The following is a 278,833-nucleotide window of genomic DNA, read 5'->3' as shown; positions in this document are numbered from 1 at the left end:
CAAACCGATCGTGGGTGATAAACGCCTCACACGTGCCATCTGGGTCCCTCCAGGGCCCGGACGACTGGCCTGGTGAGTCTGTGTCCACAGGAAACTCCGATAATTAAACACATCCTGTTTGGAAACATAAAATAACCTCACAGTGAAGAAACCTGACAAGAACCACCTCCCAGGTGACCGAGGTCCCCACCAACCGCGGCGAGCCACAGCAGCAGAGTGGACCCCTGACCTGTGGGACCAGAAGGGAGCCTTCCCTCTGGGGTCTCCCTAAACCCACCTCCCATCTAACCCCCATCAGACAAATCCCAGCTGAGGGCCCTCTAGGAAATCCCTGCCCTGGGCTCCCAGAACCATCAAGGTCACCAGCAGGAAGGAAAGTGCGAGCAGCCCCCAAGACAGCCGCCTGCCCGCCTGCAGGGCAGTGGGTCCGGGGCGGGACCCTGGGGCCCAGGAGGACAGTGAGGAAACGTTGTGAAGCCCGCATCAGGCGTGAGGGCCACGTCCCAGGACCGTCGTGCACCGCTGGGCTTCTCAGCTGCGGCACGGGGACCCCAGCCGCGCACGGTGGTCACAGTGGGAGCCGGACAAGGAATGAGGGGCGCGCAGGGACTCTATGCTACCCCACGGCTCTTCCGTACACCTCCAGCTGGTCTAGACACATGGACTCGTATACATTTGAGGACGCCCTGGCCCCACACCCTCCCCTGGACACTGGCTTCTGGCGCTGCCCCACGGACCCTGCCCCTCCTCTCCTTTCTAGACAGGGAACACCGTTTCCCGCACCCCTACCTGAGGTCCGTTCTTGGGCTCTGACCTGTCATTGATTGCCCCCTAACTTGCCCGAGTCTTCAAACACAGCCTTTGAGGACTTGCTCCTTGTCACGGGCACCCCCGCCCGCAGGGGCCGGCGGACGGCCTGCCTTCTCCCTGGGCTTCTCCTGCAGCAGGGCCATCGCTGCCCGCACGGAGCGGAGACCTCCGGGGATGACGGCTTTGACAGACATGCGTGCACACCATCCCCTGCAGAATCGTCCTGCTGAGACCCCAGGGTCCTCCGTCCTGGAGACAACAGCCGGCAGCCCCCATCTCTCTGTTCCCACGCCTGCTAGACGTCGGGCGTACCAGCCACACGCAGGACGCCTAGAGGCCGTGGGGATGACCTTCCAGGACAAAGTCCTCCTCGGAGCCCTCCCTGCCCCTGGCCCCTTGCACCCCTCCTGTGTGCTCACCCCACAGCCCAAGAAGGAAATCCAGCTGAGAGGGAACGCCCTGCCCCCCAGATCCCGAGGAGCCGGGGTCTGCTGGACACAGAGGACAGTACCCTTGGTCCAAACCTCCCAGCCACGCTCAGTGGACACGGCAGTGAAGGGGCTGCTGTCTGTGTCTCACTGCCCACTCTCTTCCCGCTGCCAGACTTCTCGTCATTGACCTGGGGAGGGCCACAGTCGAGGCTGCCGGCCCCACTGCCCAGAAAGCCAGCTTCCCCGGGCCAGGGCAGCAGACGGAGTTAGTGCCGTGGCTCCCATGACAAGTCAGTACAACAGCAGAGATCCCCCCTCTCAGTCTGACAGCCGGGAGTCCCAGGTCAAGGTCAGGGCTGGCGCTTCCCAGAGCCTTGGGGACCCTCTGTTTCGTGCCTCTTCTGGCATCCGGCTGATAGCCCCACCCCCGCACCCCGCCAGTTTCTGCCCGTGCTCCTGTGGCCTCAAAGGTCCGACTTCCCGTGTGTCCCTCTTCCGCATGGGCCCTGTCATACTGGATTTGGGCCACCCTCCTCAGGTGTGGCCCCCCTCTAACTAGTGACACCTGCAGTGGCCTTCTGTCCAAATAAGGTCTCATCCTGGGATCCCAGGACCAGGACAGGATACAAGGTCACAGGGCCCTTGGGGACCAAGGTCGAGCCTCCTACTGCAGAACATATCCTAGCCCTTTGTCTAAGACGACTCTGCCCTTGGCTTTTCCTCCCCTCCCGCCACACAGTGGGGCTGACAATGCTCTCCTCTGCTAAGGCCCTTCACACCTTCTGTGGCCCCCGTGGCTCCTGCTCACCTGTGGGCGTGGGAGGGGCAGCCTGCTCCGGGGGAACAGGTGCGCTGCGCCCTCGCCCTCCCCGTGCACACCCTGCTCCCCGCCACGCAAGACCGTCCTTGTCACCTAAGCCTTCCCCACGACATGACATGGCCAGTCAAGGCTGCGAGGCCCCGTCTCTGTGCTCAGTGGAGGATATTTTCAGCCAAGCAAAAAATACCTTTGCGGGAGGAATTTTTGAGATCCCCAAGAAAAATAATAATTGCACAGTGCATCTGTCGTGAAGTCTATTTTTGGAGAGCTTTTCTGGTGCTGTTAATCCCACCTTAACTAGGGTTGTAAGAAGTGACGCCCGTTTGCTCCTGTAAAGCGAAAACCCTAGCACACGAGGTGTAGCTATTCAGGCCAGGCAGAGGCCCGTGCCGGGTGCACTGGACATTCCCTACGACTCAGAGGGAGACCATTAAGGCCCGGAATCGGGATCGGGAGAGCGACGTTAGGCCACCCCGAGGGTGACAGCTGCCACCTTCAATCCAAGTGCTGAAGACAGCGGCGGGTACCTGTGGCGACTGTGGGGCCGGAGCGGAGACACGGGGGGAGGTGCGGGGCTAGGGAGAGAGAACCTGCAGTCCCCCGCCGGTGGGGCTACCCCCTCCCCCACCCCCCACTCCCACCGGTGCAGACCTCAGCCAAGGGGAGGCAGGGGGCCGCCAGGTCTCCGAGGGCTTAAGAAGGAAGGCTGGGTTGCTTGGGACATCTGTCTGGTCCTGGCTCGTTGGTGGGTGTGCCTCGGCGGTCCTTCTCGGTCAGCATTCCCCACCTGCATCGCCTTGTGTTCACCTTCTCAGGCTGGGTCCCACTCAGGCCCACCCTGGAGGGCTGCTCCGGCTCCCCAGAGGTCAAGTCCATGAGCAGGTGTCCCAGGGCCCCTGGCAGGGAGTGGGGCCTCTGTAGGTATTTGCTGAACAGACAGGAAATGGGTGACGTCCAGGAAAACTTTGATCCTAGAAATCCAGGGGTGCCCTGGGGGCACGTTGTCTCGGGTGCTCAGGTGGAGTGAGTGGTCGGGAAGACTCCGTGAGGGTTCTTCTGTCCTCTGGCCCCTCCTGATGGAGGCATGGGCTGAGCCCTCCTGTTCTGTGTTCCTGCCCTCGGCTGCCATCTCTTTGCTCACTTGGGCTGCTTCCCGCACTGCCCGCCTTCCAGCCGGAGGAATGCTCTAGGGCCCTGTGATTTCTCCAAACCTTGAAATACTGATTTCCTGGGGCATATGCAAGTCCCCAAACAAATAGGAATTTTAAAAGGCTTCTTGCTATTTGCTTTGTGGTTAATTACTCATCATCTCAAAGCAGAGTGGGAACAGCACAGAAGGAACCTGGAATTGTCCTCAAAGCTCCAAGCAAAGGTCCCTCCTCTGTTTGCTGAAGCCTTGGGAGCCTTGGAGAGGGGGCTGGAGACCGGGCCAACGGCGAAAGGAGGCGTGTGGCTTGGATCAAGCGGGACAGCGGGGCCAGAGCGCTGCCCCCTGCCCACAGCCCTGCACACGCCTATTCTGCCCAAGGGACCTAAAGATCTTCTCTACCAGCGATTTCCAAACTCTGCATCAGAAGGGGGAGCCCCCCGGAGAGTCCCACGCGCTGATGTAGGGAGGGATGGTCCCGGCAGGTGGTCCGGGGCTGTGTCTTAAAGGAGGAGAGGCACCTGCTAACATCTGCTAAGAAGGGAAGCAGGAGCAGCATCTGCTAAGAAGGGAAGCAGGAGCACGGCCGCGAAGGCTGGGATCCGGCGCTGGGGCCTGGTCCCCGAGGCGGCCGGGTGGTCTGCGGCACCAGGCGTTACCTTCGGGCAGGGATTCACCACGTCAGCACGACTGGCCGGTTTAGACAAGACTAATTCTTTGTTTAACTCCATCTCGGTCTCGACCCGCTCGATGCCAGAGAAGTTGGGGCCACGAAAATTAACTGTGGTTCCTCGGGTGCGACCCCCTGAGTTTGAGGCTAGAGAAGCCAAGGCCAACACAAACATGCTCCCTTCTTCCAAGCGGGTCGTGGTCTTCTCAGAAACCCTGCAGCGCTGTAGGCGGGGGCCACGGTTATGAGAAAATGCTAAACACAGCCACGATGGCAAGGATCGCCGTGGCCTTCACAACGCTTGCAACCTCCGCAAACGCCTGGCGGAAGCCCCCCGCGCTCGAGGGTCCCGGGACGAGCCGGGTCGCTGCTCTCCAGTAGGCATCATCAGTGCACGTGGGCGCACGTCAGCAGACCATAGGGACACACTGAATCTGTTCCACACTGTTTGTCCTGCATAATGTGCAATTGGTCTGTATTTTGATTAAACACCATCATCTTTTATGTACGAGCTACATGAGTAAATAGAAGAATCACTTACAGTCTGCTGCCCCATGAAAGATTAATCTCGGGTCCGTCCTGCACGCGCTTCCCGAGCTGTTGGGGACATCTGGCTAATTGAGTATGGGGAGGGGACGGGGTGTCACCGGCGCCGCCGTGAACCTCACGTCTCCATTTCAATAAGCTGCAGCTTCCAGAACTTTCCGAAGACGTGTGGATTAAAATGACCCTCGATGGTTTTTTTAATCAAACAAACCTTACAGAGGTTTCAAAAGAACGAATTATTTAGGACACTGCTAGACAGGAAGCTCCTCTTGGGAAACGGTTTCCCGAGGTACAGCGTCACCCAGGTTTGGAAGCAAGTCCTTCTCATTGGCGTGGGCCCTCCCCGCGGGCTCCCGGCCACGCCTAGTGACACCGGTGTTGGCTTTGGCCTCGGGGAGACAGGGGGTGCCAGGCTGCCCGGGGCTGGCTCTCGGGCCGGGAGCCTCTCTGTAGGGCCGTGCTCCCCCCCCCGAGGCCCTAGGGAGGGTCCTCCCGGCCTCTCCCCGCTCCTGGGGGCCCAGGTGTCCTTGGCTCAGCGCGGCGTCCTCCATTCCTGCTCTGTCCTCACACGGCCCCTCCTCTTCCGCGACTCCGCTGCGTCTCTTAAGAGGACACTTGCCACTGGATTTCGGGCCGCCCCAATCCAAGGTGATCTCAGCCTGAGGCCTTCAGTTAAATCTACCAAAAAACTTTACCTTTCTTTGTGTGTTTGTTTCCATTCCCAGGTCCTGTCTGTCCTCCCTTGGTTCTCAGGGCCCCTTCTGTGGCCTCCTGTCTTCCACCTGACAGCCAGTTCCTTTGTACCCTGCTCTCTGCTGGTGCCCCCGACCCAACTCCTCCCTGAAACTTGCGGCCGACACAGTGGAAGGTGTTGGAAGCGGCTCCCGGTCCCCGGCTCAGGGCTTGCTCCCCTCCTCGTGCTCGGCCTCCGGGCCACAGCCAGCCCCCAGGGCCCCACGGAACAGGCCAACGGACCCTAGATCAACACACTGGTCCGACACCTTCCAAAGGCTCCACCTGCCCTCTGGAAACCCAAGGTCCTCGCCAAGCTCCGGAAGCAGCACCCCTCCCAGCCAGGGCAAAGCCCTCCTCTCTTGCCGTGCCCTCAGGGACATCTGAGGTCACCCGTGTTACTTCCAAGTCAACCGCGGGTCATCTCCTGGTCCTTACCACCTGGTGGGTTCTTGTCCCTCCCCCTCCCCCTTCCTCCCTGCCAGCCCTCCCACCCCCTGCTCCCTGCACCCCTGCCCCCAGCTCCCTGTCCCCCTGCTCCAATGCTTTCCTTCCGCCCCGCCCCCTGTTCTACTGCCCCCCTGCTCCCCAAAGCACAGGCTAAAGAGGAAAAGAAGAAGCTTTAATTTGCTAAAAGCAGCTGGTTTGGCTCCGTTCATGGAGGCCTGAGCAATTTTAATTAGCACCGTCCAATACTGTTCAGACGAATTTTGCAAACTTAGCAGCTCCTGGTTTTTCCTCTTAGCGTCCCAGAGATCCAGTCACAAGAGGAGGCCCAAGGAATGCCCCCAGGGTGACCCTGCAGAGAGCCCGTCTCCGTCCCCGTGTCCCGGCACAGCCCCAGCAGCTAAGCAGGCTCCGCAGGCAGAGGAAGGGGGATGGGTGGGCGCGGAAGTGAAGGGGCGGGTGAGGCTCGGGACGCGGGTCCTGGGCGCACGGGCGCACGGGGGTCACCTTCAAGGATGCCTGTGAGCCAGGCCCGGCTCCCTCAAGGCTCCCGGCTGATGGGAATCTCGGAGCGGCCACCCCACCTGTGAGCTGGGCAAGGCTGTCACCGTGGGTGAGTGGCCGGGCAGGTGCCGCCGCCGTCCCCGAGGCCAGACACTCTGCCAGGCGTGGACCCACTTGTCCTTGTACTTGGTCTAGCGTTGACTTTCTGCTCAGCCTCATTTCTTCCTGGAGCTGCCTTCACCACCCAAACGGGGCCTTGGCCGGTTTGTAATTATTGATGTCCGTGTCCTGACTGTCAGCCTCACGCACGGCTCGGGGAACATCTGGAAAATAAACGGAGGAGCGAGTTCATTCACGGACAGATGTTAAGGAGTGGGACCAGGTCTCCCAACAGTGTGTTCCCGTGATGCCTGATGGCTCCTCAGTGTTTCCTCGTAGGGAGAGAAGGAGGGAGGGGCGGGGGAGGGGAGGAGAGAGAGAGGGAAGGGGGAGGCGGCGGAGAGAAGGGGAAAGATGCACAGAGAGGAGGTGGGGAGGGCAGATGGGGGGAGGGGGCAAGAAGAAGCGACGCTGGGGACCTGCTCACGGTGACACACGACCCCCGCCCCCACCCCGCTGAGCAGCATCCCAGCCCCCCCTGCCCAGCCTGGAGTCCCTCCCGCACGCCGGGGTCTGATAAGGCTCTTGGTCGTCGTCATCGGGGAAGGCTCCGCTGAGCAAACACACCTTGGGGGAGGCCATGACGGATTAAGATTTCTCCCTGATGCACACGGAAGGTTTAGATTGTTCTCAAACAAGGCTGGGAAGACAATTACAGGAAGTGGGAACCGAATTCAAGGCAGACCGGCCCTCCAAGGGCAGCTGCCGGCGCTGAGGGCTCCCCCACGTCAGGAAGAGAGACGAGCACCCCGTAAAGTCTGTTGAGCCCGGGACGGGGCCCAGGCTGGGTCAGCTTCCCGAGGAGGCGTCTGTGGGCGCCCGCTGCCCCTTTCAAGCCCCCCCCCCACGCATACTCTCATTTGGAGGAAAACCAGTGTTCCAGGAGCGCTCGGAGCGCGCCGTCTGCGGGCCAGACGGCGAGGAACCCAGAGGCTGTCCAGCCCCGCGGCCCGCCTGGGAGGGGCGTCCCCCCACTGCCGCCCCTGCCCACTCCCCCCAGCTGCCCCCTGACTAATGGCCAGCAGCCCACCTTTCTGTGAGAAGCAAGGGGTACGGTTACCACGCCAAGGTCGGGCGACGTCGGCACCGGTGGGTGGGGTGTGAGGAGTTCATACAAGCTCCTCCCTGCATCTGGGGAGTTTTGAAGGTTTTGTAACAAAAGTTGACAACAGGGGCGCCTGGGTGGCTCAGTGGGTTCAGCCTCTGCCTTCGACTCAGGTCATGATCCCAGGGTCCTGGGATGGAGCCCCACGTCGGGCTCTCTGCTCCGCGGGGAGCCTGCTTCCTCCTCTCTCTCTCTCTGCCTGTCTCTCTGCCTACTTGTGATTTCTCGCTCTCTGTCAAATAAACAAAATATTAAAAAAAAAAAAAGTTGACAACAAAGCAAGTAAAGAAACCCGAGCGGTGGTTGGGCCACGACCAGAGCGGTGGGTCCGGTCCTCTGGGGCCCAGGCTCCAGAGTCAGGTTTTAAAAGCTTTAGGTCAAATGACAAAATGACAGTTAGAGTAGACTTTCCCTGGCACCTCTTGCTGCAAAGGAAATTTAACCTGCACCTTCTAGAAGCTTGTCTCCGCAGCGGTGACGCTCAGACGCATGCTGTCGGGTGTCTCCAGACCCCACACCCGCGCTCACAGAGGCCCCGAGTTTGCTCCCACGGGTGCACATGGCCCCCGGTGCCTGGAATGCTCACCTCTCCAGGGAGGGCCCCTTGGGGGCGCCGGGAGCAAACCTGCCGGTCAGGATTTCACCCCGAGAAGCACCAGCGACTCTGGGGACGCAGGAGGCCCTCGGCGAGGCGGCGGTGAGGGTCCTCCCTTCCTCTGCGTGTCCTCGGGCCTCGGCTTCTTTGGACGCTCCCATTCTGCGGCCGAAGCGTCCATGGCCAACCTCGTAGGTTCACCGCAAGGATAAAATCGATGAAACAGGAGCCTGGCCCCTAGCACAAGGCTCGGTAAGATCTTCGCCCGGAGCGCACTGGCTGCCTGGGCCCGGAGCAACGTCTGTACGGACATTCTGCAGAAAGCGTGGACGGCTCCCCAGCTGGCGGACAGCCACGCGGGGTTCTGGGAAGACTCCCGTGCACCCCTCTCCTGGCTCCTACGGGGTGGACCTTGCTTCCTGCTCCTGAGCCAGATTCTCGAGGGTGCAGCTCGGGCTTGCAACGGGGACACCGAGGAAACAGGACGGCTTCCTTTTCTCGGGAGACTGAACCGCTCCTGGAAACCCCTGGGCAACAAGTCAAGAGTGCGTCCAAGGGGACATCAGGCCAGAGCGGGATGCCCGCGACCCCCAGCATGCACGTGGGAGGAGCCCAGAGCCTGGGAGGCAAGTGTGCCGGGAGCCGGGACCCGGAGCGGGGCCTGTAGTGGGAGCCGGGGGCCGGGAGCCGGGGTCGCTCACCCTGAGGGCTCCCTGCGTGTTCCCTGCACACCTGTGCCTGCACCCTGACCAGCGGACGGGCGGCTCCCTCCCTGCCCCTCCAGCAGCAGTGACCCAGCAGCAGTGACCCAGCAACAGTGACCCAGCAGCAGTGACCCCCTCTTCTCACACCTCCCTGTACCCCCGGCTCTGCAGACAGTGGCTTGGGACTTGCGTGTGCATGTCTGGTTCCCGGCAGCCTCCAAAGGCACCGTGCACACAGGTCACCACATTCACGTCCAAACCCTCGGTGCCTGTACCAGGCCACACCACAGGAGGTAAACTCGGAGAGACGGGGCACTGCTTACCAACAACAGCAACAACAAAACAGCAAGTGGGCCCTGCTGGCTGGGACGTTCTGAGCTGCCCGACTCTTGAGCGAAAGGAGGAACCACGTCCTGGGGCCCATCTGCTGACGCTCTGGCGTCCAGTGCAAAGTGACAAAACATTCACGGTCCCCGAGACCCCTTCACCAGCTGTGAGGCCCACCTCCTGCCCGATGCCCTTCCTGGAGGCCCAGCACGCTGGCCAGTGTGGCCTCTCCCCCAGCGGCAGACTCGGTGCCGGGGTTGGGGGTGTCCTGGGGCCCGAGGTCTCCGACCCCGGTTGTTCTCACCGGTCCCGTCGGGTCTCCGGGGCTCCGGGTCGCAGAGGCTGTTTGCTCCTCCGGTTCCTCACCAGCTGGTCCCCGGGCCCCAAAGGGCAGCACACAGACAGGGGTTTCGGGAAGGTCCAGGCGCTTCTCTTGTGCTGGGGAGCTCACCAGGCTGCCACCATGCCTGGAAAGGACCCTCAGCTGCTGGGTGGGGAGACCGAGGCAGCAGGGAGGGGGGCAGCGTGCCACAGACCTCGGGGGCCATGCCCTTCCTGACATTCAAGGTTGTTTCTACAGCGAACGTAAACCACCCTGGGACCGGTGAGGAAATCCATTTAATTAAGGATTAAGTCTTAAAATTAAATTATGAAGAAATCCGTAAATCCCTTTTGTACAAATTGGAATGAGGTGGCAGCTGCGTCCAGGGGGGCGGGGCCGCCGCACCTTGGAGCTCTGGCCTCCTCCCGTCTTGGCAGGTGCCGCTCCCAGATGAGGCCCCAAATCAGAAGAGGCCTGACTCTGCAGGGCAGCTGGGAAGGGCGAGCGGATCGTGGAACCTGGATGCCGGCTGTGCCCCCAGGCTGGGTCATTACCCAAAGCCTCGTGCAGCGGGTCCCGTGAGCCTCCCCAAGCACGGAAAGAACTGAGACCCCAGGGGAGAAGTGGTCCCACCTGGGGCCCAGGGAGACACGAGCCCCGCTGTCCGGTCCACGCTGGGCTGCTGCATGGCCCCGAGGTCTCCCTGGTGTGCCGTAAAGGGCCGATGGCTCTGGCCTCGATGCCCAAGTCCCTTTTTCAGAGCAAAGTTGCTTGAACCAAGGCGGGAGAAGTGTTTGTTCTCCCTGATGCTGAGAAGCTCCTGACCTTCCATCCCAGTTCTGGAGGTGCCCCCCCCACAGCACCCCCAGCACAGGCTGGGGCACACAGGCGGCAGGGAGGGGCTGCCACAGGCCGGATCCCTGCCCCCAGCAAGCGTGCACGCAAGCTCCGGGCAGGGAGGGGGGCCCATTGCCCTCCTGTCTCTGGAGCGGTGGCAGGAGGGCCTGATGGGCTCGGGGCGGGCTCCAGCAGAGGCTGGGGACCCGCTGCGGAGAAGGAGCTCAGCCGTCCGGTGGGAAGTCGGGCATGGTGCTGCCCCTGGCAGCAGGGCAAGGGCCAGCCCCGTCTCTGAGAGCTCATGACGCCGCAGAGCTGATACCAAGTCTGGAAGCAAATTACAAAAAAAAGCAACTTTCCATGCGGAACACTTGCGCTGTATTCTGTGCGCCTGGCCCCAGACCCATGAGGCCAACAGGGAGCTCCGCTGCCAGTCTGCACAGGCCCCGAGGGCACGCGGAGGAGGGCAGAGGAACTGGCGGGCGACAACAGCGGCTGATGGAGGAGGCAGCGAAGGGCGGGGTTAGCGCTGCCCGGCTGCTCAGATCCTCCCCCGGGGCGGCGGTGCCTTCCCTGCGCACCCACCACTGCGCGCCTGTTCCCCTGCCCCTCCTGCCACACCACGGCTCTTCTGCAGCCTCCACCTGTGACCTGCTGCCAGCAGGGCTAATGACGCTCCAGAGAGGCCCCACCACCCAAAGCCATCTTGTTCGGAAATCTTCGGGAACTTTATCCTGTCATTTTTTTCTGGACAGTTTCCATCTGCCCCACCAGCGAGGGCTTTGTGCATCGGAGCTCCTCGGCATGGTTTGACCATGAAGTTGAATCACCTTCTTAAAAACCGAGTCCTGGAATAATCCATATTGGCAGCTGGAAAAATGAACTGGGGCCCCTCATGCCCAAAAAGCTAGATGCAAAACCACCTACATCCCACCACACAGTCCAACTGTCCTCCATGCTGACCTCCTGTGCAAAGGCCCTGTGGTGAGCTACCTTTAAGCACTGAAGAGGCTGACCTCTTGCATTCCTATCAGAGAAACATGTGGGACCCGCCACTCCTGGGCTCTCCCCCCTTACTGTCAAGGAAGACAGATGAGAGCGAACAGCCGCTTATCTCAGTCCGACTCTGCGTAAATTCCTAATCCCGGATTACTCAAAGTCTGGCTGCGGAGATAAAAGTTCTGCCCATTAAATGACAAAACAGACAATGCCGATGAGAGAGGATTAAATAGTAAACAGTGTGGTTCTTGGAGGGAGTAGAGGAGCTTGGAAGAGTGTGTGTAGGGAAGGAGTTTCCTGGGAGAGGAGGATCTCACACCAGGGTTTGAGACAGCCAACATTTTCCGTCCTTACTGGTCTTGGGGTCAGCAGTTTGGGTTGGCCTTGGCTGGTCGCCCGTGGGGTCCCTCACGCAGCTGTAGACGTGTGGCAATGGATGGTGCCAGGTGGTCCCGATGGCCTCACTCACGTGCTGGGCAGTAGGGACTGTTCTCTGGGCCTCTCTCGCTTCTGCACTGGGGCTTCTTTACACAGTGTCTGGGGACAGCAAGACAGAGGGTGAGACCTACAGCCCCTTCTCCAGCACCTTTAATTGTCCAAGAGGGTCTCTAGGTCAGCCCAAAGCAACAGGTGGGGAGTAGACTCCACCTGTTGAGGAAGAATCTGCAGAGTCACGGATCAAAGGGGCCCGTGCTCAGGGAAGAGCACATCCAGCAGCCCAAGCAAACAATCCAACACCCTTGGGGAATAGCGCTGCAAACATTACAAATAGCTTCACGAACCGTTAGGGTCAGATGGGACGTTCCCAAGACATCGATCTGACCACGCTCTCGGGGAATGGGGCAACTGTCCATGGGAAGGCGCCCGGCACTTGCCCTGTGGTGATAAGCCACAAGCCCGCAGTGCCGGGAAAGCAACTCCAGGATCGCCGCACGGTGCAGGAGAGCGCTTTGGCATCAGTTTGAGTGGGAAGGAGGAGGCGGCAGGAATGGAGCACATGGCATGTCGTTGGTGCCAAGGGGCACGGGTGTGATCCCCAGAGTTCGTGTGATGGGCTGCCCTGGGCCTGACCCTGCGTAGAAGGGCACTCCACTTCTCTCAGTCCCCAGCACGAAGTTTGCGAAGCAGGTCTGGTCCGTGTTCTTAAAATTTATGTCCACATTTACTGAGCATTCTCTGCATAGAAACATGCTGAATCATGACAACCCTTCCAGGCAGCTACTGTCCTCATCTTGTCACACACCCAGCTACAGGTTCCTTCCCCCACCTGTGACGTCCCAACAGGTAACCCCTTCTTGCCCACTCCAGGGAGGGGGACTCAGCCCCAGAGGAGGCAGCTTTCAGGGTCTGGGACCTGAGTAGGTCCCTACTGGGCTCTGGCACATGCTTCAAAACACCAGTACATTTAAATCGTGAAGCAAGCATCCAGCGGAGCAAGGAAGCCGCGTCTTCCCTCTTCCCCCACCTCACCCATCTTGTCCTTGCTCAATCCTGGAACAAACAGGCAGAGACCTTTCTGTTCCCAGCCAACATGGACTCTACGGAACCCTGGGCCCCGTGGTGGACATGAAAAGGCACAACCCAGGCCCCCTTAAGGATGGCCTGGATGCTCCTCCTTGGGCCGTGGTCGCCACACAACTTCCAGCCATCAGTGCCCTTGCAGTCCTACCAGTTTCTGCTCTGTGTGTTTCGAAGCTCTGTTATTAGGTCCATAGATGCGGAGGACTATTACGCGCCCTTTTAATCGACTCCTTCGTCATTATGAAAAGACTTTCTTTTGGTGATATCTTTGCCACAAAATCTTCTTTATCTTATATTAATAGAGCCAAAGCAGATTTCTTTTGATTACTATTAGCATGATATATCTTTCCTTATTCATATTCTTTGGGGCTATTTCTGTCTTTATATTTAGTGTGGGATTCTTATAAGCCCAATGCAGCTTGTTTACCCAGTATGTCAATCTCTGCCTTTTATTTGGGGTGTTTAGACCATTTACACTTAATGTGATTATTTATTAGACTGGCTTTCAATCTACCATCTTGCTTTCTTTCCCCCTATTTATCCCATATATTCTTTGTTCTTTTTTCCTCTTTTCAAAGTATTTTTAAAAAATCAACTGCAATTTTTTAAAAGAAAATTTTAACTCTTTTTTTTTTTTTGGCTAATTAGCTAACCCCTTCTTATAGTATTTTATTGGTTACTTTGAGACTTATCATGTACACATTTAGCTTACCAAAGTCTGTGTTCAAGTAATATATCATTTCACCTATGAAATAAGAACCTCCATCACTGTCCTTCCTTCCTCCCCCCTCCATGTTATAAACTTCATAACACTTTTTTGTTTTTGATTTAAATAGATTTCCATATGGTCTTATTTTTCTTCTGCTTGAAAGACTCCCTTTCATGCTGCTTGTAGTGTAGGTCTGTTAGTGATAGATTGTTTCAGCTGTCGCATGACTAAAAAAACCCTCTTTATTTCACCTTCATTTCCTAAAGATAATTTTCCTGATAGGAGAATTCCAGCTTAGTCTAAGAATTGATAGCATTTTTAAAAAATCTGAACAGTGATGCTTCTGAAAAGTAAATAAATAATTCCATTTACATTAGCCTCGAAGACAATAAAATACTTCGGAATAAATCTAAGCAAGAAGGTGCAATATCTCTTACTTTGAAAACTACAAGACATCGATCAAAGAAATGAAAGACACAAAATAAATGGAAAGATATCCGTGCCCGTGGACTGGGAGAACTGATATTGCTAAGGTGTCAATACTACCGAGAACTGTCTACAGATTCCGTGCAATCTCCATCAAAATCCCCATGGAATTTTTTTTTTCCACAAAATAAGAAAACCACCTTCAAATTATATAGAACCACAAAAGACTCCAAGTAGCCAAAGCAATCCTGAGAGAGAAGAATAAAGTAGGAGACACCGTACTCCCCGACTGCAGCTTACTATAGAGCTGTAGTAACTAGACAGGATGGAACTGGCGTAAACACAGGCAAAAAGACCAAAGGAACAGAACTGAGAGCCCAGGACGATATCCCAGGTTTACATGGCAAACTAATATTTGACAGGGAGCCAAGATTACTCTGTGGGCAAAAGACAGTCCCTTCAGTAAGTGCTGGTGGGGAAACTGGATCTTTCCATGTAAAAGAATGGGATTGGGGGACTCTGGGTGCCTCAGTCATTAAGCATCTGCCTTCGGCTCAGGTCATGATCTCAGGGTCCTGGGCTCAATCCCCGCATCGGGCTCTCTGCTCAGTAGGGAGCCTGCCTTTTCCTCTCCCTCTGCCTGCTCTTCCCCCAACTTGTGTTCACGCTCTCTGTCCAATAAATAAATAGAATCTTTAAAAAAAAAAAAAAAGAATGGATTTGGACCTTTATCTTACACTGTTCACAGAAATTAACTCAGAATGGATTATAGACTTAAACGTAAGCTCTAAAACCATGAAACTCCGGGAGTTTTCTTCCTAGAAAAAAATGAGATAAAAGCACATTGGCATAGGGTTTCATAATGATGTTTTGGAAATCACACAAAGGAACAAACTAAGAAATAAACAAGTGGGACTACATCAAACCGAAAAGCTCCAGTAAGCAAAAGAAGTGGTTGACAAAGTGAAAAGATGGGCTGGGAAAAACACGTGTAAGCCTTATATTTCTTAAGGGGTTAATTTCCAAAATATGAAGAGCTCATACAACTCAACAGCAAAAAAAAGTCCACGAATGATCCAATTAAAAATAGACCTTTTCCCAAAGAGGACATCCAGATGGCCAACAGACACATGGAAAGATGCTCAACATCATTCATCATTGGGAAAATACAAATCAAAACCGCAATGAGATACCACCTCACACCTGCCAGGTGGCTAAAATCAGCCACACAAGAAACAAGTGTCAGCGGGGATGCAGAGAAAGGGGAACCCTCTTGCCCTGTTGGTGAGAATGAAAACTGGTGCATGCACTATGGAAAACAGTATGGAGGCTCCTCAAAATGTTAAAAGTCAGAGCTCCTGGGAGGCCCTGGGGTTAAGCATCTGCCTTCAGCTCAGGTCATGATCCCAGGGTCCTGGGATCAAGTCCCGCATTGGGCTCTCTGGTCAGCAAGGAATCTGCTCCTCCTTCTGCCTCTCGCCTGGCTTGTGTGCTCCCTATCTATCTACCTATCTATCTATCTATCGCAAATAAATAAATAAATAACCCCCCCCCCCCTTTTAAGTTAAAAGTAGTAGTACCATGTGATGCAGCAATTCTACTTCTTGGTGTCTATCCAAAGGAAACAAATAAACTAACTTGAAAAGTTTTCTGCATCTCCAGGTTCACGGAAGCGTTATCTACAGTAGTCAAGACACAGAGACATCCTAAGTGTCCACCGATGGGCGAAATGGGTAAAGAACATGTGGTGCGTATGCACACGCGTGCACACACACACACACACACACACACACAGTTCAGTCACACAAATAAGGAACTCCTACCATTTACAAGAGTGTGGATGGGCCTTGAAGACATTAGGCTAAATAAAATAAGTCAGACAAAGACAAATACTATATTATCTCATTTACATCATTAAAATACCAAAGTCAGAAAGTGGGACTGGATTTGTGGTTCTCAGAGGCCGGGGTGGGCGGGCGTGGGCCGGAGGACGGGCGTGGAAAGGTGCGACTGGCACACAACACGGTCAACGCTGCCCAACGCCATAGAGGAAAGATGCCACGCGAGTAGCCCCTAAGAGTTCTCACCCCAAGGGAACGTCCTTTCCTTCTCTCTTTACTGTGTCTGTGGGAGACGACGGAGGAGGACTGAGCCCGTGGGGGTCATCGTTTCTCACGGATGTGGATGAAGTCGTCGTGCTGGGCGCCTGCCGCTCCCCGTAGACGGACGTCGGTCACTTCTCAGAGGCCCAGCTCGACCGCCCTGCTCTTCTCCAGACTCTAATGAGGCTGATCTCCGCCTCAGCTTGTTCCAGCCGAAAGACCTGACCCGTCCTTCCCTCCTCTGTATGCACGGGTCCTTGTTCTCTGGCGACCCGCAGGATACTCTCGTTATCACTAGTTCAAAGCCTGAGATTATTCTGTACCACCGGGTACCTGTCTTTTGGGTTTGGGTTCTTGGAACTCACTGGGTTATATAGATTGTGGATTTATAGTTTTCATCAATTTGAGAATGCTTGTATTTTATTTCTCTGGGTGCCTGGGTGGCCCCATCTCGTGTCTCCCTCGGAGACGTCAGTCACACATCTGTCGGGACGCGTGTGGCTGTCCCACAGCCGCCACGCTCTGCTTCCGCTTTGTCTTGTTCTCTGTGTTCTGCGTGACGTCTCCACGGCGACGTCTCTCATTTCCCCGGGGGTCTGCTCTGCAGGGTTGGCTCTGGGGCCAAGTCCATAGGATCATCTCCTGCTTAGCATTTGCTGTTTCCACGTCAAGAGCGTTGACTCAACCCCTGTGTCTCCCGTGTCTCTGCGTGCCACGTCCATTCTTCCCTGCGGCCCCTTGCCCCCATGGGATATGGTGACACGAACTGGACTGCCCTCCCCGACCAGTTCTGTTGTCGGTGTCATTTCCATGTCCGTTGCTGTGGCTTCGTTTTTCTTCTTGGGCTGGACGGCAACTCCTTGCTTCCTTCATGCCCAGTAAATTTTGGTTAGATGCTAGTTTTCATGAATTTTACCTTATGGGATACGCAAGATTATATCTAATCTGATAAACTCCTTGGCTTATTCTGGGACGCTGTTAAGTGATGGGAGACGTGTTATCCCTTCGGTGAGCTTTTCCAGAGGAGAACAGGGCCATCCAGAGCCACGTTCCTCACTGCGGAGGCCACGGTCTTCCCACAGTCTCACCCGACGCCCTGTGACTCATGACGTCACACGTGCCTGGTCTGTCTTGCTTGTGCTCCTGGGACTGCCCCCCATGATTCTCTTGGGTATCTTCCCCCCTGGCCTCACATGCTTATTTACTGAAAACCCATGAGTCTCCTCTGCTGATGGGCGCCCCGTCTTTGGTGCTCTACCTTGTGGATGGTGACCTCCAGGGCCCCCCAAACTCCCAGCTTCATTTCCTCCACTTTGTGAGAATTCAGGGGTCCCAGCTCACCCTTCTTGTCTGCAACCTAAAAACTCTCTAGGCAAGCAGGTGCAAATGTCCTGGGGCTTCCTTCCTCGGTCTCACACCTTCCAGGGTGTATTTCTTTTTTTGTTTGCTCTCCAGACTCCTGAGAGCCATTGTTTGATACATTTTTTCTAGCATTCTGTTCTTTTGTGTTGTGTTTTTTCAGTCGTGTCAGGAGGGAGAGAGTAATCTGGTTCCTGTTACTCCTTCTTGGCTGGAAGCTATGTTAATTTTTAAAATTTTCCCCAGCCACGGAAAGGTTTCGCTAGAAACACTCACTCCACAAATATTTATTCACCGAATGTAAATATGCCAGCCGGTGGCCTGGGCACGGGAAGGCGAAGCGGGAGCAAGACAGATGGGACCGCCGCCCTCAGAGGCGAGAGAGACATCAAGCCAGCCACACACTGACTGTTTAATTACCGTCGTGATCCCCGAGGGCTATAAAAGCTGACAGCATCCAAGCAGATGCGATCAAGCCAGTGTGATTGCTCGTGAAGTGCGCATTTCCGGGAAGTGACTGATGATGAGCTCGTTTGCAGAATCAGGTGAAGGAACAGAAACGGGTCCAAGCGGCCATGGGAGCGAGGCGGGTCCTGGCGGCGGCTGGGGGCCGCGGACGGAGGACAGGGCCTCTGGAACACCCGCCTCGCCTCCACAATCCCCAGCGAGACGCGGCTTCCGTGTCCCTTGTCCCTGCGGCCAGCAGCCAGGCGGCCTCCACGCAGCAGCGTGTGCCAGGCCGTGGGGCTGGCGGCTAAGAGCTGAGGAACAAAGGACACAGCGCTCTTCGGTGGGCGGGGCCGAGCGAGAGGGGGTTCGCCAGGGGCTGGAGTTCGGGGAGGGGCCGAGGACACCCCAGGCTCTCACTGACTGGGCAGGTGAATCCTGCAGGTGTGTGGTAGGGGCGGTGGTCAGAGGGAAGGAGAGGGACCGGGGGTGCCCAGTGGGGGCTCCTGGGGCAGGAGGACAGGGGCAGCAAGCACCTGGGAGGGGCCGGGGGCTGGGCCCGAGCCGCCTAGGGCCCTGAGTCTGCCTTCCCTTGGGCAACTCGAGCGGATAGCCTCAAGCACCCACGTGCCCCAAGAACCATCAGGGTGTCGGCCGGACAGGACGCCGGCTCAGGGCACAGGGTCGGCCGGATGAACTCGGGATGCAATGGGTTAAAACCCTCATCTTCCTGGGTCATCTCAAAACTGGAGCAGAGCTAGAGAAGCATTTCAGGGGGTTGTGTGGAGCCCTTCTGGGCAGGAGGCCTCCACTGAGGGTCCTTGCCCTCCACCAGGTGTCTTCCAGGCACGGGGAAGCCTTTGTGCCCCAGAGACTCCAGGGCCAGGTGACGGGGTGACAGGTACGCCTCCTCTCGGGCTGGGGGCAGCGGCCGACTGGACACCGAGGCACCCTGGCCAGAGCAGGAGGAGCGGCTTTTCCCTGCGGTGCACAGGAGCAGGACGCAGTCGGGACTCTGCCCGTGGCTTGAACGTGCGGCTCCCGTGGGGCTGCAAGGCGTCCATGTAGCCTCACGCGGTCTCGGCAGGAAGGACCAAGCAGACTGAGGTCCTCAGGGGCTCTGACGCTTTAGCACAACTCTCCTGGTTGTGTCCCCGCAGCTCCAGGAGGCAGCAAATGGGCCAAGATGGCACCCTCCCTGGACAACCAGGACCCCACGTGCAGGGTCCGCCCGGCCTGTCCTGAGCTCTGGAGAGGACCTCGTTCCACAGGAGGGCCCGGGACCTCTTCCGCATGGAGGACACAGCCACCTCCGCGGGGCCGCGGGTGCGAGGCAGCGCCCCGGGAGTGAGGGCGCCCCTGCCCGCGTGCAGAGGGGCGTGTCTCCCGTCCACCCCCGCCCGACTCTCCTCACAGCCCAGATGTTCCAGCTGCCAGAGCCTCCCCAGCTGGCGCTCGCAGGGGTGCGCAGGGAGGGAAGGCAGCGGACTTCGATGCCTGATCCCAACTGCCTCCGCGTCGCCCGGCCAGCTGGAGCATCCCCGGGTCAGGGCATCTGGCTGGAGCGGGACTTGCCCTCAGCGAGGACGCCGGGCTGGGTGGGCGGGAGCGGGTCCTGGCGCGTCCTCAGCAACCCCAGCGTGGGGCCGGCTGGCCCTGCCATTCTCCATGGCTTGGACGTGCTGGCCCTAAACCGCCTTGAAAATAGCAACCATCGACACTCGGCCCTTGCCGGCAGAACCACTGCCATTAATTATTCATACGAGATGGTTTTAGGAGAGGCTGGGCCCTCATTGACTGGGAAGTACAATTATTATTTCATTAAAGATTGATCGCACATGTGGCTGGTCATTTAAATAATGAGTCTGCCGACACCGGTAATTGAATGACAATGACCCCACCGTTGCTCCTGCGTCCAGGGCAGAGCCTACGGAGAAGCCGGGGGCCCTCTCTCCTGCCCGGAGGTCCGGAGACAGTCAGGGCGGGGCTGCGGGAGCTCAGGCTGCAAATCGGGTCGGCGTGGGGCTCCAAGGCACGAGGCCCGGCGTTGGGGCCCCCGCCCCGTGGCCACGGACCCACGCACAGCCGCCAGCTCTCAGTCCACAGCGAACGTCTCCAGGAGGAACAGAATTTCAAGGTAGTGAGACAGATGCCGGGTGCCGTTTAATGTCACTTCATCACAAAAAGCAGGTTGACGGAGGTTGATGGTGGGGACGGCCCTCTTGGGTCCTGTGACGTCCGTGTCGTCCGCATGAAGTCAGAACTGCGTGAAGTCCAGCCTGTGGGCGCCCGAGGGAGGCACGGGGCACGCATGTGTTCGCTCACGTGGGCTCAGTGAGTGAACGTGGGAACCGAGATCCGGCACAGCCCGCTGCCCACACCCCACGGACTCTCCTCGGTAAGTGCAGAGTAAGACGATTTCCAGAGAACTATCCCAGGGAGACCGCCCACCCGGCCCAGCGCCCACCGCAGAAGCCCCCAGCGCCCACAGGCCCCGGCACCGGGCCTCTGGGGACAGCCTGGGAAGCATTTCCCGGGGAAGGCAGTGCCGCGCCAGCCCCAACCCTGCCCCTCCAAGGAAGGCGAGTCTCCAGGCAGAGCCTCCAGCGAGCAGCGGGCGGGCGAGGTCTGAAGTCTGGGGATGCAGGTCGCAGGGGTGGGGGACAGAGAGCGGGTGCGGGATGGTGACGGGAAAGCTGGGGTGCAGGGGATAGGTCTTGGGCTCCCTGGAGGAGGTGCCCTTGGGGCGGGGTGGGCTCTGCCCTCTCAGAGTCCCTGCACTCAGTGGGGGCTGGGGATGGATTTCCCTCTGCCCCAGACTGTGCTTTCACTCCCCGGACCTGTGCCCGTGCCTCCCAGACCCCGCCGGGCTTCTCCAGACATGCAACCTTGGGAGGCCACCGAGCCCCCTGCCTGGCCCCCGTCTGCATTGCCCTTCCCTGGGCTGACACCGGGCTGCCTGCGGGACGGGGAGGCAGGGGGCAGGGGTGGTGGACAGCCCGAGCTTCCCACCTCCTCCCACCCTTGCCTAAGAGCTGGCGGCAGTCGGCCACATTTGGGCCCAGAGGAGCTGCCTGGAGCTCCGCCTCTGCCCGCTGAGAATAATGAGGCTTTAGTCTCCGTCAGCGGCTCTGGCTTACTAAGCACTTCCCCGCTGACATTTCGTGCCCGCCACCACCACCCAGCTCTCTCCTTACAGATGCAGAAACAGGGCTCCAGGCAAGTGAAGGTCAGCTGCTCTCTCAGGAGGGAAGCCTCCGCTCCTCCAGATGGCTGGGGTGCCCTCGGACGTCCCCTTCCTGCTGGGGCTGCCTGGGGGACCCCCAGGCGGAGTGGGGAAGCGGTGACTCCCCCGTGCTGTTCATCTGCTGTGTGACCTTGAGAAGCTCATGTTGCCTCTCTGGGCCCACGCTGGGGCCCAAATGTTGTATGTTCAGTTCCCAGCCTGGCCCCGATGAGGTCAGGAGCACGCGCGTCGCCCTCACCAGATGGAAGGTTCCAGGGCCCAGAGCTCCCCCAGCGTCCCTTCCCGGCTCACCTCCACCTGTGCTCATTTCTTTCCACTACAGAAGGCGGGGCGGGGGGGAAGCCAGGCAGGGGACCAGCTCGGGACCCTGGAGAAGGAGGCACCGTGGGATGAGCCCACCGCCCCCGTTCTGCTGAGATGGGCTTCTCTCCTCGGTCGTCACCGACCTCTTCCCCATTAAGGAGCAAACAGTCGCTTTTGTAGAAGCACATCTCTGAGCTCAACGGAAAGGGAATCCGTAGAATAAAGGATTGTCCCAATTACGTCCCTGCTTTTTAAGGAAAAGAAACCCAGATTTAGCGCCGTGGGAAGCAGAGCTACAGAGAAAGCAGCACGCGCGAACATCGTCCGTGTCCCAAGGCAGCCCCCTTCCTGGGCAGTGGGGGCAGGACGATCCGGAGGCTGCGGAGGGATGACCTGGCCGGGCCACGGCACTGAGGTTGCGTCCACACTCGGCCACCACCCCCCATCCGTGGGTGCTGCCGCGAGGGGCCCACCCTGCAAACCACGAGAGAGCGTCTCTCTCCTGGAAGGGACGCTGGAGAGGGGAGAGGTCCCAGCGCCTGGAGCCCACCCCGTCTCACCCAGCCAGGACGGCGCCCGCTGGGCACAGGGTCCAGTCACTCCTTCTGGGCCTGCAAGGAGCGGCCTTGCTGAGCGGAGTTTTAGCTTGTTCTAAGATTGCTGACCACGCGGAACCAAGCTGTTCGTAACGCCGAGCGGGAAGCTGTGTGTGAGGTGAGCCGTGAACGCCGCTCCTGCCGCAGCTGCCTGCAGGCCCGGCCCCAGCCCCCACTGCTTCTCGTCCAGCCGCCACAGAGGGGCCCCTTGTGGACCTGTCTTCTAGCTGAGGAACCCGAGAGTCAGGGCGCCAGCGGCCCAGCATCCCAAGAGGCTCGGTCATCGGGACAACCTGGCAAGGGGTCCCCTCCCAAAGTCCCTGTTCTCACCGGGGGTTTGGTCCACGGGGAACACTTCCTGCCCCATCCTGGGCTGCACAGCCCTGGGGGTGGGCGTCTTTATCACGGCCCCTTCGGTGTGTCCAGCTCCAGAGCTGTCCCCCGGCCCGTCCCTCATGGGACACCGGTGCCCACAGAGTTCGCACGCAGCCTCGGGTCACAAAGAAGAACATGGGCCCAGACACGAAAGCGGGGCTCTGGGTCGCCCAGGGTCGTGTCCAGCCCAGACTGTGGGGGACGCCACCCACCAAGCCCGGCCAGGCTCGGGGCTGCGGCCTATGAGCGCGGGGCAGAGCCAACCACACGCCAGGCCGCCAGGAGCCTACACTCCACTGACCACCCCCCAGACCAAGGCTGTGGCTCCTGCTGGCGGATGAAATGAGTCTCTTTGTCATGAAAAACGGGGAATTTGGAAAAATGGTTCTTCTATGCACGGCGGCCTCAGGCCATTAAGTGCCTGTGTGGCCCATCACGGAGCATTAGGACTGGCCCCTGGTGGCCTTTCCAGGAAGGCCCATTAGCAGCGGGGACAGTCCGGGGACAGAGGAGGGGCCGCTCCCCGGCTGGCTCCATTAACCTTGTCTCCTGGGTTCTCAGTCCCTTCGGACGAGCTCTTCTCCCAGAGTACGGAGCCCACTTCCACCCTCCCAGGACTCCGAAAACGAGCTGCGCATCCCAGGGGAGGGGTGGGGGCGGGCAGAGAGCCACGGACACGGAGCCTGGCTCGTGGACGTCTCCCCAGCAGCCGGCATGACGATGCTCCTGGTGGCTCATTGCAGGGACAGCAGCAGGGGCTTCGGGCTCAGCCTGATTACTCTCGCCTTCTCCTGCCCCCGCCCCCATTCTAAAGGCCACACACGTTACTCAAAGAAGCCTCAAGCAGCGGAGAGAGGCTTCATCCCTCGGCTCATCCTGTGGGACCCGCGGGCTCCCACTGTGCCTGGCGCCCTGAGGGGACCAGAGGGGCACAGACGTGGGCACGGGGTTTAAAGAAGCAACAGCTAAGACGACTCACTCAGGTTCACAGTCAAGACGGAGGTCTTCAGGGCAGGCGCCTAGAGAGTCAGGAGAGCCCGGGCAGGACCACGAGGCAGGCCCAGGCCATGCACCTGCCCCAAGCCGCCCAACAGGCCACGGCTGGGGTTTCACACCCATGGGGTCAGCTCCTGCCGTCAGGCTGCCTGGCCTCAGCTCACTCCCGGGGTCCAGCCGGCTTCCGGGCATCACCCGGTGGACACAGAGGGGAAGAAGCAGAAGAAAGGGTCCGCGTCCCTGCCCTTCCCCTCGCGAAGACGGTGTATTAGCTGTCACTGCTGCGTAAACCATGACCCCAAAACACAGAGGCTTCACTGACAGCCCTTTCCCATCCCTCGGCTTCGCGGGGTCAGGCCTTCGTGTGCGCTTAGATGGTGCTGTCTCGGGCGTCCCGGGAGCCTGCCGTGAGGCTCGGCCAGGGCGGGGCGGTCTGAAGGCCGACGGGGCCGGGGAAGCCGCTTCCGAGACGGCCAGGAAGGAGGCTTCGGCTCCTCACAGCACGTGGACGTCTCCCCGGGCTGGTAGGTGTCCTCCCGTGTGGCAGCCGGTGTCCCCGGGATCCCAAGGTCCGAGGGAGGGAGCAAGGGGGAGCCGCAATTTGGTGACCGTCTCCAGAGCCACTCGCTATCCGTCGTCCACGCTCCCAGGATAAGTCCCGGCCACGACCCTGGAGGGACGGCTGCGTAAGAAATGAGAACACGGTTTAAGTTTCTGTGAAACCCCCACGTTCCTCCCCGCCGACGCGCAGCGGTGGATGCACACACGCCGTAGGGTCGAACCCAACCTCGCCCCTCGGTCGTGCCGTGGCGCCGGCCCCGCGTCTGCGAGGAGGCGCGGCTCGTGGCTTGCCGGAGACGGCGCGCTGTTGCACGGTACACGGGCGCAGGACGAGTCCCTGGGGCCACCGCTCGAGGGCCTTCATGCCCGTCCCAGAGGGCGCTCAGACTGGAGTCAGCGCTCACGGATCTGAAACAGACTCCCGGTGGGCGCGGAGCTGGGGACGGCCATGTGCGCGCTGTCCACGTTCTCTCCCTCCCGGGCCTGCACGGCCAGGTTTCCCGGGGGCTCTTGGTCCCATGGGACCCGGCCCCATGAACGGAGACGAGGTGCCACATTCCACTCCCAGGTGGGCCGGGACACTTCCCTGGTGCATCCTGCCTTGCCTGCCCTCTGCCACCTGAGCCCAGGAAGGTGGGCCGTGAGCCAGGGGGCTTGGGTCCCTGAGAGCTGGTGTGGCTTTGTGTCCACAGCTGGCTTCTGCTAGAGCCCACCTCGCCCCTGTGCTCGGTGACCTCCCGAGATGGCCTCCAAGGGGCACGGGACTGGGTCAGAGGACACACGCAGGGCAGCGGCCCTCGTCCTGCGGGACTCCTCCGTGCCCGGCCTCCAGCCCTCACGAGCCCCCCACAGACAAGGCAGGAGCTGACGCACCCAGACGCACTCACCAGGGCTTGGGTCCTTCCTGTCTCTAGCTCTTGGTGTTGTCCCCTCCCCCCTGGGCTGTGACCTGACTCGGAGGACTCAGGTTTCAATAAAGTCTTGTCCAAAGAGCCTGCCCCCCAGTCCCCAAGGGGTGGACGCCCAGGGCGGTGCTGCCCCCCAGCCCGGGGGACCTCTGGCCCTGCTAGGCACAGCCGGGCTCCCTCCTCATGTCCGCCACACGCCGGGCTCCCAGAGGGCCGCTCCGTCCGGTCCAGCTCCGCACCCAGAAGGCGCAGGGGAAGCTCATCATGTGAATGACAGAAAACAAAGCCAAGTGAGCAAACCCGTGGCCAAGGTGAGTGCTGGGCCTGAACCATGTCCCCCCAAAATCCTAACCCCAGAACCTCAGAACCCGACTGTGTTTGGAGGCAGGGTCTTTGCAGAGGGACCAAGTTCATGTGAGACCGTTAGGATGGCCTCCCCCAGGGGCACTGGTGTCCTTATCAAAAGGGGAAAGTAGGGCACAGACGCACAGAGGAAGGACACGTGAGGACACAGGGAGAGGACGGCATGTGTGAGTCACTGAGAGAGGCTTCGAGAGAAAACCTGCAGCACCGTGATCTTGGACGCCTCCGGGTCGGGGGGCAACGGGTTTCTGTGGTTCGAGCCGCCCGTTTGCGGCTCCGTTACAGCCGCCAGTTGTCCACGCAGCGCATGCGTGCTGCTGGCTTGTCGCCTGGTCGCGGCAGGTCGAAGGCTTCACGGGGACCCCAAGAGGCCCCCACGGCAGCCCCGATCTCAAAAGCTGCAGCTCGCGCCCACGATCCTCATTTTGTCTAAAACCCTGCAGATGTGCCTCATTAGCCGCCCGGATCTCACTCCAGCGGCGACTCGGCACCTCTGACCGCCGGCGTGTGTCATCTCGCCACTAGGACTTGGCGCGGGACAACCGATTATGCCCCACGTGGAGTGAGTTCTCGGCACGCAGAACCTCCCCCGCACGGTTCGTCCTTTGTGTCGAGCAACTTGGAGACGTTGTGGCCGTGATGCGCGCTTTGGAGGGAAGCGGCGCGGGCCGATGCGTGTGAGTGTGCGAGCGCGTGTGCGAGCCCTGTGGGAGCTGTGCCCCCCCCCCACGCACCTCACGTGTCGAGCACCTTTGGGTTCGCGAGCCTGTTCCCTCTGACAACTGTCTTCACGCTTTGAGGTTAAAGAGGCGCCGGCAGGATCTGAGCTTGGCCACGATCGGGGCGGCGTAGTCCCGCGGGCCTCGGTGCTCCCATCTGTGTGCGGAATGACGACCGTATCCCGGGGCCACACCACAAACGGGGCCTCTGGAGGACCAGGCCCAATCCGCTTCTCACCTCTACCCAAGGAACCCTCTTGGGCTACAGCCCAGCCTGGGCCTGGCCAGGAGGGGCCGTGCTCCCTCCTGAGGACCGTGTAGTCTTGGCCTGGAGGTCCCCACCCGTGGCCTTGGGCCGTCGCCTCGTGTTTGCACACACTGGCCACGCAGCTGATCCCCAGGCCCACCGTGGCTCAAGCTGGTGGTCGAGCGTCACAGACGGCGACCCTGGGGACCCACCGCACTCCCCACCCAGCACTGGGAAGGTTCCAGGCCTGTGTGTGTCACCCCGGCCCTCCCACCTCCAGACGTGGCATATTCTGTTCCATGCAGTGGACATGCCCGGGGCCCTCCAGAGAGAACGGCCACTGAGGCCCATCACGGCACGCCCCGCGCTGTGAGTCCCGCACTCTCAGAGTGTCCGAGCCCAAGTGGGCTTGGATCCTAAGTGATTAAGGGCACGTTGACCTCCCTGTGGAGGGCAGCTCCATCCCCCGGCTCTCTCGGCCACCCTTGCCCTCGGAAGTCAGCCCTGAGTCCACATCTGTTAAAGGAAGGGGCCCAAGACCACACAGTGGTCAGAACCACAGCGCGGCCCAGGGTTGGCCCCGGACCCCTCGCCCGGAGCCAGAGCTGCCGGCGCTGCTTCCCCCGAACCTGCAGGAGGGAAGCGTCCCAGAACGGGCTCTGCAAGGACAGGCTGCGTGGCCGGGTGGCGCGGTTCAGATCTTCTCTGCTGACCCAGATCTGAGATCCCCTGGGGCCGCCTGGGGCTGGGGACGTGTCCATCCGGAAAGCCCCTGGGCGGCACGCGGGGCCCGAGAAAATCAAGCATCCAGCTCGGGGCATCCGCGCTTAGAGACGCTTACAGGCTCCTCCACCTTCTGCTCATGACACGGAAAACAGGAGCCCCCAGTGCTCGAGCCGTCCTTGGTGGTCTTCATGCGTCAGGAGCACGGCTGGAGTCTCCCGTCAGGCAAGGAGCTGCGCCCAGCTCTGGCGCACGGACGGACAAGGGTACGGAATGGGAGTGGACACGGTGGGCGTAAGAGCCAGGGGCGCAGTGGGCGGCGGCGTGTGATGGTTCCGGCAGCTGCTCTCCCGCGCCCGGCTCCCACCTCCCTGCGCCCCGCGTAACCCGTGGGCGCTCACGGCCTCCTGAACCCTGTGCTTGGGCGTGGGCCACGTTCCCGGCTCCTGTTCATGAACGGAGGGTGCACAGCCAAAGGGACGTGTTAGCACTTCTCCGTCGGGCTGCAAAGACACCGTCACTTCTGCTCGCTGGCCCCCGTCTCTTGCCCCGTCTCTTGCCCTCGGTCCTTGCCCTGCGGCCCCCACTCCAGATGAAACCGGAGCCTGGCTGACCCCTCCTGGCAGCGCCCACCAGCCTGGGGGCAGAGGCGGCCGGCAAGGCCCTAGGGTTCCCGGCCCCAGAAACTTTAAGGCAGTCCAGGCACATTGCTCAAGCCTCTGTGTTTTGGGGTAACAGATGCCTAATGCCTGTGGTATGGAAGCCGCGGGACTCCAGAGGGGAGTGCAGTTCAGCTGCTGCCAGAGTGCACATCACCCCAACGTGGGTGACAGGGCTCTGCGCCCTCTCCAGTTTTCCAGTTTACGGAGGAGAGGGCCTTCACGTGAGGGACAAGCTTGGATTTTGCTACTTGTTTGAGCATTAAGTCTGTTTACGTGAGCTTGACGTGGACGCTGGTTGCCAAGGGGAGGACCACGGTGGGTCTCCCCTGCCCGGAGAGCCCTTGGCTGCATGCCGTGGTGGGCCTGAGCCCCAGAGCAGCCGCGCACGGGACTGGGGAGGCCGGCGGCCGTGACTGTGCTCCTCGCCTGCTGGGAAGGCTGAGGCACACCAGTGTGGGGCGCTGGCCCGCCTGTGGGCACAAGGGCAGCCCCTGTGCCCGCCCGATTCCTCCACAGGCTTTCCACCCCCCGGGCCAGGTGTGAGGTCACAGGCAGGAGACTATCCCGAGCTCTGCCTGTCCCCGGAGCATATGGGCTGCCCTGCTGGCTCCAGGAGCCCCCGCAGACAGAGGTAAGCGCCTCCCCGTAGCCTGTGTCCCCAGCTCCCACAGCTGCATAAGGACAAATTCTTATAATAAAGCCTTTAACTACATCTCCAGGTCCCTCTGCTTCGCTGATAAAGTCTTGCACAGACCTCGTCCCTGGCTCGTGAAGCCCCGTTCTCCCAGTCCCGGGGGATAAGAGAGGCGGTCGCTGGGCATGCAGCCGTCACCGGGAGAACCGTGACCGTCTCTGAGGCCAGACTTCCCACTGGAAGAACCGCCCAAGGACGCCCATGAAAGTCACAGAAACTGGCCCTGCCCTTCAGAACACACGGACTGAGCCCTGTGTGCCAAGGAGGGGGACCCTCAGGTGGCTCAGCTCTTGGAAGCCACACCACGAGGGCGAGGCCTGGTGTCCAGGGCACACGTGTGTACACACACACGTGCCTCACATGCATGTGCGAGCACACACAGACGCACATGTGAGTGTGGACACACATGCATGCACGTGTGCACGCACACGTGTGCGCACACATACACACGTGAGTGCACACGTACACACGCGAGTGCACACATGCTCACACGCAAAGACGGAAAGGCTTATCGCAGCCCCATTTAAAAGTTTTGACCCGATTCCCATTTGCGGGAACCTGGAGGACTTTGCCTGTGGCCTCTTCGGAGCTTTCAGGGACCCAGAACAGGGAGGACTTCCAGTCCCGGGGTCGGCGGGGGCGCGGAGGGCCGGCTGGAGCTCGGTCTGCTCCAGGCACGTGGGGCTTCCCCATGGACCGCGCACACGGCCCGTCTCCAGGCCCGCCCCCCGGCGGAGGGCCATCACCCCACGGGTGCCACAGCTGTCAGTCGGCCCCACCTGCCACGCAGGCCCGCGGCACCAGGAAGGCTCTACTGACCACCGCATCCAGGATCCATTCTTGTTCATAACTGCCCAGCGTGCACGCCTCCATTATTTTGCCCCCCTAGGACCGCCTCGTCCCTGGTGGCGCCGTATGAATCTGAGGGTTTGTTTAAAGGCCAGGCTGACGGGAGAGAATGTGTGATTTTGCGTAATGAACCGTGTTTAATCCCCATGGCCCTCGGACGCTGTCGCTTCCAGAGTCCAGCCCTCCCTCCGGGGCTGACCACCCCCTCTTAGTCCCCAGGCCAGCGGCACATCAGAGCACAGGCAGGCGGCACCGACGCTCCATCTCACTTCACCGGCCGCCTCTTGTCTGCGCCACCGTCTGGGGTGGGTGCTCTGTGGCAGACGCGGCGGGGACCCCGGTAGCACCAGCCCTCTGGCTCCCCTCAGCCCGGTCGGGCTCAGAGCCCGGCCTTCACGGGGGCTTCCACGGTGAAGGGACAGCATCTCTTCCCTCGGTTCTTCCTTCCCCAGAGCCTGGAGTGTAATAGGAGCTCATTAACTATTCCTCGACTGTATGAATTTTGCATGAATTTTAACAAAACCCGCCGGAGTCCCTGGTGCTCCCAGACTTCATGTCTCCCTCCTGATACCTGGGGGTTGTTGAAGCTGAAGCACGCTCTCTCTTTATCCGCCCGTCCGCCCGTCCAGCGGGGCACTCCCGAAGAGCTCGGGACGGCTCCAAGCACAGGGACAAGGCCGTCCGAGTGCCCGTTGTGGCTTCTGGGTGACGCTCCCCTTTCCTCCGAGGAGTACCCCGGTCACTGGCCGCCAACGGTTCTGCGCGCGGACGTAGGCACGAAGCCCTCGGGCTTGGTGCGGAGGCCCAGCTTAGGGAGAAGGATTGAAAGTCGCGTAGGAAGCAGCTGGTGTTTGTTCCAGCCAGAGGACGCACAGACGACTGGGGAGGCTCCTGGTCTCGAAGAGGCCGCGGGACACACCGGGGCACCCCTCACAAGTCACCACGGTGCCCCAGCTGACGCCGTGCTCCGTGCCGAGAAGGGATGTGCGTCCCCTGAAACAAGGAACAAGACGGGGCGGCGAGTCCCGCCAGGTCCCCCCAGCGCTGCACGGCCGGTGCGGCTGAAGAGCAGAAGCAAGAAAACGGAAGAAAAGCATCGAGCCAGGACGAGAAAAAGTCACACCGAGTCTGCTTGCAGGTGGCGCAATGTTGCCCACAGAGGCCCCCGGAATCCACGCTGACGTGGCACTGCACGCTCCGATGGACGAAGCGGTCGGCAGCGAAGCGGGGTACGGGAGCGACACCCGACTCTTCTTGGTGAACCACCAAAGTGTGAAAACAAACAAAATTCCGTTTACAAGAGCATTTGAGAGAACACAATCCCTATGAGTAAAGTCAGCAAAGGCGTCAGGGCGTGCGCCCTGAGAACGGAAGTTCCCGCCGCCAAGACCAGAGTGCCATGCAGTAAGCGGGCGCTGCTCTTGCTCTCAGAGGGAGGGGCCCGCTGCTGGGGTAACAACAGCCTCACGTCCATCTACAGCTTTGGGACGACACCTATCGAGATCTCGGCTGGTGTGTGCACGCGTGTGCGGAAACAAGCCGCCCCCGAAATTCACGCAGGGAACCCACAAGAGCGAAGCTTTTCCAATCATGGGAAGAAGCGTGTTGGGGACTCCTACCCCCGGTTTCAGGACCTGCGGTAAAGACCGCGAGGGCGGGCGCACGTCTAGCCGACGGGAGGGAGTGGGACTCGGGAACCAGCCCTCAGGTTTGTGCTCAGTGGACCTCCAGAACCGGAACCGGGCCCCGCCGTGGCGGGGCAAACACGTGGCTGGCTCCGGGGGACGTCCACACGCACGTACAGAACGACGGGGTGTGAGGACACAAGTCCAGACGGCGAGACCCAACCACAACAGCCGAAGCACAAGGCCCTCCAAAGGCGTCGCGAGCGTCTCCGCGACCTTGGACCCCACAGTGCGTCCTCCACTGTGACCTGGAAAGCACGAGGAGCAGAAGGAAAAGGCGGATTGTTGGACGTGATGAAGACTGAAAACTTGGCACACCCGAGGACGCAGACGCGAAACATCCTGACAGTGCAGGAGGAGACGTGTGCGTGCGGGGCCGGGGGCTTGTATCCCGACTACGCAAGGAGTCCTTGCTACTCAGCAACGATTTCAAAAAGGGAAGAGCCCAATCGTTTAAAGGGCAGAGGATCTGAAGCGACATTTCGGTAAGTAACATACACAAATAGGCAGCAAGCACGTCCAGAGATGCTCCTTATCACCGGCCATCGGAAGACGGGCATGGAGACCACGCCCTGTGTGCCCACGACATGGAGACACAGGGACACGGGGACGAGGAGGGGCAGGTCCACAGATTCGCACGAGCACGGGGAGGCCACTTCCCTCGTGCAGCTGCCTAAAGCTCACACAACATCTCCCAGCCCCTCTGCCCCAGAGAGGCCACACGGGGTGAACCCCGCCTGTCCGTCCGCTGGACTCTTCTGTCCCACCTGCGCAAGAGGGTCCAGGGCAAGCTCAGGCAGACGGTGGGGAGGGACCCGTGTAGCAGCGCAGGGCAGGGTGTCGGCAGGGGTGTGGCCCGGAGCTCGGCGGGTCTCCAGCAGATGCTCACGGGCCGCAGCCAGGAGGCAGCAGGGGCCCCGGGCAGTGCTGCCTGGAAGTGGTGATGCAGGGGTGTGACCCTGGGGTAGGGCTGCAGTTGGGGTTAAGTGTTGGGGTTGGGGTGACGCTAGTTCTCAATTTGCTTCTTTGATTTCCGCCTGTACCCGAGGCTCCGGAATGCCAGTGCTCCCAAGACAGGAATCCACGCTGCCACGAGTGAGGGGCACGCGCATCCGCGCCGACCCTCCCCGAGGTGGCCCGCGCCGACCCTGCTCTTGTCGCTGGTCAGTGGCACGGCCGTGTCCTTGCAGGCTCGTGTCACAGGAACACGGTGCCAGGCCCCTCCCCCTGGTTGCCGTGGAAACACATTACACTCTGCGGGAGCCGTGGTTCAGACACCTGCCAGGATCGGCGGGACGCTGTGGCTGGGCGGCCATGTGTATCCGTGGAATGGCTCAGAGGGTGGCCAGCAACCTGGCCATCGGGTGCTGCTCCGGACACGCCCCCGCGGGGGCCAGTCTGCCGTGGGTGATGGGCCTTTGGGGCTCCGTGGAGCTGGGCTGAGAGACCTTGTCGGCCAGCACTGTCCTGCCATGGCTAGGGCTGGGGACACCCAAAGCAGCTGGTGGGGGTGACAAAGTCCCCGGCGAGCACTCAGGGTGAGACGTGACTCTAGCATCGGCCTTTGTGGGGAGGAGCTCAGGGCCGGTGTGCTGGGGCAGGCAGCCGGCCGGCCTGAGCCTGAGCGTGGCTCCGTGGCTGGCTGTCCTTGACTTTCATGGATGCCTCTGTCCTCCTCTGTGAAGCCACCCCGTCCTCCGCGCTGGCCAAACGGCCTGTGGAATGGATCATGCAGGAGGACAGTCTGAGGTGCTGACGAGGGAGGCCGCAGGGCTGCAGGTGCCCAGGCAGGGAGTTGAGCTGTTTCTCCGGCTCCGTGCCCACAGCAGCCTGGCTGGGCCCCAAGCTCCCTGAGAAACCAGGGTCAGCTGCTGGTGACTGTGGGGCTGCCCTGGGCAGTTTGGACCCAAGGACGCCCCTGGGTGCCACAGGGCAGGAAGAGTCTTCTAGCACCTTCCGAGGGAGCCCAAGCCTTCCGCTCTGCTGGTCCAGCCCCACAGACCCTGGGCCCGGAGTTTCCGGGGATGCTCTGGCATCTGAAATCAGGAAACCTGCCCGGGGACTGGGACCATGCCCGCAGCTGAGCAGCGCTCAGAGCTCCTCCTTCCCTGGGCTGCTCATCTGTCAGGTCGGTTGGGGACCCCAGGCCCGCCGGCTCCCCACGGGGCTGTCGAAGGCGAGGGAGCGGCTGGGCGAGGCCGAGCGTTTGAAAGCGGCCCACACAGGTGGTTATCCCCACGGCCGGCACGGCCTGTCCGCCCCAGCACCCCGTAGCAGAGGGACCTACATCCCCTGGCTGGAGGTGAGGCGGAGCTGTCCAGGCTCAGGGAGCACGGAGTGTCCCGCACAGGGGCCGCACTCTGGCTGCACCTGTATGAGCGGGGCTCCTGCGAGCGTGACGGGCCCAGGAGGGCCAGGTGCACGGGGACGCGGGCGGGAGAGTGGGTGCGCGTGTCTGCGAGCCCGTTTGAGTGTGTGTGTGTGTGCGTGTGTGCACGGGGGTGAGCGTCGGTGTGCCTCGCACCTGTGTAGGTGTGTCCCATGCCCCCTGCAGAGGGGGGAGACTCAACACCTCCTACTCTAATCCCCGGGGGGTGGGGGGCAGCCAGATCAGTGTCCCTGGGACGGGCTCTCCATGGGCTCTGGTGGTCCATGATGGGGCCCAAATTTATTTCTGTTTCCCCAGCAGCACCCAGGGCCTGTTTCTGTGGAGCTGACTTAAAACTCGGGGCCAGAAAGGGGCCTGAGGCAGAATTTCCAAATCGCCCTCACTCAGCAAGGACGTTTTAACTCCCCAGTGGAGGTTGAGTCCCAGAACAGGGCCCGCCTTCAGGGGAGTCCAGACCCTCAGGGGCTGCCCGTGCTGCCGCAGACCAGGAAGGCGCTCCCCGGGGACTCTGGGTGTGCAACACTATGGTGTCCCCACCTGACCCATGGCCGTTCCTCGGCACGGCGGAAGCCAGACAGCACCAGGCACCCTGCTCCTGCCCGCCCAGCCACAGCCACAAAGCCATGGCACGTGTCCCCAAGAAGTTGCCCGGCTGTCCTTTCTCAGTCCCCCAGTGTTGGCATTTGGGACACCTGAAGGGCCCTCCTGGCCGTCGTAGGCGGGGAGGGTCTGCATTGGGCCCGGAGGCCACGCCGCCTGTTAAGGCCTGTTTGGGAAGTGGGGCTTTGAGCAGGGAGAGGCCCGGGGGCGGTGAGCCTGCGTACTTGTTGGGAGCGTCACAGAGCTGCACACCTGCCCCGGCCCCTCACGCTCCTGCTGGGCCTGCCACAAGGCCGTTCACGTCGCCAGGTGCACTTGAGTCGCCCGTGACCCCCGGCTTCAGACCCGCACCGGGTGCGTGCAGGAGACTTGCTGGCATGTCTTGTAAATTAGGGCGGGGCCGGGGCTCTGGTCAGCACCTCTCGGTGGGGACGGGCGGATGGGGGACCGCAGAGGAGGGGGGACAGGCTTGCCCACCCTGGGCCCTGCACCCTGCACCCTCCAGAGGCTTTCTTGCCCAGGCAGTGGATCCAGAGGCTTCCAGCGAACCGGCGTCCACCCAGGACGCCCGGCCCAGCCCCTTTCTCCCCCGGGTCAGATCTTACAAGGGCGAGGGCGGGGTGAGGCCACCTGGCAACAGAAGGTGGATGCAGAGGGCTCCCTGCTTCTGCGTCGCCTCTCCCCTCGGCCGCGGTTTGCAGGCAATTCAAGCACCTCCTGCCTCGGGGACCTTGGTGACTCCCTTGTGCCCATCGCGGGGGGGTGCTCTGCATCCCTCTAGGGGGACCTGGGCGGGCAGCACTGGCCCGGGACAGTTCAGGCACAGGCACAGAGGCCCCCAGTGTCCTAAGAAGGAAATATACAGAAGTGGGGTGAGCTGAGCCTTGGGGCAAAGTGGAGGCCTGAGCCCATCTAAGTCCTCTCACGCCTCCGGGCCTCAGTTTCCTCTTCTCTACAAGGGGTCACAGCCCCCAGAGTCACAGCCTGAGCGAGACGACACGTACATGTCAGTGTCTCTCTTGCATCCGCACCTGGAGCACGAGGCCTGTCTTTCCTCCTGAACGAGCAGAAGGGCTCGGCCCGCCTCTGGGGGACACGCCGCCCCCCAGCCCACCTAGCGGCCCTGCCGGGAGCCCCGGGAGCACGTTTCTGAAACCGAACACCATGACCTGAATCCGGCGGCAGCTCAAGGTGACAGGGGGCGCGGGGCTGCTCACGGCTCCGCACCTTCCTCCCCCGGGAGGCCCACAGGCCGCGGCAGGAGAGGCGAAGCCCAGAGAGAGGCTGGTCCGGGAGACACCAGAGCCGGGGCAGCGGGGAGAGGCCCCTGAGAGCCGGTGCCAGGAAGCCCCGCTGAGCTCGCTCGCAGAGAGGGGACAGTCCCGAGGGAAAACGGCTTCGCGTGCTGCGCTCATTCCTTCTGTTAGACAAAGTGCTCTCTCCTGGCTCCTGCCCAGGCCTCCAGAAGCCAAAGTGCTTCACCGGCCCCAACTCCGTGTCCCCATTTGGAAAGAGCATCGGGAGTGCCCAGGCCCACTTAAGATCCGGATGGGGGCTCATTCCCTCTGGGCGACCCCGGGAGGAGAGGGCAGGACGGTCCTCCACTCACCTCATCACAGCCCACGTGGGCAAGGACAGGCCGGGGGCAGGACGGGACAGCCAGGCCCCTGGCGGGGGGCAGAGGTGGGGACAGAAGCCCCCCCCCAGGCCAGCCTTGCCCCCTGGGAGGCCTGGAGCCGGTCACTCCTGGTCAGCTTCCTGATGGCCCCGTGGGGATGCTCTGAGACTGCTGGGAGGAGGAGGACCCACGGGCTGCCTGTGGGACTGAGACCTCTGGGTCCCTTCACATCTTTCCTGCTTCCAGCTGACGCCCCTCGGCCTGGGTGGGGATGCCCAGTCGGCACCTAGTGTGCTGCTGCGGGAGAGGGAGGTGGCCGTCCAGCAGAGCTAGCCTCTGCCTGGGCTTGCATGCGCCTCAAGGAGCCCTCCTGGGGCGCGCTGAGGCCCAGTTGTGCCCATGGCCATTTACGCGCCCAGAGACAGAGATGCCCAGAAGTCCTTCGAGATCAGGCAGCAAGCCGGGAACCAGGCCGATGGGTCTGTCCTGCGGCACTTTCTATCCAAGCCCCCTGTGGCCCCTGCTTGAGCCAGGAAGGACCCTGGGACAGCCGCAGCTCCGCCCCCCAGCACCTCTGGATCTAGGAGCAGCCTCCTGGGGTGGGGGGGGATTACGGGTCTGATGCCAGGCAGACTGGTGGAGAAAGGGTCTGAGAGGCTCATTCCAAAAAAGTTCGTCTCTGCCTCAGTTTCCCCCTGTGTAAAACGACGGTGTGGGTAACACGCAATCTCTGGGCTCTGAGAACCGACCCTTTGTTACTGGAAGATGGTCCAGAGAGAACCTCAAAGAGAAGCCAGGTTCAGAGAGGTACTGCCTCACCCCTGCACGCGCTCCGCCCCTGCACGTGCCTTGCCCCTTCACGTGCCCTCTGCTCTGCACGAGCCCCACCCGTACTGACCACCTTCAGCCCCTCCCACTCTGTGGCAGGTGCAGGGTCCTGCCCTCCAGGCGCCCTGTCAGCGGTGGGCGGGGGAGCCCAGGAGATGTTTAATTTATCATCCGTTCCAAGAATGGTGGGAAAATAATAATAATTCTGTCTTGAGCAGCGAGAGAATATTATTTACAGCTCCAAACTTTCACAACCATTTGAATGCAAAACGGGACATGCTGTATTTATAGCTGTTTGCCCAGCTGGGGAGGGAAGCGGGGCCCCGAGAGCGGAGTGCTCTGCTCTCAGCCGCTCGCTGGGAAGATGGTGAGTCCGTCAGCTTTCCAGGGAGCTGTGAGCCGGAGAGTGTGCACGTACCAGAGAAAACCACGAACCAAAGCAAAGGGAAGGAGCCGTCGGTGGCAGCCCTGTACCCAGCAGAGCCCAGTGGCTTCCTTTTTATTTAAAATTACATTTTTAGTGATTTCTGCATCTGTGCCTGGCGAAGCTGGACAAGCAGGCGAGTACGACGTGGACGAAAGACCCCCCCAGAGCCTGCCCACGGGGGGCTGTCTCCGATCTGTGCCGAGGGGACGGGGTGGGGGCAGGCACAACTGACTCAGTTTCCCTGCTCCTGGGAAAGGAGCCAGCCGGCACAGCCGTCCCTGGGGACGGATGATTAATGAGCAACCCAGGAGAGCTGTGAAAATGAAAAATGTCCTCGCCGCCCCAGGGATTAATCATCATCTAATGCTTGTTCCGTATCTGTGCGGGGACTTAATTACCCACCGTTGGCGAACGGCGGCCCCGGCTCCTCGGCCGAGCCTGTGGGGCAGAGCGTCCGTGGAGAACAAAGCTCTCCTTTGCAGCAGCAGAAAAGCTCTGGCGGCATTTTCACACGAGAAGGAACAAAAGCAGCCTCGGATGGAGACGGGCCTCGCAGGTTCTGAGGCCGCACTCTGAGAGACAGAAATGGCTTTCGTTTGTGGTTCTAAAAATAGGATTGATCCCGTTTGCCCCTGGGCTGGCTGGAAGTGTCCTTGGCCCCACAGGGAGCCTTCCCGAAGGGGTCAGGAGTGAGCATGGACACTTCCGGATTTGTTCCCTGCATTGAGTTCAAGCTGACTCGCTCCCGCTAGTTTCTGGGGTTAAGATCCTGGTCATGGGGGAGTCTTGGGAGCAGAGACTTGACCTGTGGACCCTTCCGGATGCAGTAGGCACCGGGCGTCCACTTTTTCCTTCCTGAAGGCTTGTCATAGGTAAGTGCGGGTTGCAGTCCTCCAATGCTGAATGTCACCCACACGTGAGCGAGTGCCTTCCACGTGCTCGGAAGATAAGCAGCGTCCACACACCTGCGCTCTGCCGGGACAGCGGGCGTAATTCACCATCTGTGAACCTGTGCGGGGGCCCCTTTCCATCTCCAAACCAGAGACCCGTCATCTGGTTTATATGAAAGGGCACATTTGAACTAGTCTCCAAGATCAGATAGGACCTGGCGAGAGAGACACGCAGAGACGCATGTTGATTCACCAGTTCCAACTGTGGGTCCAGGAGCCCCAGGGTGACCCCGTTTCTGGTGGTGATGGCAGATAGGCTCCTGCCACAGAGCCTTTCGGTTTTGTCCCCTGAAAACTGGAGATAATAATGGGACCTGCTTGAGAGGTGAGCAATGACTCTTATCAGGGAGGGTCCAGCGCGGGCAGGTCTCCATAGCAACACCCCCATCCACCTTGGGGCAAAGCTGAGCGCTCAGTCCTGCCCTCCACGCCCCAGAGCAGGGATGAGAGGCTGCAGACCTCTCTGGGCTTGCGCGCAGACATCTGACCAGTGGAGAGGCCCGAGGCTTGGCTTTGCAGCCGCGGAGCAGAGCAGCGAGAGGCCGAGCTGACGGGGTCTGCCACCCCGGCTTGGCGCAGTCTGGGTCCCACTCGGACCACATCCATCGTTGTCAATGTTGGGGTCCGTTATCAAAGGAACGAGACTGAGACAAAGTGCAAGCTATGTAGAGCTTTATTCTATGCCAAGCCTTAGAAGTCAGACTGACCGGCCAGGGCCGCCTCCGAAGACAGCGACCCCTCCCGATCTCACGGGCTGGTTTTATAGAGCAGAACCGCAGACCCGAGGTACGGGGCTTCTGTTGTTAAGGCGTTTACTCCCGGAATCGATACTGGGAATCGACCCCCGGAACCACACCAGGAGCTACGGGGGCGTTTATTCCCGGAATGAAGTCCGGGGATGCTAACAACACCACGGCTACCTGGGCAACATGGAGCTGCTCTGGCTCAACAGGCCCTAATAGTTAAACGGTTTTCACCGTTTAACTTGGCCCTAACAGTCAACGGCAAGGTGAGGGAGCTCAGCCCATGTTGCTGCCCACCGCAGCCCCCCACGGAGAGCAGGGACGGAGCCGGCAGAGGGCCGTGTGCGGACCGCGCCCACCCGCACCACCGGAACAGAACCGGGTCGCCTTGGAGGGCGCAGCCTGGTGACTTCCCAGAATGGGCGGTGCACCTTGCACACTGCCTTCCTGCAGCCTGTGGGCCTGAGGGCAGAGGGACGCACAGGGGCACGGTCTATGCCTAGAGCCTGGGAGGTGCCCGGATTCACGCAGGTGAGGAAGGGGCAGCCCTCCCTGGACGGTGAAGTTGATCACCTTTACAGGAGAGTGACCACAATCCCAGTGAGATCGTCTCTCGCATCCTTCAAACCAGAGAGATCTGATCAGAGGAAATAAAACTAATTTGAAGTCTGAGCCTCACAGGGAGAGCACCCCAGGAGACTGCTGGACGCTGCTGGTGGGGACATGCAGGGTCAGTGGCCGCACCCTGGAAAGGGCGGGAAGCTTCCTCCTTGCCGGCCCAGGTCCCACACTCCTCCTCCGGCCGCAGCGGGCTCTGTGAGCTGGGCCGCTGGCCTCAGGCTCCTCGAGGGTTTACATTGCAGATCAGAGGTTCCCTCCCCACCGGGCGGGGATGGTGAAGAGTCAGTGGGGTGTCGGCGTCCACTCAGGCACCATTCAGCGCATGCCCTCCCGGACATGCTTCCTGTCACAGATGGTTGAAATGTGCACGTGGGCTCTGTGCCGTCCACTCCACAGCCCACCAGCCCCCCGGGTTGGAAGCACGCGCAGCTGACCCGAGGCCCCAGGGCCACTCCTGCCATCGGCACAGCACAGAGCCCCGGGCTGCCTAAGCCCTCTCCCGGCTGTCCGTGCAGCTCGTGGGGCCTTTAGGGGGCTGCTCGGGTCTTTGTCCTGAAGCAAAGGCAACAGAGACTATCCCGATGTCGAGACCATCCTGGGACTGGACGGAGCCCGTCAGGACCGGGAGCTGGTAGGACCCCTTCACTGACTCGTCGTAGGAGGACTTGCCGGAGTGGAGGGAGGGTTGCCGCTGAGACCAAGTGTGTGTGACTCACAACTAACTGAACGCCCGAAAGAGGAACCTGTGGCCCAGGGAGGGCCCAGGGCTCCCAGCTGCGGTTTCCAGCCGAACCACAGGGGACTCGGGGATTTGCCTTCTTCTGAAGAAAACCCCACAAGCCACACTCCGACCTTGTCTTGGTTTTGGTTTCCCATCGCTTTTGCAATGTCTCCTTTTCATAGACTGTGTGGGGCAATCGCCCAGATGAAGAGCTGGAGAAACGTTACAGCCGGCTCACCCAGCCCCCTCATGGGGTTTGGAAACTTCTAGATGGGTCAGTGTGCTTTGAGTGACCGGCCATCTGGTTGGCCCAGGACCGAAGGGTTTTCTGGGACATAGATCTTCCACTGCTGACATGGGGACATGGGGACGTGTTCCCAGGAGGAAGGGTGAGTGGGTCCTGTCACTGTCCCCGGTGGTGGCCGGTCCTGTCACTGTCCCCGGTGGTGGCCGGTCCTGTCACTGTCCCCGGTGGTGGCTGGTCCTGTCACTGTCCCCGGTGGTGGCCGGTCCTGTCACTGTCCCAGTGGTGGCCGGTCCTGTCACTGTCCCCAGTGGTGGCCCAGGAGCTCCATCCCATTTCCATCCTTCACGGTGATTGGCTAGTGGACAGCCAATCAGAGGCTTCCCTGGGAGTTTCCAGTGGGATGTTGGGTCATAGTCTCCCTTGCCTCCCTGGTCACAGGGCGGGACCGTGGTGACTCGTCAGGGACCATGGCAAGGGTCTCTTGCCTTCTAAAGAGCTGAGAAAAAGCCCAGACAGGGACGGTGTGTGAGCCTGCATGTGTCAGCACACCCCTTGTCGCCCGGATGGCCAGGACTTGGGATGCCGAGAGGACGGTCAGAAGGCTGCGGTCCCGCCGAAACCTCTTGCCCTGAGCCCCCCTCCACCAGGCGAAGAACCCGCTCCACCAGTGGCCACACGGGATGCAGGGGAGGCCACAGAGGCCACGCAGAAGGGATCCATGTGCAATAAATCATTCCCAGCACTTTCCCATAACAACGTGTGTCCCAGATCCGTGTTCACTCCAGCCCCTTGCAGCCCCTTTCAGCGAGGCTGATCCTGTCCTCACGCCAGTTCAGAAACGACATCCACCGCGGTGAACACGGCCCGGCAGCCCCGCCCGTGCATTCACGCAGAGCAAATACAGAGCTCTGGGGCCGGTGGTACGCGTGTTCGGCGTGGCTTTTGTGGCTTTGGTCCCTCTACTGCCCGTTTCGTGCTTCATGTATGCGACAGCCTGGGCCAGGCTCGTACGGGGCCAGCAGGCCCGCAGCCACTTGGCCAGCGTGTGACGTCAAGAGCAAACCGGCTTGCATACCGGTCCCTGGGAGCAAACAGCAGGGGAGGGCTTGGGGATTCTGCCAAGTAGTTCAACGTAGGTGAGAACGCACGCCCGGACTTTTCTCGTGTGAAGAGACACAGGATACACACTAAGCCAGCAGCACAGTAAACAGAACAGAACAGAACAGAACGCGTCCCCCCGCCTCCTGATCATCTTCCAGTTTCCAGAAGCTGAGGCTGACCTCCATCCTCTGCAAGTCGGGGGCAGCGCCCTGTGAGATCTGCTTTCTCGGCAGCATTCTGGGGCTTGCAGACTCCATTAAGATACGAAAACAGGACCCAGGCACCAGGGCTCGTCCGCGGGGGAGGGCTGTCTTTGTCTGTGGCCTCCGTGAGCAGCGCTGTGTGAACCCCTCCTGCCCGGGGGACGCCAGAGACTTCTAACGGGGATTATCTGCCTCCTGAGATATAAATCCCAATTTACTCTGACACAAACTATTACCTGCAAACGCCGGTCGTCTGTCTTCAGGGGCCCGGAAGATACTCAGCGCCTGCACCATTATCTTGGGGAAATTAAAGGGGCGCGGGCTGGGGGCTGCCTCCTGCCTGCACAGGTGCTCCTGCCTCCTGCGCAGCTGACCTGGGCTCTGCCACGTTCTCTCCTCCCCACGGCCGGCCCCATGCACGCGCCTCTCACCCGCTCCCGCACGGGCTGCTGAGCCCCTCGGATAGAGGTGGGCCTGGGCTGCAGCCAGCCTGGGGGTCCCCTCCGGGCCAAGGAGAGGCTGATGGAGCCAGAAATGGGGGTATGAGCAACAGGAAGCCAGGCAGGCCGGGCTGCCCAGAAAGCGGGGGCTCTGTCCCCACCCCGGAGGCAGAGGAACCCTCCGTTCCAGGTCTGCTGGCTCAGTCCCCGTGTCTAAGGCCCCGTCCCCTTCTTCCCAGCGCTGCACGGCCTTCCTGGGGTCTAAGGCCCCCTTAGCCCCCCGCACCGTCCCACGCTTGTGGCCATCTTCAGACCATCCCCACACTCGGGTTTAGGTCATTGTCATCACCTCGGAAGAAGCCCTGCCCTGGGCGCTGCCCTCACTGCCGCCTCCCTCAGCCTCCTCCCACCTTGGGTCGTCAGGCTCATGCGCGCAGTAGGGCGTCAGCCCGTCGTGCCCTCTGGTGCCCCGAGGCTAACCGGTGTAGGGATGGGCCGCGGTCGTTAATCACTCGTGAGCTCACGCACACCTCGGCAGTGGCGAGTGGTGCTGCCATGACTGCGGCATCCGGGTTCTGTGCGGATGCGTTCCCAGGTCTGCCGGGGACACGGATACCTCGGAGGGCAGCCGCCGGGCGGCCTGGTGGCTCTGCAGCCGGAGCCGCGCTGGGTCTCCAGGCAGCTGCCCGTTTCACGTTCCTGGGCCAAAGCATGTCGTGGCTCGTTTTGCCTCAAGCCTGGAGACCAAGAGCCGGTGAGCAAGGACTTGTAAGGACCTATTTAGCCAGAGCGACTCCATCTCGGTTAAAAGCCATTTTGTGGTTTGTGCAGTAAACTTAAACTGACTCTCCCCCCAGAGAAACTTACTTAGAAGCAAGTCTGGGAAACCAGTAAAATGTAGTCAGCGAGCTCCTGATAACAGAGCCCAGAATACGAGGACGAGTCAGGCCAGACGGAGACACCTCATCAGTACGAAGTACTGTTTCTAACAGGGAGAAGGTCTTGCCCAAACCTAAATGACTCCGTCTTGGGAAGGACAGCGATCTCATTATTCACACCGAATGTGTTAACTGACTAAGCCTTCCCAGAAAGTACTGTTGGTGACGGTTCCTGGTATGGGGTAACCTTGAATAACACGTCACCAGACCGGATGAAACTAGCCAATTAGCAAGAGACACACAAACCTGATGGGTCGAGATACCAAGATACAGGTTGCAGTTTCACCCAATAAAAGGTGGCCTGTAAGATGGGGAGACGTCGCTCCCTTCGGAGACGGCGCTGGCCGGTCAGTCTGACTTCTAATGCTTGGCAGAGAATAGAGCTTTGCACAACTTTCACTTGTTTCAGTCTCGTTCCCCTGGCCGATCAGCCTGTTTTCTAATACTTGACATAAAATAAAACTTTAAATAACTTTCACTTTGTCTCAGTCTCGTTTCGTTTAATAACGGACCTAACAGGACCCTTCACGGCGCCGACGTCCTACAGACCTGGGGAACGTTGACCCCGAGCAGACTCCTCGCCTCGGCTGGGGGCCTCTCACCCACCCCACGAGGCTCAAGTCCTAGAGGGAGAGCCGCCCGTGGCGGGGACTCTGCGGGAGGACGTCCAGTGACCCTGGGGTCCGGGCGGGGAGCCAGCCGGGCGGGCAGGCTGGAGGGTCTGAACGGACAGCCGGAGAAGACGCCTCGCTGTAAAAAAGGAAAACTGAGGCTCTGAGGACAGGGGTGTGCGCGTCCGTGCGTGGACGCACAGGTGTGCACGCAAAGAAGGAATTCTCATTCTGGGGAGAGCGGGAACCGGTTTTGTCAGCTTCGGTTTTAGCGAGTCACTGGTGTTTTCCCGAGGCGGTGACTTATCTAGAACAAAAAGGTCAGGACGCTCAACAGACGTTTTGGTTTGTCTGTGGACGTATCGGGCCTACGAAAGCCAATGCCGTTTGTTTTCCCGGGCATTGATCAATTAGAAAATACAGTTTTTCAGAAGGCGCCATTCACAGTAGGAACAGCAGCCACAAAGCACGTAGGAATGAATCTAACCAAAAATTTAAAACTCTGCTATGAGATGTGGAAGCCGATCCGAATAAATAGGAAGGCCTCCTCGCGTTGTAATGACGGCCGCGGTCTCCACATTAACCCACGGGTTCGGTGCAATCCCAGTGGGAAGTTCTGTGGGGCTCGCAGGGGATCTGAGCCTTCCCTGCAGGGACGGAAGGCCACGAAGGGTCATCTCAGCTTTCCAGAAGAAGAGTAAAGTGAGTGGACTTGCCCTGCGAGAGAGTGAGGCATCCCACAGGGACGGGAAGCCATACAGCAAGGGCCTGGGCCGCGGACTGGAGCCAGGAGCTCAGGGACACGGCCGGCCGCTCGTATGTGGGATCTTACAGAACAACGGAAGCCCCGCGGGGCCACGAGGGAAAAGACGGGCTTGGGCAGATGGTTGTGGAAACCCGCAGAGGAGGGGAACATCACGGCACATCCCCGTGTGCGAGGGGCTCGCGTGGCGAGGAGCGTCTCGGGGAAGGAGGGCCCAGGTGCCGGAGGAAGACGAAGAGGAGCGGCCGACGGGGGCAGGTGCGGTCTCTGGGGTTAGGACGCCGGAAAGTTCTCATCAACGAAACTTCAAAAGCAAAAATTGTAAGCTCAGAAAACGTACCTGGGCAGTTAGTGGGGAGCTGACAGACGGGAGATGTTTGCAGCCTCTCGCACCCACACGTGATCGAAGCCTGCAAAGTGCGACGGGAAGACAGGAGCTCGAAGAGCCAGAAATCAGATCAGGCGACGGGGGGCAGTGTCCGTAACGGGAAAGCCTTGAAGCCGGAAAGCTGAGCCAACTGGGCCACACCCGGCACCAGACAGACAGTCAGACAGACAGCTGGACGGACAGACGGGGAAGGCAGGACCCAGTGGGGATGCACAGCCATTCTGAACAACAGCCCAGTGTTACTAAGGCAAACGAAGCCTCTGTGGGCCCAGCACCCCAAGCCCCCACTCTGGTGGGACCCTGGGGAGATGCTCACAGACCCCCAGGAGCCTGCGTGCAGCCCCGTGCTGGGTGGGGGTCAAAGCCACACCACACCGTCACTGGGAACACCCACAAGTCAGAGATGACTTTGGATGCCTCTGAGTGTGACTTGGCAGTTGAGGACAAAGCATGGGTGTGTATCAAGACGGATGTCCCTAAGGGTCACGTGCACGCGCACACACACACACACACGGAGCTCAGTGCCGAAAGCGGAATTCAGAATGAGACACAGTGAATGCCATTGACCTAAGATAAAAATACATGCACGAAAATGCACTTTGCAAGAACATGGTTAAAATTAAAAAAAAAAAATCCGCTGAACACATTACAGCAGGGAGGGGGCCGCAGTGTGGGGTCTCAGGACAGAAAGAGGTTGAGGGCAAGAGGGCGTCTGGAGATCAACCCACCCCAGCCCCTGGGGGCTTTCCGGGACCAACTGCCCACCTCACTGCCCTGTGCTGACATTTACAAAGCCCCTGACTGTCCTGGAACCCCCCTCCTTACCCTGAGCACACCTGCCGGGGGGGTTTTGGGAGAACAGGTGGCCCCATTCTTTCCTGGAGATCCCAAAAGAGGCTTGGCCTTCCCTCTGGGCTGCCCTCCTTTGCTGGGTGATTCCTCCTGGAGACAGAATTCACCCCACTGGGGAGACGAGGTGGAGCGGGGGAAGGTGGGGAGAAACCAGTGTGGGGGTGGCGTCCTGTCCACGTCGAAGCTGCCCCTGGGGATGGGAGCACAGGCGTGGCTGCAACCTCGTTTCCCCCCAGAGGACTTTGGATGAAGAAGACAAGGTCCCTGCCGCCCTCAGGGATGCGGGCTGTGGCTGTGATGGCCCTGTCCCTGCTCCTCTGGGTGCGGGTGGCTCAGGTCAGTGTCCCCACCCGCAGGCCACAGGAGTCCTGCTCTGCCCCTGGACCAGGGGCGGCTCCCACAGGCTGACACCACTTGGCCATGCTCCCTCCCAGGCCTCCCCGTCTGCTCTTCCTTCTCCACGCCAGGGACCGTCCTCGGAAGGTACGGCCTTCCGCCAGGACCTCTCGGCAGTGTCTTCAGCCCTTCCTTGATGGATGTGAAACCAAGAGGACTCCCCTCTGTGCAGCAGGACCGCTCCTGCCGGCCACCACCTTTGTTGGTCCAGGGACAGGGACCGTGGGGGAGGTCACACACTGAGCTTGCCGTGGGCCAAGATGGCCAGCTCAGTCCTCTCTGGGCACTGCTTTCCAGGCCACTGGCGCCCAGCGAGCTCGCAGATCCCTGGAGGGGCTTGTGCAGGGGAGGAATGGGCGCGAGATGGTTGAGATCTCGAGGGCTGGCCAAGAAGTCAGGGCAACTGCGGCACTTGTGTGGAGAGAGGGCTTCCTCCTGACAGCCGGCAGCCGGCGGAGCCAGCCCCACCCAGCAGGGTCCCTAGGGGGACCTCCCCGTTGGGGCCCGAGCACTTCTGCCTTTATGGGCCCCTTCTTCCATAGAAAATACTGAAAGTCCTATCTTATAACTGTGGAGGTTCAAAGACAAATATACTCTGGGGCAAATCTTGTTTGTTTTCTTCTGATTTTAAAAGAAATTTAAAAATGACTGTGGGCCCTTGAAAGTGTCACATATTGTGGACACTGTGTCCCCAGGGCCTTTGTGGACCTGTTCATACTGGGTGCCCACAGAGCCTCTGCCAGAGCCCTGGCTACTTGGGCTGCTGCCCTCTGATCCTGGGGCGCCCACAGTAGAGCTCCCCATGCCCCAGCGGAACAGCCATGACCAGCCCAGCAGCCAGGGGGCAGGGGCATGGGGAAGCCTCGAGTAGGTGGGCCGGGGCTGCCGAAGCTTACAACAGTGACCGGGAAGCCAAGGGGCTCCTCCTCCTCCCAGGTGGTAAAACAGCAGAGGGGAAGCTGAGGCTGGACCCGATCCCAGCGGCCAGGCCGGGGAGGGCGGCTCCTTGGAACTGGTAGGTGGGGTGAGGTGCAGGGGAACGGGCTGCTGATGCCCCTGTGTGCCGGCATCCAAATGTGGCTCCTGCTCCCCGGGCCCCAGGGGCAGGCCTGGAGGGCCTCCGGGTCCCCTGATGGCGCGTCTGCACGTGAGCAGGGGATGGCTGGCCCACCGCACAGTGTGAACAAGCTATAGAGACGTCTCCAGGTCCTGGAGACGAGTCGTGCTCGGCCGGCTTGCCTCTGCCGGGCCCCAAGCGGTCAGCTCCAGGAGGAAGTGGGCCAGACCCTGGGTGGTTGTCCTGGTGGTAATCACGGGGCGTTGGGGCCCCAGGCTGCTGGGCGTCCTATGTCCTGGTGTTATTACGACAGCACTTTGTTGAGCAATAAGCCATTGGATTTTATAGGGCGACCACTTCTGTCCGCCCAATGGATGGAGTCGGTGCCCCCGGGATGGAGGGGTGGTGGCCCCTGTCCTGCAAGCCCAGGGGACAGGCACTCCCTCTGTCCAGTGACCCCCTCCTCCAGCCGGTCATCCTCCTGGTCACTCAAAGACCCAAGGCAGGATTCACATTCAGTACCAAGAGCACCAACCAGAAGAGTGAGGCAGGAGAAGAGCTGACACATGGGCACTTTTGGGGAGCTGCCTTTTTCGGAACCTGATACACCAACACTATCACACAACGTCCTCTCCTTTATGCCCAGTGCATGCTTGTGAATTTCAACATTTTTGCAAGAAGCGGGATTCCTTCACATTATCTCCCGGTGGACCGCACCTCGGGGGACAGGTCCGTCCTGCCCCAGACAGACGTTCTGGTTGTCTGAAGTCTGGAGCCTGACATTCTTCTGCAGGTGTCCCCTGTGCCTGGGCACACACTTCTCTGGAGGGAGACTGGGTTTCCGAGAGCTTGTCACAGAGCAGGAACGTGTGTGCAACTGTAGGGAGCAATGCTGATTTCCAAAGTGGCCCTACGGTGACCCACACTGAGCGGGGCTGGAGGACGGCTCCCCTCCTGCTGGAGCAGCCTCACCAAGATGGCACCGCCCTCCTTGCCGAGAAAGTTCTGCGCTTTGGTGTGTGTACATGAATAGACCTCATGTGGCTTGAATTGCATCTTTCTGCTGACAAAGCGGAAAGGCGTCCCCATCGTCCCATCAGCCAGTTAAGTCTCCTCTCCCGGGAGTGTGCGTGCAAGGCTCTTTCCCACTTCCAGCATCATTGCTGATTTACAGGGAGGTCCTTAGTTCTTCTGAATACAAGCCCTCGGTCACTTCCTTGTGCTGCAGATACCTCTCCCCTCCTGTGCTTATCTTTTTGCTCCCAGGTGACAGATCTTAAGAAACAAGAGTTCTTAATGTTGATCTCACTTTTTAGACTTCTCCTTTACATTTGGAGCTTTCCTGTCCTGCGTAAGATGCCACCAAGCTTATTTGAGACCTAACAATGCGGTCTACAACTACAATTGTCTCCCGTTCCACAGTGGCCTAGCATTCTTTCAACATGAATTATGTTTGTACAAGGGCCAACGTGGATTTTGTGTTTTTCCTGTATGAACAGTTAGCAGTTTCCACCATTTATGGAAGCTTTCTTCCTTCCCAGTGTTCTGTAGGGCACCACAGACGTAAACCGGGGGTCAAAGAATGTCCGAGCTTGTTTCAAGACTATATTCCCTTCTGTCGGTTTATTCTGTGTCCTGGAGCTACTATCACATTCTCAAATAGCTATATCTTTATGATGATTGCGGTACCACGTAGGACGAGCCATACTTCTTTGTTCCTGCTCAAGAACAACTTAGTTATTGGCCCTTTGCCTTTTACACAAATTTTAAATTCACCTTTTCATTTTATTTCACAATAAAATGGGCACTTGAGTGACAGTGCAGTGACTCTGTAGATCAGTCAGGAGGAAACTAACATCTTTATAATATTGAGTGTTCTAATCCAAGAACATAAAATATTCTTCCCATTATTTTGATCTTCTATGGTATCTCTCAGTTCATAATTTGATAGCTTTCGACACAGAGGATTCACACATATTTTGTTAGAATTCTTTGTTTATTTAACTTGGGTCTGGTTATTATAGCAATATCTTTTTTGTTTTTTTTTTATTTATTTAACAGACAGTAGTAGGCAAGTAGGCAGAGAGGCAGGCAGAGAGAGAGAGGAGGAAGCAGGCTCCCTGCTGAGCAAAGAGCCCGATGTGGGGCTCGATCCCAGGACTCTGGGATCATGACCTGAGCTGAAGGCAGAGGCTTTAACCCACTGAGCCACACAGGCACCCCTATAGCAAATTTTTTTAAAAGATTTTATTTATTTATTTGACAGAGAGAGATCACAAGTAGGCAGAGAGGCAGGCGGGGGTGGGGGGGGGGAGCAGGCTGCCTGCTGAGCAGAGAGCCCGATGCAGGGCTCGACCTCAGGACCCTGAGATCATGACCTGAGCCAAAGGCAGTGGCTTAACCCACTGAGGCACCCAGGTGCCGTATTATAGCAAATTTTTTAAATGTCATCCTGTACTACTTTGTGATAATTTTTAGAATTATAACTTAATCTTGCTAAACCTATTCATTCTAAAATTTTGATTTTAGATCCTCAGATTTTTCACTTATTAAACGTATCTTCTGAAAATAATAGCAGCTTCATGTCTGCCTTTCCAATCTTTTTATATTTTATTTTTTCTGCCTTGCACTGACAGTACAATCCAGTATAATACTGACCAGAAGTGGAGATTATAAGCACCCTTGTTTGTCTTCAGTCTCTGCTGGGGTTTTCAGTTTTCACCATTAATTCCGTTGTCATTTCTGTATCTGCAGCATCTGGGGATCTGTTTCTATCATTTGTTGGTTTGATTTGTTCTTCTACATGTTGCCTTTCATCCTCATGAATCTGGAAATCTTGTACTGTGTTTAACAGTTAATTTGAAACAATATATATATTTGCTGAAATCATTTAGGTCCTGGGATGAAGTTATTCTCCATCAGAGGACATTTTTTGTTGGTTTCAGCTGGAAGCCTGAGGGCACTAACAACCTCATAAGGCCTTACAAGAATTCAGGAGTTGAGACTTTTTCCTGCAACACACCAACATGTTTTGGTCCCTGCAAAGGCTGGTCATGGATGATTCCAACCTCACGAGCGGAGAGCGACCCTCTGGATCCCAACCCCTGATTCACTCCCTCGACCCCACACTTTGACCTTTATCACAGCAAAATTGGCAATGTCACTGAGCAGCCTCACAGCCGTCTTTTAGGGATAGGCAGAAAGAGGCTCTGAGTCTCACTTCCCCCTCTACAGACTTCTGTTGCTCCCAAGAGTTAGGCAAGATAACCTTTTCCTGTGTGGTTAACTTGGTTGTGCCTTCAAGCAGAACTTTTTAACATTTTGCTTGTTTGCCCTTAGTTGGGTAGATGGCCCCAACTACCAGAATGCCATTTGCAAAAGTCAAATGCCTTTTATCCGTCCAAATTTAAGGTATTTGTACTTGACAGAAGCTTACATCCTTTCTGATTCTTTGGCCCACCTACCGTTAAGAATAAGAACTCGATGTCTGAATGTATTGTTGACATCTTGCCTAAAATAATCCTACCAGCAATGCAAAGAGGAAGAACCTTGGTGTCTGGGGGCTGCCAGCAGTTGGGGTCTGAGGGACATAGACCCGCTGCCTCTCTCCCTATCCTGACTCATGCCAGGAGAACATTCCTGAACTGACTTCTCTCCACCAGACCAGGTTACATCACTGAAGTCTAGACCTGTGCTTGCAGAGAGAGGCTGCCTGTTCCAGTAGCTCAGGGAGGCTGAACGGTGCCTCAGGCCATGCAACCCACATGTTCCTCTGTCTTTTAAACATTTTTTAAAAGATTGTATTTTTGTATCTGACGGAGAGAGAGAGATCATAAGTAGACAGAGAGGCAGGGAGAGAAGGAGGGAGTAGGTGGCTCCCCGGTGAGCAGAGAGCCTGATGAGGGGCTTGATCCTGTGACCCTGAGATCATGACCCAAGCTGAAGGGAGAGGCCCAACCCACTGAGCCACCCTGGTGCCCCTCCTCTGTCCTAATAGACCGAGGCCACTGCAAAGCTTAGTGTCTTTGCAGTACACACAGAGATGGACACAAGGTCCCAGATGGCCCTCGACAGCCCATTCCTTTCATGAAACCTCTTCTCCGGCCACCCCCACTTCTATGGTTGGACCACAGCCCACACACCCTGGCCCAGGGAAATCTCAGAGTTTCACCCTCTGCTCTTCTCTCTTGATACCATCCCACTCTCACTAGTGACCATGTCTACACCTCTCCAGAACCTCTTCCCTGAATGCCCAGAGCGTGTTCAGGCTGAGCAGGATTCATAGCACGAGATATGGAATAAGGCCTCAGGGGTGTGGGGGAAAGACCGATCCATGCTTCCGGATGTAACAAACAGCCCCAGGGATCCTTGGTGCATTCTATGAACTTGACACAAAGGTCTGGCTCTTCTTGGTTCTGTGACTTCAATTTCTCCGCCTGTGAAATTCAAACAATATTATCCACCTAATGGGACTGTGTAAGTGGCACTTGGCACAGAGTAAGAACTCAGATTTCTTTTTCTCTTCTTTCATGTTGAGTGCCCAGGGACTCACGCAGACCCTGAATATTCTGGAAATCAGATGAGGGAGGGAGATATCTTTAGTCAACTCTTCCTCATACCTCAGTCAAGGCCACAGAGTATTGTTTGGGTATAGCTCAGTTCTGGGAAGGGTGTTTGGGGTCTGGGCTTTCCTTAGCCACACACAGAGCAGACCCTTTCCAGCAGAGGGTTCTGGGAGCTCCGTTAATGGGGAACAGGATGCCCTTGCTAGGGGAAGTGAACCTGATTTAGCAGAAAGCTGGTGGGGCCCAAATGGAAGAAAACACCCTTGGCCATCACCTGATACTTCCTGTGGGTTCAACCGAAGACCCTATAGGAAGTGGGTGTCCCACTGGGAGTTGAGAAATTGCTGGCGCAGGCTGGGGCCAGCTTCGGTGGCCTATAAGAGCTGGGAGGCTCTTCGACGTGGGACACCAGAGGACATGGAGCCAAGCAGAGTCGCCGGGCCCCTGAGGCCTGCTGGTCGTCTCCTTCTGCTCCTCTGCATCGAGACCCTGGCCGCCCAGGCTGCAGACACCTGTCCAGGTGAGGCCGACCTGAAGCTGGTAACTAGATCTCGCTAGCCACATAGAGGGTCCCCAGTTAAGCCCTCCACAGGCATCTTCCCAACTCCCCTCATGGTCCTCAGATGAGGACACCTGCCAGGGCTGCTGGTGGGAGGGAGCAAGCTGTGATGCCGGCCTCACTCATGGGTCTGGGACAAGCCCCTGGAAGCCTCGCTTCTAGGTCTCCACTCTGTCTCCAAGGAGGAAGAAAATGCCTTTTACATTCTTTGTCTGCCCACGGGCCTTCCAGAGTTGCTCTCTCCAGTTCTCAAAGCCAGGGGATCTCACATTAGTCTGCAAGCCCTCACCACAGAAGATCTGGTTCAGCAGATTCAGGGGAAAGGGGAGTGGGGTCTTGCTCCAAATCCTAAGCAGGTGGGTCAGGCCTTGTGTGCAGGAGAGCAGCCTCCCCCCTTGGAGAGCAGACTGACGGAGGAGGCACAAAGGCACCGCTAAGCCTGTGGCACAGGAGACTCCAGAAGGACAGAAGGGAGACACCCCAGGTGGGGGCAGCTGCCGTGTCCTCCGCAGGAGCCTGTGGTGCCCGTGCCCCCCATGGCACCCGCAGGCCTAGTGGAGGCCTCTCTGAGCTTCGTCACCCACACGATTCAACTCCACCAAGTAAATGACCCTCTGCTCCCAGGTCTGCGGGCCCGGCTCTGCATCCTGGGAGCCAGCACGGCCCTCTCCAGGGCACCCCCAGGGACCCCTTCTGCCTCAGACTTCTGTGAGCTCAGGCCTGAGGTCGGGGTGAATTTCCCACGGTGACCCCAATTCCCCAAGTTCCTTCTCATACTCATTGTTTGCGTCTCCCGAGAGTCCCCAGTGGGCGGAAAGCTCTTTCCAAACGCCGTGGACGCTCAGATTCTGAACAGGGGCACCAACTGACGCTCGCTCCCCCGCAGTCCTCGTCCGGTGCTCCCGGGGCCCAGAGGACAGAAGCCCAGAGGGTTTGAGTGACTTGTCCGGGGACACACAGCACCGAGGAGCCGGGTTGCCTCGGCAGGGAGGACTCGCAGGCCCTCTCCTCCGGCCAGACCTGCACACATAGCAGGGCAGAGGGGGACAGAGCAAGTCTACCCCAGACGCGAGAAACCCGCCTCCAGGCTGAACCTGCGGGGGTCCCCGGCGGTCTGCCCGGGCCCGAGGTCAGCACACGGGCAGGAGCCTCGGAGCGGGCGGCCAGTGTGCGAGACCTGCTGGGCCACCAGGCGCAGGGGAAGGCACTGACCGTCACTCCGTGTTTCCCTGCAGAGGTGAAGGTGGTGGGGCTAGAGGGCTCCGACAAGCTCAGCATCCTCCGCGGCTGCCCGGGGCTGCCCGGGGCCGCAGGGCCCAAAGGAGACGCAGGCGTCAATGGAGAGAGAGGTACGTGCCCCGGGCCGGGGCGGGGTGACCAACGCCCGCTCGTCTCCAGCGAGACCCGGGGCTGGGCTAGGCCCCCGGCTCCCTAGTGGCCGTGGCAGCTTTGTCCACCCCGGGGGCAGCGGTTCTGTGGACAAGTGGCGCCGGGCGGCCTTAGGACTCGGGACAGAGAGCTCACATGGGACTGTGGCGGCTGCACCTTTGCCCATGAGGCCCGTGTCCTGGAATTTGCAGGCGCACCCGGGTCCCCTGGAGTCCCCGGCAAGGCAGGACCACCGGGACCCAAAGGTAACAACGGGATGAAGGGCCACGGCCCCTCGCGGGACCCCGGGGTCCGTCCACGGAGAAAGGAGAGAGGAACACACACAGAGGGACAGGGAGACGGGGACCTGGGGACCTGGGGACACAGGGAGGAGGACAGAGAGAGACAGACAGGGGAGGGACACGGAGGCAGACAGAGGGACAGCGGGGCTCGGGTCGTATTTCCGCGGAGCCTCAGCTGAGCGCGTGACCAGAGTCCTGACCCAGGGAAGGTGGGCCGCAGGGACCTCTCCTTCCCGGGGCCAGGATCCCAGGCCTCGGGGTTCCTCCGCTGTTCGGAGACCCTGGCGTTGGAACCCTTGGAAAGCCCGCAGAGCAACGAGGGTGCCCTGCCCAGAGCAGGAGGCCTGGGGCTCGGCCCCCACGGACCCCTGAGGGCTGAGCAGATGGGGGTGTCTGAGCGCTCAGGCGGCCTCTCCCTGACCACACCCCCCGTGTCGGGGGTCCTATCCTCCTGTCTCTGCTCCAGGGGACCGAGGGGACACAGGAGTGCGCGGGGAGAAAGGTGAGTCGGGCTCGCAGTCCTGGGGCTTCGTCCGCGTGGGGGTCCCCGAGGCCGCAGTCAGCCTGGCAGCATCTGCTGGGGGAGGGTCTCAGACCCGAGTCCCTCTTCCGTCAGGGACATGCCTGGGAGGCGCGCAGGTCTGGGTCAGGGCTGGGCTCGCTGGGCGGTCGGTGAGGGTGCAGAGCCCGGCATCTGCGCATGGGGACCCAAGGGATGACAAGACCGCGTCCCTGCTGTTGTGGACACTGGCCTTCCGTTGCCCGTTTATTCGCGTTTCTTTATCAGACAGATTGTAAGAGGCAGAAAAGGCAACTCACAAACTCGAAACCCAGTCCCGTGCTCCACACACAAGTAAAGAGGGGACGGCTGGCACGGGGTGCATGGTGGGACCCCGAGGGACGGTGCCGCCCCACGGGCCCAGCCCAGGATGGACACAGGAACCCAGCAGACCGGCTCCCGGGATGGGCATTCCCAGAGCCCATCCCTGGGACTGGACAATCTGCCCTGGACAGATCCTGACCCTATGTCCATGCTGTGTGCCGGCCAGGGAGCACCTGTGGCTGAAGGGGACGGGGCGCCCATTGCTAGCCCGTGATGTGTGTGTCCTGTCCCCACGAACAGGAGAGCCTGGGCCTCAGTCCTGTGACACAGGTGACTGACCACGCTACCGACCTCCCCCCGCTTCCCGCTCGCCAGAGGCCAGCCCCACGCTCAGCCGGGCTCCAGAATCCAAGGACCACCCACTCTTAGACACGGTTCCCTCCCGCGGCTACTCAGCAATGGGCAGCTGGGACCTGGCAATGTTCTCAGGAAGCCCTGATGTCCCCTGAAGACCAGGGGTCCGAGGACTCAGGTGGGGCGGCCCTGGGAGGGATGGCCAAGTAGACTGGGCTTGGCTGTCACGGCTTGGGGCCCGGGCCTTGGAGTCTGTTCAAGCCCAGGGACACCTCCCCCCGCCCCAAATCCATCCAGACACCGCCACTCCCCACCGCACCCCACCCAGGGTGCCCTGCCTGACATCAGCTTCCGGGTCTGTCCCAGCACCTCGGACCTGCAAGGACCTGCTCACGAGAGGGCACTCTCTGACCGGTTGGCACACCATCTACCTGCCCGGCTGCCGGCCGCTGAGCGTGCTGTGCGACATGGACACGGACGGCGGGGGATGGACCGTGAGTGTCGGCGGCCAGGGGACCGCCCAGTGGTGCGTGGGGACAGCGGGCTCTGCCTGGGGATCCCACAGAGCAGCTCGTCCGCTCGCAGGGAGGACACTATCGTGTGACCGTTGTCAAAAGGTCCGGATGCCCCCGTGAGGCTGTCCCGTCCCCCTGGCCCAGGCTGGGGGAACCCCACACCTTGGTGGGGCATAAATGCTGCGGGAGGGACTGCAACGTTGGGGCGAGGCCCAGAGGGAGCCCAAACCTCCAGCTGTGCGGCCTTGGGCTTGTCGCCCACCCTCTCTCATCCTCCTGTTTCCCCGTCCCTCGGCCGTGGGCTCTGCCCACCCCTGGGGTCGGACATGAGGCCGCACAGCCATGCCAGGGGCTCGGCCGGGATGACCCCTGAGCCCCAAGGCCTCCCCCCATAGGGTGGGCCCCTGAGCCGCGGACCCCTGAGCCGCGGACCCCCGCAGGCCCCGGCCCGAGCCCTCCCGCCGTCCGCAGGTGTTCCAGCGAAGGAGCGACGGCTCCGTGGATTTCTATCGCGACTGGGCCGCGTACAAGCGGGGCTTCGGCAGTCAGCTGGGGGAGTTCTGGCTGGGGAACGACAACATCCACGCCCTGACCGCCCAGGGTAGGTCCCCGACCTCCTCCGGCCCCCACCGCGAGCCGAGGACGCCGCCCTCCTCCGCCCGCGGGCTGGCTCTGTTCCGGGCCCCCCTATGCGTGGGAGCCGGGCCTTCGGCTCACACACCAGGTGGGAGCATGGTAGGACCGAGGTGAGGGACTCGGCAAGCGTGGGGCCACCGGCCTCTTAGATCCCGAGACAGGAGGGACCAGAGGCCTCGGGGGGTGGGCTCCGCGTCCAGCCATCACCCCACCTTTCCCGACACACCGGCCCCAGGGAGCGCACGGCCTTCCCCCCGCAGGAACGTGCGCGGCTCCCGCACGGGGCTGGGAGTGATGTCCCAACCCGCGGGGAGAAGGCGCACTGTTGACGGACATAGTGTCGTGCCCGGCGCGGGAGCACGAGGGGCGCATGTCGGGGCAGAAGGACCCTTGGCAAGGGGTTTCCACGGCCCGTCCTACATCCACGGACGTCGTCCGTGATTGTGCCAACCCTGGGTGCCGGGTCCACACAGCCCCTCCACCCGTCCCTAAATCCCCACCTGCCAGCCCTGGGTCGAGGGTCCCTCTGCTGGCACCTCACAGCCTTTCTGCTCCAGGAACCAGCGAGCTCCGGGTAGACCTCGTGGACTTTGAGGGCAACCGCCAGTTTGCTACGTACAGCTCGTTCCGGATGGCGGGCGAGGCCGAGAAGTACAGGCTTCTCCTGGGCGCCTTCGCCGGGGGCAGCGCGGGTGAGTGTCCGGCCAGGGCCGGGGGCCTGGGCTGCAGCACAGAGGGACCTGTTTCCCGTCCCGCCTCTGCCTCTTCCTCAGGGTGAGTGGAGGCGGCCGCCAGACGGGGCTCTCCCGTACGTGAAGAAATGTGACCCACACCTCATGGTCCCTCCAGGCAATGGGACCCATTTAGTAGAAAGTGCAGGAACAGGGGCTCTTCTTCTTACTTCCACTATTGGCACAAACAGGGACAGGGTGATAACGGAGCCCATCTCTGTGGATCCCGGGTTCCTGCTTCACGGTGCCTGGTGCTCTCGGCTGAGCAACCTAGGAGCCCAGGGCCAGCAATGGCCTCCTATCAAGACAGGGTGTCTGCCAGCTGGGAGGGGCAGAAGGGATTCCAGAAAATCAAGGTCACTGTACCACAGAGCAAGTGTTCACAGGCATCCTCTAGAGTTGCGCAGTGCACGACCTGAACTCCTGGTCACTGCAGTTCTGCCTCGAACTAGGATCCAAATAAAACGGCCCACTCTCCCTCCGCACAGGTGATTCCCTGACATACCACAACAACCACCCCTTCTCCACCAAGGACCAGGACAATGACTCAAGTCCAGAAAACTGTGCTGAGCGCTACCAGGGGGCCTGGTGGTACAGTAATTGTCACCTGGCGAATCTCAATGGTTTCTACCTCGGGGGCGCCCATGAAAGCTATGCAAATGGCATTAACTGGAAGTCGGGGAAAGGCTACAACTACAGCTACAAGGTGTCAGAGATGATGGTGAGGCCCGCGTAGCACGGGGCCGTCCACGCACACCGTGGCCGCAGGGAGGGCGGTCTGGACCCTCTCGGGGCTGGGAGCTCTGGCTTGGGGTCCTCAGCCTGGTCCCTCCAGGGACCCCGTCTGCTTTGTGCCTTTCACCCACCCGAACGCCCCTTCTCCCTTCCAAGCCGGTGAGAACGGGGAACCCTGATCTCGGCAGTCACACGTTTTCTCAATAAAGACATTTGATTCCTCGCTTGGCACACGTGGGCGTCACCTGCCTTTCCCTGACCACGGGTCACGCTGCCTCTGTTCTTTGGTTCGCGCCCCACCGTGGACGCTGAGGGAGTTTCTGGGACCCTCGGGTCAGGAATTGGAGTACAGGACCCGTGGCCGTGCCCTTTGCCTCTGTGTGCTGGTGGCCACGGTCTATGGTCCCCAGGCCCAGCCCCAGCCCCAGGTCCCCTACTCAGCGTCCCCACCCTTTCCCAGGCTCCCGTGGGAGGCACTCGGGACAGTCTCAGACATCGACCATGGCTGACCATAGGCCTGCGGGTCCCTGGGCAGGAACAAGACCGAGGGGGCATAAGGCAGCACGTGTGGCTGCTCTGAGCGGCCTGGGGGAGGGGCGCACGGTCTGAGGGTCCAGCGTCAGGCGTCCCCACACCTGGCCAGCAGGCACCAGGGCACGGACAGGCCCCCGCCTCTAAGCCGGCAGGCCATCGGAGAGACGAAAGGGGCATTAGCCCGGGAGTCTGTGTCTGCCGAGCAGCCTAGTCAGCTCTCTCAACCCTGCCACCCATGCACCCTCAGGAGACCCCATCCTCAGCCTGGTCAGCGGGTCCCCACAATGGCGGCAATGGCCCGGTGTGCCGTTCATGTCCCCCTAGACCCCTGGTGACTGGTCCGACTTTGTGGTCTACTTGTAGGGAATCTGGGAGGGCTCAAGGGGGTCCCACCTTCCTTGCCCCCCAGGGTCTCTCCTGGGCGCTTTGCTGGTCTACGAGCCACACAGAGCTTCTAGCAGACAGTGTGTGTGGCGTGTCTAGATCCTTCTGGAACACGTGCGTGGTTTTCTCTCCGTTCCTGGAGGGAGCTGTGTCCCGAGGATCTGGAACCACTGCTCTGGCCTCGAGCTCCCGGACCCGCCTCTGTTCTGGGGGGAGCCCATGCGGGACCCCATCCTCAGCCCCAAACCAGGGGAGGAAGGTCCACGGCCCAACCCAGCACTGGGCAGTGAGGACTGTGTCCCCCTGTGCTCGGCAGCCTTCGGAGCCTAGGGTCACACGTGCCTTGACCTTGCAGCCCTGTTAATGGGGTCCCCCTAGGAATGACCTTCCTTCAGGAAGCCAGGATCTCAAAGAAACAATTAAACCTGGAGAAAACACTTCACCTCTCCAGGGCCGTGTCATTATGGCGCAAGGCATGTCCCTGCCCTGGCCAGCCGTCCACCCGTGCTCGGAAGCCCACACTGGCCTCCCAGTGCTGTCTGCGACCGCTGGGCTTTGGGACTCCCAAGGTCAGGGTCCAAGAGCGGAGCTGCCTCCATCCAGAAGAAGCAACTGTTTGTTTCACTGGGGCTGTGCCTGGCTCTGCATCTGCCTGGGCTCTGCGGGCGGTGTGACCTCGGGCCATCGCTTGACCTCTCTGCGTTCTTCTCCTGGGACGGGGGCAACGCGATGGCTTTGCGGACTCTGGAGTAAGGACAGTGGGTGCGAAGCTTGGGGTCCGTGATAGACGCAGTGGTCAGTGACCGTGGTGGGGGCTCTGGGCCTCGCCCGCCTCCTCCGAGCCCCCCTCCCAGCTCCTAGGAGCCTCCTAGCCCGGCCTGGCCGCCGCACCTGGCCCTGGACTCAGCTTCTCTTCTGCCGTCACAACGTGGGGGGAGGAGCCCCTTGGTTTCTCGGTCGCTGTTGTAAGCCGGGCAGCCGCTGCCCACCCACCCGGGGCTTCCCTGTGCCCCGCCCTTGCCACTGAGGGCGTCGGGGGGTCTGCCGTGGGCGGTCCGGGATCAGAGGCCGCTGCCACATCTGTCTGCATCACGGCTGCCCACATGTGCCTGGTGGGCTCCGAGGGACGAGCAGAAGCCAAGCCCCCTGAGCTACAAGGCCTTCCCCACGTGGTAGGGCCCCTGAGCCATGGACTCTGGCAGGGCTCTGTTTAGACCCTGCAGACTTCAAGGGCAACTGCCAACTGGCCAATTACAGCTCATTCAAGACGGAGGGCGAGGCCAAGACGTGTAGGCTGGTGCCTTTGCGGGGGGCAGTGCCAGTGAGTGTCCGCCTAGGCAGAGGTTCACCGTGAGTCACTCACATGGTCTCATGCGGGAGGGCAAGGTAAGACCTGGGCAGGGCCTGTCGCCCCCATTTTGTAGGAGTCTAGGGAGGCTGGTGGGGAGGGTGGCGCTGCCGAGGCAGGGCTGGGCTTCCTGTGCTGGCTGAAGACGGAGCAGGCAGCCCTGGGTGAGGCCTGCTGCTTCCGCTGGAGGCGACCACAGCAGCCCAGGCAGGGGACGAAAGACACTGGCCATGGAGGGGACAGCCCTGGCAGTCCTTAGGGTCCTGGGGAGCAGCGGGGGCAATGCGCCGTGGGAAGGCGGGGTGGTGTGCCTCTGAAGCCTGGGCAGACTGTCCCTCCCCGGGAGCTCCGCGCGCGCCCCTGCAGAGGGAGGGAGGCACTACTGGGATGCAGGGCTCTGGCTCCCGAAGGCCGGGCCCTGTCCACACCAGCACCACACACCCCTTCCCGGAGCAGCCTCTGAGGTCACACAAGGACGATGAGCTGAGTTCTTCAGCCTGTGCAGAGCTGTACCAGCTGGGGGGGCCCCGGGGTCACCTGTCCTCCCTGAACCATCTCTGCAGGGGGGTGACTATAAGCGCTTTGCGAGCTGGCATCAGCTGGAAGTCGGTGGGTGGGGGGCGCAGTCACAGCTGGGAGGGGTCAGAGATGAAGGTGCGGCCCGTGGAGTGCGGGGCCTGCGGCGAGCCCCCCAGAGCGGCGACGCTGGCCCCAGGGAAAACCGGCGTCCGCCGCCCCTGCCGCCCCTCGCCGCCCAGCCCCGGGGACCCGGCCGTCTCCGAGCCCTTCTGGCCCATCTCTGTGTCCGATGCACACACCCGCGGCGCCGCAGCAGGAAGGGGATGTATTTCAGGGTGTGCTTTCCGACAGACCCGGGTTTTGTTTTTTTTTCCTTTTTTGTGGTTTCATTTGCGTTTCTGAGAGCGTCACCGTCACCGTCACTGTCACCGTCACCAAGGGCCTCGGCCACAGCTCTGGCTCAGCGGGGGCTTCTGAGCTCGCTCAGTTTGGGAGATGGCCCCCTGCTGGGCAGTCCCCAGCCTCACGCCCCCACTGATGACCCGGGGAGCCCCCTCCCGCTCACCCCAAGTCTCCTGCAGCCCCCCACTCCACGGCATCTTCACGTCGCCCCAAAGGTCCCTCCGACCTAGAAAACTCTCTTCAGAAAGGGGGAGAAGTTACCATAGGAACGTTTCAGCTGGTCGGACAGCAGCAGGACAGCCCTGGGCAGGCACCCCCGCACCCGCTGAGAGACGCGGAGCCACCGCACGCGCCACAGCCCTAGGTCCCCGCAGACCCCGAGCGCGGACCGCTTCCCATCCTCAGGCCTGGGACTGACCCTTACTGGGATTTCAGAAGCAGCAGACACCAGGGGACCGGCCAATCATTGGACCACGTTGAAATCCAAGCCCACGTCTACCAAAGAGCACCTCATGAGAATAGAAGGGACGTCCCAGACCGAGCCACTGGCTCCACCACGCCGTCGGCCGGCCTCCCACAGCTGCCGCAGATCCTTACCAAAGCCCTGGTGGCTCAGAGGGACGGAAATGCGTTCTGTGCATTCAAAGTCCTACCTGGGTCTCCCTGGGCAGGACGTGAGTCACCAGGAGGGCTGTGTTACTTCTGGGGACTCTAGGGGCGCGTCTGATTCCCTGCCTTTGCCAGCCTCTAGAGCCCACTGGCGTTCCTTGGCTGAGGCCCTTCCCACAGCCTCACAGCCCGCAACATCTCCTCCTGGCCCTGCTCCCGGGGCCCCGTCTCCCTCTGAGCACAGCCGGGAAAGCCTCTCTGCTTGGAAGGACAGGAGGTCGGGTCGGTCCCCTGCACCAGCCGGGACCATCCCCCGTCTTGGGGTCCTTAACTTCATGCCATCTGCCAACTCCCTTTGGCCATGTAAGGTGACACAGTCCACGTGGTGTGGGGATTAGGGTCGGAACCTGTGGCAGCAGGTATATGATTCTCCCTATGGCAAACTATCAAAAGGAAAAGCAGCGTCATGTCCAGAAACTGCAGAACTCCTAAGATCAATCAGAACATTAGGACAGCCCAGTACGAAGTAGGTAAGAGATTTGAACAGACGCTTCCCAAAAGATGATATCCACAGCATGGGCATATTTTTAAAAAGTTCTTGGTTTGATGAGTTCTCGGGGAAATGGGAATTAGAACCAGAAGGAGGTCCGATCACACACGCACGCGGACGGCCGGATTGCCGCAGGGATGCTGGGCTCTGGGCAGATTCTCACGCACCGGCAGAGAGCTCGGGACTGATGCCACCAACCTGGGAAAGAGTTGGGCGTGAATGCTGGAAACTGAGCACACACCCCGCCACAGGCCGACACTTCTGCTCCCCAAGGACGGGAGAGCCGTGGCGCGTTCCCGCCAGCACAGCCAAGGACGCAGATGCGTGAGCACCCAGGCAGGCGGCAACGGAGCCAGGTTCAGTAGTGCGGGCTGGGGAGCCCGCTGCACGCCAAGCTGCTCTCGAAGATAAGACGGCCCGTGGTACGTGGGGTTGCGCATTTGGGCCATAAACAGACACAAGGAAACCAAGACAGCGATGGCTTTCAGGGCTGGGGTGCAGATGGCCTGCGTGGGGCCCATGTGCCCTGTTTCTTCTCCCGGGTGACGATCTGCCGCTGGCTCCACCAGGATAAAAATATCGGGGCCACACTTTTCACGAGGTGTACTCTCATGTACGGGCTGTGTCCACGGCTGTAAGGAATGCGTGCTCCCTGGGTCCAGGAACGGGGGTGACGCACCCGCCCTTCCCTCCCATCGAGGGTCCCTGCTTCGGTGCGGCCCTCGGCAGCCCAGCCACGGGCCAGATCCACCGGGTCCTGGCCGCAGTCTCCAGGGAAAGCCACGTCTGCTCACTGGGACGATGCCTTATTCCTTAGGAGGAAATCATTCTAGAAACCTGGGAAGACATGAATTAAGTGTAGATATCATTCACACAAGTCACAGAATTACGATTTTTGCATTCAGGCATCTGGACAGGTTTGGAATCTCACACTTATGTTTCAAGAATTTGCTCTGTTGCCGAGAAAGTCTCACGAATCCCACCTTAGACGTGTAAGTAACTTGGTCTCATAACGCTGCGTGGAAATCTCAGTGTGCATCTACACGGGGTGCCTGGGGGGCTGTGGGCTCATTGCCTTTCTGAGTAAAATTACTCAGGTTTCTAAAAATTAATTAGCGCGAGGACGATTCTGTTCATTAGACGATCGAACAGCCCAAGAAGGGATCTGAATCTTTCACACTTTATTATTGCAGTTTGAAGTGTCGAGGGTAGTTATGAATTAGACGTGACGTCATCAAAGGCCCCGGAAAGCTGACTGTGAGGATTTGCAGGTGGTGGGAGTGGAAAAGCAAGATGGATAGCGGGCCGTAAATGACCAGTGATCAGGGAAGAGTTACATTGTGTTTTGTTTTGTGTGGTTTTGTAGCTTTCAGAAACCACGCATTAATTTTAAAAGGAAAAATACCAAGGAAGAGTTTCCTAAACCCAAATGGGGACATTTCGGTGATGGCGAGATCTGCCCTGTGGTGTCTGGGGGATGAAATAAGCAAGAAAACTAGGGGGCGGGGCCCTTGGAGCCCCACGTGTGTGGGGGAGGGGCAGGAGCATCACCGTGGCCCCGCCCACAGGTGCCTGTGGAGGGCTTTCCCGCAGGCTGGTCCCCAAGCTCCTTCTCTGCTCTCTGGGCCCTTCTGCATCCCCTGGGTGTCTTCATGACCCCAGGGCCCCTCTACCAGCTTCCCCTGTGTACATCCTCCCCCTACACCTTCCGTGCCGACGCTGGTGACCGAGCATCGCCCTGGACCTTTCATGGACGAGGTCAGTGGTCCCTCTGTCGCTTCACCAGCACAGAACGCCAAAGCCCCTAACTGCATCCCCTCCTGGCTTTTGTCACCGCTGCCCCGACCCTGCTTCAGCCACTCCCCAGAGCCCCGAGGACACGGACGCCCTTGCCACGGCGCTGTCCCCTCTGCCCCTCGTGGCCTGTCCACCCCCTCGCCCCGGGTGCCTTGCTCTTGTTGCTTCCTCCTTCCCGTTTCTTTGTTTGGAGTTTTTCTTTTGGTCTCTTGTTTGCTTGTTTTCCGGTGCGGGTCTGCCCGTGACGAACTCAGTCCGCTTGTTTCCTGCAAACATCTTAGTCCTGCCGCCCTTTCAAAGAGCCTGTTCCCTGGGTGTGGAATTCTCGGCTGGCAGTTTTTCTCAGCCCTGGGGAGGGCACGTCCAGTATTTCCAGACGCGGGTATTTCTTTTCTTTTTAAAGATTTTGTAGGTATTTATTTGAGAGCGAGCAGGGAGCAGGGCATGTGAGAACCCGCGTGAGAGGGAGGGGCAGAGGGAGAGGGAGAAGCAGGCTCCCCGCCGAGCAGGGAGCCTGATGGGGGGCTCCATTCCCGGGACCCCGGGATCACCAACCGGGCCGAAGGCAGACGCTCCGCCGACGGACCCCCCTCCCCCGCCCGGGTGCTCTGAGATGCCCTTGTTTCTGCACAGTTGTTAGGGTTTCTCCTCTGAAGGCACATGACCCTTTTCCTCGGGGTTTCTAAGGTTTCCCCTCTGCCCCTGTGCCTGTGCTGGGAGGGGTGCGTGAGGCTTGCTGGGACTCCCTCCACCCCACCTCCCTGCTCTCAGGTCTCCCCTCACAGGCGCGGGCAGTGGGCTCTGGGCGCCTCCCGTCTGTTTTCCGGGTCGTCGTCCCCAGCCCCAGCTTCAGTCCGGTGTTGTTGGCGAGCCCTCTCCGGCGCTGCTGCGGCCCCCGGCGGCTCAGCCTCCTGCCTGCACTGTGCCCGGCGGCGGCCCCCAGGAGGATGGGCTCTGTCCCAGCAACACCCCGCCCTGACGCCCCGACGGTTCCTGTGCCCCCGTCCCCTGCACCCCCTGTCCCCGCCTCTGCCTCTGAAGAGAATCTCTGAACCTGGTCCCACGCCTGTTGTGAGTTCATAAGGTCCCTGTTTCTCATCCGTTCATGGACTCCGGGGAGCACGTCCTCCGACCGTAGCTTCCCTCCCCCTGGGGCTCCCCCGGTCACCTTGTTTCAGTGGTCACCCTGGATTCATTCGAGGGGACCATCACCCTCCTCCTGGTGGGGACTGGGTAGACCTGTGACTTTGTAAGGAACGCGTCTATCCCACGGCTGTCCCTCATCTGTGAAGTTTTCTCCAGAAATAAGTTCTGGGGTGAGCTTGCCAGTTCCAAGCATGTGGAGTTCTCTGTGGAAGTGACCCTGTATGGGAAACACGGAGATCCCAGCACCGCATGTCACGCCACTGTGTGCTGACCAGGTCCCGACTCCGCGGGCTTAGTGCTCCGATTTGCTTCTGCTTTGGCCTGCTCTGGCCTTGTGCTCCGAGGACTCATGGGCGCAAGGGGGACAGGGGGTCCACAGAGACGCCCGCCGGTGTGGTGCGTGGGTTTTCCCACGTGGCTTGTCATAGAGGCAGCAGGAAGCCATCCGCAGACACAGACTCTCTTGCCCACTGCGATCTCGGTCTTGTAGGTCTGGAATGAGCCCCTGACTGTATTTTTAAGACCCTCCCAAATGGTTCTGAGGGGCAGGCCAGCCTAGAACCCATCGCCTGCGGGTTTCAGGCAGGTCGGGCTACTGTTGGGTGATTGAGGGCAAGTGAACGGAGGCTCCACTCCCCGTGGCTCACAACAGCCAAGCTTGCGCAGGAGGATGCTGCAGGCGCAGGGAACGCGGGCCTGAGCGGGAATGCGTCTCCGCCATCGCGCTCACGCGGCCCGAAGCCAGGAGCAGCAGAGCCGGGCCGGCCACCCGCAGATGCCGCTGCACCGCCCGGCCGACCGCCAGGCCTGAGCTCCTCAGACATGAGACCCCCTCACTCAGGGGCACAGGCCGCTGCCTCAGGGGCCTCGCCAGCCTGTCCGGCATGGTTCTGGGGGTTTTGTTTTGCTGGGATGTGCCCTCTGCCCTGGACTCTGACGTCCCGGCCCCGAGCCGGAGCCTTCTGGGGGGCCGGGATCAAGGACTGTGAACTTCCCGCCCTGCTCGCCGCTGGGCCCCTTCAGAGCTGAGCTCTGCCGCGAGGCAGGGCCGGTTCCACAAGCCGAGGAGCACCGATGCCACCGACCACTGCCCCGTCACGCCGCACGGGCTGTCCGCGGGGGCAGTCGGGGCCCGGGCAGCCACGGGTCTTCCTCCTGCATGAAAGCAGGAACCAGAGAGGTCGCATCTGTTTTCTGACCCCAGGACGGTATGGTTCACCGTTCAGCCCCGGTCTAAATGGAAAAGGCCCCTCTCGTGATGGGGGGCTCGTGTTTGCTGCTTGGGGACAGATGGACTTTTCCAGATGGCTGCTGGTTCTCTGGGCTTCCTGACTGGGACTTCTGCCACGTCTCCAGTGGGCGGGTGGGGCTGTCAGGCTTCTGCGAGGCTCCGGGAAGCAGCTAATTGGCCGCCCCCTCCCCATGTGGCTCATCAGTCACGGGGACAATGACAACCCCGCAGAGGAGCTCGAGGGCGGCTTGGGAAACAGGAAGGGGCCTGTGTCGCTCACGCTCAGGGCGGGTTTCAGGACCCGAGCGCCTATACCACGTCTGCCCTTCCCACGTCTGTCCGTCCATACGTTGGCCCCTCTAGGTCAAGCAGAGCGACCGCCAGCTGCTTAACCTTCCCATCTCGCGGCTGTAAGACAAGACAGACGTGTTTCCCGCCCAGGCCACGGTCCGACGTCCCCGGGGTGGGTGAGCGCGGCTGCGCGGTGGGGACCAGCCCCTCCTGCTGCCTACCTTCTCCACGCGCGCCTCCTGACATGCTTCTCACGCTGCGTTTGCTTCTAACCGACGTGCACACGTCTGTGCCTCGGTCGTCGTGGAGATGCCTGCTTGGGGCTTCCAGGCTTGAGCACAAAGACCGTGATGTGCAAGGCAGGGCCACTTGTTCCTAACACGGTCCCCTGGTCTTTTCCTCGGGGGCTTCAACAAGATCCCATCTCTCACTGTTTGGGGTCTAGAAATGCCCGGCATTTTCCAGTTCTGCACGACCTCAACTTCCTGGGCCCTGCTTCCGGGATCCTGCGTGCGAACAGCTATGTTTCTCCGCAGGTGGGCCTTTCCCCCAGGAGGCCTCTTCAGCAGCAGATGTTACACATGCACAACTGGGGTTCTGGTTCTCGCGTCTTCCCTTGGAGCCACGGAGCTGCCTTCCTGTTCCAGGAGGCAAGACATGGACAGGACCAGACCCAGACCACTCGCCCTCCCTGGTTCCTTTAAAGGGTGACACGCAGGACCTAAGGCACAGGTGTGACCTGACCAGTGCAGACGAGAGTATGGTGTCTCCTCCTCAATTCTAGACATTGTGCCTTCATTAATACAGCCTAAAACATCATCTCCTTCTGATGAGCAGTGTCCTGATTCCCCCTGACCCGCCTGAGCCTAAAATGCACCAGATGACCCCATCCAAGTCCTTCTCTTATAAAATGCTCTAAGGTTTGGAAGTCTTAGAAGAACTTGTGAACCTAGGCAAAGGGGAAGGGGGTTCAGAGCAAGCAGGCTTGGCAGGCTGGGGCAAGACCCCACAACTGGATTGGGGCCCATCACAGCCCCCAGAGGTCAGCTTTTTTCAGGAAGGGGGGGATGTTCCTCAGGCCAGGAGAGAAGTAGAGAGGAAGAAGACTTTTTCTCTGGTAGATTCTGAGGCACCGAACAGCCTGGCTTCTGCTCGGCACCTCAGAGCCCACCAGGCACGTGTGGGCAGCCGTGATGCAGACAGATGTGGCAGCGGCCTCTGACCCCGGACCGCCCACGGCAGACCGCCCGACGGCCTCAGTGGCAAGGGCGGGGCACAGGGAAGCCCCGGGTGGGTGGGCAGGGGCTGCCCGGCTTACAACAGCGACCGAGAAGCCAAGGGGCTCCTCCCCCCACGTTGTGACGGCAGAAGAGAAGCGGAGTCCGGAGCCAGGTGCGGCGGCCAGGCCGGGCTAGGAGGCTCCTAGGAGCTGGGAGGGGGGCTCGGAGGAGGCGGGCGAGGCCCAGAGCCCCCACCACGGTCACTGACCACTGCGTCTATCACGGACCCCAAGCTTCGCACCCACTGTCCTTACTCCAGAGTCCGCAAAGCCATCGCGTTCCCCCCGTCCCAGGAGAAGAACGCAGAGAGGTCAAGCGATGGCCCGAGGTCACACCGCCCGCAGAGCCCAGGCAGATGCAGAGCCAGGCACAGCCCCAGTGAAACAAACAGTTGCTTCTTCTGGATGGAGGCAGCTCCGCTCTTGGACCCTGACCTTGGGAGTCCCAAAGCCCAGCGGTCGCAGACAGCACTGGGAGGCCAGTGTGGGCTTCCGAGCACGGGTGGACGGCTGGCCAGGGCAGGGACATGCCTTGCGCCATAATGACACGGCCCTGGAGAGGTGAAGTGTTTTCTCCAGGTTTAATTGTTTCTTTGAGATCCTGGCTTCCTGAAGGAAGGTCATTCCTAGGGGGACCCCATTAACAGGGCTGCAAGGTCAAGGCACGTGTGACCTTAGGCTCCGAAGGCTGCCGAGCACAGGGGGACACAGTCCTCACTGCCCAGCGCTGGGTTGGGCCGTGGACCTTCCTCCCCTGGTTTGGGGCTGAGGATGGGGTCCCGCATGGGCTCCCCCCAGAACAGAGGCGGGTCCGGGAGCTCGAGGCCAGAGCAGTGGTTCCAGATCCTCGGGACACAGCTCCCTCCAGGAACGGAGAGAAAACCACGCACGTGTTCCAGAAGGATCTAGACACGCCACACACACCGTCTCCTAGAAGCTCTGTGTGGCTCGTAGACCAGCAAAGCGCCCAGGAGAGACCCTGGGGGGCAAGGAAGGTGGGACCCCCTTGAGCCCTCCCAGATTCTCTACAAGTAGACCACAAAGTCGGACCGGTCTCCGTGGGTCTAGGGGGACGTGAATGGTATACCGGGCCATTGCCAGCCATTTTGGGGACCCGCTGACCAGGCTGAGGATGGGGTCTCCTGAGGGCACATGGGTGGCAGGGTTGAGAGGGCTGACTAGGCTGCTCGGCAGACACAGACTCCCGGGCTAATGCCCCTTTCGTCTCTCCGATGGCCTGCCGGCTTAGAGGCGGGGGCCTGTCCGTGCCCTGGTGCCTGCTGGCCAGGTGTGGGGACGCCTGACGCTGGACCCTCAGACCGTGCGCCCCTCCCCCGGGCCGCTCAGAGCAGCCACACGTGCTGCCTTATGCCCCCTCGGTCTTGTTCCTGCCCAGGGACCCGCAGGCCTATGGTCAGCCATGGTCGATGTCTGAGGCGGTCCTGAGTGCCTCCCACGGGAGCCTGGGAAGGGGTGGGGACGCTAAGTAGGGGACCTGGGGCCGGGGCTGGGCCTGGGGACCATAGACTGTGGCCACCAGCACACGGAGGCAAATGGCACGGCCACGGGTCCTGTGCTCCAATTCCTGACCCGAGGGTCCCAGAAACTCCCTCAGCGTCCACGGTGGTGCACGAACCAAAGAACAGAGGCAGCGTGACCCGTGGTCAGGGAAAGGCAGGTGACGCCCACGTGTGCTAAGCGAGGAATCAAATGTCTTTATTGAGAAAACGTGTGACTGCCGAGATCAGGGTTCCCCGTTCTCACCGGCTTGGAAGGGAGAAGGGGCGTTCGTGTGGGTGAAAGGCACAAAGCAGACGGGGTCCCTGGAGGGACCAGGCTGAGGACCCTAAGCCAGAGCTCCCTGCCCCGAGAGGGTCCAGACCGCCCTCCCTGCGGCCACGGTGTGCGTGGACGGCCCCGTGCTACACGGGCCTCACCATCATCGCTGACACCTTGTAGCTGTAGTTGTAGCCTTTCCCTGACTTCCAGTTAATGCCATTTGCAAAGGTCTCATGGGAGCCCGGGAGGTAGAGACCATTGAGATTCGCCAGGTGACATTTATCGTACCACCAGGCCCCCTGGTAGCGCTCAGCACAGTTTTCTGGACTTGAGTCATTGTCCTGGTCCTTGGTGGAGAAGGGGTGGTTGTTGTGGTATGTCAGGGAATCACCTGTGCGGAGGGAGAGTGGGCCGTTTTATTTGGATCCTAGTTCGAGGCAGAACTGCAGTGACCAGGAGTTCAGGTCGTGCACTGCGCAACTCTAGAGGATGCCTGTGAACACTTGCTCTGTGGTACAGTGACCTTGATTTTCTGGAATCCCTTCTGCCCCTCCCAGCTGGCAGACACCCTGTCTTGATAGGAGGCCATTGCTGGCCCTGGGCTCCTAGGTTGCTCAGCCGAGAGCACCAGGCACCGTGAAGCAGGAACCCGGGATCCACAGAGATGGGCTCCGTTATCACCCTGTCCCTGTTTGTGCCAATAGTGGCAGTAAGAAGAAGAGCCCCTGTTCCTGCACTTTCTACTAAATGGGTCCCATTGCCTGGAGGGACCATGAGGTGTGGGTCACATTTCTTCACGTACGGGAGAGCCCCGTCTGGCGGCCGCCTCCACTCACCCCGAGGAAGAGGCAGAGGCGGGACGGGAAACAGGTCCCTCTGTGCTGCAGCCCAGGCCCCCGGCCCTGGCCGGACACTCACCCGCGCTGCCCCCGGCGAAGGCGCCCAGGAGAAGCCTGTACTTCTCGGCCTCGCCCGCCATCTGGAACGAGCTGTACTTGGCAAACTGGCGGTTGCCCTCGAAGTCCACGAGGTCTACCCGGAGCTCGCTGGTTCCTGGAGCAGAAAGGCTGTGAGGTGCCAGCAGAGGGACCCTCGACCCAGGGCTGGCAGGTGGGGATTTAGGGACGGGTGGAGGGGCTGTGTGGACCCGGCACCCAGGGTTGGCACAATCACGGACGACGTCCGTGGATGTAGGACGGGCCATGGAAACCCCTTGCCAAGGGTCCTTCTGCCCCGACATGCCCCCCTCGTGCTCCCGCGCCGGGCACGACACTATGTCCGTCAACAGTGCGCCTTCTCCCCGCGGGTTGGGACATCACTCCCAGCCCCGTGCGGGAGCCGCGCACGTTCCTGCGGGGGGAAGGCCGTGCGCTCCCTGGGGCCGGTGTGTCGGGAAAGGTGGGGTGATGGCTGGACGCGGAGCCCACCCCCGAGGCCTCTGGTCCCTCCTGTCTCGGGATCTAAGAGGCCGGTGGCCCCACGCTTGCCGAGTCCCTCACCTCGGTCCTACCGTGCTCCCACCTGGTGTGTGAGCCGAAGGCCCGGCTCCCACGCATAGGGGGGCCCGGAACAGAGCCAGCCCGCGGGCGGAGGAGGGCGGCGTCCTCGGCTCGCGGTGGGGGCCGGAGGAGGTCGGGGACCTACCCTGGGCGGTCAGGGCGTGGATGTTGTCGTTCCCCAGCCAGAACTCCCCCAGCTGACTGCCGAAGCCCCGCTTGTACGCGGCCCAGTCGCGATAGAAATCCACGGAGCCGTCGCTCCTTCGCTGGAACACCTGCGGACGGCGGGAGGGCTCGGGCCGGGGTTTGCGGGGGTCCGCGGCTCAGGGGTCCGCGGCTCAGGGGCCCACCCTATGGGGGGAGGCCTTGGGGCTCAGGGGTCATCCCGGCCGAGCCCCTGGCATGGCTGTGCGGCCTCATGTCCGACCCCAGGGGTGGGCAGAGCCCACGGCCGAGGGACAGGGAAACAGGAGGACGAGAGAGGGTGGGCGACAAGCCCAAGGCCGCACAGCTGGAGGTTTGGGCTCCCTCTGGGCCTCGCCCCAATGTTGCAGTCCCTCCCGCAGCATTTATGCCCCACCAAGGTGTGGGGTTCCCCCAGCCTGGGCCAGGGGGACGGGACAGCCTCACGGGGGCATCCGGACCTTTTGACAACGGTCACACGATAGTGTCCTCCCTGCGAGCGGACGAGCTGCTCTGTGGGATCCCCAGGCAGAGCCCGCTGTCCCCACGCACCACTGGGCGGTCCCCTGGCCGCCGACACTCACGGTCCATCCCCCGCCGTCCGTGTCCATGTCGCACAGCACGCTCAGCGGCCGGCAGCCGGGCAGGTAGATGGTGTGCCAACCGGTCAGAGAGTGCCCTCTCGTGAGCAGGTCCTTGCAGGTCCGAGGTGCTGGGACAGACCCGGAAGCTGATGTCAGGCAGGGCACCCTGGGCGGGGTGCGGTGGGGAGTGGCGGTGTCTGGATGGATTTGGGGCGGGGGGAGGTGTCCCTGGGCTTGAACGGACTCCAAGGCCCGGGTCCCCAGCTGTGACGGCCAAGCCCAGTCTACCTGGCCATCCCTCCCAGGGCTGCCCCACCTGAGTCCTCGGACCCCTGGTCTTCAGGGGACATCAGGGCTTCCTGAGAACATTGCCAGGTCCCAGCTGCCCATTGCTGAGTAGCCGCGGGAGGGAACCGTGTCTAAGAGTGGGTGGTCCTTGGATTCTGGAGCCCGGCTGAGCGTGGGGCTGGCCTCTGGCGAGCGGGAAGCGGGGGGAGGTCGGTGGCGTGGTCAGTCACCTGTGTCACAGGACTGAGGCCCAGGCTCTCCTGTTCGTGGGGACAGGACACACACATCACGGGCTAGCAATGGGCGCCCCGTCCCCTTCAGCCACAGGTGCTCCCTGGCCGGCACACAGCATGGACATAGGGTCAGGATCTGTCCAGGGCAGATTGTCCAGTCCCACGGATGGGCTCTGGGAATGCCCGTCCCGGGAGCCGGTCTGCTGGGTTCCTGTGTCCATCCTGGGCTGGGCCCGTGGGGTGGCACCGTCCCTCGGGGTCCCACCCTGCACCCCGTGCCAGCCATCCCCTCTTTACTTGTGTGTGGAGCACGGGACTGGGTTTCGAGTTTGTGAGTTGCCTTTTCTGCCTCTTACAATCTGTCTGATAAAGAAACGCGAATAAACGGGCAACGGAAGGCCAGTGTCCACATCAGCAGGGACGCAGTCTTGTCATCCCTTGGGTCCCCGTGCGCAGACGCCGGGCTCTGCACCCTCACCGACCGCCCAGCGAGCCCAGCCCTGACCCAGACCTGCGCGCCTCCCAGGCATGTCCCTGACGGAAGAGGGACTCGGGTCTGAGACCCTCCCCCAGCAGATGCTGCCAGGCTGACTGCGGCCTCGGGGACCCCCACGCGGACGAAGCCCCAGGACTGCGAGCCCGACTCACCTTTCTCCCCGCGCACTCCTGTGTCCCCTCGGTCCCCTGGAGCAGAGACAGGAGGATAGGACCCCCGACACGGGGGGTGTGGTCAGGGAGAGGCCGCCTGAGCGCTCAGACACCCCCATCTGCTCAGCCCTCAGGGGTCCGTGGGGGCCGAGCCCCAGGCCTCCTGCTCTGGGCAGGGCACCCTCGTTGCTCTGCGGGCTTTCCAAGGGTTCCAACGCCAGGGTCTCCGAACAGCGGAGGAACCCCGAGGCCTGGGATCCTGGCCCCGGGAAGGAGAGGTCCCTGCGGCCCACCTTCCCTGGGTCAGGACTCTGGTCACGCGCTCAGCTGAGGCTCCGCGGAAATACGACCCGAGCCCCGCTGTCCCTCTGTCTGCCTCCGTGTCCCTCCCCTGTCTGTCTCTCTCTGTCCTCCTCCCTGTGTCCCCAGGTCCCCGTCTCCCTGTCCCTCTGTGTGTGTTCCTCTCTCCTTTCTCCGTGGACGGACCCCGGGGTCCCGCGAGGGGCCGTGGCCCTTCATCCCGTTGTTACCTTTGGGTCCCGGTGGTCCTGCCTTGCCGGGGACTCCAGGGGACCCGGGTGCGCCTGCAAATTCCAGGACACGGGCCTCATGGGCAAAGGTGCAGCCGCCACAGTCCCATGTGAGCTCTCTGTCCCGAGTCCTAAGGCCGCCCGGCGCCACTTGTCCACAGAACCGCTGCTCCCGGGGTGGACAAAGCTGCCACGGCCACTAGGGAGCCGGGGGCCTAGCCCAGCCCCGGGTCTCGCTGGAGACGAGCGGGCGTTGGTCACCCCGCCCCGGCCCGGGGCACGTACCTCTCTCTCCGTTGACGCCTGCGTCTCCTTTGGGCCCTGCGGCCCCGGGCAGCCCCGGGCAGCCGCGGAGGATGCTGAGCTTGTCGGAGCCCTCTAGCCCCACCACCTTCACCTCTGCAGGGAAACACGGAGTGACGGTCAGTGCCTTCCCCTGCGCCTGGTGGCCCAGCAGGTCTCGCACACTGTCCGCCCGCTCCGAGGCTCCTGCCCGTGTGCTGACCTCGGGCCCGGGCAGACCGCCGGGGACCCCCGCAGGTTCAGCCTGGAGGCGGGTTTCTCGCATCTGGGGTAGACTTGCTCTGTCCCCCTCTGCCCTGCTATGTGTGCGGGTCTGGCCGGAGGAGAGGGCCTGCGAGTCCTCCCTGCCGAGGCAATCCGGCTCCTCGGTGCTGTGTGTCCCCGGACAAGTCACTCAAACCCTCTGGGCTTCTGTCCTCTGGGCCCCGGGAGCACCGGACGAGGACTGCGGGGGAGCGAGCGTCAGTTGGTGCCCCTGTTCAGAATCCACAGTGTTTGGAAAGAGCTTCCCGCCCCCTGGGGACTCTCGGGAGACGTGAACAATGAGTATGAGAAGGAACTTGGGGAATTGGGGTCACCGTGGGAAATTCACCCCGACCTCAGGCCTGAGCTCACAGAAGTCTGAGGCAGAAGGGGTCCCTGGGGGTGCCCTGGAGAGGGCCGCAGAGCTGGGAGCAGAGGGTCATTTACTTGGTGGAGTTGAATCGTGTGGGTGACGGAGCTCAGAGAGGCCTCCACCAGGCCAGCGGGTGCCATGGGGGGCACGGGCACCACAGGCTCCTGCGGAGGACACGGCAGCTGCCCCACCTGGGGTCTCCTGGGTCCTCACCTCACTGCTCAGGTCAATGTAGACTTCATGTTTATTTTTGCTTAATTTTTTTCTCATTAAAATAGAATACTTGCCTATTTTAGGCACATTAGGAAATAAGACATGTTTACGGAAAAAAATTAACTGTCCCCTGATATCCCTTAAGGGTCCCATGCGTGTTTCCGGCCGCACGCATCCGACCTCTCTGGGATACTCAGTGTAGGTTGTGTCCCCGGCCTGCCCGACCCGACGAGCGCGGAGCAGAGTGGCCCGTGGACACCTGCACGTGCACCTGCGCCATCCCACTGGGTCCGGAACCTCCCACAGCCCAGCGCCGCTGGATCGGCTTGTGAAAGCCTCCGGCCAGGGAAAGCCTGCCCTGTCCTGCCCCTCAGAGACATGGTGCAACTCCCCCGTCCCCAGAACCTGAGAGCCACAGAGCTTTGGCTGTGAGGTCTCCCAGCGCCGGTGCCAGCGGCACAGTCTGACCCGGGGCCGTCCGGCCCTCTGCGTCCACACACCACACGCGGTGGGACCAGAGGATCCTCTCCGGCTCTCGAACCCTGACGCCCCCCCACCCCCCGGCTCGTGGATGCCGAGGCCCGGAGGAGAAGGACACCCGTGCAGGCTGCCCTGCCGGCGGCGCGGACCCGGGGCGCCGACCAGCTCCGGGTGGGGCTGCGCCTCCTCCTTTGCCCACCGGCCTTCTTTTCTGGCAAAGGACACTTCAAACGCGCCTTCACGAGGAATAATGAAGGGATGCCGGTGGCGGGCCAGGCCGAGCTGGGGCCGGGTATGCAAGTGGAGGCCACCCGCGGTCGACCTGGTCCTGGCCCGTGCGGCTCCCCTGGCGTCTGACTCACCCGGACAGGTGTCGGCGGCGGCCCAGGCCCCGGTGCACAAGAGCGCGACGAGGGTCGCGGCAGCAGCTCCGCTCGGCTCCATGGCTCTGGTCTGTGCGGCCGCGGGAGCTCCTGGGCTCTGTGAGGCAGTGGCCGCCGCCTTAACCTCTGGCTTTATTTCTCACGGTGGCCACTTCCTCCCGAGGCCGGAGGCGACCCAGCCCCACACCCTTCTTGATAAGCGTCCCGCGTGACGGCCTCACTTCCCCTCGGCAGGGACACTCTCCCCAGGAGAAGGCCCCCAGGACTGTGTGGGACAGGGCCGGCCCGCCTGTGTGCATCCCGGAGGACCGCCCAGGACGCCGGGCCTCATCCCCCGTTCTGTGGGACGAGCGTCGGGGCCTCCCCAGGATGCCAGGCTCTGGAGAGCCTTTCGCTGGCGGGCAGCGGGTCAAGGCTCCAGTGGGTCCATGGGGAGGAAGGGAAGGGCAGAGCAGCTGCCGCTGGAGAGCCCCTGGCCCGGGTGCCACGCTGGCCTCCGACCAACTACCCTGGGAAGGGGCGTGGGAGGCCAGGCCAGTGACGCGGACGGAGGACAGGCTGTGGGCCACGCCGGGGGAGCTGCAGGCTGGGGGGAGCGGGCGGGGGCCGGGGGCGGCGGAAGGTCACACGTCGTTGCCCTGGGCCGTGCCACTCTGGCCCCAGGCAGGCGCATCCCAGCAGAGCAGTTAGCAGTCGGCCTGCGTCCCCACCCCACCCACCAGCAGCCCCTGTCCAGGCGTGACCTTAGAACGGTGACCCCGAGTGAAACCACAGCCTGTGAAGGTCCGGCGGCCCTTGGAGGGCATCTCAGTGCCCACGAGCAGCGTGGTCCTAAGAACTCCCTGCACCTGGGAGGGCCCCGCGGCCTCTTGCGAGTTCAGAGAAGAGACAGGAGGGGAACCGGGTGTCTCCACTGCCCCGGCGGCTTGGAGTCTGGCCCAGGTGCCATCGTCCTGGGCAGGAAGGGGTGTCCCCTTGGGCAGAGGACCTGCTTCAGGAGAGGTGACCCAGCTCCAGAGGAACCTCCAAAGGTCTGGCAGTCTGTGACCGGCTGTCTGCATGTGGGGTCACTCCTGGCCTCGTGGCCGGCTGACCACACGCCCACGGGGGCGGCATCCCAGCTCCCCAGCGGGGGCATATCTTTAGGAGCAGGAGGCGGGTCAGGACAAGCCTCTCCCCACATGTCCTCTTTATCAAGTGCCCACAATCTGCAAATAAGCCACAGGCCCACGGGGCCTATTTTAGGAAGGCACGTGGTGTTACCCTCAACCTGGGCTGGTCCAAAGTGGGGAGAGGCCACACCCCAGCGGCGGGGAGAGGCGTGCTCCTGGGCACCCGTGCAACCAGGCCTCCCTCGAGGGTCTGCCCTCAAAGTTTGGGGCGGGACAGACGCAGACAGCAAGGCTCCCGGAGCCACAGCTGGAAGTCACGGTGTCCTGCCCGCGTGGCCCGGCTCTGCCATGGGGGACGGCCCTCCCACAGCATGAGGACAGGTCAAGGGACCAAAACGCACGGTCCAGATACTGGAGCATAAAGACTTGACGGTCTGGTGTTCTGAGCATTGGCAACAGGGACGAGAATCTGGCCTGTTAGAGGAACTACAGGACAGTCCAGGTGAAAATGGGGGCTGGGTCACAGACCCGGCCGGTGACCTTGTGCGGAAAGAGTGCCGTGTTTCGGCTGTGGAAGGGGAACCGAGCCCCGGGTTCCTCACGTCCGCCTGTCTGCCTGGTTGCCTGATGAGTTTTCCCAAGGTCAGCTGATGCCCGCGGCTTCTGTTAAGGGCAGACAAGCAACGGCTGGCATGATTACTGGGCGACGTTCACTTCGCCAATGCACTGATGATGTTTTCGGCCGAAATTCCCTAAGTGAGCAAAGGAACAAGGATGACTCATGGGGCCTCTGAGAGAGCCCGAAATGTGCCTCTTGCACCCGGAGGATCCCCGGACTCTGGAAGTCACGACTCTAACACTCGGAGCAGATCTCACTTGGATTCACATATGGTAAAGACCGTAGCGGGAGGAGCCGTGGTCTCTGGGCAAGAAGCCAAGCAGGACCCCCAGGAGACAGCACAGAGGGGACGCGAGTCCACAGGCAAGGGTCAGGCCCATGTGCTCTGCTGCACCTTGAAGGGCGTCTGGTCATTGATGCGGGAACCAAGGCCCAGGAAGGAAGGAGCCCGTCCGGGGGTCACACAGCTTGTTACCCGAGCGCCAGGATTAGAACCTGACTCCCGGAGTCCGTGGGATGCCCGCACCCCTGCCCCCTGCCTCCCTCTGTCCTGCTCCCTCTGCCCAGTCTCCCGCCCCTGCAATCCGGCTCAGCCGGGTCTCCGTCCCGTGGTAAGAGGCTTGGAAGTCTGTGTGCCCAGGGCCCTATCCGCTCGCCATTGGCCCCTCATGGGCAGCCCCCTGCAACAGGAATTGGCCAGTCTGGCCTCCCCTCCGGAGGCTTGTGTGCCGGCGGTGGGGGTGGGGGAGGAGGTGTTGCTGAGCGCCCAGACAAAGGACTGACCCTCCCCAGTGGGTGCGTTTTCAAGGTCTCTGTTTGCGTCGTGACGCTTCCGCCCTCATTCACGGACCTGCGTCCCAGGAGACGCACTTCTCGGAAGTGGCGCATCCGGGATCCTGGTTTCCCAGGCGACCCGCCTGTCCAGCTAACATCCAGGGCAACACGGCCGTGCTCGGGCGGCGTGCCCCGGCGCGCGCTTGTCCTGCCTGGTCTTCGCTGGGTCGACCTGGTTTCTCCGCGCTTCACGCTCCCTCTGCCTTGACGTCTGCGCTCTGCCTCTTTGTGTGACAGTCACTGGCCGGGCGGGGACTCGCTCAAGGCCTCTCCATCATCACCGTCCCCCTCGGTGACCCGCGCGCCGGGTCACAATTCACACGCGAACGTCCCACAGTCCTTCCCTTACAGCTGTTATGGGTTTGCAGCTCCGTGCTGTGAGCCCCTGAAAAGCATTTTTCTGATTTGCATCTTGAAAATTCAATTGTCGTTCAACAGCCTCTTCAAAAGGCGGGGGAGTATTTTACACACATTTCCCTTCTCGGCTGCTCTCTCTCGTCTTCGGGATCTGCCTGTCCACTTGGAATCCTGAAGAACTTCGTCCTCGCCTCGGGGAACGTGGGTCTGTGGGCGACACGTCTCCTCTGCTTCCGATGCTCCGGAAGTATCCTTAGTTCAGCGTCACTTATGATCCCAGCTTCGTTAGAGTCTACGTGAAGGATTTCTGCCTCTCGGCACCTCCGGACATGCTTCCGCTGCCCTCTGCCCTCGGCCCTCCTTTGCCAGGAGAAGCCCCCCAGCCCGGTCCCCCAGCCCCGGGCTGCTCTGGCCCCCACCCCATCCCTGCTGCCAGCCTCTCCTGTCCCCTCATCCCCTGCAGTTTCCAGCCGTCGGTCGGCAGGGGAGGGGGATTTTCCTTCTTTTTCCCCATCTTGGGTTCTACGGAGTTCTCCATCTGGAGACTCATGTTATTGCTTGAATGTAGCCGTCTGGGGCTCACATTTCCTCATACATCCTTCCGCCCCGTCCCCCTCCCCACCACGTCTGGCAACAACGAAACGGCTCTCGCAGGTCAGGTGGGTACCTTCCCGGTGATTAAGGTTTTACTCACTTTTTACAAAAACCTTGTCTCCCATGCTTCCGTTTGGGTATTTTCAGAGTTGTGTTGTCCGTTCAATGAATTCTTTTTTAATTTCAGAGATTACAAGTTTTTATTTCTAATATTTACTGTCGGTTCATTTCTTAAAGTTTCCTTGTCTCTTTTGAAAGCCCTCACCTCCTCAGCCATGGCACCCATCTTTTCTCGGATATTATACGACATTAATGTACGTATTTTGCAGCCTGTGTCTGTAAGTTCCAACATCTGAGACACCATTCATTTGTTTCCGTCGACTTTTGCCCTCTTGATCATGGGTCACATTTTCCTTCCTTTGCGTGTCTAGTAAACTTTGATTCTATGCAAGACATTGTGGACACGATGCTGCAGAGACTCAGGGCTCAGGGCTCGTTCTCGGAAGAGAGCTGAGCTTTGTGCTGGTAGCTCTGGGCCTAGGCTTACTAGCGTGGCCCTTTCTGTCCCTGATCCTAAGGGATGACTTCAGTCCTGGGATACCCATCCCAGGGTTGGGTCTCCTGGGGTTTCAACAGAAAGCCTGACATGTCTATCAGATCCACCAAAATGACCACCCTTGAACTCAAGGAGCCTCCGGGCACCGGGGAATGCTGGCATCTCCACTCAGCTGTGTCAGCCTGCCAGCAGCCCCCCAGCAGCCAGCCAAGGACAGGGGAGGCTGGTGTGACGAGCTTTGGGTTCTTCCCCATGTGTCTTCTTGTTTTCAGGATTTTCCCGTTCACCTCCACTGCTCTGTAGCCTACATCTCTGACTCCAAGTCCCCAGCCTGCTGAGTCAGTCTCCTTCTGCTTGAGCAACACCCCTCCGCATCTCGAGGACCAGGGAGGGCCTTCAGGAGAAAGTCGGGGGATGGCACCTGTGTCCCACGTGCCTCCCTTCTCTAGGGCTGACCCTACATCCAGTTCCTGTTTTTTGTCACTCCGCAGTGACTTGAAACAGTTTGTTTTCACCAGTACTCTAGAACTCTCTGTTTCTATTGGCAGAGCGTTAGGACAATGTAAGCTATCTTCAGGTTTCCAGACCCTAGGAGTAGAAGCTCTTCATTCCACAAGGCTGCTCGGCAGAAGTGGCATTTGAGAAGAGAACTGAAAGCCGTGAGTCAGACACGCAGCTTCTCAGGGGGCCGTCTTACAGAAGGGGGACGAGAGCTCGGTAGATCTGAGACAGAGCCAGGAGGCAGGTGTCGGGATAAAGGAGCTCAAAGTGGGGACCAGCATGGGAGGAGCTGACTAATGTGGGAATACTGGTATCCACTCCTGCACTAAATGGGATGATCCTTCAGGTGACTCTGACACAGGCGCAAGAGTGAGAGCCATTGGCCAACACTTTCCAGTGACTTTCAGGACCTGGCCTCTGAGTCCGCAGCCTTTGCTTGAGTATGAAGAAGTCACGGTGTCTCCTTACCCATTACAAGTCCCTCTTCCTTAACTCCAAATCTCTCACCTCACCTCGCCCCTGGAGCCCCAGACATGGAGCCCCAGGTCGACATTCTCTGCTCCACCCATGAGCCTAGATCTGGAGCCCGATGGACAGTCCACTCTATTCCCCACCGATTGTTGCCAGAACCAAAGTCTGGGCCAAGCTGAAAGTTTCACCAGCCTCTGCCTCTAGAGAACATGCCCAGTGGGGTGAGGGTGACCAACGCTCATTTGCAGTCTGTATGGTGTGTCAGGTGTCCCCTAAGTGACTGCCAGGCCATCACAAGGGCCCCGTGGGCAAGACATCAGGAAGCTGAGTCAGAGCCACGAGTTCAGGAATCCCACTGGCCTCGAGGAGCCCGTGCTGGGATTCATGCCTTTCCTGAGTAGACCTGAAGCCCGCAGAACTTGGGGAAGTCAGCATCGTATCTGGTGTCCCATGACTGGGGCTGGGGGGCATTTTGCCTGCAGCCACCTAGCCAACTGGTCCTGGGAAGGCCCTGGAGGAGGAGACACTGCCCAGCAGGAGGGCTTTGACCCAGCCGATGTGGAGGAAGCAGGATCACAAGAGTCACAGCCAATATATCATCCAGACCTGGGCCAAACCCTCTCCTCCATGAAGCCTCTTGATGACGGGTACTTGCGGGAACCCCTCCTCGAAGCGTGTACCCCTACTGACACCTCCCAGGTAGTGGAGCCCCGGAGATGCACAGTGGACACCTGGGCGCCCTGTTGACCCGAAGGCAGGTTTGCAGCCCTTCCGTGCACGCACCCGTGGCATTTGCAGTAGCCCAAGCTGGGGCTGCCCGAGGGCAAATGGACGCCATGACGCCACGCACCCTGAGTGCCCCCCAGGCTGCCTTGGCTGCAGTCATGGGAAATGGAGCTCTCTTCTCCTCGATGGTCAACCACCCCTCCCGTGTTCCCTTCTCCTCCTCTGGGAAATCCACCTCAAGGGATCGGCTCCAGTAGCCAGCCTCCAAGGGCAAGGGGCCCCCTCTACGCACAAGCCCAAACAGTCCTTTCACAGACAGACCAATATCACAGAGGTAAGCACAAGACATTCCGAAGACGTCCTCTGTACCCGTCCAAATTCTGCTCTCCTGTCCCTCCACCTCCTCCAGGGGCTCACACCCGTCCACCGTGGCTCAGCCTGTGGCTTTGGGACCACAGGCTTTGGCACTGACTTGGTCGCCCCCGGCGGTGCTCTGGGGTGCTAGTCCTGAGTCCTCCTCAGATGTCCATGAACTCGTTGTGAGCCAGATGCTCTTGCTTGAACCCCCGAGAGGTGTTTGACCCTTAGAGGCTGCTCAGTGACTGATGTTCGCGGTGTGATGCTCAGCGTCCTGAGACCAGTGGGCAAGTAGCACAGATGGGGTTGGATGGACCCCGGGGACGCAGAGCTCTTACAGGACACTGGTGCTGAGGACCAAGTACAGAGGGTCCTCATGCATGATCTCATTTGACCTGACAGCCTGGTGAAGCACCAGCTACCTCTATGGTACAGATGAGGAAACCAGGCAGCTGACGTCCACTTCTGACCTGTCTCCTTAGGGGCTAAAAAACTAGCCTAAGGTCACAAGGTTGCCGAGGAACACACCCAGCACTTGCATACATGCCTCACGAATGCGACAGCATGCATGCAGACCGCAAGCTGGCCCCAGGGGTCCCCTACCTCCTGGTATCCTCACCCTGGGTAATCCCTCTCCTTAAATGTGGGCTGAACAGAGGACTTGCCTGCAAGTAAGAGAATCTAGCAAAGTTGATGGGATGTCCCTTCCATGACCAGCTTACAACAGATTGTGCTTCCATCTGACTAGAGGACTTCCAACCTTGTTGGTTTGGATGATGTGTTGCCATGGTGGAAAAGCCCCATGCAAGGTGCGAGAGGCTTCCAGCCAACGGCAATGATACCTGAGGCCCTCAGTGCGATGGCCCTCAAGGCAACGACTCTTGCCAATGTCGTGAGCAAGTCCCGCAGGTCTCTCCCTGGTGGGGTCTCTGGGTGAGACACTGGCCAGGGCTGGCACCGTGCCTGCCATTGTGTGAGGCCCCAAAGTGGGGATCCATGTGAGCACAGGCATGTGACCTAATTCGGGTGTGTCGTTTGGAAGCTCTACATTTTGGGGTGATTTTGGTGTAGTAACAAATAATACAAACCCTGGAAGTGGTTTCTTTCCTGTCTCTCCAGAAACTCGAGTCTTCTAATACCCCATGCAGGTGTCCTTCTTGTAGCCCTTCCTCAATTTGAAGCGAATTTGAGAAAATCCCAAAGGGAAAGCCAGCTCCTTGCAACAGAGACCATGTCAGTTCCCAACGAACACCCGTGAGTCGGACTCCTCCCAAACCCACATGACAGCTCTTGTCCGTTCGGGAAGGAAAAACAAAAAAGGCAGGATGTTTTGTGCAAATGTGGCTTTTGTTGAAGTATTTACTCCCAGGAGGTCGCTGGCAAGTGGTATTTTCTTGCTCGGGGCACAAGAGCCCAGTCCAGCTGTTGGAGGGGCTGGAGGGGCAGCTGGCAGGGCAGCGAGTTGGGACAGCAAAGGCGGGTGGGCGGATCTCCCCGTGTGCGGAAGGTGGGCTGCAGGGAGAGGGCCCCTGGCAGCCACGGTTCCTGTTACCTCTTCTGGGGGCCCCTCGGACCATTTCCTCTTCGGTTGAACTTGACCTCATAATAAAATCTCACATGTGAGCTTGTCGGACCCAGGGAGGCGATTCCTTTTCAATGCTCCGGACAGCGTTTGCCGGGTCAGAAGTACCCGACGCTCTGGCAGCCTCCGCGTGCCTTAGGTTTCACACATTCACTCTGTTATCTGTTGCCTACATGTTTGTACCTCCTCCACGTATAGACGCTCTCCATGACTCTCTGTACAGCTCAGACTTTGTTCAGAGTGACGTCTCGGGCCCTGCTGGTTAGCGGTTGGCCTGTGAATCCGTTGCAGGTACAGGCTCAGCCCACTTTGTGCCGTGCAGGGTGTCGTGGGAGTGCTGAGGTGGGGGGGGGTGGCCGAGAGCAGGTGGGGGGGGCAGGCCGGACAGGGGGTTCCACCTGCAGAAGTCTGGGTGGGCGGGAGGAACATGGCTGTATCTGCAGGCCCCCAGCCCCTACCAATCACAGAGACTGTGGGGTTCTAGCCACTCCCATGCCCAGGGTGTCTGCTTTAGAAGGTCTCGGGCTCCACAGAGAATCGGCGCCCTCGGAAGGTGGTACGGGTGACAGGAGTGGACAGGCAGGTTAGGGGAACCACCCGTGAGCAGACCTCAGGGGCCATCACTAGAGGACCACGTTGACCCCGCACTCAGCAGTGGCTGCCTGAGGCCACTTCCTCCCATGAGCATGAGTTGTCCCCTCCCCAATGGGCAATTTGTGAAACCGACGATCTCACCCCTCAGGCATTCAAGGACACAGGCAGCCCACCAGGTTCTGAGGGACCCCTGGTCCCACAGCAGCAGTGACCCTTGTGTCGTATGTCCCATCTTACGCAAGGGCAGATGGAGGCTCCAAGTACTGGGCATTGGTGGTAGCTGACTCTGGGTCACGGGGACAGCTGTCCTCTCTCTGTTCATCCGCCGCACCCATGTCTCCACGTGCAAACGGTGCCCGCACCTGCTCATGGTACCGGGGGTCTGGTCCCCAAGCTGGTGTCCCCCTTGGGCTCCCTGTTCCGCACGGCCCTACCTCTCTCAGCAAGCCCTGCAGACTCCATGTTAGAAATACCCAGGCTGTGACGATTCTCAGCGTGTCCCCGCACGGTCACCTGTCACCTGGGTGACTGCAGATGCTGGCTCTGTCCCAGCATGGCTCCAGGGGGTGAGCAGGCCGAACAGAGGTCCTGCCGCATCACACATCCCGTACATGCCACCCCCCCCCACGCACACACACACACACACACTCACCCCACATGCAGGCACATATTCTCTCTCACTTTATATGGTTTTGTTTATGCTTAGAGCAAAGGGACACCTGGACCCCTTATGCACGTTGCTTGTCCTGGGCCCTTACCCTCCTGACAGGCTGCCCGCTCTTCTGTCTGCTTATGTCTGTTTCCACCCGAGAGAGAGACCCGGGCAGGGGGGCCTCTGCCTCTGCCGCCCCAGAGCCCGACCTGCGGCTGATGGTCACTAAACTGGACGTCCCCCAGACGAATGAAGGAAGGTTTGCAGTAGAACCTCCTGGGGGCGAGGGGAGGAGGCTGGGGCCAGGAAGATGGGGGCGGGGGAAGCCGCTTCCTGCAGATGTCCCTTCCCAGAAGGAAAGGCCCTGAGAGCAGGCGCTGCCAGAGACACGGGGGCTCTCCCCGGGGTGTCTGTCCTTGGGCTCCCAGCCCTCCTGGGCCCCAGCTGCCAGCTTGACTTTGCTGGCAGGTGTGTGCACGCCCATCACATAGGTGACCCACCTATCGTCCGAATGAAGGCACTGCCCCCGGCCCGCTGGGCCCAGCACAGCTCTTGGAGGCCGAGGGCCCCGGCAGTACAGAGGGACCTGCGTCCCGACACCCGGGCCCGGGAGCTCAGCTCTGCAGCCACAGGGGCCTCTTGCCAGGCCCAGGCTCACACCTCCCTCCCCGCTCCGTGCCCCTCCTCCCTCCAACGCGAGGCAGCAGTGCTGGGATAAGGATAAGGGGACAGAGGACACTTTTCAAAATGGGAAAACCTGAAGTGTTTCCAGCTCCAGACTGTGAACAATGACCCGCTGGCTCCTTCCTGGGGAGGACGTTTCCCGTGGCCCTCCGGGAGCACTAACAGGAAAGGTCAGCCGTCACCCAACCCCCGCGGGCCCACGCGCAAACAGGGCTCCCAGCTGAACCCCCCTCCGCAGCGAGGCCGGGCTGGGACACGGTCACTGCCACAAGTTCTCATCTCTCCCGACACCGAAGCGAAGGTCGAGGTCACGTCTCGACTCCCTTCTCCACGGGGCCCTGCCTGGGTGTGGAGGCTGCGGCACCTGGCGAGCTCTTGCTGACGAATTGGCGGGATGGACGGCCGCGCCTGTGTCCAGTCCCGGGGACACCCCTTGCAAGCATCCTGGGCTCTGGGCTCGAGGCCGCGTCCCCACATGCCAGCTCTTCCCCTTAACCCAGCTGAGCGACAGGCGCTGGCGTCCGGCCGGTTTCACGGATGGAGGCAGCCCAGAGATGCCGGGGGCTCTGCAGGACTCGCCCCGGGCAGGCCTCACTCGGGACCGGCTCTCAGCCCCCGCCCGGCCCCCGGCCTCAGTTTGTTACCCTTTGGGGCTGAGAGCAAGGCAGCTGCCTCCGTCACCGCAACCTTGGGTACCCGGGGCAGCCGCTGGGGCCTGCGGGGCTCCGGGAGTCTGAGCCACTGACACCTTCTGGCTAAGGTGGCGTGGTCTCTGGGACAGCTGTCACAAACGGTACCCCGTGTCCTGCCAGCAGCCGCTGCCGGGCCGCCCAGCTCCACGGTGCCCCCCGCATGGCCCGCCAACCCCTCTCCCTCCTGATTCCCCGCCGCAGCCCTCGGGCCTGTCCCACAGCGACGGGGACCGCTCCTCACGTGGTCCTGAGCCACCACAGTCCGCGCCGAGGTGGTCTTTCACACCGCTGATGGCTGAGTTGAGCCTGGCATGTCCCCTGGCACTTCTCAGCGTCCACACTGGTCTGACAAAGGGTGGTCCCCTCCAGCCCTGGAGGCCCTCGGTCCTCACCGGCTCCTTCCAGAACTCGTGTCTGCCCTGAACCACCTTCCTGTGTGGTCAAGAGCGCCCAGCCTGGCCGCCACCCTTCAGGCTCCGGCCACTTCCCTTGGATATTACCTGCCGGCCGGTCGCCACAGGGGTGAAGAGTGGTCGGAGCCGCCCCTGCCGCCAGCCGCCCCGTGGCTCTGCAAGACGAGCTTCTGGCTCTTGGGCCCATTTCCATCACGCTCAGGATGGCTGGCAGGTCCGGAGCCCGAGCGGGCAGCAAGCCACCTGGGGCCTTGTGTCTGAGTCTCAGAGGCCCGCGAACTTGCGTGTGGACTGAGGGGACACTGCCGGTGCTGCTGGTGCCAGGACCACACTCGGAGGCCTGCGGGCCAGGCTCCGGCGGAGCAGCAAACACTCCTGGGTACTGGGCTTGAAGCAGCGAACACGTCTCTCACTCCGTGGCAGATTCCTCACGGGCGAGCCGAGGACCCCCTCCAGGGCTACTGGGGACGCGGCTGCTCTGGGGATCAAGGCCGATGGCACGTGAGAGGGAGCCCCAGCTATGGCCTGGGGGAGCCGGGGTCAGGAGCAGCTGTGGGGGTCGGCGGCCGCACGAGCCCCACGGGCTCAGGGGGCATCCGGAGGTGCAGCCGGACGGTGCCGCGGGGAGGCTCGGAGACATGCGCCAGGGCCCCTGATGAGGGGGAGGTCGGCACGCGGCCAAGGCCTGGACCCCCGAGCTGGCGCCCGGCCACATCCTGCCAGCCCCCCAGGAACGGCTCCGTCCCCCGTCCTGCTCGCGGGGGATGCACCGTCTCGGCGGCACCGCACTCCCTCTGCGGCCACCAGCTCCACACGGCGAGCGGTTCCACGCAGGGGGAAGCGCCGCTCACCGGGAAGACGGCCCCTCGCATCTGCGCACGGTGCAAACGGGGAGCTCACTCACTGAGCGAGCCCTTCAAGGACTCTGCGTCACACAGGTTCATCGGCGGTGAAAGGCCCTTTCCTGGGCATCACAGACAGGACTCGCGAACGTGCCTGTGGGCTTCTCCAGCAAGGGGCAGGTCGCACCTGATGTGTTTTTAAGGGCCCGAAGGCCTAGACCCTTCGCTGTAGGTCTTCTGTTGGGGGGTTTTCCCCCTTCCCGTCGGAGAGGAGGCGGCACAAGAACCACACCGGAGAGCGTCTGCAAACGTAAGAAGTCCTTTATTGCAATATACCATGGCAAGGTGGCCTCGGGAGAAGGGGACGCGTCTGACTCCTGTAGAATGACAACAACTTTGAAGGGGCCACGAGGATGAGGACAGCGCAAGGGGGGGCTTGGGGGGGATCACATGACCTAGACGAGGCCCACGGGGCACCGCGGGGCCGTCCTCGGATATGGCTTCGCTTTGGAAGAGACAAATGTGAGAGTCATTGGCACGTGTCAGCCTCCTGGGCTCGGGACAGCCTCGGAGCCAGACTTCTCTTTGGCGATAGCAAGACTCCACGTCCGCGGGGATGCAGGAAATACTAGCGGGTGTTCGTGACGCCCGGCGCGGGGGCTCTGCTGTGGTTTCCCCAGGGGGAAGGGCGGCCCAGCGGGCAGAGGACAGCACCAGAACCGCGGGTCACAGCGGCTCCCAAGGGGGCCGAGCAGAGCCCGAGGACCCTGCCCGCTCCCCCCAGCACGGAAGGAAAGGGCGTTGCTTTTCACAGTGAGGGGCAGCCCTTCCTGGCCGGTCCCTTGGGCCCTCCGTCCGCAGAAGGTGGCCGCTCGGCCCTCGCTTGCGAAGCAGCCCCCCCAGCCCCGAGCTGCCGGCCGGCTGACGCTGGTCCCCAGGATGCGGGTGGAAATCCCGACCGCTCACGTGGGGGAGCAGCCCCCGCCGGCAGCCCCAGGGAGACCCCCGAGTTCATTGCACATCTCCCCGTCTGCACACGCAGCTTCAGCTCAGTTCTGAGCACAAACAGAAATTAGCACCAAACGTTCGGCGAAACCGAAGACGACCTCCTCGTCGGCCGCCGCGGATAGCGCCGGCGGCATCTTCGACCACGGGTGTGTTTTCTCCAATCACAGAAGCACAACGTAAGGCTCGCCACGGGCCTCGCCGCGGTCTCAGGGCGCAGAAGCACGTGGGCCAGCGGGAAGGACGTGGCGAGCGCCCGCCCTTCCGTCCTCGGCAGGGACCCATGCCCCGTGCAGGCCGAGACCGGGGCCAAGAGAGGCGGGAGGAGGAGGCACGGCCAGCTGACCCCAGGGTCCCCTTTCAAGGAGATCTCAAAACAGATAGCACCACAAAGGAAAAGGGTAACAGTGAGCACCAGTTTTCATTTAATTATCATCTACAGAATGTGGTTTCCCCACTCGGGGACACTCTCCCATCCGGCTCCGCGGGGAGAAAAACGGGGGAAGGAAGAATTAAAATTAATTTACGCCCGCGATTTAATCTAAGTGCATGTAGGAAAGGCAAAGCATCAAGTTCTTTTTGTTTTTTTTTCCTCTCCATTTAAAAAAAAAAAATCCAGAGCTCATCAAAAAATCATCTGGAAAGGGGTCCGGGCACCCACTGTTCCAACAGCAGCGCGGCCTCCTGCCGCCCGGGCGGACCCCGCCTTATTGCACGTTCCTGGAAGGTGGGGACGGAGCTGCCCCTTCCTCACCGGAACTGGACGCCCACCCCCTCCCCACCCTCCCCGTGGGACTGAAGCCGGGCTGACATGCGTGATTGAAAGTCGGGGACCCTGAACACGTATGACAATACAATACAAATATTTACTTAAAACTCACAAAGACGAAAGCACCTTTAATCCATCGGAAAGGCACGTGCAGAATGACATTTGGCCCAGGAACGGACCGTGTAGCTGAGAACAGAGGCTCTGGCTGGAAGGGGTGACCTTTGCGAGGCTTGCCTCTGAGTATTTTTTGAAGGTCAGGGGAAATACACATCTTCAAGTTGAATTTAAAAAATAATAGTGATCTCCAAATCCCGCAGCCCTATGCCCCGGCCCGGCGGCCTCTCTGTGCAGACAGATCGGCCGGCGCGGCAGCCGCAAGAGTGGCCTCGTCGTCCCTGTGGCGTGCGGTGGGGACAGAACGGGGCTGACGCGGCGGTGGGGCCCGCTGGCTGCGGGCTGTCTAGGTCATGTGATTCAGCTCCGGGTTGGGGACTCGGCTCTTTCCCTTTGCTCTCTGTGGCCTTGGGGTCTGGCTCGATGCGGAGCCGGGCGCAGACGAGGTCGGGGAGGGACGAGGGGCCTTCACTGTCCAGGACGCCCGCAGACGGCGCGCTGAGGTCACGAGGTTGCTCTTGGGGGCCGGGCTCGTGGCTCCTAGCCCAGGAAGCAAGCCGGCCCCACTTCAAATCCAAATTTCTGTGACGCTTCACCGAAGTCATTGAACATGATGTCCACGATGGGTATCTGCTCTACCTTGGGCGTGTCGATCTCCAGAACAGTCTTCTGATACCCTTTCCTCGTCTAGGAAGCAGAAGAGAGGCCCGTGTCAGTAAGGGGGGTGGGGAGTGGGGGTGGGGCCACCTCGCGGGGCTGAGCCTGCCCCGTCTGCATTCTCCTGGGCTCCCACGCACATGCGCCCATGGCCAGCCGCTGAGAAAGCGGGTTTGCTCCATTGGTCCGGGCAGGCGGAGGGAGAGAGACGTGCCTGACCGGGACAGGCGGCGCCACGCCCTGCCCCACCCAACATCCCATTCAGCCCTCCCCGCAGTCCCAGACCCACGCCCGCCCCTGCCAGCTGGGACACCCCATGGTAACCCTGCCGGGACCAGCTGCAGAGAGCACAGTTCCGCCGGAACACACCCGAGCCCCCGCTCCTTGTTCAAGACGAAGAGTTCTAAGACAGGGACGGCAGATTGCTGGCCCTGCCCTTGGCGATCTCACCCAGAAGCAGGAGGACTCCACACTCGCAAGTGTGAGAAGCGGAGGGAACCTGACCCACTCCCCGGTCTACCGGAGTACTGGGTAAACAGGCACAGAGGGCCAGGGATGGCAGGTGTGCTGCAGTGAGCCCCTTGCTCAGACGGTCTGTTTTACCTCCGTGAGTGTCTCAAGTCACCCTTAGCTCCACCTCGCCACGGCCTCCAGAGAGGCTCAGAGGATCATGGTGGAGCCCGGACACGACCGCCACAGAACCGGGCAGCCTCCCCTGCCCAGCAGCACCCTCAGGAGAGCAGGTGTACCGCTGCTTTCTGGGGCAGGACCGTGGCCTGGATCACAGCCATGCCTGGGCTCGGGCTCGGGCTCCTGGCCAGCAGCACTGGCTTCTTTGGACCCCACGGTGGAGAAGAAGGAGCTGGGTCCTTCCAGCTCTGAGCAAGGTGGGGCCATTGGGGCTGCCCTCCGATCTTTGTCCTTTTGGAAGGATGGAAGCTCCCCCAGGCGGGGGCTGTGCAGCTGTGTCTGGAGGCATTTGGGGTTGTCAGAGCCAGCTGGGGGACTGAGCTCTGGGGGGTCGAGGCCACAGACGCTGCTCAACACCCTACGATGCAGACAGAGCCCCCAGCCCAACTCCACACACCCCGAAGACGCATCTGGCCCCAAAGGCCGAGGAGCCCTGGTCTGGAGTCACGTCTCCTCTGTCCAACTCAAGGCGCAGAAGCAGGAATGAGAGGCAGACATGATAGGCAAGAGGGTTTGGGCTCCATGCCCAGAAGATCTTCCTGATGCTGAAACTTTGAAGCCATGGCCAGGACTGCTCCAGGTGGTAGGGAGCTCTTGGTCAAGGGAGGCATTCAAGGACCAGCTATGCCTGAAATGGACTATGGTGGGAAGGGGGCAGGCATTGGGAGACTGCATTCTGCCACATCCTAAGGGCCTTGGGCAGCCCACTGGACCTCTCCCGAACTCGGATTTTGCTTCTGCGGTTGAAGAGGAGACCCAACCTGCAGCTCTTCCCCAGAACCTGCAGTGACCCTAAAGGCGCTGGGAGCATGGAGGCTAGCGTTCTGCCAGCACACCAGGCCACCGGGAGACAGGGCCAGAGACAGAGACAGGAGGGGGCTCTGAGCTGGGCAGCATCGCTGGGAACCCCGGGGGCTCCGGGATTTGCTTTTGCGATGAGCAGGAGAGGGGGCATCAGGAGAAAAAGGGATGGGGGCGCCAGGCTCCCCCCGGGGAGCTCCTTGGGGCGCCGGGTGTGTGCGAGCTGGAGCACGGAGCCAGGGGCAGCCGGCCCTTTCCCTGCTGAGGCATTTCCCAGCACCCCTCGCAGGGAAGGCCCCCTTCTTCTGGAGAACCCGCCTGCTTGCTTCACCAGGAGCCGGGTACTGGCCTCACCCGAGTGTCTCCCTCCTGCCTCAGGAGCCAGGATGCTCCGAGCCACGCTCGAGGCCCCAGGGTCCTGCCTCTCCTCTGGAGGCAGAGACTCAGGGAAAATTCTACTTGCTGCCTCACGACCTTCTCAGCACAGCTTGGGGCGTGTGTCAGAAGCACGAGCAGATGCTGGGGGCGGAGGCCCCTCCCCCATGTGTCTGGACCCCTTGCTGGGGATCCACTCGGCTGCTTCAAACAGGGATGAGTCCTGCTCATTCCACAGTCAGACCCAAGGACTGACCCCCACAAACCCCAGGATGCAGGGGAGCAGGGAGGAGGGGCAGGGGGCCACAGGGAACCCTGCGCTCTGGGCAGCCATCATTCCTGAGGTGGCCTTGGGGTAGGGAGCAGGAACAGTGCTCCCCGGGGCTGGAGGGGGCTGCCCAGTCCAAGGGCCCCGGCCAGGGCAGGACGCAAGTGGTGAGCCTGGGCTCCTCCCTTGGCCGCTACTGGGCAGCTTTGTGCGCTCCCGGTTCTGCGGGACCCAGAAGCCCAGCAGAGCCGTCCATGACACTCCGGCCTGGCCAGACAGGACCGGACAGCCTCAGCAGACATTAGGGAAAACCGTCACCTCTCATGCACGCGGGTCCGGGAGCAGCAGGGAGCACTGACCCCGAGGCAGGAGCACCGGCTTCCCGCAAGCCCAGGGTGGCCGCTCAGGGCTCGGGGACGCCTCTGCCTGGCCTGGGACAGACACACTGGGACCAGCTCTGAGAGACACTCTAGCTGCTCTGTTCAAAAAGTGAGGGGGGCTGGGGCGCCTGGGGGGCTCAGTGGGTTAAAGCCTCTGCCTTTGGCTCAGGTCGTGATCTCAGGGTCCTGGGATCGAGTCCCGCATGGGGCTCTCTGCTCAGCAGGGAATCTGCTTCCCCCTCTCTCTCTGCCTCTCAGCCTACTTGTGATCTCTGTCTGTCAAATAAATAAATAAAAATCTAAAAAAAATTTTAAAAAAGGTTAAAAAAAAAAAAGGTGAGGTGGGAGACTAGGGTGGGAACTCCGGGCCCGCGAGCAGACGTCTCAGAGGACCTGGTCCCCCCGGAAACGCGCGGGAAGGACGCGGTCTGGAGCGGTGCTGAGTGTCCACGAGAGCCTCCGGGCCACAGGGGGAGGGCGCGGCACCTTCCAGGGATGGACCGTGTGCCAGCTGGAGGGAGGCCCTGCGAGGCGCCGGCCCTGGACACAGAGTGGGGCTGGAGCCCATGCTAGCCCTGTCCCTACGGGAGCTGGCCTGGCCACCACGGACAGAACCTCTGAGTCCAGAACCGGAGGACGGACGTTGAGGCGGGACAGAAAGACTCGCAGACACACACACGGCAACTGCCACCTCCAGCCTCTCAAAGGCCGCACGAGGGACATGCCTGAGGGTTTCCAGGGGACCGGACCCCCCTGGTTCACAGTTGCATCCTAAACACCTCCCAGGACACGAGGACGACGCAGCTCCGACCCCCCGGGTTGGCAGCAGAGCCCCCCACCCCGGAGGCACAGAGCCGAGGAACTGGCCCTCAGTGGAGACCCTGGCCTAGCTCTGGGAGGCTACAGGTGGAGTGCACAGGAGGGCAAGCATCCCGGGGCCCGAGGTGTGAACGCAGCCCCGGCACCGACAGGCTGTGCGGGCTGAGCAAACCTCCAGTCAGGCCAGCAAGCGGAACGGCCCTTCCTGGGGGGCGCACGGGGCCAGGGCACAGCCCAGCACAGCCACGCGAGCTCGGGGGCCGGTGCCAGCCCTGAACCCGCAGGCACCGCCCAGCACAGTGTGTGTCCTGGCCGCTCCCGGGAAGGCCCTGAGGAGAGACTCTCTAATCCAGGCCAGACGGACACGGGTCCCACACCACAGCCGGCCGGGGCCATGGACCCGGCTCCCCCGCCTTCCTGTCCGGGCTCCGCTTTCCCAGGCCCGCACGCTCGCCTGACAGATGAAGGCAGACGCCCCGCGGCGGCCCCCGCCCCCTGCCGCCGTGGGCGACACTCACAGCACAGCCGTCCACCAGGGCGCGAATGTAGGGGCTGTTGTCGTAGGACATCTCCTCGTCGTTGGAGCCCAGGAAGCGCATGGCCTTGTCGTAGCTGCCCGTGGTGGCATCCTGCCAGGCCACCGACTGGTAGCAGTTGTAGGTGACGTTCTGGTTGGCCGAAGCGCTGAGCAGCCGCAGGAAGGTCATCTGCACCACGCCCACGGGGTTGCCCTCGGCGTCCACGTAGGAGAGCTGGGGGGACAGGAGGGGCGGCGCTCAGCAGTGAGGGGACGGGGCCTTCCTCGCAGCCCGGCCTTCACGATCTCCGTCCGCGTGCTGTCTCCTCTGGAACGTGGGCCATGCGGCGGGCACCGCCCTGGGAATGCGCCACACGCCCAGTCCCCGAGGCCAGAACACACTGGCTCTCTCGGGGGCTCCCCGAAACGGAGCAGAACGCACCGCATTTCTTTTTGAGACGTACACAACCCACCTGCCCTCCTGGCCTGGCTGGACCCTACTCGTCCAGGGCTCAGATCATGCACCTTCTCCAGGAAGCCTGCCTGGGGCACGTGCCCTTCCCCACCCTGGCCTGGCTCACTCTCTGGTTTCCCTCCTGGGCTGCAGCCCTCCCCAGACCGTGAGCAACCTGGGGGCAGAGACTCGCCCTTGAGTTCCTGTCACCATGCCCAGAGGCCGGCTAAAGGAAGGATCTCTTGAGATTATGGTAATAGATGAAAAACATTGGTAAGTGCCTGGCCAGGAAGCCGTGGGCAGTGCAGACAGAGAGGGCGGGGGGCCTCGGGGGTAACTCGGGCCGGCTAGGAGAACGCATGGGGTGCTGAGACGTCCCGGCAGCAAGAGGGGCCTGAGCCATTTGGCCACAAGCTGGAGGGTAGAGTAACCGGGCGCCCTCCTGCAAGGACAGGGGAGCCCCAAGACGGTACACAGGAAAGGCCGCTCCTGCCTCTCCGGGGCACAGAACCCAGAGGAAAGCAGAGCAGGTCTTCCTGGCCTGGGTGCAGGGACTCAGCGGTGCCCAGGCCAAGCAGGGGCAGCGGGGGGCACTCTGGGGACAAGACTCCCTAACAGCAAGCCCAGAGCAGGGCATTAGGAAGTGACAGTCCCATTCTCAAGGGCTTTCTCCGGCGTCACGGGCTCCCCACAAACAGGTCCTGAGATCCGGGGACACAGGGAGGGCTCAGGGTGTCCCCAGAGGTGAGTCTCACCGTCTGCATCCTTGCAGACTCCAGCTTCCAGAACAGCCAGACACGGCCAGGACACACGGGTGCCTGCCTTCCCCCAGATGAGTCTTGGCCCCCTCCCCGCCTCCACGCTCTGCCGGCCTCCCCACGGGAGGCAGAGGGCGCCCCGCTGTTTCTGGGCATCCGTGGAGGCCGCGCCCGACACACAAGGGCGAATAGAGGCCCATGCTGTCTGCTCGCTCATACACACGTCCGCAGAACTAGCCGGCGTGGAGGCAGGGGCCCGGCCAGTGACCCTGTCCCTCCCCACCAGGGCCGGGAGGGCACCGTGCTGCCGCCCAGCACCAGCTCTGCCCGCAGTGACCGCACACTTCACGGTCAGACCCTGCGGAGGAAAACCGAATACCAACCAGCAATCCGGGCCGTCGGGAACTCCTGGGAGGGCGCTCGACTGACTGGGAGAAGCACGCATGCGCGGGGACAGGCCAGAGAGCAGCAGGGACACAGAAGGACCTCATGAGGCCTCCAGGGCTGGACCCCACCCTCCCGGGGAAAGCGGCTCTGCACGCTCTGCACGCGTGTTCCTGGGCTACGGCCAGAGCGGCCCTGACCAGAGCAGAGGCCGGCTTCTTCAGGATGGGACCTCATCTGCGTCACGTCCACGAGGACGGGCCCAGAGAGCTAGAATAAGGCGCAGGAAAACCCAAAGGAGAAGCTGGTTTCCCCTGGGGCGTCCCTCTGCCTCCAAGCTCGGTATCAAGTCTGACATGAGACAGAGGTAGGAGGCGGCTCCCCAGGCCGCTGGTGGAAAGCGGGTGTTCGGTGTGAGGTGCGGGTTGCGAGGCCCCGAGGGGTCCCCGGCTGTCTCTGTCCGGGACCCCAGCTTGCCTGACCCGCCCTCACGGGCCCCAGCCCCCGGCTCGCTGGGCCCAGCCCGCGCCGAGCGGGTGTCCGCAGCGTCCTTCTGTGTGCGGCTGCTCTTCCTGAGGCGAGCGCGCAGGTGTGGAGGGAGAGCCGGGCAGGAAGCAGGCGAGAGGCCCGCCGTCCGCAGAGACCGGAGCAAGTCTCCACGGACACGGCTAGGCGAGGGCGGACCTCCAGAGGGTCTGTGAGAAGCCGGAGCGGCTTAGAATCAAGGACACGGAGCGTGGGCAGTGCTGGCAGCCAGGAGGGGCCTGGAGGTTGGAGAGCGAGGGGCCTCGGGAGAGGCGGGACCGGGCAAGGCTGGCAGGAAGCCGCGGTTCTGGGAGTCCTTGGGGGCCTGGCCTCTGTGGGACCCCCTCCCGAGGAGGCCAGGGTGCCCACACGGATGGCAGCTGGCCAGGTGGGAAGTCACGGAGCTCCCACAGCACAGCTTCTAGGTGACAAAGGACCCCTCCCAGGGCACAGACATCCCCCTCACAGGGGGACGACCAGATCTGACGACATGAAGGCAAGGAACAGAGTCCGGTGCCTGTGACACGTCCACCTCGACCTTTGACCCTTCCACTTGCTAGAAAGAGGGCACAGGGCCCAGATCAAACCCCTGGGATGGTCAGAGCAACGTGCCCGAGCCAACGGGTCAGCCTCGGGCCTGGCATGGAGGAGCGCAGACCGGCTGTCCCCGGCCAGCAACAGGACATCCCCTTCAGTTCCTTCGAGAGATGCCTGCGTCTTCCCGATTCTGGGACGGATTATTGACAGCGGCTCCCCAGGAGTTACAGCGGCGGCCAACTGAGGCACGTGGGTGCACCGAGAAGCCCATGGCCAGGCGGCCATCAGGACGGCCCCCCCACCCCGCAGCTGCAGGGGAGTGGCCTCCGTGGCCCCTGTCCTGGGAAGAGCTCAGTTTCGTGGTCTGGAACCCGTGTCCTCTGACCTGGCCATTAGGACCGAGCAGGAGAGAGCCCTCCGGCTCCCAGGATCTGGTTCCCGCTCCTGGCCACACCCTGGGCACCCAGCTCCTGTCCTAGGCCGGACTGGAAATCTGTCCCCCGGCTCCCATCCCCCGGCTCCCAGGCCGGACGAGCTCTCCTCGGGGGGACGGCGGGCGTGGGCGCCAAGGGGGAGTCTGGCCGTCGCGTGCCGTGGAGTGGCCGGCCGAGGGGCAAGAGCAGGTGCGGCGCACGGCGGCCACGGGTGCCATGCAGAGCCGGGAGCCAGGCCGAGCGGCAAGCGGGCAGCGTCCCGGCGGCCACTTACCAGGGACCCTCGCTTGTACTGACTATACCAGGTGGAAGGCCGCTCTTTGGGCCAGCGGGCCATTTTACTCTGTAAGACAGGAACGGACGCGTGTGAAGGGTACTGCGGGAAGCCAGAGGCGGCCTTACCAGTTTACCGCGCTTGAATTCACTGAACCAGGAACCCGGGTTTTCTTTGGGCCAAGAAGTGATCCTGGCCTAAACACAGAGCGGGCGGGAGGGAGAGAAACAGAAGGACAGTGTTATTCTCCCGCTGCCTCGAGGAGCTCCCCCACCTGCAAACACGCCTTCTCCCGCCCGACCTCGCCCCCCACGGCAGAGGGCGTTCCTACGGGGTCGGGGTGCTCGCCCTGGGCCAGGCCACACGGAGGCCTGGGGGAGGCCGGCCGCCTGCGACCCGCATGCCTGTGCACACCCGGCCTCTCGTGCGGGGCCCGCGGCTCTGGAACTGTGAGCGGGGAACGCGTTACCGGGTGCCGAAGGCACTGGGGACAAGTGGGGCCAGCGTGCAGGGACCAGCCAAGGGACCCTTGTGGGCCGACCGCAGCCGGCCCCTCGTGGGGTCTCATCTAATGCGCGAGTCCTGCGTGGCTGTGTGGTGGGCAGGGCCTCCCGAGGTCCCAGCAGGACGCTGATCGTCACCTGGACAGGTGGCCTCTGCCCAGAAGCGGGGGCTCCCACTAGGGGGTCGCTGGGCACGGGGCCGGCGCAGTTCCCGAGGACGGGCCTAGCGCCGAGCAGGCTCGGGCCCGTGAGGGCACACATGACCCCCCTCTAGGAGGAGGGCCTGCTGCGGCTTCCAGCTGCAGAAACAGGGAGCTCCTTGCTACAAAGCCAGGGAGCACAGGGGACGGGCCCACAGTCCCTCTGCTCCGCCGGGTCCTGGTCATGCACTGGGGAGGCGGGAGCCTGGCTCCCCGTTCAGTCCCCCGGGGCTCCCCTCTGAGCTGCTGGCGTGCGGGGAGGGAAAGAGGCCCAGCCGTCCTCCTGCGTGCGCTTCCGGGCACGCCCGCGTCTGCGCTCAGGTAACACGTCCCCTCTGGGGACCGGGCACAGGTGCGGGCGGCCGGCAGAGGGTCCCTCCCCTCAGGGGGCTGAGCCCCAGGAAGAGCACGGAGCGGTGGGTGTTGCTCAGCCCCCGGCCTGCTGTCCGCCCACCGACAGGACCCGCTCGGGCTCCTGGGGCGCCCACTAATCCTCCAACAGCAAGGCCTCGTGTTGGCAACAGCGGTCGTAAGAAAAGATGAGAAACGATGGCTTTTCCACCCAAATCTCCTCCCGGGGCTCTGCCAAGTGGGAGGCTCCCGAGGCCTGTGTTTTCCCTCTGAGCATCAGGCTGTGTGCTGCGGGCATCCGGGTGACGAGCGGCTTCCGGTCGGGGAGCACGCCCAGAACACAGCGGTCCCCACATCGTGCCTGTCCCAGCGGAGCCCCTGCCCCATGGCTGGGCCTTCTGTCCAGGGGTGCTGGAGCTCCCCACAGGGACAGTGAGATGTAGGGGTGAGGGAACGGCACCCGTGCAGACCACAGGAGGCCCGACTCCTCCTGCACCCAAGCCACGACCTGTCTGGACAGCCGGCCGCTTCGGGGCATCGTGGGGGTCTGCACAGGCCCCACGCAGAGGCCACTACATCACGGTCATCCTGCAGTTGGGGACCCTGTCTGCCTCAGCTGTCCTCCGCCCAAGGGGAAAGCAGCCCCTGTCCCCCCGCACACACACACCAGCCCCACGCGTGTCCCCCGCCACATTCACTCCCATCTGCACACACACGAACTCGCCCACGGAAGGAACCATTAGCCGCTGTTCCCCCGACTCCGCATCAGAACCTCGCTGACCAACATCCCACACGGAGCAGACTTGGGACACACGTGCTGCCCTCGGGAGAGACCGGAGGGGTGCCCAGACGCCAGCGGACCCCAAGGAACCAGGCAAACACCAGCTTCTCAAAGACACATCGGGGGACGGCGGACTTGCCTCCGAGGCGCCCGCAAGGATCCCGGCTGGTCTGGGGGCAGACCTGCGGGGCCGGGTCAGGAAGGAGCGGAGCGCCTCGCGGTTGAAATCTCCACGTGGGGCCGGCCGACCCCTCCCCGGCCACCGCGCCAGGCTGCGCCCACCCCGCCCCACAGCTCAGGTCTCCTTCTGGGGGAGAATCTGTGGCTTTGAACCCGGCCCCGCTGAAAGGGGAAGGCACCAGGGAGGCCGGCACTCACCCCCTCGGACTTCTTGTCTGGGAAGACGCACGTGGCCCCTCCGGCTGTGAAGTTGCAGTAGACTTTGAAGGAATCCCTGGCGCACCCCTGGTTCGGGTCCACCCAGTACTCTCCTGGACGACGGACAGAGATGGTGAGCGGCCCGCGTGGACGCAGAGGCAGCCGCAGCCCGTCGGCCCGGCGGGGAACGCAGTCGGCCGGGCACACAGGTCGCCAGCACAGGCCTCCCCCGGGGCTCGTCGGACGCACGTGGCTTTCCGTGCTGCGTCCAGAGCCACGACAGACCCATCCCCGAGGGCCCAGCTGGACGGTGGGGACCACAGCTCCCCTGCAGCAGTGAGCAGGGGAGGGTGAGCCGCCGCCTCGGTGGGTCGGTGTCGGACACCCACGGCCCTCCGGGCTGATGGAGGACGGGGAGCGTGGACGGCCCTGCGGCCGGAGGAGAGCTGTTCACACGTCCCGGGGGTGAAGCCGGCCAAGGATGCTGTACTTCGGAGGTGGGCTGTGTGTGGCTTAGGGCCGTGAGGACAGGAGTGGCTTTGGTCGGGGGCTAGTCCGGTTTCCAGAGCACCGGCCCAAGCACACCCCGACACGGACATCAGTTCCGGGTCTGACGCGGACCCTGCTGTGCCCGTGGAGCGCACAATGCCCTCTCGCTTCCTCTGAGAGGCAGGGCTTTGGCCCCTTTCCACGGAAGGGTGACACGAGGCTCAGGGTCTCGCGTGGGACAGTGGCTAAGACCGGACCAGAACGGGGCTCTGTGCCCCCACAAAGCCTTGCCCTCTTTCCCTGGCCTCCCAGGACCCGGTCACGTCCCGCGACGCCTCCGTCGGCATCCGGGGGAGATGCCCAGGCAGCCCGCGGCACAGACTGGGACATGGAGGTGGTGACCTTCCCACGGCGCAAGCCACCCCGTGCCCGCCCCCCGCGGGCCCCGCAGGCCCCTACCGTCCGGGAAGTCGGGGTGGCACAGCTGCAGGTCCTTGCAGGTGCGGGCGGGGTTCTGCTGTGTGCCCAGCGGCCGCTTCATCTGCTCGATCTCCAGCTTCAGGGAGTTGAGCGAGCCGAAGATCTCCTCCATGCCGTCCGCGTAGTCCGCGTAGTTCTCGCCCGCGCCGTCGTCCAGCAGCTGGCTGGCGTCGATGTTCCGCCGGGTCCTTGAGGCCTGGATCGGCAGCGGCTGGATGACCTCGCCGGGGGGGCCCTGCGTGGGCACAGGACCGGGTGGGTCCCGATGGGAGCGGCGCCAGGGCCGCCGGGGCCCCACGTCCCGGCTGCAGACGCCCGTCACCCCCGCGTGCTTCTCCCCTTCTTTCCTGCCCCCGAGCACTGCACGCCCAGCCCTGCCGCCAGGCCTCCCTGTATACGCGCACCGCCCTCCTCCCGGCCGTGGCCTGGGGTTCAAGCCTCAGCTGGGCTCAAAGCAACCCACCCTTCCCTGGCCCCACAGCCCAGCCTGGGGCCACACACAGTGGGGCCACACGGACGCCTGCCGGGGTGGGAGCCCCAGCCAAGGGCTGAGACGGGAATCGAGAGGCTACTGGGCCGAGCACGGGGACCCGTGGAGGGCGTCCTACAGTTGGGCTCATCACGGCCCCACCCATGCCCTGGGGACCTCGTTGGGGGCTGCCCACTGTCACCGGCACGCACACACCCAGTGCCTCCCTCCCTCTGGGCCCAGACTCCCTCCACCACGATCTAGAAAGTGAACAGCACACACAGACGCTCCCACCACGGACTCAGCCTCGGGGGAGCCCCCTCCCGACTTTCTCGTCTTCAAAGGTTACTCACCGGTGGGCCGGGGGGACCTGGGTGGCCCGCCTCACCCTTCGGGCCTGTGGGACCCTGGGAAAAAGAAAAGACCAACTGTCATCTCCGAGGCCTGCTGTGACTTAAACCCCCTTGGTGCTCCAGGATGTCCGTGGGGACCGGCACGGGGACCGGCGCGGGGACCGGCGCGGGGACCGGCGCGGAGACCACGAGGGGCCGAGTCGAGCGTGCCAGGAGAGGAATGGCAGGGGCCGCGTCCTCAGTCCCAGACGGAAGAGCCTGACACCCCGAGATGGGAACTTGGGGGCACTTTCCTGCTAACGTGGGGAGCAAGAACCCGTAGGCCGCGGTCTGTAGCAACTCTGGTGGGGGACACGCTCGCCATGGTCGGTGCTGGAGGAGAAGCCCGTGGGGACAGTGCTGCCACCAGTCAAGGGTGAAGAGGGCCCAGGGCGGTTCTCATCGAGGGGAACATACCCCCCCCCCCCCAGGGCAGAAGGGGCCCGTCTGGGGCACACACCACTTACCGAGGATCCCTTAGCACCTTTTGGCCCAGGAGGACCCTGTAGAGAGTGGGGGACAACATAAGCTGATGCTCGGGCATCCCCCCGGCCCACTGTCCTGCTCAGGCCTGCCCGGCTCTTCACCCCCAGCCCGCCCCCGAATCCCCTCTCCCAGGAGCCCGTGCTTGCACCAGCTTGACGCGGGGGAGGGTGGGGTGCTCGGCCACATGGAGAGGACAGTCCTGTCCGAGCCCGATCACCCTGCTCCCACGCGCCCCCCACCCCGCAGCCGGAGTCGGAGCAACCGCAGGGGGAGCGCGGGACTGCGGGACTGCCTGGGACCTCGGGGACCCGCGGCCGGGCCCAGGAGGGGCAAGTGGGGGCTCACAGCCCTAGGATGGCTCTGGCCTGCCAGGGGCCCCAGCAGTGTGGGGGGTGCCCTGCACCGGCTGGTCCCTGACCCCTCTCGTCTGGGCCAGGCAGTCCCGCTCACGCCGATGGGGACAACTTCCTCGCCCTGCCCAGGGTGTCTGTGGTGCCACGTCAGTCTCCTGAAATGCCCGCCTCCCCTGCCTGAAACCAGGGCCCAGAGACCCCCCTTCCCTGCTTCTGTCACTCGGGGCCCGGACGTGGAGGGGACGGGCAAATCCACCCTGGGCCCCACGTCCACTCGGGGGTGGGCCCGACCCGGGGCTCCCGGCCATCCTATTATCGTCCGGCCGTGCAGAGACCCGTGGCCCAGGCTCGCCTGCTTCCTGCTCTCCCCAGAATGGCACGGGACCACCCACCCCTCCCAGATACACACCGGCAAGCCGGGAGGGCCCGGGGGACCGATCGGGCCGGAAGGTCCAGTGATGCCCTGAAAAGGAGCAGAAAACACAGTCACGCATCACACAAAGGTCAGTTACACGCCACACAAGGGTCACAGACACACGCTCCTTCCTCGAAGCCGCGGCTCCCCACCCTCCAGGTCTGTCCGCTAGCAGACGCCCTCCGACGAGGGGCCGGCTGCCGTGGAGGGGAACCGCCTCTCCTCGCGGGGCCTGGTGGGGCCCGAATGCGCTCCAGGAGACTGACCATCCCCGCTGGCTGCCCGGGCCGGGCTGGGACGCCGGCGTCTTCGGGGACACGGGGAGGGCACTGCCTGTTACTATCCCTGCGAACGCTCCGACTGGAAATGCAGAAGCTCCACACCCAGGGGCTGGCGTGGTCCTGCCTTGTTTCCCGTCCGCGGTGTGGGTCTCCCCGACCCCAGTGCAGGACACACGGAGTGTCCCGGGTCCTGTCCGTGCTGCCTGCCCGCCGCTCCTGACACTTCTCCCCACTTGGGGCTCGCGGCCTCCGATCAGACCTTCGGTCCATGCAGGCCAGGCCAGCGGGTGCGGCCAGTGACTCGCGCTGGTTTTCATACTCGGCACCATGGCTCTAAGGGCGCCCCAAGGTTCATTCCGCCTAGAACCCGACTCCGCACGGCCCCCGCGAGGCTGAAGCAACAGCCGGGCAGAGGGAGGCCGAGAGCAGGTGCCCTTCCCGCCCCTCCGCCTTGGGGCCTGGGGCAGCTCATCGCAGTCAGAATCCAAGCCAGTCTCCAGCCAGCACCTCCCACCAGGGACGCTGCAGGGACGGCTTGCGGTGAGGGCACAGGGCGGTGCTCACACTGGGGGCCGACACCCCGGACATCCTCCAAATCCCCGAGGTCACGGGGCTGCCACGCCCTGGAGGGCACCGGCGCAGGGCACGGGCGACGCCACAGGGAGCGCGCTGGCGGACGGAGCGGGGCTCCCGAGGACACCCCCCGACGACCGTACGGGGCCCCACGCGCCTCCCACTTCACTCCCCGCCTCCCCGGCCTGCCTCACGAGACCGGTCCCCTCACAGTCAGGCGTGGCCCGACGGGGGCACCGACAAGGGCACGCGCACCTCGGGCAGCAGGGATCTCTGTGTGGAAGGAAGCCCTCGTGTGGGAGGCGCACAGACGCGGCAGGCCGGCCACGTGCCCCCGCCCGCCTCCACGGCACACATCGCCCTTCCCCTGACCACGGAGTCCACGTCCAGTGGCTCACTGTGCAGTGAGGACTCTGGCTGCGGTTTGCAGCGCTGTGGTTTTCGGGGAAGTCTGGGGCCACGTCTTCACATCCAGGGTCAGGGTGCGGGCCCTGCCCCCGTGTCTGGCAAACACGGGCCACGCCTCGCCAGCGACCTGGGCAGCCAGCTGGGTCAGAGACCTTTGCGAGGCCGTGAGGTGAACCAGCCTCCCCTCTGAGGCCCAGCGGGGCCCCACGGAGGAAGCCACGGGTGGCCAGTCCACGCTGGCGTCCCCTCCGCTGTTTCCATCCAGAGGTGATGGCCGTGAGGACGTCCTGCCAGCTCTAACTGGCCGCAGGTCCACTGGGCACCAGGTTATAAGCAGCTACTCCCCACCCGTGAGGGGCCGCACTGGGTGGGGGAGGGGTTACCGCCTCACGTACCTGTTCTCCCTTAGGGCCAGAGGAGCCCTGGGGGCCGGGGAGCCCGCGGTCACCCTTCTCGCCCTGTTCACCCGGAGGCCCGATGAGTCCAATCAAGCCTGGATGACCCTGTCGACGAACAAAGGCAGGAAGGGGCGCGCACTGGGGCTGCGTGTCTCCGCCAACCTCGTGGGCCGGCTGGACGGGGCAGCAAGTCCCTGCCACGGGAACCACGGAGACACCGGCCCACCTCTCCCGGTGGGGGAGCGCGCCTAAAGGCAGGTCAAGGGACGAGACCGCAGGAATGACATGGACGGTCCGTGGTAAACGTCGCCCTTGAGAGACGGGGAGACGTGGGTCCAGGTACAGACCGACGTGAGGACACGTGTTTCTCCGAGTGGTTCTGTGCGTCGTGTACGCGTCCACGTGTGCACCTTTTTTTACAGGGCACGGAAACTCTGTGGACCTCCGTGAGAAAAAGCTGCTGAGTATTATAGATACTGTAACAACTTGCTGTTTTTTTCAAAAAACTTCCTACAGAGGCTGCCATGTGTTTGTTTTATATGAGCCTGCAGAAAGTTCTAGAAGGGTGTTTCCAGCTTTCCTTACTTCAGAGGCTGAGCGGTGACAGGCACCAGAGTGGACAGGGACAGACTCCTCCGTCCTTCAGGGGTCACTGTCTGGTCTGTGGACGTGACTTACATGAGTCAGGAAACCCACGTAAGCAGAAGACAAGCCCCTGACCCGAGAAGGTGCGTGGGCTTGGCCCTGCTGCGGAGCCCTGGCCCTCACCCTGAGAGAAGTATCCTGGGCCGCCGTGTCCAGAGTGGACGCGCTCCTCGGACCCTGGACACCCCTCCACCGGGAGCCGGGTGCAGGCCTCCAGGGTCCCCGCCAAGGGCAGGGACGGAGCATCCCACGCAGCACAGGCTGGTTGTGGTTCTCAGACCCCCCAGGACCTGTCCCCAGCCTGTGGCGGGCACTGACCATTTGGGTGACTGATAGAAACCCCGCGTGTCTGAGGGGCCCCGAGTCACAGCCTTGGAGGCACCTAAGTCCTGTGTTACCTTTTCCCCTTTGGGGCCAGAATCTCCTTTGAGGCCGGGGAGTCCTGGGGGACCCTGCAGGAGGAGACGGCGCGGTCAGAGCTGTGCTCCCCGGCTCTGCCCTCCCCCACTGCTCCCCGGGAGCATGCTTGAGGTCATCACTCACCATGGGGCCCGGGGGGCCGTCGGGGCCTGGGGAGCCTGGGAGACCTTGCTCACCCTGAAACACAAGGGGCCGTCAGCATGAGCCCCACGGGCTCTGTCCCCGTGTCCCTGTGCCCTGTGCCCACGCTGCACCCCTGCAGCGGCCGCCCCTCTCCGGCGCCCGTCCACTCACCACAGGGCCCGGGATCCCTCGCAGGCCGTCAGGCCCGGGCTTCCCGGGGGCCCCCTGGGGGCCGATGGGGCCAGTCTTCCCAGGAGGGCCTTCCAAGCCGGCTTCCCCCTGCAGGGTGCACGGACACGGAGAGACAGAGAGGCTTGAGGCTGTGGCTGCCCTGGCCCAGGACCCCGGTCCGAGGACCCCAGACGCCCCCAGATGGCCGGGGCTGCCCCAGGTTCTCTGCACTCTGTGCAGGAGCCGTCCTGTCCTTCTCTGTCCCCTGGTTTCCTCAGCCAGAGGAGTTTCCCGGTCTCCCGCCATCCTGGCCCCCATGGCCGTTCCAGGTGGCCCTGCACTCGCAGGGACAGGGCCACCATTTCCTAGGCCTGTACGGGGCTGGATGGCTCCCACCACAGCCTCCGTTCCCAACAGGACAGTTCAAGGAGGGGGCCAGGCCATGGGAGTCACAGGGAGCAGCCCCTCGAGGACCCTGGACACCGGGCGACGGGCGAGGGGCTCCGCGCAGATGCCCCGTCTTCTGTGCCGACCGCAGGGGTGGCCGCAGGTCAAGCACAGGGCCGAGCGTTCCAGCACCGGCCTCCCTTCCCTCAGGCTGGAGGGACCGACGGCCTGTGCGCCCAGGCCCCTCCCCGTGTAGAGTGAGAGCCTCTGGATGCCCGTTTGGCTGTCCTGGGTCCACACCTCTGCACTCCCCACCCCACTCAGCCGTCGCACAGGCGGGGAAGCTTCTGGAAACTCTGGGTCACAGCTAGGCAGAGAAGCACGTTACCTTGGCTCCCTTCTCTCCCTGTCTGCCTTCGGGGCCTGCGGGGCCTGGGGGGCCCTGGAACAAAGCGAAGGGACAGCATGTGAGGAGCGGCTCGTGAAAGCCGGAGCATGAGCGCAGTGTCTGCAGGGAAACGGGCCTGCGCTCAAGGGGCACGCAGGCAGAGCAGGGAGGGCCAGGAGGTCGGGGAGGGGGCTGCCGGGCCCCGGCCAGCCAGGACAAGGCCATCGGAATGAATCCCAGGGACCCCACTTCTGGGAAAGACCTCTGAGTCTATCCGGAGGGGCCTCTGGCGGCCGCCACTGCTGGGGCCCTGTTCCCGGCCACATACACGGGCCGGCTTCCTGCAACACTGGCCAAAGGCTCAGTATTTCCCGTGCAGAGAAACGCCATGTCCCCCGCTCAGACTTTTAAGAAAGTTCTGACCCAGGGGGTGAGGTCTTTCCGGCCTTGTGGGCACCTCTCCCCCACGCTGGGCATGACTGACAGTGTTTGGCCTCTCCCCGAAGCAGGGGTGAGGCACCTAGCGGGTGCGAGGGCTGAAGATGTGGCCGGGCTGCGGCACACACCCACCAGGACCAGCGAGAGCACGAGGGGCAGCGGGGGAGGCTCCTGCAAGATGCTGGCGGCCCAGGACAGTCGCAGGATCACTTACCCTTTTTCCTGGAGGCCCAGATGGTCCTGGTTCGCCAGTAGGGCCTGGAGATCCCTGGTGTCAGAGAGAGAACACAGAATTTGGGAATCAGCGTTGGTCAGAGGCATGGCGGGTGTGGGCCGGTGTGAGGCTGACACACACGGAGTCCCCAGTGTCCTCTGTCCTCGGCCAGCCCCACGGCCGCCTCTCTCTTCCCGTACAGCCGCTGCGAGAGGTCCCAGATGAAGTCAGGCTGTACTCGGCCTCCGCCTGGACCTCTGGGCCCGTGCTGGGGCTGCAGCAGCGTGGGGAGCCTGGCTCCCATCTGTGGTGTGGCGGCATTTGATCTTAGTTCTTTTAGGAGATTTGTTTATCTGAGAGAGGGAGTGGGTGGGGCACCAGCGCACAGCAAGGGCATGGCCAGAGCGAGAGCGTCCTCAAGAGACCCCCCTACAGAGCAAGGAGCCCGATGCCGGGCTTGAATTCGTGACCCTGAGACCAGGCCCTAAGCCAAACCAGGAATCGGACACTTTACCAACTGAGTATCCGGGCGCCCCAAGCGGCCGCATTATAAGAGAACTTTCTCTTCGCACAGCGGTCACTCCGGATACTGGGGGCCGAGCTCCGGCCACAACTCCCTCACCCCGCACACATCCCCTTCTGCAGAGCGGACCACCAAGGCACAGGGAGGACCAGGGTCATCCCAAGTCACAGGCCAGGGGGCAGACCTCCAAGCTGGTCTCCCCAAGCTTTCTTTGCTAGTTGTTCCTCTGAAACCAGTCACACCAGGCCGGGCCCACAGGGAGGACAGGCCCAGCAGCCGTCTGCCTGGCTGGTGCAGGGCAGGGGTGAAGGAATCCGGGAGGGCGCCGGGCCATCCGTCCCCAAGGGTAGGACCACTGGGGCAGTTCTGGACCGGAGAGACCCGGCAGGAAGCAAGCTTTCAGAAACTCAGCGTCGGGTATGAGGGGTAAGGTTGAGCGTGAGCTCAGCCCGGGGGGCTGGCCGGGCAGAGCCCCTTGGAAGAGAGGTGCCGCCCAATGAGGCAGAAATAAAGCTGTCCTGAAGCTCGCGGGTAGGCTTGGGGCAGTTGTGGACCCCCTGATGACCAGTGCCTAACCCTGGTCAAGGCGTCCCTAGCTCTCAACAGAGCCCGTAGGGGGCTTGCGGCCTCCATCACGGTTAGAGCTGATCCTACAAGGTAACCGGGCTTTTTCTCAGGTTTTTCTGAGAACAGAGCACGCTGCAAATCCCCTAGTGCCCGCCAGCCTCCACCAGGAAGACAGGCCGGGGGCCCCGGAGGTCACGAGGGGACTCACCGTTTGTCCAGCTTCGCCATCGTCCCCTTTGTCACCAGGGGGGCCGTCTTGACCCTGTGGGGACAAAAGCAAGTTCCTTCTGCCTCCTGACGGCGCCCGAGTCGCACACCAGCGTGCACGGCGTCCCCAGGCCTCCCCAAGGCTCCAAGTCCATCTGGTGGTGCAGGTACGGACGGCTCAAGCAGGACCGCGCCCCGTAAACAGCACTATCAGGATGCCCCCTGGGAGAGCACCGCGTCCCAAAGAGAGTTCGCAGAAGACAACCGAGAGGAAGAGCTGGGGCTGGCCAAGGCAGGGGCAGGGCTGCGGGGGGTGAGGGGCCGGGGGGCCCGGAACACCTACCGCGGGGCCAGGCTCTCCGGGGGGACCGGGATCTCCGGGAAAACCGACAGGGCCCTGAAAGGGATGAAAACGGACACATCCAGGCCCTCAGCGCCTGAGCCGCTGCCGCCGCATCCGCTTCCCCCGACCCCTCCTCCCCAGGCCCTGCAAAACCCTCGGTCCCGACAGCAGGAGGTCGACGCCTCATCGCAGCCCCACCACCCCCGGCAGGACAGGCTCAGCGTCCCACTTTCTGGGCACAAGGAAGACAGGCGCCCCGCCCGCACTTCTGCTCCCAGAGCTCCAGGCCAAGGCAGAGCCCAGACCTTCAGGCTTCTAGAATGTTCCACGCACAGAACACCCTCTGGAGGCAAAGCCAGGGCAGGCCATGAGAGGGGGCGTCCCCACAGACGGCTGTTCACACAGCATGACAGCAAGCTCCGGGCTCCGCGCAGGGGGCCCCATGGCCCCCGCCCCACGGCCCCCACCCCCCGGCCCCCGCCCCACGGGGGCCCCACGGCCCCCACCCTACGGCCCTCTTCCTCACCCGACAGCCCTGGCTTGGCAGCTGGTACGGAAACCTCTAGACTTAGAAACGCTACCCCAGACCGCAGCGGTCAGCAGGCCTTAACGCAGCACTGCGAGGGTAACCCGCGCCCAGAGCCCGCCAGCATCTCAGAGCTACTCACGGGGCTGCCCTTGGGCCCGTCGTCCCCAGGGGGGCCTTTGGGTCCGGGGGGTCCAGCAGCACCAGAAGGGCCGGACTCGCCCTTCTCACCCCTTTCTCCTTTGGGTCCCTGGAGGGAAAGGCCAGCGTCAGTGTCCTCAGAGCCAGACTCCGTTTCCCGAAGCGCAGGGCTGTCCTCAGGCGCGGCCCCCATTCCCATGCGTGGGACAGCAAGCGCCTGACGGGGCCCCATGCTGGACCCAGAGGACAGGATTACGAACACGAGCGTGTGTGCACACACGGGCGTGCTTGCACACGCAGACACACACGCGTGCTCACCCCCCACCGCCCTCCAGCTTGTCACACCTCCTCCAGGAGCCAAGCGTGAGCAGAAACCTGGCCCATCGCATGGATGGGAAAATGGAGGCCAAGTGTGGGCTTCCCGCCCAGCGGAGGACCACGGTGCCGCGCCCCACCCTGCCCCGAGTCCACTCACTGGAGGGCCCCCTTCTCCGGGCAGGCCAGGCTCTCCGGCTTCGCCAGGCTCACCCTGAGGAGGAAAGAGAGCACGGTGACGGTGGCCTGGAGATGAAGGGTCCCAGCTCCAAGCACTTAGCAAATCCCCCCAGCTGTCAGGCCCAAGCGGTGGGGGCCCGGGGAGAGAGCGCCGTCACGGCACCCGGACAGCCCCCGCGTCAGAGGGCAGACACATCTGTGTCGGGAGAAGGGACACGGGCAGGCTGTGACGGTCATACAGAGGAGGGGACCACAGGACCCGGAGCGTCACAGACGGCGCTCCGAGTGAGCTCTGGGGGAGAATCACGAGAAGCCGGCAGAAGGGCTGAGGGGACAGCACAGGCAGGAAGGGCCGGGCAGAGGCCGGCAGGAAGCAGATCCTGTCAGAGGGCGCAGCGCCTGGCAGAAGCCGGAGCCAGAAGGAAGACGCCTCCGGCCAGAAGCAGGCGCACGTCACGAGTCTGTGGGCCTAGCCGGACACCACTAGCAGGACCGGTAATGCTCGTGTTGTAAAAAATGACCAGTGCCGAAGGACTTCTTCCAGTTTAACAGGCTGAAGTCAGAAAGTTCTGGGAACGGTGTACGAGGAATGCAAATGAGTGGAAACACGTTGGTCTCATTCCTTTTATCCCAAGGAGGTAGAGTACGTGTGTTAGAAGTGATGCACGCTCACGCTTGTACGGGCACATGTGTGCACACACAGAAGCCCGCCGTGCTCACGGAGGCATCCCAGGACCCATTCCCCAAATCAGCCAGATCGAATGAGGCCCCCGGGGCCGCGAGAGCACAGAACTGATCACAAGGGGGACCGCACATCCCCACGCCCAGCACTTCCAGGACGGAGAAGCAGACCCATGGGAGACCCTGGAGAGGGGGCGGGGCCGGCTGCGGGCTGTGTGGCTTGGGGATTGTGCGCAAGGCCACAGCGAACAAGGGTCAGACCCCCCAACTCCCCCGCACAGACCTGCCAACCGTCTACGTGCGTTTGACAGGAATGGCCCAGGCCCGCCCTGTGTGTCTCCGTATCCGCAGCAGACACACACACACACACACACACACACACACCCCGGGGCTCCCACACGCACTCGCACGTCACACGCTACCGCAGGAAGGGGCAGGAGTCACCTTCTCTCCCACGGCACCGGGATTGCCGATTCCACCCGGAGGCCCTTGGGGTCCGTCCGCGCCTGGAGCTCCAGAGGGGCCTCGGGGGCCGGGGGGGCCTGGGGGACCCTAGGGGAAGGAGAGCCGTTGATCACAGACGAACCGCAAACTGTGGCCACAACACAAGTGGGAGACCGGTGCGCCCCGGACGCACTTACCATCTGACCCACGTCCCCGGTCTCACCCTTCTCTCCGGGAGGTCCCGGCAGACCCTGCGGCAGGAACACAGCAGAAACTCAGCGGTGGGCGCTGCGCTACCCCAGGACCCCCACGGCGTCTGCCATCTCCCCGCCCCGGCGCCGCACGGGCGTCCGACGGCCTCCTCGCGCGGCTGGGTAGGACACCCCCACGACGCCAAGTCTCAGAACTAGCCCGAGGAGGTCATCCGAGACCTGTGGACCGAGACCCTTGCCGCAGGGTCCCAGCAAACAGTAAAGCCTGATGAGCCGACAGCAGGGAAACGTCTGATCAAATCATGTCACCAAGTATGTCGGCACGTGACGCGGGGACTAAACATCACATCTCCAAAAATAAACAAAAAGGGCCACGTCCAAAGAATATTTAAGAACTCTGGACGCAACTGGAGATGGGGGGAGCCATCCACAGACCTGCTGTACACACGGCAGGACTCTCAGGTTTTCCAAAAGCCCCGGGAAGCCTCACGTGTGCCTGTGGGCAGGTGAGCACACGCCCGCGCGAAGCTTCGGAGCTGAAACGCGCCCGAGCGCTCCCAGCCACCCTCCCTGGGTGGTCCGTGTGGGAGGCACCGTTTTCCTTTACGTGTTTGCAATCGGCCCGTCCCTCCCGCATCTCTGCGGTGAGCGCAGAGACACGTCCCGCTAGTTACGAGACGCAAACACGGACACGTCTGCAATTATGGAAGCTGACCTTGCTTCTAACTAAGGAGGAATTCCTGGGAGGTCCCCAGAGCCGGGTCTGATTTCCCACTCTTCTCTTGCAGGAGGAGAGCGGAGGGGAGGGGGCAGAGAGAGAGCGCGTCTGAGGTAGACCAGCAGCCCCGCAAACCCTGTATTCACCTGCAGCCCCACCGGCCCGGGGGGCCCCGGGAAGCCTCGTGGACCCTCGTCACCTTTCTGCCCGAAGAGGCCTTGCTGGCCGCGAGGGCCTGGCTCGCCGTCGGCTCCCTGCAGGAGAGAGTGGGGCGTGGTGAGGAGACGTTGGCTGTGCCCCGCCGGCGGGAGGGGCTCGGGATGTCCGGGGGTCCCCGGAGCACAGATACTCACAGAGGGTCCTGGCTGTCCGATGGGGCCCTGCGGACCGGTGGGCCCGGGCGGACCCTGTGGGGAAAAGAGAGACACGGTTGCTTCCCGGGTCACAGCGAAGGCCGGGGGGTACCACGGTGCGAGGCGTCGGCTCAGCCCCCGCGCGCGCCGCCCAGGGAAGAAGTCCAGCCCGAAGGCGCCGGCTCTCCTGCCGGCTCTGGGTTCAGGCCGGAGCGTGTCGTCACGGGCGGCGGTGGGGCGGGGAGTGGCGGCCCTGGAGCCTCATCTTTGCTCCACCGCACACCCAGGACATGGGCCCAGAGGCGTGTTGAAAACAAGGCTGGACACCGGGCGGCTCCCCACGCAGAGCTAGGACCGGAGTGGAGTCCGTGCCTGGCAGTGTGACACCGGCCCCCACATGTCCCCCGCACACATTCCACGACGGCCCCAGGAACGAGTGAGAGCGGGAAGCCGGGGGCCCGGATAGCACCGTCCTGGGCGTGTGCCCAGCACCCGGTGGCAGGAAGGTTCCCACTGCCAGGAAGGAGCCGGCAGCCGAGGGACGCACCGGGACTTCCACCAGTAAAATGAAGGGGCGCGGCTCAGGGGGCTGCTCCTGAGGGCGCCGGCAGTCCTGAGCGTCACAGGACGGCCGTGACCCGGGCTGCGGAGCCGAACAGCGCACAGACCCCGGCTCTATTCCGCGAAGCTGCGAGTGCTTCCTGCTCGCCTGCTGGGGAGGGACGCCCGAGGACACGGACACGCGTGTGCACGTGTGCTCCCCTCAGAGCACGCGGGCTCCACCCACACACGAGTTCCCGCGGGAAAGGAAGCGCAGGAGCTGCGTCCTGCTCCGGGCGGCCGACACGGTCGTGTCCAGGACGGCGGTAACACGACGGTGAGCGCGCGCGGCCCTTACCTGCTCACCCTTGTCCCCTTTGCTCCCCTTCTGTCCAGGCTCCCCGATCTCTCCCTGCGGGACAACGAGGAAGGTCCTTAGCCCTGAGCCGCCTGCGTGTTATCTGCGCCTCGCAATTACTCTTCTTGGGGATTAAGATTAATGTCCTCTCCAGGGCAGCCGAAGAGCGTTCCCAGGAAGAGACGTTTCCATAAATTAAGTTGGTCTCCTTTCTAACACAGTGCACGGCGCGAGGCCAGGATGCAGTTCAGTGGACCGGAGAATCAGGGACCATACGGACGTGGTCAGGGGGGCGGCCTGCACGGCACGGTGGGAACGGGGCGGCTCGGCTACTGAGCCCCGGGGTGGGGACTAACGCCTCTAACGTCCGCGGCTCGGGGCCGTGCCCCACCCCGAGAGGCGGTGTCCCCTGCGCACAGGGGACAAGTCGGAAGCGCATCACAAATGCGGGGGTCCCCGGAAGAGCTAAATCCCACCGTCCCGGCTGCGCGAGGACCGAGACGCCAGCTCCCACAGGAGTCGCGCGGGAGTGAGAAAGCTCGGGGGGAAGGGGGCCTGGACGGTGCAAGCGGAGACGTTGGAAAGCAGATACCGAGTAAGACCTCACGGCCATGGCCCCTTGCCCAGCACCGACGTGCTGCATCGGGAGCCGGCAGGGAAGCTCCCGGCACACGGCAGCCCGCACACGCGGAAGCGTCTCCCGGGGCCCCCCGTGTGCCCGCGGTCTCCCCTACCACCGCGGAACTGTGAGCTTCTCCGGAATCACGCACCGGCACCCAGCGCGCAGGGGGGGCCGGGGCCCCTGGGCACCCACGGGCCATGCTGCGGGTCATCCGGGGGCAGAAGGGTGTCTCAGCTCTCCTTACCTTATCTCCGTCTTCTCCCGGGGGGCCCACGGGGCCAGCTGGACCGGGGAGCCCCACAGGACCCTGGAGGCCGTCTCGGCCAGCTGGGCCTTGGGGCCCTTTCTCGCCCTACAGAGGACAGAAGATCCCTGGTCCAACAGAGCTCCCTCGTGGGAATGTCCCACCACCACTCATTGCCCCGAAGAGGAGGGGCCCACAGGCGGGGAGTCGGCAGTTTGGGGCAGTGACCCTTGTCGTGGTCCCTGTGGATTTTAGCTACGCAGAGGGCAACTCCGAGCTGTGCCCAGCCCCGTGCCACCCGCCCCCAGGCACCGCTGCCTTTTGTCCGTGCCCTTCTTAGAAAGAACGCTTCTTCTAGAAGTGGGGACACTGCGGCACGGCGGGCAAGCAATGGGGCCGGGAGTCAGCCCAGCCAGCAAGGTTCCTGAGCCTGCAGGTAGGACCGTCTGTGCTAGTGGCCGGGAGGGCCTGAGCTCTGGCCTCCAGCCACGATCCCCCCTTCCAATTCTCTGCAAACGCCCCGTGCCAAACAGGCGTGCACGCGCCCGGCTCTCTTTTCTTCTAATTCTACTGGTGCATTTCCCTCACAGCCGCCCACGGGAATCTCGAACGTCCTAAGGCCCAGCTTTGCTCATATTTCCCAGTGTCAGAATCACTGTGAGCGCAGAACGCGGTTGGGGTGCATGTTGGGGGGGGGACGCAGGAGAGAACACGAGCACTCGGTCTCGGGACCTAAACACGGCCAGCGTCCGTCCGGACGTCACTGCTCCGTCCCATCTCTCCTGCCACACAAGTCACACCCGGGCCCCCAATGTCATTCCTCTTGAGATCAATTTCCACCCTAATGAAGCCAGGAAATGCCCAGGCTGACTCTGGCTCGCCTGGAACCTCCCCGCCTGACATTACTGGTCAGGTCGGCTGGCCTTGTCCTCTGTCCGGAGCTATTTGGGGAGAACGACCAGATGTCAGCTGGACAGCACCACTCTGAGAGGTTTCCGCTAGAGTGTCTACTCTCCCGAAGCAACAGACCTGTTTCCCACCGGTCTCTGTGCTCTGTGCACACTGAACGCCCCAGAGAAGGCGGGTTCCTAGCACAGGGTTCTGCTGGATGGATGTCCGTGGCCTCAGTGGAAATGATCAGCGACCATCAGAATCGCCAAACCGGACTGGATGGGTTCTTGGGGGGGCAGACGCTCCAGCCTGGTTTCAACCGGGAGCTCCTGCCCACAGAAGGCACCTGGGCCCTTCCTGCCCACGGACCACGGAGTGCGGGACGCAGGAGGAAGACTCTGTCTCTCCCGCAGGAGTCCGTCAGCCCGGGCGTCCTGACCCCGTCGGAGACCACCCGTGTGCGCGTTTGCCCTCTCCCCCCGGAACGCTGCTCAGGCTGACGTCTGACCGCAGACCGGAAGCTGGAGTGAAATTTGTCTCCGCAGCCATTGGAACGTGAGGCAGGGAGACGTTTGCAAGACCCGCAGGGGGACCCAGACGCGGTCAGAGGAGGAGCCTGCCAGGGCAGTAACGGGCGTTTTGTGGTTATTCGGGGGAAGCCCTCGGTGGAGGGCGGCCGTTGGCTTCCCAAGAGCAGTCCAGACGAGACGGACCCGTTCATGTCTTGCAGGGAAACCGAGGTTGGGGCAGGTGGACTCACAGTGCCTCCACGCTCAGCTGGGCGGGCACACGCGTGGTCACTGAGAGGTCGGCTGTCGGGGGTCCAGGAAGAAACTTCCTCCCAACCCATCTTCTCCATTCCTGTCCCCAGACCAGCAGAGGGGACTCGATCCCCAACACCACCCTTCTCACACAAAGACCAGCCTGGCTCAGGCCGGCCGGAGGGGCTGCGCACACAGCAGGCAGCTCGGACCCGTCCACACATGGGGCTCAGAGGCTAGACCGAGGCCAAGGCCACCCTGGGACACACGCTGTCCTCAGCCCTCCCCTCTCTCTGCACGTGCCGGGACACAGATGCACAGGTGCGACAGGCGAGGCCTTGGCCAAAATGCTCCCCAGGACCCCTCTGGCTTGGGTCACTCCCTGATAAAACCTGGCCAACCCTGGGAACCAGCCTTGGAGCTCAGTCCGGATGCTGGGAACGTAGGGACTTGCCTGGGGGGACAAGCATGGGCTCCATCTGCCGCCCACATCCTACAAGCCCCGGGGGCACCCACGCTGGCAGCAGGGACAGACGAGGCTGGGGTGGGGAGGGCCCCTGCGCCCCCAAGGCAGTACTCACAGGAGCTCCTTTCTCCCCCGCCGGCCCTGGAGGTCCTTGAGGCCCGGGTCTCCCCGGGATTCCAATGGGTCCAGCGGCACCAGCCGGGCCTCTCTCCCCCGGAGACCCCTGGGGTGGACGGGAAAATAGTTCATTTCCAAGTTCATGATACGATTTTCCACTCCGCTCACCCCACTCCTGATCCCTCAGCAGCTCCCAGAGCCCTGGGCAGCACGGGCGACTCAGACCAGCCCTGGGTTTCTCTCAGCTCCTCCGTTCCGATGATTCCAAGCTCAAGCCTTCCTCCTCCTCCTCCTCAGCTGCTCCCCTGGGGTGACCTCCTCGCCTGGGCGCCGCTCTGGGGCCCGCCTGCCCACAAAGGGCCCCCTCTCCGCCCTGCTCCCGCACATTCTGCGGGTGAGCCTCAAGACCCAGGAGTACCACCGATGGGCGGGAACCAGGCCTACCTCGAGGGTCAGCACTGGCCTTTATCGGAAAGAAAGGCAACGTTTCAAGGAAAGGCCTGGCTTCCCAGCTGCCGACTGTCTGAAACCATCCATGGCTCAGTTGGGAAAAGGTGGGGTTATTCTGTGGTCTGTGTCCAGACCCAGATGGGGCCCTGGGCAGCTCCCGTGACCCCCCGATCTGTGCAGCAGAGCACGGGCTTGAGATGGGCCCCATCTGAGGAGCAGGGGCAGTCACATGTCCATCGAGTGGCAGCCCGCTTGGGGTGGGCAGGGTGGTCACAGCCCCCCATGGGTCCCGTGTCCCCCAGACCACAGGGGCAGCTCTGGGGACACCGTATCTTCAGAGGTCTGCCAGCTGGCTCTGAAGGCTGGAGCGACCATTCAGGTGACAGCCGGCGCCCGTAGGAGTCCCCAGGGCCCTCAGCTCTGGGGACAGACTGTACCTGTGCTGGCTGGCCTCAGCATGGGCAGCCCAGGCCATGCTCCGGGGCAGGGAGATCTGTGCTCTGCCACAGGTGCGGGCCCAGACCTACACGAAGCGCGCCAGTGTGCTCCTCGCGCCCCGAAAAGCGCGATGGGACCTCGTGGCCCAGCCTTCCCCCCGCCCACTTCTCGCCCTGCCCTCGCCATGCACCCCTGGCTTGCTGTCCCCCCGGCCAGCCTGCGGCCCACCATTCCCCTCCTCCTGTGGACTTCTCAGGACCCACAGCAGGCCGGGGCAGATGTGCGCGCTCTGTCAGGCCGCCCTGTCCTGCGGGCAGACTAGGTCGTGAGGCAGAGGACGGAAGACAACGTCGGCGCTGGCCACAGTACTCACCGCGGGGCCGGGCGGGCCAGGGGGGCCTTCACTGCCTTTCAGTCCAAGCGCGCCCTGCAGAGCAACGAGAGTGGGGTCGGGCATCGTGGGGACAGGCCCCGGGGCTGGGCGGTGTCCAGCTCCGTCCCCCGCCGGGCCACTCACTCACCACTGGGCCAGGAAGCCCTCGATCGCCAGGGAAGCCGCGTAACCCAGGAGGGCCATCTTTCCCGGGGAGGCCGGCAGGACCTGGGTCACCCTGAAACCAGAGCCATCGAGGAGTCTCTGAGCAACGTCCAAGACCGGGGGGGGGGGTTCGAGGGTGTGGGGGGGTGTTTCCTCCCCAGGCTCAACCTGGGCTCAGGCAGGGTTTGATTTGTTCCAAAGGGCTTCCAGAACTTTCTCTGGGGCCTAACATGGGAGCAGAGGGGTCTCCGGCCAGCACGCCCATGGCCTTCTTTCCAGACTCGGAGGGCCCCCCCGGGGGACTGCGATATACACCTGCCGTGCCCACATGTGTCATGTCATGTTGGGGACACACGTGCCTCCCAGCTCACACACGTGTGCACCCACAGAGGCGTGCAGGATTTACCCAGCTGGTGAGGTTTTACGCTGCCTCGTGGTTCGGGGGTTGAGTCTTGCATGTGGGCTCATCGTGTCCCCCCCTGGAACGTGGCAAGGGGAGGGCGCGCCATCTCCAGCTGAATCACGACCACCCCGTGAGGCGCCCCTGCGGTGGGGAGAGGCCCCGAGGCACGACAAGGGGCTGCGGGACCCACGCTAAGAGGTAGGACTGAAAAGCGACTGCTTGCCTTTCCATTTTTTATTATTTATTCCTTCACCTTGAGTGATGGGAACCGTTCTGAGGGTCACTTTCTGCTAAATTAGTTTCAGACACGAAGCGTGTTTCTGGGAGCCGGTGCGGCCGCTGGGGGGTGGGGGGAGGTCCGCAAGGCCCGGTCCAGGGGCAGAAAGCCAAGGACGACCTGAGCCGCGGCCCCGTGACCACCCAACCCTGCAACAAGCCGGCTCGCCGCCTCCTTCAGACCTGGTGCAGGCGGGGCCAGGTCTGTGGTCTGGGAAGCGGACGGGCACGAAGAGCACTTGTGTGAGAAATTACCCACCCCGACTCTTCAGGGCAGGAGAAACCCCTCGGGAAGCCGGGGCCGGCACGGGGGCCCCGACCAACTCACCTTCGTGCCTTCTTTCCCGGCCAGGCCCGGGAGCCCCTGCTCCCCGGGGGGGCCTGGGGGCCCAGGGTGGCCACGCTCGCCCATCGGACCCGTCTCTCCCGTGGGACCCTGCGCGGGAAGTCAGCGTCAGCCACAGACATTTCCAAGAGACACGCCAGGAAGCAACCTTCCCTTCCCAAGCCTCGGACAGCCCGGGCGTGGAGGCCGAGGCCCGCTGCGCGCCCACCAACCCCACGCCGAGTCTCCTCCTTCCCATAAAAACCCAGAAGGACGAGAGCAGAATGGACGGGGTGGACGTAACAGGGAGCTGGTCTGTGAGCGGGGCCGGGTCGCCACACAGAGGCGGGCAGCGTGCCTACGCTGCCCGCGGCCCAAGGCACAGCGGGTCAACGTCTCATTTGCCACCATGAGAGGTGGGAGCTCGCCAGTGAGCGTGAAGCCGTCCGTCCTGGCTGCGAGCCGCCCGCAGTGGGAACGCCGCTGGCGGGTAGCAGCACAGGCCGGGGGCGCTGACCAGAGCCTGGGGCGGGAGGCCTGGGCTGCGGCGGGGACACAGGGGAGCAGGGAAGATCAGGCACCGTGGGGCCCTGCCCGGCTGGCCCTGCCCCAGATGCCCGCCGGCCGTTCTCACGGACTGCTCAGCAGAGCGACCCACTCGCCCATCTGGCTCCCTGTGCAGAGCTCAGCTCAGAATGCCAACGAGCCTGTGGGACGCAGGACTCCCCAGGAGCTGCACCAACACCTTCCGCAGCCGGGGCCACCTGGCACGCCACACGGATGCCCACGAAGCCAGGGATACTGCCACTCACCTGAGGCCCGACGACACCTGGGGGCCCGGGGGGGCCGGTCTTCCCTTGGAAACCCTGCGGAGAGAGTCAGCACCTGAGCGGGCCCAGCGGCTCCCCTCAGAAGCCTCACGCGACAGCCCCCAGCCCCGGCCCCAAAGAGCTCAGGCTCCCGACTTCACCCAGAGCACCCAGCTCTCCTGTTCCGGGTCCGCATTAATTTCATGCAGATAATGAAGCCAGACAAGTCAGCTTCACTCACTGCTTGCCACTGCCGTGTTTTTGTGCTGAGAAATAGATTTTAAAACTGTTAATCTTTATGCTGCTGCTAAGTGTTCATTTTCCCAGCCGGCGTGCTGCCGGTTCTCAGCCTCTGGAACCTCGACTCAGGCGCGACCTCCGGACCATTTCTCATTAGCGGCTCTGGAAGGTCATCCTGCGTGGGTCACTAAGGTCTCTGCCACGCGACAGGTGACCTCACCGGCCCCTGGACGTGCGTGGAAATGCCTGCTTTTGTAAGCCAGTGGCCGGAAGGTACCCTGAGCTCGGTTCTGCGGGAATTTCTCGCTCCGGCCTGCACGCCGCTTGCGGGCAACGACCCCGGCTTCCCTGTGGATGCTGGCTGTGCCGCACACACCTCCTTCAAGGAGCAAGCGGACTGCAAAGAGGGGGCTTGATTTCTGGCGTGTCTACAGAGCACGAGACATGCCAACGACGGGCCACCTGCAGGGCCACGTGAGCTGGCGGAGACGGGCAGACGTGACGCCTGGGAAGCCGTGGGCGGAAGCTCCAGGATCCGGAGCGGGAAGCCGTAAGCCCCAGCGAGAGCCAGAGGGCGAGCGGACCTGCCCGCGTGGCTGACGGTCAGGGCGGTCCCCTGCCTCCCCGGGAGGACGGCCACTGTGCCGGCCTTGGAAACTTCCTGTGATGCCGCTGGACCACGCAAACCTGTGGCGAGTCGGCCTCTCTTCAAACTCTCAGACCGCCCTTCTCTGTAGGCCCAGGGCAGTGGCATACAACGCACAGAAAAGGCCATTTTTCAAGCAGAATTCTTTGTAGGCAGCATTTCCAGGGTCCGAAATGAGGGGTGGGGGGCAGGCTAAAGACCCCTGCTTAGTGGGCCAGGGTCAATGTGCCCCAGGGGAGCCGGTGGCCTGAGTGTAAAGGCCGGAAGTGCCTCTCTGTTTGCCCCAGAGGCAGGACCATCACTGGCTGCCGAGGATGGAATCGGTCTCCAGCCACTGGCCCAGAAAGGGGCTTTGGGTTCACATCTAAAAGAATCGGTCTCTTGTGCGTGTATTTCCTGAAGAGTGAAGTCAACCCCTGACCAAAAAGACAACTTCTGGAGGACGTGTGTGGGCCCCTGTTGGAGCCCTCTGTCCTGGCTGAGTCCGGAGAGGGCTGCTCCCATGTCCCCGAGGACAGCCATGCACGGCAGACGTACCGGGGGCCCCAGGGGCTACTTTCCCAGCAAAGACAAGCCGCTTCATTATTCTAGCAGCCTTTCTTCAGGATTAGTCAGAGGGAGAAGACCACACACTTGCCAAAGCCTCCTATCTCGTCTCCTCGGAACAGCATTAGGGAAAAATATGCGAAGCTCAGATGAGATGATTTAATTTTTCTCTATAAACAAAAGAGCAAGGTACGCTGTGCTCATCAGCCAGCACCCGCCGCGCGGCAGAACGCCGGGAAGGTGTAATTAAAAGAGGTTTCATCACAATGAGCCAGAGAGACAAAGGAATCTGTTTTTTAGAGCGAGCACCAAGAAGATGTGAAATCTGGCGTTCCAAGTCTCGCTGGACACAGCGACCCCGTTGGCCATGAGAGCCTTTCAGAGACCTGTGATCCCCCCAAAAAAACCCGGCTGCCGGGACGAAGGGCCTCCCAATGACGTCCCCCATCTCTGGTGACTACGGGCTCCCCAGCTGTCCGAGCCGGGAGCTTCAAGGTCACAGGGGTCCCCCACCATAGCCTCCCCCAGGACATGCCCGTGGTGCACGCCATGTGCTGGGTCAAAACCCAAATGGCCCACAGGGCCAGGAAGTGACCTTATTTCTGAAAAATGCTTTTGTTCCCAACTGGAAGTGCCCAGATGGCACAGCCGGCGCCGGGCTCTCCTAAAGGGAAGGGCGAGGTGGGCGGTGGGCGTGGGGCGGCAAAGTGGCTGACGGTGAGCAGAGCGGGAGGCCCCCGTCTCCTCAGAGGAGCCCCTGCCCGGCTCCTGCCGGCAGGCCCGAGGCCAGAAGGGCCCAGGGAGGGGAGGCCCGGCCCGGTGCAAGGCCCGCGGCCGTCCTGCAGCTTCAGGCATGGCTCCCCTCCCGTCTGACACCGCAGAGCCCTCCCGGCTCCTTCCCATCTGAGTGCGACGCTGCCCTCACAGGGATCTCACGGAGGAAGAGGAACCGCGGGCAGGTGGCGCCTTGTCTGCCACGATGGTTTAAATGTGACCTTGGGGGCGCCTGGGTGGCTCAGTGGGTTAAGCCGCTGCCTTCGGCTCAGGTCATGATCTCAGGGTCCTGGGATCGAGCCCCACATCGGGCTCTCTGCTCAACAGGGAGCCTGCTTCCTCCTCTCTCTCTGCCTGTCTCTCTGCCTACCTGTGATCTCTGTCAAATAAATAAATAAAATCTTAAAAAAAAAAAAAATGTGACCTTGGGCCACAGTCGCCGGGACAAGGTGGAGGCCGGCACCTGCCTCTTCCTCCAGAGCTGCCCGGGTGCTGAGGGCCTGCCCGGGGCTGTGCACAGACAGGCTGACCCCAGGTCAGCGGGAGACGGCCCGGGCCTCCGGGGCCCTTCCCGAGGCGGCCGCTCCCTCCCAAGCCCACTGGGCCCAGGAGGCGGAGCCCTCGTAGGGGGCTGCGGGAGAGGCCGGGCCAACCCTCGTCCCCGGACCCCCGTGTGCCCACACCGGCCATACTCACGGTCTCTCCTCTCTGTCCAGGGTGTCCCGGGAGCCCGTCCTTGCCCGGGGGACCCTGAAGAACGAAGCAAAGGGAAGAAGTTTTATTCGGTTCTGAGGCGCTGCCCTGGGGTTTACTCCCACACCGGGGGGTGACTGCCACCCCACTTCGGAGGAAACGCCTGTAACCATCTGTCGCGGCAGCGATGCCGTCCCGAGGCCCCTCTTCACCTCCCGGGGGAAACTGAGGCAGGCGGCTCGGGGACCCAGGGTCCTGTCCTGGGGCTGACCTCCAGGCATACGCGGTGCCTCTTCCGAATTACTGAGGTGTGTCCCCCAAACACAGGTTGAGGCCTCATCTCCCACACCTGGGAGGGTGACCTCACTCGGACACTGAGGCTTTGCCAACGTCATCAGGTCAAGACGAGGTCATACAGCACTAGGGTGGGCCCTAACCCAGTGACCAGTGTCCTCACAACAGGACAGCGGTTTGAAGACCCCAAGAGGCCCAGGGAGGAGGCGGCCACATGAGGACAGAGGCGGGACGGGGTGAGAGCCAGCCGCCCACCACAGGAAGCCAGGAGAGGGGCAGGGGACAGTCTCCCCCAGGGCCCCCCGGGAGTCACCCACCCAGCCAACTTCTGGGCTTGGAGTTTTGGTCTCCAGGCTATGAGAGAACACACTGCCCCTGTCGGTGGCCACCTGGCGCGGCCCCAGCACACTCACACTGGGCCCCACTAGGTCATGCTGCTCCCCGTGAGCGTGAGCTCCCCGCTTCCGAAAGGCAGCTCTCTCCAGCCGGTTTCCGGCCGACACCCCTCCCACCGGCCCACCGGAGGGGCCTGCACAGAGCCCCCGGGGAAGCATGAAGGTCTCCAGGAATCCCCACGCCCGTGCAACAAGGAAACACGTTACTTACAGGGGGGCCCTTGGGTCCAGGGAAACCAGTGGGTCCTTGGGGTCCGTTGGGTCCCTGGGGACAGAGCACGGCCAGCTGAGCACAAAAGTCATTTCCCCGCCGTGTGGGTGCCCAGCCGCCCCCACCGCTGTCTTCCAGTGTTGTTGGTTCTCTGAGCGATGTTCCTCTCTGCTCCCACCACCCCCGGACGCTTCCTCCATTTGCTCCAGCCCCTCCTCACCGACATGTACAAGGTCAGGCCGGGGAGCTGAGGGGCCAGCATGGGGCCGAGGGCCCAGTTTCCTGACGGCTCAGCCGCCTCTGAGCCCCAAGACCACGGCCAAGGGGAGGGGGCTACTGACTTCAGCAGGCAGGAGGCTTCACTCCCACTGACCTTGAGGGAAACCCGCTCCCCCAGGAGGGTCAGACGCACGCCCTCCTCCCCCCCAGCCCACCCCAGGAAGAAATGGACGGGACATTTCAGGCAAAAGCGGCTCCCCCAGAGACGCTCACCCGTTCGCCCGGAGGGCCGGCCGGGCCGTCGCCTCCAGAGTTGCCCTAGGGAGGGAGGACAGAGCAAGAAGAGATTTATTGTCACCCGTGTTCTTCCCGCTTGTGGCAGACATCGCTGGGGTCACGTGAGCCCGAGTGCAGGTCACCGGGTTCTCAGGAAAGAGCAGAGAGCACCTGCCCTCGGGGCACCCCCCCCCCCCGCTGTCTGTCATCTCGCCTCTGTGCCCAGGTCAGACACTGAGCTGCGATCTGCAGGGCTGTGACATTTCCCGGAGGACAGTCCCCTGCGGGGGAACAAAGGCTGTGCTCCCACCAAGAAACACATCGAGAACTCCTGTGGGGACAGAACACGGCGTCCGGCCCGGGCCCCCGAGCAAGGCAGGGGCCGCTCCCTGGCCTTAGTGGCTCTAGCAGGAGAGCCTTACATCCGCGTATGGGAACGTGCGCCTCGCGGAAGAACGCACAGTGGCCTCCAGCGGGCACATCGGTCAGCCTGGGATGGCCCGGCTCTGTACCCCGGCCAACCAGAAGGCCCATGTCCCTCCCTGGTGGGAATGCACTTAGGACTGGCCTCCGGGCGGGACCGCGGGGGCCTGCTTGGCAGCCGTGCGGCTCCACACAGAGAACCGAGGGGAGTTGGCGTCCGTGCCCCTTGGAGAGAAGAGGGGACGTGGGAGGCAGGCTCAGGCTCTCTCCTGAGGCAGAAAGAACTTTCTTTCCATTTCTGGCAAAGCTCCCTCTACAGCTTTCAGATGCTTTTCAAGAAAAGAAAGAGGACTTCCCCGCCAGAACTGGATGGTGGGTGCCAGGACGGTGTGGCATCTGTGCAAAGCCGTGTGGGCCTGGCCTCCTAGGGCCTCGGGCTGCTGTCTCGGGGTTCCAGTATCGGGAGGGGCCGTTCCCACCTCCGCTCTCGGGGTTGAGACACGTGATTCAATTCAACCTGACTTGCCCGAGAGCTGCTGGACCAGCTCCTTCTTAAATTCCCTCAAGCAAACGTCTTTCTCTCGTTTTTGTTTCTCCAAATGAGAAGGCTACAGGTGAGCAGCAGGCGCCCCAGAAGAAGCCCCCTGAAGACCTACCTTGGGGCCAGGCTTCCCAGTGATGCCCCGGGGGCCTCGTTCACCCCGCGGACCCTGCGCAGGCATGAGAGAGGAAAGGTGAGCTCGGAGCCTCCCTGCCCTCGAGACCTCCCTGCCCCTCCCACCGAGCAGGCTCCCCACGACACGCTCCCGCTTCTGGAAGCCCCGAGGGCGGTTACCGTCGGGCCTCGCTGCCCCCGTGGTCCCGGCTTCCCAGGCGTGCCCTAGAACCAGAGAAGAAGGGGCTGGTCAGTGGCTCGAGACACCTGCCACGGCCTCGGTGCTGGCCATCTCCGGGTCACGGGGAGAGGGCTCGGCGACAGAAAGGAGGAAGGCCCCCTCTCTCATCTTTGCTTTTACAGGAGATTTTTCCAGGCTGAAGGACTGCACTGCACATTCGATACACGGGGCTCTGCGCTCCAGCTCAGGCCTGTAGGAATCCAATTTTCCTCCCGCACCCTGATGGATGCGTACCGCCGTTCTCTGGTTTCTATCTGGTTTCCTTTTCACAAGCATCAACACCCCTCCGCCCACCCTCTCCCTCTCTCTCTCCCAGCGGCAGGGGCGGGGGGGGGGGATCATTACTGCAAGGGAAGAGAACGTCACCCTCTTTCATATATAATTTACCTCTGCTGCTGTCGAGAATATTAGCCATTAAATTTTCAACAGGCTCCGCAGACAAGCAAACTTGCAACTCAATAGATAAATCACACACCCAAACTCATGTGCTGCTTCTAACCGAACGGGGGCTCCTTTTTCCTGCTGTCATTGTTCTGCATTTTCCAAACCCCAGGAAACAGAGGCGCCGTATCTTTTTTTTTTCCTCCAAAGCAAAGCTCTGATAACCGGTAAAGGCGGTTTACCTACGGCGTGCGGGAGCAGCGGGCTGAATGCCACCCGGGTGTCCCCGCCGCCTCTCCACTGATTTTCCAGAATCTTACTCCGGTTTCTAACGACAGCGCCCAAGACAGAGCTGTGCTGCTAACAGCCTGACGCGCGGCCACTCCCCAGCTCTTCCTTGTTTGCTACCAGAATCGAAACAGTTTCCTGCAGTCTCCCATCTTGAAAAGAATTTAATAAAACCGTGTATGATGATGAGATAATTATGGTGCCTTTTCACAATGCACTCCGCTTTCCCTGCTTTAATGCTACAGCAATATCCTTTGCCTTCAAATAAATATTTGCATACGAAAATTAATGAAACATTGGCTTTCTTCCAACAATCGACTTTCGCCAGCGTGGAGGCCGGGGCCGGCCCTGGCCGCTGCTTGGTGTGTGTGGGTGCACGTGGGTGCACGTCTCTGCACCGCGGCCTCACCGAAACCCCACCCTCGGCGCCGGGCCCACGGTGGTCACACGGACAGCCCCCGCGGTCCGCCCAGGCCTCCTAGGTCTTCTCCATAAACTAAGCCACGCCAGAGAGCCGTGGACGCCGCCGGACAGAAAGCACCCCGAGTGCGGTCTTCCTGGCGGCTGGCCTGTGAGCGTCCTCAAGTCCCTGCTGCAGAGGCACAGGCAGCCCCAGAAACGGCACTGCTCGCGCCGAGAAGCCAAACGCAGGTGGAGTCTCGGGACCCTGGTCCCCCCTCGGCTGCCAGCCCCACAGAGCCACCCTCCGGGTCAGCAGGGGCTGAGGGCTGGCAAGGAGTAGCCTCCGCAACCAGTACCCGGAACTTGCGCTTCTCACCACCTTCCCCCTGGTTCTCGTCCGCATCTCGATGATTTCCGCTTGGGACTCTCGGGGAGGACGTTTTAAATGCAGCCAGCGCCGTCGGTCAAGCAGCAAGACCTCACTGTGCTCCCCGGGGTGGCTCTGAATCCTGGAGACGCGTCTCTTCCCTCCTCCTGCTCACCGTCCTCTTGCCCGTGGGACGGCCCCTGGCCCTGACCCCTGCTCTGCCCCAGTCAGGCCCACTTGTGCCAGACATCTGGCCCCTGCCTACCTCTGCGGTGACCCCTCTCTGCCCATCCTGCTTCGTGTGCTCCGAGCTCACATCGCCGACCGCTTTATGCATGGATTTGCCCACTGGCCCAACCTCTAGAAGGCAAGGTCCCCGAGGGCGGGGATGTGGGCTTCTCCGCTGTGTCCCCAGGGCTCCAAGGGCACCTGGGACGGGGGGCCAAGGAGATGCCCCACGCTTGCTGTCTGTACAGATGGACAGATAGACACAGTGTCAGGATGCCAAGAACTACCCCACAAGTTGGTTGAGAAGGGGCGGCAAGCCACCAGACTGCCACCGTCACTGGAGGGTTGAAAACCACGAGGGCTCAGGGAAGGTCACTGTCACTGGGAGACAATTCCTCTCTCCTTCCCTGGGGAAGGTTCCAGAATACAGACATCTCTCTTCAGAGGGGCACTGGGTGGACACGTGTCCTCGGGGCTCCTCTCCTGTGCAGGGCCGCAGGTTCTCCACTGCCTGTGGGACCTGGGGCGTGGGCGGCCCACGAGCGTGCAGTGACCATGCGTGTAAACCCGCGGCGGGATGCGGTTCGCTTGCACACGGGGCCGTCTCAGACGGCAGACGCAGCCATGCTTCTCCAGATGCCATGTCCTCCGCTTGCCTCTGTGTCCCCAGACCCCAGGAGGGGCAGGGGGACTATTTCTCTCCCACGATGAGTGGACATTCTGGCCGGTCCTGTTTGGCCGTGGCCCAAGCCATTCCCTTTTATCCAAGTTCACATCTGTGGCCTCTGGCCCCGTCCTCACCACGGTGGCCACCGGATACAGTCACCACCACTCACAAGCTACAGAATCCCTGGAAATTCCCAGCATAGATGGTTTCCTCGGGGCGTCCATGGTTCAGGGCCTGGAGCCACGAGCTCACCAGTGCAAACCCCAGGCCCCACACCGCCCTGCTGTCAACCACCTCCGTTTCCGTGGTGTCCCCGGCGACCCGTGGCACCAACACAGGAAGACGGTGGCCCATGGGGGCTTGGGGTGGGGGAGGGACCCCGGCGTCCGGCCGGCCTCCGGAGCAGCTGGCGGGGCAAGGAGAGAGCAGTGGGGCTCGGACCCGAGTGCACCCAGGTCACCGGCCAGGCCTCCACGGCTCCGTGTGATCCGGCCGCACGGGGCCTCGATCCCTGCCCGGCCCGGCAGCCTCCTCCATGGCCAGCACGGAGGTGTGGTCGAATCACAGGACCGAACGCTGAATGTCATGACCCCCACCCCCGAGAGGCTCCCTGCAGGGTGCTGTCAGAGGTCATGAGGCCGCCAGGAGCCCCCCCGGTCGCCCCACACTTCCCAGACCCCAGACCATACCCCGCGGTGGCCTCTATGAGCACCGCAGAGGACAGACTCCCCTGAAGACACCTGTCAGACTCTCCCTCAAAGGAAGAAGCAGACGGACAGACAGAAGGGGTGGGGGATGGGTGGATGACAGACACACGGACTGCGACAGAAAGACAGGAAGAGACGCACGCGCCAGTGTGGATCCAGAGAAGGGTCTACATGGAGACACGGAGCAGAGAGACAGAGCCAGAGGGCGATGGTGCCCCGTGGTCACACGGCCGGCTGGCTCTGAGAGCGGCCCCACGTCCTCTGCCCCGTGCGTCGGGCACACACGTCTGTTCACGCGGGTGTGGCTGGTTTGACACGTCGCTGTCGCTCTGTTCCCGGGAAACTCGTGGTCTCTGCTCCCGCCCAGTAAGGACAGTGTGGAGCACAGGCTCCAAGCAGGTGCCGCCCCTGCCTGCGCCAGGGGCTGTAGTATGGGGGGGGGGGCTCTGTGGGACAGCCCTGTCTCTGAACACCCAAAAGCTGCACTCCTTCTGAGGCCTGGGGTCCCCCCACATCTCACAGACCGGCCCCTCGGTCTCCACAGGCCCGCGGATCCCGTGTCCTGAGGGGCGGCCCTCAGGCGGCCTCATTAAGCTCCCGGCCGGGAAGCCTGGGCCAGCAGAGCGTCGGGACGGAGTCGGGGCAGGGCCTCCCGCGCCCGTCCCCGCAGAGCGCCGAAGCTCACGGTGACAACGGAGAGGACCACAGCACGCCGCACTGGGCAGATGCCCGGTGACTACGGCAGCTGGGGAGTCACGAGGGAGAGGAGCTTCCTGAGCCCCGACGAGCGGAAAGGGGGACATACAAAGTAAGAGAAAATTCCTTGTTTTCCTTCTAAACCTAGCCTGGGGGCAACGTCCCTTGGGTTGAAAGGGATGAATCCTGGTTTCACGGATGACCGGAGGAGCTGTCAGGGTCGTGGTGTTCGTTAGAAAGCGCGACCCCCACTCCCCAACACACTTCCCTGTCCTGCTACTGCCCGTCCGACCCCATCACCACCAGCCTCGTGTGCAGGACGAGTCTCTGGCCTGTGGAGTCAAAGGTCACGAGCTCAAGGTCAGCTGTCCGGAAAGCAGTTTTGGCAGCAAAGTGGGTGAAAACAAATGAGATATCCTAGAAAATATACCCATATATACCCATACATAGCGATACACCACCACGCCGCGGCAGCAGAACAAGCCGCCTGAGCAGGGGCCAGGCTGTCCTTACCCTGCCACCCTTCTCTCCGTTGGCCCCAGGAAAGCCAGGAAATCCCACGGAGCCCTGGAAGAGAGCAGATGGGAGAGGGGGTGAGAGCCGGGCCGCAGGAGAGCCGCGCTTGTGCGCAGCCTCGGACGCGACCTCACGCCCCAACCCACCCGTGGGTCCACACACCCACCTGTCCCTCTCACCATCCATCCGTGCATCCATCCAGGCGTCCACCCGTCTGTCCACACACCCACCTATCCGTGCATCCATCCACCCGTCCATCCAGGCACTCGCCCCCCCGCCCCCACCACCACCCATCACCCACCACCCACGCGCCGCCCACCCTCGCAGTAAGTTTCCCGAGCATCTCGTGAGTCCACGTCTAAAACCACAGCTGTCTTAACCGGGCTTCTCCGTGTCCCTCTCTGCACAGCCACGGCTCCCAAAGGCCGGTCCTCGGGGAGGAACAGACCTCCCAGATCCGGAGACGAACCAGAGGCGACGTGCGGATCTCACGTGTAGATACGGTGTTTACTCTGCCTGTTGTCATGTTTTGTCACCTTCCCGGAACACCTCTAAATAAAGCCTGGCAGCTCGCAGAGTCCAAATCAATGCAAATTTATGCCCTGACTGTAACGGCTCACAGCTGTTCCTTCTAGAAACCTCCAAGGGGCCCGCGCACAAACGCACTCGGGACTCTGTGCGGCCAGTACCCAGACAGCTACGAGCTGAGCCTCCCCGTGACACGAAGGCACCCCCACGCCCACATTCACAGGTGGGGGGACTGTCTTCAGAGTGGGTCCGGACTCTCCATGCGGCTCGAGATCCTGACCTGAGCATGTGCGTGGGTCAGGGAAAGCTCACACATGTCCAAGCCTGGCACTGCTCACAGGGGCTGAGCGTGGCCCACCCCCTGCCCCATGCCCACCTGCCGATCCAGGCAGGAGACCGTGCCACGGACACCTGGGTGTAGGTCCCACAGAGCTCCGTGGCTGCATCCAGGCATTCCCAGGGACCTTCAGAACGGCCAGGCAGCCTCCAAGTTCCACCCTTGCCTTCCAAGGACACCGCCTGAACTTGAACCACACACCCTGACTTCTCTCGGCTCTGCCCCCCGAGGGTCACGCACTTCAGGAGAGAAAACCTGTCCATCAGCCCCTCTTCCTCCGAGAGGCGGTGGGTGCCGCCGCATCGCAGCCTCGTCCCACACGCCACTGTCGGACACTGAACAAATCCCTGCCTGACAGCCAACGGCCTCCCCGCACACAGGGCGCGGGTCTAGGCCCCGGGGGTGCATCTTAGCATTCCAGGGAGGGACTGCTGTCTCCTTAGGCCGCATGGGAATGCCCGGCGGGGCAGCCCACCCCAGGACGCCTCCCGCTCGTGAGGTAGAGTCCGGAGTGTGGAGCGGCACAGGGCCAGGAAGGCAGGAAGGCACCGCCGCAAACCTGGGAGAGACAGGCGCGCTCCTCCTCCACTAATTATGTCTCCGGTGCAGGCGGCTGGTTATTTTTTAAGGAAGAGCCATGAATAATAAAAGATGAGTTTTGAAAAAAAAAAAAAATCATGTTTTAAGTGATTTCCAAACCCTCGAGGAGCTGTTTCACTTAAAGCAGGACATGATTTTCATATGAGGAAGGTTTCCTCTCCCTTTGACGCTGGTTATAAGCAAACAACCTTCCAGTCTCCAGGGTGAAGCAGAGGTGAGCGCGGCTTCTCGGGCGCCCGGCGGACAGAGAGCAGCGGCCATGGCGGCCTGCAGCCCTCAGCTCTGGCCGGCTTTGCCCCTTCTCTGATAGCCTCTGCTAACGGTCCCAGCACCTCCTTCCAAACTGGCCGGACTAAGGCCAAAGGCTGTGAATGTGGCAGAACTTGCGGGGCACGGGGGCACGCAGCAGCCTCCCCAGGAGCGGCGACCGGGCGAGGGGGCAGGGCAGGGAGGGGCCCGGAGGGGGTGTCCGTAGATTACCTTGGGCCCTTGTCTTCCTGGGTAACCCGGTAACCCCGGCACTCCGAGTTTTCCCTGGGGAGAGACACGGCGCTGTGTTAACGGCCGGCCCCATCTTCCGCCGTCCACAGTCTCAGAGCAGAGAAAACCAGCACAGGTCAGCGGGGGCCCGAGTGGGCTGCGGCTTCCAAAGACCGAAGGACTCAGAGAGACCCCCTGCCTGCCCCTGGGATGGCGTCTCCCGAAAATCCTGCCTTAGCCGGTTATAAAAGCCAAGGCTCCTCAGGTAGAGACAATATGACACTGAAGCAAAAGCAACTTGAGGCAAATCTTCCATGAAAGAACTTTTACCCTTGAGATTCTGTTTAACCCTTTGTAAAAGGGTCCTAGCCTTGGGGCAAGATGGGGCGCTCTGGGAGCCCACCCCCGTGCCAGGGAAAGGGGAAGGGCGGGCAGCGTCCCGCAGCCCCGAGTGCAGGGTAAGGGCAGCTGCAGGAGCCCCACATGCAAGACAAAGCCGGGGCTGCTGGGGCTCCCGCCCGAGGCTCTGGGAACCCTGTGGGAAGGAGCTCTTCCCTGCAGGAAGGATGCCGGCCAAGGGCTCAGAAAGGCCGGGCTCAGGACAAGAAAAGGATGAGCCTCTCAACAGACAAAGTCCCTGGGAAGGCTGGCAAGGGTGCCAGGGAGGCAAAGGGGACAGGACCCGAGTCAGATCACGCCCATCCCCCCCGGGGGCCTCAGCCTGGCGGAGTCACCCGCTGGACCGCCAAGGCCATCGGAAGGGTCTATCCCCAGGGGCCGATGGAGCGTCCCAAGTCACATACCTTCTCCCCGGGGGGTCCCAGAGGACCAGGGTCGCCATTCGGACCTCCACGACCCTTTGGACCCTCGGGGCCATCTTCTCCCCTAGGACCAGGGGGGCCGATCTCCCCCTGCAAGTCAGGAAAGAGACGGTGAGGGAGAACCCCCCAGCCTCCCCCCACTCCACGACTCCCAGCAGCCGGTCTGGGTCCGAGAGTCCGCGTAAGACCCTGTGGTAGGAGCCACTCAGCCCACCGGGCGGCGCCCGGCGGATGGAACGTGCTCTGGTCAGACCAAAGCAGAGCGGCGTGCGCAGCTACAGGCTCTGCTGACCGGCCAGGCCGCCCCTCCGCACGGAGGCAGGCGGCTCCCTTCTCAAGGCTGCACACTCCTGCTTCTCAGTCACGTTCTCCAAATGAGCCCCTCTCGGCTGAGACGGCCAGGAAACAGAACTCCGAATCACTACTTCCCCAAACGCAGCAGAAGAGCCCGTGCACGGGGACCCGCTTTTTCCCTTGAAGCCCCAGGAGGCATAGGGACAGACCACAGCCCCTGGCCGGGCAGCTGTCTGAGCACGGCTGGCACACAGGAGACCACGGCACGTGGCCCAGAGATGACAGGGTCCCAACACTGCCCCATCCAACCTGCCTATGGTACAGATGGGGAGGCCTGGGCCCAGGCAAGAGTGAGGGTCTGGGGGCTTGCCGAGGTCAATAACCGCCCACCAGTCAGCGTCTGAGCGCCCACCCTGGCTCTCTGCCCACAGCCAACCCTCCGTCTGATTGCCGGCTCCCCCATGTCCCATGACTGTGGCACAGTCACGCCACCCACAACAGAAACGCACGCCGCACAGATGAAGACCAGAGACTCCCCTGTCCGTAAGGTCCAGCCTGTCTGCAGGCCCAGGTCCCTGGGTCCCTAACAAGCGTTTTTCTCCATTAACAAGAGTCCTTCACACGTTTACTGAGCACCTAGAAAATGCCACGTGCTGGGCAGAAATTCCTCTGGAGGAAATTAAAATGGATGACTCAGACTTCTAGCTGAGGAAAGGTCCCAGCCCAGCCCTACCCTCTCCTAACTCCGACCGCGGGCCGGCCCACGGAGCCGGGCATGTGCCTGATGAACGCCTTTTGTGCAGCCTCTTTTGAAAACGCGTCCTTGTAATAGAGACCCTAAAGGCGGGCTGCCTTGTTGGAAGCAGAAGAAAAAGAACTTTGACCAGCCGAACAGAGAGGCCCCTCCAGTGTGTGCCGTCGGGGTCCTGTCACCATGGAGAAAGTTCCAGAACGGCGGTGTGCGGCAGGAACATAACCGGGACATAACTGTGAACCTGATCTCTCCCTTTTATTCTTCCTCCTTTGATAGACGCCAAGACTGCTTCTGCCTTTTGAGCTTGGGACGCTGCGCTAAGCGTGTGGGGCTCGGGGGCTCGGGCGTGTTCTGAAAAGGCACCTGCAGGCCAGCCTGGTCAGGGGATAATTTTGGCAGCCACGTGACGGCCCTGGGGCCGCTGACAGCCGCCCGTCCAGGTGTGCGTCTGTGCCCGCCGGGTGGCCCAGGCACCTGGCTCTCTCCTGCCCAGCCTGGGCTCACTCTGAGGCGTGGGGGGAGCCTTCGAAGTGCCCGCACCGCAGTGTGTGACCGCGGGCCCGCTCCCCGGACACTCCCTGCTACGGTGTCTGCATCACCCTCTCCTCATTTAGATGAAAACGCGGCCAGGGGCTTTCTGCGGGACACCTGCCTAGGAAGCCACCTCCTCCTCCCCAGCACCGGCCGGCTGCCTCTGGAGCGGAGGCGAATTATTCAAACAACAGGTTTGTTGCGGCTTCTGATCGCCTGGGATGAGGTCACAGACACAGGGGCTGCCCTGGGTCCTCAGAACACACAAGAACAGTTGGTGGACCAGGATCCTGCGGGGGTGGGCAGGGACCCCGGCCCTCCCTGGACAGAGGGCAGCCCCTTCCCCTCTGCTCCCCACAGCGCTCCCACCCTTCTGAGCCAAAGGAACGGCTCTGCTGTCCAGAGTGCGGGCCGGAACCAGGGCACAGGGGCTAGTGACCACAGGGGACCCCAGTAATGGGGCTTAAGAACAGACAAGAGTCAGCGTGGCTCTGAGCCAGAAATGAGGGGCCAGTGGTGGGGGAGACACACACAGAGCCAGGCCTCTGGGCCCCCCAGCTGCCCCTGCCTGAGGGCCTAGAGCTCCCACGGAGGCTTTACCTTCTTTAGAGAACCTGACCGATGGCCCCAAACACCCCAGCTTTCCTGCCCTGCCCCACAGCCCCACCCCTGGACCCACCTGCAGCCCCGCCCCAGCCCCTCTCCTGACCTCCAAGGCCCCTCCCCACAGCCCCGCCCCACCCCCAACCGTGCCTCTGCCCCGACACCCCAAAACACTCACCCGATCGCCCTTGATGCCCATGTCTCCTTTAAACCCAGGAAAGCCGTCTTCACCCTGACAAGGGACGAGACAGTGCTGGGCTGCATGAAAGAGCCCACCTCTCGGATGGCCGGTCCCCACAGTCGGCACGGGGCCCCCAGCCCCACAGCTACGGCCCGAGCAGGAGACGCGCCAGGTGGGGGGCTGCTGCGTGAAGGGCGTCCCCCTAACCCTTTGCGGTCGTGGGGACAAGCTGGAGGTCTGCAGCCCAGCACCCCCTCCCCCCGCACAGCTGGGCACAGCTGCCCATCCGCCCCCACAGCTGCCTTCAGTCCGGGCACCGCTGGAGCCCAGTAACTGCTGACCAGCAAGCAGCGGAGGAGGGCTCTTCTGCCCCACAGAGGCCAGGACCAGTGAGCGCTGTAGGCAGGGAAGGGCCTGGGGCTCAGGCAGTCCTGCTGCGGGGCCAGCCCTCTGTGACAGTCCTGCGTTTTCTGGCCCAGCAGGACACGTTCCTGCTGTTTGTGAATCTGGGGATTCACACACATCAGTGGCCTGCTGATCACTCAAGTCCACGGAGACACCCACAGAGACCCTCAGGAGGGCCACACAGGCCCACCCGGCTCGCCCTTCCCTCCCAGCGTCCAGGCCTGCGTCCTGATCTCACTTGTCCGTCCGGGGCCTGGTCCTCAACACCCAGGCCGGCCAGGGGCTCACACCCAGAGGCAGGCCGCTTTCTGGGACAAGGTGCGAACGCGTTCCTCCTCAGGCCGCTGCCGCTCGGTGAAGTGCCAGGGGCTGGCCCGCAGCAGCCTCAGAAGGGCCAAGTTCCTGGGGGGCGGTTCCTCACCCCCCTCCCAGCCCAGAACCAACTTGGGGCAGCGCAGTGACCCTCCTGGAAGAGAGGCCTGCCCCGTGCGACCCAATCCACATTCTCCCGGGCAGCCCGGTCTTCAGCTAAGGACAAATGTGGCATTCTGGGGGCTGTGGACAGCCCCTCCAGCAGGACACAGGGCCTGGGTGGACGGGCCAGGAATTTGGGGAGACGGGACCTGCTGCCGGGGACAAGGTCTGCCCTGCGGGGGGTGTGCACATCCCTGACCCACTGGCCCTCCGTCCCCACACTTCAGATGCCCCAGAATGAGGGCTCAGAGGTCTGCCTTGCCCTGGCCACCCCCGGAGGGAGCCCCCCAGAGGGAAGTGAGGCAGTGTGTGCGCCTGCCTTCACCAGGAGGCCCTCTGAGAACAGAGCCGGGCCGGGGGGTGGAGCCGACGCCACCACACAGAGGTTCTGGCTTCCCTGCCGTCCCTGCCTAGTGCCGCCCCGTGATGAGCCGCCTCGGACTGGCAGGTGCCCCGGCAGAGGACCCACAGCAAGTGCCGCCGATGGCCATGGCAGCACCACTTCCCCTCTGCGCCCGGCTCTGTGGCAGTGCGAGGGGCTGTCCCTCCCCTTGGGAGGCAGCCGCGCGGGAGTGGGGCGTGGGGCGTCCACGGCCTCTGCAGGTGAGGGGCGGGCTGTGTGCTGGGCAGGGGGGCAAAGCCCCAGCCCCTCAGCCCTGCCAGGAGGGACACCCACAGCCTGTCCTCTTGGACACGTTTTTCCTTTTGCAGACAGCCTGGCCCGCAGGGTGCACCAATCCCTCGGTCTCAGAGGCCATGGCAGCCTCAGCTGTGGCCAACGCTGTACCCGTGGACCACCTGCCGGAACCCCGCCCTGGGAACGCCGCCCTCGGAACCCCACTCCGAGCCACATGCGCCCGGCGGCCCCGCAGGAAGCGGCACTCACCTTCTCGCCCTTGGTGCCCTTCAGGCCGCGGATGCCATCTGCCCCCTGCGCAAACACAGAGGGAAGGGAGCGAGTCAGAGCCTCTCCGGGGCTCTCGGGAGGAAAGGCTTTAACACCCCCGGTGTCAAGGAGGAAGAGACCCGGCGGCCCCGGCCGGGCGGCCTCCCTGGCGCTCCCAGTCTCGAAGGAAGGGCTCCCTGGGTTCACAGAGAAACGGCCTGCCCTCGCGGCCCACGCGAGGCCCCCCACGTCTGCGATTCCCAGATGGCCTCCACGGGCATCCTGCCCTCCTCCAGAAACCTCAGCCTCCCTGAGGTCTGGGGAGCAGGTGGGACGCGAGGCCTCAGCGTGGGCTCTGGAGTCAGGTCCCAACCCCGGCTCTGTGGCCTCTGACACGGTGCCAGGGACCTGGTGCCTCAGTTTCCTCATTTGGAAGGTTGGGGGTGAAGACCAGCATTACCTTGTTCCTGCTGGTGGGAGAGGGAGCCCAGACAAGCCCCGGGTCCCGGTGGGCGCTCAGTTACCAAGAGCAATGTGCTTCAGTAAATTCGGGATTATTATTAATACACGACCACAGGTATGATCATATTAATTACTAATTAATAATAAGGACAGCACCGCCAGTAATAATCAGCTCAGGACGTACCTCATCTCTGGGCCAAACAAGAAATGTGACGGACGGACACTCCTCTTCCCTATGCCCCCGCCCCACGGCAGCGCCGCGCCCAGGCCGGGTAAAGCCGTCCATGGCATGGAGTTAAGTGGCCACGGCCTGGGCCCCCCAAGCAGGGAGCAGAACTGACCGCTGCCTCCCAGAGACCAGCTGCCCGTGGGACCCCAGAGAGAGGTCGGGCCCCCCATCTGCCTCCAGCTGAGGCTGCCGACAGAACAGCAGGGCCACCTCCCGGGACCCACGTGCGGCCAGTGGTCGTCTGGTGGTGAGAAGTTTGCACAGACTGTGCGGTTTGCCCATCTTCCCGGGGACTGAGAAGGGCCTCTAGGCAAAGCTGGGGCCGGACCCGGAGCTGGGACAGGCGCAGTCTCCTGCCACCCAGATGCACTGTAGGCCCCATCGACCCCAGGCGACCGCACGCCTCAGGGCAGACGGGGGCGTGGTCACTCTGAAACCCTGATGCCCTTGGGGGCGCTGGACCAGCCTCCTCCCTCTTGCCAGGCTGGTGGTGGGGGGGGGGCTTCCTCTGCCCACCACTCCTGGACCTAAGGTCAGAGGTCAGGAGAGTGCTGCCCAGGGGACAAACAGACCAGGTCTCGGAGCCCCGGCCCTACTGACATCCAGGGCTGGGTGACCGTGTCCCGGGGCTGCCCCGCACAGAGCAGGGGTGGGGCGCAGCGTCCCTGACCTCTAGCCATCAGTTGACGGCGGGCGCCCCCCAAGTTCTAACAGTCAGAAATGCCCCCTGCTGTCCCCTAGGGGCACGAGTCCGCCCTGGTTGGTGGAGTACCGCCGGATGCCAGCCTCCCCTGTGGCCCTCGTGGGCCAGACCTGGGGGACCGAAAGCAAAGGGGCCCAGAGAGCGACAGGGCTTTGCCCAAGGCCTCGAGAGGATTCGTATTTACGGTCTTCCCCAGCCCGCCCGGCTCCTGCAGGCTTGCAGAGCGGTGGCGGGCCCTGCCGGCAGCCAGGCCCACGCAGATGCCCTCGGCAAGGCCGGGGAAGTGGAAGCACCCAGAGGGGCATTTCCCCGGAAGGAAGGGGGGCGGGACGTGGTGGAGAAGAGCCGGGCCGCCCTCACCGAGGGCCGGCCCTACCGGAGACCGCTCGCCACCTCTCGGCCCTGCGCAGTCACCTCCCTGGGCGACCCGCCGCCCCTCAGGCCGCGGACTCCCTGACGGCTTCCGAAGCCCGGGAAGGAGATCCTATTTCTCCAACAACAAGAGCGCCCGGCGTTGCTTTTCCAACCTCTCCGCGCCTCCAAGTCTAAGTGGCTCGCTCATGGAGTGAATAAATTTTAATCCGATGGACAAGGTAAGAGCGTCCTCCATGAACACTTTACAGCAAACACCTACAGCTCACAGACACAGCCCTATGCAATTAGCCATGGATGGGGCCGGCAGGCACTTCTTCTGTGACAAAGCGTGTAAGATAAACCCGCGAGAGCTCACGTTATCAGCATTTCCGCTGAATAACCATCCTGGCACGACCCCCCAGGCGAGCCGGGAAGAGCCTGCATCGGGGAGAAACCGTGGCCTCCAAGAGCTCCCGGCCCCGCGAAGTCTGTCCGCGGCGGCTTGGGCCCTCGGAACGCCACGATTCCCGGGACACGCAGCAGGGAGGCTCGGGGACCAGCCCCGGGGCTCTGGGTTCGGAATAAGCAGGTCTGGGTCTGAGTCCTGCTGAGGCACCGATGTTAGGCTGACTTGGGGCCCATGACTGCCCCCTGAGCTCCGGCCTCTCTGCCCTCCACCCGCAGGCCAGCCGCGGGCTCCCGGGGCACGAGTATGCTTGGGAGAGGTCAGCACCCAAACGGCGCGGGGCAGGCCCGGGAGCCCGTGCGTGAGCTCACGTGAATTCCTCAGGCTGCGCTGGCTGTGTGCGCACATCGTACGTTTCCCTGCACAGCACGTCACAATCACTTGGAAGGAAAAGACTCCATCAGCTTTCTTCCAGCCCCGGAACCACCTAGAGCTCTCAGACGCGACGCCACCGTTGTTCTCGGAGAACGGAGAACTCGGCCACCCCGCCGCACCCCTGCCCAGCACACGTTCCTGGGACACATCTCTCTCTGCATAACTGTGTCCGACGTGTCCAGAGCCAGCACGGCTGGAGACCACGTTACACGACTCAGACGCGGTCTGCTCTGGCAGAATAGCCGGGGCCCGGTGTGGGGCTCTGCTCCGGAGCTCTGTGCCCGCTGAACCAGGCTCTGGGAGGCTTCAGTGGCAGAAACGCAGTTGGGAATGAATGGCCATCTCCCACCAACTGCTCCCCACCCCCACCCCGCCACCACCGCTCCGTCTGCCCCGGTGCTGTCCATGGGGACAGGCTCGCTCTCTCCGGACGTGCAAAGGCCCCGGAAGCTGCCCTCTGGGCACCCCCCAGGAAAGAGTGTCAGGCTCTTCACCTTGGCTGAGGTGTGCGTGGGAGAGAACAGGCTTGGGTTTGGGGCTTGGGAGGGAACAGGCCCCAGGTGACAGCCAGAGCCGTGTCCCAACCGACGGACGGAGAGCCACCGTCCTGCTGCGTTATCACGACACACAGAGACGTCCCCTGCTGGGGATCAGCCCCATCTGGCCGCAAACAGTCACTCCCCCGCCTGCCCAGGCCCTCTGTCCCGGGCTCGTTGGATGTCCAGGGCTGCTGTGCCCCATAAGCCCAACCCTGACCTCCGGGAAGCCAAATCTCACCTTGACTCCTCGAGGACCCGGATAGCCGATTGGGCCCTGGGGGCCAGGAGGACCCTGAAACCAAAAGAGGAAGACCATTAACTCCGACCAGGGTGGGCAGGCGTTCTGTGCCCTCCCCGCACAGCAGGAAAGCTTGCCTTCCACCAGCAAGCTCCCCCTGCCCTGAGCAGAGCGGACATCCCAGATCAGACCCTCAGGAGAGGCTCCTCAGGAGACACACAGGACCTGCTCCCATGGGACCCTGCCCCCCCGGGAAAGCAGACGTGCACGCTGTGTCCCGTGACGGGAACACCAGGGACCCATCCAACGGCAGCCCGAGCCCCGCAGCTGGGGAGTGGGAGTGGGGCCGGGGGAGGGGGAGGGGGCTCTGATGCTTTGGGAGGGCGGGCTGCCCTGAAGGGAGCACAGTCCCCACAGAGGCAGCTCGGGTGACGTGGGGCAGCTGCCGGCTGGGGCAGGAGACAAGGGCTGGCCATCTGGGAGGGACGCCGCTGACAGCCAACGGGCCTTGCTGACCACTGTCCCGGTGCACTGAGCGGGAAGGGCCCAGGGAGGGCTGGGGATCCCATCGGAGGCACAAGGGAACTGTGGCCACAAACAGGGCGGCAGACCCAGGGGACTCAGGCTGCCTGGAGACTCCATCCCACCTTCAAACCCCCACGTCCTGGACCCCAAACAAACAATGGCAGCGGATCAGTAGGAGCCCCGCCCCGTCACCAAGCTTCTGTGTGGCCCAGGTGACAGCTGTGCCTGCAGCCCCGTGCGCAGGGGGGTGGACGGACGGGTCACAGGGCTCCGCATGGGAGGAGGTCCCCTGGGCACACACCAGAGGGAGGGCCCGGCTGCCCCACTCACGTCATTCTGAACCCACCTGGCCGCCTTTCTCTCCCGGGGGGCCTTCTTTGCCAGGGTGTCCCTGCCAGGAGAGAGAAGGCAGGTGTTAGTCGGTGACCGTCCCCCACGGCTGTGGTCACACGTGGGAGGGAGAGCCAGGCCCCATGTCCTTCCCTATACACCCCCGGCCAGAGACGCGCACGTCAAAGGCATCAGACAGCTGAGCCCGGGTCACTGCCAGCCACAGGCCCCCAGCCAGTCCTTCAGCCCGACCCTTGGCTGCCCCCTCCGTTTGTGCGCTCCGTGTAGGCCCAGTGGGGACCTGGAGGAGAAGTGTGTGTGGACACCCAAAGGCGGGATCTGCCCATAACGACGTCACAGGCCCAGCCCAACGCCAAGGGCAGGTGAGCGGGGCCGGGACCACAAGGCATTGGCTCCGCAAGGATTCTGTGCCGAGGGAGGGATGATGCGGGACAGGGGTCTGGACGCGCCACCTTCTGGGTGGGCAGGCGCCACACTGCCTGCAAGACACTCTCGTGCTGGGGACATGGGGGGGGGGCAGACTGGTGCCCGGACAGAGGCCACGCCCTGTCATTCGCCTGGGGTCCCCGGTGCATCCCTGAGTCCCCGGGCAGGTTGCCTGCCAACCTCTTAGCTGGTATGGACTGGAGGGGTCGAGCTGCTCCCACGAAACAGGCCCAGAGCCGACAGCCAGCAGACACGGTCGCGGCCCTCGGGTCACTGCCCCGTCCACCTGAGCCCCAGCCGAGCCCATCCTCAGAAACGCGAGCTCTCCGACGTTCCCGCCGAGGTCGGTCACTAGCTTTACGCCCTTGCGCTCCTGAGGCAAGCCCCGGATAAAAGCAGAAAGGGGGACGCTTCTCTGTCAGGAATTCGCCCAGGGACTCCGGTGACAAGGCCGTGCGGTGTGGCGAGGGCGCGGTCTGATTCTGGGCCTGGTTACCCCGACCCGCTGCGTGACCTCAGGGAAGTCCCTCGCCCTCTCGGGGCCTCCACTTGTTCACGTGTCAGAGGAGAGGGGGGACTAGTTGCTCCTTCAGCTTGAGGGTTCTAAGCACGGGGGACCCTGTTCCTAGAACACAACGGCATTGTGAGGACCCAAGTCTCCCGTTTCTGAGAATAAATACTTGTGGGCGTTCCTTCTGCTTCCTGTTAGCCGTGCACTTGGATTTAATGCTGTCGCAAGCAGCCTGCTCGGAGGGCAACGCAAGAAGGAGCAGAGAAGTCCTCTACAGGGCGGGGTGCCCTCGGGGAGCCTCGGGGCAGAGCCTGCCAGTGCCCGCCTGATTTCCGGAGGGAAATCAGGGGACAGATGGACCACCCAGGGAGACACCCTGTCGGCCGCGCTGCCTTTCCCAAACACAGCTCACGGCGGCCATGCCTCAGGGTGGCAGGGCTGCACCCAAACAGTGCCAAGGAGAGGGTGTCCTGCCTTGGGGTGACCGGAAGGGTGTGGATCCTGGCCCGCCGCCACGTGGCTTCCTGGGGGGACTTTATTCCAGCCCATTTCCGTTACGGACCTGGGAGCACAGGGAGGGCAGCTGGGGGTGCTCGAGCCCCGGGCGCCAAGTGGGTCCCTCGGGAGGCGTGCCATGCCCCCCACATGGTACATCCTCGCTCGCGTGGCGCAGACGACCACGTGCCTGCCTCACAGGTGGCTGCAGAGACCGGACGAGCAGGTGCGCTGGGCACTCAGGACTGCGCCCGGCGTGGAGCGAACGGCCAGCTCGCGTCAGCAGTTACCGTAATTATTAGTTTTATTTGATCGGAAGCCAAATTTCTTTAGGCACATTTTAAGTTGCATTTATAGAATGAGAGGAACTACGGAGGCGGGGGACGCACCAAGCAGCTTATTAAAAATGTCGGCACAGAAAAATACTGAAAGGAAATACATCAAAAGAAGAGATTGAATTTTCCCCCTAGGGAAAGGCCAGGCTTGTCTCCCTGCTTTGCACTTCTGCAATACCCCATAACGAGGATATACTTATATAATAAAAAAATAATAAAGCTTAAATTATGTGTATTTGATACTTTTCTGATTAAAAAAGTAATATATGTTCTCTGTGGCCCATCAGGCAAGAGCAAAAGCGACGCGGCCCCTCCTAACCTCACCGCCCCCGGCGCCCGCGGCTAATCATGCTACGGACCCGCCCATCCATCCTCCGCACGAGGCACGCAAGACGGGCGTCGCGTGATGGGGTTTTAGTTTAACATCGCGCGGCGGGCCTTTCCTCGTGTCACCGAATACGCGCCGAAAGTCGGTTTCTACCGGCTCCGGAGTACTCCCTCGAACCATAATTCACCCCCCGAGTCCCCGCCGTGGGCTCTCCGGGATGATTTCACCGCGCGCCCCAGCGCGTCTGCCTGGAAACGCTCCTTCCTTCTAAAGGGCTTTAAATCAACCTTCCTCTCCGCAGCCAAAGCCAAACCCAACTCGAGGGAAAAGAGACACAAAACCGTCTGTTTAAGGGTGATCGACCACGCGCTGCCTCGTCACGAGAGCGTTTTAACGTCTCTGTTCCTGCGAATTCCCGGGAGACCACCGGCCGGCTGGCAGGGGCCGCGGAACCGCCCCCCCACCCCCGCCCCCGGGGCGTCTGATGTCTGAAGGACCTGCGGACGCTCTAGGTCAGGCACCTAGCGTGTGGAAGGACGGGTCAGTGTGGGGATGGGGTGGGGGTCTCCCTGGCAGAAGCAATCAGGTCAGGGAGGTGGGGGTCGGCAGCCCACCCAGCCCCAGCACCCTCTCCCCGGAGCCGCTGTGGGAGACGCCGCTCACCCCAAACACTGCAGAAGATGCACGGTGCGGGGGGGGGGGGGCACACACTAGGACATGCGCCCCCTGCTATCGTGGGCTGGGCCTTGGAGATGGCGTCAAGGTGGTTTTCATTTTGCTGTCATTTCATTTCCTTTGCTAATGTTCCGAACTGGGTGTGTTATTTTACAATCAGAAGAGGAAATTAAGTATGAGCGTAAGCTACAGGAGGGGCGCGACGTGCTATGTCCGCGCCCGCACACGCAGACAGGGGAGGCCACGGGGGGCCCAGGGCAGCTCACGCACAGAGGGGCAGGCGAGCCGTGGGCTTGGAGAGGGACAGGGCGGTGGCGGACGTGTGATGCCCGGGGCCCAGCCAGGGAAGCCGACGGCCGAGCCTTAGACGGTCACCAATGAACTGTCACCGTATGGAGCTCTTGCTTAGTTTTTAACGGCTGAGAAGTTAACGAGACGCCCTGCCCGAAACAGGTAATTCAGCCAATCACGGTTTTGGAAACAGGCTATGCAGGCAGCATCACGTGAATCTTCTAAAACGAACCCAAATCCCCAGATCACACCAGCAACACACAAAGTGGGTAGTGGGAGCAGATGAAGCCCCCACACCGACCCTGCAGCCCCTCCCCGCCCCTCCCTCCGGCCGCGCAGCCGCTGATGGGACCATCACGGGCTCGCTATTTCTAGCACCGTCGAGTCCGGCCCCACAGCTGAGCGCGCACGCCACAGACGCGCTCGTGCAGACCCGCCTTCTCAGCGTGCGGTCGCTAAAAATACCCTCCGCACGCCGTCCTTCCCGTCAACGCCAGCGACACGGGGACCGCTCGGAGCCCAGCCCACCCTCCTCGAGTTAGAAACGCGGCCGGGCTCCGGTCGTGAAGCAGCGCCCCAGTAACTCGAGTCCTGCTCACGCCGTCTCTGCCCCTCGCTTGGAACCCAGGCTGGGAAAGTGTGTCCAGAGCCGGGTAGTTACCGAGCAAGCCATCGGGTCTTCATCCGCAGAGCAGAGAGAGAGGAAACGGGGCGAGGGGCGGCCGCGGGCCTGGGTGCCAGGTCCCGCCCTGGGGGCACTGGGACCAGGTGGCGTGTGAAGGGGTACTCACCGGGGGTCCGTCAGCACCGGGCATTCCTGGGAGGCCTGGTTTACCCAAGGGACCCTGGAACAAACCAGAGACCTCGTGAGCCCTCCGGGTCACCTCTTCCCTGGACTGCCCACCCTCCACCTGCCCAAAGAACATTTCTGGAAAAGGATGCTCAGAGGCACAGAAACTTCCAGCAACTGAGGCCCCCGGAGAGGGGGGGACCGTCGCCCTCTGCTGCTCCGGGTTCCCGGGAGCTGCCACCATCCGTGGGGCTGAGAACCACACCTTACAGGCAGCCCTGAGCCAAGAGCAGCACGGGGGCTTGAGCACCAGCTCTCGGCAGGTGCCGATACACTCAGCGGCCAGATTTCACAAACACAAGACAAAAGCAAACAACAAAACAGGACGCCCGGTTCAGGCTGGACGTCAGGCAAATAACAAACGGTCAGGCCCAGCTGAACACCAGGTTCACTTGTCTTCCGTAATCCGGCGACCCCACGCACAGCTAGACAAGGAGTGTGTGGATGGCCCAGCGATAGGGTCAGTGAAAGACAGAGATCCCGCTGTCCCCTGAGCTCATCTGCTCCGTGCACGGGGCCCTGAGCGTCCTGCCGCTGGGGGAGGACAGAAGCTCGTACCGGCCGGGGATGACCAGCACTCCCGCCGCCTGCACCCTGGGGGAATGAGCTTGCCGGGGCGGAAACACCCTGCTGGCAGATGGGACCATGCCCGCGCCTGCACAGCGCACTCACCTTTTCTCCTGGAGGCCCAATGGCACCCTGGGGGCCTGGAAGACCCTGAGAGGGGAGGACAGGGCAAGAAAGGTCAAGGAAGTTGGCTCCAAACGCTCCCTGCCCCCGCCCACCTTCCCCGGCACCCTCCCCCTCCTCTGGGCACCAACAACTCAGTCCTCAGTCACATCTAGGCTGTCGGTCCCTTCGGCAGGGACAGGCAGCACGGGGCCCAGGACACCCCAACACACCCACACCGCTCACTGCCCCCCATGGCTCGCTTACCTGGGCACCTGGATTACCCTGCTGTCCTGGGGGGCCGGGCTCTCCCTGGGGGCCCTAGAGGGAACAAAGGCCAGGCCACTCGTGGGAACTCTGGGGGACAGACGGGAAGAGTCTGCTCTCGTGCCCAACACCTCTCATGCCACGCAAGAAGGGGCATGGCGGAGGGGAACCAGGCCTTGGCACCCACGAGGCTCTCCACGCTGACCCCGACCGGAGGAACGCTCCGTCGTTTCTGCCAGCGACCCAGACAGCCGCGGGCAAGGAGCCCGTGAAAGGAACAGACCAGAAAGTGTTCTGTTTGGCAAAACGCTTCCAAAAACATTGGGCTAACGTCTCCCAGTAGAGCCACGAGACCTGTCTCTCGTGGGCTTGGCCCACGGTGCCCGCTCAGCACCGGGCTCCACACAGGGAGCGGGCCAGGTCCCTCGGGGCTGGTCCGGCTCTGATGCGGGGGAACAAGCTCTCTGGCGGCGGCTCCACGCAGGGCCAGGGCTCAGGGCCCGCACCGCCCTCCGCCTCGCGTTCCCACCCGCTCTGATGGCAACCACAGGTGGGGGGGTGGGGGGGGCAGGCCCTGGACGCTTACCACGTTTCCCTTCGGGCCTGGCTGGCCGTCCATCCCCGTCACACCCTGGACGAGAGGGAAAGAAAAGGAACATGGGGACAGAATGCTAGAGAATCCACAGGGCGCCCAGGGACCATCCCACCGGACTGGGCTCCGTGTCCTGCCCTCCTGGTCTCGGGACGCCGCACCCTCTGGGGACGGGGCAAGAGCTGATCCCAGGTAATCGCACAGGCGCGACGGGCCAGCAGACTGTAGAGCAGCGGCCCCAGCCGGGGGTGGGGCAGGCCCGGGGAAGCCACCCACCAGGACAGGGCCCGATCAGACCCTCAGGCTGGCTCCTCCCAGAACTTTCCCAGAGGAGGACGTGAGGTGTCCGCAGGCTGTTGGTAACAGCACGTGAGGCATGAGAACGGGGAGTGCCGCGCGGTCGGCTGAGCTCCGTGTCTCCGCCCACAAAGGCACACGGGCCAGAGGGTTCCTTCTGCCTGCGAGCGGCAGAGCCTGCTGACCTCAACCAGCCCCGGGCCACTGTCCGAGTGGACAGACGTGCAGAGGTGACAGGCCTTACCGGAGGTCCAGGAGGGCCCGGGGGCCCCTTAGGCCCCAGCAGACCACGCGGCCCCTGCAAAAGGAAGAAACAAGTTCCCACTTGGCCAAGAAGACCCCAGGCAAATCCCGCAGCCTCGCTCCTGCCAGAGACTTTGCTCCCGAGCAGGCGTCCACACCGCCCCGGGAAGCGAGGCCGGGCCCTGTCCTCCAGGCCTCACCTCCCCCCCCCCAACCCCGCCTCTCCACCTCGGCGTTGGGAAGCAGAGGCGGGAGCCAGGAGCTAACGGGCGGCTCAGAGCCTCAGAGCCTTTCACGCCGGGGGGGCCCTTCCGCACACGCGCGGGGCAGGTGCCCACAGAAGCTCTCCTCGCGGAGGCCACAAAGACAATCGGCTGCGCGGCGGGGTTTTGTCCACGCTCGTTACTGGCTCCCTCTCAGACCCTCCGAGGGACACGCGGCTGCGTTTCTGACACCAGAAGACAGAGGGAGGACATGCTGCTGGGGACCCGGCGGCCAAACGCAGAGACAAGCGTGGAGCTCAGGTTTCTTCTGGGACCTGGACAGCCCAGAGCTCAGCCCCGCCTCCCCTACAGCGGGGGGGCACGTGTGGGGACAGCCACTTGCGCTCGTGGAGGGACACGGCCCCAAGGCAGCGCCGACCCCAGCAGAGCTGACCAGACTCCCGTGGCCCCACCCGGAACCGCTCGCACCTGCCTTGCCTGCGGGGGCTCACCCAGTCCCTAACCAAGGCGCGACCACCCTTTCGTTGGACGTGCTGCAGATACCCTGGAAGAGAAATCCTTCCCACGTGCACTGCCGTGGCCTGTCCCCTTTGTTAGGTAAATGCCTGGCCCCGTAACGCTTCCTAGGGCTCGTAACCCAGAAGGCATCACTTAGACGCGTGGTAAGGAAAGCACTGGGTAACGGGGTCTCCTGGGGTCCCCTGGGGGGCTGATCAGACATCAGGGGATAATTTAGTCCCCCGTGAAGGTGCGAGCGCAGCCCAGGCCCTCTCTGTGCCGCGCTGGCAGTGTTTCTCCTCAGGTAACATCGCCAGAGGCTTACGGCCGTGGTGGCGCAGACGACAGAGGAGAGATGTCTGAGAACTACCCTGCGTGAAACCAAGTGGTGTTCTTTCTCGCTGAGGACACTCGCCTGGGCCCTCAACAGAGGTCGGCTTGGGGAAAAGAGCCGTTCGATGCCCCAGGAGAGCCACCCTGACGGAGGGCTCCACGTTCGGGAAGCGCAGACACCAGCAAGGACGGCAGACAATCGGATCGGTCCCTGCAACTGCCCTCGGACACTTGCCTGGTGCGCTGGCGTCCACCATACCCGCAGCTTGCACGCCCGCATGAGCGCTCTGGATGCCCCCCGTGACGGACCCTGGGTGCCCCCGTGATAATCTGGGTTACCCCCCCCGTGATGACCCTGGATCCCCCTTGTGATGACCTTGGATGACCACATGATGACCTTGGACACCCACCATGATGACCGTGGACACGCACCACAGCCCCCCAGATCCCAGCTTCTTCCTCCGGGGAAGGTCGTATTTGCCCCACAGCCTTTCCAACGTGCTCCTTCTTTCCCTCCCCCCAGAATCCCCCAGCTGAGTCTCTGTTTCAAGGCTGACCCCTTCTCTAATCTATGCTCTAGGTCGGTCCCTGGTCCTGCCCAGAGCACAGCTTCCTGGAGCAGCCCATCGCCATGCTGAGGAGACAGAATGCGATCAAGACTTACGGGTTCCCCAGGCAGCCCTCTGGGCCCGACTTCTCCATCGTCACCCTGTGGGGGAGAAAAGCGGCCGGATTTTAGAGGTAAGTTCTAAAGCCCGGACAGAGAGGTCGTGCCCCTGCCGCTGCACAACGGATGCTTTGTCCTGGGGCAGCTTCTGCCTCGGCCAGATTTTCTGGTCCCGGTACCAGCCAGGAAGGCCCAAAAATGCCCACACGCCCAGAAAGCTGCAGGAACGGGCAGGATCTGGGGCCCGGGGACACCGGTCAGGAGGCCACAAACCACAGCTCCAACGAGGAGAAAGCGGCACGGGAAGGATCCTGCGAGCAGAGGATCTGGTCGCCTTGATGGGTGACGATAGGGTTGAAGGACAGAGGGACAGAAGCCAGACAGACACGGAAACGGAGCTGGGGGGGGGGGACACGTGATGGGGGGGGAGGGTGGGGAGCAGGGAGGGGAGAGGGCGGGAGGGGAGAGGGACAAAGGCAAGTGAGGGACGCGAGTGGCCGAAGCCGGGGTAGAAGGAGTCTCGGACGATCGCCAGATCCCCGGGCCACCCCCAAGGTAGCCCAACCTCTCTGCCAGGGCCCTAACCACGGGGGGTGGGGGAGGAAACCCGGATGAGCCTTCCTTCCGGCTGCAGAAGGAAAGGCGGCCCAGGCTTGACTGGTCCCAGATCAGGAGCTGCTCGTCAACACCCGCTTCTGTCTGTCAACGCGCCGCTCCCTTCTCTCCTCCCGCACACGCACACGCACGCGCGCACACCCAGACTGCACATGAGCACAGGTGGGCATCACGCACACGCACGCACACTTGAAGTCCTGCCCGCACACACGCGCACACGTACCCCGTGTGCACACATACATATCCACCTGCACGTGCGCGCCCAGCCCTGCACACGCGTGCACACACACACACACCCCCAGGAGGAGCCTGCTCGCCTCTCCCGTGGCACAGTGAGCTGTGCTGGGCCCAGACGGGAGAAGGGGCGGGGACAAAGCCAGCCTGGGAGCCGCTGAGGACAGAAGCACGGCCAGGCCTGCCCTCCCGATGCCATACCTGCTCCCTAGGGCTTCTAGACCCTGTCCCTAAAACGCCCCTAACACCCCGAGACACGGTGTGAGTGACTGGGGTGTGAGGAGGCGGGGCTCAAAAGCCCCCCCCACTTCTCTATCGCAGGACAACGGTGCTCTGGTCTCCCACAGAGCCGCTGCCCCAGGAAGAGCCACCGGACAAACACGCAGACCCCTAGGAGCCCCCAGGGGAGGGCCGCCCCCTGCCACGGCCCCAACCTCGCCCCCCACCTCCAGAGCCACCCACTCCAGACTCTCCCCCTCTCCCCAGATCCCCAGGCTCTGCACCCACAGCCTGCATCCGAGCGGAGACATGGAGCTCACACTTGCTGACACGTCTCTAAGGTGACCTGGGCACCTGCCTCCCGGAACTAGGGGCTCTTTCTGAGACCGGTGACAGCTGAAAGCCACTCGGAGACACCACACAGGGCAGGACCAGCGGTCAAGTGTCTCAGAAGTGGCTTGCTGGCTGTCCCCACATCCCACGGCTTCACCCTCCCCACCCCCCAAGGCGCACGCCTGACGGCCAAGCGCTCTGCTGCCAGCACTTCCCAGCGGTTCGCAGCCCAGAGCCCCCGAGGGGACAGGCAGGCGGGGACATACCCGTTCTCCATCGTCTCCGGGAGGTCCTGGTGGCCCAGAAGGACCAGGGTCACCCTAGGAAGTCAAGCAGGGTCAGCATTAGGCACTTGGGAGCAGACGCCTATGACTGTCCCAAATGCCCATCTTTCTGTGATTCCGACTGTGGAGGTCCCGAGCCCAGTGAAGACTCCCGGAGCCACAGGAAGTCTGTTCGGGGAACTGGAGTCGGGAGGCAGGGTCCGGGGCAGGTCCACGGACACGGGGCCAAGGGACACGGCAGCAGATCCAAGCCACACCCCGCGAGCTTCTCCATGGGAAGCCGGGGAGCACCCCAGCCCCACAGGGTCCCCTAAGAAAGGGCTGCCACGCTGGGCAGCGAGTGTCCTGAGGCCACCAGGCCCCCTCCCACCCCTGGAGGCTTTAGGCCTTGCACACAGTCGGTGCTCAACAGGGGCTCATCTGTCGCACGGTCGGGCCCTGACCTAGCGGGTGCCTTTGTGCTGGTCTCCGTGTCGCCGCCGGAGACCGCAGACAACGCAGCTTTGGTAAACCGCTAGGGCCGATTCTCAGCACACTACGGGATGTGACGGGTCACCCCCCGCCCGACACGACCAACCAGCGTGTGCGCACACGCACGGCCACACACGCACACGTGCCCGCCTGTCCACAAGGTGCCGAAGAGACGCATCGTCTGCTTCAAAGGGAACAGGCAAGATAGAAAGCGTCCGGCAAGTGGCCCAGGGCTGTCGCGTGGAGACCGCCTCCCACGGGGGGAGAGACGGGGCGCCGGCCACTGCACACACCTGCCCTCGTCCGCAGCAGCCGCGTGGGCCGTGCGAAGCGTCCTTGGCCGCTCGTGCTGCGCCAGGCCCCCCGATCGGACGGCGGGCTCACCCTCAGCCTCCTTCACCCCTCGAGCGCGGAGCCCGACGGGCTCTTTCATTAGAAGCTGCTCAGGAGACACCCGCGCTCTCCGGGCTGACCTTCCGGGGTCGCCGTGGCATGGGTTTCCACTCCCGCCACCTGGGGCTGGAAGTGACCCGGCCCCATGCGAGAGCGCTAAGGCCTCCCGAGACGCGCGTCCATCAGGCTCCCCGAGCCAGAAACGCACAGACGGACACTCACCCGGTGGCCCTTCTCTCCCGGCAGTCCCGCGAGGCCGTCGAAGCCGCGGTCACCCTGCGAGGGAACAGGGGCTCCTCAGAGACCTCGGCCACCAGGCCTCGGGCCGCACCCAGGAGCCCTGCGCGCCGTGACCCCAGCCTCCGCTCCCCACACACCCCACTGCCTCAGGCCTATGTCCCCAGGCTCTTTTCCCCCAAACACCAGCAAGGCCCAGAAACACAGACTTTGTCTTTGGGCCACTTTGTCCTTGGGTGACTTTGTCCTTGGGCCACAGACTCTGAGCCTCGTGGCAGAATGGCCACGGCCGTGCGACCGTCTTGCTCACTGCTACGCCCTCAGCGCCGAGCTGTGCCCAGCACGTCAGCTGCCTGTGCTCCTCCGGCGGATGGCCTGACCCGGGCTGCCAGCACCGTGGCTCCCGGCCACCCCGGGGTGCCTCCGGGAGCCCAGGTACAGAGCCCTGTCTCGAGGATGCTGCAAACCACGGGGGAGAGGCCGAGAGTATCCGGGCTTAAGTGTGCTTCTGCGATTGGAGGAGACTGGTCTACGGGGAGAGATCCGAGCCGGCATTCCCTCCTGCCGCTCCGGGCACGCGAGACCAGAGCCTCACCAGAGCTCGGTGTGTGGGGGGAGCACGTGAGCTCATCCGTTCCAGTTACTAAGTGGGCAGATGGCTCGGACACCTGCTAGGGCAGTGACCCGGGTCCCGGCCACTCCAGGTAGCAGGAGCCGTCCACATCACCGCGTGCTCGCTGGGGACGTAAGCCTTTCCCCTCGTGCCGCGCGCAGTCCAGGCCGGCTCTCCGGGGGCCGAGACGGGGGCCCCCACGCTCACCCACATGCACTGTCTACTCGGTCCCTGCCATGCCGAGGAGCAGGTGGCCCAGCACGGGACAAGAAGGCTCCCTGCCCGTGCACTTGGTGTTCGTGTGTCCCTTCCCCCGCATGTGTCCCACCGTGTCACCTGCCCTTCTATGAATGGGTCCGTGGCTGGGATTCTACCCCCGCCCGCCAAGCTCACCACCCACTGGAAAGGAGCAAACTCTCTGCAGTTGTCACACCTCCCTGTGACAGTCACCCCCGCCCCCGGCCCGGTCCTCGTGCCAACATGTTGGAGAGACTGAGCCAAGCAGCACCTCCCGCACCCCCAAGCCCCCACCCTGGATGAGTGTGGACAGCATGAGTCATAACTTGTCGTCAGAACCGCCATCACCGCACAACCAACACGTTGGCCACGTCGCCAGCATGACGCCAGCAATGGCGGCCACGGCCGCGAGGACCCCGGGAGGCGGCAAGCGTGGCCTACCTTGGGGCCAGTCTGTCCAGGCATCCCTCTTGCTCCGTCACTCCCAGCTCGGCCCTGGAACAGAGGAGGCAAAGTGTCACAGGGACCCGTGAGTGGGGCCTTCCTGGGAGGCCCGGCAGAGTCGCACAGCCCCACGTGGCCGGGCCGGTCGAGAGGACCCAAGCCCAGGCTCCTGGGGCTGCTGTGCGCTTCTCCACGTGGTTCTTGTCTTTGAGCCTCGCCACCTGAAATGCCAGATGCGGCGATGCCTCTCTGTGTTGGCGTGAGACCACGCAGCCACGCCGCAGGAGAGCCAGCAGGCAGCGCCGTGTGGCCACGGGGCTGGAGGTCTGAGGGTCTGTGGCTCCCGAGAGAGCGTGTCCCCACAGCAAAGCCCAGGCCACCGCCCTGCCACTGTTCAGAAGCTGGGTTACAGACAGGAGTCACGGAAAGCAAGTGCCAAGGATCGGTCCCATTGGCCACAAAGAAAACTGAGCCGCACGTGGTGGCGGATCTCACGAAAGCCACACGCCTGCCCACGTAAGCAAGACACTCCATCCACGGGGGCCACTCCTGGACCCATCACTTCCAGCCACTCCCAGGAAACCGCAAGGACAAGCCCATGGCCCCCACCTGACTGGCCACCGGGACAAAGGGCAGGGCCACTACACAGGCCCCACGGCCACCCTGGGAGAGCCCTGCCAGCCTTGAGGCGCCTGGACAGGGACAGAGACTCGGCCAGGTGCCAACTCGCTAACGCACGATGTCAGCCGGCTGAGGAGAAAGGGCTGACCCAGACCAATGTCCTCTCTCCTCCCCGCGTCCCACGTGCCGCTGATCAAACAAGGCCACCCCGGCACACTCTGGGCCCCTGGGTGCTCTCACCCTGGGCCACGGAACCCCGCCAGCCCCGGGAGGACCTGCACTCGGCCTTCCCCGCCTTCCGCAGCCCTCCCACGCCAGCCTGAGGAACCGCTCCCGGGGAAACGGGACAGTTTACAGCGTTTGCAGAGACTCACAGAAACCTTGAATAAAGTAAAACTCTTGCCAGAATCAGAACCAAGACAAACCCCAAACTGTCTCCCAAGAATCACCAAACTCCGGCACCGGTGGCCCGCGTGGAAGCGTGGGTCTGACCCTGCATGGGGCCTGGATGCCCCCAGCATCGGGGACCTGTGTCCTGAGGCCACACGAGGGCCGTGCCCATCACGCCCGCTCACGACCACTGTTAGCCCCCTACTCCCCCAAGGTCCCGTCCGCCCCGCACGCTCTCCAGGCAGAACGGCCAGGCAGCCGCAGGGGACAGCACTCCTGGGAGAGGCTCACACCCAGAACCCTGTCTTCCCGCACCCGAAGCCTCCTCTGGCTGAGAAGACCCACTGGTCTGGTGTGATGTGAGATCATTAGGCTCTCCCTGGCTTGTCTGGACGGGAATCGTTGTTGTATATTAACCTGTAAACACACGCCCCGTTCAGCAGCCACGGTCATATGGACACAAACTAGTTGCATCCGCTAAAACCAGCCCCCAGAGTCCCAGGGACCCTGGACATCAGCCTGGCCTTCCCCCCGCCCCCTCACCACACGGAGGCCATCTCCGGAGAAACGAGTCCGCCCCAAGGAAACAAGGCCACCGGCCACTCTGTCGCCCCCGCACTTGCTCCCCAAGGGCCTGGGAAGCTGCCTCAGTTAAAAACGTTTGTGAAACTAAATTAATGTGCTCAGGACAGCGGCACCAGAGGTGGGGGAGCCGCACCTGCCCCAGGGAAGGGGACCCGGCCTTGAAAATAGTGGCCCTTCCGTGGGAGGGCAGCAGCCGGGCCTGGGGCCCCGAGCAGAGCAGACTCCCAGCCCGCGGGACCCGCAAAACTCACCCTTCTTCCAGGCTTTCCAGCGGGGCCAGGCGGGCCCTGCACACCTCGTGGTCCCTGTCCGGAAGCAAAGAGGGCAGTGGGTTAGGCTGGGTCCGTGTTTTTCAGAGGCAAAAGCAAGCCTTGCCCCCGTGCTCATCAAGCCGGCCGGTGGGGGCTCGTGGGCAGCAGCGGGCCGGGCACAGACCTGCTGCCCAAGTGAGGGCCCGAAGAGGCCCAGCCCGCCGCCCCCCAGCTGTCCCGCAGCTGTCCCGCAGCATGGAACAGTTACGTCTGCCCCACTCCCAGCTGCGCACAAAGCCACAATTCCCACCGGCTCCCTTGACGACATGCAGTGTAGGAGCCTCCATTCCAGCGGCCTCCACCTCTGAGGCACACGGGGTGTCCCCCCCAGCAGCGGGAGTGAGATGTCTACGTACCTGAGGCCCCATGTCTCCCGGCTCGCCCTTCAGACCGCCACTCCCCGGAGGGCCCTAGGGAGACACGGTCTGGGTTACGGAATGCACATCAGACCTCCAGGAATGGGTCACCCCGTGGGGCAGGGCTCCCCGCTGAGAATCAGTGGCACTCGCAGCCCTCAGAATCTGAGGGACGAGCAGTAAGTTTCCAGGGATGTGGGTGTCCCCTTGGTTTTGAACAAAACGCTGGGCAGTACAGCATACGGGCCGGGAGCCATGAGGCCCACGCCGAGCTTGTTTCTCTCTCCGGGGTGAGTGTGACTGGGGTCTGTCACGGCCCGCAGCTCAGGGCAACGGGTGGGCATCCTTAGGGCCCACGACAAGGCAGGAGCCGCCGGTGGACAGGAGCAGCCCCGAGCCTGGCCTGATGGGGAAGAGACTGGCGCAGACCCGGGGCAGAGCCAATCCACCGCTCCCAGGGGAACGGGCCCGGCCGGTGTTGAAATCCTGTCTCTTTGCAAACATCAAAGGCCACCGGCACTCCCTGGGATCCCGCTGGCCGGCCCTGAGTGTGCTCAGGCACACCCCATGCAGGGCTTGTGCAGCTGTGGGGGGTGGCACGTGAGAAATCCTGGGTCTGTCCCCACTCAAGTGCTCTTGACTTAGGAAACGTGACTGTGAAGAGTAAAGACACTGGAAAGTGAGGCTCCCTGGGTCAGGAGGAAAATCCCAGGCAGAGCAGGTGTGGCAGGCCTCCCTGTGTGGGCAACCACAGCCCCACACCCCCAGCCACCTCCCCAGGACCCTCGGACCTGCCGGGGTGCCGCTGGTACATCAGTGGTTGGTAAGAGCTTAAGGGTGCTCTCTCCGGGTGATCCCGGCGCCAGAAGGGACTGACGAGGGACGCCCCAGCCCTCACCACGCTCCCCCACTCTCCCCACCAAGGACTCACCATGGGGCCAGGCCTTCCGGTAAGACCCATCGGGCCAGCCGGCCCCCGCAGTGCCAGCTACAAGAGAAAACAGGGCAGGCTGAGAGACAGCGGGGTACTGGTCCTCACGGGGGACGCTCCACCGGGCGGGAAAGGCCCGACGGGACATGCCAAGGACGGGGGCCCCTGCAGGAGGGGTCAGACGGAGCTCTGGAAACCCGGCACCGAGTCGCCCCTGGGGCCTGAGCCAACCACGGATGGATCGGAGAAGGTGGAGGGGGGACCTGGGCATGGCGAGCCCCCGCTGTGGGGGTGGGTTACCTGCTCCTGTGCCCCCCAGCTGGTGCCCGCACCCCGCCCCGGCCAGGCAGGCCCGGCCGGCGCATCGGGCCACGGGCACGGGGCAGCATCACGCGCACCATTTATCCCGCAGCCACAGCTCGCCGCGCGGCCGGCCGGCAACTCCGAGTGCGCCGGTCCCTGCCGTTGCCCCCGCCGGCCACAGCCGCAGAGACATCGCCCGAAGAGGGGCTATTTAACGGCTCCCTGAGATGCCCCATTAGAGGCGACACCCCGTGGGATGATCAGCCACCCCACGGAGCCGGGCTTTGCTCTTGTCATCGGCAACCAGCAACCGGGAGCGTCGTTAGTTAAAACCTCGGTTCCCTCGCCAGCTGGTCTGCAGTGAGGGAGCCGCTGGGAAGCAAAGGGACCCCCCACGCCAGGCAAGGGACTTTGGGGGCCACGGGAGCTCTCCCAGAGGCTCCGTCTCAGCCCCACCCCACCGCAGGAAGCCCCTTCCAGGTCTGTCCGTCCCCGGAGCCCTGCGGGGACAGCTGATGGCCCTGTGAGTCCACATCCTGGAACCTGGACCCTCGGCATGGACGAGGGAGCCCTGAGATCCCCCCTGCCCCTTTCCCAGTGCCGGCCTGGGCCCAGCTAGACGTAGACAGGTGCACGCCCCACGGTGTCCTGATCCCCCAAGAGGCAAGCCCCCCCACACCCCTGCACCAGGGACGCAGACGCCACTTACCCGGGCCTGCTGCAGGATAGCCTGAGCCTGGGACTCCTGAGCCGACACCATGGGGCCTTTGGAGCCGGCGTCACCGCCCCCTCCGAAGCGGAACTGCAGATATGAGGTGGGGGTCACCCGGGACACACCGATGCAGGTGCCCATTCTGGGCCTAGGGCCTCTCGGGTGACCGCAGAGCCTTGGGGAGTCTGCGTGGGCAGCATCTGGCACTAGATCCCTCCCAGCACCGCGGCTCCAGCCCCACCAGCCAGCCTCGGCCCTGGGGCCCCCTGGAGACCTGCCCCAGGTCAGGGGGGAACTTTCTGGCTTCTGCAGCACCTCGCCCTGGGACCCCGCAGCCCCCACCTGTTACAAGAAAGAGCCTGGGGCCCCGTGCAAGTGCCGGCTTTGCCAGGCAGCTCCCGGCTCACATGGTGTCTCCCTGAGCTCTGCCCAGCCTCCTGGGCAGCACTGGGCCACCAGTCAGAAGCCTGCCGTCCAGGCCAGCACGCCACACACGTGCCCTCCTGGGCCTGGGCTCCCAGTGAAGGAGACGGCAGCACCAGGTCAGGGCAGGGCAGGCACAAGGAGGAGCAGAGGGCAGCATGCCCAGCTGGAGAGTCCAGCGGAGAGGGACAGAGGCTGCTCGGCTTTCTCACAGAAAGCCAGACTCCCTGCCCCTTAGGTGGGCCAGCCCTGGACCCCAGCAGAGAACTGGAGACCTTGGCCACCAGGGTCCATTCTGCACATCGTCAGGAACGCCCTCAGAAGGCCTATTTCTACGAGGTAGCCCACATCAGGGTGATTCTGTGGCCAGGGGACCGACCCTCAGACGCTGAGCCCAAGGCGCCCTCCCCACCCCCGGGTGAGCCCTGAGACCCCCCGGATGAGAGTACTCACAGGCAGCATGAGCATGGTGCCAGGAGGGCCAGGCAGTCCGTCAGCCCCAGGAAGGCCTGGGCGTCCAGGGGGACCCTGTGGACAGAGGGCCCAAGACAGCTGGGTCACAATGCAAAGGGGACGGAGCAGGGCTGTGTCCAGATGAGGAGGTCAGAGCCACAGCCCGTGAGGAAATGCACCGGGCAGGCACAGAGCAGCAAGACCCCATGGCACAGAATGTTCCAGAAGCCAAGCGCAGGGAAGGGAGGGGCACTGGCTTTGGGCAGATGAGGACAGGCTTCTGGGGGGGAGGGACAAGGAGGGAGGGGCTCTGGGCAGGAACCAGAGCGATTTACGGAGAGGTGGGAGACTGCAATCCGGGGACACAGGGGACACTGGGGGGGCGGGCAGCGTCCACCACCCAGAAACGCGCCTCCAGGCCCACACACCAGGCGGCAGGGCCGCCCCCAGGGGACCAAGGCCTATGTCCTCCATCAGCCAGTGCGCTGGCCCTTGTGACCCGGTCCCCACCGACTCCTCTGTGAATGCTTGGACGGAAGGCGAGGTGGCCTAAGTGTCCACTTGCTGGGACAGATGCAAGGGACGTCCACAGGACACAGACCCTTCTCGAGCAATTTCAAGAGCCCGTGTGTACACAGCCGATCCCGGGGCTACCGCGGGTCCTGTTAGTCTGGCCCCAAAGGCAGGTCCCAGTCAGACACCCCTCGACAGGTCCTCTAGATGAACCCTGGCCTTTTCCAGACTCAAATGTAAAACAAGAAAGACGGTGTATTTTCAAAAAAACAAAAAAACAAATGTTTTCTCTCCCAGCTTCCTCACGGATCCTGGCGGACTCCACGGAGCCTGAGCATGAAGCTCATTTCGTGTCCAGAAGAAGGCCTGACTCCCTCTTTCTGACCAAAAGGGACCCCCCACTGGCCACACCCCAATACACCCATGGGCGTCGGGCCCAGCGCTCCGCAGCAGCACGGCCGCCCGCAGACAACGGCGCTCACACCCGGGAGTGCGACGCGGCAGGAACGGCCGGCGACACCCATCACTGGTTGCCAGCCAAGAAGACCAAAGACCTGCGGCTCCCCAGGCATCACCCCGAGGGACATGGACTGTCCACGCTGGAACCCGCAGTGGCTTCTCTGGTTATCATACCGTCGACGCAGTCCCTGTTCTCGGGAGCTGCTGTGGAACACGATCTCTACAAAGCAGGGAGAGCTCCTCTCGTCCCCGCACGGGAGCCAGTGCGGGCAGGACAGCTGGCGGCACGCACGGCAGCCCGCACGCAGAGTGCGCGCACGGGTGTGTGGGGCATGCGTGGGGCCCCGGAGCTGTCCCCTCCAGCGCCGCCGGCACTAGGCCCCTTCTCTTCGCTGTGGGCTCCTGCTCACCAGCTCAGTGGCCGTAGAGCTGCCCGTGCGTGACGGGCCCCTCGGCGCCCCTGCCCGTCTTCCACGGGCACAGGCTGGGCGGTGGGTGCCCGGGCAGCTTTGTTAGGGAAGTCCCAGAGGCAGAACCGCGGGGTCAAAGGTCTGCTCCCAGACGCAGCTGAACTGCCTGCCATTTCGGAAAAAATCCTGCCTCTGCCTGCCATTTCGGAAAAAATCCGCAGAAAACAACAAGTGTGATCAAAAAAGAAAAAACTGGGAGCAGGTTTGGCCACCAGGGTCCCCTCTTGGAAAGCCGGGTGCCCTCACCGCCGGGCCTCGTGCCTCAGAGGCTGTCCCGAATCAAACCCCAGTGCAAGATCAGGGTCGGGTCTGCCAGGGACCAGACGCTATCTCCACAGTGTGCGTGTGGCTGGGCGGCGCGGGAGGCGGTGTGACCCGGGTCCCGCAGAGCCCCCACCCACCACGGCTTGCAAACCGTCAGCAAACCTCTGCCAAGCACCGAGGTCTGTCGCGGGACCCCTCTGTCACTTCCAGACCCCGCGGCCTCTCCACGTGACCAACCCCCGCCCCCGCCCCAGCCACCTTGCCCGCCGCACACCCACCCAAACCGCGAGGCCCGTCCTCTCCAGGCAGCGTGCCAGGCCCGGGATAAACGTCCGTTAGGACACACACACGCTCCTAGGTTCTCCTGTCCGCCGCGTAGCCATCTGGCCGCCGGCTCTGACGGGCCTGTGCCCCGGGCCACACTGGTCAGACCCGCAGGAAAACTCAACACAAAGGAAAACCACCCCGCGGGACGGCCCCGAGGTTGCAGTACCCCCGAGCCCCACCAGGTGGCAGAGCGAAATCGCGGCGTCCCCGCTCAGCCCTGTCCAGCAGCAACCCCGGGCCGGGCGGGGACCTGGGGACCCGGGACGCGTCCCTTTGATGGGTCCTTCTGACCCGGGGATGTGCGCCTTTGATCTGGGGACCTCAGACCCCCCCAGGTGAATCCCTTTGACTGGGGACCCCAAGACAGGTCCCTGTGACCGGAGGACCCCGGGATGCGTCCCTGCGACCCAGAGCAAGCCCTCCCGTGCTGGTGCCTGATCCCCAGCAAGGAAGACGGAGTGAGGGGAGGGTGAGCGCAGGAAGCTCCCATGCAGGTCCGGACCCCGCGCGCCGCGGACAGCACTCGTCACCGTCGGGCTAACCTGGGCCGCGGGGCCCTCCGTGAGCCGAGCGCAGCGGCCTCCGTGGGAGCCTCGCCGCGGCCACCTGCCCCAGGCGCAGGGCTGCCAAGGACGGCCGCTCCCTAAACTCCCGCAGACACGGACGCAGTAAGGTGGTGGGGAGAGAGGCAGCGGCGTGGGGAGGAGAGCTGACGCGCCGGCCGCCGGCTGCACGTGCAGGAACACCGGCCGCGGAGCAGAGAGACGCAGGGACAAGCCCCGAGAGCCAAGCGCTGACCGTCCTTACCCTTTCTCCGGGGTCACCCGCTTGCCCAGTGGGGCCCATCGTTCCCGGAGGTCCTGGGAGACCCTGGAATCGAAAACGAAATCAGGACAGGAATTCAAAGGTTCAGCCACGGGGCAACACCCCGGTCCCGCCCCGCTTCCCTGGGGGTGGCGGAGACGGGCCCCTGGGGGCAGGGTCTGCAAAGGGCGGTCAGTGGCCCCCTCTTTCCCACCCCCTGCTCCCAAGCACCTCCCACAGGCCTGGGACGTGAGATAGACACTCACCGCGGGGCCTTCGGGGCCCGGCGGCCCCTCCATGAGCATACCCTGGAAGAGATAGGAGACAGTGTCTGAGACCCCAGGACCATATCCCTCCTGAGATCCCAGAAGGCACCTGGGTCCCCTGCAGAACCTGTTGGTGAGGCAGACCCCACGAGGACCACAGACCCTTGCCTCGCGGCACGCCAACCAGGAGCCCAGAGCAGGAGGGAGAAGCCACCAAGTCCACAGGACACGGGCCGCCCCCTGCAGAAGCCCCTCACCCTGCCACTGGCCTGCACGGCCGACACCCCAAGTGGGGACAAGGCCTCCGCATCAGCCTAGACCCCAGAGAGGCCGTGTGGGTAGCTGAGGGGTCCGTGGACAGAGCTCCCTGGCCCGGGGTGGGGGTGGGGGTGGCCCCGCTCCCCTGCATCCACTTCCAGCCCTGTCCCCGAGCGGGACTCTCCGCTCTCCTAACCAGTCAACAGCAGGCCGGGCAGCGTCAGCACCCTCCGTGTCTCACGCCCACCTCGGGCGCCCTGAGACAGTGCACACCCTGCGGGCAGGAAGGGGTCTCCTGCCCCCGCAGGGATTTCCTCGCCGAGAACGCGGCAGGAACAGCATCTGGGGGCCCCGGGACCAGCTAGGTTCCGCCTGGCCTGGCTGAGCAGGCCTCCGCCACACTCGGGGCCCGCAGAGTGGACAGCAGTGCCCTCCTCCCCACAATTCTTGAGCCTGCAGGGGCAGGGCTCGGGGCCACATGTCCCCGGCTCCAGGGACAGACCTCCTGCTGCTCCCCCGCCCCCGAAAAGCAGAGAAAGCACAGACTGCTTTCCTCCAGGACGGTGCCCAGACTTCCCTTCCAAAGTCAACCGGGCTTTAGAGAAACGTGCCCCCCCCCCCCCCACCGGGGGGACAGGGGACAGCCTGGGCCCAGCTGAGGCTCAAAGACCTGCACTGGTGAGGGGCACCGGGCCACTGGGCCCTCCAACCCCCCAGCCTCCCCACCAGGGCTCCCCAGTCGCCGTGAAGACGTGTTTACACAGATGTGCTCTCGGAGGAATTTCTGTCCGCGAGATGTACACAGACCGCTCATCCGGTGGCTTTCGGATTTCCTCCTCGGACCAAGGCAGCTGGGGAGGCTCAGCGGAGAGCTGGGACCGAGTGAGGGACCTCGGCCACGGCGGGGCCTGGGCTCCAGCTCTCTTCCCAGACGCTGGCGGCTGTTCTTGGGTTGCTGGGGCAATGCCGGCCACAGATCTCCCGGGAAGCCGGGCCAGAGCGGTCCAGGGCGGCCTGGGAAGGAGGCCGGGCACCAGGACGAAGGAGCCAGCAGACAGGGGCCTGAACTTCCCCGTGGCCGTGCGCGAGGAGGGAGACAGGTCGCTGACAAGGGAAAGTGGCGGACGTCCTCTGGGTGGCTAGCCCGGTCTACACCCCACCAGGGTGCAGATGCCAGTCTCAAACCTCAGCGGGGAAGGTGACTGAGTGACGGCCTCAGCCTGGGCCCAGCTGGAAACAGCTCTCAATGCAGGTGCATCCGCCCGCTGAAGAGCCTCAAAAAGCAGGTTCCTTCTGAACCACCGCAGAGAGTAGAGACGGCGCTGCGTAGGCCTCCCGGGAGCGTTCACCGGGGTACCATGAGACACAGTCTGGGGATGGGTCCCTGGAGTCCCAGGATGCCAATAAACCCGGGTCCCCAAGGCGGAGAGGTCTGCCGCCCTCTCAAGGAGCCACGGACCCTGCTAACAAACGGCCGGAGGTGTGGCTGGAGGGCCAGAGGGGCTGGTTCCGAGGGCTCCACGGACAGGAGTCGCTCTCCCCAAAGGGCGGGCACCGGGGCAGGGAGTGGGGGCCCAGAAAGCGGCGGCCACCCCGCCCTCTGTGGTCAGCGGTCAGCAGCAAGAGCCACGCCGGCCGGTTCCCGGGACTTGGCCTCTGTTTATGGAACTAAGACTCAGGGCATCTCTGGGTTGAGAAGTTCTGACTATTTACACGGCATCCCCAGGGGCCCTGGCGAGGGCCTGGAGGACTCAGGGAATGGACTAGGGATGGAGCAGGACTGAACGCCCCGGCCAGAGGAGGGAGCCCTCCCCTAGCTGTGTCCGGATGCCCCAGCTCCCCAGCCCCCAGATGAGCTGGACCTCGTGCACACACGCTGTCTGTGCTGGACCAGCCCTCCCTCGCCAGCCCCGCCCCTGCCTGCCCCCAGTGGACCGCCCTGGCAGCCGGGGCACCACGGCTCTCCTCCAAAGGTCGTCCGGCAGCTGTGAGCAGACAGGAAGCACTCCCAGATGGTGCCAGCCTAGCCCCTCCCCAGCACCTCCCTATCCTGGGGCCCCACGCTCTTCCCACGCAAGATGGCCTGCCACCAAAGCCATGCGGACCCCACAAAAGGAACCCCGAGTCAAGGGCAGGTCCATCTGGGGACCAGCGCGTCTGGGGACACGTGTGGTCAGTGAGAGGAGCCACGCTCAGGCCAGGACCCCGTAGTGACGGCAACACACCCGCTGTCCTTGCGGGGCGCCCCCACCCCAGCTGCTGGCTGCCTCCCCACACTCTTCCCCTGTGGCTGGACTTGACATCAGGATTTTTCATGTCACTGAGCAAGGGGTGTCCTGGTGCTGGTCCTGCCCCCTTGGCACCTCTGCACCCTTCCCGTGTACCCCCATCTGCCACCCTCTTCCTTGGACCCACAGAAAGCCCTGGAAGGGGATGTCCTCAGCCTGAGAAAAGGTTGTGTGTCTAGTGGCCAAAGCCCTGTGAGGCTGACCGGTCCCATCCTCGGACAGGCCCGAGCAAACACCACAGGGGCTGCCTTCACCACTCTCCAGACGCTTCCAGGGGCTGGGCATGGGGCCAAGCCGGAGGGCTGTGCTGAAACTCTGCCCACTGGGCATTCCCCCAGAGATGGGCCCTGTCCCGTCTGCCCCAGCCACTCTGGAGAGGCCAGCAATGAAGGTTCTAGAAGTACCTTCCCAGGTCCATGGGAGGACAGAGGCCACAGAATTCCCCATCCCAGGAACCCAAGGTCGTAAGGAACCAGACACCGGACATCTTGTCCAGAGCTGAGCACCAGGAACCACCCTTAGCCCAGCTCCGCCTTGTGACGGGCCGCGGGGGCAGGACCCTGGCCTCCTCCCTCCGGCGCTTGGACGACGTGGCAGGGTGGGCCTCGGCCGGCCCCTCCCCGCCATCACGTCCCCAGCAGCTGCCCAGCCCACAATGCCGCGGCCACCCCACGCAGCTGCGGAGCCCGCCCCTCCCGGCCCATCACGTGGCGCCTCGCGTCTAACCCTGACCACTGTCGGGCCACGGAGTGGAGTCCGCCACTCCCAGCCAGGCTCCCCGGGGGCCGAGGACATGCAGCAGGGCGCGGCCGTCTGCGCCCCCGGCCGCGAGCCTCCCCTGTCCCCGCCCCGCTCCCTCAGCACCATCCCGTCCACTCCCCCCGACCCCGCACCCAGCAGAGCGAGTTCTCAAGCTCCCTGGCCACGGGACAGTTTCCACACTCACCCCAGGCGGTGGCCACGCCGGCCCAGCCCGGATCCAAGGTGCCCCGCAAACCCCCGACCCCTCCGGAGGGGCTGCCTTCCTTCTCACAAGCTCTGGGTCTCTCCCCCCGATGACAACGGCCACGCACGGCGAGGCGCTCAGACCCCAAGGGCACAGTGTTCTCCCTGCCGGGATCCCGGCCGCTGGCACCTCAGCAAGGTCTGGAACGTTCCCCCACCTGAGCCCCTTTTCTGAAGCCTCGGCAGCAAGCGGCACGCGGCGTCCGCGAGGGGCCCCCGGGCCGGGCCTCCACCTGCCTCGCCCGGCGCCCGCCGACTCCGGAGAGGGACTGAGAGCGTCCTTACCGGCTCGATGATGGCGGGCTCTCCCTTTTGACCCTTCTCTCCTCGTGGTCCTTCAATCTGGGGTCACAAAACACGGGTGGACAGAGGGTGAGCGGCGGAGGGAGCTCACCGGGCAGGCGCGGCTCGTGGCCGGCCCTCCCCGGGCCCCAGAGGTGCCGGCGGGAGGAGCCCCACAGCCCCTCACCCCTTCGTAGATGGTGTCCTGGTTGGCGGGCATGCCTGGCCCTATCTCCGACGGGGAGACGGTGGGATCGTAGTAGGGGTCGTAGTAGGTCTCGTCCAGGTTCCGGATGGTTTCTTCTGTAAACTCCCCTTCCAAGTTGTCCTCCGGCGGCGGAGCCGGCTGGGGGAAAGGGGCGGCAGTGGTCACTGGAGGACTATGTGGAACTGGGCAGAGACCCCTTCCCTGCGCAGCCCCACAGCCTGGGGACGCCAAGGGCGAGCCTCCCAGGAGTCCAGTTAGACTCGCTGGGGCCGCTCCTGGACCCCCGCGGCCCTCACGCGTCTTCCCTCCAGCCACAGGGAGACTTCGCCCCAAACCCCACAGGACCCCATGGCTAGCTGGGGCGGCACGGGGCCCAGCGTGCTGAGGGGCATCAGTGCCGTCGAGGGATCCAGCCCAGGGCCTCGCGGTCTGAGGCCACAAGCCCCCAGTCGCACGCTGCGGACAGAGGGGTCTGGACCGTCAGAACCGGGTGTCCGTCCTGTGCCGTCAAGAACCCGGCTCCACGCGAAGCCGACTTCGAAGCGTTTGCTGTGTGCGCTGCTAAACTCCTCCCTCGTATGAAAACTTGCCCCCAGCCCCTCGAGGCGGACCTGCGAGTGCCAACTTGTGAATGACAACTAAGATCCACAGGGGCTCTCCGAGGTCAGGGGACGGGGTTTCGAGCCAGGTCTGCCGGGTGGGAAAGCCCACGGTCGTACCCGGCACTAGCTGGCCCCATGTCTCCCCTGACAGTCCAGACCCCCCGCTCATGCACTGTCCTGCCTGGCCCCTCAGGCCACAGAGAGGAACACCGCAAATATGCATGTCCTGGTCCGTCCCCACCCGAAAGCCTGGGAGAATGGGCGGGCGGGGCTCATTCCACCCATTTTGCAGATGGGAAACAAGCAACAGTGAAACAGGCTCAGGGAATCGGGGACCCCAAGGCTGCTCAGGGCCCCTGGGGGCCAGGGTCTGCTGGGCTGTGGAGCAGGGAGCCAGCCCAGGATCCCCGAGGTCAGAGCAGGGAAAGAAGGAGCCCAGAGCGCTCCCCCACCCCTGCCCCGCCCCGGCCCCAGGCCCATGTGGAAGGGAAGCACCTACATTGGAGGAGTTGGCAGTGCCGGCCGTGCTGGTGGGGACCTCGGCCCCGGTGCCGTGGTCGGGGGACTGGTCGGGGTCCTCGAAGCCCTCGCTGTAGCTGATGTCGTCGTAAGGGGAGGGCGTGTAGTAGTCCTCGCTGGGCAGGTAGTCGTAGTCGCCGACGCCGGGGTCCTCCTTCCCGGCCCCCTCGCTGGCATCGGGCACCGCGGGGGCTGCCGTGGTGGGTGGGGTCTGCTCCTGAGATGGGGGAGCAGGGCGGGAGTCGGGGTCTGGAGGGGACCCCAGCACACCCCCGTGCCACCTAAGAGCCCTGCGGATGCTGTCCATGCCAGGAGGCAGCCAGCCCCAGGGCGTGCTGTCCGTGGCCCAAAACCCCCCATCCTGCCCTCAGAAAGGGCGTTCTGCGGCTCCGGGCTTAAAAGGAGAAGTCCTCCGACAGAGCCGCACACTCCCTCACAGCAGCGTCGGCGGGCGGCAGAGCAGGTGGCGAGCCCGCTCCCCCGCCTCCCCGGCGGCCCGAAGCGCGGACGGTCACCAAGCCCCTGAGGCACTGGTTCCCTGCCGAGCTCACACCCCCACCCCGGCCTCCACACCGGCCCCTGTGTCCTCCCCACTGTGGCCGGCAGTGCCGGGCGGCCGCCCACACAGACCTCGGCAATCTCCGTGGTCTCTCTAGCAGCTTCCACGGGCTTCTTGGTGGGGGTGGGCTCTTTGCCTGGGTCGTCCGTGTCCTCGTAGTAGGGGTACTCGTAGTAGTACGTGTCACCTTCGCCCTCTCCCTCCGGGTACTGAAAGCAGATCGGGGCCACGTGAGGAAGGCGGGACCCCACCGGGAGCCCAGCTCCTCGCCTCACCGTCCGGGTTCAGCCAGGAAGAGTGGACACCAGAAGTCGAGGCTCCGAACGGGCCTCTGCTGGCTCCAGCTCCTCGGGCGGCTGAGGCAGCCCCATGAGAAGCGCAAGGAAAGAACGGGGGCCCAGGGCCCTTTCAAAGGAAACTGAGTTCTAAAAGGTGCAGATGTTCTGATCCTTTCGGACCGAGAGCCAGGACAGCCAGCCAGGCTGTGGGGTCCTCTGGCACCCTGCTGTCCCTCTGAATCTCCTGACCCCCATCGAAGCCCCAGACCACAGTGACAGAGAAGGTCTCGCCCCTAAAACAGGGACGGGGCCCGGCCAGGAGGCCTCGGCTGCGGGGACTCGGCCCGAGCTCAGAAGACATGCCTGGGCCACGGGACCCCGGTTTCGTGAGGATCACCCTTCCTTTTGTTCTAACCGGTCGTGACAGGAGGAGACCAGGAGGACAAATGACAGCAGGGTGAACATGGCAGAGGACGTGCACCGCTGTGACCAGGAGGCGAGCGACGACCTTCACTTGGAAATGGCGGAGAGAGCTCCAGGCGGGCTGAACCACGCTGCTGCTGGGTACGGGGCAGCACCAACCTTGGGTTCCAGCCCAGCAGGTTTATTTTAAATAGGGGTCGCGTGGCCTTTGTGGCCCTCCACCCCGGCCTGCCTGACCTGCCCCCGCCCAAGCGGTCCGCCTACAACACCACCGCGAACCCGGGCGGCCTGACTCACGTATTCGTCGGGGTTGGGATCCTGTGACTGGGGTGTGTCGGGGACGGCCGTGTCACAGTCGGGGCTGTAGTGCTCGCAGTAGTCGTAAGCTGCTCGGTGGTCCGAGACAAAGAGCAGCTGCTGGATATCACCCTGGAAAAGGACAAAAGCCCTTAGTAAGGGGCGTACGGGAATGAACACGGCGATCCGGGCGGCCGGCGGCAAGCGGCCCAGACACACCTTGGGAGGAGCCGGTCCTCAGGACCTTCCTCTCAGGGAGCTGCTACCTCCAACGACCACTCCAGCTAGGGCGGCCCACCCAACCACCCACCCCTCCATCCATCACCCATTCCTCTACCCAGCCATCCACCCACCCACCTACCCATCCATGCATCAGACACTTGTTGGGCACCTGCCCGGTGCCAGCCACGTGCTCAGAGATTTTTGCGAACGGTGGGGGATAAATGCAAGCTGTACATTACACCCTAAACTGTGAGAGCTTGCAGGTGTGCTACCACTTTCCCTGTCACCCCCAACCACGGGGTGAGGCAGGATTTATTTTTAAAGAGGAAAATACCATACGACCCAGAAATTCCAATCCTATGAATTAAGAGATGTAAATAATTCACTCAAGAAAGAACTGCACCAGGTATCAAATAGGTCCACAGACACCCATGCTCACGGCAGCATCATACACCACAGCCAAGCGGTGGGAACAGCCCAAATGTCCATCAGTGCATGAACAGATCCGTACATCAGAATATTCAACCACGAAAGGAAATGAGGTACGGACACAGGCTATGGACCACCTGGATGAGCCCACACGACCAACCACAGAATATTCCGGTTCACTGCCGTGGGAGCCAACATTCCCACTATGTCAGATGGGGAAAAGGTGCGACAATTCTATTTCATATTGTTTTCCTCAAGATATGTCAACAGCAGACAAACAAAAGAGAACAAAAACCATGGGTTTGATGAATGTTACCAAACATTTGATGTCTCCCTGGCAGGGGAGCTTAGGGCTCCAATCAGATGGCTATAAACTGGCCAATATAATAATGATTTTATTAACGATTAATGTTTAGATAGTGTTTACTATAAATCAGGCGTTGGACAAAGAAACCGCATGCTGTCACTTCTTTTGTGCCATTAATTCCCATCTGAAGCTGAGAAAACTGGAGCCCTGAGGTCACCTCAGGGTCACACAACATTCGTGGTCACACAGCAGGTGAGATGGAGCCAGCTTAACACAGCCTGCACGGTAGCCATCACTATGTGACAAGCTGGGCTCGAGAAGGGAAAGGAACATGGAGGAACATGCCCAATGTTGAAACTATGTCACCAGAGATGGTGCTCAAGAAAGGACAATTGTGGGCCATGCCCAGTGTTGAGCTCCTTGGCCGAGGGCCCATCCTGCCATGTGCACATCAACCTACCCACCATCCACCCACTACCCATCCATCCACCACCCATTCACCACTCATCCAACCATCCAACATCCATCCATCCATCCGTCCATCCGTCCAACCAACCATCCATCAACCATCCACCCACCACGCATCCATCCACCACCCATTCACCACTCATCCAACCATCCAACATCCATCCATCCATCCGTCCATCCGTCCAACCAAACATCCATCAACCATCCACCCACCACACATCCATCCACCACCCATTCACCACTCATCCAACCATCCAACATCCATCCATCCATCCGTCCATCCGTCCACCCAACCATCCATCAACCATCCACCAACCATCATCCATCCGTCCATCCGTCCACCCAACCATCCATCAACCATCCACCCACCATCATCCATTCACCACCCATTCACCACTCATCCAACCATCCACCATCCATCCATCCATCCGTCCATCCGTCCAACCAACCATCCATCAACCATCCACCCACCATCATCCATTCACCACCCATTCACCACTCATCCAACCATCCACCATCCATCCATCCATCCGTCCATCCGTCCACCCAACCATCCATCAACCATCCACCCACCACGCATCCATCCACCACCCATTCACCACTCATCCAACCATCCACCATCCATCCATCCATCCGTCCATCCGTCCACCCAACCATCCATCAACCATCCACCCACCATCATCCATTCACCACCCATTCACCACTCATCCAACCATCCACCATCCATCCATCCATCCGTCCATCCGTCCAACCAACCATCCATCAACCATCCACCCACCATCATCCATTCACCACCCATTCACCACTCATCCAACCATCCACCATCCATCCATCCATCCGTCCATCCGTCCACCCAACCATCCATCAACCATCCACCCACCACGCATCCATCCACCACCCATTCACCACTCATCCAACCATCCACCATCCATCCATCCATCCGTCCATCCGTCCACCCAACCATCCATCAACCATCCACCCACCACGCATCCATCCACCACCCATTCACCACTCATCCAACCATCCACCATCCATCCATCCATCCGTCCATCCGTCCACCCAACCATCCATCAACCATCCACCCACCATCATCCATTCACCACCCATTCACCACTCATCCAACCATCCACCATCCATCCATCCATCCGTCCATCCGTCCACCCAACCATCCATCAACCATCCACCCACCACGCATCCATCCACCACCCATTCACCACTCATCCAACCATCCACCATCCATCCATCCATCCGTCCATCCGTCCACCCAACCATCCATCAACCATCCACCCACCATCATCCATTCACCACCCATTCACCACTCATCCAACCATCCACCATCCATCCATCCATCCGTCCATCCGTCCGCCCAACCATCCATCAACCATCCACCCACCATCATCCATTCACCAACTATCTACCATCTACCATCCGTCCTTCTCTTCATCCAGTAGCAATCATTGAGCACCTACGAAGTGCCCGTCCCTGTATTACACACAAAAATGTAGCCGTGGCCCAGAACCACTGCCTGGCAGTGTCCACACTCTTCCTAACACTTTGCACTTGCACTGTGCCCCACGGTGAGGCACATGCTTACCATCCCCATGTATTCATGTGGTTGTCACTGAAGCCCCTTGACTCCCACTGTCCCTTTCTGTCCGGACACCCGAGGCTACCCCTGCTCCTGCACGCCCACTCTCCCGTGGCCCAACAAAAGGCCCATTCTGTTCCTGAAGAAAGCCACGAGTGAAGCAAGATAATATGGTAGCCGTGAGCTTGACTGAAAGGAGGTGGTGCTCATTCTGCGCAGGTCAGAACCACAGGCGCAAGCAAGGAAGCCATGTCGTCCATCCGCCCCGCTGGGTAAAGGTGGGTGAGCCCCTTCCCTGAGCCGGACACAGACTAGGCTAGACATGGACGGCTGTGAGGACGTGTCTCTCAGGGTCACTGGGCGCGGCTCCCCAGATGGCCTCCCAGGGTCTGGGACGCTAAGTGCCAGCCCCACGCATGGCTCTGAGGGACAGGATCCACTGCCCTTCCCTGGCTTGCCAAAGCTCCTGTAGGGTAACCGGCCCAGAGATGGGGCGACGTGGAGGTGACGCAGCGGCAGAACTGGGGGACAGTCTTAGAGTCCAGAAAAGGCACATCCTGCCTGGCCCCTGAGACGTGGGTCCGAATTATGTGGCCCCCAACTTGGGTCTGAAGACCCTGGAGGTGGGCAAGGAGCTCAGAACTTGCCCAAGCAGACCCGTCTCCACACAGGCAGCTCTGAAGGGAGTCCCCGGAAGACACTCCTGGCCCCGGCCGCAGCCCTTCACCCGCCAGAGCCGCTGCCTGCCTCCGTCCGTCTCTCCCTTCCGGTCCTCTCCCTCCTCCCTGGCCCTCTCCGCCTCGCCGTCTCTCCCTCTGGGTGTCAGAGGCTCCCGGCCGTGCTGTAAACTCTCCCGTGGACAAGAACCCTGTGACAGGACCAGGGAATCAAACCACACAGTTTTATTAAGCAACACGACTTCCAGTTCAGATTTTATCCAATTCAAATAAAATATGTCTTCCGTCTTTCTGCTGGCAACTTGACATCTGAATGTGCGTTGCCCAGATACCGTCTCCGGAAGGGAGAGGAGGCTTGGGGGCCTTTGGGGGTGGTCGTGGCAGCCGGCACCCGGCGCTCCCCTCCATCAAGCCACCGGCACAGGGGACTCCAGGTGTCTGGTAAAGGGCCTGCCTCCCCAGGAAGCCCAAGACCTCGGGCCATGGCCACGTGTGGCACACCTGTGTCCCTGTACCCCAGAGCGCCCCACCCAGAACCAGGCTTCACAGGCCCCCACACAGTGGCCTAGGCTGCCCCCAACACCAGGCAACGAACAAGGCCAAAGGCTACAGCGTAAACAGCAGGCAGAGGCACGGGGCCGAGCGCTTCCTGCGGACTCACCGGAGCTCTGGAATCCGAGGGCACAGTCGGTGCTGACCTGACCCTCCTCACCAGCCCTGCTTGCCTGCCTGCCTCGCCCACTCCCCACACGGCTGCAGAGGGAGCATATGGTGGGCAGCAGGTCACCTCCGCGCCCTGCAAGCACGAAGCCCCCTTCATTCCCTGGGCCCACCTTCCTCCGCAGACTCCTAGGCTTGTAGCAAATCCTTTCCCCACAAACCCCTGAGGGGTTTCCACAACAAAGAACATGTGCCCCTTCGAGGGTGCACAAAGGGTGACAGGTGAGGTGTGTGTCTCAAAGGACAGGGATCTGTCCACCCCCCGCGCCTCTGTGAGAAGGGGAAACAGGCATGGGTTCGAGCCTCCTGGAAGCCCTCGTCCAGGACTCCTGCGCCCCCTCCCACCTCTTCCCCGCACACACAGGAGTTGTGTGCGCAGGTTGGCATGTCGAATACACACGTGCTCCTTGGAGAGAAGCTGTCCCCCATGGACCTTTCTCCAGTTGGGACCAGACACAACCTGAGAATCTTTGTCAACCCGGGGCTGTGGCAACCGCTGCCTGGTGCCTTGGAGACGGCCTGCCCGTGGCTGCCCCTGATCTGGCTCACACTGGACCTCACATGTCCCACGGATGTTCTGAGAGCATTTTTGTGATGCTTCCTGTAGCAAAACAAGCTCCAAGCCACAGACCCCGATAGTCACTCGGTGACCCCCTTCCCCAGCAGACCCTTTCTCCGTGGCCGCTGGTGGGAGATGCTGGAGGCCCCTGCTGCCCACACTCCGGCCCCTCAAGGCCCCGGGGGCAGGGTTAGCGGCACAGCCCTGGGTGCTGTGTCTGTGTTCTGGGGGGGACGAGGCGGAAGGCAGGAGCCGGGGCCGGGATGGAGGCCCACCCACAAATACAAGCCGCGCACCCAGCGAGGCCACTAGCCTGCGGCTTCTGGGGACCCAGCCTGGCCTTCGGGAGCCAAATGCCAGCGCGATGACGCTGGCTAGGGTCAGAGCTGCTGGCAGGTCCCCTGACTCTCTAGAAGCAGTGAGGGCAGCCCAGGATATCTGTGATCCAGCTGTCCTCTGGGGTCGGGGGCGACTCTGACTAGGAACCCTCAACCAGCCTGGCCTTGACCTTGGACCAGTCGGGAGCCGCCTGCCCTGAAGGCAGCCTAGCAGCCCCCAAACTCGGAGACTCATGACACACCTGTAGCCGCTGGAGTTCTCTGGGTGTGTGCGTGTGCACGGGCGCGGGCACACGTGTGACCATACAGTGCAGTGATGACCTTCACGTGACCTTCTAGGCTGGCTGACCCACTCGTGAACAGAAACAGAAAGAGAGCCTCTGTCCTTGGGGACCCTTGGGAGAAAGTGAAGGGACATTATCCCCTCTGGCCACGAGGCAGCTTGAACTTCAGTCAGGAGTCGTGGGGCCACAGAGGGCGGCGGCGGACACCAGGCCTGGTGCGGGAGCGCCCAAGAGGGGCCGAGTGCAGGGGAGCCTGGGGCTCACGCCCTGGCCCAGCGCGCTGCCCGGCACGGTCACACGCCCGCAGGCCCCGGCACGGGCGAGCCAAGAAAACGCCACCTGCCTGGCTGCAGGGCCCCCCTGAAGCCTAGGGGTTCACATTTCGATGATCCCAGGTGCCCCATCAATAACCCAAATTGTTACTCAACTAGAACCAGGGGCCGCTCCCCACCCTGGAGGTGCCAGACCCCGTCTCACGCGGTGCCTTCCCTAGGCTGGGCGCTCGTGGGCGCTCGTGGGCGCTCGTGGGCGCTCGTGGGCGCTCCGTGCGTCCCGCTCCCATGGCCTCCCTGCCCCTCAGGCTCCCTCAGGACGCAGGGACCTGGGCTCTCAGCCCAGCTGGGGCTTCTCAAATGGGGTCCCGTGGAGGAGCCTGGGGGTCCCTAGCAGGGCTTACACACCAGCACGTCACATAAGATGGTAGTTAAGAAAGCGTTTGCCAGGGCGCCTGGGTGGCTCAGTGGATTAGGCCGCTGCCTTCGGCTCAGGTCACAGTCTCAGGGTCCTGGGATCGAGTCCCGCAACGGGCTCTCTGCTCACCGGGGAGCCTGGTTCCTCCTCTCTCTCTGCCTGCCTCTCTGCCTACTTGTGATCTCTCTCTGTCAAATAAATAAATAAAATCTTTAAAAAAAAAAAAAAAAAAAGAAAGCGTTTGCGGACTTGTGTCACACAGATCAAAACCTGTGACATAGTAAAATGGTCTCACTTCAGACTAGTAGTGTGAGGTCCACAGGGGATGCGGTCCCCTGAGAGTCCCTGGGCTTCAGTGCAGCTGGGCTCCAAGGTCCAAGGCCAGGGGTTCTCTAGTCTAGGGAATGCGGTGGTGGGTCCGCAGTGCACCACGTCTCCCCTGAACCTCCCTACTGCCCCCATTCACAGAGGGGAAAACTGACGCAGCGAGGGCCAGGAACCTTCCAGAACCAAGAAGGACCCACCCCGCACTCCACACCCCCGTGTCATCCCACTGCTGTCCCACACTTGAGCTACCCCCACCTCTCCAGCAACAGCGGCCAGAATCGACGGAGGACTCCCCTGCCACCGTCCCCCCCCTGCAGACTCTGGCTTCCGGGCCTGAGGGGTTCCCCTGCTCCCGGCCGCACACTGTTCCCCCTGCCCCACCCCCAGGCCACCTGGGCCGACTGCCTCCTCCACCCTGACCGTCTGGCAGGCTTGGCCGTGGCTCTCCCCCGGACCAGGAGACGCCCTCTCCCTCCACGGAGTCTTGCCTGATTTGCCCCACCGCGCCCTCAACGCCCCGGGTGGCAGGTGAGCCCCAGACCGATCCCCGCCCGGCCGCTCCGTCCATGGTCCCAGCGGGCAGGCAGCTGCCCCAGGTGCCCTCCAGCCTCCCTCCGGGAGCACAGGGCACCTGCCCCGGACTCACGGGCCTGACAGTGGGCATCCTGCCCCCCCCCCCAGGGGCAGCCGTCCCACCAAGGGGCCTGCACCCCTCAGCAACAGCCACCCGGTCCTGGGGCTGTGGAGACGACCCAGCCCCTCCCCACGGCAGCACCCTCCACCTGCACAGCCCCGACATGCCTCGTCGCGGCTCCTCTGTGCTCACAAGGGGGTGGGGGTCGCCCTGTGTCTTCTCTCTTATCCCCATTTTGTGGATGCACACACTGAGGCTCAGAGAGGTGGGGCCTCGCGCAGGGGCACAGAGTGGGGGCTCCAGAGTCACTGTCCTGCGGATCCGCCCAGGAGCAGCCTGGCCCCCGTGGAGTTCAAGTAGAACGTCTGCGTGGACAACAACTGTGGCCTCACCCCAGCCGCCCTCCGCATGGGCACAGACCCTCAGGGGGGCAGGCGGCACCTGAGTCCACATCTGGGCCCCAGGCCTGCGGCTAGCCCGGTGGTGGCCCGGACCCCCTGCCAGAGCAGCCCGCACCCGCTGTTTCCACTCTGTTCCCCGTTCTGAGGCCGACCGCCGTTTCCTGCCCCTACACACTTATGTCCGCCACGTGCCAGGTCAGCAAAGCTCCACCCAGTCCCCAGAAGCTTCTGTCGCGGTGCCTGGCGGTCACAAAGGCCACTCTGCTCCGCGGTGCAACCTCGACATCCCAGGCAACAGCGGGCGCCCTTCCTAGGTAGCCCATGAGCACTGAGGAGCCAACAAAACACGCCCGTCCCGGGCTGCTGTGCAGAATCCTCGAGAAATTATCAGGATGCTGTCGGCCGTTAGGGCTGGAGGTACCTCCTTAGTGCTGGGAGGGGTGTTACCAGTATCTGCTTTTCCAAACAGAACAGAAGGAGGACACTCGGTGGCACAGCCACTGCCCGAACAAGCCTCCCAGCGCAGCCCGGTGCCCGGCCCCCGGATGATGAGGCCGCACTGTGCAGACCTCACGGGGCCTGTCCTTCTGGGCGCCGGGAGCTTCCGTACAGATCCGGAGTAGCACGGTGGCAAAGTGAGTCTGCGCTCGCCCTTCGACGTGCTCAGAGGAAGCCCTCCGACGGGCGCTCGCACAACCGTCAGAGGCCCCCCCACGCCCCCAACACAGGGACACGTGCTTAGGAAAGGGGCACCCGGCAAATGCCCGCACAGACGCCCCAGTACAGGAGTTTCTTTGTCCCAAGGGGATGTCCCCCCCCGGAGGCCCAGGGACGCTGAAAGCCCATAGGGGGCCTGGGGAGCCCCTTTGCCACCCACGCAGGCCACGCAGCACATCCCTCAGGGGTCCCACGGAACCGCCCGTGGGCCGGCACTCTGCAGGTGAGGGCTGGATGCCAGCCCCGGGCCCCCCACCCGCCGGCTGGTCTCACGGATCTCCACGCCGCCCTCCGACTCTCACATCTGCAACACAGGGACTGGAATGATGGTCCTAACCCTTGTCATCACAACCGCCATGGCACACGCCCCTCCCCTCCCCCAGCGTGGTCCTGAGAGTCTGACCATCCGCGGCCCTCGGACAGCTCGCTGGATGAGGAGGGGCGCCCAGTGCTCGCCCGACACTCACAAGCCCGGCTGCCCCAGCTCCCGCAGGAGGAGACGGAGTCCAGGCTAGCCCAAGCCGTGCGAATGTAGGGGGAGGCCAGGGCAAGGCCGAAGAGTCCCCAGGCCCCCTGACAATGGAGCAGTAAAGAAAAAGTCCCCCCCAACACACACAGCAGGGCCCCTGTCCTCCGGTCACCCAGAGGGGCAGCTCCCAAGCTCGGACACCGCTGCCGGCTGGCTCCCAGGGCTCTGCAGCCAGAAGCATGGGCCACAGGGTCCGGCCCCCCCAGGAAAGCCAAAAACCCTCCCCCCATCCACGGATGGGCCCTAGCCTGTCCTTGCCGAAGCCCTGCAGGTGACCTCGAGACGACATGCCCTCCCTGGAGCGCCGGCACCAATCCTCCCCGGGGACCCACACACCAGCAGGTCATTCCACAGGGCTGGGCTTCCAGCCTTGCATCAGGGCTGCATCCCTGGGCTGGGACGGGGTCTCACTACTCAGACTTTCCACAGAGCAATCCTCAGGCCCTCCCAGGCCAGGGAGCAGGGGCTACCAGGTCCGGCACCACGTAGGCAGAAGCAAGGCCTGCCTGACACTGTGGGGTCTCTCTGACCCCTCCTAGCTGCTACCCCCCACCCCTCACCCACCATCCTGGGTAGAGACAGACGGTGGCCCCAGATGCTTGGCTCAACAGGACCAGGGCGACCCGGGGCGGCTCCAGGGGCACACCCTCAGAGCTCAGGCCCCACCCCAAACACCCTGACCACAGAGGCACAGACAAAAGCTCCTGGGTGTGGGCATCAACATGAGACCCGCTATAGCCTGCTCTGGCCAGCCTCCGTGAGCAGCCATCCTGCCCGACATCCAGCTGGTCACTGGCCCCCACCCGCCGGCCGCTGGCTACTGCACTGGACACAAGTCCCAGCCCTTCCTGGGCCTGAGCTGGAGACAAAAATGTACCTCAAAAGCCCTGCACACCGTCCTCATGGGCCGGCCATCGCCCATCCAAGCCAGGAGGCAGGCGCGGGGCTGCCCGGAACCATCCCCTCCAGCCGGGAGGAGCTCACCATCCTGCCTCCCCGGCCGGACTCAACAGCACACTGGGAAAGCCTCGACTGGAAACCAGCCGAACGTCCACGCCCAGCGACAAGCGCTTCATTACCCGCACAGGCCCTGCAGGAATCGACGGGCGAACCCCCTTCCGGGCTGGTCTGGGAACAGGTTCAATAACCACCCCCACCCCCAGTCCTACTCCCAGACTCTGGGAACGGGACCTTCTCTGGAAACGCGCTCTTCGTGGAGGTAAGGATGCTCAGGTTCTCGAAGGAGACTGCGCTGGATTAGCCCCAAATCCCCGTGAGGAGCGCCCTCAGGAGAAAGACCAGGGGCAGACAGACAAGGACAGGAGAGCCGCGTGCGGCGGGGGCGGAGCCTGAAGCCAAGGAGCCCTGGGGCCACGGGAGGCTGGGGGAGGCGGCCGACGGACCAGGCTCTTCGGGGACGCTCTGCCCGCTGTGGGCCCCACCCGAGACATGCCGTCTGAGGTCAGAGCACCTGGGTGTGAGGCGCCCGCTCTCCCGGGGCCATGGCTCGGGCCCATGACCTAGCCCTGGGAGCTTCCACAGCCCATCTAAAGTCAGGGGACACGGTCTAGAGCAGGGACAGGGTGCCATGCGGACAGGGCTCCCTCCTCAGCTGCTGTGCACACCTGGGAGGCTTCTAGACGGGTGCCGCCTCGGAGGCTGGCTCCTCCTGTTCCCAGCATGGGTCTAACTAGCCGCACCAACAGGAGAAACACCGCGGGCTGGGAGGGGGGTGGGGGCGGGGCACACGGGCCTATGAACCCACGTCAACCATGGGGATGCGGGGGGCACGGGGGCCTTACGGGCAGGGCCCCAGACGCCTCGAGCCTGGCGTCTGAACATGAGCTCAGGTTTGGCCCCAGCCCCACAGATGCGCCACCTTCTGAGGACGGGAGAAGCACCCTCAGAACGCACCCGCAGTTCCTCTCCCCGGAGAAACCTGGGTCAGCGTGACACCCCCACGGGATGCTGACGGAAACAGGCCAACAGAAGTGCTGCCTCCCAGCCCCGGAGGGAATGGATCCTGCAGCAGACGGTCCCCAGTGCCACAAAGCCCTGGGGGGGAGAGTCCCACAGCTCCCCAGTCACGGCCCGCATGCTCCGCTGGCCCTGGGTCCCCTGGTGCGTCCCCGTGGCGGGTGATGGGATGGTCCCCGGAGGGGCCTGGGAGCTCAGAGGCCACAGCCTGCGCGGTGAAAGCGGGGACGGGGACCCAGGCCTCCGACACGAAGCCCACAGCTCTCTCGCCTTCGAGACGCTGATGCCCGCAACCGTGCGTGTGGCCGGGGAGGGCTCTATGCTCCCCAGAAGGTCCCCAGGCGCCTCGCGGATGGCCCAGAAAGCCCAGCCCAGCAGAGGCCCCAGGCAAGCTGCATTCCAGGAAAGAACATGTCAGCGGAAAAGCCAGGCCTCTGGAAAAGGGGAATCAGGGATGAGGTAAACCCCTTGTCTCTCCAAATGGAAGGCGGGCGGACAGCAGGAGGACCGCCACTCGGGGGTGCTGCCGGCTTCTCCCCCGGCACCCGGGGCTCCGGTGTGCAGTCCGTTCGGTCTTGCTGCCCCTCGAGACGCCCGAGAGCTTAGAAGTGGGTCTGGCGCCCGCCCAGAACGCCCGGGCTCCCTGTCCGCTGGGGTGGGCCTCCCTCTGTTCCCGCCTCACCAGAGAGGAGGGTCCTCCCGCCACAGAGGCCCTCCCCGACCCCGGCCAAGCCCCACCCTCCAGACCCCTCCATCTGGAACACCCACCGGCTCCAGGCCCCGCTGAGGAGCAAAGGGTGAGGAGAGGCGCCGGTGCCCCGGTTCAGCCGGTGTTTCCGGACCCTGCTGGGGACAGTGCTCGGCAGGCCGGGCACGGAAGTCCAGCCCTGGCTGCCAGCGAGCCTGCAAACAGCCTGTGCTGGCTCCTTCTGGAAGGTTCTGGGGCTTTGCCGACCCCACAGGTCAGGGCACTCTGATGTCCTGGGAGCCCACGTGGGAGCCAGAGAACAAGCAGCCCCCGGCATCATTAGGACCACCCGGGATTGGCTCCAGCTGGGGAAGGTTGTGACCCAGTTCCTAAGGTCCCGGGGGCATGGGTCAAGGGGACAGCAGAAGCGCGGGCTGCTGAGAGTGCGGTGCCTACCACGCTACGTGACACCGGAGCAGACCGTCGGGTTCTCGGCAGCAACAGGTCTGCGGACCTGGCCGGCTCCCCCACGGTTTTGCGACCTTCTGCGGTTCTTCTACCTCTCTGGTGCCAGCGTCCCAGGAGTGGCGAAAGGTGACGGCAGGGCAGAGCACTCGGCGGGCACCGTCACGGGCCCTGCTGGCCAGCGCTGCCCTGGCTGGCCTCCCCCCCAGCTCTACCACGGAAGGAAAACAACCACTTCTCAGCTCCTGCCAGACACATTCGCTTTCCATGGCACTCTCGTCTGTTTCCAAAAACACAAAGCTCGTTCCTAAGCCCTGGAGGAAAACAAGCCTTTCTCCTGCACGGGGAAGCCTGCAGGCCCCGTCCCCTTCTGAAGAACGGCTCCAACCTCCCTCACAGTGGGCCCTCAGCCCACGCGGCCCCCATGCCCCCCGGGACCCTGGGACACCGTCACACCCCGGGGGAAGCCACAGGACACGAGACACACAGCTCCCAGTGAGACCGTGGCGAACGGCAGCCCAGAGCAACCCCGCAAAACGCACTCTCCGCCTCAGAGCCTGCGGGCAGGGATCCACAGGGGAAGGAGCGAGGCCATGGCCGCCACCCAGCCTGAGCCCCTCCAGCTCACACCAGCCCAACACTGGGGACGGCCCCTGCCTGGGGCGGGCCATGAGCACAACTCCCAGCGCAAGCCCTGGGGACTGGGATGGCCACGTACAGGCACAGGCAGGGCAGGTCCCGGGAGGGCGATCCTCAGCTCAGGGGTGCATGACCCTGGCCAGCCCTTCCAGGCCAGCCCCCCGCCTGCCCAGCTGGAGGCCCTGGTCTCAAAGGCAGGCGTCCTGGCACTGAACTTGCAAGGTGAGTCTGGAGAAGTGGAGCGGAAGGACAGCTTGTGAGCCCAAGCCGCCCCCTGGACACACGCCCATCGGTCATGTCCCTGCCGGTGAATGTGGACAAAGGGCCAGAGGGCCTCAGCTCTGACCGCCAAGGGTCGGGGGAAGCGTGCTTCTCTGGGACCTGCGGGGGAGTTGGGGGGGCGCTTTACCCAGATTCCTTCCACAGTGTAGGCCTCCTCCGCCCATTTTCCAGATGAAGTCGTTGGGCTTGGAGGGGTTTGGCAACGGGCTGCCGGTCATCAGCTGGAAAGAAAGTGGATGAGGCCCAAGGCCCGTGGAACCTTTGTCTGCACCTTCCTCCTGGGGCGGCTTCAGAAGGGACCCAACTGTCCCATCCCCTGTCCAGCAGGACAGACCCGTCAGCGGCTCACACCGGGGCTGGGAGACCGGGGGCTGCCAACCTGCACAGCCAGGCTGAGGGTCTGCCCCTGGGGGGAAGGGCTCCCCGGAGCTGCGAGCCCCTATGCCAGGCTCTTGCCCTGGACGGCACTTTACTTGGGACAAAGGGGCCTCTGTGGGGCCCCGTGTACCCCAGGAAAATCCCCAGTGCCCCAATAAGCTCTCTGGAGTTCAGTAAAGCCCTGTCTGGACACAGCGGTCAGCACGGGACTCTGTGCGTGTGCCCGTGGGGATGGGCGGCCCCCCAAAGTCACTCCCAATCCTTCCAGCTCACCAGGCCCTTGCAGAGCTGTGGGACAAAGTGGCTTTTGATGAGGGGAAGACATCCTTCCGGGGAAAGAGCGCAGCTGCTGCAGAAATCGCTTTCTACGGCGCCGCCCCCCTTCCCCGTCCTGAAGAACGGGGAGAAGCCAAGTGCCCAGCACGGGGAGGGCCGTTACTGGAAATCTGGCAGAAAGTACAAGACTTAAGTCACTTCTGTTTCAAAAGAAACAAAGACTCTTCCTCCATCGCCGTGAGAGCCGGGCCGGCTGGGCATCGAGGGCCGCCGCGCCCCGCTCAGTGGCTGCTCTGGGAGGAGAAAGGCCAGACGGAGCGCTCCGGGGGCCACTGGGCCACTGGTCTTCGCTACGAAAGTCAGGTCACATTTTCCAACATGAACGAGTCCGGCCGCCAGGAAAGTCTGCGTCTGGGCAAGCACTGCCTGCAGAACACGAACCCCTCGCCGGCCACGAAGCCTCCCGTCCCTGGCAGCCGCTCAGGCCAGCCGTTCCGAGCACATTCCCAACCTGCCGTCTCCATCCAAGCCGCACCGGGAGGCCCGCACGGCCTCACACACGCACCCCCGGCTCAACACGGCTGCCGGCCCACGCAGCGGACGAGGACCCCAGGTCTTGAACAGGCTTAGGTGGCCCAGCCAGGTTCCCCCCATGGGATTTGGGCCCTGAGCTCTCCCGGGGCTCCCCCACAGCGGTGCCGTTCTAGTGTCGGGAAAGCAGCTCCTTCTGGCTCGACCAGCGTATCGAGGTAAAGCGTATTTGCTTTAGGATCCTAATTTTGTTTTTTTAAAGATGAAGCTTGTTCTGGCCTCTTTACGATGACGGGCACCTGGGAGCACACAGGAGGCAAGAGAAAGGATGCGGCTTTCTGCCCAGGGCAGAGAAACTGCCGCACAGTAAGCGAATTCAAACCCGCAAAGCCACGGCCCTGCTTCGGCAAACTTTCCCGCCTCCGGGGGCAGAACTTCAACCAACAGGAAGATGGGCCGTGTCCGCGGTGACCCTGGGTCCCCTCACGAGCAGGCACCCACGCCCGGTGAGGTGAGGTGAGCCCCCGCGAGGCGGCACGGCCGCTCCCGACGTCAGACAAGTGAGAGTCCCGGAGCGCAGCAGCACCCCTGCTTTCCTGGACCCTGCCGGCGAGGGCTCTGAACCAGCGGCCGCTCGATCCCAGTCTGCGTGACCCCGGTGCCTCTGACCCCAGCTCCCCGGGAGAGCCCCGCAGCCACCCCCGCCTGGCTGTGGCCCCTGCAATTCCCCGCCCAGCCATTCACCCGGGTCTCCGGGCAAGTCAGGTCAGAAGTGGGCCCAGGGGGTGCGTCTCCAGAACCTGCAAAACTTGGCAGCACCAGAGGGCTCCCGCTGTCCTGGCACACGCCAAGGGCCACCATTCCCAGCAGGGCCCCCAGACCCACCGTCACAGGCTGGCTGCCCCCCGTCTCTGAGCGGCCCTCCCACCCCGTGTCCGCAGAGACATGGCTGTTCTGGGCCCCGCCCATCTGTCATCCCACCCGCCTTGCCGTGGAACTCAAATCAGAACCAAGCCACTAATCCTCCTCTAGCGCCTGAGGGCTGCCATGGGCCACGGCCACAGGAAGAACCACATTCATGGTTCCACTGCACAGACGGGGAAGCTGAGGCTACGACACGGCAGGGCAACTTGCCTGAGCCCCCAACCCAGTGCACGATGGTGGGGGCCTGCACCGGGCCAGCCACCCCCCTGGAAGGTTTTGTCTTCCCGCCACATGCCCCGTTTTGACTTTGCAGAAAGATGAGACTTTGGGAAAGTCACCCTCTCCCTGCTCGGCCGCAGACCTCCCCCACCGGCCAGCGCTAGCGTCTGCAGAGACGTGACTCCCTCTAGAACAGAAATGGGAGTAACAAGGCACATTCTCTCCCTCCAGGGTCCCCCGCCAAGCACCGGGATCGGGTCAGCCCCTGGCCAGCCCGGGGGGGCTCTCCAGTTGGCCGAGCAGATGGAGGGGCCCAGAGACCCCACCTCAGGTGTGAGTACAAGGCCAGAGGGCGTGGAGCGCTCCTCTCAAACACGGCCGGGTATGTGTGCAGTCACAGGAATTTCGAGAGGAAAGGCTGCCCCGAGGATGGAATCCCAGAGCTGGGAGAGCCCTCAGACCTGCATGGTGGTTTCCAAACCTGCTTTAGCCACGGAGCCTTGGGGGCAGCCAACATTCCTTCCACAAAGCCCGGATATGTACAAGAAAGAAGTCCAACGGAAGGGTCTGGCTGTCACCTCGGCCCAGCCAGAGGGGCCACCGGTCACCTGAAGTGCCTTCTAGAATGCAGATCCCAGGGCCCTGCCACAGGGCTGGGGCCCCGGCTCCTCAGGAAGCAAAGCCTAAGCACCTGGACATGGGAGAGTCCTCAGGGATCACCAGTGCGCTCCCCCAGGGCTTCTGGAAACTGCTGGCCCCGGCAGAGGTGACCTGCTTCTACAGTACAGGGCTCTCTAACTCTGTCTTAGAGTGAACTCCAGTCTTCAGAGGAGGGAAATGCAGGACTCTGCTCGGGCCCCGGCCCCGTCCCTGAGGCGTTTCCCTGGGAAGCCCGGCTCCAGGCGGCCGACGGGCACTGCCAAGGGACAGCACCTCTGAAGGCTGGCGGCGTGTGCCCTCCTGCAGCACAAGCACCTGGCCCGGCACTGGCCTCCAGCCCCGCCAGCCGCTGCCCCCTTCCCAGGTCAACCCTCAGACACCAGATGGCAGGAGTCCACGTCTATCCACAAACCCCAGGCCAGGCTCACCAAAGCCCGTGCCCTTCCCAAGCTTGTCCCCAGGCCCCTTGGGCAAAGGTGGACACAGCACAGCTGTCCCCACATAACCTCTCCACTCCCACAGGCCACAAAGAGCCCTCGGGATTGCAGCAGAGGCCGCAGCCAACAGAAACCACGGCCACGTCAGAATGCCAGCTGTCCCCACGCCTGTCTCCTGACCGGCTGCCAGCAGCAGCCACAGCGGCCGTAGGCAGGAGTGACCCTTTGCCGGCTCTGGTCCCAGGTGACCGTGGGACAGCTCCCCCCGCTTACCTCAAAGACTTCCTCATCCAGGATCCGGGTCCCAAACACGATGATGCCATTGACATCTATCATGGGATGGTCACTGCGGGCCAGGTGTTTGGTGGTCTTCTTTTTACAATCCAAGATCAAGGTGACGTTTTTCTTGTGGACGCTGAGAGCGATCCTGTGCCACCTGCAAAGAAACAGCCCGGGTGGGTGACGGGGGCCTGGGTCACAGGTCGCCAACCCAGGGGACACTGCATCAGTCACGGTGGGGCTGGGCAGCTCTGAGCCCAGCCTCTGCCATCAGACCGGGTTGCCCAAGGGCCGGCAGATGCCATGGTCCAGCCTCATGTGAACCGGAGCCCCACAGCAAACTGCTGGGGGCGGCTGGGGAAGACAGGATTTGCTGGGAAGCGGCGGGACGGAGGATGGCTGCGGAGCCGTGAGTGAGAAACACGGGAACCACACCCTGAGGGGCTTCTAAGATCAGGCACGTGGTGCGTTAGCCACGGAGGAGCTGACTTTCACACTACCAGGGTTTCGGCATGCCCCAGATAGAGAATTCCAGAAATGGTCCCTTATTTTTTTTTTTCAATCATTCATGCCCACATCTAACGTGGCTGCGTCCCAAAGGACCTCGTACATCGTTTACAAAAGACACGGTCCACATATACGCAACGGGACACGGCTCCGCCGTCAGAAAGGACAAACTCTGCCGTTTGCGGCGACGTGGCTGGAGCTGGACGGGGTTACACTGAGCAAAAGTCAGAGAAAGGCAGACACCGTAGGACTTCACTCACGTGGGGAACTTAAGAAACAGAACAGGAGCCTAGCGGAAGGGCGGGAAAAATACAACGAGACGAACTCAGAGAGGTAGACAAACCGTGAGAGACTCTTCACCATAGAGAACAAGCGGCGGGTTGCTGGAGGGACGGGGAGGGGGAGGGGTGGCCGGGGGACGGACGTTACGGACGACACGTGACGCAGCGACAGCTGAGTGTCCGTCGCAACTGATGAACCACTGAGCTCTAGCTCTGAAACCCTGTATGTTAATTAATTGAATTTAAATAAAAAAATAAAAGGATGTCGTACATCCTTTCCAGAAGGAGTTGGGCATAACCACACCATCTTCAACGTCCCTTCGAGGCTAGGAGGGCAGCACTTGAGATATTCTAGTGCATTTGAAGGAGAAGGGGAGACCCAGGGAGACGTACGGACCCCCCGCGAAGAGGCAGACGATAACTCGAGACCCGTCCTCTCTCTGCCCGGTGCCCGCCTGTGTGCACGGTGGCAGCTTCCTGCTTGTTTATGAAGCGCATCCTGCCGCAGCTCCCTTGCCAGCCAGCAGGCGGTAGGCGGCCTGCGCAGACCCCAGCAGGAGTCGGACTGGGTCGCTGAGTGGTGCTCACTTACTTGCCATCCGACAGGTTGATGCCCCTGAAGAGGGGGTAATCCTCTGGCCCTGGTTTCCCCGTGTGGTCCTCATAGAGGAAGACCGGAGAGCGGCCCATCTCCAGGCCGATCTGCTGGATGCCCTGCTCATTGTAGATGGAGACCAGGAAGGCCTGGCTGCCTTTCTTGGCTTTCACAGTGGTTAGAATGGAAAAATCCTCAGGAAATGAAGATGCTGTAACAGAAGACAGAGATCAAAAGGCAGTCAGGAACCCCTAACTACACGCAGTCACAGCTCTACAGACAGACCGGCTTGGGGACCTGGCAACTTTTGATGCATACGGTGGTGCGTGGCCATCTGCTGCACACCTGTCGCTGGATCAAACTGTTCCTGCAGCCCTTCCCTATCACCACATGACCAAGCCTACCCTCTTGGAGGCTCAGTCCAAATGCAAACCTCATTGGTCCTTCCGTCAGTGAGCCTTCAATGTATCTCCTCGGTTCCTGTACCTCAATACATCTGTGTATAAATCCTGACTAGAAGCTCCTAGAAGGTCAGCTCCCTCTGGGCAGGGGCTGTTTCAGAGGCATCTTCATACCCTCCATAGTGCCTATGGCTATACCTAGCAGATTGTGTCTCCTTGAGTGTCCTTGGGAGGGGGGTTGGGATGGGACCGGGGGGCGGAAGGGAGGCCAGGGGCAGGGACCCCATCTCCTGGCTAATACGCAAAACAGAGGATGAGTAGAAAGAAATGGGAAGACTTGAACCCAAATTTTAAAAAGGAAGAAAAACAACAAACCCCGTCATGTTAATGGCAGGGAATGCTCTTTACGATTCAGGACAGAAACGGCCAGGCCCACGCCAGCCCACCGAGGGGAGCGCAGGCCTGCTCCACACGCCCAGATCTCCCCACAGACACGCGCCCTTCCTCGGGCCACGGCAGGAAATCTCGGCGCCTCCTCCCCATCCATGCTGCTGGTGGAGGCGCGGCTCTGCCGCGGGCCCGGGGCACAGAGCGAGCGTGGCTGGTCCCCAGAGCCACCAGGAAACACTCCGCTGACCCGGCCAGAAGGCGTCGGCACGGGCACCCTCGCCGAAGAGGGGCTCTGACCTGGCGTATGGGCCTGGATGAGGAGCCACCCTGTTGTCAGACCCAGTGTGACAAGTTCGCGCAGATGGTCCCAGGCCTCTGGGGCTGCAGGGCTCCGGTCAGAGCCGCTCCCTGCGGAGACGCTATCCGTGAGCGCCCTCTGCTGACCATGCCCGAGCGGCCGGGCAGGGGCCTCCGCTTCTGCTCACGGGAGCACAGAGTGGCAGGGTGCCATGTCGGGGACAAGGGGACCTTCAGGGCACCAGGGCCTGTCTGTGGCTTCTGTGACCTCTGAAGGACCCAGGGTGGGGAGATGTTGCCAGGGCGAGCCAAGGGCGAGAGGCCAAGGCTGCTTCCATCAGGGAAACCAACGGGCCCCCAAAGTCCAGCTCAAAGACTCGCGTGAGGTCCCAGGCAGACACAGAAGGCAGCGGAGAGGTCCACCCCATGGGCCCCACACCCCCAGCTAAGGTGCCATGGGGAGACGGAGGCCCAAGGCCCCCAGACCCAGGGGTCAGGCTAGTCTTCCTCCCCAAAGGGGACGTCTCGGGTCCCTTCCCCAGTGCGAGGTGACGCTGGGCAGCATGGCCATCCATCCCAGGACAGGCCGAGTCAGGCCCCCCTTCCACGCAGACAGGAAGCCTTTGGGAAGAGGGGTGCTGAAGTCACCAGGGTCACAGAGCCCTCGGCTCCATGCTGTCCCTCCACACGTGGGACATGAGGGGAGTCAGAGCCACCGCCTCAGCCCTACCCCCCCTGGAGGAGCAGCATCCAATGGGCAGGCCAGGAGAAGCCCCCACTGCAAGGCCAGGGGCAGGACCTCAGGGTTCTGTTGGGCTCCTGGGGGTGCACAGGCACCAAGGGGCCTGGGGGCATCAGACCCACGCTTGGAGCCACTGTCCGGGTCTAGAGTGGCACAGTCCCTCCCTCACATCTCAAGGGTCACCTGCCCTGTCCCCAGACCGAGATGACTCCGTGCCATATACAGCCGTCGTCCCGTCTGAAATACGGAGATCAGGGAACAACAGCACAGCCCGGGGACGGCCATCGCCCTGACCCCCAGCTCACGAGGACACTGTGTCCCGGTGTTTACACCCTGCAAGCAGATCTCAGCTCAGAGAGCCTGAGAGGGTAACTTGTGCCTGACACGACTCTCCCTGCTGGTGACATATAACGGCTTTACTGTCACCGGAGATGGTCTATTCCAGGCGTGGAGTGGGCGGGACGCGCTGTCTGGGTCCCACCCTTCCCACTAGATTTCTCAGAGTCCCAGGGGAGAGGCCCAATTACTTCCTGAGGTCATTTCCTTTTCCCTCGGCTGAGGCCCAAGGGCACTGGGGCCATCTGGATATACAGTAGGAACTTAATAAAGGCATCACTATTATCCTGAATCCTACTAAGCAAACAGCTCCTGGACAGGACGTTCTGCTGGGCGGGAGCTGATGTGGCGCCCTCGGCCTGCCTGGAGGGAAGCACTGGGGCAAAGGTCAAAGCGGGTGGGGGGGCCACTGTCACATCCCAGCCCTGTTTCAGATCCTGAACATGAAGGGAGGCTCAGTGGCCCCAGGTTACCAGACAGAGGACAACTAGAGAGAGGACCCCCGTCCCAGGCACGAGAGTGGAGGAAGGGCTGGGGGTCCTGGAGAAGCTCACTGTGTCCCGGGATCCCGGAAGCCAGGGCAGCCCAGCGGGATACACGGCCTCCTGTATTCACGGAGAATCCACAGTGGCTTCTTCTAGGGTCTTGGGCGTGTCTTCTACTGATGTCCCCGTGCAGGCAGACAGTGGTGAGTTCCCAGGACCCCCAGGAAAGCAGGGTCACCCTCTCCGGCTTGCCCCCCAAAGCATCCCAGTTCTGGGTTCTGCCTTGTCCTTACAGCCTGTCCGGGCCACCCAGGGCCAAATGTCGGGAAAGGCCCATGCCCGGAGTCGCGCTACGGGGCGCCCCTGACCGCAGGACCTGGACCACTGGGTGTGAGTGAGACGAGGAAGGCCCCTGGGGATCCAGGGAGGACACGTCCCTGTGCAGACACCACCGAACTGGAAGGAGGGCAGCCCCTCGGCCGGGCCTTCCCTGGGCCACCCTGACCCCCCGCCCAGGGAGCCTGGGACCAGATGGATCGTGCAGAGCCGCCCAACCGGTGAACGGGCAAGGTGGGCGCCACGGGCTCACCCGCGTCAGGCACAGGCCGGGGGAAGAACACGTCCCCACAAAGCTTGGCCTTGGCCTGGAGTACTGCTCCGTGAGCCCGGGAAGGGCCCCGTGTCCTCGGAGCAGCTGGGCAACTCCAGGGTCTTCTCATCATGGCCACGAGTCACCCGGACACGGGCGTCCGTGGCTTTCAGAGTCATTCAAACGCGTTCACACTCAACTCGGGCCGCCTGACCACCAGCTCAGCCCGCAGACACGGGCGTCCAAAATGCAGCCACGCTGCCCCCTGACGCAGGAGACTTGCCTCCCAGGGAAAGGTCAGCCAGCATCCAAGAGAGAAGGGACAGAAACCATGTGTCTCCTCACACCTGAGGCCACAGGCACACGACACTGGCCTGGATGAACGCCCCGTGGCCACTTTCACGGACTCCACGCTTCGGGATTTGGAGAAGGGAACCCGCCCCACCCCCCAAAATTCCTATTCAAATCAGCCCAAGGCCGCCTCCAGCTTTATTTGGCCTTGATGAGATGCTGCCCCTGCCCAGTCCTGTCCCGCTCCGCACGCTGATGGTGACCCGAAGACCCTGTCAGAGCGTTTACACTCGGTCTGATCAAGTCACTGATTCGAGAGCTCAGGGAAAACGCAGGCCGAGAGACTGTGCCTGTCTTACAGGTGAGGGACGCACATCCATCTCCCGTCACCCCCCCCCATCCCCGGGATCCATGCAGTGTCCAGAGGGCGGGACACACTCTCAGCCTGAGCGGGGCGTCGGGGATCAGACTGACGGCAGATCCGTCCCGGGCAGGTCGCCTGGCTTCCCCGGCCTGGCAGGGGTCAGCGTCGTGCGCGCCCCACACAGCCGCCAGGGCCTGGGGCAGCCACCCCCTGGAGCCCTTCCCCGGTGCCCCTCCGTCTCTCTAGGATGGGGGAACGCAGGGACAAGGGGCACGCGGGGGGATGTGAGCAAGCGCCCGGTGGGTGATTCTAGAAGCCAGGCTCAGCCCCGAAGCGGAGGTAGAGCTCTGGGGACATGTGGAATGGCGGCCCAACAGCAGGGGAACCGAGGGTGACCTCGTCTGAAGCCCAGGGCAGCCGGGCATGCAGAGGTGGGCTCCCGGGAGGCCGGGGGGGACTCGGTGCCCCAACTAACCTCATCTACCCAAAGTGACCTTTGTGAAAAGGGCCGACCCAGCCTCTCTTGGGGACGGACTCTTGAGGGCCCCATGGGTCAAAGCCGGGCGGAGGGCAAGGGGCATCAGAAGCAAGCATGGAGCCCCTGAAAGAGCATGGCCTTCGGGACCCCGTGGGGGACGCGGAAGCACAGAGACACCACGACTTGTCCACGGGCTGCCCAACGTTGGGGTCACAGCCAGGTCACCAAAAAGTGAAGCAGAATCCTCCCCTAATGACAGTGTATTACAGCCCACGGAGCGGCTGCCTGCCCGGGGCGGGGGGGTGGGGTGGGGGGCGGCGCGTACCTGCCTGCCCCCACCTTTCTAACCGGAATCAAGAACGAGCTCGTTTAAGGCGGGGGCGGGGGGCTCGGTGATGGACCATGGGCTGTTAACCCACGTCCAGATAAGCCCTGAGGGTTTAGCTGACCCTGGGGGGGTGTTGTGGGGGGTGGTTATCCCACAGCGTCCACAGCCTGGCCACAGGGACAACTGCGACAGCCCACGTCAGCAGCCAATGTCGCCCCCCGCCCGGGCACAGAATTCAGGGCAGCGATCTGGCGCCCGGCAGCTGCTTCTCCTAAGAAGCCCGCACCCTCTGGCTGCGGCCCTGACGCTCCCTTCCTGGCTCTTCGCGCCACTGCCCCCAGATGACCTTCTGCGCCGGCGCGCGTCCCTTCCACGACCCTGGGTCTCGCTCACCGTCGCCACGTCACGGGAGAACCAGCGGTCACCCTTTCGCCTGTGGAGTCGCGGCAGCCTGTCTAGGGCAGGAGGGACACCTGCTTGGAAGGGCAAGGGGGGGCCACCCGGGCTGTTTCACGAGAACGGGACCACAGCGGCCCCCGGAGAAGGGCTTCCTGGAAAGCCAAGTGTGCTCCTCCCGCCACACAGGCACCCTGCCCTGCACCCGGGCTGGAGGGGTGTGGGCGCAGCCATACCTGTCCCCGCACACGTCGGTCCCCACCCCAGTCCCGCACCTGAACACGGGCTCCGTCCCTCCCTCCGAACACACCCGTGTCTCTTACCAGGGTACAGCTGCTTGGTGGGTGCACTGAGCTGGGCATCCTTCGTGACTCTGTAAGCGACATCTGGACCTTTGGAAGATCTCCGCGTGGCACAGAAGCCTGTTGTCTTGGTTATGCCATCAGGCAAGTTGTGAAAATCGAGGACCTTCAGGAGATCTGCTGGCTGAGCTGAAAGGGCAAAGGGAAGGCGGGGTTAGCCGCAGGGGGCGGGGTTACCCGCAGGGGGCGGGGTTACCCGCAGGGGCGGGGTTAGCCGCAGGGGCGGGGTTAGCCGCAGGGGGCGGAGCAGCCTCGGGACTGGCCTCCGGCCCAGAAGCGCGCACAGGGCTGAGGACAATGGGAACCAGCTCCACACCAACCGAGGAACTGGGGGTGCTCCGGGGTGCAGGGTGGCCGGTCTGAGAAGAGCACACGTGCGCGTCCCCAGCACGCTGCCCCCGGCCCGCTCCCGCTGCAGCCACGCTCCAGGAGCGAACCATCACTCGCCACCGCGCCCCTGCAGCCTCCCCTCCCGAAGTCTGTGGACTCGGCTCCTCCCCCTGTCATGCCCCACGGCAGGTGCTGGAGGGACCCAGACACCCTTGCCCACCCCACTGTGGGAAAGCCATCCAGACGCAAGCCGCCAGGCTGGACGGACGCCCCTGCGGACGGGGGCGGCTGCGGAGGGAGGGAGGTCGGTCTTCCGGAGCGAGGCACTGGCAGCTCGCGGGTTCTGCCTGCAGCCTGGGGGTCAGCACGTCCGGGTGACCAGCACGAGAACCACAGAGACCGCTGGCACATTTTAGCCGCCATAGTCACCCGATTAAAATGCGATTCTCCCATCACTGTTTACAGCAAGAGCCAATTTCCATCTCCCCCAGAAGACCTATGCCTAGGCAAAGCAGTCGGAACGAAGGCCGAGGGACGTGGGGATCCGTGCATCCTTTCCAGAAAGTTCTGGACCCTCCATCGGGGGCTCCTCAGAGAAGGGCTGCAGAGCCCCAGGCATTCCCACCGCAGCCAGGGCACGTCCTCCAGCAAGAGCCGCCCCCCCCCCCCCCGTGCCCGTGGCTCCCTCCTTCACATCAGGAAGAGCAGGGACATCTAGGCTCTGAGGACCACATCCGGGATCCACACACCTGCCCCCAAAAAGATCTCACGGGGAGCGCCCAGCTCCCATTACTACAAACAAGAGGCCCCAGGAGTCCCCGCCGAGGAAATTAACTTGGAGTGGGACTGTTAGGCCACAGGAGCAGCAGGTGCAGCCCTGGGTTTCAGGGAGCCCAGGGGCCAGCACCCACCTGCCTGCAGGGTGGGGGTGAGTGTGGGAGTGGGGACTGGCTCTGCCCCTGCTGCTGCGCCCCTAAGCCCCACCAGGCCAATCAGGGCACAGCACCTCCAAGTCTTTCCCTCGGGTAGGAGAAGTACTCCCCCACACCTGCCCGGGGCCCCACCCACAGACTGTGAATTAGGAGCTGCAGGCTGCCCTCTCCTGGGAGGGAGAGACTTGACTCTTGCCACATGGCTTGAGCCCCTGGATCAAGCCATGCCTGAAGGGGGTCCATCTACATTAGCCAGTAAGTTTGTCCTTACATTCAGGGTGACTTGGGTTAGTAGAATCAGACCCCACTGCTGGGATGACCACGAGGCTGACGCAGAGTCCCCAGACGGGTGACCATGTACATGCCCGAGATTCGCTTAAGAGCAAAGCCCACTTTTCTAACAGTGGGGGAGGATTTGGAAGGGAGAAAAGAACCCCTCCCCCAGCATCGGTTTCCCCTTCTCCAGTCCTAGGAATTCTGCAGCCGGCAGTTGTGCCTGGAGCTCAGGATAGCCCGGGTGGGGGGTGGGAGGGGGGTAGAGACCCGAAGCCTGCGCCCACTCACTGCTCATTCAGCAAGACCCTGACAGAGGCCCCTCGCCCGGGAGGGCAGAGCTGGAGCCAGGCCGGGCCATGGCATCCAGGGCAGTGGACGGTGACCTGGCAGGTGCAGACGGCCCCCTTTGGGTCCCCCTCCCCACAAGCGACGCACTAGGATGAGAGGACGGCAGCCTGGGCCGGGCCCCGAGAACACCGTGCTCCCCAGACCCCAGAATTCTGCCCCCAGCAATGTCATTTCCACCACCCAGCTCAGCTGCAGACCTGTCACTGTAACCAAGGACAGATGGGGGTGGGTGGGGACCCTTAAGGAAGGGACAGCATGGGGACCCAGGACACTCCCAGTCCAGACTGACCTCCACTCATGCACAGGGTCATGGCCTCTTGTGGCCTCTGTGATTTTCCGGGTTGGCTCTCAGCTCCTACCCGGGGCCTGGCCAGCACATGGTAGAGTCAGCCCCTCCACGCATGGTGAGGGGTACCTCCAAAGCACTCGGCACCAGGCCGCCCCCACACCGGCTCCCCTGCAGCCCTGGCCGAAGCCCGTCACCTGACATCAGGCACAGGTGCCAGCAGAGGCCAGGCCTGGGCTCGGGCCGTGGGAAGAGACAGGCCGTGCCAGCTGCCGGCTCACCGGCCGCAGTGACACGGCCCCAAGCTCTGGCTCATCTCTGAGATTCCGTTCCAAGGCAGGCGGTGGCCAGGGGACGGATCAAAGATCCCGGCTGGGGCTCCTCAGGCTCGCATCCCACTAGCTGGTGATGCTCTTCCCAGATGGGCAGCCTGTAAACCTGTTTTCTCGCTTGCTGACCGGAGAGCTGTTTTCCAGAAGCCTCCAGGACATGTTTATGGGTCTCTGCTAAACAAGTTGAAAAGGCCACCAGACCATTCAGGCCTAACGCCACCCCTCCCGCCGGCCAGGGGCTCCTGGTGCCAGAGCTAAAAAAATACTTCAAAGTTGTATAAAAGGTGTGGGAAGGGCCTGGGAGGCATCTGGAAGGACAGGACTTTCGTGGACTTTCCTTCCCATTGACACAGGAGCCTCCCCTTCGAAGGGCAGTTTCTTAGGACACCTGAGCCCTTGCTGCCGCTATCAGGATGAGAAGGGCCCTGGGGAGCAACGCCGGCTCTGGGGACAGGTGTGCCTGAGTGTGAGACCCATGTCACCCCACCCGGGAGAAGGTCTTGAGGTCATCCCCTCGCTGAGGCCAGAGACACGGGCTCCAGCAGCAAAGGCTGCCCTGGGCACGTTTCCTGGACAAGCAGCAAGCCGTCCCTGCTCCTCCCTTCGTGACGGCAGGACGGGCATCAACTCTGCGTGTCCCCGCCGCCCAGTGGGGCCAGAGTGGGGAACTGAAGCCCCCGCCCAGGGCCCACTTAGGTGCCTGAGGCCACAGTGTGCAAAGCAGGCTCCCGTCTGTGAGACCCTGCCCTGCTCACCTCCCCCCTGGGGCTACCGTGTGCTGCGATCCAGGGACTGACCTACTGGCAAGCAGGTACAGACAAGAACGGCCCGGGGCAGGAGGCACAGGCCCCAGAGACACATTATACCACTGACGGGAACATGGCCAAGGGCCACGCATCCACCAACCCTACTCAGATAACCTCTGCCACCCCCAGAAGCGCACTCCACGCTCCCAGCCAGCCGGCTGCCCGGTGCCTCTCCGGGCCCGGAACAGCAGGCTTCTGGGCTGCCAGGGGCCACTGCCCCCACTTCATGGCTGCAGGACGTGCGTGAGGCACCAAGGTAGCCCCTGGCGGTGACTCCAGGGCCTTCCTGGCGACTGCCAGCAGGTTGCAGGGTCACCAGGCCAGCGAGGCTCGAGGGCGCAGCACAGAGCCCCACTTCCCCACAGGGCGGCTGCGCGGGAGCCGGCCTCGGGCTCCAAGTCCTTACCTTCTCCTTTTCTCACTGTTTGTTTTTGCTTTCCTTTCCATAAGCCCCGTGTGTTTTCGAACCTCACTATGTATGGGCAAACAGCAGGATGGCTTCCTGTGGCCTCCAGGGCTCAGGGAGCAGGCCATGGGTTATCAGAACCTATTCTCCGGGCCTGCAACCATAAGGTGCCTTCGGATGCCACCAGGCCACTCATGACCAGAGCCCCAGTGGGAGGGGACTTATCCTCCATCCCTGGGGCCCCTAAGCCCGAGCTCACCACTCCTCTGCCGTCAGGGTGTCCTCATCAGGGCCGTCCCGTCCACCTGCCAGATCTCCGGGACCCTGGGTCCCTTCTCAGGTCCCAGGCTGCCGCCAGAGCCCAGGCCCGGGTGGGATGAGTGGAGGCACCCCAGCACCTCCCTCTCAGCAGATGACCCTCCGCACTGTCCCCCACAGTGATGGGCTCCATCAGCCCCCGGGCTTGGGGATCCCTGGGGACAGGTGTGGGTCTGGGCTGGTCCCTCTTCATCCCATGGTCACCTGCACAGCCCCCGTCTGCACCCCTGCCCTCCCTGGGACAGGAAAGCCGTGACCCTCCCCTGACACAGGCTCAGAAGACTCTAGACCCCCGGTTCCCAGCAGGGCTGCTGGGAGGCAAGAGGTACGCAGGCAGCCTCCCCAGCACCTAGCAGGAACGATGCTGACCCCACGCTGCAGGGACTCGGTCCCTGTGCTGGGACGCCCAGGCCTCCCCGACCCCAGAAGTCCCTGCAAAGGCCACAGCCCCACATTGCCAGCAGCGAGCCCTCCCGGCAGAGCTTGGGGCCAAACTCCGCCGGGCGTCTGGGGGACCTCCGTGACCTCATAGGATGAGTCCAGAGGCAGGGGAGGGCGGGGAGGAGGGGGTTCTGCACACTGCAGAGTCAACGTCGTCCACATCCAAAGAAAACGTAGGAGTTCCCTCAAGGACCACCTTCAAAATCCTCAGAACCGTCTAAGTTTAGAGCTAGAAGGAACCACGACACCACAGGCCTAGGGCCCTGTATCTGGAAACGGGCAGGTGCGGCGAACGGGAATGACCATCCCGAAACCGCAGAGCGGGCTGGCGCACGGCGGGGAGAACAACGTGGCCACCCGGCCTCTGACCCCCACCGGCCCTGACACACGACAGGCGACGCGCAGAACCGACGTCGGGGTCCCCGAAGCACAGCGTGTTCGCCTCCGACCTCGTGCGGTGACCCCACGGCTGCCGCAGCAGCGACCTTCCAGGAGGGGAGCCGACGCCCCGGGGTCCTGTCCCTCTGCTCTCCCGGCCGTGACCGCAGGAGGCCCCGCCGCCCCGGCGCCCGCACACGACCCTGACACTGCCCCTGGGCGCTGCCCTGCCTGTGGGTGGAAAGCCACGCGGCCGCCCTCACTCTGTCCCCGCGAGTTCCCTCCTCCGCTCCCAGAAAGGACACCAGCGAGGGGGCGGGCGGAGGCCCCCCGGCCCGGCGCTGCGGCCCTCCCACCGGCCCTCCGTGGCCCCATCAAGGAGGCGGGCCCACCGGGTTGAAAAAACAAGCCTTTGGAGGCCGTGACTGAATGGCCTCTTCAGTGACCAAACTACGGGAACAAAGCAGAAGGGCAGGGGGTGGCCCGCGTGCTGGACAGGCCGCCTCCAAGGCCTTCCCCTCCCCCACCCCAGGACTGTCACCTCAGGGCAGGCCAGGCTCGCTGCCACGCTGGGAACACGGGTCCCTGAACACCCTTCAGTGGCTCCCATCACCGAGCCTCACTCCTCTGCCAACATCAACACCAGGGCCAGGGCCTGCCCGAAAGACCCAGCTCTCACTGGCTGCCACCCCACCAAGGCCACGACATTACACAGACCACTTCACCGCAGTCCCTGAGAACGGAGTCCTGCACTTGTGCAGTGCACAGCATGAACACCCTGCTCCAGCCTCCAGGGTTCCACCCCCCACATGGCCTCAGCACCCCTGGACCCCACTCAGGCACTTTTGTGGCTAGAGGGGGCTGGATTTGAGCCTGGCTCTGCCCACCCTGCCCTGTGGGCCATGGAGCGCCCCATGCAGGAAGGGACATGAGGGCCTGCCTGGCCGGGAGCCCACAGCTGGCAGGGGCTTGCTGTCCCCTCTCCTCCAGCCGGGCCTCCACCGGCCTTCCCTACAGCATCCCTCACCACCTGTCAGTCTCGGTCTCCCACGGGGGCGAGCCGGGCACGGGGCCCGCGGTGCTCCACATCGCGATGCCCGTCACTCACTTCTGGCCTGTTTTTCAGTTTCCAAGGGAGAGCTCGGGGCCTGCTGACACGGCCTCCTGGGGAGGTTTTCCGCTGAAGGAGGCAGCTTTCTTGTGTGACTGTTTGTACAAGTCACTTGTGCGGCATCTGCCTCCTGGATTAGACACACGGACAGGACAGGCTCCCCCCGGGGCCGCCTTCCCTCTGAGGGCCCTGGAATTAGGGCTCTGCAGACAGGACTCTGGTCCCAGCTCCTCCAGCCAGCAGCGCCACGGCTCTGGGGAAAGTGGGTTCTAACCCTGCGCCTCCCTGCCACCTTCCGTGAAAGGGAAGGAACACAGCGAGGGACACGGCCAGCCCTGGGGTGGGAGCAGGCACGGCCTGGGGCAGCCTGGCCACGGTGGGGGCCGCATCAGCCTGAGATGCGACCACTGGGCCAGGCCGAGCCCTCCCCCTGCCCCCACAACCAGCCCCAGAGGGTGCGGGGAGGAGGGCAAGGATTCGGGGTGCGGGACGTGCTCCCTGGGAGTGCTCCTTCTGTGAACCAACACGAGAGCCCAGAGATGGCGGGAGGCGGGAGGGCTGACCCTGTCCTGGCCCTCACCGCGCCTTCCCGGCAGCGTGCGGAGGGTGAGGGCCATCGAGGCGAGGGGAAGGACCAGCAAAAAGCTGATCAGAACTGAAAGCCTCAAGTTCTCCCGGACAGCCGGGAGCAGAGGGGACCTCGAGCCCGTCACAGAGCTGGTCAGCAGGTCAGGGCCAAGTGCAGGACGCCCCCAGCCCGGCCTCACTCAGTCAGTGCGCACAAACCCGAGTTCTCGCTCCTAAGCAGGGTGTCCTCAGCCTCCACGCCCCACCCACCCTGCTTTTGGGAAATGCCAGCCACCCCATCCCTGCTCTAGCCTCCTGGGGCCCAGAAGCCCCCAGGCCACAGCTCAGCCTTGGGAAAAGCCCCAGGGCCCGTGAGCGTCCTCACAGGAACCTGACTTGCCTTTTCCTCCCAGCAAATGTCCGAGGCATTCGGTCCCCGCTGCACTTGTCACCCTGGAGAGGTGTGAGTCTGTCGGAGCACGCAAGCTGCCATCATGGGCCATCCAGCTGCCCCGCACGGCCCAGGAAATGGGGACTCGGTGAGGGGATGACAGCAGCCGGGACGCACACAGGCCCCGAAAGGCCACAGGAGAGCAGCAGGTGGGGGCGGGAGGGTCAGCCTCGCTGAGCTGGCAACAGCTAGTACTCCGTCCCCGAAGGGCCTCCCGGCAGGTGACAAGCACAATGGGGCTGCAGCGAGTGCAGCGAATCTGGTCGAAGAGGGACAGGAGGGCAGCAAGGGCCCGAGGACCCACCACGCACCTGCATGACCTGGGGAGGGGTCAGCTGAGGCCCTGAGCGCCCGACCGTGTGCCCACACCACCCTATTTAAGAGCACACTATTCCTACAGAGGGCCCCCGTGGGCGGGGGGGGAGTTCTCCTGGTTTGCACCGTCAGAGGTGGGACTGGCCTGAAACTCACTCCCGAGGCTGGGACCCTCCCACCTTCCACCTCTTGCCGGGGCCCACCCGAGGGCCTAGACCCCTGGCATCTCCATGCCACCCCACACCATGGCCGAAGGCTGGCCAGGTGCCCCCCGGGGCTCAAACACACGTGTGTGCCACCACCTAGGCCAAGGGCACCTGCACACAGGCCAGCCTGCGGACCCCCCCGACGAGAAGAGAAGCCTCAGCCCACACACATCCCCTGGGAAGATGTCCCACTGCCCATCAGGCCTCCGTGAGCGACGGCTGGCACGGCCGAGCACATGGGAGGGAGTCCTGCAGGAGGAGTGGACAGGAGGGCGGCCGTCCTAGGGGAGCAGAGGAAGTCCCTCTGTCTTGTCTGGGCCCACACGAGGTAGTAAGCCACCCACCCAGCAGGGCAGCCCGGGGACGTCCCGTCGGGGCACAACTGAGCCTCACGGAGCAGGCTTGGCTCCCGCTGTGCCAAAGACCGCGGGTGCTCCAGACCCAGACTAAGACCCCAGCACCCTGAGGAGCGGGAGCCCCTGTCACGACCGGGAGGCCGGGGGTCTCCTCCTGCCGGCCTGGCGTGGAGGGCACGTGTCCAGCTTCTCCCAGCGCCTCCTCAGCGCCTTCTTCCTCTCCTCGGTCATCCCGGCTTTCCGTCCGGCTTCGTGGAAACAAAGGAGCGTATCTGCGTCTGCCTGCATCCTTCCACAAGGGTTACAGACCGAACGGGGCACAGACGGGAGTCCTGCGGCCAGCTGCGAGGATGGCCCAGGCCAGCGGAGGTGGCCGGGGCTGTGTGTGCGCGGGCGCTGCCAGCGGGAGCCGGTCCAGCAGTGGAGCCCGCAGGCGTGATGGGAAACCGGATGATTAGTCTTAGTTTCCTCAGAGGTAATCTGTCTCCTTGTTCTGGAGGAAAGGGGTGGGGATGGCACCAGGCGCCAGATTCCACCGGGCTGGAGCTGGCTGTGTTGGCAGGGACAGGCTCAACCCACCTGCTTCCATGAGGCCCAGAGGCTGGGCGGGCTGCCATCGGGCCAGCTGGGGTCACACTGGCAGGGGGCCCTCTGCACCCATGGCCTTGCCCAGGCCCAGCACCTAGGGAGCGCTCAGGCGGGCGTGCAGAGGAGGCCGGGTGGCCATGGGCCAGAACTGCCCCGGATCAGACGTACAAACAGCTTTGTGCAATGGACACGTAGGACCAGTCACTGCGGGGCCGTGGGGCCTTGTTCATGCAGCGACACTCTCCGGGGTCTCCGTGGAGTCCAGCACATGTGGAAGGTCTGCATCCTTTCTGCACAACCCCTCCCGACATTCCAGACTCTGGGCAAGGCTTCGACTACACTGGCCTGAGTAGTTCCAGAGCACTGGCCACCCACCCTAGAGGGGCACACACTTCCTGCCTGGGGGCGGGGACAGGGGTCTTTAGGACTCAGAACTAAATAAACCGACACACCATGGAACCAGGTAACTCACATGCCCCAAAACCAACAGCAGCTCCACCACCCTGAGCCTCAGTTTCCCTGTTACAAAGGGACACACCGACAGAACCTGCCTGTCCCCGAAAGACATGAATGATGGCCAAAATCAGCAGCACCAGCAACACTGGTCTCAGGCTCCTTCCCTCCCTCGAGTTACTACGGCAAGTCAAAGTGGGTCCATAAGAAACCCCTCTGCTTAATGAAGTTCAAGGAGAGCAAGAGGCCCCACTATAAACCGTGACACCCCAGCGCCACACCACAGCCTGCACACACCATGCCCTCCCCCACTCAACTAGCCGGAGATGTCCCAAGGGACCTGCCATCTCCTGGCCTGTGAACTTCTTGAGAGAAGGGTGTCACCCATGATCACGGTGGGAGGAGAGAGATTAGCCCAGAGCGGAACACTGCACAGTGAATGGACAAACCAGCCAACCAACTAACCAAATAGCCAACCAACCAAACAACCAACGAGCCGGCCAACTAGCCAAACAGCCAACCAACCCACCAACCAGCTGAAGACTGACCAGCCAGCCAACCAACTAACCAAACACCCAACCAGCCAGCCAGCCAACCAGCCATCTGAGCAACCAGCCAACCAACCAGCCAACCAACCAGCCATCCAGTCAGCCAGCCAGGCAACCAATCAACTAAACAACGAACCACCAATGAACCAGCCAGGCAACCAAGCAGCCAGCCAACCAACCAACCATTAAACAGAATTTTAACCATTAAACAGTCAGCCATTAAACAGAACTCTCCAACATACAAGTGAAGGAAATGTGTTTTGTGTACTCAAGATAAATCCAGTAAGGGAGGAAACTCTTTGTGGGGACAATTTTGCAGCATCCCAATTAGGACATACACACACTTTGACAGGCCGTTCCCCCCATCAAGGCTGAATTCTGCAGAAACCCTACAAAGGTATAAGGACATCCATGGTCGAGTCATTTGTAATAGCAAAGAATGGAACCAGGTAAATGCCCACCAGGTGGGAGCTAGTTACGTAAACAAGCTGAGGGTCTGAAATCCTCTGCAGAGGCAGGATGGGAAACGGCTGGTCTCGTTGGCCCGACCCAGGGCAGACAGCCAGGCCATGTGAAAAGAGCAAATCACAAAAACATTCACAGAGCGCCATCCCTTTCATGCTAAAATAAATAAAAACTGTCTATGTAACCTGAAACCGTGTCATGTAATCGCACACACAGAACGGCCCAGAACAATACCCACCCAACAGTGAGGGGCTTCCGTCCGGGCAGGGGCTGACCCTGGTGAGGGTGAAGGGGGCCGTCGGCTCGTCTCTCTGTACCCCTCCACTTCCGAAAGACGCTCTGAGTATACAGAGCCGCACAACACCTACATATATGTACTAACAACCACACAAAATACTGAAACACATTTTTTAAATGTGGCAGTTCTAAAACGGCCACAAATTCTTTAGTGCCCATTAAGACGTGGTGTCTATGTCCCCTCCCGTGAATGGGGAGGGGTGGCAGATTCCATGACCACATGACCAGTGGGAGGCGGTGGAGGCCTTGCGCGCCAGCTTCTGGGTCCCAGCTTAAAGCACCCTGGAAGAGTCTTTCTGGGAACCAGACTCCATGTTGCGAGGAAGCCCAAGCAGTCCCTCGAGGGGCCCATGTGAGGGGTACCCAGGCCCCCAGCCAGCGCCCAGGGCCACCCCACCCACCCCAGTGGAGCAGCTCAACCAGACAGGGGGTGCAGGGGCGGACACAGGGTCCCTGCCCGCCAGCCCCACCCGCAGGCTCCAAGCCAACGAGGATCACTAGAGCAGAGGACTGCTATTAAGACGGTGAGTTCTGGGTGGTGTAAAAGCAGGAAAGGGTCGTCAAGAAGTCAGCACAAGTGCAGGCCAGGATTTGCAACTGCAGCACTCCTGATAGCTGTCTATGAAACTCTTCCAGCTAAGGAGGGAAATCAACAAATAAATCATGCTCCATGTCACCAGTACTTAAATAAACCCAAATTAAAGCAAGATTCTTTTGTCTCCCATCAAACTGGCAAACTTTCTTTTTTTTTTTTTTTTAATGTACTAAATTTTGGCCAGGATGCAAATTCTCATTCAGTACAGATGGGAGCCCAAATGGACCCCATCTAGGAGACAGTGCGACACTTGGGACTGAAACGGCTGGGAACAGTCACGCACTTCACCCAGTGGAATTTACCTCCAGCACCAAATGACAAAAAAGTATAAAGATTTAAAGACCTTCGCCACAGAGTCATGTGCAATGCCAAAAAACGTTGAAAGAAAGTCAATGTTCCAACCTGGGGGGTTGGCGGTGAGCAAACATACTACTGTACATCTGAATACCAGAATATCCCACAGTCGTTTATTTTATTTATTATCATATTACTGTTAACTTATGGCACTAACACTTAATTGTGTGATCACCAATATTAATAATAAAGGGGTATTTAATCGTCTGGGGGAATGCCCCTGGGTTTCTTTTTGATCATTTTTTTTTAAAAGATTTTATTTATTTACTTGAGAGAGAGAGAGGGCAGAGACAGCACGAGCAGGGCTGGAAGGAGCAGAGGGAGACGGGAAAGCAGACCCCCGCTGAGCAGGGAGCCCGACACGGGACTTGATCCCAGGACCGTGGAATCATGACCTGAGTCGAAGGCAGACACCTAACCCACTGAGCCACCCAGCCGCCCCATTTTGTTTGTTTGTTTAACTAAAGTTGGTGTTTCGGAGGTATCATTTGCATGTAGTAACATTCATTCTTTAAAATTCATTCTTTTTAAGTCTACAGCCCAGGAGTCCGACTGATGTGTGGTTTGGGAACCACCCGCCACCGTCACGATAGAGGACATTCCCGTCATGTCAAAAAGCCCCTCATGTCCCTCTTCACACCCAGCCTCTGGCTTCTATTTTTTCATCTTTTTTCTACAGTTTGGCCTTTTTTCGAATGCCACGTGAGTAGAATCATATCCTATAGCCTTTTGTGTCTGCCTCTTCCACTGACCATAATGCTTCCGGACCCGCATGGATCGCGTGCCCACTCTGGCTGTCGCTGTGAAGGATCCCACTGCACGGGTCCACCTCCACTGGCTTCGCCATCTCTCCGCTGATGGGCATCTGTGTTGTTCCCAGTTTGGGATGATAAAGCGGCACGTGAAATTCACACGTGCATCTTTTCATTGACACAGGTTTTCATGTCTCTTGGGAAAACACGTAGGAGCAGAATTGCTGGGTCCTCCAGTATGACTGACTTTCTAAAAACCGCCAAACCGTCCTTCCAAGCGGCTGCCCCAGCTTCATGCCCACCGATAATGTCCGACAGTTTCTCCACATCCTGGCCAGGGCTTGTGGGTACGCCCTGGGACCTGCCTGCGATTTTCATTTGCATTTCCCTGATGACTGCAGCTGTGAAGCATCTTTCCATATGTGAATGCACCATTCATACTTCTTTTTTGATGAAATCTCTGCTCAGCTCTTCTGCCCAGTTTTAAATTGGGTCATTTATCTTTTCAACTGTCGAGCTATATAACACACCTTCATCTCTTCTAGATGTGTTTATCACATATGTGCTTTTGCAAACATTTTATTCCAATCTGTGGCTTACCTCCCCATTTTCTTAACAGTGTCTTTTGAAGAGCAGAAGTGTTTAATTAGATCAAGTCCAATGTGTTAAATGTTTTTTATGATTCATACTTTCTGTGTACTTTCTGCGAAATCTTTGTCTAACTCAACATTTTTAAAAAGGAGGGGGGATTTCTTTCTTCTTTTATTCTTTATAGTTTTAAATCTTACACTTGCATCTATGATCCATTCTAATTTTTATATATGATTTGAAGTAAAAGGTTCAGGTTTATCTTTTTTTGCAAATGGATATTTATTTGTTCCAGCACCGTTTGCCCATAAAGACTACCTTCTCACCACTGAAATTTCTTAGCACCACAGTCAAAAGTCATATAGGAAAAAAAAAAAATTAAAAAATAAAAGTCATATAGGAGTGAGATTATAGACTCTCTTCTGCTCCCTTGGTCTTCATGTCTATCTTTATGTCAGCACCTGAATGCTTTCGTCATGGTAGATTTAGAGTAAGTCTTACAATCACATAGCAGGAGTCCTCTAGATTCTTTTTCACACTTCTTTTTGTTATGTTGGGTCCTTTGCCTTTCCATATGTATTTCAGGATCATCCTGTCAATGCCTATTTTTTTCAAAATGCCTACCAGGATTTTAATTTCCATTGCACTGAATCTGTAGATCCGTTTCGGTGAAAATGATGCCTCCACAATATTAGATCTTCTTGTCCATGAGCATGGTATACCTCTCCAACTCTTCAGACCTTCTTTAATACCTCTAAGCAGTGTTTTACAATTTCCAGGGCACAATTATTTTGTCAAATATATCTCTAAGTGTTTCGTATTTAGTCGCCCCTGCAGTGGCTACTTTGATTTTTATTTCCAACGGTTTATCTCTATACTTTAGACATAGTGAGTGACTTTTTGTATTGACTTTGGCTCCTGTGACCACACTAAATTTACTTATGCCTTCGGGAAGCTTTTCTGTAAAGTTTTTAGAATTTTTAACATCTACAATCATGTGGTCTGCAAAGAAGACAGTTTCCCTTCTCCCTTTCCAATCTGCATGCCTCGTGTTTCCTTTTCTTGCCTTACTGCACTGTCTAGGATCACCACACAATGTTGAATAGGCTCTTGGGAGCAGATGTCCTTGCCTTGTCCCTGATCCCAGGGGGAGAGATTTCAACATACAGATTTTATATCAGTGCCTTTTATCAGATGGAAGGGATTCCCTTTGACTCCTCATTTACTGAGATTTATGCATATTTTAGGTTGAAAACTCTTACAAAGTGGCCTGGAATGTTAATTTTGTAAATGCAGGCGCAGAACAAATAGTGGAAAATAAATACGTCGAAGTGTTCAGCTGATAATTTATTTGGCTGCATGAACAGAAACCATCACCAGGATCATGGTTTAAACAAGGAAGGGATTATGGTTCATTTTTATGTTCCTCTTTATACTGTTCAATAGCTTTCCACATTTCTATGATGGGTGTGTATTGCTTTTATTTCAAATCAATGGAATAATAAAGGTCAATTAGTGTTCCACAGGAAACAACATTATGATTAAATAATTGTCCTCCCCCAACGTCCACCTAAAACTAAACCCACAGGACTGTCACAGATCTTTTCACCTTTGCCTAGCCGAGGGTCAATTTTTTTTTTTTTTTACAGATTTTATTTATTTGGCAGAGAGAGACACAGCGAGAGAGGGAACACTAGCAGGGGATGCAGAGGAGGGAGAAGCAGGCTTCCCATTGAGCAGAGAGCCCGACACAAGGCTCGATCCCAGGACCCTGAGATCATGACCTGAGCTGAAGGCAGACACTTAACGACTGAGCCACCCAGGCACGCCTTCTGTAATTTTTAACTTCATAAAACAAAATGGCATTTCCACTTCCCAGGGACACAACATCTCCGGAGTCTGATGTTTGGAGGGGGCCACCCTACCCCACTCATCCTCACAGGGGCCCCCTTGGTAAGGCCCGAGTCCAGCTCACCACTGCCCTTCCAGACTGAAATGTGGACAAAAGGCAAACGTGTCTGCTGGCTCACTGGTTTTCCAACACTGACACTGGCTGGAATCTGCCGTGAAATTCTCGCTGGAGGAGACAACTTTAGAAACAGATGAAAATTAGTTCTTGGACATGGTGTCACCCCCTATTAAATGTCACAAAGCAAACAATGTGATAAGCAAAGTTAAGAGGAATACTTCCCTTTCCAAATTAAAGCCGGCATCTGGCCAGGCAAGGCCCACACACCTGCCCAAACGCTCCTCGCACAGCCCGGATGGAACAGCTTTCAGAGCCCGGCTGCGGAAGGGTCCCGGTGCTGTTTTGTTGGTTCTAGGTGGCAGTGCTGAAATTATGCTTTTCAATTATGTGATCCAAGTAAAAGAATATTGCACTGGGTCACTCTGACCTTTGGAGGAATATGTTACGTTACTTCCCCCAGGACCAGAAGGCATTTTTCAATTACTAGAGCCAAGCAAATCTTCAGTACACTCTCACCATGACTCAGAACCAGCCGCATGGACACGAAGTGAGCACATAACCGTTCAAAACTGCTCAGCTCCCCTGAAGGAGGCACCACGAACGGGTGACAGAACTCAGAACGGGCTCTCACAGTCATCGCGTCTGAGCCACACCCCCAGTCCCACTGAGTTCCTGGGGCCCGCACTCAGCGGGCTGACGACGTGCAGTTCCAAAACCCGCCCTCCCTGGAGATTCCACGTGGCCAGGCTCAGTCGGTGCCCCAGACAGCGGCCGAGTACGAGAGCGGACGCGGCGCCCACCCTCACTACTGGACGGTTCCTCCACAAGCATCCAGCCCGGATACTGCCCACATGAAAGTGGGCGGCCCCTCCCTTCACCCCTTAGCCTATCCCCGCCCAGGCCAGCCCGCTGTCCCACCCACCCCTGTGGCTTCCCATGTACCGGCCCCAGCCCACCCCCTTCCCTGGGGCTCCAGGGCACACTCATTCTGTGTGATGGCCTGGTGGGGAGGGGACCCTACAATCAGCAGGACCTGGTATCACCCTCTATTCGGCTGGCCACAGCAGCAATTCAGCAAACACACAGACCACCAGAGACAGGAAGGGGAGCAAACGGGACACAGGGAGCGTCTACTGATTGTCCATTTGGTCCCGGAAGGTTCCCTTACGTCTTCTGATTAGATGGGAGAAGACATCCCACGGATGCACGTGAGTCCTAAGTGTTGTTAATGACCCACCTCTGAGGACAACGCCGTGGGGCAGGGAGTGCTGCTCTGTCCTCCAGATGAGGAAACCCAAACCCTAAAGGCCTAGGCAGCCCAGCCAGGTCCGGACCTTATATGACAGCATCCCACTGCCCCCCAGGAGCACGGGGCGGGGGGGTGGGGGGGAGTGACGGCCTCAAGGCAGGCGGGCAGGCAGCCCCACTCTATCACAGGGGCCCCCCTGGGGTCGGTCCCCAGGGACTCCGCGCTGGGGCACAGTAGGCCCAGCAACAAGTACCGGCTGTTGGCTGGAATGACAGCTGCAGGAAAAGGACTTTAAAACATTCCTGTGTTCTAATGCCATGAGTCAGCGTCGCGGAATCCACCCCAAGGAAATAATGAGAGGCAGAAAGGATTTACCAGAAAGATGTTCATCCAGGTGTTATTTATAACAACAAATGATTGGAAACAAGCCAAGTTCACCGCGCGGGGAGCAGAGGGGTCAACTCCAGCGCGAGCACACCGTGAATGACCGGTGCCTGTGGGGCTGCTTACAGTTGGCAATGGCGTGGGGAGTGTCTGTGACCAAGGCAGGTGCACCACTGTTCCTAACTGAGCTCGGCCAGGGTAAGGGGAAAGCGTGAGAACAGAATGAATGCTACTGAATGCTTGTGTCCACCCCCCGACCAAGACACAGAGAGAAGGCACCGGCTAAGGCCCAGCAGAAGCGTCCTCCCCCAGCCATGCTGGCTCTTGACCTTGGACTTCCCAGCCTCCAGAACCACAAGAAATAAACTTCTGTGGGTTTTAAGCTACCCAGTCTGGGGTATTCTGCTATAGCTGCCCGAACTAAGACAGAATGGAAAAGAAAAAGGCAGTTTTGTATCTCCCAGATTTGCTGCAATAACTATGCTTTATTTCGTAGTCAAGAAAATCTGACACGGGTATTTGGGGCATTAGCAGAATTTCTGAATCTCTCACCAAACATCCTGAAACACAAACTCTACCTCCCTGTCCCCTAGACAGGGCTTCTCTGACACGCTACTGTCAGCTGCACAGACTTCCCCACCCTTGTCCCACCTCTGCTGAGAGCCCCTTCACCTCCCACGTCCCCAGCTAGTCCAGAGCCAGTGCCCCCCGCCCTTAACTCCTGAGACACAGTCAGCACCTTCTTATTATCCTGGCCACATGGAGGGCCGCCCCTGCAGCCGCAAGTGTCCTGCCTCTCAGTTCTAGCCAACACGCACAGCCCGGGAATGTAGCGGTGCCTGATCTTTTGCTAAGTAAGCACCCGGCCGCCGACATGAGTCAGCCTTTCCTCCCCCTCGAGGAGCCCCAGTGTCAGCGTGGAGGTCCGCAGCGTCCTGCCACCCTGATGCCAAAGTAGAACGTGGTGTGGTGGAGGGAGCAGCCCAGTGCCGGGATGGAAGAACGGATGCCGGGGGCGGGGTGGCTTCAGGGTCTGGATCAGTGGGTGGGTGGGTGGATTTGTGGTCTGGGTGGGCGGGTGGGCGGTGGATTTGTGGTCTGGGTGGGCGGGCGGGTGGTGGAATGGGTTCGGGGTCTGGCTGGACGAGGCACCGAGCAGGTGGGTGAACCGCCCGGAGGAGTAGGTGGACAGGTGGGCGGGCGGGTACACCGGGCGGATGTTCAGAGAAACGTCTGGATAAAGAAGGCAGATGACCTTTGCGATGCAAACCGAATCAAAGGCACCACAGCTTCGTCTCTTGCTGCTCCCTCCCCGCCATGCTGCTCCCGTCACACCAGACCCCGAAATCAAAGACCGAGGTCAAACAGCATGAAGGGGCCGCACATCCCGTTCCCCTGTGGCTGGAGTCCTCCTGTCGCCCAGCCAGCGCTCCCAGTGACTCCTCACTCTCTGTCACCTCCGGAACGGCGTCCTCGGGCCCCCACGCTGGACCGGCGGCCCTCCTCTGCGCTCCCGCCGACGACCGACTGCACCACGGGAAAGGGGGCAGGACCGCTGTGGCCCGCAACGCGGCACGCCCCCACGGTTCCACCAAAGCGACCGCCGCACGCTCCGGGACCGGCCGGTCCCCCCAGGACGTGGTGCTCAGGGGCAGGGAGCGCATCCGTGCTCGAGGGTTGGGCCTCTGGAGCCGTGAAGAGCCCACGTGTCGCCACCCCCGACACGCTCAGATGAGTGCGTAAACGGGGTAGGGGGGTCTCCGCTCCTCCCCGCGGTTCTGGGCTCCACCAGGACAGACCAACGCCTCTGCGAGAATAACGGTGACGAGGCTTGGGGCCACCACGTAGCTCCCAGCAGGGATCTTGTAGAGACGAGAAGGGCCCCAGGGAGTAAGCGCGGTTGTCTGCTTGTCCAGGGCCCAGGACTCTCCAGTGTCACTTGACACCTGACCCACCAGGGGAAGGACCCTCAAAGCCTGGCGTCCAGGCGGGCCTTCCGGGCAGTGAGCAGAGACTCAGCTGGCAAGGGAGACTCCGAGGACCCTTGTGACTTGCACTGGGGAAAGGGGCAAACCTCACGACAGCAGGTGGCCCTGCGGCCCGACAGTCTTGGAATGACGGTGCCCTATGCTGGCCGGGGAGGGCGGGGAGAAGACCCGGAGTCAGTGACCACCCAGCCCGGGCAGTTATGGCAGCGTCGGAGGTCAAGGGCCACACCCACACCGCACCACCGCGTGCTGAGCTCCAGCACCAACCGCGGAACGCTTCTCGCGTCAGCGCGGTCATGTCCACGGCCTCTGGTTTTTCCTTCTGCCCCCGGAGAAGCCCCCGATCTGCGTCTGTGGGATGGTCTGGTGGCAGGTGCCACTCACAGCTTGAACACTGCCACCTGCACAGGAGGAGCGACGCGCGAGGCTGCCGCCCCAGGGGGGACATCGGAACCGGGGGAGGTGCCGCCCTCGCAGGCGAGCTGCGCGGTGGAAGCCGCGGGGAACCGGCTGAATCCCAGCTGCCCTCCCGGCTGCGCTTTTGGTGCTGGGCAATTCCTTCGTGTTTATCAAATGATCACATGGTCAGCCCCTGCCCCAGAGGATCGGCACAGACAACACCTATGGACTTTGCCCCCAACTGGCTGTGCGACTCCAGTAACCTACGCGCCAGCCTCAGTTTCCCCGCCTGCACACTGAGTGGATGGGGGTCGTGGAGGACAATTTTGGCTCTGTGCCGCTAGCCACGCGTGCTCCTGCTGTCAGAACAGCACCCACCGGTACGTGCACAGTCGTCTGCCCAGTCCCTTCCTGAATAGCTCGTTTCTTTCCTCTTTCTTAACCACAAACCTTCTTCATTGACGAAGGCATTCCAGCCCAAAGCAGCCGCCTGCCAGCAGGAAAGGCGCGAGGCTCCCGGAGCAGCCAGCCCACACCTCCCTGTCCGGCCTCTCCTTCAGGGACACACCTGCCCCCTCGCAGCCGCCCCCAAGCTCCAACGAGCCCCCCGCCCCGCCCACGGGCCGCCCCACGCCCAGCCGCCCACTCCAGCGAGCACGAGTCCCAACGCTCCTGTGGGCGTCCTCACCACCTGTGCACGCACAAGCCCAGATGGCTGCGTGTTTCCTCTCCCTAGAGAGGGGCGCACACCACCGGGAGCTCTCTTCGCTGCTTCCCTGCATTCCGGCCTCCAGGAGACCCATCCCTTCCAGGAAACGCAAAGCCAAGACAGCCCTTTCTCTTAGTGGCTGCAGAACGTTCTTCGCCGAGGGGCTCTGATGACGGGACCCGGTACTTCCGTGCTCCGCTTTTCCAGACGGTGCTGCCCGACCCCACAGGCGTCCACACACACGCGTGTGCACGGAGTATTAGGGGAAATTCCAAGACCCGCTGGAGTGGCCGGGTCCCAGAGCACGTGCCTTTTAACGCCGGAACAGTCAGAGATACTGCCTCTGCCGGCCTTCGAGGGGTGACCCAGGAGAACCCCCACTTGCCCTCACAGCCTGGAGGCAACAGCGAGTGTCCTTTGCCCAGCCGGGAGGCTGGGGGCCCCGGGTTTCCCCCTGCATTCCTTTCCAGCGAGCATGCTCTCGTGCATTTAGGAACTCTCTGTATTTCGTTTCCTAAGAACTAAGCTCGTCTTCTGCTGGGGAGGGGGCAGGGCAGAAGGGGCGAGGAGGGGGTAGTGTGGGTCGTTTCTGGCCGTTTCTTACTGATTCACAGGCCTTTCAAATATTACAGCCAGCGACCCCTTCGCTGCCGTCCATGTCCCTCCTCCTCTTTTTTATGCTGGTTGGTTGTTTTGGGTTTCCTTTTGGCCTGAGAAAAACTCTTGACTTTTGCGGAATCAAACTTACTCTTCTCACTTCTGGGGTTTCTGGGAACGGCCTCCGCACCCCCAGGTGGTAAAACCCAGTCTCCCACGATTTCTGCTGGCCGCTGCACGGTTTCGTTTGCAGAGACCCCGTCTCCGATCCATCTGGAACGCGTTCTGGCGCGGGAGGAAGGCAGGGCCCAGCTTCTCGTTCCCAGATGGTGTCTCTGCTCTCCCAGCCCGTCTCAGTGACTAATCCTTTCCCTCCGGGCCAAGTGAATGCCGCCTTTATCAGGCCCTGAATTCCTCTGGGTGCTGTGCCTTAAAGCCCACAGAGAGCAAAGGCTGCCCAGCCCCCCTTCCCCGCCCACATAGAGGGGAGGGTCTCTGCTGGCCCAGCCCCGCCCCCCACCCAGGAGCAGCCCGAGACTGAGACCGGACACCCTGGTGTCTGGGATGGAAGCAGCTCGGGCAAAATCCAAGGCGTTCCCCCTTCAGGAATGCCCGGGCACTTACAGTATCAAAAATGGAAATGACCCGCGGTCCAATCAGAGGAGCCGCTGCCCGTGAATTGGGCTTTTCACAGCCGTCGTGTCGGGGAGCAGTGGGCTGTCCTTATAAAGCGAAGGGAGAGAGCCCAGATGAGCTGTGCTGGGACTCCAGGGCCGCCCCCTCCGCGGACAGGACGCTGGGTGTGGGGCGAGGGGTGGGGCTGCGGGCCGAGGCCCCCGCGGCGCCCTCATCTCCCGGCCAGCCCCCCTGGTCTCCCCTCCACCCTCACTCTTCGTGCTTCAACCCAACAGAGTTTGCGTTTTGGAATGATGAGTGATCTTTATTGTCTTCTGCACTTTTTTGTGTTTTCCAAAATGACTCTAATGAAAAATCTATCCTTTTTCATTTAAAAAAAAAAAAAAAAAACAGAATTACAGAAAGAAGAGGAGACGGGGCAGACCTCTAAGGAGGGGCCGCACCCCTCCCCACCCATCCCGGCCTCTCCTCTGGGCATCTGCACGGGTCCCCTGGACACCCCGGGCAGCACGAACTCACCCAAAGTCCCGACTCCGGGCAAACCGGCAGCCTGGCCCCAACACGCCCTCGGAGCCCCCGGGTGCAGACCCAGGAGGGCTGGGGAAGGACGTGGAGGGGGACATGGAGCCAGATGGGTCAGGGGCCCGGTTCACCTAGGCCACCAGCAGGGGGGTCCCCAACTGACTTCTGACCCCGTGTCCCCAGCACCCCACAGGCACTGCCCTCCCCCTCCTGGGGTGTCAGAACGGGGCAGCAAGGGAGGCAAGCCGGGGTCACTGTGCACCGACCACAGGACCGGGAGCCCAGGCTGTGTGCCGTCCCAGGGGCGCAGCATCTGATTCTCAGGACACTGCAGAGCGTAGACTGTGGAGCTCTGTAAATGCTGAACTGCGTTCTAGGAAGGGCTTGTCTTCAGCCTCCCGCCCCGTGGCAAAGCTGTGCACAGTCCCTCAGTGTTGGGCACACAAGCCTCGCTCACAGCTCTGGAGCTTGGTGACACGCTCGGACGCAGTTTGTGGCCCAGGAGAGATGTGATTAATGCCAGACCCAGGGCACCGTGTCTGAGCCAGAACGTTCCGTGAGAGCCCTCTCTCTCCCATCCAAGTGGGCAGCTGCCACACGGCCCCCTCCTTCGAGCGCTGGGACAGCTAAGGCCGGGATCAGGACGCAAAAGGGACATGAGGGCCCTGGGGCCACAGGACAGGAGGGTGGAGATGGACCCCCGGGGGCACTGCCAGCCCGGCCACTCTCCACCTTGGCGCTCAGCCCCCGTCCCGAGGCCCGCAGCGGGGCTGTATCTCCCAGGGGCCTGGGCACACAGCACTGTGTGGGAGGGTGCGGAGAGGGAGCAGGGCCTGCACAGCTGGGCCCAGCTGGGCGGACACGGCAGCCGGAGTTTCCCCAGGCGCTGGGAAGTCACAGCGGGAGGAAGGGGCCGCGAGAGGGAGAGCCGGCATGAGTCCTCCGAGAAAAATGTGTGCGCCTTGAGCCTGACATCCCCCAGAGATGGGCTGCCCAGAGCAGCGCGCTGTCCCGGCCGTTCTGGGGAGCAGTCACTCCCTGGCTGTTTACTCTGCTGCACGAATCAGACCAGGAACTATTTTACTGAGGGGCTCGAGAAACACCAGACCGGCCCCCTTTGGAGGATTTTCGTTCTTATTTTCTTGCCAAGATATGGACCAGGCTTCAGTGTTTATGGAGGAAGGCTCAGCCCTGGAGCCCAGCGCCTTTGCTGGGGCTTAAGTTCAGCCTGGGGAGGGCTGGAGCAGGAGAGCCGGGAATGGCACACGGAGGAGCCGGCCCAGGCTCGCCCAGGGAGGTGGCTCAGGGCGTCGCGCCCCGGATCCAGGGCTCCGCGGGCGGGCGGGAGGCAAGACGCTTATGGCGACAGGAACAAGCCCGTCACCCCCCAGGAAGGCCTGCGCGACAGAAGCCGTCTGAGGTACGGGCCCAGAGCAGTCCTGATCTGGAGGAGGCAGGCAGAGCGGCTGGTGTTTACGGGATTCCAAAGCAGGGCTGACGGGGTTTCCGGAAGTTATTTACCGGGAATTAAAGGAGTCTGAGGTGGACAGATCTGGAAAGGGTCCTCTGGAGGGATGGCAGCTGGGGAGCCGGGTGGGAGCTGAGAAATCATCCAGAAGACAGAGAGGAGGAGTCGGCTGGCGGGGTCGGCCGGGGCACTCAGAGCCGCGCTTGAATCTCAGGTCTGCTCCTTGTTGGCTGCGTCACCGGACGCATCCCCACAATGCCGCCCGCCGGGGTGGCTGGACGTAAGCAATCCCGGCAGAAATGCCCGGCACATGGGAGGCTTCGGGGCACCGGGCAGCTCTGTGTGCTCCCGGGACGGTGCTCCCGGGACAGTGCTCCTGGGATGGTGCTCCCGGGACAGTGCTCCCGCCTGCGCGCTCACACACGCCTGCCGCAAACAGGTCATCTGCAGGGGGTCCCTCGAGAGACCTGGGATGCTCAGCCGCTGCACAGATCAGTGTCCGTGGGGGGACGGTCCCGCAGAGCGCCGGGCCCACAGACTCCGGTCCGGAGTGCAGAAGCGTTCTTCCAGACCTCCATGACCAAATTCCAAATCCTCCCCGTCCTCCCTCCCTGAGCCCCTGCAGGGGACTCGCACCCGGAGTCCCCGCCTCCGCCAGCCAGCGCGGAACCCTGCTCCTTCCCCAGAATAGCCCAGGTCCCTCCACACCGGCCCACCCTCCTTTGGAAGACCAAACACATCGGCCAACACCCTGAGGGTCTGTGAAGATCTCTCCGTTCAAGGTCACAAGCATTTACGGACCGCACCCCCCCACCCCCCCCGCCGTAGGCACCGTGCGAGGCCACAGGGTCCAGAGACCACCCCCACCTGCTTCCCCCGCTCCACACCGAGCCTCCTGAACTGTCAGTCTCAGCCTGTGAGGGTCGCAGCCCAGTTCCGCTGCACACACAGAGAAACTGAGGCACAGGGGAGCCAGGTCGCACCAGGAGGTGCAGCACCGGCCACCCAAGCCCCACCTGGGTCTCCGCGTGTCTAGCAGGGACTCTGGGTGAACCCGCCCCGTACTTGGTCTCGAGGTTTGGGTCTTCTGTGCCGTGGCCGCGAGCGTGGCCGTGTGGACTTCTGCCTCCCGACGCGGCCCCCCACCAGACCTGCCCGGGACCACAGACACGCCATAAGCCCTCCTCCCTGGGTTTCAAATAAATTCAGATTCCCTGAACTTCTCCAGGTTGAACCCGTCCGGCCCGCGCACACAGGACGGCTGCGTCACCCAAGCAGCAAGTCGTCTGAGGGGCTGAAGGGTTCTCCAGGACTCGTGACCCATCCGAGGAGAAAACCAAGGGCGAGAGGCTTTTGCTCCGGTCCTTGACACACCTGCGCGCTCTCCCTGGATTTTCGGATCCATCCTAGGCACCGTGCTAGGAAGATAAAGGCGGGTTCGGAAATCGGGCCCCGGGGCTTGGTTCTCAGGGGCTTACTCTCCTTCACGGAAACGCTGATGGTTTAAAGATGTGGATCGGGTCCTGGCCCAGCTTCCCCCGCAGCTCAGCCACACCAGCTCAACTCTAAGGACATCGGAGGGGCTGCCCCACCCCCCCCACGGCCCTGGGAGCGGAGAACCGCTCAAGGCGGCCGCACCCTTATCTTTACACCCTGCGGTCGGCGGGCACGGATCCACACGCGTCTCCTTCCTCGTGTGTCCGCTGGTACTAAACAGGCAAGGCCCACCCGGCTGGGCTCCGCTCCCCGCTCTTTCCTTCCCGCTGAAATGGAAAAACGGACTCAGACCAGGCAGTTCACCCGCTCCTACAAACTCTCTCCCCACAGCCCAGCACAGGCCCCGAGACCTACCCCTGCAGAGCTCCTCCAGAGGGGGCAGAGAGGTCACGCGTGGTGGCCAGCGGGGTTCGCCAGCCTCCCCCGCCAGCCCCCCGCTGCGGGGATGAGGGCCCCGGAGAAGAAGGAGGCGGCCAAGACCCCCGGCCCCCGCCGCGAGGTCTGCTCTCTGACTCTAGCTCTGCACACCGGGGCCTGTTCCCAAGAGGCTGCACGGAATCAGATTCCCTGTAGCTGAGACCCAATATCCTAGAGGCCGTGAGCGGCCGCTCGCTCGTGCTGAGCCTTCTGCGGGCCTCGGGCTCCAGCACGTGGAATGAAGGAGGTGTCACCTTGGAAGGTGTCACTCTGTCAAAACGGTGCAAAAAGGGAAAAAAGCCGCAGAGAATCTCACTCTTTACCTTCAGAGAAGCTTCTCAATCAAGCGTACCTCCCTCCTGCTCTGCCTACGTCCGTTCACCAGGAGACGCGCGCGGGGTGCTGAAAACGCCCCCTGAGCCCAGAGCCTGAGGCCTCCCAGCTGAGCTGCGGCCCACCAGAATGGTGGGCAGGCCCGAGAACGGACAGGAGAGTCAAGCCAAAGGGACTGTCCCCACGTCCCCACCCTCTTGTGGGGACATGCGCCTTCCAGCCCGGGACGGCAGCCTCCCAGGGCCAGGTACCGTCTACAATCGGACGGGCCCGGGAAGTGGAGGTGGGCACCTGTCCACACGGACGGGCCCAGGCCGCCGCAGAGAGTGCAAGGATGGGCTGATTTGGAGCTTGGGGGCCCAACAGTGCGGCCCTGGCCGACAGTGCCCCCGGCATGCTCCTCTCCGCCGGTGGGCCCTGGTGGCACGGACACAACGGGAGGCCGTGACTTAAGGAAAACGGGGAGTGTCTGCAAGTTGAAGCAGCGCTCACTATATTCCTGGCGAGCAGGAAGCGTTAAGAAGCTGGAAACCCTGTGGTTTATGGCGACCAGTGAAAACCAGCAGCGCTGGAGCCTGGATTCCGGCACTTTCCACCTGGGGTGCCGTCCGCCACCAGAGGGACCTGGCAAACAGTGGCCACAAACCCTCCTGGAACAGAAGGAACCCCGGGACAGACCTGAGACCTCCAGGCTACAAGTCCCAGGACGAATCTGCGAGGTTCACACACCATCCCCCCGATGGTGGAGATCCAAGACCATGGGCTTCCCCTCCCAGAGGCAGGACAGCGGGTAGCAAAGCCCACCCCAGGGGTCTGGTCCCCCCACTTCTCAGCAGACTTCAACCCCAGGAACCCCCAAGCCCTCCAGTTCTGAGTGGATTCACCAGCAAAACCACCCTGAAGCCAGAGGCCAGAGGCTTACTGAGTCCCAGAAAGACCTCCAGTTCCTTCCCCAGGAGCCCGGGCCTGTCTGCTCTCGGGCCTCGCGCCCCCACACCCCGACAAAGTAGCTCCTCAGTGTTCGGTGCAGAACCTTGGACGGCAGCCCCCAGGGAGTATTACCTGTCAAATGCACCGACCTCTCCTGGGTTCGCCCCCATCACCAGCTGGACCCTCTGCACTAACTGGCCAGCCACCAGTCAAGTCCAGCAGAGCCCTGAATTCTCACCCAGAAGCCTTATCCCCACTGTCCCCTTGACGGTTCCTGCCTCCCCGGGCTCTGCCTGTACTAACCACAGGCACAAAAGAACCGCAGGGTTATACGGTGCTTTCACGACCTGCTAGTAACTGCACTGACGACCTTGACCACAGGCATTACTGTTATTCGCATGACTCTGTCTGCCCTGCTGCCCTGAACGCAGGGTCCAGGACAGCACGCCACGGGCTCTGCATCCACACACAGGCCACGCGCGCAAATCCGCAGATCCCCCGGCCGCCCTTCTGCGTGCTGCCGTTGCCTCTCAGCTGGAGGTAAGCTAACTCGGATCAGAGAGGTCCAGTGAGGCACTGGAGGTCCCACAGCCGGGGCCACACCCTGCTCTCTTGGCCTCCAAAGCTACTGTCCTCGTCCTGCGTGCTGACTCATCGGCTTCCCACCCTCTTCTCCTGAACTTTCATTTCAAAACTCAAAGGAGCGGTGGCCGGCAGGAGGGACGGGGGCTGGCCCCACACAGGGACAGGGAGCCCCGGAGGAGGTCCAGGCCCGGGCTCCATCTTCTGCTCTCGTCCTGGGGGATCCCCGGCTGAGCCCGCTCACAGCCCCCCACACAGGAAAGCAGACCTGCACCCCCACCCCCCCAGCTCACAGTCAAGCCCAGAAACCACCAAGTTGCCAGGCCGGGGTCCCAGACTCAGGGAGCTGCAGCCTTTTGCAAACTGCCAGCAAAGCTGCTGTCTCAGGACCAGCCCTTGGGGCCAGGACATCCCTGGGGGTGGGGCGATGGTGAGGGGAGGCCTGCTCCAGCTGAAGCCACTGCCAGGCCTCCCGTGTCCCCGCAGTCCTCAGCCCCAGCTTCTGGGCTGGGCCACGCCTGGCCATACCCTGTCCTCTGCTCTTTGGCCCCAGCAACCTGAGAGCCCCCGGGGAAACAGAGTCGCACATGCAGAGGGCACCCAGTGTCCTGTCTTGCGAGTGTCCCACTCAGGGCCCGGAGCAGGTGGAGAGCCCAGAGCCTGCCCCACGGGCCTGGCCCACATTGTCCTTGGGCCTAAAGAGGACACCGAAGGGTGCCACCTTCTCTCCCGTGGCACCTTAGCAAGTCCCAAGGGGCTCAGCTCTGAGGCCTGAATGAGCTGCCCCCCATCTACCCACATGGAGGCCCCAGACTCGTGTCCTGCACTGAACACACCGCAGCGGTGACCATGAGAAGCAGCGCTGTGACGGTCCTCAGGCAGTTCCTGGGCCGATTCCTCCCGACCTTCCAGCAGGCTTCTGAGACAGGCAGTGCTCCTGTGCCCACTTCACAGATGGGAAAACTGGGACACACAGAGGGGCTCTCGGCACCGGCAAGATGCAGGCGCCTGCCCTTCCAGCTCCCAGGGGAGTGAGGAGCCCCCCTACGTGCAACGCTACGGTCCTCTGGCCCAGGACACCAGCTCTGAGCTCATCTCCGTGTCCCTCAGGCCCCGCACAGACACAGCACAGAGAGGGAAGGACCCACACTGAGTGTGCTGGGCAGAGTCATAGCTGAGTATGATGGGACATCAGGGGTCAGTGGCACAGTCCGTGGGGTGCAGAGGAGGGGGGTGGGGCTGGATGGCATGAGGTTAGCCGTGGGCAAACTCTGGTCGACCCCACATGGATTGTGGGGAGCTGCTGTGCTACCTTCAAAATTTGCCCTGATCACTGCTTCTTGAAGGTGGGACCACGCCAAGAAAGCAGGGCAGGCGTGGGAGTGGGGAGCCCCGGCCTCCTCCTCTTCCCTCCTGGCCCTTCTCCCCTTGTAGGTGTCCCCCCACCACACACACACACCACCACGGATCCTGAAGCCTGCAACTTACCTAACCAGGGAGAAAGGGTGACCCTGAGAGAGCTCCGGCCTCCCCACCAGCCCCTCCCTCCCCCACTCTGGGCTGACTCCATCTCCTCCCTAGAGCTCGCTGCTCACAGCCCCCCATGCTAGCCCCACCACCCTGGGTGTCCAAGAGGCCCTGCCTGGGTTCCCCAAGTTCAGTGAAATACAGCCACTGTCCAAGCAGGACTTGCTGTGCTAAAGGGCCCTTATCTAAACTAAGACTCGGAATAACTGAGTAATTCCCTGGAAAATAACCCCATTCGGAAACCCTGTTCCTGAGCTTCCAGCCTAGAAAGGCCTGGTCGCTCCTGCCCTCTGGGGCAAGCATTTTTAGTCTAAGAGGACCTGGAAGCTGGGGTCCCTTCCTCCTCTGCATAAAAGCAGCAGGAACGCCCCTACTATCTCCTCTGAAGGACAGCAGCGTCTCTGCGGGGCGCTGGCACCAGAGACCACCTCCTCCAACTCCTTCCCCCAGAGCAAGCTGGGGGCCCCCCCAGCACCGCACACTGTCTCCAGGGAACACAGAACAGGAAAGAGGTCCCAGTCACTTCACCCTACAGACCCGGAACACAGGCGAGGCCCAAACAGGGCTCAGGCTTCCCGCAACCGGGATGAGAGGGGGCCGTTCCTCGTCCCCATCTCCCTGCATGCCCCCTGCAGATCTCCGGGCTCCCGGCTCTCCTGGCACCTGCTCCAGGAACCCATCTAGGTGGCCAGGGCACCAGGGGCCCACTGGGTGCACAGCTGCTGGAATGTCCTCCGCAAGAAGGCCTTGACATTCAGCAAGGCGCCCTATGGTGGGACCTGACCAGCCCAGTATCAGATGAAAGAGACAGGGAGGCCAAGGCTCCCAGACCACCCACCGTGCGCAGGACACCACCTCGTTCTCCCGCACAAAGACAGGAGAGCCCCAAGGTGCCAAGGTCTCCTCCCCGGGCGGGCGTGGAGAACGGCAACCCGCACCAGCATCTGCACCGGTCCCACACCCGGTCCCACTCCCGGTCCCACTCCGGGTCCCACACCCAGTCCCACTCCCGGTCCCACTCCGGGTCCCACTCCGGGTCCCACTCCGGGTCCCACTCCCGGTCCCACTCCGGGTGCCACTCCCGGTCCCACTCCGGGTCCCACTCCGGGTCCCACTCCGGGTCCCACTCCGGGTGCCACTCCGGGTGCCACTCCCGGTCCCACACCCGGTCCCACTCCGGGTCCCACTCCGGGTCCCACTCCCGGTCCCACTCCGGGTGCCACTCCCGGTCCCACTCCCGGTCCCACTCCGGGTGCCACTCCCGGTCCCACTCCCGGTCCCACTCCGGGTGCCACTCCCGGTCCCACTCCCGGTCCCACTCCCGGTCCCACTCCGGGTCCCACTCCCGGTCCCACACCCGGTCCCACTCCCCGTCCCATTCCCGGTCCACACCCGCAGGAGGGCGCTTCTCGCTCGGGGGCGGGGGACCGGCCGTCTGCAAAGCCTCCACGTGCGCCTCTGCGGGGTGGGACCAGCGCACCCAGCGCAGGCTCGGGGGAGCCCCGCCGGGGTCTCCCTGAAGAGGACCGGGAACCAGAGGAAGGACGCAGCTGGGAAAGCGCCCTCGGTCCTCCAGGCAGCGCCTCGCTTCAAACCCGCCCAGGGCAGGCCTCTAGCGACCTCCGGGCCGGACAAAACAGGCTGGACTCTGATTGGCCAGCGCGCCACAGGGCGGATAGGTGCCTCCCCCCTGATTGGCCAGTGCTCCCTCCCCCGCCCCCGCTGGAAGGGGCCTCCCTTCTGATTGGCCAGCACATCTCGGGGCTCGAAGGTGCCTCCCCTCTGATTGGCCAGTGGCAGCCCCACCTGCAGCCCCACCTGCAGTAACTGCGCCGTTTGCTGCGGGACCGTCCCCGGTGCGGTGCTAGTCTGGGTCCCCCGCTGCCCCGGAGGCTCCCAGGCGGCCGGACGCTGACCCGCTGCTCGCGCGCGCACCCGCCGCCGGGGCCGGCACAGATCGGAGCCGCGCGGGAGGCCCCACCCGTCGGGCGCAGGGCCCAGCCTCTCCGCGGCCCTCGGACCCTCCACCGGGGGGAACGGCGGCCGGAGCTGCTCGCGGCCGCTCTCGGCCACCCTGCGCGGGGCGGAAGACCACCGCGGCCGCCCTGCGGGGCCGTTAAAGCGCGCGCTGTCCTGGTGTCTGTCCGCGTGCGACCGCGGCTCTCCAGAGCTCCAGCCCCGCAGCCACCGCGGCCGCCCGCGCGCGCCCACGCGGCTTGCGGCCGGCGGTGACCAGAGCTCACAGCGGCCCGGCGGCCACGGCGCTGGCCCCGAGGACCGAGGACCAGCCGCACAGGCCGCCCAGCAGGTGCTGGAAGCCCAGGACCCTCGCGCGGGCACTCAGAGACGTCGCAGTGCCCCCGCCGCTCTGGGCCATGGAAGTTTGGGGAAACTGGGTCAGACTGGGCTTCCGTTTCTTGGGCCTGAGGCCCCGAGGAATGGCGACACTCACGGCTCACGGGGGCTACCAGGGAGGCTGGGCTCTGCCAGAAAACGCGGGGTGAGTCACCCCTGACGGCGATGCCTCAGACCGAGTGACCCCCATGACCCGCACCACATGGCCACACACCCCCGCACGGCCACACACACACCCTCACGGCCACACACACCCTCTCAGGGCCACACACACCCTCACAGCCACACACACACACGGCCACACACACACACACACACCCCCCCCCCCGCACGGCCACACACCCCCCCCCCCCCCCCCCGGCACGGTCACACCCCCGCACGGCCACACACACACCCTCACGGCCACACACCCCCTCGCACGGTCACACACACACACACACACACACACACCCCGCACAGCCAGCCGAGCATTCCTTCGTCCCATGCCACCTGGGACAGCGCCAGCACCGAGCAGCATCTGAGCCGGCAAAGCCCCCACCTGCGCGCCCCCCAGCGTGAACATGTCCAGGGCACCTGCCGTCACTCGTGGTCCCGTCACGGAGGCGGAACACCAGAGCCCCGCGGTGGGGGGGATGTGGGCAGGTCCGTTCCCATCTCTGGACTCAACTCCTCCTCGCAGAATGGAGGTGGCCCGCGGAGGAAGGGGAGCTTCCTCCGCCCCTTGGCCTCAGCACCACGGATGTCCCAGCGAGCAGTCTAATAAGTGGCACATTTCCTGTGTCACCACTTCTTCTGTTTCCCCCATGTGGGAGGCACTAGTGTGACCGTCCACGGGAGACAGAGGGGCCCAGTCACGCAGCCAGCCGGCAAGCAGGACCCCACAGCCACTGCCTAGGGCGGCCTCGGGGTCTAGGAAGGACGCACACTGGTAACTGGGCTCGCTCCGTGCTCTGCACATGCTACGCACCGAACCCCCACAAAGAGCCCTGCAGGACTTAGGACTGTCATCCTCTTCTTAAAAGTAGGGAAACTGAGGCACGGGGGTGCTAAACTCACAGTTGGTAGGAGTGGAGCTGGGGTGTGGCCAGCCTGAGCATCACCCACACAGGGTTCCCCATGCTATGCCCCCCGCCCTGCAGGTCTGCCCGTGAGAAGAGACAAAGCCGGCTCCGCCTTCAGGATCTCAGGATCCCCGGAGCCACGCCAGGCCAGAGATCTTAAGAGGGACATTTGGCAGAGTGCAGACACCGGAGTGCCTTCTGCGGGGGAACCCACATACACGAGGAGAGGAACTGCAGCATCTCATCGCCACCCTCCTGTGAGGAAAAGCCTCTCATCAAAGGATGGGGCCCGGCAGGACCTTGCAGGACCCCCACCTCGTGGCTCCCCAGCGGGCTCCACGGCCACGGTTCCTCTCTGAGTCTCCCATCTGGCGGGGCTGGCGGGGGCACCCATGATAGGGAGGTCAGTGTCACCTTGTCCCGGGCTGCCCAAACACAGAAGGTCCTCGGGAGACCACGAGACATAGGCACACGCAGAGACAGGACACACAGACACGTGGACCCACACAAATCAGCATGTCACGCATGAGCACGTGCCCGACACGTACACCCAGAAACACGCACATGTGCCCAAGGGGCTTGTCAAGCGTGTCCCAGGCGACTCGTGCAAATGACCCAGGAGGCGACGTGGAGCCGATGAGGGGCGCACACTGACCCAGCCCAGGGGAGATAGAAGCCTCTGGGAATTGGGGCCTCCTTGGACAGCCACACCTCCCTCTGCTGGGCTACTTCTGGGATGGGGGGCAGCGGTCACAGTGTGCTCGCTTGCTCGGTTCCTCGTGCAGAAATGCCACCCAAACAGCAGCCATGGCGTGTCCTCCCTTACGCGGGGCTCACGCGACAGCGGGCAGTCCTCACGGCCACCCCTCAAAGCAACTCGGCCCATTTTCCAGATAGGAAAGATGAGGCAGAGTGACTGGCCCAGACCAGCCACCCCGAGCAGGTCTCAGAGGCGAAACCCCGCGACTATCCATGCCGCCCCTGGGGTTCAGCCATCAGATACCCCCTCCCACACCTAACTGCCTGTCCCCCAGCACAAGAACCCAAAGTCACGGCCAGAAGCCACCCCCTCACCACAGCCGAGGCCATCAGTTTGTCTGCAGAACTCACCCAACCACTCCGGGCACCGGCCTCGCATGCAGGCGCAGACGGGGTTAAGGAAGCTCCCAGGTCTCCATCCATGCCCCCCACCCCGCAGAGACCCCCTCTTTCTCACTGCGGCCTCTTCTGAAGCACAGCCCTCCCAGGACAAGCGGAGCTGGGGGCGCCTTGCCAACCGAGTTAATGAGGGGCTTTCCAGCCAAGGGAAGCAGCCCCAGAGAACACGAACACCAGAGAGGCCTAGTTTGGAATGTCCTGCCGAGAAGGGGGGGGTGGGGACAAGAGTAAAGCCAGAGGTGGGGGAGGGCACCTGCTAAGGAAGGGGAAGAAGAGGGCGGGAAAGACCAAGTTTGGCATCACCTCCTCCAGGAAGCTTCCCCAGATCTCCCCAGTGGGGCCAGCCCTCCCAGACATGTAAGGTGACACGTGACACTTGGCACAAAAATGAAGAGTGGAACAAAGCCCTGTGCTCCCGCCCAGAAGACTTCAGAGCTCCAGCAGTGAGGAGCTCTGCCCCCTTCACCTCTGTCCTCCCATAGCCCTCCGGATCGCCTGCGGGGAGGGCCCTCAGGGTCCAGCCAGGTCTTGAGGATGCGTGAAGGGCCAGTTAAAGCGAAGGAACGAAGGAACGGAGAGTGGAGGCTGCAGCCCATCTGGTCCCTCTGGAAGGCATTCCAGTGGAAAAGAAAGGGGGGAGGGGGAGGGGGAGGGAGCGGGGAGCCAAAGCAACACGGCCCTCACCCTGGGGCCACAGGGGGCAGGACCTCCCCACACTGCTCGGGACACCAGGCCTCCCCCAGGGAGAGCTGATAAATGGAGGTGAAGAGGTGCCCCCCCGCCCCCCCCCCCAAGTCTGAAGCACTGAGGCGTGGCCATGTCAGAAGCATTGGCCAGACCGACCCGGAATCTGGGGTCCCTCATCCTGCAGGCCGGTGTGAGGGTCCAGTGAGATGACACGGCCAGGCAGGGGTCAGCACATCCATGACCAAGGTGACCAGGGCCCAGGGTCTCCAGGGGCAGGGACCCTGCTTTGCTCCTTCAATGCGGCCCGCAGGCTCCAGGGCGGGCTCAGCCAGCGTGCCTCAGGGGTGTTGGTGACTCATCCCTGACTCTCGGGGCTCACCGCTAGTCTGGCCTCTGCTGTCCTGTTATTAAGTGGGGGCAGGGGGCAGTGGGCATCTGCTCCCCGCCCCCCTCGGCTCCACCCAAGCCGTGTCTGACATCCAGGGAGGAGGCAGGCCCAGAGGGCCAGAAGGCAGGGGCGGGGCAGGCAGGCATCAGCTGTGCTGGGCTAAGGGCGTGGCCGCGGTGGCCGTCCAGAAATATCTGAAGGGTGGGGTAACGGGGCAGGCTCTGGCCAGCACCCCAGAAAGGGCCCTGGAGCAACATCACAAGAGAAGGCCCTCTGGGCTCTGGCCCCAGGAAGACACTCCTGCCTGCGGCCCTGCCGGGTGGTCACTGTGCTGGGCTGGGCAGTGACCGCAGCCGCAGCCCCTCCTGTCACTGAAATCTGGACCCCGATGAGGGCAAGGAGGGCCCCGGAGCTCCTCCCACTGCCTGTTCTCTTCTGGGGAGGCGGGCGAGGGGGAAGGATGGAAAAGGGTGTCTCTCCGGCCAACTTGATTGAGTCAGAGGGAATTTAACCATTTCGCATCTGTCAAGCCCCGCAAAACTTGGACAACCCTGCCCACAAAATTACTGCAAGAAGCCGTCACGTGACCAGAGCCGCCCAATGCTGGGCTGAGGAGATGACCTCAATTTCCAAATATTGGGGTCATGTTTCATTTCACATACTCTCCCTCGCGCCTTACAACGTTAACCGGCCCCAAATGCAATCTTACTTTTCATTCCTTCACACACTTGGCCAAGGAGAAGGTAGGAAAAAAGAGCCATGTTCAGGGAAAACTCGGAAAACATCTGGCGAGTCCCAAAATGGAGAGAACAGGCTCCCGCCTCAAGCATCTGGGGTGCCCTGGCCACCCACAAGGGACCCCCGCGCTGCCCTGCCCCGGACTTCAAAACCCATCCCACCCTGGGAAGTGGGGGCAGGTCAGGAACCTGCTCAGAAAAGTGACTTCTTCCCGTGCTTTCAAAGTGCCGTTCTGACCAAAGCCAACTGTGCAAGTTCTCGGCCCTTCTGCCATGCCTCTGCTTCCAAGGGGCCGCCCTCGCCCTTGGGGAGCAGGACACCGTTAACACCCAGGGCCCCCTGACCACATCCCCCAGTCCGCTGCAGGCCACTGTCCTGGAGACCACGACTGTCCTCCGTCTTCAGCTGATCCCCAGAGTCAGCCCGCGATCTTGGGCAGGTTACTGGCATCCCGGGTTTAAGACAGCAGGTCCCCAGAGCTAGGCTCGGCACCCCGTGTCTCCCCCAGCCCCATGTTGGCGGGACACACTGACTCCTGCTCATAGCCTTTGGCCCACCACACGCTCAACATGCCAGGAAAAAGGGAGAGAGTATCTTAATTGGCCAGCGGAACATGGAAAGTGATTCTTCCCACATGGTTTCAAATTACAAAGCGGAGGAGAGAAGGGGGCGGCAGCAGAGTCCTCCCTCCCGCCAGCTGGGCCAGCTGAGCCCACTGCCCCACCCCTGTGCCCCTCACTTTTCCTGACCTGGCACCAGCAGCCCCGAGCCTTGTCTCCCCGCCTATTAATGGGTACTGGGGCGGGGGGGGGGGGTTCTGGGGCTGCTGGTGTCTGAGGCTGTGTGAAGACCCATTGCACAGGTGATCACCAAGGTGATGCTTAGAATCCACTGTCCCACCGGGAGGCTGAGTGGGAGGGAGTGGGGAGCTGTAGGACTCCCCATGGGAGAGGGCTCCCTCCACGTGAGACCTCTGGCAGGAGGAGTGCCCCATCTGGGCACCATCTGAGCCACGCTTCCCGACCTCCCCCATCACACACACAACCTGCCTCCCAGGGGGTCAGGAGGTTTGGGGGGTGGGATTAGGAGCAGAGCTGGTCTACCAGGCTCCTGGCTCCCCGGCAGAGGGGCACTTAGTGGCCAGGATGGCAAGACTCAGAGAAGAGCAGAGACGGGGCCTAGCGTGTGCCTGGGCGAGAAGGGCAGGGCTTGGGGGCTCAAGCCTCTGAGATCCCCCCACCAGCGACCAGTGTCCCCTCGCCCGGCAGCCCGGCCTGAATGGACAGGCTGTGACTCTAGGGGGCGACCCTTCCCCGTTTCCAGGAGAGGAAGTTGGGCAGCCGCGCGAGTGCTGCGGGAGAAGCTAAGTTTCGGGACAAAGTTTGCCGGCCTCGTGGACAGCCCCTCTGGCTGCTCGGACGCGGGGTCCTGCCCCGGCGCGCGCGACAGCCCCCTCGGCCGGCCCTTGGGCGCGCGGGGCACCGCGCTGGCGCGTCTCCGTCCCCCGCGCTCACGGCCGGCCTTCGGGGAGGCGGCCCGCGCCGTCCCGAGCCCGGGGACAGCGCCAGGGAGGCCGGCGGGGCCGCGATGACAGCCGCCCCCGCGCCCGGCCCTTACCTGCGCGGCTCGGAGGCGGCGCCCACAGCAGCAGCAGCAGCAGCAGCAGCGACGGCGGCGGGGACAGCAGCGGGGCGCCCGGGCGCGGCGGGCTGCGCGCTTTCCAGCGGGTGTGGACGTCCATGCCGGCGGGGCGCGGGTCGGGGCGCGCGGGGACACGCGGGGGCGCGGGGCACGGCCCGGGAGGGAGCGGACTCGGCGGGGACCGCGCGCTTCAGGAAGTCATGGGGAGCCGGCGCCTGCGTTCTCTTTGTGGCGGCGGCTTCGGGCCGGGGCCGGCTGGCGCGCTCGCCCGCGGGCGGGGGTCGACCTTGGCCCCGGGGCGGCCGGGACCCCACTCGGCTCGCAGCCCGCGCCTCCTCGCCTCCTCCGACTCCTTCTCGCCGCCTCCTCGCCGCCGCCGCCCCGCGACCCGCTCCCCTGGACGCTCCGCTCGAGCGAGGTCGTGCGCCAGCCGCGGGGACCGGGAGTGCCGACCTCGCCTTGGGCGCCGTGCGCTTTTCCCCCCTTCGCCTCCCCCCCGCGCGCCGGGAAGGCACCCGCCGAGGCTGTCGATCCCCCGCGCCCGCAGCAAATCAGAGCGCGAGGCCGCGCTCGGCCGGGCCGGCCCCCGCCTCCCACTGGGCGCCGCGGGCGCGGGGGTGGGGCCAGCGGGCGAGTCGCGGCGAGGAAGGGGCTGGCCCGGGGCCGGCGCGGGCGCGGGGCGGGGGCGGCGCCGTCGGCCCGCGAGTGCGCGCGGACGCGCCGCGCGGCCCCCCACCCCCCGGGCCCCCGACCCTTCCCGCCCGGGTGCCCGCACCTGGCCCACCCCCAGGAGCTACGCTGGCGGGACCCCGGGTTTGATCACTTTGGGTTAAAAAAGAAAAAAAGTTGCAGCGCGGCCCAACTTTTTCTTTTACGTGGAGGAGTTCGGAGCTCGTCTTCTGGGCGGAGACTGAACGTCTAATCCTGCCAGATCGGGGCGCCCAAGACTGTGACCATCTCGTCTACCCGCCCAGAGGACCCGCCCTGCACCTTCCCCCTCCCTGCAGACTGGGCGCGGGAGCCCAAGTAGGGTCTGACTTCCCAAGGGTCCCGGAAGGAGCTTGGAGGTTGCGCATCTGGGGTCTTAATCAGGGGCAGTTGGCAGACACCCCCCCACCCCCCTCCTCACTTCTGCCTCCTCCCTGGTGACCCCTCTGCCACAAGAGGCAACCAGAGAAGATGCCCCTTGGGGAGGTGACAACAGGCAAAGGAGTAGGGGCCAGGACCTGCTGCCCTGGGGACCGCTGCGGGGCGCCTCCCCTCACTTCTTTAGGCCTTGGGGAGGTGTCCCTGGAGCAGTGGGCTGCCCCTTCCATCGGCACCCCAGGCCCAGAAAGCCTCCCTTCTGGGAGAGCTGCCGAGCTGGTTCTTAGAAAGAGAAGGGGTGAAGGCGAATCAAAAGTTTTGTCCGCGCCCCCTGAGGCGTCCACCCCCACCCCCCTCAGCCCACAGTTTTCCCGCCTGCGTGCTGGGACGGGGCAGGGGCCTGTCTCCCGGTCTCCAGCTACATCCAGACCGGTGGGGCACTCCCCAAATACCCTCAGTCCCCACCATTCTAGAAATACGGGGGAAAGTTCACTGGGCTGGGACGGCCACATGTTGCTTCTTGAGGTGGGTGGTGGGTGGCGGCTGCCAGCTTCCTGGCTGGTTCCCCGTCTACCCCGTGTGCCCTCCCACATGCCGACAGAGCATGGAGAGGTGCGTGAGACACGCTAAGTAAAGCAGACTGTTCTTTCCGGCTTTTATCATTCTTTGGGTTTTTTTGTGTTTTGGGGTTTTTTGCAACCTGTGTAAATCATACCCATGATTAAGGGAAGAGTGTGTGTGAGCTGTGTGCATGCATGTGTTTATGTATGAGGGAGGGGTGTGTGTGTGTGTGTGTTGGTAACGCTAGAGCTGGTCCTTTTATGCAACTTAATGAGACCTTCCACCTAACACTTCCGAGCCCCCGGGCCCCAGCCCTGTCTGGGTCCTAGCATGCCTCCCACCCATGGGAAGGCCAGCCTCCCTCCTTGACCTGGGGTGCTGACATAGGTCAGTGGCCTGGCTACCGGGAAACACTACAGACTTGGGGTTCCAGCGTCTCCCCCAAGGACACAGGGCAGTCCCTCCTGGACACTCAGTGGGCCCGTCAAGCGCCCACCCAGCCTCCCTCTCTGCAGGGACAAGAAGGTTGGCAGCTCACGGCCCTGAGCAGACGAGTCAGATGCATCCTGCCCTATCTCTGGAGATCAAGGAGCACGAGGTCTTGGCCAAGCTGACGAAGGTGGGTTTCCTCTCCATCCAAGCCTGGAGGTAGGTCGGGAGGCAAGTTTCCATCCCACCAGGAAAGTCAAAGAAAAGGCCCCAAACTGGGCGGCCCGACCCACCGTCCTGGGGCTGTAGGAGAACTTGACTGTCTGGATCACAGCTTGAACGCCGGTGGGCACGGTGAGACAGCCAGCCACCCTCCAGGGGACGCAGCAGGGTCAGGGACTCACCCCAAATGCCAGCTCATCTGTGCTGGAGCCAGATTTCTCAGACCAATTGCCCTTCGGGCCCGAGACACGTTGATCCCCTCACCCAGATTCACACAACAGTGACGTTTTGTGACCCCAAGCCCAGCATCCCCCCAGCCCCCACCCCGGACCTCCCACGACTGATTAAAATGAAGAGCCGGTGAAAACTGCATTTAGCTCTTGGCTCTGGAGAGTCTGTGGTGAGGAGACACCAGGGTCCTTTCAGCATGGCCTGGGGGTGCCCAGTCTGTCACCCACCTGTGCCGGGAGCGGCCCCCCGCTGCACGCATCCTCCCTGTCTCTTCTGTAGTTAATGCTTCTGCTCCCGCCCATCCCGGCGCCTGTGCTCCTAGTCATGGGAGCGACTCGCCACCATCCAGGGCCCTGTGCACCCCAGCCACTGTCACAATGTTTCCCACGGTGCCCGGGGGACAGCGGGGGAGTCCAGGTATGCCCTGAGCTTTGCAGCAGGGATCTAAGCACCTGGCTCGCCCTCCTGCTGCTGGGAGCCCTTCTCACGCTTGAGCGGTGGAGGTGTGGCTCTCCCTGCCGGCACTGTGCATTGTCTCCCGCCCCCCACCCTGGGGCGTTCAGGCCTTCCCCACTCGCTGTCCCCATCCTCCGTCCTTGCCTGTCCGTGTCGAACTCTCCCCAGAAGGACAGCCAGTCGTACTGGATGAGGTCACCCGAAAGTGAAGACAACTTTTTTTAACCTTCATCACCCCTTTAGAGGACCTGTCACCAGAGCCACCTCGGAGGCGCTGGGGCCAGAGCTTCAGCACAGGAATGGAGGAGCACGGCTCGGCACACACGACCGTGGCAGTCCCCGTCTGTGGGCCTTCTGGAGAAATCCAGGGCACTGTGTTTCCAGGACAATAGGGGCATTCTGACGCCCATGGAGGTCCGGGTGGGACCACGTCCAGCAGGAGGGACCTCCAATGGCATCTCACCCCGGCTGCTGGTCCGGCCCTGCCCCTAGTCTCGCCCGTTCGGCCCACGGGGTGGAGCGTCTAGTATGGGACGCTGGGTGGGGAGGGGGCAGCGCTCAGGCTGAGACACGGCCGCCTGCTGTGAAGGCTCCTGAGTCCTCAGAGCCTCCTTTCTCCCTCCCTACCCTCCGCGGGACCCAGGACCCCTGGCCTGCTTCAGGAGCCCCAGATCGAGAGCCTCAGGGTGTGCGGGGGAACATGTCGCCATCTGCGTGACCGTCCGCGGGCGAGCAGGGGCACCCAGGCGTCGTGGGCGGGAGCCGGCCCCGGAAGGCCACGCGGCCACGCGCACACCCTCCAGCTCCAGCAGGTCAGTGGACAAGCAGGCTGGCGTCCCCGGCCCGGCTCAGCTCACCGTCCGATGCGCTGCGTGAGCCAGACCGCGGGGCCGGCTGTGCGGGAAGAGCCGGCGCAGGGACTCGGGCTCTGGAGTTCGGGTCCTCATTCCCCCTCAGACCCCACAGGTCTCCTCAGCGGGCTTCCCCACGGCGCTCTCCTCCAACACGGTGAAACTCCCACAGCTCTGAGAAGGGAAGGCCTCTCCCCACGCCCATCACCCCTCCGACCCGGAGCCCTGCCGTGTCTGGGAGCCATGTGCTCCCAGAGCTCACACCCAGGACCCAGGCGCCAGGACCACCACGCGCGACCGGAGCACACCAGTCCCGGTCACGGGCCACCGTCATTCAGAACAAAGACGCAAAACCTGCGGGAAGGAGGCCGGAGCTTTCATCAGAGCTTCGGGGACCGGCCGAGCCTGGGAGGCAGACTCCGCAGCCAGGGGGCCGCCCCATCCCCATCCCTGTGGAGCCCCGGAACAGGGCCAGCCACGCGTGGCAGGTGAACCCGCTGGGGCCGGCCCCTCGCTGGGCTTCGTTTCCGTGCCCTGCTGGCGACGACCTGGTGTGACTGACCCCGACGTTCCCATCAAGGGCCAAGTAAACTTCGCCGAATAACAGAAATTCCAGGAACAACAGCCTGTGATGGGCGCACGATAACACTCCAGACACAGAGAGAGAATTTGCAAGCGCGCAGACCGCGGGATGGAGAGACGTGTCTTCCAGGAGTGACTGCCTGGGCCTCCTACCCTCCCGGAGAATGTTCTATAGATAAAAGCTGGGTTTGCAGCCCAGGAAAAAATGTTCTTGGGAGCATCTCTTCAGTTAACTCTTGTGAAAAAGTATCTGCACAGGTGGAGAGAGCTGCCCGGTGGTCAGCGGGCCTTTCCCCAGATGCAAATAGCATTTCTAGATGCCTGTGGTCGCAGAGGCCACCTTCCCCGGCCCATGACCTCACTTTGAAGGTAGGTGTCTGTGAAGCCCGGAGCAGAGGGCTTTCTGGGCGTGCGGGGCGGACTTGGACCTCGGCCCCTCATGTCTTTAAACAAGGTTCCAGGGCGCCTGGGTGGTTCAGTTCATTGAGCATCTGCCTTTGGCTTGGGTCGTGATTCCAGGGTCCTGGGATCGAATCCTGCCTCAGGCTCCCTGCTCAACAGGAACCTGCTTCTCCTTCTGCCTCTCCCACTGGCTTGTGTGTTCTCTCTCGCTACTCTCTCTCTCTCATAAGCAGAATCTTTAAACTAAACAAAACAAGGTCCCATGTCCAGGGGCCACCATCAACCCACCATAGCCCTAGAGCTATCCGGTTGTCCCCGCTGGTGAGCCCTAGAAGACACGGGAGCCAGCCATGGTGTGGGACAAGGGGTCAGTGGCACCTGCTGTGCGGCCCAGTGCCCATGCCGAAAATCTCTTGTACTTCCCATGTCCTGAGAGCAGGGGACGTCCCCAGCAGCGGGCTTGAGCTGGCAAGAGGACAAGGGAGCCCGGTGGAGCCCTGCATGCGACGGCACATTGCCCGGGCGTGCCAAACACCGCCTGAGATTGTTGTTTTTTCCAGTACGGCCTAGTTTTATTTGTTTTCATTTTTAGTATTAAATCAATGTTTTTAATGGAAATAGCTCCCGCATTAAATTTTCTTCCATAAGAGGAAGTAAAAGGGAATATAGAAATGTGAATGAGCCTCCCAAACTGGACCCAACCCAGAAATCAAGCTCCTTTGCTCCCCAGAACCTCTGAGCCGAGCCCGTGAGCCAGGCCTGTGTGTCGCGTCATGTGCGGGTCAGAACTGAAGCTCAGAGCATTTCAGGAAATGCGTGTCCAGTGCCGTCGGGTCAGTCAGTGGCGGAGCCAGGGTCCTGTTCCAGGCCGGTCTACCCCAGGATGCGCGCTCTGCCCATGGCGCCTTCCTGCAAAAACAGCACAGATCCGATCCGGCCTGCCCCTGGGAAGACAGGGGCAGAGGTACAGAACTAACAGGGGATCCCAGGTCCATCTGGCCGTGTGAGGCTGACAGTGGCTCCCAAAGACAGTTCCAAGTCCTAATCCCCAGAACCTACAATGTGACCTTATTTGGGAAAAGGGTCTACACAGATGTGCTTGAGTGAAGGGCCCTGAGATAAGGAAATCATCTTGGTTTGGCCAGTGGGGCCCTAAATGGGGCCCTAAATGCCACAGAAGTGTCCTCAGAAGAGGAAGACGGCGGGGGGGGGATTCAAAACAGACAAACAAAAGTCAAGATGACAGGACGGTTCAGGCAGAGACTGCAGAGACTCTGCCACGAGTCCCAAGCCACGGGACATCTGCGGCCGGCAGAAGCTGAGGAGACCAGGAAGGACCCTCCGCTGCGGCCTCGGCCAGGAACACAGGCCTGCGGACCCCTTGATCTTGGGCTGGGGGCCCCAGAACGGAAAGAACTCGACCCTGTGTGGTCATTTGATATGGGAGCCATGGCCCACCAGTATACTAGCCTCCCGGGACCGCTGGGCCAGGTGGGCAGGCTCAGAGCATGGGGCACCTGGACGGGGTCTGGGGAAGTGGGGGTACCAGCTGGCACGTGTGGCTGTGTCCAGGCCCTTTCCCTGACATGGGCCAGTGATTCCATGTCCTCCCCATTGGCCAAGGGAGGGCAGCTGTCCCCCCACTTGGCCAATGGGGTGGATATGGGAGAGGGCACGGGGCCTGTGCCACCCTAAATGTGCCGCGTCTGGGAGGAGGGGAGGGTGGGCTCAGGGAGGCACGGGGTGGCCCTACGTCCGAAGATAAGCGTCCTGTCCGAGCCGCATGGTGGGGAGGCACTGGGAGAAAGGGGGAGGCCGTGTGACCACGGAGGCAGAGGCTGGAAGATGCCACCACAGCCCAGGGACACCCTGGGACTCCCAGGAGCGGGGAGGGGCCCGAGGGGCTGACAGCAAAGAGAACGGATCTCTAGGGCCTGTGACACTCTGCTGTGGCCACCGTGGGACACAGACACCCTGGGCAGGGAGGTCCCCCACAACGCCAAACCTTGAACATCCGAGAGACCAGCTGAATGCTCCCCGAGCCGGGGCTGACACAGGGTCCACCCTTGCGAGTGGCTGGCACCATGAGCCCAACGGCCACCAGTGGTGCCGGAGCTCCGAGAAGGCTGGTTCTGCAGCCCCAGCTTGCCGCGACCGTGCCCTGGCCTACACGTCCCACCTCTGCGCTAAGGAAAGTCCGGACTCTGCGCCAAGGAAAACGAAACAGAGTGTGTGAGCCACTAATGAGACCCCGGGCCTGGCCTCTCCGGCTGCTGCCCCAGGGGGCACGTTCATCCACCAGGGAACCCCGCCAAAGCCGCTGCCTTCTTCGGAATTTCCCCTCTGAAGCCCGAGGGTCCGCGCCGGTTCGGAACCTGGGGTCCAGCTCCTGGCAGGAGAATGAAAGCACTGGGGCCGCGGGTAAACGCGGGCGCCGATTCGGGCCCCTTTATTTTTGTCAACAAGGAGATTTGTTTTAACGGGAACCAGGACGCCCCCCGGTTGCAGACTTGTCCCCTCCCTCGGTCTCCACTACGGCTCCCTCCCCCGCCCCACCAGGCAGGACAGCTGTGAACTTTGTGGAGGGGATGGAGGGAGGCTGGGGAGGGCACCTCGGGCCTCTGCCCTGGCCCCAGCTCCTCTGCCCAAGAGTTCTCTGCGGTGGGCACTGCCCGTCACCACGGCCCCTGGCTGCCCTGCCCCGGGGGACACAGGCTGACCCACTTCCCCAGCTGGGGAGAGAGAAGCCCAGGAACACAAGTGCTTCCTGCGAGCCCCATGGACACCCCAGCCAGAACACTTCACCTCTCTCTGCCTCATCCCTAAAACTGGACCGTCCAAGGACCGTCGTGAGGATCTCGTGAAATAAAAGGCACCCTCGCGGTGGGTCCCACATCTGCTAATGTCAAGCAGGCTTTGGCCGAGTGCGGGGTCAAAAAGGAAGGCCCCCGGTGGCATGTCTGTTTCTGAACTGGCCAGCTGGCCGGCAGGGGCACCTCAGACACCAGGGAGGGCAGGCACGGCTTATAACCTCAGAGCGTCCACCATCCAGTGGACAGCCCCTCTCTTTTACTTCTACAGACCCTGGAGTTACTTCTACTTGACCCTGACTGTCTATCCCGAGGTCCATTACCTGCCACATACGTGAGGAGAGGCTCCACGCTGGGCCGGCGCTGGCGTGTCCAGACTCGCAGGTGACTTCGTAAAATGCACTTCCGAAAATGTGGGAGTCTTTACACCACGGAAATTGGCAGACGGTACAGATCTGGGTCTTTCTCCTTAGAGGCTTGGGCCATCACCCTTTGCCAGTGCCCCTAAGCAGGCACTTGACCTTGGTCTACTTCCTGGAGGCCCAGGAGGTGGCCGCCATCTTTCCCCAGAAGCTTTCAGGGACCTCTCCAGCCCTCAGGGGAGGAAGGGACGCAGCCTCTTCCCCTTATCCATTTTAAAAGCCCAGATTTCCTGTGGGGAGGCCATCTGCTTTCCTAAGAAGCTGTCTTTTCTAAACAGCTGTCTTCAGATATTTAAAGGACCATCCCCTGGAAAAGAAGTTCTTCCATGTGCGCCCAAGGGGCATGGAAGCAACCCTGGGTGGATATTTAGGGGAAGCGTGTTCCTTTCATTCCACGTGTATGTCAGAGCTGCAGATCCTTCCAGGGGATCTTCTGGTCTGAGAGCCTCTCAAAACTCAGCCTAGTTCCAGAGATCCGTTCGCTGGGCACGGGTCCCTCCCGTGCTCTCCTGCCAGGCGTGCCCACCCCGTCCTGCATGGCCACCAGCGTGCTGCGGGAAGTCAATGCACATTGACCAATAGGCCCCTAATTTGCATCAAACTGCGGAACCACAAAGCTGGGCTACGTCCAAGTCCATCACTTGAGGTCCTCAGCAAACAGCCTTGGAGGTGGTTTCCGTGTTACTGTCCTTGACTGAGGTACCAGGCACCATAAGGCTCGCTGGCGCCTGTCCCTGTGGGGTCTGGGGCTGTGTTTGCAAACTATGAGGTTCCATTCAGACCAGCCACTGGACAGCCTAGACACAAAGCATGTTGTTTTGTCTACTTTTCCAAACAACAGTAGATTTTAAACTGGGTTGATGGTCTTCGGAGGGGACAGTGATGCCTTTGTCTGCAGATCAATCTTCAGTTAATGTCACGGAAAACAAAAGTGACAGGTATCAGCCAAGGCATGTAAAGGTCTCCGTTTGCTGGCTGTTTACAAGGGATATGATGCTTTCAACACATCTTGCCTTGTGTCCTTCTCCAGAAGCTCAGAGGAGGAGCAAAGACGGCGTGTGGAGGCCCCTCTCGGTGCCGCGCACCCCTGAGCCCGGGGCTCCCAGCCGCTGGGCGGGACTGTGTTCTCATGGAGAATGAGCGGCTGCCTCCCAGACACCCAAGTCAGGGCACACTGCCCAGGAACTGAGGGTCTGTGGAGGTACTCGAGACACGAAATCCCGTTTTATTCTTGCAACAAGCCTAGAATGTGGCAGCTGACACCTCTGCCTCATGAACGAAACCCAAGGCTTAGGGAAGGGAAGAAGCGTGTGGTCTGGGATTTGGACCAGCCTCCCCGGCTCCACAGCCGTCTTCCCGTCTCCATTGCTCCCCAAGCCCTTGCCACTTGGGGCACCTGAACTACTTGTCTCTGTGCCGAGGCCCCTTTTAGGCTTGAGCCAGGGTCAGGGGAACAGGGACAGGCTTCCGTTCCAATGCGCACGGAGTTGTGGGTTTGAGTGGCTGCCGGGTCTCTTCGAGAAAGCATCAGCCTCGGGCGCAGAAGGGCCTGTGGGGTCAGCTCATTGCCTAATTCCAGTGGCTGACCTACTTTTCCTCCTCCTCTTGGGGTTGAGGCTGCCTGCTCCAGAGAGACTCTGCCCCGTCTGCTGTACCCTCCAGGCATGAGTCAACCGGCAGGAAGGTCCTTGTCACTCTGGGCACTGAGCAGCTGGGCCTGGATGCCTCCCCCCCGTTCTGGAGGCACTGGGACAGCTCCCATTCCCTGCTGGGACAGACTCTTCCCAAAGGCCAGAGTGTGGGGAAGTCACAGGCCGTGTCGCCCACTCTGGCCCACGGGCAGGCCCAGCCAGGGCCGTAGAGGGCATAGAGGGCGCCATGCAGGTCTTGAGGCTGGTGAACCCTGGCCCGTGAGAGCCTCATCCAGATGTAAACAGGAGGAATTGGAGTCCAGTTGAGCAGAATGCCAGAAAGCAGGCTTGGGTGGTGTCGGCCTTCCTGAGACTGCGTAGCTACTGCTGGAGCATTTCTGAAGTATTCTAGAGGCTTCTGGAAAGCTGACGGTTCCTTTGCGCAGAGACATGAAGGGAGATAGAACAGACGGCTGGCTAAAATTTTGGTCCCATTTTTTTAATAGGGTTTGGCTTTGTTTTTTACCACCACTGCCCCCCACCCCACACCAGTTCTGAGAAAAGAATCTCTGAGAGGCGTCTGGATGCCCAAAAGTGAACCAGTGCTGCAGCCCCCACCCCGCCCCCAACACGGCCGGACATGACATTAGGGCCACAGGCGATGCGCGGCTGCTGACACGTCCGTTTAAAATGCGGTAAAACCAAAGACAGTCTCAAGTCCGGCCCTCGGTTGCACGAGTCCCACGTCAAGTGCCCGATGGCCGCGGGCGGCTGGTGGCCACCGGGGGTACAGCACAGACACGGGAGCTTCCCACCCGTGCACGGATTCTACTGGACTTTGGACAGTGTAGGTCCGGAACCCCAACGGGCCGCGAGCTGGGCCTTAAAACGCAGAGCCCTTGTTCCACCCCGGAGGTCCCGCTCAGCGGGGCCCAGATCCCAAAGCCGGGGATTCGAGTGTTTAAGAAGCTGTGGGTGAATCTGACGAGGGAGACAATGAGCAACAGACACCCGCGGCCTCGGCGCGGCACCCCTGTCCAGGGAACTCTGGCTCCAAGATCTCCCTTACAGATGCTCATCATCAACTCATGAGGGCTGGCCCCAAAGGCTGGGCCGTCTTCCACACGCACCTCTGTGGCTTCGTCTGCGGGGTGAGGGGCTCCAGCCTCCCGGATGGCCGTGGCGCACTCCGGGCTCACAGCAACGCAGACGTAGTCATTTCCATGTTAAAACCGGTGGCTCCGAAACACGGTAATTGCCATGGAGCTCAGCGTGAGCCCTACTGAAAAATAGCCTCAACCCTCCAGAATGTTTTAATGGAAATGACTTTCAAACACAGAGAACTGGCAAGGGAGCCAAAAACCAGTTTCTTGAAAATGACTCATGCAGTCTGGCCCGCATCAGGCCGTTGGTCCCTGCACAACTGATGCTTATTTCTGTCCATTCAGTTTGTCGAGTCTGCTCGCGATTCGTTTGAGTTCTGGAAAATTCATCAGCGCGACCCAGAGCAGGGCTCTGAATGTCCGCGGCTGGCCCTGCCAGCAGGGCAGCCCTGGGCTTCCTCCTGCAGCTGGCCGGCCACAGCCAAGGAAGCGTCCTCGGTCACCGGAGCCCGCGGTGGTCCCCGTCCGCAGCCAGCCTCTCTCCCCCGACCACATGCCCAGGACGCTGTCAGGTGGCTCCGGGCTCCCACTCAGCTATCGGAGGGCTGCGGGACAGCAGCCTGGGCTGGGGCCGGGGCTGGGCACCGTGGCTGCAAAGTGGCACAGATCGTGGGCCCTGCCGTTGAGGGGCTCAGTCCGCAGATCACTGCTGGGCGCCCCAAGAAGCTCCATCTGAGAAGCTGGAGACGGGGTGTGTGTCGGCAGGAGGCTGACGTAGATCTCGAAGGAGAAAGGGGGGCAGGGGGGCAGCAGGAAAAGGAGGAGGGAAGGAGAGAGATGGAGGGGGGAGGGGAAGGAGGGGGGGGGGAGGGGGGCAGGGATGCGGGGGGCGGGGGGGGGGGAGACGCTTGCCCAGGAAGAAAGGCCTCGCCGAACGGACGCCAGGCCGGGGGCACAGAAGGCCCCTGAGGAGGAGCAGTGAGGAGACCGTCAGGGCGGCGTGTGGGCTTCAGTGTTTTGAGGGCAGGAGGGCACAGGAAGTGATGGTGGCCGTGGGCTGTGGACCGCGAAGGGCCGCATCTGCCCCCAGCGCGAGGCCTGCTGACCTCCAGCTGCATCAAAGTGAACCGGAAGCACCAGCCAGTTTTCTTCTTCAGCCCCGCTCCCCAGGGTCGAGCACGGGGCCCAGCCCACGGGAGCCGGACGGGGACCAGACTGAGCAGAAATCCCGCGGCGGGGTCGGGGGTGCGGGTGCCGCTTGTCCCTCTGCAGCCTGGGAGCTCCCGAGCCAGCGGCCCTGGCAGGGTCAGCCCCCAGCAGGGTGGGGTCCCCGTCACCCCACGCGCCATTTCGGCCGCGTCCCCGGACGCAGGTCTGGCCGGACTCCTGCGCAAAGTGGAAGCAGGCTTCTCGACAGCAGGTTCTCAGCCTCCTGCGGCCCACACGGGGCCCAGATGACTCTGCCGCAGGCCGCCCTGCGCCCTGCGGGGACTGAGTTTTATCCCCTGATCCACCCACCACACGCCCGCAGCTCCCACTGGAGGCAAAGCACAGCCTCTCAGACATGATCACATGTCCCCTGGGAGCCGGAGGCCTTCCATGGAGAGCCACTGGCATCCCCGGACTTGGGGTGAGTCCTTGGCTGCCCTCTCCGGCAGGTCACAGAACCGCCCCCCCCCAACGCCGTGTGCCCACGTGTGCTCACACCACGGCGTTCTCCGGGGAGAGGGACTGGCAGAGGCTCACAGGCGCGCGGACCCTACAGCTTCAGACCCGTGATCCAGAAACGCCAGGAACTTTTTCCATGAAGAGTCCCACGGTAAACAGTTTTGGCAACGCATGAAAATCTGCGCAACCACACAGCTCTGTGGGCATGGCGGAAACAGTCACAGGTCGTAACTAATGATGGGTAGGACTGTGTCCAGGCAAAACTTTATTCATGGACCTTGAAATCTGAATTTCATAGAATTTTTATGTGTCCGAAAATAATCCTCATCTCCTCCTCCTTTGAACTGACCAGCTGAACGCGGAAAACCACCTGCAGCCCGGGGAGCACGCACCGGCGGCGCTGGCTCTGGCCCGTGGCCGTGGTTTGCTGAGCCTGCCCCCAAGCGCGGTCTTCTCCAGCGGTGCCAGCGGTCTGTCCCGTCTGACGCCACAGTGGCCTTCCTGAGACAACCACCCCAAAGCCCCACTGTGGCCTGTCCTGGGACCATGTGCCCTGATGTGGGAGGGGGCTCGCCCCGTCGGCTTCCGTCCCAGGACACCCCAGGAACTGGACACGCAGTTGTCTCCCTGGGGCAGGAGTGGGTGTCTGGAGACGAGCGAGAAGGGATGGACATTAACAGGAAAAGAGCCGCATCAGTCAGCGAGCTGCGTTAATCCGGCTTGGTGAGAAAGGTCATCAGAAACCAGTGATGGCCGGGCCACTGCTTATCAGAACCGGGGCCACTCGGCCTGTCTGACGGGAGGAAGGTCATTCGTCTGCCAGGCCTGGCTCAGCAGCTGCACGGTCCTGCCCTCGAGCGCAACGCCGCAGCGCTGGTCTGCGACACCCTCACCCCAAAAGGGTTCTATCCTCCGGGGACCGGCTGCCCTATTTATAGCTCGGCCAGGGCCCTCTCAAGATGGCAATTTCACGCCCATGCATCAATCTGCTCTTCCAAACTGGTACTTGTAGGTCCACAGAGAGAGTCCCAAGAACCACAATTACTAGACTCTCCATCTGGGGTTGCTGGGGTGGGGTCACAATTAGGATTCCAGAAAGGCTGTGGCCCAGGGCTTTGTCCGCGGGCAGGACACGTCGGCTGCGGGCAAGAGTGGAGGCCCAGAGGTCGCGTGGGCCGGCAGCCCCCAAGACCAGGCCCGGGCAGCCCTGTGCCCTAGTGAGCTCCACTAGCCAGAACCCAGGAGCTCGCGGGACCCGGGATGCCCTGAGCAAGCCCCGCGGTGCGTGGGCATGATGCAGGCCCTGCTCCCAGCAGGCCACACAGGCACACGCCACACAGCTCCCCATGCCAAAGGGGCCAGGAATCCATGTCTGCCAACGGCTCACGCAGTCGGATTCCTGTCCTGAATTCAGACAAGACATGGGGCCTCCCATGAAGGATTCGCCTGTCGGTATGAAGAGCCAAGTGGGTCCTAAAAACACTGCTGTCTGGGGGTGCGCCCTACACTGAGCCGCCTGGGGGTGGTGGGGACGCAGGTGAGGGGCACCCAGTTCAGGCCACGTACCCAGTGCCAGCTCAGCCTGACCGGAACTAAGGCTGGGCACCACCCCAGCCACGTGCTGGCTAGGGACCTTGGCCCGTCACTCGGCTTCTCTGGGCCGGCTTTCTCTTGGCCCTAAAAGGGGCAATTGGACTAGGCGATCTGGGGTCCGATCCCAGCCTTCCCAGCCGATGCAGCCCACTCCGGACTCCTCCCCAAGCCCGGCCCCACGCATCAGAGAGGACCGTTCAGGGCAACGGGTGAGCTTTGCCTGCAGACAGCTGTGGTTCAAACCCTGGCTCCTGCGTGTCCCATAGGATGTGTCCTTTGTGAGCCTGTAGGTGAGGAAGACCCCAGGGCCCCACAGATGTGTGTCCAGCAGATGGGGTCCGGTCACCTGCAGAACGGGCTTAGGGCACCTCTCCAGGGCCAACTTCCTCCTTGGCCCCTCTGGTCCCAGGAAGGGTCCCATCTGGCCTGGTCTCCAAAAAGCAGTGTTTCTCATAATCCAGCACGTGTGGGGGCAGTTCCTGATAAGCCGGGGAGCCCCATGCTGACAGCCGGTCTTCCCACAGGTCCCTCCAGCCCACACCAGAGGTGTTGGCGGGAGGCAGCCCATACACTGCAGGGGACAGCCCCGGGTGACCCTGCCCCGCCCAGGGAGGGGAGCCTGGATGTTGCCGGGTCCTATCTGAGCTGACGAAGGGCACCACGAAAGCTGTCACTGGGTCCCTGTGCGTCCCTCCAGCCCTCGGGCTTGTGGGACAAGGCCGGCCTCTCCCACCCTGACCCAGCTCGGTTTCTGTGGCAGGTGGCGAGCCCCCAGTGAGCCCCTGGTGAGCCCCTGGGGCTTACGGTATGGCCACCCAGTCCGGGGACCCCAGGGTCACATGCCCACCAGGACCCCCATACATCATGACAGTATGCCGTGGTGAAGACAAGAGGCACCACGGGTAACCCCTGAGGTCTGGGTGACCCCCAACTCCACCACTGACCGTAGGCTGATGGCAATGTCCCGCCACCACGTCCTCAGATTTCAGCGCAGAGACCAGCACCGCCCAGGGCAGGGCACTCAGCAGAGAAGCAGGAGACAAGGCTGCGCCCCCATCCCCGTCCCCGGGCAGCCAACACCCAGCACAAGGCAGTGGCGCAGGTGGGGCCGGGCCCGGGGCAGAACGGCCGCCCGCTCACCCCGCACCCAGCCAGGACCCCTACCTCCACTTCCACACGTCCTTTCTCACGCCCTCCCCTCGGAAGCTGGACCATCCCTCCAGGACCCGGGGCCACCCCCAAAGCCTGCATGCCCCTCTCCCCTCCACAAAGAAGCCAAGGCCCTGTGCGGGTCTCGAACTGCCTGGATGGGCCCACGCTGCCTTCTGAGCAATGTGGGCGAGGGGCCTGGACCCTGCCTGGGAACCACCTGGCCCCCACGTCCACCCCGGCCCCCGGGCGGCCAGGCAGGCGAGGCACGTCCGAGAGTCCTGAGAAAGGGAAGTGAAGGCGCCTTAGGACAAACAAATGTCGGTGAACTTGAGGAAATGGAAAACATCGACTCTGTTCCCTGGCAGGAGAACCAAGAGAAGGGCTGAACAGAGCCAAGGAGGGTTCCGGCCGGCCCGGCAGGCTCAGAGCAGCTGGTCTGAGCATCAGGCACGGGAGCCAGAGCTCAGCATCCCGGCCGACGCGCCCCATGTGTGCAGGCCTGGGGGACGCTCATAAAAGCCACTGGTTCCGGGTTGGAGAGGGGAGCGGCGCAGGCGTGAAGGACACAGAGCGGTGCAGGCAGCCCTGCAGCTAAGCGCTGCCATCCCCGGGCCACCCGTCTGGGATCTGCTGCGGCTACAGGGCAGGGAGGGGAGGGTCTGCTCCCTTCTGCATCTCCAGAGGCGACACGTCCAAGAAGTCGAGCTGGGCTCTTGCAGGCAGGGGAACGACAGGCAGGCCCTGCACTTCGCAAGGCCGTGAGGCCAGCAGAAGGAAGGGCTCAGGACTTCACCCTCAGGGCAGGACGGCGCTTCGGGCAGCAGGGGAAGGAACTGCTGTCTGAGCCTCTGGGAGGCTTGGGCTGCAGCCACAGAGTCAAGCTAAAGGCCCGGGACCGAGGGGCACGACAGTCTGGGGGGGCAGACAGGGGTTAAGGTAAGGCGGCTACAGGGCACCTCCGAGGCCCGTGCACCCTCCAGGTTTCTGTGCTGCCCTCCTGGGCCCCAGGCAGCCCCCGGCATCACACCTTACACCAGGTCCTGGAGGCCCAAGAGCACTAGGTCTTTCCAAGGACTGTTTGAAGAGCTCAGGACGGCCCCGGGACTGCCGTTCCGCCAGAATTCCTGGCCCTTCCCGAGGAGGGAAGGAGACAGGAGCAGAATCACCATGACTGGCTAGGGCAGGGAGGGGGCCAGGTATGGGGCAATGCTCAGGGGCCACCAAAGACCCTCGTGGCCTCCCCTGTCTTCTGGTCCCGTCACTGCCAAGGAGCCAGCTCTCTGGACACTGAGGGACTTCGGCCATGCCCACGTGCCCTTGCCACTCCTGAACTCAAGTGTGTGCCTCCTACCTCCCACCTCTGGCTTCCCCACCCCAGCAAAGTCACGCTGTGAAGGCCACTCAGGGCCAAGGGCAAGCATCTGGGAGCTGCACCTGCAGATAGTGATGCCCCACAGGGACCCTATGACCCACAGGAGCAGAGCCAGAAGGTAGAATCTTCCCTCTCCCTCTAGAGGGAGCAGGCATCAGGATTCCCAAAGTTCCCGTAGGCTGTAGCCCCAAATCCACTTGTAACACATGGGTCTTTGCCTCAAACTAGCACAGCCGCATTCCCTGAGCATGTGAACAGCACGAAAGGGGACCAGCTCCCAAGAATCAGTCAACAAGAAAGAGCCATGCAGGAGGCCGCTCATGCAGTGCAGCTCGGTAAGCGGGAAGCCCCAGAACATGAACAAGCAGGGGAAAAGCTTGTCTGAGCGACGCGTTAAAGAAAACAATGGCTCTGGGCCCAGACGGTTGTATGACCATTCTTCCAAACACTCGGAACCCTTAGTGGAATTCAATCCCACTAGAACTCATTATTCCCAGGCTACGCTCATGGCTGCAAACCACAGAAGGACTGCAAGATTTCAGGTTAGTTTACGGAACTGCGTAGTCCTTCTGCAGAGATCAAACAAATGGAAAGGAAAAGTAGTGCATGAGTGCTTCTAGGGGTCAAATACTGCCTGAAGCACATTATTTGTTGAATGGCATGGGTAAAATTACTGTCACCCACCTTACATAAGGGAAACTGAGGCACAGCTGGGGTGAGTCAGGAGCAGAGTTCAAACCTGGAGGGCACACACCAGAGCCTGTCCCACGACAAACAGCCTCACCTACGAATTTAGGTGGAAAAATCCTGAATAAGAAGAGGAGGAGATCAAACGAGTCGCACGCTAGATGATTAATACACCAGAACCAGGTAGGAATGTCAGAAGATCATTCCTGTCTTTGTAAATTAAAAAAAAAAAAGGTTTTCATTGAACATTGGCTTGATGAAAAATTACATTTGTTAAGTAATTATCACATACCACAAAAGAGTACAGCAAAAACCCACACCCCAATTCCCAGGGGAGGACACAGGGCATCGCCATCTGTGCCCTCACCAGCCCTCTGCTTTCTCTCTCGGAGGGAACTCATTCCCACGTTTCATCCTACCATGCCCGCGGTGCTTCACCTCACAACTTTTATCCCAACATGCAGGATTTGCATGCTCTTGGAATTGACAAGTGGTATCTTGCTGTGATTTTTCCTCCTCCTGAGCTTTTTAAAAAGATTATATTTATTTGACAGAGAGAGAGAGACAGACAGACAGACAGACAGACAGCGAGAGCGGAAACACAAGCAGAGGGAGTGGGAGAGGGAGAAGGAGGCTTCTCGCCAAGCAGGAAGCCCCATGAGGGACTCGATCCCAGAATCCCGGGATCATGACCCAAGCCAATGGCAGAGGCTTCACCGACTGAGCCCCCCAGGCACCCCTCCTCCTGCATTTTTGACCAACCCTTTATTTCTGAGATCGTCTGTTCCGTTAAAGGCTGTCTGGCGCCTTCACTCTTGCACAATACTCTATTACATGAATCTAATACAACTTCTGTGCCCGTTCCCCTGCTGGTGGACATTCGGATGATTTTTCACAGTTTGTCACTGTGAACAGTTCTTCTGCGAGTGCTCATGGGTGTACATCCTGAAGCCACACCCTGTCATGGATCTGCTGGGTCACAGGATGCTATCCTTCCTACTCACCATGACGTCGTAGGCTTGACTGTGTTCCACAGCGACGGAACCAACTGACATTCCCAGGAGCTATTGCAAGAATGTTCGCTGCTTTCCCTCCTCGCCAAAATTATCATTTCTGTGATTTTTCGTTTTTACATATGGTAGATGTGAAAGCATACAGTTTTTTTTTTTTATTTAGTTTGCACTTCCCCATTACTAATGATATTGAATGCCTCTCATTTTCTGAACTAAATCCAATCGATCCTGTGTAAGCTTATTTCTAGAGCCTCTGTCTGGTCCATCAGTCTGTCTCTGGTTTCCCCGAAGCCCCACTGCCTGAAGGACGGTTAGCTTTATAAGGAGTCTTGAATGTGGGGAGTGTAAACCCTCTTTCTCATCTCCAAAACTATTGTGGCTATTTACTCTAAGCCCTTTGTGTTTCCATCTAAACTTTAGACTTAACCTATAAGTCTCCATAACAATCCTTTTGTCAGTCCACTGTCCTCCTATATCAGCTTTTCAGCTAAATGGAGACTTTGGAAATTGCAATATGGATTCTTGATTTGTTACAGTCTTTCAGGTACGTCACAGTCAAAAATGCTAAATATCATAAATGAAATCTTAAAAGCAGCCTGTGGGGCGTGGATAATGGAAAGAGCCTGTGCTCTTCAAGCAGCAGCAGTGAGCATGACAGCTAACTTTTCAGCTCAACTATGGAAACCAAAAGACAATGGAATGGCATCTTCAAAATCTTAGCAATCCAGAATTCTATAACCAGTGAAAATAGGCTCACAAATTGGGATAAAATAAGGGCTCTTGGGTGGCTCAGTTGTTAAGTGTCAGCCTTTGGCTCAGGTCATGATCCCAGGGTCCTGGGATCAAGCCTTACACCGGGCTCCCTCTCCCACTTCCCCTGCCTGTGTTCCTTCTCTCACTGTCTCTCTGTCAAATAAATAAATAACATCTTTTAAAAAACTGAGATAAAATTGTTTTCTTTTAAAAAAAAAAAAAAGGATTTTGTTTATTTGAGAGAGAACAAGCGAGAGAGCATGAGCAGGGGGAAGGGCCAACTCTTCGCTGAGCCAGGAGCCTGATGCGGGGATTGATCCCAGGACCCCCAGGTTCATGACCTGAGCCAAAGACATATGCTTGACCAACTAATCCACCCAGGCGCCCCTACGGAGGTTTTCATATAACAAAAGGAAAGCTTCAAGAGTTTGTCACCAGGATTTACACACTGTAAGAAATGGTGGAACAATGCAGGACCAAACAAACTTTATGGCACAAGAGGGTATGGGTGTAATGGAGTGAAACTGGTGTCAAGTTCTTGCATTTGAGGGGAAGTGACCCTAATAAAGATTCTTTTGTCTCAAGTCTGTTCATCTGATATTAACCTGTCATTTTTCTTATTATTAGTGTTTACTTGGTCTATCCTTATGTTTTATATATCTCTCTTCCAAATAACTTATAACTGGATTTCTAAAAACTATGGCTTAGCAATCTTTATCTTTTAATTGAGTTTTTAATCCATTTACACTCATTTTAGTCACTGATGTGTAGATTCATTTCTGTCCTTTACTTTGTATTTGTCTTGCATCTTTTGTTTCTTTTTCTTCTCTCTTCAACTTTCTTCCTATTGTTGATTTTATTTTCCCTTTGCAGTGACATAAACTTTTCTACTATTAATGCCTCCTTAAACATTTAAATACACACACCAACCTTATCAAAATTCAAAGTCCTTCAATAGATTTACTTTCAAACAGTGAAGATTTAAAATTCCTTCAAATCATTTCTCACTTTCTGACTTTTCTATTATTGTAATTTTTAAAACTCTATAAGGCACGTTCATTGTTTTGTATATCCAATGTTTAACTACATTTGCCACATACGTACCAACCCCTTTGGTCATCACTTCTCCTTCTGTCTCATCTCCCACCTGAGATGATTGTCACACAACCCATATATCCTCCAGAGTCTCCTCTAGGGAAGATTGGTTGATAGAGAAATTTTTGTTAGTCTAAAAATGTTTTTATTTTCCCCTTATTCTTGAAAGATTATTTCCTTCCAGTGGACACATTCAACATTGATTTTTCTTTTGTTATTTTTTTTCCCAGAAAGTAATGATTCCACTCTCTTCTGATTCCTACTGTTTGATACTGACAAGGTAGGTGTCACTGTCATTCCTTGGGCAAAATTTGCCTCCTCTCTTTAGTACTTTTAAGATCTCTTATTCTTTGGGGTTCTGCATCTTCACCATGTTTCTGGGTACAGAATGGATTTAGTTGTCCTGCTTTGGATTTACCAGGCCCAGTGAACATGAGCATTAGTGTCTTTCATCAGTTCTTAGAATTTTGGGCCTTGTTTTCTCCAGATATTGTCTCTTCTCCCTCTGATTAGGTGTGAGTTAAACCTTCTCACTTGATTCCTATCATTCTCATTTCTCTTCTAGATCTTACTCTCTTTTCCTTCCTGTGCTACAATCAGGGTAATTTTTACAGCTCCATTTCCCAGTTTATCGTTTCTCTCTTTTGTTCTGTCTAATCTGTGGTTAACCTCATCCATTGAATTTCCAGTTTTGGTTGGAACGATTTTCATTTTTAGTAATTATAATTGGATCTTTAACACATCTTTTTGGTCATTTTTTTCATATTCTCTCCTTACCCCTATTTTAATGTCCGCATTTCTTCAAGCATACCAAATACATATTCTTGTTGATTACTTCCGATATGTGAAGCGTGTGTGATGTGTGATCTTCCAGTTGCTGTGCTTCATTTTCTGTTTTTCTGTTGGGTCTTGTTCACGGGGCCATGTTTCCTCATGTATAATGGGATTCGGACAACAGACCTCAAACCCCTTGAAGCGGTTTCACTCAGAGGAGGTTCTTTGAGATGTGAGTTTCCTTAGAGAGAGTTTATACTGTCAAGTACTTCAAAGTGCTGCTAATTCACAGCCACTATAAGCTAAATTTTCAGGTTGAGGCTCTTTGGACCACCCAGGGAGTGTGAACTTGGGCTGCCAACTATGTGTGCACTGGCTTGTGGTTATGAATTTTCAGGGAGAATTTTTTTTCTGCACTCAGTGCCAAATTCCTCCTAAATGCCTCTCCTGATTGCCCCAGGGCGTGCAGGTACGTCTAATCAAACTGAATGGGGTGCTTCGAAGTCCCAGTGATGGCCTTTCTTAGAATCTCCCTGTAGGGCTACCTTCCAGCTCCTGGAAGGCCATGAACACAAAAGCCAATGTTCCCCCGGTGTCGATGTGGTGAAGGCCCATTCCTGTTAACAGGTTCCCACTCAAACGGAGTTATTTTGCCTCAGGGAACCCCTTTTCTCTTGCTAGAAGGGAACTTTGATGAAGTGATTTAGAAATTAATCTCAAAGAATAAACAGGTAAGGCTAGTAGTCAAGGTCTTTTGGGAAAACTAGTAGTGAGTCATGGCATACACTGTCCCACGCTGTGATGGTTCATGTCAGGTGTCTGCTTGACTGGGCTAAGGGATGTCCAGCGGCTGTTAAAACATTATACTGGCTGTGTCTTGAGGGTGTTTCGGGAAGAGATTAACATTTAAATCGGGGGACTAAGTAAAGAAGATAAACCTCCCAAATGGGGTGGGGGTAGCATCTGTAGAGGGCCTGAACAGAACAAAAAGTGGAGAAAAGGAGACTTAGATCTTTCTGCTCGAGCCGGAACATCCATCTGCTGCCCTCAGCCAACAGCATTCCTGGGCCTGGGGCCCTCAGACTCACCCTGGAACTCATACAATCAGGCCCCTAATTCCCAGGTCTTTGATCCTGGACTGAGTCACACCACTGGCTTTCCTGGTTCTCCAGTTTGAATGCAGATCCTGGAACTTCTCAACCTCCATACTATGTGAGCTGGTGCCTAGAATAAATCTCCTCTCATATCTATCTGCACATATCCTATTGGTTCTGTTTCTCTGAGAACCCTTACTAATATGCACATTAAAGCAAGATAAAAATCTTCAATACTTTTATACGTGTGGCCCCCCTCTCGTGGCACAACTAGAGAGCAGTAAAATGAATAAAAGGTCTATAAATAGGACCTGTGATAGTAGCTTTTCAAATCCGTGGGACAGAAAGAACTCGTCCACAAGCAGCCAACAGTTGGACGGTCAGTTACTCCTTTAGAAAAACAGTTAGGGTTCCATCTCACACCAGAACAGAGTCCAGATGAATCAAAGAGCCAAGAGTAAAAAGTGAAGACACAGAATGGTACTAAAAGTAGAGCATAATATTTATGCAGTCTCCAGGTGGGAAAGACATTTGTAAGCATAAAAAGAAAGGCGGAAGACATAAAAGAAACTTTTAAACCACTTAAACTTCTGTTCATAACAGAACATGGTGAACCAAAGTAAAAGGCAAAGATAAATTCTGTAAAATACGTGGAAATTACAAGAGAGACAAAAATTCACATCCCTTGCCTCTAAAGAATTTTATAGATTAATAAAACATGGGCTTCATGAGATCAGAGCAGAAATGCTCAGCAGACTTGTGAAATAAATGTTCAAGCTCACCGGTCATCTCAGAAACGTACACTGAAGAATGTATAACTTCCAGATTCAACCAGATTTTTCAGGGGTCATTCTCAGTGTTGGAGAACTTTGAGTAGAAGGGCATTTCCTACACTGATGGTAGTAAACTGACTCGTGATTTCCAGAGGACAATTTGGCATTTTGTATTAAAAACTACAAAAGTATTTCAACACTTTGACGTCACAATTCCCCATGTAGAACAGCATTCCAAGGTTGGCAGGCCTAGGCAGATATACAACACGATGACTGTTGCCTCCACAATGATTAAAAAACTCAAAATCAATATCCAAAATGAAAACTGGCTAAATGTATTATCGTATATCCAAAGAATATACGCTATTCACCATATTCATGACACATGGTGGATCAAATACTAAAAATAAAGCTTTGGACAAAGGAGCAAAGGCAATTCAATGGAGCAAGAATAGTCTTTCAAAAAATGGTGGCCAAGAAATGGTGACCCAGAGCAAAACAATGAATCTAGACCTAAACGTTAGTCCCTTCACAAAAACCAACTCGAAATGGATCACGGACCTAATGGAATATGCAGAATAAAAGCCCTAGGAGATCACATAAGAGAAAACTTGGGTTTGGCAATGACTTTTCGGATACTACACCAAAGATGCGCTCCATGAAAGAAACGAAGCGGAACTTCCTTAAAATTAGAATCTTCTGCTCTGTAAAAGACAAGGTCAAGAGAATGAGAAGAAAAGCCAAAGACCTAAAGGAAATATTTGCAGAAAACACCACTGATAAGGGCTGCTGCCCTCAATATACAAAGAACTCTTAAAACTAAAAAATCAGAAAGTGAAGCTCTTGACTAAAAATGGCCAGAAAGAGTACAGCATAGGAAAGATGGTTAATAACACTGTAATTACTGAACATGGTGACCGAGGGCACCGAGCTCTCTCGTGGGGCTCTGTTCGCAAACGTGGAATCACTGTGGGATTCCCAAAACACCCAAAACGCATATAATATTGCCTGTCAACTATGCTGCAATTAACACAAATGGGCAAAAGACATGAGCAGACGGCCCACAAAGAAGAAACCCAGATGGGTGAATTAGCACATGACAAGATGCTCCCTGTTTCACGTCCTCAGGGGCGGGCAACCCCGCAAACTACCACTACACGCGCCGCACGGCGGCCCCGGCCTGGAATGCTGACCTCAAACGCTGCAGAAGATGTAGAGCAACAGGAACTCTCATTTGCTTTCTGTGGGAATGCAGCACAGGGCAGCCACTTTGGGAGCTGCTCTGGCAGCTTCGCACACAGCTAAGCATCCTCCTGCCGTACAATCCAGCAACCACACTCCTCGGGCTTTATCCAAAGGAGGCGAAGGCTTACGCTGGCACAGAAGCCTGTGCATGGGCGTTGATGGCAGCCTTCTCTGTTACCGCCAGCTCCTAGGAACAGCCAGGATGTCCTTCCTTACAGGAATGGTCCAGACAATGAAGCAATATTCAGCATTAAAAAGGAGCCATTCCATGACATTCTGGAAAAGGCAGACGGGAGGCAACAGTAGAAGGACCAGTGGCTGCCTGGGGCTGAGGAGAGAGGAGGAAGCAGACGGGGCACGGGGGAGTTGGAGGGCAGTGAAAGCTCTCCGTAGGACACCATAGGGTGGACAGGTATCTCCATGCCTTTGTCCAAACCCACAGGATATGCAACCCTGGAGCAAGCCCCAATGTAAGCCACAGGGTCTGTGGTTGGGGGACAGTGATGAGTCAGCACAGAAACCAGCACCACCATGCGGGGATGGGGTCACCTGTGCCTGGGGGGCAGGGGATACAGGAAATCTCCGTACGTCCCCCTCAATTTTGCTATAAGCCTAAAACTGTCCTGAAAAATTAATGCTATTAACCAAAACGCCTAAATAAAACAAAAATCAGGCTTTGAGGGCGATTTCACTGCAGGGATCATGTGCTGCCGGTGGCACATCATGCAGGAGCAGGGTCTGGGCGGCAGACAGGATGGGCTGACCCATCCCACCGACGCGGACCACGTTCTGCACCACGGGCCGGGTGTGGAGGATTCCAGCCCGGGGTGGGCATCAGCGTGAGGGGCAGATTGAGTCCGGGAGGAGCTGAGATGGGGCATGAATCGGCGGCTTCCAAGCTCAACACAAACTCCACGCACACCCCAGCTCCCAGCGGGCCCTCGGCCCTGGACAGTGACGCAACCTCAACACGTGATGTCCATGGCCAACGGAGGACAGTGAGGCGGGAAGCTCTAACAGGGCACTGGCAGCTGGAGGGCCATCCCCTTGGTCTTCCCGGTTCCAGGCACAGGTCACCGACACGGTGTGCACCCACAACCCATACCCCACGCCACAAACCCCGGCCAGTGACCTGCACCCAGCCTGGGAACGGGGGTTGTGGGGGAAGCCGAGGGTGGAGGTCACAAGACCGAGGAGTTAGGGAGAAGGAGAGAAATGCATTTGCTCAGAGAACTCTCTGTCTCTCGTTTATTCATTGACTCAAAGGCCCGTCCGGTGTCCGCAGAGTCCCAGGACCAGGCCAGGCACACACATAAATGAAATCTGCGTGCCACCCCCGGGACAGACAGCTTCCTGCGCCCGCCCCACGTCCCCTCCAGGGCGGCTCATCCCTCGCTCTCTCCCTTGGTTCCCTTCCCGTCCTCCAGGAAGCCTTCGTCCCTCGTGGGTCCGCTGGGGGCAGGGTGATGCCCCGGCCCACGAGACACTCAGGAGGAGATGCCGGGCTTTCACCGGCAGGAAGAAACCACCAGCAGCTCCCCGGGCAGGGTGGGGGCTCCTCATCCCTTGCCCCCGGGCCACCCAGAGGGGACAGCTGTGTCCCTACTGGGCCAAGGACAGAGCCGCTCTACTCCCGCTCAGAAGAAAAGCGACAGTGTGGGGAAGAAGACCCAGCCCACGGTCTCTGTCCACAAAGAGCAGGACTAAGGGCTGTGCCCTGTCCTGCGCCCCCACGGGTACCAGGCTTGTCAAACAAGATCATTCCAAGTGACTTCACAGAGCTGCTGAGATGCTGTAGTCACTCGGGCCCTTTGCCACCACCTCCTCCCTCCTGGGGACACTGCTTCATCCAGGAGGAATGTGGTGCCTGTGTTCCCGGCTCCTTTTTCCAGCTGCCCCCAAAGGTGGGAGCTGGGGAGCCTCTCCAAAGCACAGACGGATTCCTCTGCTCTCATTTTCAGAAATTCCGCGAGTTGGTCTGGGACGTGAATCATGCTTCGGGTTTGGAAAAAGTTGCAGAATCAAAGCCGGAGAGGTTTGGGGCCGCCCAGACGTGGCGGCTGGCCTGGGGGCCGTCCTGGAAGCTGGCCAATGCGGTCCCTCTTGGCTCTGTGGGGGGAGAGCCAGCCCACCTTTCCCAGAAAGCTGGGTCCAGCCGCTGACGCTGTCAAACCACGGATACAGACGTTGCCTCCAGGCTCCACTATCCCAAACGATTTCCAGGGGTGTCCTGAAACTCTCAGAATAGAACGCCTCCTTAAGCAAGCACACAAAATCCCTGCGGCAAATTATCACAGAAAACATTCAGGATGCTGGTGAGAGGCCAGGGGACAGGGGCGTCTCCTTCCCAAACAGTCAGGGCGTCCCGGTGGTCCAGCGGCGGGCAGGCTGGCCCTCGTGAGCTGAGAGCCCATGTTTTCCTCTCAAAGACAGAGAAACAAAGGCCCAACCAGGGAAAAGGGCCCCTTCCCCTCCTCCCAACCCCAGGTCCTAGAGCATTACACAACACAAGCCATGTGACATGGGTCTAGTCTAGAAGTTTCCATCACTAGGTTTCCTTTAGGACCGTCTGAAGTCGTGCGTGCGCTTCCAGCTCTCACCAAACGTGCAAGAGCCTGCGTGGGGCCGACCCACCTCTGAGGCCCTCACCCCGACCTTCTCTCTCGCACGGCTAGGATGCGCCCTCCAGGCACACTTTTCCAGGACACGCTGCCCAGGGGAGGCTGCCTTTCTGTGAAGGCTTGCTGGCCTCAGAATTTAGGGTCACAACCTGTAACTTCCAGTGTCACTGAGATGCAGCTCCTGTTGGCACTTCTGGTTGCAGAGAAATCTGGGGACTGACTCGATTTTTGCTCCTCTGTGAACAGACCTTTCCCCATCCGGGGAGCACTGGAATGTTACGCGGAGGCTTAGTGTTTCCCACGAGAAACAAGGAATAGACCAGCCCAGACCGGCCATGGTTCCCAGGGCCCTGCTAGGCGACGGGGCCAGGCCTGGGCCAGACAGCCTTGACTTTGTTCTGTCACTAATTGGACTTGTGACCTTAAGAAGTCACCCACTTTCCTAAGGCACACTTCACTGCTTTCTAATACAGGAGGAGTGTTTCCTGCCAGCACCCGTGAGCACAGGCTCGGTTATGCCGGGAAACAAGCGTCCCCAGCATCTCTGTGGTGCAAATCTCACTCGCGCTCCCCGGAGCTCCTGCCACCTTCCTGCAGTGACCCAGGCACTGCGTGAGGCTCCATCCCAGAGTACTGCTCGTTCCCATGGCCTAGGAGATGACCTTCCCTGATGCCTCTGCTCAGAAAGAGCACCCGGGACCCCAGAGATGGGGTCGCAGACAGGGACGCACCACATGGACAGGCTCACCAACAGCCAGGCACCCCAAATGGCCACCAGACAAGTCCCGAGCAGAACCCCGTCTACGGGAAGCTGGAAAAGCTTAGGTGGTAAGGGGGTGATCTGTCTGCACTGTGGGTCCCCCCCACAGAAGCCAGGATGGCAAACCCCGGAGGGTGGCCAGGGCCAGCATACACTCCCAAAGGAGCAAGGCACGAGACCGGACTGCGGGCCCCCTCCCCGTTGGCTTCCTGGCGCCCAGTGAGGGTCTCTTCGCTTCTGTAGGTCAAGGAGGGCCCTCCTCCGCCGCAGGGGAGCCCAGCACAGTACCCCAGAAAGGAAGCCTGGGACCTGGCACAGATCGGGTCAATTGATTTCTAAATCCAGATTCCTTTTGATCTTTAAAACAACGTCTTTTCATCTGAACCTCGAGATGTAACAGAAAACTCAGGCGAGATGGTGGTCCCCAGTGAAGAGTCCCGGGAGTGAGATGTGGGCAAATTCACAGCCAAGCCCCCCCCGTGTGCGCGTGCCTGTCTCCCTGAGTGTCTCTCTCTCCGGTCTCTCTCGCTCTCCTGCTCCCCGTCTCACTCCCTGTCTCTCCCCCACCCCGTCTCTGTCTGTCTCTGTCTCTCCCCCACCCCGTGTCTTCTGTTCTCTCTCTCAAGCCAGACAACAGGATGACCTAAGCCACAGCCCAAGCAGCCCACTTGAGTCTGCAGAACCCGCATGCTTTGGGTGTCTCAGAAAAGAGCTACACTCTCTTCCTCATGGGAACAGGATAGAACCACCCTATCCTGGGGTTCAGCCTCTCCCCTAGAGCAGGGAGACCCCTGAAACTACAAGCTGGGACCTCCAAACCCCCTGGCGCACAGAGGCCCTTCTGCTCATGGTCCCCCTCCTCCCGGAGGCCGCGGGCCTCCCTCCCGCTGGGCAGCCTGGGAACAAGCTGGCAGCGTCCACTGGAGACAGCGGCTGATGGCGATCACAGACTGTGCTGGAACCGCCGGTCTGGGCACAGACAGAACAACATCCCTGCTTCCAGGCTGTCTTGTTTGCTGCCCTGCAGTCCAGCTCTGCCCGCTGGAGACACGTGGTGGGCCGCCCCCCTCCCGTGTGGGTGTGACGCGCACTGGGGGCGGCGCCCCAGACCCCACGGCCCGCGAGCCAGTCCTGAGCAATGAGGCGCGTCTTGGGCTCAGGAGGGCAGCGTGGGTTCCCTCTGCGGCACTGGGGCAGAAGGCGGGCCTGATGCCAGCGTCCACCACCCACCGCAGCAGCCACCAGCACGCAGGGCCCAGACGTGCGTGCCTGGTGCCCATGCAGGACTGCAGGGCAGCCCGGAACTGAGCAGGATCCAAGGCCAGAAGACATACGTTCCTTTCAAGCTTGGTTTTGTTTGAATGGGTTTTCAAGGCAGAGAAGTTTGAAAACGGGACAGAGTCATCCGAAATCGCAGGCTCCTCTTCCCTGGTGAGGCAAGAGGAAGCCAGAGAGGGGGAGACTCGCTCGTCCGAGGGCAGGCTGAGCCCGCCGGGGCTCTGGCAGTGAGGGACACACCCCCGGTCTGTCCCACAGCAAGTCCGAGCACAAGGGCGGGGGGGTCCCAAGGGCGTCCCTGTCCACAACGTGGGCGCTGGCTCTCAACGCCTCTGAAATCATAGAGAAGAGCTTCCACACACGGTGAGAGTCTGGTCTCATTTTACGGGTGGAGAAGCTGAGGCACCCCTCGGGGCTGACCTCACATGGCTCTGGTTCTGTCCTATTTCCTCTCTGTCTAGAACTTTCTCTGGGGAAACAGCAAAGGGCTGTGGAACAGGTGTGTAGCTCCCTTTAGACAGTAACGTGGAAACGCATCATGGCCGTGCCATCCATGCTGCTGTCGCAAGACCCCCCGGCCTGGGCAGCCAGCCCCAGCATCGCTTCTCCTGGGTCTGAGGTCAGGGTGCCCACAGATTTGGGTCCTGGTGAGAGGCCTCCTCCTGGCCAGCAGAAGGTCTTCTCCTCACTGTGCCCTCACTGGTGGCCAGAGAACACTGGTCTGCTTCCTAGGCGGACCAGAGCGACTCTACCCACATGATCTCATCTACACCTAACCATCTCCCAAAGGCCCCCGAGACCTCATCAGGACTTGGGGCTTCGACATGTGAAGCTGGGAGCATCACAGACTTCGGGTCCCTGACACCGTCCTTGGTTCCCCAGTGCTCCTGATGGAAAGATGAAGATTCAGCAGGGTCACCGCGCAAGGGGTGCAGACAGTCACTGTCAACTCCAGAGGGCACTGGTCCCATGGGGCTCTATGGGCACATCCCCGGAGTTGTGCAGTGCACAACCTGCACAGTCATCTGCAGGGAACCTGAGTCGGGCACACACCGATCACTTTGGAGGCCCTGTATCTCGGGTTCTCCTGCCTGAGTGGAGGCATCACAAGCCCCACCAGGGTAGTCCTGACGTCCCCTGTAGTTTACAGATCATGGCGTGGAGACCCACAGAGGACAAGTAGTTTGGCTAACTTCACACACCTCAGGCCTGGGCATCAGCTCAGCTTCATCCAGCCTCCGCGGTGATGCACCAGGCACGGGGCAGCTCGCGGGTGCCGTCACTTAGGCCCATCCTCCCCGGGGGCTAAGCGCTTGCCACGAAGGGTGTGAGGCGCAGAGCTGGGGGACGACTGCGTGCCAGCCCACAGGGAGCCGCCGCGGTGGGCACCAGGCCGCCTCCCGACGTTCACTCATCCTGGGCCCGGCAGTGGGATGCCCGGCCACGCACGGCAAGGGGACCCAGCGGGCAGGGGCAAGGGAGGGCTTTCTGGAAGGGGACATTTCACCGAGTTCAGGATGACGGGTAAGAAATGCTGCCCGAGGCGGGCAGAGCCGGGCGCCCACTCTTGGGTGCAAGGAAGCAGCAAGGCAGCAGACCTCGAGGCCAGGCACGGTGCCCAAGAGAGTGAAGCAGCCGGAGGGGGGCAGTGCCGGGGTTCAGACTTGCCTCCTCGGGCATGCATGCTCTTTGGCAGTGGACGCGGGATGGCTGGGAGTCGGTCCACTCAGCCTGTCCTCCTCGGGTGCACTGGCTGAAGCAGACGCCTCCTGGGGGTCAGGTCCAGTGCTCACGCAGAAAGACAGGGGTCCTGCCTGGAGCTGCGAAGGGCCATGGTCGAGCTGCTCCCCTGCCTGTCCCACATCTGTGGCGGGGGACTGCCTGCCCAGGGCCGGCACTGGATTGCGGCAGAAGGAAATCCAGCCTGGAGCCCCTCCGGCTTCCTCCATGACCCACCATCCCTCCTGCCCCAGCTCAGGACCCCCATGGTCTAGCAGATGAGGTCTCCATGGCCACCACTTGGCTGGAACACATTAGGGACGTCTTCACACCTGCAGAGGAGGACGAGGTACCTGGGTTCAGCCCTGCACGGGACAGGTCCTTTGTAGGTGCTGCCTGGGGGACAGAGCCTCGAGGCACAACTGTCTTGGCCAGAGAAACATCTGCCACTGGCCAGTGCTGGGGGCACACACCTGGCTAGACTCCAGCGGCAAGAACCCAAGTGGGGGGTCCGCCCCCCCAGGCCATGGAGAAGTTTCCCAACACCAAATGCCTATTCCCAAGAAGTTCTCCCAAAGTCAGCTTTCAGCCTGGGGTGACCTCAGAGACCCAATGAACACGGCAGACCCTGCACTGGGAGTCCATACGGGTCCCCGCCCCCCACCAGCCCTTCCGGGCCTGACCCAGGGGTGCCCTCAGGTCTAGAGGGGGCAGAGCAAGGTGTGTTCCCAAGCCCAGAATGCACGACCCACGAGTTAGGACATACTTCCTGAATATTTGTGGGGCTGAGTCCTCTGGGGGCTCCTGCAAGGCCCCTTCCCTGATTCAGTCATTCGACAAGTATTTTGGAGCACGTGTTCTATGCTCGACTTCATGCTAAGCACTAGGGAAGCCAACCAGCAAGTAAAGGGAGAGACTGAGAGGAAGGAGGGGGGAGAGGGGGAGGGGGGGGAGGGGGAGGGGGAGGGAGGGGGAGGGAGGGGGAGGGCCAGGCCCTACCCAGGCCCGCTCTCCTGCTCTCCCGGCCCGTGGCCGGGCTTGATGGAGGCCCGTGGAGTCTGGAGCCGGGAGGTGCGGGGCAGACAGCGGCCATGCGGCCCAGGAACACTAGGGCAGAGGGAAGGCAAGAGGGTGGGGAGAGCCCGAGGGTGGCCCCCGGTGTGCAGGGGCCAGGAGGGCAGGGAGGGGCACCCGCGTCTCAAGGGGCAGTCCTGGGAGAGCCGAAGAGGAGGATGGGGGGGCGGGGAGCCCCAGAACGCGACACCTCCCCACGGCCAGACCTCTCCCGGCCCGAAAGCAGCCAGAAGAGACCCTCCCTTGCAGGGGAACCCGGGGGCCCCGCAGAGTGCAGGAGGGGCTTCCAGAACCAGAGACCGCGGGCTCAAGACCTCTCCCAGCACCTCTAGGCGGGGAACGCCCCCCCGAGCCCCGAGTCCTAGGCCGTGTTGCACAAGTATGGCCGGAGCCTGCGAACCCAAGGGGGCCTCGCAGCCGCGGGCGGAGGATGTTTGCACAGTGAGTCAGCGCGGCGGTGGGGCTCTTGTTACACACTCGTCCACGGAGGCAGGACACCAGGCCTCACTGCCACGGAAGCCTCCACGCCCACGCCCGCCCGCCAAAGGGAGGCCCTGGGAGGGGGCGGGGAGGGCCGGCTGCAGACAAAGGCCATGGCCGTGGCCCAGGGCCAGTTTGAATTAGTGAACATCTGAAATGAGGCAAGTTTTGTTCTGTTGGAAGAACCCAAGTGTGTCTGAACAGTCGCCGCAGATCAGGGGCCCAGGATCACCACCACCCGGCGTCCTGCTCGCGGCCTGCAGCAGCAGATAGAAATAACCCGCTTGCAGAACGTGGACTGTTCCGCGGGCAAGGGTCACAAGTAAAGGGACCCGAAAGTCAGCCTCCCGGGACCAGAAACCCTGTGATCTCAGGGTCATCAAGCGGCCTCATGGTCGTGGCCAGCGCAGGGCACAGGCTGGGCCGGGCGGGGGGCTCAGAGCCGCTGTGCTGGGGGCTCTCGCGGTGGGCCCCTCATCTCTGGGAGCTTCAAGACTGCACCGCCAACACCTCTCTCCCACCGGCTGCACGGTGCACGGATAGGAAACACACACACACACATACACGAATTCTCCTGTGGCTAATTCATTCCAGAAGGCACCAGACTGAATATCGCTACTGTAAATAGATTTCTTCATTATCCTGGGGCATTTTTTGGCCAAAAGACTAAGGAAAAATCCAGGCGAGAGCCAGTAAGTGTCTGGGCTCCCAGCAGGCCCGGCAGGGGTGTGGGAGGGAGGCCAGGGAGGCTGCGTTCCCACCGCGGCCCTCCGTCTGCTTCCTTCAGGTGCGCAGGCTCATGGGGCTGGGAGCTCAGGCTGCTGCTGCGAGCAAGCGAGACCGTGGCGGGACACGGGGCTCCCGTCAACGCCCGGGAGGGGCAGCCTCGGAGGCCTTCTGTGATCCGCCCCGCATTCCTCGTCTGGAGGTGACCAAGTGCGGACAAGAAGGGCTCCGTGCCATCGAAGAAGCTTCCTTACGTACAGTCGGCAAGAGGCGGGGCTGTGCCGGGCAGGGCACGTGGCCGAGCACCAGACTTGGTCGGGAGCAGAAGGAGCCCAGGGAGTTCGGCCAGAGCCCACGCCGTGGTTTCTCAGGGAAGGAACGGGCCAGGCCGGGGATACAAGTCACAGTGAACTCAGCAGGGGGAGGGGGGTGCTCTGGGTCTCTGGGGTGTCCCTAGCCCTCTGGCCCTAGCTCTCTGGCCCCTGGCCCAGGTGAGTGGGGTGGGGGTGGGAGTACTGGCTCATGGGTGACAGCCAGACAGGAACGCGGATGGGGTGTGGGCTGCGGACTGGCTGGTCTGTGGGAGAAAGGTGTGTTTGCAGGGGAGTGGTCTGCTGTCCCCAGGAATTAGCTCCCCACCGCAGGGAGGGACCACTCCTCCCTAGCCAGCAAGGCCCCAGAGTTGCACAAGCCCCCTAAAATCAGGGAAATAAAACAGGATTAACACAGGCAAATGGATGCTTCTCCCGCCTTCGCCCATGGAATCGCCTGCCCTGGGGATCCAGGGAGTCTCGTCCCTGGACACTCCCCGGGGCCTGAGCCTGGCGCTCATCCGTGTTCACTGCTGTGCCCTGGGCAATCTCGGGCACAAGTGCAGGCTGGACCCCCCACCTCCCGACCCCATCTCCCCCTGCTCCAGACCTGCTCCTGAGTCCACACCTGGGGACACACCTGCAACCCGGCCCACGGACCCCATCCATGCCCCAGGCCTCTCCTCCGTATCACTGTCCTGTGCGGTCTCCGTCCGCAGCCGGGCCTCTTGTCCTCCCCGGGCCCAGGCCAGAAGAGCCCCAGGGTCAACCTCATCTCTGCTCCTCCTTGCCCGCCCCCCCAAGCCCGTTCCTCGCGGCGGCAGAGGGAGGAAGCAGAGAAGCCCGCTGCTCCTCCACGTCCGACCTGCACCCCAACTCGCCACAGGGGTGGCCCGCACTCGGAAGTGGGCCCCAGGTGAGATGACATGACCCGATTCAGGGCCATCGCTAGCCGGGTGAGGCTAGGTGCGCCCATGACCCAGGCAGCCGGTGGTAATCCACGCCGAGCCTGGGCTTGGCCACTCCCACCTGACCAGTGGGCTCTCCCCATGGAAGGCCAGGACTTTGCCCACCACCCCCCCACGACCTGTGCTCTAGAAACATTCTCCAGCGTTACTTCTGCCGGGGAAAATCCACGGAGTCAGACAGACAGCTGGCTTCCTGCGTGAGTCCCTGAAGGGGCGTGGAAACCACAGAGACTTGGTGGGGGCTGCGATCTCCAAGCAGAGGGCCCAGGTGGGGTCTCCTCCCCAGTAGGGAAGTGGAGAGGCTGACCACAGCCCCCTCCTCCCACCCGCCCTTACGGGCTCCAGGCACCCGGAGCGGATCGCACTGGCTCGGCGGGAGGAAGCCGCAGCTCAGCACACCTCCGAGCCAGGCAGAGGTACCAAAATGGGGCTCCTGACCGGCCGCAGAGCATTCAGGTTCACTGCCCTGGAAAGTGCCAAGTGTGCCCACCACGGGCTGCCAGTGCCCCTGAGGCTCAGCCCTGCAGTCTGAGACCCAAGAGCTGCTCGCGCTCGGCGTCAGGCCGCCAGGGAGGTGCCGAGGGCCGGACAGGGAGGCGTGCGGCCTGGAGTCCTGATCTCCTCCGCCTCACCTCCTGGAGGAACGCCACGTCCCAGGGCCGCCACACAGGATGCAGGGCCACACGCCCTTAGAAGGCACTGTGTGCAGCCTCCGGGGTTCTCTGTGGAGCTGGCACACCCCTGAACCTCCAGGGGTCAGGAGCACCACAGTGGGACCCTCAGAGACCCTTATCCTAGCCGTGCCCACAGGGTGCCATCAGCGGGCGCACGGAAGCCCGTGCACACCTCCCAGGCCCAGAGCCACGCCCCTACCTCCCCAGGGCCCCTCCTGGCACATTGAGAAGAGCACCCTCTTCCCACAGATTTCGGGGAGACAGGAAGGGGTACAGAAGGTGTCTCTGGGGCCACGTGTGGCCGTAGTCCAGAAACAGCTTTGGAGTCCCCGGGGGCAATGCTGGGCAGCGTTCCGGCTGGACGTGGGTTCTGCCTAACTGCGCTGCCGGAGATGAGGCCAGCCGTACACAGAGCTGGGAAGGAGGGGAGGCCCCAGAGCGGAAACGGGGTCTGCACGCAGGACAGTCAGTGTGGCCGGGGGCTTGAAGGAGGCAGACTGCTGGGCAGGTCCCCCCAGGGAGACCCAGAGACGGTACTAGAGCCCAGAGCTGCCTGGCCGGCCGCCCCGTGCCCTGTGCTCAGCAGCAGGGTGCCAAGGAGGGCACCGAGAGGGCAGCTGCAGGCCTGAAGGATAAAGCCTGTGGGGCACACAACCAGTGGGGACCCTCGGGGGCATCTGCAAGAGTCTCAGCCCTGTGCGCTCCTGCTGCCGTCTGCTTTAAGCTGTTTGTACCGACATCGTAATTCTTTACGTGCCCCGCCGTCCCGGTGCGCCTTCAGCCTCTGCGGCACAGGGGCCGTGCGTTCCCGCTCATGCTCCCCGGCCCGCAGATGTCTGAGCTCTAGCGACGCTGCAGGGACTTATGAGGACACAAGGCCCCTGGTGCAAGGGCCCGACTCGCCCCGCAGCGGGCAGGGCACCCAGCTCCCGTCTGCTCCGGCTGCTGCTCCCACCCTCACTGCGGGCTGCCCCTTCATCGCTTGCCACGCATCTGCCAGTCCTGCTACGTAACGTGTCACGGGGTATCTCCGAAGTCTTTCCTGCGCCCCCAAACAGCACCCCCGCCCCTGCAAGCGTGACACTGTCTTCACACGTCAGGACTTAAAATGCACCTGTTTTGAGCTACATATAAATGGGAACACACATTTTGAGGGTTTGGGGTTAGTTTGTTTCAGCTCTGCCTGACGCTTTCTCCCCTACCTTCTCTTTGCAATCCGAACCCGCGGCCCGTGCCGAGGGCAGTGGTCCGTTAACTTGCTTGGATGAGCGTGGACACTGGTTTCTCTGGCACTGAGCATTCGCAGGAAGGCTACGACTGACATCCCTGCACGCACACGCTGTCGCGTCTGTGCACACCAGGGTGGGAGAGAGCCGAGTCCCCGGTTTGCACAGTGTCGGCTTCGGGAGCCGGAGTCACCGCGGCGACACCGCTGTGCACCATCCCTCCCCCTCCCCCACCCCCTCCGCACGACGGTGCAGGCGTTCCGGCTGCTCCAGGCTCCCGTCACCACTCAGTGTGTCAGTCATTCTTAATTCGAGCTCCTGGGGAGGGGGTACAGTGCGTCCCTGTGGTTAAGGGAAACTCATTTGCTGAGTGACGTGCACATCCCCTAAACGGACCATTTGCAAGTGAACGGACCCATGGCCCGTGCCTCACGCAGCCACCAGCCCTGTCCAGCTCCAAACATCCCCACGGCTCCGAGGCACAACCCTCCCCCTCCACGCAGTTCCTAAACCCCTCCACAGCCCCCGGCAGCCCCGGGGCATTGTGACTCTTGACGATGGGCCCTAGATGGTTCCCAGAGACAGACTCACACGGTTCGTGACCTCCTGTGTCTGGCTTCTTCCACTTACTCATGGTTTGCAGATTCATCCCTGCTTAGTGCGTGTCCTGAATCATCTCCCACGGGAGGGACGGACGGTCGTCCTCTAGCCGTGCTGTGAACGGGCATCTTCGGGATGGCCCGGACCATGACGCACCCCTCCAGGCGTGGCTCGGCCTTCCCAATACCTCCCCTCTCGAGGTCCTGTTCGAATCTCTTGCTCGTTCTTCTGCTGGGATTTGAGCCATTTTCTCACGGACCGGCCAGAGGCTGTGTGGACGCCGACTGAGATCCGCCTCAGTTACGGTTGTCAGTATCTTCTTCCACTTCCTGGTTTGCCTCCAGCTGGTCGCATCCCCCGTCCCTCTTTCTGCCCCCATCCGCTACTTCCGTGCTCAGGCACAGAGACAGCACGGCTGGGGGGTCTGCTCCACACCCCCGCCGGCCCCTGGCTTCTGTGCAGTCGAAGACATGACTCACCCCCCACCTTCCTGGCTCCCCCAACACGCTTGAGTGTGAGCCCCAAGAAGGCTCACTACAGGGTCTTCTCTTGGACTCCCATCAGCTGCCTGATCACAACGCAGACCCCAGGCCCACTGGGGGAGGGCCCAGAGGACCCCACCGATTCCGTGCCCCTGAACAAGCCTCTATGCGCAAGCTCTCTGCACCTGCTGGGAAGTCAGCCTCCAATCCACACTTGCAAGCAGCTGGGGGTCTGGTGGTGAGAGCCAGGCAGGGATGGGGGCAGGGCATACGGCCGACCCCTGGACACTCGGACCCCAAAGTCCACAGCTGCAGCATTAGCTAGGAGCATCCAAGGGGAAGTAGACCTCCATGAAGGAGACAGCCAGCACACGGGGAATGACGCTGGCATCCCCAGGGCCACCGTCACAGAACCTCACTTTCAGCCCGCAGCACACACAGCAATGGGGGGTGGGCATGTCCCCCACAGCCCCTGTCCTGGGCTTTTCCTCAAGGAAGGGAACAACCATGGGCAGGGGTGGTCAGCGGAGTAACGGTCCCCCAACATCCCACATCCTGATCACTGGTACCTGTGAATGTCACCTTGTATCCTAGATATGACTGTGCCTTTGAGAACGGGCGATGAGCCTGGGTGCCCCAGGGGGCCTATGTCAGCACAAGGGTCCTGATGGGGGCGGCGCAGAGTCAGGGGAGGGTCGGACACAGAAAGCAAGGACCTGGAGGATGTGTTTGAAGATGGAGGAGGGGCCCTGAGCCAAGGAATGAGGAGAAGCTGAGAGGCAGGTCCACGCGTTCTCCCCAGAGCCTCCAGAAAGAACCACGCTTGTAGCCCAGAGACGGATTTTGGACTTCTGGCCTCCAGGACTACCAGGGAATAATCATGTTCAGCCACTGAGCTCGTGGTCATTTCTTCCAGAAGCCTGGCATGCTCCCGCGGCGGGGCGAGGGACACCCCTGAGAGACACCCCATGCGGGAGGCCATCTACACTGGCTCCTTGGGCTGTGCCCCAACATGAGAGCGTCGAGCTAGATGCCCTGAGCGAGGGCAAAGACTGCACACCCGTGTTGGAGTTTGAGGACTCTGGCCCCCATCCAGGAGGGGTGATGTGCAAAGTGGCTCTGCCCGAGAGATGGGCTTCCTCCCAGGCTTGGAACCTGGATGACTGAGGCTCGAGGACCCCGGTAATTAACGGGCTGCAGTTGATCCGGGGGAAGAGTAATGGCGGCGACACCACCAGCAGGGACAGCTACCATGCCGAGGGAGCGCCCGACACCACCAGCAGGGACAGCTACCATGCCGAGGGAGCGCCTGTCCAAGCACAAGCACAGAATGACCCCGCAGTCCCCCGCTGGTCCCGCTGCTCCTGCTCCCAGGTGAGTCCCCCAAGGTTCCACGGGGGGCATGGTCCTGGCCCCCAATCCATCACTTTCAACCCTGATGCTCTGCTACAGTTCTAACCCCCTAGGGCTTTACTATTTAAGGTCAAAGCAAACAAAAACTGCAAATGCTCACTAATTCTCATTTTGCAAACCTGGAGCCTTTCTGAACGAGGCACTTCCTCACGGGTAATTCCTTTCCCCAGCACGGCCGCCAAGCCAGCCCTCGGAAAGTCTGAGAAAACACTGACAGGCTCTCCAAACCTCTCCTGACTGTTTACACAGAAGCAAGGAACAAATCCACACTCGATATTCGTCCGGTCCCTTCAAGGTCTCCAGGGCACGACTCCCAGCGCCCGACACACACCTTCCCCAAGCATCCAGCAAGCTCTCCAAGACACACATCGGTGCCTACGACGGCCAGCCGATTCACACTCCTCCAAGCCCAGACTGACCAGTCTCCTAGTTAACTCAAGTCAGCGATGGCTCATCTCTCCAAGCCTGTCCTCCTCTGCAGCCTCTCCCTGTGCCGGCCAGCGTCCTAGGTGCCGTGGAGCCCGAGGCCACAGTGTGCATCCACAACCGTAGAGCGGCCCAGGGGAGCCTGGACCCAGGAGGAGGGCACTGCCCCGGCTAGACAGGGGGGCAGCCTGCACCGGCTCACCGTGTTGACAGGATCAGGTGGGAACGTGAGACGGCCCGAGAGCTGCCGTCAGCCTGCCCAGAACTCTCGTCCGGGTCAGAATGAGTCAGGGAAGAGCCGGGGTGGCACAAGGAAACAGCCCTCTCCTGGCTCTGAGCTCAGTGTCCACCTGTCCTCGGCTGACTCCCTGCCCCTTCTCCCTGTCTCCCGGACTCACCCGTGTGCCCAGAGTGGAGCGGGGTAGCTCAGGGACTGCTGAGCCTGGGGATCTTACCCATCGGATAAAAAATCAGAAGGCACCTGGGGGTTGCCATCTTTAAAACACACTGAGTATCGCTCCATCTCACGACAGAAGCAAGGACATAACGTCAGAACGAAGGATGCTACCGAACACAGAACAAAGGCAGCTTTCTGAGAACCCGGGCAGGTATTCCCTGTTTCGTGGAGGCCATCCTGGGCCTGTGGGAACACCAGCCTGCCCTGGGGACACATGGGCTATTGGCTCTGGGGGCCGGACAGCCCCTGACTCGGAGCTGCCAGAGAGCCAGGGCAGGGCTGCTCTCACACCGGTCTCCCTGACCCGCGCAAGTGCCCCGAGGAAAAGAGCGCCACAGCCCACACTCGGGATGCCCGTCCTCAGTGCCCCCCACAAGGCGTCGCCCCGACCTGAGGCCCCCCTTCCTGGCTGCAGAGCACTGGGTTCCGGCGGGTGCTTGTCTGAGTCTCCTCTCCTACTTCTGTTCTTTATTTCTCTCTTGGGCAAAATGCAATTACGACTTTCAGCGAGTCCTTATTTACGGAGCATGGGTCTTTCACTTCGGGCAAGCATGCTTCCCGGGGTCACCCACCTTTTAATCGAGAAAACTTGTGATCTGCATTCCTTCTGTGCCGCTTACCCAAGAGACGATTGTATTCCTGTCACCTCTGTCCTTAACGTGTTGTCTCTGAGTCAACAGTACCTTTCAGACTGTTTTTTATTTGGTCTCGTCTTTTGCCAAGAGACTCCGCAAATTTCCTACATACTAATGTTTCAAAAGTAAACATTTTTTTAAGAGCACACAATTCTCTGTAAGCCCACAAGCAGCCTGCGGCGTGTGTGTGTGTGTGTGGCTCACGTGCACGTGCGTGACGGGCCCGGGCTCGACACACATCAGCGGCCACGCTCGGGGACCGGCTGGGAGCTGTGCGCACAGATGCCACGTCCGATCCACCGCGCACATCTGCCCGCCTCCAGGCTCGTCGCAGCTTCCCGCGCCCGGGCCACTTCTGGGGGAATGTGTACGTGTCAAGGGAGGCAGCTATGGTTCCTACACTCGAGCCTCATGTGACAGGCCATGAAATAAACACAGTGAACGTCGCGTCTTTGGAACGGACAGCTACAGACACCAGTTCTGAAAAGCGTGTGTGTATTCACACTTCCTTATGCACGTTTCTGCGGAGCAGGCTCCCCCCACACTTTGGTCTTAGGGTCGGCTGCGGTGGCATCACGGCCACAGAGGCTCTAGGGCGCTCATGATGTCATGAAATATAGGAAAAAGCCTCCTTTTGGACACAGGCTTGCCAGGCCCCTTGGTACCAGACCACCCTCATTCGCTCCCTTGACATGAAGAGGAAATGGGCCAGGGCCCAACCACACCGACAAGGGTCCTGGGGGCGGACAGAGAAGGGTATCCTGGGGCACCAGGAAAGACAGCTCAAGCACCAGGTGGGTCCTGGGACCACAGCTGTGGCCCGTGAGAACAGTGAGGGGCTGGCCCTGAGGCCGCTGGCCAGGCCCTCTGGGGAACCCGTGAGAACACTGAGGCCGAAGAGAAGGCACATCTTGGGGTCACACAGCGATCCCCAGCACCGCCGGGGCCTGGCCCAGCAGGATGGGGGCTGCCCTGCCAGGAAGACTGGGGGCATTGTCTAGAAATGGCCATAGAACGTTCTGCCACAGAGCCACTGCGGTGGCGAGGAGAAAGGGCACAGAGGGAAGGATGTGTCGGGGTAAACCCTGTCCGTGGCCAGAGAAGGCAGGGATGAGGCGGACGGGGACCTTCTCAGATTCACACAAGTTGGGACCCAGCCTGTGGGAGTCCGGAAGCCGGCCTCAGCATGGGGACCCCCAAGTGCCATGACTCAGGCACCCCAATCCCCATTGTCGGCTGTCCCGCCCATCTGGTGACTACTGCAAACCCTTGACCTGAGAAGCCACACTGGTGTTTCCTTGGACGGTTTCCAGAAGAGCGCAGCAGTGGGCTCCCGGAACCTGCTCCTTTAAAGCGTTCAGTCATGGGGACAGGAGGCCGGGAGGATAACGGGGCGGGCACAGCTCCCCAGAAGCATCATTGGCACCAGGGACGGAGAGGCAGTCAATAACCCTGTGTCCGTCCCATGGGCCAGGCCCCCGAGGCTCTGTGCGTCCGACACAACGTCGCAGACGGCCCCCAGCGAGGACACCTGCAGGAACAGCCCCTTCCCCACGCACCCTCTCAAGAGTGACCTCACCCCCTCCGTCCCTCCCCATGAATCTGGGGAAACTTGGGACAGCTGTGTCCAACCAAGTGTGCAGATAGTGCCACGTGCTGCGTGCACGGCTGACAGCCCCCGGAGCCCTGAGCCACCAGGTGACGAGGCTGTCACCGGAGGCAGCCACGCTGGGAGGAGGCCCGAGCCACATGAAGGGGCCACGAGGAGGGGCCCTGGTCAAGTCCCGGCTGAGGTCGTCTGCCAGCACGGACCACCACATGTGGGGGTAAAGACGCCTCCGAGTTACCCCAGACCCACTGTCACATCACTCAGCAAGGCCCCAGGCAAGAAGCAGCGGGGACGGCCGCGCCCCCCATGCCACGTCTGCTCCAGACTCTCGCCACGGGCCTGGTTCGCTGCACCCTGTTTGGCCGGCGAGTTACGCGCCCTCATCACCGGAACACCTGGGGTTAAAGTCTTTACCTACTTTCAAAGCCATTCAGAGTTTAAAATTCGGAAGAAGGATTATTTCTAGCAAGCGAAGAAAACATTCATCCCTACGATGCGAGCCGGGCCCCCTTAGCGCCTCCTGACGCCGTCATCCCGCACGGCTTCCACGCGAGAAATACGCAGAGCATGTGGGTCACGCCTGGGGGGGGTTGGGAGGAGCTGGACACGACCATGCGGGGGCCATGCAGTGGTCCCAGCCGCGCCACCTCCCTGCCTCCTCCTCCGTGCAGGCCAGGGGACGCTGGCACAGCCGTCCGTGACCGGCTCCGCGTGCCGGCCTGTGTGTCGTCAGGGACTGGCGAGCTCAGCGCCCAGTGACTCGTCTGCGAGGCCCACCGAGTCTCGCCACCTAAGTCCACCCCTCTGGGTGGGTATTACATACGGCCTTTGCTGGCAACGTGCCCAGAGATTGCGTAAAAACCAAAAAGCAAACAAAACGAAACGAGACGTGATTCGCACACCACACAAGTCGTCTGTTTGAAGCGTCCAGTTCAGTGAGTTTCCGGGTACTCCCAGACATGTGCAGCCATCACCGCCGCTGGTTCTGGAACATTCTCATTATCCCAGAAAGAAGCCCCGCAGCCCTTAGTGGTAACCCCTGCACCACTCCCCAGTCCTCAGCAACCGTTCACCTGCTTTGTCTCAATTCCCCATTCTGGGCTTTTCTATGAATGGGATCACCAGGTATGTGGCCTCCTGTGACTGGCTTCTGTCACTCAGCGTGCCCTCCAGGCTCATCTGAGTTCCAGCACCCCTTGGTGCTCTGTTCCTTTTTATGGCTGAGTAATAGTCCAGAGTGTGGCTGTGGCCCGTGGCCATCCCCTGCTCATCAGCTGATGGGTACACAGGTGGTCTCCAGCTCCGGGATCCTATAGGCAATGCCACCGTGAGCACTTCAGACACGTTTGCAGGAAGGGACGTCTTCATTTCAGGAGGGGAATTCTGGGTCATGTGGGGACTCTGTGCATGACCGTCTGAGATGCTGCACGGCGGCTTCTTCCAGAAGGATCTGAGGGTGGGTGTGGACTAGACACCAAACTGTCCCCACAGTGTCCATGGCACGCAGCCCCTGACAGGGCAGAGCACCGACACCCCTGCCTTGCACCGTCCTCAGCAGAAGGCAGTGCCTCAGGCTGTGCGTCATGACCTCTGACCTGGAACTCACACCTGCCCCATTCCTGTGACGGGACCAAGGGGAGTGGCAACATTTGGTTCTGATCACTGACTGCATGTGACAGTCTCAGAGGGGTCAGCCTCATACAAAGGTCACACTTCCTTTCATGGATTTTTTTTTTAATTTCCCCTGCCAGAACTTTCCTGTTCATACATGTTGCCCATTTCCCTGCTCCTTTGAGGGAGGAAGTCGTGTTCTCACTGACAGGCGGAGAGCATGTGTGCATCCTGGGCATCCTGGACACTTACTGTTGGTAAGCATCGTCTGCTGCTCCATGGCCTGGCTTTTCATCCTGCCCCCAAGGCTCCCTCATCAGGGTTTTCAAACTGTAAATACCAGCAGATTTATGAAAGTTTTCCCGGCCTCTGCACCCTTCTCACATCTAAGGTAACAAACCTTTTCCCTACCTCGAGATCATAATAAAAACTTCCTTGCTTTTCTCTTCTAGAGATGCTAAGGTTGTGCTCACCAGGTCATGTCTCCCACTATCGGGGGCGCATCTCGGAGAGTGACGCGATGTCAGAAGCCAGCCCATCTCATTTCCATACCAACGCTGAGCCACGTCAGCCACACTGACCAGCCTCTGCCCCCCGCCGTGTGCCCCGTCCCCGGTGCCGGCTGGCCGCTCACCTCCTCCTCTGCCCCCATTTTTGCCGCAGCTTGTACCCGGCAAAGGATCCCCATCTTGTTTTTCAAGTGCGTTCTGGTGACAGTCCTGCCCTGGCCAGCGCTCGGCCACACACACAGCTGAACCAGCTTATCGGGGTCACCGGAACCAGGCACGGACTTCGCAGAGACTGTACTGGCTGGGATTCTGTTGAGTGAAACAACAGGTAAGTCAGAACACATGGTGTCTTTAAAATCCTGAATCTTCCCTCCGTGAGCCTGGGGCACTGCCTCCTTCCTTCTGCCCAGCTGTCCAGGATTTCACTCTGGGGAGGCACAGCACTTACCCAAGCAGCTCCCTACTGAGGAGTGTTCAGCCACACGGCTTTCAGCCATACACCACACTGTGATGAGTCCTTCCAGGCATGGCTCTTGGGTGGGGAGCGGCAGGACATCTGTAGCATAAACCTCTAGAATCGGGCTTTCCTGGCCATACAACCCAGCACTCCGAGTTTGGGAAGATGTGTCAAACTTCGTTCTGGAAAAGGCAGACCAATGTACCTGGCAAGACTACCCACATTCACTGTGCACGAACAGTGGGCTCAGGGCTAGTGGGATTTCATCCATCCTGACCCCATTCAAGGCTGGCGAAGGAGGAGACGGTGTGCTCTCAGTTCATACACGGCTGGCCCCTCCGCCCCTCTCACTGATGGGGCTGACCTGGCCTGAGGCCTGCCCTCAACCTGCGCCCACAGAGCTTATCTTGACGGAGTACAACCCTCAATCACAGGGATGGGCCGCACCCCCAGGGAGGCAGCAGCCTGCCAGAGCTGGAGCTCAGGAAATGCTGGGTGAACTGATTCGGTTAAGAGCATGCCTGACCGCTGTGGTGTCTCTCAGGCTTCACACTGGCAGCACTTCCATTAATACCTTCCCCAGGCTCCTGACGCATCCAAGGACCTAGGCACCACATGAGCCAGGAAGCCACTTCCCCCGGGACCAGGCTCTGCAGCGGCGGGATACCTGCCCCAGCGAGCCTCCAGCCTCACCTACCGCAGGAACTCAGAAGTGCCTCGGTGTCACCTCTGCCAGGTGTCACTGACCAGCATACTCAGAGGGCCAGCCCAGGTCTAAGGGGAGCGGAATTTACCGTTGACAGGCAGGTGACATCCGTGTACAGGAAGGAAGGAACTGGCAGTGGCTGTCCGTGGCTCCAGCTACCCCGGACGGTTGTCAAACTACCAACATCAGCACGCGTCAGTGATACGGCTGGTCTGTGCCAGGCCTGGGCAAGGTACAGTCCTTTCGATCATTTTGCCTGGTACATATTTTCATTCCCATTTTACGGATCGGCAAACTGAGATTCTGAGAGGTCGGGGGTCTTGCTGGAGGCCGCGATGACGTGAAGCAGCAGCACCAGCGTTGGAGCCTCTTCTGTCCACCCAGAGATCCCACACCTACCGGACCGGGACTCATTCTGGAGAGTGGCTCCAGGGTCTCCAATCACTTTCTAGGACATTCATCCAAGAGCTCTCACACGGCCTCAGCCCTCCCATACACCGTAACTCCTTAAATTACTCTCACTGTGAGAGGCTAGCTGCAAAGGAGCGTCCACACATCCTCCACCCTGGTCAGGACGCAGACGCCTCCCCCTTGCCCACCAAGCAGCCCCTGCATCCCTCAGGGGAAAACCACCGCCCTGACTCCTGTGGCCACTGCTTCCTTGTTTCCCTCCTAGGTTTACTATCTAATTACGCAGCCCTAACAACACAGTTTAGTTCCGTCTGTGTTTTAATGTCCTATAAGTGGAATCACAGAGTAAGCGTTCTTTTATGTCTGTGCCTTTTCCTTCCTCCGAGTTCTGTTTTTAGGGTTGTTCTAGGATTTTTCCCTGTTGTTTCGGGGAGTTCAGTTTATTCGTGTGCCCCCGTGTGCGGCTTCTGTGGGTCTTGCTTTGCTGTGGGGCATTTCACTGCGTGAGCCCACCACACTCTCCAGCTGGGCATCTGGGCTCCGGCCGAGCTCAGGCACCCATCTCCCGGAGCACACGAGCACAGGTCCCGGGACACGGTTCCAGGCAGGGGCGTCCGGCTCGCAGGGCAGGTGCTCTGTCTGCTTCGCCAGACGCAGCCCCCGCCTTCCCTCGTCTACCCCGACCCGTGGAGATTACGTGCTCCCGAAGCTTGGCGTTCTTGCCGACACCACTTACTGATGGGCTTTCTCCGTTTCGTCCATCTGTCGGCTCCATCGTGGTCTCTCAGGGAACCCGGCGTCCTAGAGCACCATCAGGCCAATTCCAAGGGCGCCAAGAATGAGGAAGCCACACCAAGGATGACCCTCTCTTGCATCCAGAACCCTAGCAGCACTCCCGTGTCCCACCCCCCTGCTGTTCTAGTTTTATTTCTATTACCCTTAACAATCACTGCAAAGCTGGGAAAGAGGTAAAAGCACATTTTCCTTCTCTAATGAGATGGTGGGACTGGGAACCCTCTGCCCCCTCTGCCCCTGCCTTCCACGGTCCCGTAAGATAAGCAGCACAGGTGTGGGCGAGGACGAGGGCCGCCAGCCGTGTGCACCTGCCTGGCATGCTCCCGGAGCCCTCCGCACGATGGCCGGATCCCATGACCAGTGGGTCTGCGGAAGCAGGGGTCATATCCTGCTGTCTGCTAGTTCACTCCTCCAACACAGCTGCTACCTCGGGTCAGCCCTAAGTGAGAGCTGGTGCACCCTTGGGCGCACATGCCCGGTGCCGACCACAGTGTTTCTATCGTGTTAGCTCGTTGGACCTTAGACGGCATCTTGAAGGAGGTACAATACTTGCCCCATTTGACAGGCAGAAACACCAGGGCCCAGAGAGGTGAAGTAAGTTACCCAAGGTCACACAGCTAACCAACGGCGCAGCAAGGGGTCAGACCTGGGTAATCTGTGTGCAGAGCCCGCACGCAGCAGCACGGGTCTGTGCCGGGCCCAGCGGCATGTGTCCAGGGTGCCCTCCTGAGAGACCCACCTACTCCATTTCAGGATCCAGTACAGAGCCCGAGGCCACGTGACGGCAAACAGGTAGACTCAGGAAACAACAGAGCGAGACAGAAACAGAGCCACACAGGTATGCCTGAATGTTTTGCAAAAACGCACTTTAAGTTTTAGAACAGTCCTGAACTTCGAGAAAAGTGGCAAAGCCAATACGGAGCATTCTGGGAGGCCCGGCTCCCAGGGTCCCCGCTGAAAACATCTCGTGCTCACTACCCCATCCGTTTGTCAAAACGGCGACACGGGAGGCTGTTAGCAACGCGCTACACCCCGTGCTCAGTTCGGCAATGTTGCTCAAATATCCTTTCTCTGCCCCAGGATCCTATCCGGGTCACCAGTGGTCAGTGGTCACACCAGGCAGGGGTCACAGCTCCTTAATGTCCTCTGTCTGTGACTACTTCTCAGCCTCCCGTCATTTCTGATGAATGTGGCAGTTTCGGGAAGGCCTGGTCAGGGAGCTCAGAGAACCCCCCTCCCTCGAGGTCTGCCTTGGGTTTCCCTCACAGGAGGGCGGGTGGCGGGGTCTGGGAAGGAGATAAGGCGGCGTTATCGCGTCACATCGTGTCAGGGCTGCATGATGCCCCTGTGGCTGTCACGGGTGCTGGTGGCCCTGCTCCCTCCACCCGTTCCCTTCCAGACCACCTTCCCTCCACGCGGCCTGCGCTCCAGGCTGGGGGTATGGGGCAGGACGTACGCAGGAGCACCTACTGAAATTATCTGGACCTGTCCTGTGGGGGAGACTCGTCTCTTGTCCCCATTTATTCCTTCAGCCACTTGCACAGATCAGTCGGGCATCGTCGATACTCATTTTCTATTTCGGGTTGGAATCCAATTCTGAATTATTTATCTTGTGGCTCAAATTGTTCCAGAGTTGTCCACTAGCAGCTCTCTCAGGGTGGCTCCTGTCCCTGTGATGTCCCTGCAACGTCCCTGACATCCCCGTGACGCAGCGACGGTCCCCACGGTCTGCCCCGCGGGATGCTCCAGGCCCCTCTCCCGTCTCCCTGCCCCCGACGGGCCCGGCTCCTCTCGCTGCAGGCGGCGTGAGACACCAAGGCGCCGACTTCTCGGCTCACAGAGCCAGGGAACTCACCCTTGCACTCCTGTGGCCGTGCACACTTGGTGCCGTCAGGTCCGTGCGTGTCCGTCCCTGTGTACGTCACACGAACATGAGCTCGGATCGCGGCCCCAGCTTCAGTCCGCGCTTCACCCTGGCCTTGTCCCCTGGCCTGTCCGCCACGCCCCCTGCCCAGAGAAGCCAGGCTCCTCTGCCCACCAGAGTCACCGACTGGCTCGGCACAGCCGCCAGCCCTACCAGCTAGCGCGGTCTGCACGCAGCCCTCCTAGTTTCCGACTTTCTAGCTACGTCGGTCGGAGCTTTCCGCCCACTCCCGTCGGAGAGGCTCTAGCACTCATCCTAATGCGGTGAGGATCCCCTCCATCCAGGATCCCCCCACCTCCCAGTGGACTTCTTTGAAACTTCACACCTGAAGGGTCCCTCCTAGAGAGGTAAGGCCACGTGGAATTTGACAGAAGCGTGCTGTCTCCCGTTCCGGGGCGGTGCAAGTTCTTTCCACCTACAAAGTGTACCCGTGGCTCTCCCTTGAGGTCGGCTGCCTCCCCCACCCCAGCCCCCGGCAACCACTGATCTGTTTTCTATCTCTGCAGTCTGGCCTTTTCCAGAACGTCATGTCAGTGGAATTTGGTGAAATGCTGCCTCTCTGGTCTGGCTTTCGTCACTTGCCGGGGCGCGTGCAGACTCATCCGTGACGTTGCGCGAATGGACAGGGCGCTCCTTCTCACTGCTCGACGACAGGCTGCTGTCGGGCGGCATCGGGGTTGGCGCAGCCCCCACGGACGGACCACGTGGTGGCTTTGGGGCTGGGGGCTGCTGTGAACCTCAGGGGCAGGCTCCCGTGTGAACGTGAGCTCTCCATCCCCTGACGCGACTGCACAGGAGCGTGAGTGCTGGGTCGCCCGGGAAGAGCGTGGCCGGTTCTGGGAGACCGCGTGTCTTCCGCAGCGGCAGCCCACGTCTGCTCCGCCAGCAGCTGAGGGACAGGGACAGCTCCTGCTGCTCTCGTCCTCACGGACACCTGGTGTCGTCAACGTTTGGGATTTTTCGCCTTTCCAGCAGGCGTGGAGTGGTGTCCCGCCGTTGCCCCGGCCGAGGCTCCGCTGACCGAGCACGTGGGGCTCTGAGCGCGAATCTGCCAGGCGTCGTCTGCAGTGAAGTCTCTCCCGCATTCTGGATTCGGCTTGTTCTCTCAGCAGGTCGTGGGGATCTCAGTGCCCCCCACACCAGTCCTTCGCGGGTGGCAAGACTCCCGCATGCTCTTCTCGGCCTGCGGCTCGTCTGCCCCCCCGTGTGCTGAGACCGCCCCGTTCTCACCCACGCTTGCACTCTGCCACCTGCAAACCCGCGCTCCGTCCTACTTACGCTCCGACGGCTCCTTGCTCCTCCGTTTCTGACCACAACATACGGACAAGCCAGGGATGATGGTCCGACCTTTCCAGCAATCGGTGCTATGAAAATCGGTCATTTATGTGCAAAAAGAGATGAGCTCCAACCCATACTTCTCCCCAGAGCAAAACAGAAGTATCTGACGTCCCCCATTAACCAGACCTCCTCCCCAGACGGCCTCCCGAGTCAGGGACACAGGAGCCCGATGGCCCAGGGTTCAAACCCCGGCAGACGTGCACCTGGGCCGAGGGGCCTCCATGCTCCGTGGTCTCCACTCCTCCAACCACAACGTGAGGACACCGCCCCCATTTGCTGGGGGCTTGGCACGAGGAGCACGTGTGAGACACACGACACGCGCCAGAATAGGGTCTGTCCGAGCTGCTGCTCAACACTTTCGCTATTATCAAGGTCACAGTCCTAAGCCCTCTTTGCTGGCTCCTATGCCCCTCCGCCCTCCCCCGAGGAGGCCCTCCCCAGAATCTTGGGACCGTGACCTCCAAGGGTCCTGTCATGTTCCCCGGTGGGCTCCATCCCTGGATCGCCCGGTCTGCCACCATCACTGAGGTCCCCTGTGAGAAGGCCTGGGGCCTGACCCAAAGCTACAGTCCACGATGTCAGTCCTGAGTCACATCAGGTTCTGGGCAGAGGTGGGACGCATCCCGTGAACATGGCCCCCAGCCAGCGAGCAGCTTCTACCCACGGACAGCCCAGGCTTGGATGAGCATTCCCCCACATCCATACAGGCACAGGAGCCGAAGGTCAGAGGGTTTCTGGTTGCCCCGGGTCACGCGGTTCCGAGCGGTGGAGGGAGGGTGTACATCTCACCCACCGGGGGCCCCCCAAAGACCCAGGCAGAGGAGGCACATGGCAGGGCCGTTGTAAAACCGTTCTGACCCTGAGCCTTTCCTAACATGTTCTTGCAGATCACACTAAGGCCCCTGAAACCGCTGTCCTCCCCCAGGCAAGTGGCACAGGCAAGAAATGCATCTCGGACAAACACGCGAGAGGCCAGATCACCCATGGCGGCCACGGACCAGCCTGCCCTGTGACGGGCCGTGAGCGGTTTGCTTGGGGACTGCGGTTTGCCTTTGACACACTTGCCGCCCCGAACGGAGGCCTCGCTCCGTCTCCTGCTCACATCTGCGAGCCAAGCGGCGATGCAGGAGGCAGGCTGGGCCGGGGGCCTCGTCGGCTGCGTGAGGAGCACAGCCCAGCTCCGGCTCACTTCCTGCCCGGGAGAACACTGTCCCCCAGGGGGATTCCTGAGCCCCCAGCATTCTGGGGTAAATCTGTTTCCCTGCAGGCCGCATAGCTCAGGCAGACACACAACGTATAGAAGCTGCCAGGCCATCTGGACCAGAGTCTCTGCAGGCACAGGGCTGACGTGGTTCAGGGCTGGAAGTCCCGGTAGCCGCACACCCTCTCCCAGAGTCTCACCGTCCAGCTGCCATCGGTGAGAGACCCCTCCCGGGTTCCAGCTCCCCAGTCGCCCCCAAACACTCGGCCCAGTGGTAAAGCACCAGGGCATGCTGGGCTTACGCAAACCTGGACTCAGAAGGGCTCTGCCCCTCACCAGCCGTGCAACCTCGGGAAGAAAGCCATGGCCCCATGATGGGCCTCAGCTTCCTCATCTGTAATGTGGGGTGGCAGAAGCCACCTAATCTGTTGGGAGGACATGACGAGGCCGCGGGGGTGGTGCATGTGCAGCAACTCTTCCTGGGGCAGCGTGTCTTGGCCCCCAGCCCTCTACCCCCCACCATCCCGGGAACCTCTACCCTAACCCTGACCCTGGCACCTGATGGTGTGAGGTCACCGACCCATTCAGGTGGGTGGGTAGGACCCCCAGAGAGCGCAGACTCTGCCAGGCTTACTCCTGAACCCCCAGGCTCCCTGGCTCACAACAAGTCCTCCAAAAAGGCTCCCGACTGACCACCATCCTGCTTGCACAGGCTTCTGGTTTACCCTGTGAGAGCGGAAGCTCATGGAGGAAGGACCCAAGAAACATGGAGGATTCATAATGGGGACCAATGACCCAGAGAGGGCAAGCGACCTGCCCAAGGCCACCCAGCACAGTTGTGGGGAGCGGGACGGACACAGTGCGTCTGTCATTCTCTGCACACAACACAGCTGAGAAGTCTTCCAGGGCCCCAGGGTTCTCATACCCAGAGCACCCGAGAACCCACGCCCTGTGTGGGAGCCCCACAGTTGGGACTCACTGTCTGAGGGCCAGTGGCCTTCTGGCCTCCTCTTGGTAATTCCAGCCCCACCCGCTCCCGTGACCTCGTGGGGAGCTGCTGGCCCAGCGTGGGAATGAGCTCAACCTCTCGTCTGCTCTCCAGATGCCCAGATCCCAGACCTCCGTTCCCTGCTCAGGCGATGTTGATCCTGCCCCAGAGCACACATTCCACAGCTTGTCCTCGGAGACCAAGGTCACACGTCATGCGTGCCGCACTCACCAAGGAGCTGTCCCAACAAGGCTGGGGCCGTGGCGGACGCGCGGCCTGGACAGCCAGCAGATGTCCCCTCACTTGCCACCAGGCTGGCTCCAGGGGCTGGCAGGAGAGGGGAGCGTGGGCAAGAAGGAGCCAGCAGGGACGGTGAGGTCGCCCTGGCCACAGAAGGAGGCCGCCCAGACTCCTGGGGCATCTGTCACCTCCAGTTCATCCGCTGTGGGTGGGGCAGGGACCTGCGGGGCACAGTCCAGGGCCCCGCCTGGGTGATGCTGCTCCTCACAGACAGCTCCCTGAGGCAGAGGACCCTGGTGGCCATCCCGAGGGGAGCTGCTCCTGGTCTCCACAGGACCCAAAGCAGCTAAATGGCAGCAGCGCCAGGGCAGGGCAGGAGGCAGCTGCGCTCACGGATGAGCGCGGACCCCGGGGCTGGACAGCAGTCAAGGCCGGCCCGGACTCAAATCTCCAACAGGCCCCCACCTGCCTCCTTCAGGCCAGGCCCAGGGTGCCTCTCTCTCTCACGCCGAAGCTGGCATCCTCAGACCTTTCCCAGGCCTCTGCATGCTCACCGGAGTCCCCCACCTGCTCCCTGGGTCCCTGCTGTGCCCGCCGCACGACACACACCCGGCCCCCACCACCAGGCCTGCAGGCCTCCACTCCAGCTCTCCCTCAGGGGGCACCGCCTACCCCTCCCTTCCAAGCCCCTCCCGTGGAGGGGTGCCCCTCCTTGCCAGGACGCTCTGAAAGGCCCCCCCGACCCTCCTCTGCCTCCCAGGCGCCCATGGGCCTAGAGTGGCTTCAGCAAAAACAGGTACAGAGGACGGACGTTTCCGCAGCACAGGAACACAGCACAGCGAAGCTAGGCGATGTCTGCACCAAGAAAGCACTACTGTCCCCACAAGCACGTCTGCCGCGCGTGTGCTTTCCTGGAAGGACAAGGGCCGGGAAACTTCCAGAGCCGCACAAGCCCGCAAGGCCTCTGACAGTGCCCCTGGATGAGCTGGGGTTCCCCAGGGAGAGGCTGCAGAAACCCAGTGTCTCAGGAGGAGGACACCGACTGTGCCTGGGTGCCTGTCCAGCGAGTCCCTTCTTTAACACCATCATGGCCGGGCATCAGCGGGGCTCCCTACATGTCTAAGGACATGCCAGAGGGGTGCCGAGGAGGTGGGGTTCCAGGAGGAGCTGAGCACAGTGGAGAAGGGAATCCATGGGCCCTGGCTCTCCTTGTCCCGGCCCCACACGGGCACCAGGTCCACATTCTGCACGGGGGCACACGGTAGGCACCCAAGAAGTATCTTACATTCAGGGCTAGGATGAGAATCGAGGCCGAGGCAACGCTCTGACCAGAGGGCATCAAGGTGGCCCCAGGGGCAAGGCCCTACTGCTCCTTCCGCCCCAAATCAAAGCAGGTACCCATGTCCTGAGAGCAGGGAAAGCACTCTAAAACCAGGAGGAAGCCCTACGCCCGTGATCTATGCTTTCCAGTCTGCCCACACCCGGGGGCCCAGAGGCTGCAAGGCCCAGGACAGCCGGGGCAGGGCCACTGCCCATAGGTGGGACGCGTGGTCCTCTCTGCCGAATGGACCACCGCTCCCAGCCCCCGGCGTTCACTTCCACTTGCTCAAGAGGAAAACGCCGCAGAGGGGCTCAGGAAAATCTGAACCGAAAAGGCAGAGTTTCTAAAGCTCAGAGTCTGCTCTTCCGAACGTTCACTAAGCTCTCAAGGCGTGGCCAGTGGGCCCTGACCAGCAGCAAGGACCTGGTGGAAGGCCCGAGCCCCAGCCTCAGGGAAGCCGCAG

At 61.7% G+C, this 278,833-nt stretch overlaps 3 protein-coding genes across 10 annotated transcripts; 1 reads left to right on the top strand and 2 right to left on the bottom strand.

The window, feature by feature from the left end:
• Positions 1-51,441: 51,441 nt before the first annotated feature.
• LOC116570657 (ficolin-1-like) lies at positions 51,442-57,361 on the top strand. 5 transcript variants are annotated; one of them, XM_032308045.1, is made up of 9 exons: positions 51,445-51,625; positions 52,900-53,013; positions 53,245-53,298; positions 53,801-53,836; positions 54,458-54,487; positions 54,878-55,037; positions 55,467-55,627; positions 56,220-56,354; positions 56,882-57,361. In XM_032308045.1, exons 1-9 carry the CDS (start codon positions 51,523-51,525, stop codon positions 57,127-57,129), a joined length of 1,041 nt encoding a protein of 346 aa, XP_032163936.1. In that variant the 5' UTR covers positions 51,445-51,522; the 3' UTR covers positions 57,130-57,361. The 5 variants fall into 5 exon arrangements, with proteins under 5 accessions (XP_032163938.1, XP_032163937.1, XP_032163936.1 ...); XM_032308049.1 differs by having other exon boundaries at positions 51,452-51,625; positions 54,878-55,005; positions 55,498-55,627; XM_032308047.1 differs by lacking the exon at positions 53,801-53,836 and having other exon boundaries at positions 51,442-51,625.
• An 11,554-nt stretch (positions 57,362-68,915) lies between these two features.
• Positions 68,916-75,052, bottom strand: FCN2 (ficolin 2). 3 transcript variants are annotated; one of them, XM_032306374.1, is made up of 9 exons: positions 74,937-75,048; positions 73,248-73,361; positions 72,963-73,016; positions 72,433-72,468; positions 71,782-71,811; positions 71,264-71,391; positions 70,642-70,771; positions 69,916-70,050; positions 68,916-69,388 (listed from the first exon to the last, which is right to left on the bottom strand). In XM_032306374.1, exons 1-9 carry the CDS (start codon positions 75,016-75,018, stop codon positions 69,141-69,143), a joined length of 957 nt encoding a protein of 318 aa, XP_032162265.1. In that variant the 5' UTR covers positions 75,019-75,048; the 3' UTR covers positions 68,916-69,140. The 3 variants fall into 3 exon arrangements, with proteins under 3 accessions (XP_032162265.1, XP_032162266.1, XP_032162267.1); XM_032306375.1 differs by lacking the exon at positions 71,782-71,811 and having other exon boundaries at positions 74,937-75,052; XM_032306376.1 differs by lacking the exon at positions 72,433-72,468 and having other exon boundaries at positions 74,937-75,051.
• Positions 75,053-86,846: 11,794 nt separating this feature from the next.
• COL5A1 (collagen type V alpha 1 chain) lies at positions 86,847-225,948 on the bottom strand. Of its 2 annotated transcripts, none has more exons than XM_032306372.1 (66): positions 225,382-225,948; positions 189,633-189,800; positions 184,210-184,423; positions 182,824-182,986; positions 166,185-166,316; positions 165,258-165,395; positions 164,608-164,844; positions 163,486-163,644; positions 163,302-163,358; positions 159,466-159,507; positions 159,203-159,265; positions 156,363-156,437; positions 155,484-155,576; positions 154,472-154,528; positions 153,541-153,594; positions 153,125-153,178; positions 151,275-151,328; positions 149,969-150,022; positions 148,865-148,918; positions 147,195-147,239; positions 145,477-145,530; positions 144,930-144,974; positions 144,344-144,397; positions 144,080-144,124; positions 143,349-143,402; positions 139,492-139,536; positions 138,621-138,674; positions 135,255-135,299; positions 133,487-133,540; positions 131,109-131,216; positions 130,306-130,359; positions 128,358-128,411; positions 124,048-124,092; positions 123,869-123,922; positions 122,787-122,831; positions 122,295-122,348; positions 121,398-121,451; positions 118,499-118,552; positions 117,690-117,797; positions 116,666-116,755; positions 116,518-116,571; positions 115,255-115,362; positions 113,022-113,129; positions 112,156-112,209; positions 111,258-111,311; positions 111,051-111,158; positions 110,172-110,225; positions 109,975-110,082; positions 108,830-108,883; positions 108,356-108,463; positions 107,688-107,741; positions 107,346-107,399; positions 106,048-106,101; positions 105,396-105,449; positions 104,621-104,728; positions 104,450-104,503; positions 104,305-104,358; positions 103,259-103,366; positions 101,596-101,649; positions 100,815-100,850; positions 100,309-100,362; positions 99,466-99,721; positions 98,518-98,630; positions 96,433-96,501; positions 92,940-93,173; positions 86,847-89,118 (listed from the first exon to the last, which is right to left on the bottom strand). In XM_032306372.1, the coding sequence occupies exons 1-66, from the start codon at positions 225,503-225,505 to the stop codon at positions 88,972-88,974; spliced, it is 5,520 nt and encodes a 1,839-aa protein (XP_032162263.1). In that variant the 5' UTR covers positions 225,506-225,948; the 3' UTR covers positions 86,847-88,971. The 2 variants fall into 2 exon arrangements, with proteins under 2 accessions (XP_032162263.1, XP_032162264.1); XM_032306373.1 differs by lacking the exon at positions 96,433-96,501 and adding an exon at positions 96,305-96,373.
• Positions 225,949-278,833: the final 52,885 nt, after the last annotated feature.

Source organism: Mustela erminea, chromosome 12 (genome assembly GCF_009829155.1).
Source record: "Mustela erminea isolate mMusErm1 chromosome 12, mMusErm1.Pri, whole genome shotgun sequence".
Lineage (NCBI taxonomy): Eukaryota > Metazoa > Chordata > Mammalia > Carnivora > Mustelidae > Mustela > Mustela erminea.
The sequence above is the reverse complement of the archived record's forward strand: the minus strand, read 5'-3'. Positions and strand labels throughout refer to the sequence as shown.

Coding starts and splice junctions, on each gene's coding strand:
- LOC116570657 (XM_032308045.1), top strand. CDS start 51,523: ATGGAGCCAAGCAGAGTCGCCGGGCCCCTGAGGCCTGCTGGTCGTCTC. Junction 53,837..54,457: donor AGGAGTGCGCGGGGAGAAAG/GTGAGTCGGGCT, acceptor CCCCACGAACAG/GAGAGCCTGGGCCTCAGTCC. Junction 56,355..56,881: donor CTTCGCCGGGGGCAGCGCGG/GTGAGTGTCCGG, acceptor CCCTCCGCACAG/GTGATTCCCTGACATACCAC.
- FCN2 (XM_032306374.1), bottom strand. CDS start 75,018: ATGGAGCCGAGCGGAGCTGCTGCCGCGACCCTCGTCGCGCTCTTGTGC. Junction 71,812..72,432: donor AGGAGTGCGCGGGGAGAAAG/GTGAGTCGGGCT, acceptor CCCCACGAACAG/GAGAGCCTGGGCCTCAGTCC. Junction 71,392..71,781: donor GCCTCAGTCCTGTGACACAG/GTGACTGACCAC, acceptor GGTCTGTCCCAG/CACCTCGGACCTGCAAGGAC.
- COL5A1 (XM_032306372.1), bottom strand. CDS start 225,505: ATGGACGTCCACACCCGCTGGAAAGCGCGCAGCCCGCCGCGCCCGGGC. Junction 163,645..164,607: donor GCACTGCCAACTCCTCCAAT/GTAGGTGCTTCC, acceptor CCTTTCCCCCAG/CCGGCTCCGCCGCCGGAGGA. Junction 122,349..122,786: donor CCGGCCCTCCGGGCGAACGG/GTGAGCGTCTCT, acceptor CTCTGTCCCCAG/GGACCCAACGGACCCCAAGG.